This window comes from Argentina anserina, chromosome 6 (genome assembly GCF_933775445.1).
Source record: "Argentina anserina chromosome 6, drPotAnse1.1, whole genome shotgun sequence".
In the NCBI taxonomy this organism is placed as follows: Eukaryota; Viridiplantae; Streptophyta; class Magnoliopsida; order Rosales; family Rosaceae; genus Argentina; species Argentina anserina.
The window spans coordinates 28,236,838-28,490,699 of NC_065877.1; the positions used below are offsets into that span (position 1 = coordinate 28,236,838).

At 38.0% G+C, this 253,862-nt stretch overlaps 23 protein-coding genes and 1 pseudogene across 28 annotated transcripts; 16 read left to right on the forward strand and 8 right to left on the reverse strand.

Moving 5' to 3' along the window:
• Positions 1–459: 459 nt before the first annotated feature.
• On the forward strand, positions 460–6,081 carry LOC126799109 (YTH domain-containing protein ECT1). Of its 2 annotated transcripts, none has more exons than XM_050526230.1 (8): positions 460–622; positions 1,679–1,755; positions 1,933–2,062; positions 2,420–2,496; positions 2,584–3,102; positions 4,026–4,559; positions 4,681–4,893; positions 5,351–6,081. In XM_050526230.1, exons 1-8 carry the CDS (start codon positions 583–585, stop codon positions 5,693–5,695), a joined length of 1,935 nt encoding a protein of 644 aa, XP_050382187.1. In that variant the 5' UTR covers positions 460–582; the 3' UTR covers positions 5,696–6,081. The 2 variants fall into 2 exon arrangements, with proteins under 2 accessions (XP_050382187.1, XP_050382188.1); XM_050526231.1 differs by having other exon boundaries at positions 488–622; positions 1,718–1,755.
• Positions 6,082–7,208: 1,127 nt separating this feature from the next.
• On the forward strand, positions 7,209–10,360 carry LOC126798297 (uncharacterized). Of its 3 annotated transcripts, none has more exons than XR_007672504.1 (7): positions 7,209–7,565; positions 7,921–8,065; positions 8,286–8,546; positions 8,747–8,828; positions 9,055–9,251; positions 9,762–9,834; positions 9,921–10,008. XR_007672504.1 is itself a non-coding variant. In XM_050525221.1 (7 exons), the coding sequence occupies exons 1-6, from the start codon at positions 7,330–7,332 to the stop codon at positions 9,774–9,776; spliced, it is 936 nt and encodes a 311-aa protein (XP_050381178.1). In that variant the 5' UTR covers positions 7,209–7,329; the 3' UTR covers positions 9,777–9,816; positions 9,921–10,007. The 3 variants fall into 3 exon arrangements, 2 of the variants coding, with proteins under 2 accessions (XP_050381178.1, XP_050381177.1); XM_050525221.1 differs by having other exon boundaries at positions 9,762–9,816; positions 9,921–10,007; XM_050525220.1 differs by lacking the exon at positions 9,762–9,834 and having other exon boundaries at positions 7,210–7,565; positions 9,921–10,360.
• A 14,750-nt stretch (positions 10,361–25,110) lies between these two features.
• On the forward strand, positions 25,111–29,819 carry LOC126798296 (protein STRUBBELIG-RECEPTOR FAMILY 5). The gene is made up of 16 exons (XM_050525219.1): positions 25,111–25,195; positions 25,632–25,764; positions 25,864–25,935; positions 26,034–26,099; positions 26,212–26,283; positions 26,371–26,442; positions 26,542–26,613; positions 26,694–26,759; positions 26,919–26,981; positions 27,065–27,372; positions 27,621–27,862; positions 28,434–28,705; positions 28,787–28,907; positions 28,992–29,128; positions 29,226–29,382; positions 29,661–29,819. The coding sequence occupies exons 1-16, from the start codon at positions 25,111–25,113 to the stop codon at positions 29,817–29,819; spliced, it is 2,097 nt and encodes a 698-aa protein (XP_050381176.1).
• An 8,324-nt stretch (positions 29,820–38,143) lies between these two features.
• On the forward strand, positions 38,144–42,745 carry LOC126799713 (beta-amyrin synthase-like). Its single transcript, XM_050526964.1, is given in 16 exon segments — positions 38,144–38,350; positions 38,566–38,751; positions 38,955–39,044; positions 39,166–39,366; positions 39,882–39,966; positions 40,128–40,294; positions 40,388–40,579; positions 40,680–40,793; positions 40,876–40,995; positions 41,081–41,203; positions 41,310–41,408; positions 41,558–41,614; positions 41,711–41,901; positions 42,024–42,201; positions 42,301–42,465; positions 42,626–42,745. Coding segments are annotated over 16 exon segments (2,295 nt in total).
• An 11,265-nt stretch (positions 42,746–54,010) lies between these two features.
• Positions 54,011–60,669, reverse strand: LOC126800926 (cycloartenol synthase). Of its 2 annotated transcripts, none has more exons than XM_050528358.1 (18): positions 60,282–60,669; positions 59,208–59,393; positions 59,002–59,091; positions 58,598–58,792; positions 58,426–58,510; positions 58,059–58,225; positions 57,749–57,937; positions 56,875–56,988; positions 56,580–56,702; positions 56,377–56,445; positions 56,211–56,309; positions 56,006–56,062; positions 55,824–55,870; positions 55,597–55,740; positions 55,234–55,411; positions 54,964–55,044; positions 54,547–54,630; positions 54,011–54,371 (listed from the first exon to the last, which is right to left on the reverse strand). In XM_050528358.1, the coding sequence occupies exons 1-18, from the start codon at positions 60,495–60,497 to the stop codon at positions 54,246–54,248; spliced, it is 2,250 nt and encodes a 749-aa protein (XP_050384315.1). In that variant the 5' UTR covers positions 60,498–60,669; the 3' UTR covers positions 54,011–54,245. The 2 variants fall into 2 exon arrangements, with proteins under 2 accessions (XP_050384315.1, XP_050384314.1); XM_050528357.1 differs by having other exon boundaries at positions 56,377–56,499; positions 60,282–60,666.
• A 14,213-nt stretch (positions 60,670–74,882) lies between these two features.
• On the forward strand, positions 74,883–79,899 carry LOC126800916 (beta-amyrin synthase-like). Its single transcript, XM_050528342.1, has 12 exons — positions 74,883–75,007; positions 75,342–75,584; positions 76,661–76,846; positions 76,971–77,258; positions 77,365–77,449; positions 77,540–77,706; positions 77,809–77,997; positions 78,094–78,327; positions 78,416–78,538; positions 78,638–78,793; positions 78,892–79,260; positions 79,383–79,899. Exons 2-12 carry the CDS (start codon positions 75,384–75,386, stop codon positions 79,662–79,664), a joined length of 2,280 nt encoding a protein of 759 aa, XP_050384299.1. The 5' UTR covers positions 74,883–75,007; positions 75,342–75,383; the 3' UTR covers positions 79,665–79,899.
• A 4,782-nt stretch (positions 79,900–84,681) lies between these two features.
• Positions 84,682–86,139, reverse strand: LOC126800917 (polygalacturonase QRT3-like). Its single transcript, XM_050528343.1, has one exon. The coding sequence runs from the start codon at positions 86,137–86,139 to the stop codon at positions 84,682–84,684; it is 1,458 nt and encodes a 485-aa protein (XP_050384300.1).
• A 2,204-nt stretch (positions 86,140–88,343) lies between these two features.
• LOC126800058 (pollen receptor-like kinase 4) lies at positions 88,344–91,023 on the forward strand. Its single transcript, XM_050527341.1, has 3 exons — positions 88,344–89,040; positions 89,560–90,222; positions 90,374–91,023. Exons 1-3 carry the CDS (start codon positions 88,344–88,346, stop codon positions 91,021–91,023), a joined length of 2,010 nt encoding a protein of 669 aa, XP_050383298.1.
• A 1,240-nt stretch (positions 91,024–92,263) lies between these two features.
• On the forward strand, positions 92,264–95,855 carry LOC126797212 (U-box domain-containing protein 35-like). Its single transcript, XM_050523876.1, has 10 exons — positions 92,264–92,468; positions 92,553–92,677; positions 92,784–92,905; positions 93,161–93,369; positions 93,458–93,503; positions 93,602–93,899; positions 93,985–94,086; positions 94,168–94,596; positions 94,911–95,666; positions 95,759–95,855. The coding sequence occupies exons 1-10, from the start codon at positions 92,264–92,266 to the stop codon at positions 95,834–95,836; spliced, it is 2,370 nt and encodes a 789-aa protein (XP_050379833.1). The 3' UTR covers positions 95,837–95,855.
• Positions 95,559–103,731, reverse strand: LOC126797516 (uncharacterized; annotated as a pseudogene).
• Positions 96,751–101,592, forward strand: LOC126797517 (uncharacterized). Its single transcript, XM_050524147.1, is given in 5 exon segments — positions 96,751–96,814; positions 96,914–97,291; positions 100,368–100,379; positions 100,382–100,757; positions 101,370–101,592. Coding segments are annotated over 5 exon segments (963 nt in total). The 3' UTR covers positions 101,503–101,592.
• Positions 103,732–106,387: 2,656 nt separating the features above from the next.
• LOC126797515 (uncharacterized) lies at positions 106,388–107,811 on the reverse strand. Its single transcript, XM_050524146.1, has one exon. The coding sequence runs from the start codon at positions 107,677–107,679 to the stop codon at positions 106,558–106,560; it is 1,122 nt and encodes a 373-aa protein (XP_050380103.1). The 5' UTR covers positions 107,680–107,811; the 3' UTR covers positions 106,388–106,557.
• A 189-nt stretch (positions 107,812–108,000) lies between these two features.
• Positions 108,001–112,879, forward strand: LOC126799313 (transcription termination factor MTERF2, chloroplastic). 2 transcript variants are annotated; one of them, XM_050526494.1, is made up of 8 exons: positions 108,001–108,645; positions 109,509–109,646; positions 109,773–110,015; positions 110,516–110,629; positions 110,735–110,917; positions 111,159–111,376; positions 111,831–112,206; positions 112,755–112,879. In XM_050526494.1, the coding sequence occupies exons 1-7, from the start codon at positions 108,070–108,072 to the stop codon at positions 112,171–112,173; spliced, it is 1,815 nt and encodes a 604-aa protein (XP_050382451.1). In that variant the 5' UTR covers positions 108,001–108,069; the 3' UTR covers positions 112,174–112,206; positions 112,755–112,879. The 2 variants fall into 2 exon arrangements, with proteins under 2 accessions (XP_050382451.1, XP_050382450.1); XM_050526493.1 differs by lacking the exon at positions 112,755–112,879 and having other exon boundaries at positions 111,831–112,247.
• Positions 112,880–113,325: 446 nt separating this feature from the next.
• Positions 113,326–115,526, forward strand: LOC126797213 (uncharacterized). The gene is made up of 4 exons (XM_050523877.1): positions 113,326–113,398; positions 114,294–114,445; positions 114,797–114,894; positions 115,012–115,526. The coding sequence occupies exons 2-4, from the start codon at positions 114,348–114,350 to the stop codon at positions 115,524–115,526; spliced, it is 711 nt and encodes a 236-aa protein (XP_050379834.1). The 5' UTR covers positions 113,326–113,398; positions 114,294–114,347.
• A 27,264-nt stretch (positions 115,527–142,790) lies between these two features.
• LOC126797214 (vacuolar-processing enzyme-like) lies at positions 142,791–150,964 on the reverse strand. Its single transcript, XM_050523878.1, is given in 11 exon segments — positions 142,791–142,887; positions 142,889–142,941; positions 143,193–143,282; positions 143,284–143,397; positions 146,089–146,292; positions 146,373–146,421; positions 146,685–146,884; positions 147,026–147,114; positions 150,079–150,235; positions 150,348–150,512; positions 150,815–150,964. Coding segments are annotated over 11 exon segments (1,368 nt in total).
• Positions 150,965–152,589: 1,625 nt separating this feature from the next.
• Positions 152,590–153,246, forward strand: LOC126799899 (auxin-binding protein ABP19a-like). Its single transcript, XM_050527161.1, has one exon. The coding sequence runs from the start codon at positions 152,614–152,616 to the stop codon at positions 153,244–153,246; it is 633 nt and encodes a 210-aa protein (XP_050383118.1). The 5' UTR covers positions 152,590–152,613.
• Positions 153,247–168,160: 14,914 nt separating this feature from the next.
• Positions 168,161–174,655, forward strand: LOC126797507 (pyrophosphate-energized membrane proton pump 2). Its single transcript, XM_050524135.1, has 15 exons — positions 168,161–168,353; positions 168,951–169,317; positions 169,477–169,680; positions 170,157–170,308; positions 170,397–170,544; positions 170,618–170,750; positions 171,237–171,409; positions 171,754–171,874; positions 172,074–172,261; positions 172,402–172,839; positions 172,930–173,094; positions 173,185–173,340; positions 173,748–173,859; positions 173,966–174,185; positions 174,345–174,655. Exons 2-15 carry the CDS (start codon positions 169,219–169,221, stop codon positions 174,442–174,444), a joined length of 2,409 nt encoding a protein of 802 aa, XP_050380092.1. The 5' UTR covers positions 168,161–168,353; positions 168,951–169,218; the 3' UTR covers positions 174,445–174,655.
• Positions 174,656–188,512: 13,857 nt separating this feature from the next.
• On the forward strand, positions 188,513–191,507 carry LOC126798806 (receptor-like protein 3). Its single transcript, XM_050525868.1, is given in 2 exon segments — positions 188,513–189,716; positions 189,719–191,507. Coding segments are annotated over 2 exon segments (2,136 nt in total). The 5' UTR covers positions 188,513–189,265; the 3' UTR covers positions 191,404–191,507.
• Positions 191,508–193,774: 2,267 nt separating this feature from the next.
• LOC126799361 (receptor-like protein 2) lies at positions 193,775–196,299 on the forward strand. The gene is given in 2 exon segments (XM_050526557.1): positions 193,775–195,572; positions 195,575–196,299. Coding segments are annotated over 2 exon segments (2,283 nt in total). The 5' UTR covers positions 193,775–193,814; the 3' UTR covers positions 196,100–196,299.
• A 2,688-nt stretch (positions 196,300–198,987) lies between these two features.
• Positions 198,988–199,566, forward strand: LOC126799187 (uncharacterized). The gene has a single exon (XM_050526327.1). It carries the CDS (start codon positions 199,015–199,017, stop codon positions 199,447–199,449), a length of 435 nt encoding a protein of 144 aa, XP_050382284.1. The 5' UTR covers positions 198,988–199,014; the 3' UTR covers positions 199,450–199,566.
• A 450-nt stretch (positions 199,567–200,016) lies between these two features.
• LOC126797217 (uncharacterized) lies at positions 200,017–205,476 on the reverse strand. The gene is made up of 15 exons (XM_050523882.1): positions 205,360–205,476; positions 204,979–204,994; positions 204,869–204,886; positions 204,440–204,530; positions 203,932–204,037; positions 203,773–203,843; positions 203,495–203,564; positions 203,349–203,411; positions 202,624–202,695; positions 202,375–202,476; positions 202,008–202,082; positions 201,515–201,616; positions 201,116–201,232; positions 200,934–200,990; positions 200,017–200,313 (listed from the first exon to the last, which is right to left on the reverse strand). The coding sequence occupies exons 1-15, from the start codon at positions 205,474–205,476 to the stop codon at positions 200,230–200,232; spliced, it is 1,161 nt and encodes a 386-aa protein (XP_050379839.1). The 3' UTR covers positions 200,017–200,229.
• A 2,824-nt stretch (positions 205,477–208,300) lies between these two features.
• Positions 208,301–208,774, reverse strand: LOC126797218 (protein SMALL AUXIN UP-REGULATED RNA 12-like). The gene has a single exon (XM_050523883.1). The coding sequence runs from the start codon at positions 208,772–208,774 to the stop codon at positions 208,301–208,303; it is 474 nt and encodes a 157-aa protein (XP_050379840.1).
• Positions 208,775–225,378: 16,604 nt separating this feature from the next.
• Positions 225,379–225,812, forward strand: LOC126800478 (auxin-responsive protein SAUR21-like). The gene has a single exon (XM_050527847.1). The coding sequence runs from the start codon at positions 225,379–225,381 to the stop codon at positions 225,802–225,804; it is 426 nt and encodes a 141-aa protein (XP_050383804.1). The 3' UTR covers positions 225,805–225,812.
• Positions 225,813–243,690: 17,878 nt separating this feature from the next.
• Positions 243,691–244,488, reverse strand: LOC126799990 (protein SMALL AUXIN UP-REGULATED RNA 51-like). Its single transcript, XM_050527254.1, has one exon. It carries the CDS (start codon positions 244,486–244,488, stop codon positions 243,931–243,933), a length of 558 nt encoding a protein of 185 aa, XP_050383211.1. The 3' UTR covers positions 243,691–243,930.
• Positions 244,489–253,862: the final 9,374 nt, after the last annotated feature.

Consider the following 253,862-nt stretch of genomic DNA (forward strand, 5'->3'; position numbering starts at 1 on the left):
ACTGAACTCTGAATCCACCGCACGTGCACACGCTGCAGCATCAGGTAGGTACTAAAAAGTACTGCTGCAGCTGCAGACCCAAAAGTAACACAGAAGACCCAGAAGAGGTAACTTTCCCGATTTACTTTCATCAATTTCTTATATGACCAAAACATCCCCCAAAAGAGGTAAATGTCACTCTCAGTTCCAGTAACATGTGCACATTTCTGTTTCTGGGTACCTCCTGTTCTCCTGGCTTCCACTGCAAATTTTTACCATTTCCATTACTCCCAATCCCAATCTTCGAGGAATCAAGTACCAAATAGAATACCAAGAACCTTGCTTTTATTATTTCCTGCAACAAATTCAGAAACTTTAAGATAAATAAAGCTGCACGTTATGTAGAGACTTGTACACATACCTAAATAAATAAATCGTAATATTAGTAAATATTTATAATCAACTTTGTTATAATAAAGAGTGAGAGATAGATATAAATAAGTTTCCAAAGAAAAAAACACATATAGGTAGATACTGTGTGTGCTTGCTTAGATTCTTTGTGTGGGTGCCTCTTTGAAAATTGAAGATCTTTACTTCAGATTCATGGCGGCAAACCAACCGCAGGGTGCAGATCGTACATCTGGTACGTCAATACCCACAACCCCCATATCTGATCATATTTAGTTTTAGTCTTCTCATCTGTTCTTGCTTTTTATGCCTGCCTTGAATTGGGTTTTTGTTTTGATGTGATTTGTTGGTCAAGGTGGTGAATTGGACTCGATACAGTTTTGGGTTTTGTTTTGTGATGAGAATAGATGAACAAGTTTGTACCTTTATTGGAGAGTTGGGGGTTGTGAGTTTATCTTGATCTGGGTTGCTGTTAGAGTGAGATGACTGTGGAGTTGGAAATCTGGATTCTGGGTATTGTTGCAAGCTTGGATTTTTTTATTTTATTTTATGTTTTCGATGTATGTGTTTGTGATGAAGACATAAGTTTTGGTGAATATATGTTACTGTAGTAGTGATGATTATTTGTGATTCTTAGAATCGTTTCATTACTGCAGACTGGACTGGTGGATTGTAGAGTATGCAATCGATTGAAATGTCATGTGTGATTACTTGTGGATTCTGACCGTTTATTTTATGTTGCTCTTATTAGATGCTGCACCCAGCAAGTGTCAAATTTAGTGAATCAAAATTGTTGGGTGATAGAGCATAGGGCTTTAGCTAAGCGGCGTACTGATCGTTATATTGAACTTTTCTATATAAGGTTATAGCTAATAGCTTTCAACATGATCCTTAGAATTGGACAGCATGGTCCATCGTTTAGTCATGACCTACTTGTTCCAATGACTGTTGTTGCTCATAGTTTGAGAGATCATTGTCATATGACTCATATCAGTGGCAGATTCACCCAAGTTGTGATCTTTATGGCTATCAGGCCCTATTGGTAATCTAATTTTAACGTAATTTAGTGCTAGCTGATAGTTTATGTGTGCCTTCAGAAGAGTTTTTCTAATTTTGTTTAGTAACCAATGGATGTAGACATGACTATGAAATATATTCATGGACTTCTATATATCATGGGTGCATAGGTGTGCATGTGTGGATATTTGCGCACATATCCATAACTTCAAGTTTTCCTATCCCCAAATTTTGCTTTGGTTGGTCAATAATATGTACTCCCTGTGTTTCTAAGACTCATCTAAGTCACTGAGCGTACTGATCATGGATGCAGAAGAGAAACCTGCTGAACCGGATACCATGAAGGAGCAGGTAGTTTTGACGCCACTAAAATTCTCTTCTGATCCATTGCAGTTACTGTATAGTTTAGATTTTGAAGTCTTGTTTCTTTCTACTCTTTTGCATGTAATTTTTTTTTTAAATTCATATGTTATCAGACTCTTGTAGCAAAAAATGAGACGTCAATTAATTTCTCAAAATCCTTCACAGGATGCTGGGCCAATAGGTCATCCAAGGGAAGCAGCAGCTCAGCCGGGTTCTTTTAACGTTGCTGGAGATCCCTCAGTTTTCCCAGCTAATGTGTATTCTCCTCAGGGACAGCAAACCTTCTACTATAGAGGTTAGTTTTATATTTTTCTGGAAGTCATTAAAGTAAATCATTCAAGGCTGGGTCAGAGCCTAAAATTGTAGGTCTTAATATACAGTGATTCAGCTCTGGCAGGAAGGACGTATTTTCATTTGTTTAACGTAGTCCAATTAGCATTGGATTTGTTTATTATTTGGTAGGTTGGAATATAAATTTTAGATTTTGAAATTTTGCAGCAGACGTGTTGTTGTTTAGTGGCTATGATAAGTAAAGTTGTTTAAGGAGGCAGCATTGATTATGACATGGGTCTAATAAATTAATACATTCTTGTTGCAGTCATTTTTAGTTCTTGTTTGTTAAGTTATACATTGTTCATCATTTATCATACAGGTTATGAAAATGGAACTGGTGAGTGGGAGGAGTATCCTCCATACCTCAATTCTGAAGGATTGGAGATCACTTCTCCAGTAAGTGCATGTACATTCTGGATTCCTGTTTACATATTGTTATCTTTGGTTTACCTAATAATATATTCAATACTTTATCTGGATCAGGGTGTCTACAATGAGAATCATCCGTCTCTTGTCTATCATTCTGGGTATAGCTACAATCCGCAAATGCCATACGGACCCTACTCTCCAGTCACAACACCCATGCCTTCTGGAGGCAGAGATGGACAATTATATTCCCCCCAGCAATTTCCTTTTTCAGGGCCACCTTATTATCAGCAGCTTGGACCTCATAGTATGCCATACATTACTTCACCGACTCCAGGTTCGCAGCCAGACCTCACCACCTTAGTTGGTATTGATCAGCCAGGTGACAGCATGCTTTTTGGACCAAGGCCCAGTTATTCTCCAGTGGGATCCTATGGTAGAGGCAATTTTCCTGGAAATCCAGGTAGTTTTGGTTATCATGATATGCATCAAGGATTTGATGGATTGAGATCTGGAGGACTTTGGTCAGACTGGTCAAAACCCTCGGACAGGCAGAGATCTTATACTCCCTTTTCACCATCAGTATCTCCGCAGCCAATTGGCTCAGTTGGCTCCTATGGGCAGAATGTCGGAATGGTTTGTTCTTATACTTGTGCATATCTTTTAATGACCTGGTTTAAAATCTCATTGGTTTGTTGGTCTTGTTTGCTCAAGTATTCTTGGAAGGTAGAACCTACATATTACTGCAGGCACATTGATACCATAGGCACTTTTATTGAAAAGAAAAAAAATGTTTTGAATGAATCTATCATTTTATAAAACTTTTGGGGTTTTCAAATCAAATTGTGGAACTGTATCTGTACTTGTTCGTCAAAAGCAAACCTGCACGTTGGATTATGTGCTTATAAAATTAGAACTTTAATTTGGTGATATAAATGAACTTATGGTGCTATTATTTTTACAAGGTATTATAACCAGGATTTTCCATTTTCAGTTGCTCTCTTTCTATTGTGTGCGTTGGCTTTCTCGGGTTCTGTTTTCTTATTGTGTACCCTGATTCTGATATTATTCTAGAGACACCATAATTTGAAACGTTGATTTGTGGTGTTTTTATATCTTGAGGAGACCGAGTACGCCAGCAATTACACTTTCATAAAAATAAAATAAAAAACTCCTAAGCCATGACTTGAAGAGCCAGTTATGGGAAAAGAGTTATACTCTTTATTGTTGGGACCTAATGACGTCCAAAGCATGATCTGAAATATGTATGAACTGTATTGAAGACATCGTCATTACTATTAATTTAGCCAAAACTCAGTAGCGAGTGAATTTCATGGACTATGGTTGATTAACAATGTTGGCAGGGTAGGTGTGTGGTGTGTCCTCTCGGTCACCATCATCTTCCATATTGGGTGTGGTGCAAGTATTTAAATTATGCTTATCTTTAATTATCGCACTATTTTGGCGACATGTGTATCTGACTGAAGTCATATCTGAAACTTGGTGAAATAAGTTACTTATGAACTTTAGAATTAATGTTGATCTTTTAATCATCTCAGGGATCTCAACACCAAAGGTCGATGTATGGTTATGGATCTGGTTCAAACTCTTACAACAGGGGTTACATTTCCAATGGTTTTAATCAGGGCTCAAGCCTTGGAAGTGCGTCCTTTTCCAGTTTTGGAGCCAACAACCGAGGCTTTATGTCGTTAGAAACTAGCAAGAGGCATGTGAGAGGCACCAGTCCAATATGCAGTTGCAATGCTCCCCTTGATATTCTTTGTGAGCAGAACCGAGGACCAAGGGCGTCAAAGCCAAAAGCACAACTCATTGCTGATAATTCAGTGGAGAATACTAAACTTAATACACCTACAACCAAGGTTCATGATGAAACGTACAACCAGCCAGATTTTGTAACAGACTACAAAGATGCCAAGTTCTTTATCATCAAATCTTACAGTGAAGATAATGTTCACAAGAGTATCAAATACGGTGTCTGGGCAAGCACACCAAATGGTAACAGAAAGTTGGATGCTGCCTATCATGAAGCTACAGAGAAGCAGGAGAGCTGCCCAATTTTTCTCTTGTTTTCGGTAATATATGATCTTTTCAAGAATATATGTTCACCAGATAAATTTTACCGTATTATTTCAGTTTCCTCATTTCTTTCCAACTTGTGCACCTGTCTTGCCCACCTTGGCCTCTAATTCTCAGGTGAATGCCAGTGCTCAGTTCTGTGGGGTGGCTGAAATGATTGGACCTGTTGATTTTGACAAGAGTGTGGATTACTGGCAGCAAGACAAGTGGAGTGGGCAGTTCCCTGTCAAGTGGCATGCTATTAAGGATGTCCCTAACAGTCAGTTTCGTCACATTGTTCTTGAAAACAATGATAACAAGCCAGTAACTAACAGTCGAGATACTCAAGAGGTGACAATTTGTGAAAAATACTTTTTTTCTATGAATTGAAAGTTGATACAGTTTTTATTTTTGACAACAGCTATAACCCAGTTATAATTTAGATACATAGTTTGCTTACCAAACACTTGAAGTGCTTCACTGAGTTGTCTATCAAATGAATTGAAAAGTTGCTAATAATCGCAAATGTTCGTGTCTTCTGCTATTTATGGCTTTGGTAGATGCTATCTGTACACTTCTTTCACAAGCCAATATCACCTTGAAATTCTTAATGAGATGTATCAGGGGTGCTTTTCGTTAAGTGTGTTACGGTTTTGGTAGATGAGTTTTTATTATGTTTTTATATTCGTGATTATTTGTATGGTCTCTGCCAACACTTTCTATTGGCCATTTTCCCTAGTTGTGGAGTCCTTTTGTTTTGCCATGTCAAGCTTTGCCTACAACCCTGAATCTGGTCTTTTATGTGCAGGTAAAACTGGAGCAGGGAATTGAGATGTTAAATATTTTTAAGAATTATGAAACAGAAATGTCCATTCTAGATGATTTTGATTTTTATGAAGATCGTCAGAAGGCAATGCAAGAGCGGAAGGCCCGACAGCAAGCCAGTCTGATTACTAGTGTGGTCGGAGAAAATGAGCACAGAAATGCTGTTCAAATTCCTACAGATTTCATCAAGCACATGTCAAAGAGTTTTGCTCAAGTGGTCCGCTTGGACGAGGGTACTAAAGAAGCTGTTTCTGACGGTCCCATTGGCTCGAGGGTGAAACTTGAAGATGCAATTCCAGTGTCCGTCTCTTCTGCTCAGATCAGTTAGGAAGACGAGAATGCTCGGAATGTATGTGACAAACTTCATCACTATCAGTTTTTGATTAACTTGTTATTAGGTTGCTGATGTCTCTGTATTCATAAAAAGTGCATCAGTATCTGAAAGAAGGGCTTTTTACCAGTTTCACGAAGCCTGATGACGGGCTTCATGTATCATATGCGTCCTGGGTTGCTTTCGCTTTCAATTGTTAGTCAGTAGCTCCATAAGATATGCATTTTGAGTGAAAGTAGTTTTCTTGAAGATATTGGCTCATGTTTTGGCTATGTAAAGCTTACCATCTTTGCAGGCAGTTTAATAATATGCAGCAAAAAGACCTTGTAAAGGAAAAAAAAAACCTCCATTGTTATAGTTTGCTTTTGATGCTTATTTGATTTCATTTGTAGCAAGGCCATGCCAACTTCTATTTGCAAGAAGAACAATTCTTCCCTTATATTGTTCGACTGGTATCGGTCGATGGGGAAGTTGTTTTTGTCATACACATGCCTGAAGGTACATTTCTGTGGTTCTTGTTCGTTTAATTCTGTTCTCTCAATTACATGTGATTGAGAGTTTAAGCAACTAGGGGTGCCATTTAAATGCTGCATTGTCTGGTCTGTGACTCTTCTGGAGTCAATAAGAAATTTGTTGATGCATATCTTCCTATCTTATCCATGACGGTGATGCCAATACAAATACTCATTTTGTGGTGTCTCTAGAGAGCTGACAATCTGGGTCGTCACATCGAGGCTGAGGTCTTTTGTGTGCTCATGGATTTGCCTTGAGAACTAGTCAGCTACATGCATATAAGATCAGTACTTGAGACTTTAGTATTATCTCTACCGTGTGACAATGATGCAATCTATAGCTAAGTCCCGGAGTTGAAGAGTATTTCCTCTTGACTCTTGAGCTAAGCAATTCATGAGCTACTGCCTATTTTTGTGCCACCAACGTAGAGCTCGTCGAATCGCTAGAACAAGTTCTTTGTTGAGCTCGTGATCTGAAGGTAACTAAGACACGTTTAAAGGAATTAAGAGGGGCGCTAATTTTATGAATGATTGATAAGTAACAAAGCAGTTTACTCCAATGAGATTTTGATGGCAAGGAAGAATGGTAGATTACCTTCAAGACTTTCAGTTTCCTCACTTGCAGAATGATTCTTTTGAATCATTTTGATAGGCCTTGCAACCTCAAGTCCTCAGCAATGTTCGGTCACGAGCATACACTAAATGTTACTATATTAGATGATTGTAATTTAGAGCGTACAAATATCACTAACATATAATTAAATGTCAAATATATCCGCAATAAGTAAACAGAGGTTAAAGCATTGAATAATAAAAGTGGGACATAAAGTGTGAGACATGATAAATTAAACTTTGAGTTAGTTGCGAATAAAACAACAACACTTTTACATGAGTTTCCTTCCCCTGCTTCCCCACAGCAACAGAAACCTATAGCCGACCGCAGTGGATGACAGCTTATTGTTTCACAAGCTCCCCGTCGATGACTTTCATCTTGAGACTTCAGTTGTTCGCAAAGCACAAAAAGCAAACACACAGAAACTGAGAGCCTCACAGTCCTCATGAGCCTCGCTTTTATATGAATAACAACCACAACACAAATCCAAAAAAAAAAACAGAGACATGATCAAAACGTTGGACTTGGGCATGTTCCCAGGCTCGTCGGAGTTTTTATGGCGGGAAAACCTTCATGGCGGATGGGCTACTCTTCTTGCTCTCCTTATCATCTTCGCTTGGCATCGTTTTTTGCATAAGAAATCGTCTTCTACTTCTTCTTCTTCTTCTTCTAGTTTGTCTTCTACAGTTGCTCTCTCTGATTCAAATCCCATCGCTTCTGGCTCTAGGGGTTCAAAATTTAGGTAAAGTTTCTTCCTTTATGGATTGTATCTGCTGGGTTCTGTTCACTTTCAATTGGGCTTGTTCTGTTCTTATCAAGTTTCGTGCTTTTTGGGTTTGAATCTGAGATTTTCGAATTTGGGCTCAATGAAGTTTTGAATATTTGATGATTGAAGGTGTTGGATAGATTCATTATGCTGTCGGTTTATCTAAAATCAATTGGAGTTTGGAGTTTCTTGTTAGTTTGTGCCAAAAGTTTGGATTTTTTTGGGGTTGATTGGTTATTGGGTATTTGGAACTTAGTTTGTGTAAGATGGATATGGAGGGATTAACTGTGATGTTGTATTGATTGAGTGATGGATGTTTCTGCTTCTGCAGAGCCTCGGAATTGGTAACCGATGCAGATTTGAAGTTTCTGATTGAAAATTTGGATGAGAAGAACGGTCAGAATGAGAAATGGGACAGTGTCATAGAAAAAGGAAATGATCTTCTATACTACAGTGCCAAGTGCTGCAAGCCTAAGGTTATTCATTATATTTATAATAGCTTGATTTTGATAGATGCTTGTCTTAGGCAAGTTTAATCTGATTGGTGTGTAATGTGGTTTCCTGAGTATATTGTCCCGAATTTGACCCAAGGCAACCTATTGTTCAGAAAAATGACTTGTTTCGCAAATTTATTCCAGTGGTTTTAGCAAATTAAGGTTATCAAACTGAGTTTATTTATGTTTTTCTTTCTTTCAGGTTGGTCCTGTTGAGTACTTGAGTGTGACCATATTTGAAGATTGCTCTCCGGAGTTGCTGAGAGACTTCTACATGGACAATGATTACAGAAAGCAATGGGATAAGATGCTGATTGAGCATGAACAGTTACAATTGGACAAAAACAATGGGGTTGAAGTTGGCCGGACAATAAAGAAGTTTCCACTGTTGACACCAAGAGAATATGTGTTAGCTTGGAGATTGTGGGAGGGAAAAGATAAAACGTTCTACTGTTTTGTAAAGGTAACTGATATTATAACATTTTCTTTAAAACACATCCTCGGCAGATTTTATTTTTCTTGTGGTGGTACCGCATGATTGGCTTTTGATCCTGATCATATTAGCTTCGACCAAAAATAATAATAATCGTGATCATATTAGGACCTACCTACCTCTGAAACCAAGCATCTCATACTTTTTTTTTCAAACTTTTGTGATGACAGGAATGTGAGCATTCTTTGGCACCGCGGCAGAAGAAGTATGTGCGTGTTAGTACTTTCAGATCTGGTTGGCGAATCAGAAAAGGTAAGTTTGTTGTTTTTCTGTGTTTGAAAATGCATGCAGTTTGTTTATGAGACTGTAAACAAGGCACTATGTTTGCGCTTCATGTACTGATGGTGGAAAAGTAATATGATTTCCTTAACACTTAAAAGGGTTTTTTGTTGACATATTGGCAGTCTGCAACATGGACTTTTATGTCTGTCTGAAACAAAATGTGCTCATAGTTGTGTGATTTAATTATTATCTACAGTACCTGGTAGAAATGCCACTGAGATCAAAATGTATCACCAAGAAGATGCTGGTCTAAACGTAGAGATGGCAAAACTGGCCTTTGCAAAGGGCATATGGAGTTACATATGTAAAATGGATAGTGCACTCCGCAAATATTCTACAATCAGCAATGATCAATCAAGTTCTGCTGCCACCGCAGTCACTTTGATACAGAAGGTCAGGATACTCATGTACATAGTAATATTGTCTATTAATCATATACCTTGGTTGTTAATTTCTGGTAGAGCTTTATCCAACTGACTACAGTAATTCGCTATTAATCATATTATAACCCATTACCTATGCCTGAGAATTCTTTGTCATATTGGATATTGTTTTTCTTATTAGTTCTTTGAGTAGTGTGACTTATCCGTCAACTTGTCCACTATCATGGTATCACCACCAAAAAACCAAACTCTTACTTTCGTAAAGTTGCCAGAGTATGCTAGCGACCTACCTAAAAAAATCTAGCAAGTGAAATCTTTTATTGGAAAAAAACAATTTTGATTATCTGTTGTAAAGCTTTTGTAGTAAATTCAGACAATAGGCTTCAGCAATGTGACCTGCCAAACTAAAGTCCTGCTGTTCCATGTCATTATTAGTTGTCTTGGCAAATCTCAACTTATCTAAGTAAGCTGGCTCCTAGTCCTGCAAATACTAACTCTAATTAATTATCTTTTTTAACAGGGGTTTTTGCTCTAATCCTTTTTTCCTTGAAGGAAACGTCTGAATTGTATCTCTAGTTCAGTAGTATCCACTGGTGATTTCTTTTATTTAATATAATAAAAAAATGTAATTTGTCTGAAATATATCTCTCTCTAATTGATTGGTACTGTTCTCACATAGGTCCCCCATGGATTAGAGGCTACAGATAGCACTGGAGCAACCTCTGCAGAACCAATTGTTCAAAGAGTAAAATCTGGTAGAGAGAAGAAATCATCAAGACGACCATCAAAGAAATTGCTAGCCAGTGGCTTGCTGCTTCTAGGGGGTGTAGTCTGCTTGTCTCGTGGTCGCTCTAGCCTGGGTGCAAAGGTAGCAATGGCATATATCTTGACCAAACTAAACAAGCGTGATGCTTCATCAAGTCAAACTGGGGATATTGCAGGCACATAACCTTGTTGATATCACAACTAAATTTTGGAGGGCCTAGTAAAGGTTCCTTGTATAAATTACTGGCAGGGTCATCGACTACTTAGAAACAAAACATAGGACCTTATCAGTCAAAGGCAATTGGCTCTAAGTACGTTGGACCTCAACCTTAAGTCTTTTGGAAATTTTGTTCTTAGTTCTGCAATCCTTAATAATTTGTATAATGCTTGCTCCATGCTCGACCGTGCCTGTTTGCTGGAACCACATTCGGTCTTACCGCTGAGAATGATATAGCAGCCTAATTGTGAACAAAGTAAACAGATGTCTCTTCTGATTACACTGATAGAAACCTATGGCATTAAAACACAAGGGAAAGAGCACAATTTGGGTTGTGAAATTTGCACAATTTGGCTAGGCCTGAAACATGGATAATCTTGTATGGTCTTTTCCCCGTCCTCTTTTTTGTCATGCATCCGTGAGATTTGCTCTGCACACTGCCGCAAATAGACTGATTTTATAGCACCCTTCAATTCGAATTAGCAAACTCCATGTCTCCTTGTATAATATGGATTCCAAACATTCATGATCTGGAATGAGTCGAATTACTTATCCCTTAGTTTATTAGTGAGCTATCTCTCTAGGGATTGTGAAAGATGTTCCACTAGAAATATACAATCTCGATAAATAAATATTTGATAAATTATAACTTCGATTAAATAATAATTTTTTCGGTCCCGACTTTGTATCATTGTATATTTTTTCCAGTCTCTTTAGAAACCTCACTAAATACATAGGATAATAATTTTGTAGACTCTTTAGGTCCCAACAAATATATAAAGTAATAATTAATTTATTAAAATTTTTTTTAAAGAATGACCATAAAATATAATAAACTAAAATTGAAAGTACATGGGGCGATGCAGCAGCATCGAATTGAAAGAAACTAAAACATAACAAAATGTGCAAGAGCATTTGTAAGAACGAAAACAGTAAGGAAAAAAGTCAAGATATCTGAACGTCAGACACTAATAGTAATCAGAGGCCTTGATGTCGCACGACATCGCTGTACTGCATAAGACAAAACCGTATAAGATTTGTGATAGAAATCGTAACCATAACCATAACCGTAACTGTAACTGGGATACGCTTTATAAAATATAAAAGGATAGCGAGATGCGACCCGAGATAAACGAAAGAGACCGAGGGTGTTGAAATCCCTTTGCGACGTTAGAAACCACCCTCTCAAGAACAAGAACCAAGAGCCTGGGTCACCAACCCAACCTCCTGGATCCCAAATTCGAACCCAAAAGTGAACATGCCTTGTAATCAAAGTCCAATCCACCCCAACCAGATTTGGAGTAGCCCAAACCCATGAATTGCAACCCCAACCTTCTCTGGACACCCTTCACTGCCCAGGCTGCCTCTTCCGCTAACAAGCCACCGACCACCATGTCGCTAGTCTTGATACCACATCCATCAAACCACTGCAGCAACCTCTGTTATCATTATGGTCGCCGACGGGATCAACCAAGATATGAGCACCCAAAAGACCTAACGTCCTTACACCACCGCACCACTTATCCTCTTGCTTATGTCGGAGGGAGACCAAATCGGCACCACCACTAGCAACTCGATCTAGCATCAGTAACGCCGCTTGGATCCCCTCATAGGAATCCAACTGCAAGCCTGAACAGACCACACCACCACCAGATGGTGCTCTCCAGCACCACAAAATAGTCAGCAATGCCCATAAAAGTATACCCAGATCCCATATCCGACATCCAAAACGCGCCTCCGGCGTCATCTCACCTTGATTGATAGTCTCCAATCCACAAACACTGCACATAGCCACCCTTTGTGGCCTCAACCATTTGCAGCCACCAAATTGCAGCCATTGAGCACCATATAACGATATGAGATGTATGGCCAACCTCGACCTCTCATGGTAACATGAATCGACAAGAGTCGAACTCTTTGTGTACACCATAAGGGTCGATAGGGACGCCAATTGAGAAGAAGAGGCGGAGCCGGAGTGGACGGGAAACCAAAGGAAAAATCGTTGCACTCCCAACCCTAGCAGAGAGGCTCCGCTAGGGTTTTTTTAATTAATTAAAACTTAAAAATATCACTAAAAGTTTTTATAATTGATCAAAATACAGAAAAAAGTAATTAAACTCATAATACAATTTAGGAAAGTAATAATCTCATATTACCATTTTGAAGTAATTTTTACGCATCACATTGTACTAAATTCAGGAGAGTAAATAAAAATAATAGATTTAGAAATCCAGTTAGAAATAGAAATAATAGTCAAAGTTAAAAAGTAGCCTAATTTGGTTAAGAATAACGACAAAACTCTCTCTCTCTCTCTCTATATATTAATAAATTCAGTATTGTCTCTGTTTGGATTCAAACCTGTCATCCTTTATGTTGTTGTGCTATATATCTCATTTGAGAACTATCAATGAAATCAATGCAATGAAATCAGTTTGAATTAATTCAATAAAAGATTAAGTTGGTAGCTCCGCAACAACACATCCATTCTCTACTATGAGAAACCCTAGTTTCTTTCTACTAGAGTGTCTAATGCTCATTCTATCTCTACCTCTATATGATAAAGCCATTTTTAATCCCTATCTCTTCTCTTTTCCAACCAATTCCTCATCTCTTTCTTTGACCCAAACTCTTCCCTTACTCGATTTTACCCGAAGTGGTTTCAAGATGCTATCATGAAGGACGATCTTGGGTTGCTCGATGGTGGTGGTGGTAGCGGTGAGATTAGATAGATGAATACCACCACACTTCTTGACAAAAATATACCTTTGAAGCCGCATCCAGATCTTCTAAGGTATGATGGAAATCGATTCAAACGAAGCAGAATAGCCACAATCGATGCCAGTTTGCCTCGTTAGTTGGCAATGAGTGTTGGTTGGTTGCGGCTAGGGTTGACGGCAGCCAAGCTACAATCCTTGCCTAGGGTTTCATAAGATAGGCTTTGGGCTTGGGTTTTGGAACCTGGGTCTAGACCTAATATTATTTTTGCTTAGTTTAATATTTTGCATATTGTTCTGCTTGTATAAGTCAATAAGCAATTTTAGGAACGATTGAGCTTATAACTAAAAAAAAGATTTATACCGCATGCTATCTTCGAGTTTTTACTCATAACTTATTGTACTGTCAAAACAGAGGAGTGTGTAATGACTATTCAAGCCACATAAAGTTTATAAAAGCTTATTATGTTTGTCTTAAAAAAAAATTATCAGTTTTAATTATTTCTTTTATTTCCTTGCTTTTAGCTTTAGAGCTTATCATCTGGTCTATAGAGCCATGCGCAGCAACCATCGTCGGCCGCCGCCGATGGTCATGTACCACCGCTTCCTGTGACGCGCAACAACCCACCACCTTCCACTGCCCTCACCATCTCCATTTTCACCGACCAGCTTGCTAATTTCCAAGACAATTTTTGACCACCTCCAACATCAAAGCAAGTGACACCCTTCAATCCCGGAACGATCATTTATGACACTTCATTGAAGCCATAGCTAGCAGCCAGACCTGGACGTCCCACCAATTTGCGGCTATGCAGAATCAGTTCTTCAACAACATGGCCGCTGGACAACCGCCACCATTCGCTCCTCCCAGCCCCAACCCTCTTTCACCGGCCACCATGCATGGCACCTCCCCACTCCTCTACTTCCACTCCATCCCTCACCTTTGGGTATTTCACACCCTCCCAACTTCAAACCCCCACTTACTCACAGCACCTTACTACTCCATCTCAACCTCCTCTACATCCGAGTGATCCGACCACACCAGCCCATACTACTCCCCATCCCCCAATCCACCATGTTCACACCACCTCCGCACCAACCTCCCCACAACTATTATTACTATCCTCCACCGGAAAACCACAACAACTGTCGCCCTCCCAAGGTGGACCTACCTTGGTTCAACGGTGAAATGTCGTCGATTGGATCTCTTTAGCGGAGTGTTACATGAGGGTGCATCATGTTCCTCCCCTCGACCAAGTGCAGGTTGTCGCTCTTTTCTTTGGTCATGACGCCTCGGTCTGGATGCGTGCCAACTAGGTCGCCACCCCAACCCTTCTTGAGATGAGTTTGTCGCGGCCTTACTCTCTCGTTTTGGTGGTAGCAACGCTTTTTAATTACTTCAAAAGTTCATCTCCAGTACATAATGGAATTGGAAGCCTATTTACCTTCAACTTTTGTGGGACCTACCTTCCAACAGAATCAACGTCTCCAGTACAGTTTTCTATGCAATTGATCATTAAGACGTCTTTTATATTTGCCCAAGTTTCTCCAGCTGCCATCAGACCTTGTGACGGTAAAAGGTTACTTCCGCCATCTGAATCTCAGTCTTCCCATGCATGAAAACAAAAGAAGATCACAAGAAACACCGAGTACGTTGAAGTCCATGATTCTGTATTAGTCGAAGACTTGAAGTCCTTTACCGTCTCTCGACTCTCTCTCACGTCGAGTTTGTCTTTTAATACAAGTGCATATGCAAACGTACGTAATTCCCTATCATCTCTAATGAAAAGTTTCATCGCCATTTCCTAAGGCTCCAGAACAAAGAGCCGGAGCCTGTGGGGCGTAGTGTCACATCCCGCCAAACTTAGCCAAATTTTACCTTGAGCATTCTAGGCGAATCTGGAATATGGAGGAACTCTTTGGAAAGTCCTAGAAGGCGTTAGAAGTCTCTGGAAGAATGGGGAAGTCTTGAGACATCTCCGGATTTCTTTAGAACCATGGAGAGGCTAATGGAACTTGACCACTCCGGAAGTCTCTAGAATACTCAAGGTACATCTTAAAGTTGTGTAGACTTGTATAGAATTCTCTAGAGACATCTACATTGTACATAGTCCTAGAATTCTCTATAACTATAGAAGTAGGATGATGAGGCCTATAAATAGCAAGGCACCCCTCTCATTTGATCCATCAAGCAAGAAGCCATCAAGCATACTTGTAAGCTTTCTTTCCTTGTTCAATATAAGTTCTCTTTAGAGATATCCTCTTTGCCTTTTCAATTGTTCTAGCAGGGCGATTGCGAGAGTAAGGCTGACTTAGCATAAGGGAGTTGCTAAGGCCGCACGACTAGCATAGCAAAAGAGTAAGCTCATGACAGTTGGTATCAGAGCCGAAGTTCGATCAAAAGGCTAGCTCGACACAATGGCAAAGAATGGAAATCATGTTGGTAGTGTTTCCGACGACACGCAAGAGAAGGGTCATGAAGAACTTGTCAACCCGACGGTTCCAAAGAAGGAACGGGTCAAAGACATGTTAGCTATAATCGACTCACGACTAACTCAAGTGGAAAAGAGCGTGAGTGGCATGGGAGCCCAGATGGAAGATTTGGAGGCAAAGGACGCCGCAATCCACACTGCGATCAAAGGCATGATGCTCAAGCTAGAGGAGTCATTGCGGGGCGAGACATGCAAGGTTCACGAGGAGTTCATGGGGGAACTCTCCCGGATGCATGAAGTGCAAGAAAGGGAGCACAATAGCATGCTTGTACGCATGGAGGAGATGCATGCAGATTCTGCACGCATGGAGACAATGCAGGCATATTTTGCCCTATGCAAGGGCGCACTAGCCGCGGGGGTTAGCACCAGCCGCAGCATAAAAGCCAAGCGGATCGAGGTGCCAAAGCCAAAGAGCTTCGGAGGCATGCACAACGCTCGAGAAGTAGACAACTTCTTATGGGGGCTAGATCAATACTTTGGGGCCATAGGCATCATGGAGGAGGATGCCAAGATAAAGACCGCGACTCTTTATCTCACCGACACCGCCATGTTATGGTGGAGGAGAAGGTGAGGAGATGTCGAAAGAGGTACGTGCACCATTTCTACATTTGATGACTTTGATAATGAGCTTAGGAAGCAATTTTATCCCGAGAATACCGAGGATGAGGCAAGAGCTCACTTGCGAAGGCTCAAGCACATGGGGTCTATTCGTGATTACATTAGAGATTTCACTAACTTGGTGCTTGAGATTCCCGACCTATCTGACAAGGATTATCTCTTCAACTTCATGGATGGTCTCCAATCATGGGCCAAGATGGAACTAAGGAAACAAGGAGTGCAAGACCTTGCCACCGCCATAGACGTGGCCGAGGGTTTAGTTGATTTCTCGAGTCCAAGAGAGTCCATCAAGCCAAAAGAGAAGAAGAGCAGCTATGCCAAAGGTGGGGGAGACAAAATCCAACGTAAGGAGGAGCCCCGCCGTGAGAGCTACTCGGTAAGATTCAAGGATAAAGACAAGTCAATGGACATGCGGAGCTCAGACAAGCCAAATGACTACAAATGCTTCCTATGCAATGGTCCGCATTGGGCTAGGCATTGCCCATAAAGGAGAGCACTAAGCGCACTCTTAGGAAGTCATCAAGGCGGGAGTGAAGCTGAGGGTGGCGATGGTGGTGCACACTGGGGTCTTTGCAGGTGCTCAATGCAATCCGCTCTACACCCAAGGTCCAAGCCAAAGGTTTACTCTTCACGGATATCAACATAGGTGGGAAACCAACAACGACAATGCTCGACAGGGGGGCAATCCACAATTTCATTTCCATTGAGGAGGCACGCAGGCTAGGACTAAAGGCGAGCAATGGAGGGGGCTCCATCAAGGCGGTTAACTCACATGCCTGCCCCATACAAGGAGTAGCTTGAGGAGCCAAGACAAGCATGTGAGCTTGGTGTGGGAACCTAGACTTCTCGATAGTACCGATGGATGACTACAAGATAGTCTTAGGGTTGGAATTTCACGATCAAGTCAAGGCATTCCCGGTGCCATTTGCTAATAGCCTATGCATAATGGATGGCGAGAGGTCGTGCGTGGTGCCAACAACCCGAGGAGAAAAGCAAGACATCAAGGCCTTGTCGGCATTGCAATTCAAGAAAGGCATCAAGAGAGAAGAGGAGAGCTATTTGGCCATCCTTAGTGAGTTCGATGATGAGGAGCCAAGGCCACAAGATGACATGCCTAAGGAGGTAGCTGCAGTTCTTACCCGCGGAGCTGCCCAAGAGACTACTCCCAAGGAGAGAGATCGACCACGAAATCGAGTTGGAACCAGGGACAAAACCACCCACCATGGGCGCATACCGCATGGCGCCGCCGGAGTTAGTGGAGCTAAGGAGGCAATTGAATGAGATTTTGGACGCGAGATTCATTAGAGATTCGAAAGCCCCATTCGGTGCCCCGGTCTTATTCCAAAAGAAGAAGGATGGATCTCTACGCATGTGCATCGACTATAGGGCGCTCAACAAGATAACGGTAAATAACAAATACCCTATTCCTCTCATTGCCGATCTCTTTGATCAATTGGGTCATGCACATTACTTCTCAAAGTTAGACATTCGTTCCGAGTATTACCAAGTGCACATTGCAGAAGGAGATGAGCCGAAGACCGCATGCATCACAAGGTACAGTTCTTATGAATTTTTGGTCATGCCATTTGGTCTCACTAATGCACCGGCGACATTTTGCACCTTGATGAACAAATTATTCCACCCCTACCTTGATCGGTTTGTGGTCGTCTACTTGGACGACATAGTGGTGTATAGCAAGACCTTGCAAGAGCATGTGGAGCACTTGCGGGAAATGCTTAAGGTATTGCAGGAGAACCAGCTATACATCAAGATGGAGAAATGCTCATTCGCTAAGCCGGAGGTATCGTTTTTAGGGCATAAGATCAAGGACGGCAAGCTTATGATGGAGGATTGCAAGGTGCATTCCATCCAAGAATGGGAGCCACCCACCAAGATACATGACTTAAGATATTTTCTTGGGCTAGTTAACTATTACCGCCGCTTTATCAAGGGATACTCGGCGAGGGGTGCACCATTAACCGACCTTCTCAAGAAAAACAAGGCATGGGAGTGGACATCGGAGTGTCAAGAAGCCTTTTGAAGACTTGAAGAAGGCGATATGCGAGGAGCCCGTACTTAGCCTACCCAACCACGCCAAGCCATATGAGGTGCACACCGATGCTTCCGACTTTGCCATTGGCGGAGTACTCATGCAAGAAGGGCATCCAATTGCTTATGAGAGTCGGAAGCTCAATGACATGGAGCGACGCTACACCGTGCAAGAGAAGGAGATGACTGCCATCATCCATTGCCTTCGAGTGTGGCGACATTACTTGCTTGGGACAAAGTTCGTGATCATGACCGACAACGTAGCAAAAAGCTACTTCCAAACACAAATAAAGCTAAGTCCAAAGCAAGCAAGGTGGCAAGACTTTTTGGCGGAGTTTGACTACACCATGGAGTACAAGCCCGAGAAGGCGAACGTGGTAGCAGATGCACTAAGCCGCAAGGCGGAGTTTGCAACCATCTCTCAAGTCACTAGCCCATTACTAAGCAAGATCAAAGAGGGACTAAGGGTAGACCCTCAAGCACAAACCCTCATTACCTTAGTAAAGGAAGGAAAAACACGAAGGTTTTGGTTAGACGACGACCTTCTCTACACGAAAGGTCGCCGCATCTATGTACCGAAGTGGGGCAACTTACAAAGGAAACTAACCAAGGAATGTCATGATTCCAAATGGGCCGGCCACCCAGGTATGAAACACACACTTACTTTGTTAAAGTCCATATATTATTGGCCTAGGATGCGAGACGGGGTCGAAGAGTATGTGCGGAGGTGTCTAGTTTTCCAACAAGACAAGGTAGTCCAGTAGCAGCCGAGGGGCTTGCTTGACCCCTTACCCATACTGGAGAGACCGTGGGAGAGTGTCTCTATGGACTTCATCACTTGCCTACCGAAGTCCGAGGAGTTTGGGAGCATCATTGTCGTGGTGGACAAATTTAGCAAGTATGCAACCTTCATGGCCGCATCAGTCAACTCCACAGCGGAGGAGACAGTAAGGCTATTCCTACGCAATGTAGTCAAGCTTTGGGGAGTTCCAAGAAATATTATTAGAGATAGAGACCCGCGCTTCACAGGAAGATTTTGGACTGAGCTGTTCAAGATGTTGGGGTCAGACTTGAACTTTTCAACAAACTTCCATCCACAAAGTGACAGTCAAACGGAGCGCGTCAATGCACTCTTATAGTTATATTTGCGGCACTACGTGAGTGTCAATCAAAAGGATTGGGCCAAGCTTCTAGATGGGGCGCAGTTTTCCTACAACCTGCAGCAAAGTGAGGCCACCAACAAAAGTCCTTTTGAGATCGTGTTGGGACAGTAGCCTACAACCCCTCTATCCCTTGCCATTCGCTATGAAGGGAAGAGTCCAGCTGCGTTCAAGTTTGCCAAGTCATGACATGAGCAAGCGGAGTTAGCTCGAGCGACATTGCACAAGGCTGCCAAAAGAATGAAGAAGTGGGCGGACAAGAAGATGAGGCATGTCGAGTTTAAGGAAGGCGACCTTGTACTTATGAAACTCTTACCACAACAGTTCAAGGCCTTTAGAAAGGTGCACAAGGGCTTGATCCGCAAGTATGTAGGGCCGTTTGAAGTTATCAAGTGCATAGGCAAAGTTTCATACAAGCTCAACCTCCTGCCCAAGTTAAAGATACATCCGGTTTTCCATGTTAGTATGTTGAAGCCATACAATGAGGACGGGGAAGACCCATCAAGGGGGATATCACATTGGGCACCTACAACGGTCATCACCAACTTCGACAAAGAAGTTGATGAAGTACTCGTAGATCAGACCATTCGACGTTGAGGCGTGCCAAGTTACAAAGAGTACCTCATCAAGTGGAGAGGTATACCCGATACGGAAGCAAGCTGGGAGTCCAAGGATACGCTTTGGCAGTTCAAGGACAAAATCTAGCAATACAATGAAGCGCGATGAGGGTATCCCGGGATTTGGTGGGAGAGAATGTCACATCCCGCCAAACTTAGCCAAATTTTACCTTGAGCATTCTAGGCGAATCCAGAATATGGCGGAACTCTTTGGAAGGTCCTAGAAGGCGTTAGAAGTCTCCGGCAGAATGGGGAAGTCTTGGGACATCTCTAGATTTCTCTAGAACCATGGAGAGGCTAAGGGAACTAGACCACTTCAGAAGTCTCTAAAATACTCAAGGTGCATCTTAGAGTTGTGTAGACTTATATATAATTCTCTAGAGACATCTACATGGTACATAGTCCTAGAATTGTCTAGAACTATAGAAGTAGGATAAGGAGGCCTATAAATAGCAAGGCACCCCTCTCATTTGATCCATCAAGCAATCAAGCAATCAAGCAAGAAGCCATCAAACATAATTGTGAGCTTTCTTTCCTTGTTCAATATAAGTTCTCTTTAGAGATATTCTCTTTGCCTTTTCAATTGTTCTAGCAGGGCAATTGCGAGAGTAAGACTGACTTAGCATAAAAGAGTTGCTAAGGCCGCACGAGTAGCATAGAAAAAGAGTAAGCTCGTGACAGTAGTCTCATCTTCAGGGATGCAATATATGGACAAGAATGATTTTTTTTTTAAATCTTGCCGGAGCTAGAGCTAGCTTCCGATGTTGAAAATGGACAACTTCTCTTTGCGCTTAATTCCTCTCTTGTTCTGAAGCTCCCGAGTACATTGAAACATATATATAATGATATTGGTAATGAGCCAATTGTGGTTGGGACGTGTATTGATTTATTTACTTTTGTTCTGCAAAACAGTATTTCAACGTAAGTATACGTAACTACTACAAATGGAATCCACACATCAAGCAATTTGTTGGTTTTCCTTCGACCCCTCGATGCCACATGGAAGTCAGAATTGGATTTATATGTCGAGATCACTGATTGCAATTCGGGCTAGAAATCTGCACCTCAAGCATGCCTTCTTACACACAATGATAGTGCAAATTTTCTTGTATCAAAATTTATGGAAGTCATAATATGCATTAGTAGTGTCATAGACTCATAGTATGCATTAGTAGTTCATATAAGTTTTATGCAGATGGATGAATACTGCACAACAAGAAAAAAAATCTGAGAGTGATTGTACTGCGTCAGAATTTATAAGCTCCCTCTATTTTAATAAATTTACTATGAGACAATTGAATTTGTTTTAAGATGCATCAAGTAAATCAGTTTCATATAATCATGGAGAGGTAGACTGACAGTCACTGACTTAGCCTAATCTCTTTTGGCAGCAACATGCATGCCTCATGAATGAATGAATGAACGATGGGCACTCAGTCTCTTCATTTGGCCAAATTTTAGGTATATATATATATATATATATATATATATATATATATATATATATATATATATATATATATATATATATATATAGTCCCTATCCAGAGTGAAGCTTCATTCTGAAAATTTAGAGTGAAGTTCCAATTTTGGCACACTTTTCGGTCAAATTTTTTCACCATAATTGATTCAATATTTAAGTATGCTATTCAAGATCATCTCTACAACATTTCACCTAATTCGGACATCGTTAAGGTATTAAAATTAGATTAAATCAATGAATGAATTAAAACTGTTCAACGTGAACCGTTCGTGTAAATCTCAATTTTGAAAGCTCAAACCATTGTCAAATTGGATGAAACTTTGTAGAGATGATATTGAATAACATACCTAAATATTGAATCACTTATGGTGAAAAAATTTGACCGAAAAGTGTGCCAAAATTGGAACTTCACTCTAAAATTTCAGAATGAAGCTTCACTCTGGATAGGGACTATATATATATATATATATATATATATATATATATTTCCTATCGAGAGTGAAGCTTCACTCTGGAATTTCATAGTGAAGTTCTAATTTTGACACACTTTTCGGTCAAATTTTTTCACCATAAACGATTCAATATTTAGGTATGCTATTCAAGATCATCTCTATAAAGTTTCATCCAATTCGGACATCGTTAAGATATTGAAATTAGATTAAATCAATGAATGAATTAAAACTGTTCAACATGAACCGTTCATGTAAATATCAATTTTGAAAGCTCAAACCATTGTCAAATTGGATGAAACTTTGTAGAGATGATCTTGAATAGCATACCTAAATATTAAATCGCTTATGGTGAAAAAATTTGACCGAAAAATGTGTCAAAATTGGGACTTCACTATGAAATTCCAGAGTGAAGCTTCACTCTGGATAGAGACCGTATATATATATATATATATAAACGAAATTTTTCAACTGCAGACGCCCGGACAGGTTTTTCACCGTTTCTTCACGATCTAGACGTCATTTCTTCTTGCCGGAATGACACCACACCTACCTAGACGCTGTTACGAGGAAGAAGAAGGCGAAAAAGATCAGGATCAAAGGTCCATCATAAACATCACTCAGAACTTCACCACCGATCATGGTGGACCTCCGATCCCAATCTCTTTCGCATTCTTCTTCATCACAGCAGTGTCTATGTAATATCCCGAAAAATTCATATTTTATTTCCAATGAGTTCCCTGATATTATTAATTTGGTCATTATCCAATTTTATTTCACGGGGAAACGAAAGGGTTCGAAAGATTAATTGTTCGGAAATGTTCAATTTGACGAGGCTAAAAGTTGACTTTTGACTCATTGGGTTTCTTAGAAAACTTCTTTCATGGAAGTCGGCCCTGGGGTTTAGGGTTTAAGGTTTAGGGTAGAGTTCGTCAATACGAATTCGTGGACACGCGGCACGCCTAAATCAGAGTTCGTATGAAGAAATTACGAATCAAAAGGTATTTAGACATTTTTGGAAAATAGTATAAATAGGGGAATTAAAGAGAAAAATGGGAGAAAAATCAGATATTCGGATCGGTACTGTTCATGGATAATGTTCACACAAAAAAATCCTAGATTTTTCTTTCCTTGAGCGGCTGACTTTGGGCCGCCGGATCTCCGCCGTCCGGCCACCATAGAGCGGTGCACCGGTCACGTTTGAAAGGTTGTTGCGTCCCCTGTCGATTGGTGACAGCACCACCCGCCAACTCACCGCCGTTTGGGAGCGGTGAAGCCGGGAAGTTCCCCCGAAAATGCATATTTCGCCGAACTTCAACTCGTTGGATCTCCCTCCTCTAGCAACCAATCGGTAAGATTCTTGTCTCATTTTGAAGGTCTCCTTCCATACTACAAACCCTCCAAAAGATTTAATCCAAATCGTTGTGTGCTAGGAGAATCGAAGAAAAGAAATCATAGGGTTTAAATTGGGGCTTTTCAGTTTTTGTTAAATTGAATTGTTTAGGCTCAGAATTAGACTTTGTGTTGAACTAGAAAGTTGTTCAGAATGTCATTTAGATTGTGATGGTCAAATTTGGTGGTCAGCAAACAGTGGCGCCACATGAACAGTACTGTGAACAGTGTTCATGAAATGTATATAATATCGTGGGTTGTGTATGTGTATAAAATGGTAAATACGATATATATATATATATGGGTTGCTATATTATATACAGTTACGTTCTTATTTCCAAATGAATTATATTGTGTCAACTATATTTATTTTATTTGAGCAAGAGTTGCTTTGTTGTAGTACAATAACATGGGTGGATTGTTATTGTACGTGGCTTTAACATTGAGTCTTGTTAAAACGTTTTCTGTATTCGGACGTGTTTTTTCTGTCTTAGGACGTGTTTTTTGTCTTCGGATGTGTTGGTAGTATTGGAACCAAGCCTTGACCGGGTGACAGTTATGATTCAGTTAGAGCTCTAGTCTGTCTGTCGGTAAACTGCATGAGGGGTAATAGATGGGTTGCATGAGTCTCATGAGTACCCATATTTTTTTAGTGACATTGGGTACAAATCAGCTGCCCAGTGTCTGTCGGTGTACTGCATAAGGGGTAATAGATGAGTAGCTGGGTCTCATGAGTACCCATGTTTTACATGATTTTAGATAACCAGATGGGTTGCCTAGTGCCTGTCGGTGTACTGCATGATCGAGGGGTAACAAGTAGGTTGCCTGAGTCTCATGAGTAACTATGTTTTAAAATGATTTTGGGTAACAGATGGGTTGCCCAGTGTCACATGAGTACGTTTGTCTTTAAATGTTATTTGCCATATTTCATTTATATGCGATGTATGTTTACTGTTGGTTTACTCATACGAGGTATGGGCTGAAAAGCTTACCAGATTTGTGTTTACAATCCCGAAGCACCAATTTGATGGTGTAGGGGATAGTTCTGTAGGGGGGATTAGCAGATACAGAGGACTTACTCTGAAGATTTTTTTCTTCTGTTTGTGGTGAGGATTGAGTGAATTTTACATTTCCATTGGTTATAATACTGAAGTGTAAACTAGTTATGTATCATTCAAGTCGACTGAGTCATGATGTGGACTCAGTTTCGATACACTGTTATGATAAGATGATTTCAATATATTGAAGATTATTTTAGAGTTTTCGTGGCTTCGAATTTGAATTTTTATCATTCGAATTTCGGGGTTGTGACAGTCTAGGAAGGTATGGTGTCACTCCGACAAGAAAAAACGGTGTTGCCGGCATCCAGATCATGGAGAAATGATGAAATTCTAGACGGAAAACCGTTCGGACGTCTGCAACTGAGAAGTACTGATATACGAAACTTCAAGTTTCAATTAAAAAAGGGAGAAATTAAAAAATGGAAATAATAACAAAAGGGAAGTCCATCATTTGAAAAACAGTTGAAAGAGGCGGGTAATCTAAGCTGCTAAAAGGTTGGGGGTTTGGGAGGCTCTCATTGTGTCCTAATCTTTCGGTCTCAGACTGTTAAAATAAGCTGTCTTTTAATTCTACATTTTTTGTAGTGCTTAGTCTTCCTTTCTAGCATCCTTTCTAGCATCTAATTTTGGCCAACTCAAAATTTTCTGTCACAAACCAACGCAAGACGCACACATTAATAAAAAACAACAACATTTCTCCAAAACAGAAATCAATGAAACAAAATATAAAGTGTCCGATTCTTCTTCTGTTTCGTGGCTTGATAACAGATTCTTCAATCAAAACCACATTGTTGTTATTCTTCTCAATTTCTGGGTCTTGCTGATCGATCTGTTTATTTTGAGCCGGAAAGGATGTTCCACAACCTTCTTGTGTTGTGGGGTGTTCTGTTTGGGTTCTTCACTGTCTGCGTTTATTCGAAGACCAATACTCAAGATGGTACGTTTGCATGTTCTAGTATTTCTGGTTTCTTACATTTTTAAATGCACGTTGCTTTTTCTCCTGTACAATCAGTTGATCTTCTCTTTTGAAGTATATGTTAATTTGTGTAATGAAATATATAAGATTACCAATATCCCACGCAATGAGAATTTCCGTTCTGAATTGAATCCATAAATTCTATTAAAGCCACATGGTAAATCCTGCCTTTGTAGTGGTCGATTTCAAACTGTAAACACAATGTCATCGGCAAAAGCAGGGTCAATTGAAATGGTTTGAACTTTGAAGCTTGTTATTTGTCTATATAAGTACTGTATCATCTATATTATTGAGGATTTGAATTTTTTTATTCTTCTCCTGCATGAAAAAATTTAGGTAGCTAGATATGTATTCTCCACATCGATATGCTAATGTGTTTTTTTTTTCTATCTTGCAGTTACTGCCCTTAATGTGATGTATAACAGCTTAACCTCTAAGTCGAAGCTAAGTGATTGGAAATCAAGTGGAGGTGACCCTTGTGGTGATTCTTGGAAAGGGATCACATGCAAAGGTTCAGCTGTAACTGAAATGTAATTTTCCAATCCTGCATTATTCTAGTTAATACCACAACTATTCAAATCTCTGATGAAATCTACATATATGTTTAACTTTGCTTTAAGCTATTGCAGAAACTTGTCTGGCCTAGATCTCAGTGGAACAATGGGGTACCAGCTTGCAAGCTTATCATCTGTCACCTCCTTGTAAGGCCCAGTTCATTGGAGTAGGCACATATTGTTCATTTTGTTTACTTCTCAAATTACACAACCTGAATGATGTGCATTTGTTCGTCATAGTACAGTGACTTAAGCAAAAACAAATTCAGCGGTGATATACCATATCAATTGCCTCCTAACGCAAAATATATGTAAGTTCTTGTGCAAGTCATTCTGTCAAATGCAACATATATGCTATATCACAAGAGTTTCATTTGATTCATGCCATTGTCAATACTAATATACCATGACCTGGATGTGCAGAGATCTTTCCAACAATGGCTTCACAAATACCGTACCATATTCAATATCTCAGATGTCTGATCTTGAATCTCTGTAAGTAGAACTTGATTCTGTGTTACCATAATCCTCTAAGAATTCACTCCAATGTCTAATATTGTATTTTTTTTTCTGGTAATGCAGAAATCTTGGTAATAACAAGCTCAATGGACAGTTGACAGATATGTTTAATAAACTTACTAAACTTAAAAAGCTGTAAGTTCTGCTGACTTAGTTTTGTGCTTATATAATACATTAAAAATGTACTAGCCTATGCCTATTGACTAACTCATCATATCATTGAATGATGTATAGGGATCTATCACACAATTCACTGACTGGCAACTTGCCTCAGAGTTTTGCAAAGCTCTCAAGCCTCAGGACATTGTAAGAAGACTGCAACTAGATATTTAAATGTAAATCTATATATTCAAGGTGCCCGTTGCTAAGTCTATGTTTCCATGCAGGTATCTGCAGAACAATCAATTTACTGGGACTATAAATGTCCTCCTGTACACTCCAGTTGATGATTTGTAAGTATATTTGGTGATAGGCCATTTGGCGATTTAACATTCCAATCTATGTTATCTTTTTTGTGAAACCATTTTTCATAAACTTAAATTTGTAAAGCTCTACAAGCTCTCTTCTCGTTAACATGTTATAACAATGTATACAATGCATTATGCTTGAAGGAATGTTGAAAACAACAAATTCACTGGCTGGGTTCCTAATGATTTGAAGAGCATAAAAATAAAGTGAGTATCCTTTTCATAACTCAATCTGAGCAAGGATGCGGTGGTTACAATTTTTTCCTAACTTTCTGGCCATGCATGTTAAGGTATGGAGGAAATAATTGGTCATCTGGGCCATCTCCACCTTCTCCTCCTGGTGTATACCATAATAGGGGAAAAGGCAGCAGCAGCAGTGATGAAGGTGGTGGGAAGTCTTCAGTAACCATGGGATTGACAATAGCTGGGATCGCTTTCGCTGTATTGTTTCTGCTCGGAATTATGATTTTCTTCTTTTCAAGAAAGAAGAGTTCTAATAATTCCCATCTCCTTGAGGATGAAATGCTTGACAAGCGCAAGTCTTTCTCTATGTTTTCATCTAGGGACTTGACCAAAGACATGCATTCTGACTATGACGGTAATTCAATTTCTTTAAGCTTACTTTTTATCAAAAAATATAGCAAACTTGATTTGGAATGTCTGTCTTTGACGTTGCTGAATTATTATTGTGGTTTTGTTTTATTGACCTACTTATATATATATATATATATATATATATATATATATATATATATATATATATATATATATATAAAAGTTCTAGTCGTCTAATTACAATTTGGGACTGCCCTGGTGTAACAAAGATAATATCCTTCCTTGTGACAGGCTTGAAGTCTGCGGATTCTACAGCCATTATTGACATAAATCCTGTTCAAAAATCTCCATCAAGTGGCTTCAAGTCCATTTCTGGCCGCTTGCAATCCTTTGCCAGAAGAAGCACCTCTGTGAAAGCTGTATCTTACGCTTTAGCAGACTTGCAGATTGCGACAGGTAATTTTGCACCATCTCGCCTTCTTGGGCAGGGCACACTTGGACGTGTTTACAGGGCTAAATTTGAGAGTGGGAAGGTATACATCTTTTTTTAACTACATGCCACGATAATTTCAACTTTCCTGAGACACTTAATCTTGTATATTGGTTAATGACTTCATGTATGTTAGCTTTACTACAGTAATTGCTGTTATTACTAATTAGGATCTGTGTGTACTTCATATTCAGAATTTTCTTAGGTATCTCGAGTTATGTGATATCCATTTATATCGATATTATAACACATTTATTGTCATTGTGGTAATCGGGTGATGTTTTGGATAAATATAGTTCTATTAGTTGTAATTACTTCACCAATAACATTTTACAAGATTATGAACAAATAGTTGTCAATGTGGTAATTTTATTTAATTATTTGTAAATATAAAAAATACATGTTGTAACTTTGTTCTCAATGTTATAAATTTAGTTCAATAAATTGTAATTTTAGTTAAAAAAGTTGTAATTAAGAATATGACATACCTCAAGTTATTATATACGACCCCTTCATATTTGATTATGGATAAGTACTAATGCTTATGACAGTACTATCTTGTTAAAGATGTATGGAGTTATACTGATAATTCAATGTCATATACATAATGTCAGATTTTGGCTGTTAAAAAGATTGACTCCTCACTATTCCAAGGCGCGCCACCACAAGAATTTTCCGATATCGTTGTCAGCATTTCTAAGATTCGCCATGCCAACATCGCCGAACTTGTTGGTTATTGTGCAGAACAAGGGCACAACATGTTGATTTATGAGTACTTCAGGAATGGCTCGCTTAATGAATTCTTACACATGTCAGATGACTATAGCAATCCCCTTACTTGGAACACAAGAGTAAAGATTGCTATGGGCACTGCGCGTGCTATTGAGTAAGTGAACTATATAGTGCTCTTGAAATTGCTAATACATTATTATTAGCCAATAACAATTTTTTCATTAACTGTTTTCAGGTACCTTCATGAAGTTTGCTCTCCACCTGTAATTCACAAGAACATCAAATCATCTAATATTTTTCTCGACCTTGAACTCAATCCTCGTCTCTCTGATTATGGCTTGGCAGCCTTTTATCAGGTATCGCTGCCGCTTTGCATCAATGTGCTTCAGGATTTCCTGTTTACTTTTGAAGATATTACAAGTTTTTGTTCTATTTTTCAGCGCACTAGCCAAAACCTAGGAATGGGATACAATGCACCAGAATGCACGAAGCCATCAGCTTATACAATGAAGAGCGATGTTTACTGCTTTGGGGTGGTGATGTTGGAATTATTGACAGGTTGTAAGCCAGTTGACAGGTGCGTTACGTTGGTATCTCACTCTTTGCTTTCTTCAAACATTTATTGGCAAGCTTGACTAGCAATTCTTATTGTTTTGTTACTTCATATTCTTTAGTTCAAAGCCACCTTCACAGCAGTCCCTTGTTCGATGGGCAACCCCACAGCTCCATGATCTCGACAAATTGTCACAAATGGTCGACCCTGGCCTGCGAGGACTCTACGATCCCAAGTCAGTCTCCCGGTTTGCTGATATCATTGCGCTATGCGTTCAGGTGAGTAACTTTCAATCTTAGCTAGACAACTATCAGATGATCAGATCGAACCAAAAGCTAAGGCAGTCAATATCACCGCAGTGCACCTCTTTTGCAAAAGAGGACACACACACAATGAACTAACATGCTCTAAGTCTCTAGACCGCTCTATAGCTTCAACATGAATTTTTATGTATTTGTCCCGTATTTATAGCATAAAATGTAGTCCCTGGTTTAGGCTTGACAATATTATCAGATTCTAATGTTACTAACCTAGCTATATCATTTGTATCTATTAGCGAGAGCCCGAGTTCCGGCCACCCATCTCAGAAGTTGTACAGCAATTGGTGCGGCTAGTTCAGCGCTCGACGATGGATCTTAGTCTTTCTCATCATTCTAGTAACATGAGCAGCTATAGAGAAGATCTCCAAACTTCTTGTCGGCTAACCGACTTTTGAAGATGCATGACTAGTATGCCTTTACGGTTTGATCATATGTAATGTAAATTAGCTTGAAGTTAATCATAACAGATTGACTAGTCATGTACTTTCCTTCCGATAATCATAACAGATTGACCAGTCATCTCCTAAAGCGGCGGTACGTACCCTTCCACCTCCTCCTCTGATTCTCCACAAAATCTCCAAATCTTCACAAATTTCATGCAATCACTCATATCTTTCGATTTAAAGCATTTCCGTACCTATGTGGAGCCTTAGAACTGCCGGAACGTCGCCGGAGGAGCTCAAGATGCCGACGGGGTTAATTTCATGAGGGGTGAGGCCGGTGGCGCTAATCGGCTCCAATTATCTTGCATATGGCTTCAGTGATGAGGATCGACGATGGTGAGCTAGTCCCCGTTCTCTGGTCTCGCCGGCGACGAAGCTTGGACAGCGATTGAATCGCAGGAACCTTGTGTCGTCGCGCGAACTTCACGGCGGTGAGGGGAGGCGTGTCGAGCTCAAGGGCTGCTGCTGAGGACCGTGCGGCGCTTTTGAGGCAGGCGGTGAGGGCCACGGAGGCCGGAATCGTGGAGATCGCCAGAGGCGATTGAGAGGGAGAAAGGGTCGGGGAGAGAGGGAGGGAGATGGCTGCGGGATGAGAGAGGGAGAGAGGGTTTCTAGTTTCCAAAAATTCCCTTTTATACTTTTTCCAAAATCAGAAACTAACTTCCGTCGTTAATAACTTTTACATACAACGTCCGATTAGAACGCTTGACATATCCACGAAATCATATCGACGAGCTCTACAACTTTCGTGAAAGAAGTTTTCAAAAACGAGCGACGGAGTAAAAGTCGACTCCCGCGTCGTGGAAACGTAACGTTTTTCCAGTTTAGATTTCCGAAGACGGTTCCGTTTTCGATTTGACATCGTCGTGAAGCGAAAGAAAATGCGATTTATTAAATTCTATAAGTTTATTAATTTCTAAGAATTCATCCAAATTGAACCCGAAAAATCGGGTTATTACACTAGGCCACGCAGATTTGAGAGAAAATGTTACTGAAGATTTCACAGTTTCAGGGAAATATTATCACGAGACTTTCGAGTAGCCAGTTTTATGTGTTCATGCTCTTGTTCACGACCCCAGAAGAACTAGCTATCACATGTGATGCATATCATATATGCAACTTCAAGGGCATTATTTGTCATTTAATTATAAATATGTAATATTTGATATTTCATTGTTAAGGTAATTTTAGTGTATCATTCTATAATTATTTAGGATATTAGTTTCCATTTAAGTTTAGGTCGACTTATTCTCGAAGTATTGTAAACCATATATAATAGGTATTGTAATCGTTGTTAGGTAGCTTATTATTTATGATATAAATTAGTTTATTTGTGGCATGAATTTATCTTGTTATGTGAGTTTGCTGCTCTTTATTTCTGGTGTATATTTGAGGCCCGTGTTCAATACCCTAATCTCATTAACATGCTTGCTTGATTCTTCTTTGATTCCAACGAACACAACAATCTATATGTATATCATCCGTAACCATAAGACAATTTTGTTTAGCCATTTGGTTAATTTCTGTCGTTTTTGTGAAGCCAACCAACTTTGCGTGAATTGCCTCTTGTGTTAACTTCAGGCAACGGACCTAATTAGTAGCTAGGCTTCGGTTTTCGTCTTGACTATCACCGATATTCACCATCGACGGAGGAATGAAGTATACGTAACTTCTCTACTTCAAACTCTTATTATTCTCATCACTATCATTGAGCATTTCTCTCGAAAGATCAACGAAATAAAAAATAAATAATCCATCACGGGTGTCATACAAGATCTTTAAACAGTAATTGTGAACAGTATTCATAAATAGTAACCGAGAACATTATTAGTGAACAGTGTTCTGTAAACATTAAAACACAAACAGTTTTTTATGAACAACATTTAGCTGTAATGAAAATCGTCACCTGATATTTTACGTATCGTTTTCTAAGAATTTTATCATGCTATTAGGTGACCGACGAAACGAGTGAGAGAATCGATTTCGGTGTCGTGGAAGTTGCACGCATGAAATAAGGTGAGTAAATATGTTTTGGTTTGAGTTATAATTATTGAATTTAGTTTGAGTTGTTACCATAGTCGTTGCATCACTAGTGTATAAAAATTATTTAAAAAAATATGTTTTGATTTAAATTCATTAACTTGATCGTCTACGGTTCATGGGTAAGTGAAACGTTATTTTAATAAATGATTTTGAAAAGATTTTAGTGATTATGGACTATGGTGAATGTGAGTAGATCCCACTATGACGAGTCTACCCTTGGCGGTAACTCATAGTTACGTTTTTTGTTTGTTAAAAGATCGAACTAGGACATGTATATGATATAGTGGATTGTGTATGTGTATAAAATGGTAAATACGATATATATATATGGGTTGCTATATTATATACTGTCACGTTCTTATTTCCAAATAAATTATACTGTGGCAACTATATTTATTTTATTTGAGCAAGAGTCGCTTTGTTGTAGTACAATAACATGGGTGGATTGTTATTGTACGTGGTTTTAACATTGAGTCTTATTAAAACGTTTTTTGTCTTCTGACATGTTTTTTTGTCTTTGGACGTGTTAGCAGTATCAAAATCAAGCCTTGGCCAGGTGATAGTTACGATTCAGTTAGATCTCTAGTCTGTCTGCCGGCGTACTGCATGAGGGGTAACAGATGGGTTGCATGGGTCTCATAAGTACCCATATTTTTTTGTGACATTGGGTACAGATGTGCTGCCCAATGTATGTCGATGTACTGCATGAGGGGTAACAGATGAGTACCTGAGTCTCATGAGTACCCATGTTATACATGATTTTAGGTAACCAGATGGGTTGCCCAGTGCCTGTCGGTGTACTACATGAGGAGTAACAGATGGGTTGCCTGAGTCTCATGAGTACCCATGTTTTTAAATGATTTTGGGTAACAGATGGGTTGCCCAGTGTCACATGAGTACGTTTGTCTTTAAATGTTATTTGACATATTTCTTTTGTATGCGATGTATGTTTACTGTTGGTTTACTCATACGGGCTGAAAAGCTTACCGGGTTTGTGTTTACAATCGCGGTGCACCAATTCAATGGTGTAGGGAATAGTTCTGCAGGTGGGGATTTGCAGATTTAGAGGGCTTACTCTGAAGATTTCTTTCTTCTGTTTGTGGTGAGGATTGAGTGAATTTTACATTTCCATTGGTTATAATACTGAAGTATAAACTTATTATGTATTATTCAAGTCGACTGAGTCATCCTGTGGACTCAGTTTCGATACACTGTGTAATAACCCGATTTTTCGGAGTGAATATTGGATTGTTTTAAGTTCATAAATTCGTGAAATTAATTCAAGACGACAATTGGTGGTTCGCGACATTTCGAAACGAAAACGGAAACATTCTCGGATCGTTTAATTAGAAAACGTAATGTTACCGCAACGTATAGATCGACTTTTATTTTGTCGCTTGGTTGCGAAAACTTTCTTCACGAAAGTTGTAGAGCTCGTCGATACGAATTCGTGAGTATGTGACGCGTTCTAATCGGACACCGGACGTGGAAGTTATTAATGTCGGAAGCTAGTTTCCGATTTTGGAAACGAGTATATAAAGAACTTTTTCTGTTTAGGGTTTCCATTTGTGGAAATCCCTCTCTCTCCTCTCTCTCCGCCTCCCTCTCCCTCTCACCCGAGCTCTCCTCTCTCTCTCGGATCTCACCTTCGATCTCCCTCCTCCGAGGGAGGTGTTCCTCACCCCCGGTTCCAAGGCGCTCAGCAGCTCGACGCAACGTCCCACCGAGCATGGCACGAGCTCCAGCGTCGCCGGGAAGTATCGTCGAAGCTCACCGAGCCCAGCAACGACGGGCTCCAGCCTCCACCATTCGAGCAGTCCTCCGCCGATGCGAGCACTCAATCCTCACCCCTCTCCTCCCTCCGACGCCGCAGGTGAGCGAACACGACGCAACTCGAGCCGAGGCAAGCCTCCTTGAAGGATCGAGCTCCACCGACGATCCATCCCTCACCGACGAGTTCCAACAGCTCCACCGTACGATCTAGGTAAGAATTGAAGTGATTGATGCTTGTGTGTGATTGTGGGATTGAAATTTGTTGGATTTGGGTTGATTTTGCGATATCAGAGGATTGATGAACACCGCCGCCTTAGGCGGCGTGTGTGGAGGCGTTGAGGTGGCTAGGCACGGTGTGATGCCGTGGAAAGGAAGAGGGGAGGAAGGAGAAGGGTTTTGGGGCGGCGGTGGCGTGTTACGCGCCGTGGTTAGTGTCGGCGCGTGTGCCCCACGCGCTGCCACAGTGAGTGGCGCGGCCGGCCGGAGGAGGCGCGTGTACCCCACGCGCCGCCACGTGCGGCGGCGCGTGAACAGTGTTTCCGAAGGGTAATTTTGTAATTTATTTTTACGTACGGTAAATGTAAATTTTATTTACGTACGGTAAATATAAATGTAAATTACTTTTAGTAATTGTAAAAATTAATTTTGGAAGGGTAATTCAGTAATTATTATTTACTGAGACAGTACGTACATTTGAATAGTATTTATACGTACAAAAATACGTAAACAGTATGTACTCGTACAGAAATACGTATTGGATGTGTATTTGTACAGTAATACGTGAATAGTAAATGCGTGAATAGTACTCAGTGAACAATAAATTCGTAAAACCGAAAATTGCTGAACAGTAACCGATTATTACTGTTTCGGCATTTAAAGGTTTACGAAACGTTTCTAAATTCTTTTCTTATCTTTTCAAGGTGATCAATAAATCAAGGAAATGAATTATCTTCGGAAATTGTGGAATTACGCTCGAGCCGATAAGGTGAGTAAAATCTCACATATTTACGAATCTACCCTTGCGGTGAATTCAAGATTTTTGCAAGAGTTTTAAATATTGAAATACGACATGTATATGATATAGTGGAATATATATATTTGTATAAATGGTAAATAAGTACTTATATATATAGTTTGCTATATTATATACTGTTATGAATTCATTGTGAATAGGTCATTTCAATGATTAGAATTATATTGAGCATGTGATTTAAATTGTACAATATGAGGTGTGATTATTGTATGTGGTTTTAACATATTGTTTGTTAAAAATGTTGATTTGTCTTCAGACTTGATTTTTGTACAATATGATGTGAGATTATTGTACGTGATTTTAACATGGAGTTTGTTAAAACGTTTTGTCTTCGGACGAGTTTTGTCTTCGAATGAGTTTTTGTCTTCGGACGTGTTTATGAAATAAGACATGCATATGATATAGTGGATTATATATATATATTGTATAAATGGTAAATAGGTACATATATATAGTTTGCTATATAATATACTGTTATGATTTTATCGTGATTATGTCATTTTAATGACGAGATTTATATATCAAACATGTGATTTTGATTTGTACAATATGAGGTGTGATTATTATACGTGATTTTGATTTGTACAATATGAGGTGTAATTATTGTACGTGATTTTGATTTGTACAATATGAGGTGTGATTATTGTACGTGAATTTAACATGGAGATTGTTAAAATGTTGATTGTCTTCGGACTTGATTTTTGGTACAATATGATGTGAGATTATTGTACGTGTTTGGCAAGTCGGAACCTAGCCTTTGGCCGGACGAAAGTTATGATACAGTTAGAGCTCTAGTCTGTCTGCCGGAATACTGCATGTGAGGTAACGGGTGGTTATCGGCTTATGAGTACTTATATTGTTTTGGTGGTTACCCAATATCGGCGGTGTACTACGTGAGGGGTAACGGATGTGTACCAGCATTCATTAGTACCCGTATTATAAATGTTTTTGGGTAACCAGAAGGGTTGCCCGATTTCTCATGAGCACTTTCATTTCATATATTTTTGGGACAACCAGATGGGCCGTCCATTGACTTATGAGTGCATTTATATTTGTTGATTTGTGATTTTTCGTATATATTGATATGCGAATTATATTTTCATTTTACTCATACGAGCTATAAACTTACCGGGTTTGTGTTTACAATCCCGGTGCACCAATTCGATGGTGTAGGGGATAATTCTGCAGGTGTTGACTAGTGGAGATTGAGAGACGACTCCGGAGTCTCGAAGTTATTCATTATCCTGCTTGTGGTGTGGTTTTCATTTCAGAATTGTGTGTGAGAATTTGTGAGGACTTATTGGTGAGATTTGTGAGAGATTGTGAGGATTATTACATTCTCACTTTATGTAATGCTGAATTATAAATTTGGTTTGTAATAATTGGTTTTTCTGAGTTGTATTGAGAACTCAGTGATGATCTGCTGTGCATTTAAAATAATTTCGATTCGTTGAGATTGTTTTGGTGTTTAACGACTTGAAATTTTGAGTTTTTATGCTCGAAATTTTAGGGTCGTTACACACTGTTATGATAAGATGATTTCAATATATTTGAGATTGTTTTAGAGTTTTCATGTATTCGAATTTAAATTTTTATCATTCGAATTTCGGGACTGTGACAGAACCATTGCGATTTTCTTTGCTCATTCTAATTTTTTTTTCTTTTTGAAAATTATTCTTTGCTCATTCAATAGAAAAGATGAGGTTTCATTATTGTTCAGCTGACTCCTTGATTTCCCATTTGAGTTGGTCCTATATGGCTCCATCGTTCCCATATGTAGTATTTCTTTCCATTAACTACCCTGGAACAAAGGCTAAGATCTTTTTAAAAGATTGTACGTAACAGAAAAAAAAAAGAGGTTTTTTAACCAACTTATTTGAAAAATACATTTAAATAACATGCATGTCAAATTTTCTGGACTAATCACAATAATACACTCCAACAAAGGTTATACTTATTGTACTCACAGAAAAAAAAAATCTTTCAACCAACTTATTTGAATAAGACATCTAAAGAACATCCATGTCAAATTTGATGGACGAATCACAATAATAGAGTTCGTCTACACTACAGCGCTACATACAATACAACGTCCACTATTCACTTATGCATTTTACTTTAGGTACTATTTAAGTTTAAAAAATTGACGGAGCATGATGAGCCTTGATCTCCAAGTTTGTTTATTTAAATACTACATATATATAAATTCATCATATACTCGAAGGTAAACAGTCATTTCTTTATTATTATTGCAAACTTAATAGCTTCTAGGCTTGAACTTTTAGCTTTTGCAAAAATTTCTTTGAAAGAACTCCAAGAAGAAAAAGAAAAATATAATGGCTAGGGCGCCCAGGTTGTAATGCTGGACTGGAACCATTTCACATGAGCCCCATCAGGGATTAGTCCCATGCCGGAGGAATTACCTTTGGTTGTGGGGATACCCTGATGTTCCGGATGTGGACTGCCTCTGCTCGCGCTCGTAAGAGCCACATGAGACTAAGGAGCCCCATGGGTTATTGGGGTATATGGTCCTCGTCGTGAAATAATAAAAATATAAAAAAATTAGTGAGATATAGAAATAAACTTCTTAGAAAAACCATAAATTACTGGGATATTATCTATAGAGTCAAACGTAAAATCTACGAAACTAGAGAAAATATCAAAATCCTCGAGGAAATTTTCGAAGAATATCAGAGACCCCTAAACATTTTGAGCATCGGTAGAGGAAGGCTCTGAGTTATGTATTTGTATTTATGTTGACTAAATAAAACTATATCTGGTGTCCTAAAAATCCATTGCAAAAATATTTAAATTTGATTGATTTTTTTTGCACGTTTAGTCAAATTTGCATGTTTCATCTGTGTTTATTCTATACTATTAGAACCCAGGTTTATTGCTTTCTAGGACAGTAGTGATTCCGCCAAAAGAAAAATAACCGTTTAGACAAAAAAGTCGTTAGGTGAAAATTATTGACATGTTAAATACTAGTTCCTAGAAAATTAAAGTTAGATTCATAATAGAGCAGTAATAAATTTTTACCATCTAGTTTTTACTTTTTTATCACGGTTTAATGTTCACTATTGTTCAACACTGTTAACAACTGTTCAACACTGCTCACTACTGTTTAAGACTGTTTATTACTGTTCATAGTCTTATTATTTCCACAATAATACACTCCAACGGCTTGGGAGTCGCACGTCTTGAGATATTTGCGCCTCGAATCAAGATAATCAATCATAGCTTGTTGGATTTATATTCGAGTCGATAACGAAATGGCATGGGTACAATTTATATCGTTCACACTCCAATGGCGTTTTGTCTACGATAGTACGTATCTTGCTAGCTATATAAAAAAAGTCATTAAGCTAGCCATACTTACTAATTAATATCTACAGAAGCTAGCTAGCAATAGTAGCAGCACCAGAAAATGTGGAAGCTTAAGGTTGCAGAAGGTGGGGAGAATTGCTCGCCTTTTCTTTACAGTACGAACAACTTCGTCGGAAGGCAGACCTGGGAGTTCGACCCCAATGCAGGGACCGATGAAGTACGAGCTGAGGTTGAAGCAGCTCGTCTTCATTTCTACAACAACCGCTATCGGGTTAAGCCAAGTGGTGACCTTCTTTGGCGGATGCAGGTACTTGATAGTTGATACAATGGGACGTTCACCTTTCTTACTTTCCTACAACTCAAGGAATGCTTCGTTGTTTGCTTCGAATTAGCTCTATCAAACAGTTGCTATCCTCATAAAGAGCTTAGGGACCAACCAGAAGAATGTTTCGTTTGGTCAATTGATCGAATTAAATTTCTTTTTCATATTCTGTAAATTCAACTATATATTGGTAACTGCAGTTTCTGAGAGAGAAGAAGTTCATACAGACAATTCCTCCGGTAAAAGTTGAAGATGGCGAGGTTATAACGCATGAAAAAGCTACTGATGCACTGAGAAGGTCTGTCCACTTCTTCTCAGCTTTGCAGGCAACCGATGGCCATTGGCCTGCGGAAAATGCCGGTCCATTGTTTTTCCTTCCTCCTCTGGTGAGTGATTCGCTTATCTACTATAAATTACAGTCTTCAAGAATACGTAGAGAGAAGCGTCTTATTACGTATACGTACGTGTTTACATGCATGCAAACCAAGATTTGAATGAAGAACGGTGGGAATGGTGATGCCAGAAATAAATTGATTATGGCTACCATTGAACAGAAATAATTTAGTTTTATTGAACCCTAAATTTTCAGGTCATGGCTATGTATATCACGGGGCATCTTAACAGTATTTTTCCCTAATGAGCATGTAAGGAAATTCTGCGTTATCTATATTATCATCAGGTACATACAAGTTTAAATTTACAGTTTCTAGCATATATAAAATGAAATCTTTTCCAATTCGAGCTGCTGCGTCATTAATTAAGAATCTAAGTTAATTATATTTGAATGATCGGCACTTCAGAATGAAGATGGTGGCTGGGGACTACACGTCGAAGGTCACAGCACCATGTTCAGCACAGCTCTCAGCTACATTTGTATGCGTATTCTCGGAGAAGGACCTGATGATGGTGGCCAAGACAATGCTTGTCCAAGAGCAAGAAAGTGGATTCTTGACCATGGTGGTGCCACACTCATGCCCTCTTGGGGAAAGACTTGGCTTTCGGTAATTATTACCAGTAATCCGGTGGCTTCCAAATCGTTTTGTTTAACAAATGATATATGTTGACTAATATGCTTTGTTCGGAACAAAATGATACTCTCTCCATTTTTTAATATAAGTCGTTTTAAGTTTTGATTTTTGTTTTAATATATAAGTCGTTTTAATTTTAACTTTATAGTATTTCTTAATTTATCTCTTAGTCACAATAATAATACGAATAAAATAAAAAAGTGATGAGTAGTAATTAAAAACAATGAAGCCTTAAATATGGGTTAAATTGTCATTAAAATTGTTTCTTAATATGTGTAAAATCTCTTAAAATGACTTATATTAAAAAATAGAGGAAGTACTAATTTAGACCAAATATTTATGATTGGTGACACCTAGCTATTATATTTAATGCTTACAAGTATACGTACTTTTATGTTGGAACTGAGTTGCAATAATTGGCTCGGAAAGCGTCAAATATTATTTTTTCTTGTAAGTTATAATAACTGTGTTGAAATAATTTCTTGTAGATACTTGGGTTGTTCAATTGGTCTGGAAGCAATCCTATGCCCCCAGAGTTTTGGATTCTTCCTTCATTTCTTCCTATGCATCCATGTAATGATCGACGGGAGTTGCCTGCTCTCCTTTGAGACAATTTTCTTTTCCATTTTCATCTTGCAATAATGCCTTAAGTATCAATTTGTGTGTATTGAAACTTTTAATATGAAATTTAATTAATTTTAATTAATCACTTTAATTATCATACAAACATGCAGCAAAAATGTGGTGCTACTGTAGGATGGTTTACATGCCAATGTCATACCTATATGGAAAAAGGTTTGTTGGCCCAATCACACCTCTCATTCTTCAACTGAGAGAAGAACTATTTGTTCAATCTTACAATGAAATCAGCTGGAAGAAAGTACGCCATCTCTGTGCCAAAGTGAGCCCTACAAAATGATTTACTTCAAATTTTAATCCAATTAAAAATTAATTTATTTATTTGCAGGACCTGATTACACTAATATGATTGCAGGAGGATATCTACTACCCTCACCCTTGGATACAAGATCTCCTATGGGATAGCCTCTACATTTCCACAGAGCCTCTTCTTACTCGTTGGCCCTTCAACAAGTTGATCAGAGAAAAGGCTCTTCAAGTGACAATGAAGCATATTCATTACGAAGATGAGAACAGTCGATACATTACCATTGGATGTGTGGAAAAGGTAATGTGCGTGAAAAACAATTGTTATGTTGGATATTATGATTTATCCTAAACCTAACACATGTCCTATTCTTCTGGCATTTAAACAACTTTAAAAATAGGTCTTGTGTATGCTTGCTTGTTGGGCTGAAGATCCAAATGGAGACTATTTCAAGAAGCATCTCGCAAGGATCCCGGATTATTTGTGGGTTGCTGAAGATGGGATGAAGATGCAAGTTAGTGCACAACGAGATACAATATATGGTTTGACTTAACTATATAGGCAACTTATATATACTATATTATGTTGTGGTGCAGAGTTTTGGCAGTCAGCAGTGGGATACTGGCTTTGCAATTCAAGCTTTGCTTGCAACTAATCTAACAGACGAAATTGGACCAACGCTCGCTAAAGGACATGACTTTATAAAAAAATCTCAGGTTCAATTCTTGTTCTAATGAACTCACTTGTCACGTAGTATAAATGTTAATTACTTTAGATAATGACTATTATACTATTTTAAAGGTCAAGGACAACCCATCTGGTGACTTCAAGAGAATGCACCGCCACATTTCTAAAGGTTCGTGGACTTTCTCCGATCAAGATCATGGATGGCAAGTTTCTGATTGCACTGCAGAAGGTTTAAAGGTAACAATATTTTCGTTCATAAAGAGTTTTTCGTGTCAGTTTTTCTCATCCAACATAGGTTGGTCCATGCATACTTCTCACCATAATTAATCACCTCCATATGCAGTGTTGCCTTTTGTTTTCGATGATGCCATCTGAGATTGTTGGTGTAACAATGGAACCTGAGCGCTTGTACGATTCCGTTACCGTTCTACTTTCCCTACAGGTGAGAAAGTTACTAATGATTCTTTCAACCTACAAGATCGAGCTACTTTACTTTTAATTTTCACCTATTTTGACTACACCATTCTAGCTCATCCGTTTTTTATGTCTCTGCACTGATTAACAAATTGTCAACTTTACGTGTCATTGTAGAGCAAGAATGGTGGTTTGGCAGCTTGGGAACCAGCAGGCGCAGCAGAGTGGTTAGAAGTAAGAATACCAATTGATATCATGTGTACGTACTTATTGATCATGCTTGTAGAAATCAATTCAATTAGCAGATTCTTACTCGTTATATGTTCTCAGCTGTTAAATCCGACGGAGTTCTTCGCGGACATTGTGATTGAGCATGAATATGTCGAGTGCACTTCATCTGCAATCCAAGCTTTCGTGTTGTTCAAGAAGCTACACCCTGGACACAGGAAGAAAGAGATCGAGCAATTCATCACCAATGCTATACGCTACCTTGAAAATATACAAATGCCGGATGGTTCATGGTATGCTTCTATTATAGGCAACCGATTAATCTACGATTATGCATGGAAAAAGAAATATTGAAAGAAAGTAAAAAGATTTTGACTAATTAGTGCACTGTTGTACTTCAACAATATTTGAACAGGTATGGAAATTGGGGAGTTTGCTTCACATATGGTACCTGGTTTGCGCTAGGAGGATTGGCAGCTGCTGGCAAAACTTACCAAACTAATGCAGCCATGCGCAATGGGGTCAATTTTCTACTCAAGTCGCAGAGAGATAACGGTGGTTGGGGAGAGAGCTATCTTTCGTGTCCCCAAAAGGTAATTAAACAATTAACCGCGTACTTCAAACTTCGAGTTTCTTGATCCATCTAAAATTATAGATTAATACTGAATTTATCTCTCACTTGTTTGATACAGACGTACATTCCTCTAGAGGATAACCGATCCAATTTAGTACATACTGCTTGGGCTATGATGGGTCTGATTCATGCAGGACAGGCAGAAAGAGATCTGACACCTCTTCATCGAGCAGCAAAGTATATAATCAATTCTCAACTGGAAAATGGTGATTTTCCTCAACAGGTATCTATCTTTGTACAACTAAATAAACCTGCATCATATGTGTAGTGAAGAAGATATGTACAAATAAGAAGATATGTGCATCATATCACGTTTTATAGTACTTAATTACTTGCAGTTTTTTGTAACTAATCATTAAGTGAACACCAAATTTATATGACAGGAAATCACTGGAGTCTTCATGAAGAACTGCATGCTACATTATGCAGCTTACAGAAATATTTACCCACTCTGGGCTCTTGCAGAATACCGCAAGCAGATTTCATTGCCTTTCAAGGCCTGATTGCTCATCCTATTAATTACATATAGAACGCATCCTAATTGTAGGATTTATTAAGGGAATATGTCCCAGTAATTATGCTAAATGAGCAAAATATGATAAGCCTATAGTTCAGGAATTCAACTTTGAGTTCGTAAGTACGTGACCAAGTGTAACGTGCATTATGAGCATAATGTGACTTACGCTAAACTGGCAAAAGAACAATCTGGACCTTACAAAAAATAAAAACTGCAACTATTATGATTACCAGAATTCTAATACCAATTGTCACTTTCTCACTGTTATTACCAGAATTGTAATACCAATTGTCACTTTTCTCACTGTGATTACCAGAATTCATTCATATAGTCGCTTCAAAATGCGATAGTTTTATTATAAACCTAATATAAAGGTTATGATATATTAGTGGACACTTCGGCGATCGACAACTCCAGTTCGAAATATGGTCGATCGACACAGTAAATTAGGTGATTTCAGATATGCAAACGGCTTTCGGCGTTCGCATATTTGTAATGGGTCCTCCCTTAGGACATATTAGTGGTGTTTTTGGTTTACAGAAACTCCAACGGTTAAACGAGGTCCGAATTGGATGAAATTTTTACAGGGTCACTAAATATATATACCGATCACATCGGCTAGTGTCGATTGATCCCGAGAAGTTTCCTTCATATAGTCACTTCATAATGCGATAGTTTTATTATAAACCTAATGTAAAATGTTATGATACATTAGTGGACTCTTCGGCGATTGATAACGTTACTTCGAAATATGGTCGATCGACACCAGTAGATGTGATCAGTATATATATTTAGGGAACCCGTAAAAATTTCATACGTTTTGGATATTATTTGACTATCCATACCTACGGTCAACAAAAAAAGAGGCGTTTTGACATATTAAAATCCTCATTGACCGAGGCTTTGCCAAATGAGTTTTCTTAGTGCGACCGCACACAATTTGTGACAAATATTAGGTGGTTTCAGATATGCAAACGGTTTTCGATGTTCGCATTTTGGTAATGGGTCTTCTTTTATGACATATTAGTGTTGTTTTCGGTTTACTGGAAATTCCAACGGTCAAATGAGTTCCGAATTGGATGAAATTTTTTCAGGGTCACTAAATATATATACCGATCATATCGACTAGTGTCGGTCGATCCCGAGAAGTTTCCTTCATATAGTTGCTTCATAATGCGATAGTTTTATTCTAAACCTAATAAAATATGTATGTATAATATTTTATTATTTGGCGGGCTTTTACGGGTCGGGCCTTGCGGGCTTTTGACGAGCCGGGTTTCACACCTCTAATTTAAGCCCGACCCTCTACCCACGCAAGCGAGCTTTCTCGCGGGCCGTGCCGGGTAAAAACCCGTCGGGTTTGTGGGCCTCCGCGGACTTTTCAGATCCACGGGCTAAATGATGAGGCCTACATGAAATAACTCAACTTTCTATCTATAGTTTATGCTCAGAAAAGCCCTAATAAAAGTCCAATTCGGCTGACACCTTCTTCCCTTTCCTTGACTAGGATTGCTTCATTTTTTCATTCTCAGACAGTTTGACCTCCGCTCCGTAAATCAAGCATAACTTCCTCCAAAAAACTGAGATTTCTGCGATTATAATGGCTATGAAAACTAGACTGATATGACTTTCTATCGATATATTATTCATAATTTTCCTCCAAGTAGATTGTTTGATATTATCCGTCGAAGTTGACTGTTCTACTGAGGCAGAATCTTAATTCCGGGTTTGATTGCTCCTTGTGGACTTTTCAACACATTTTTCTCTTGTTTTACTCCAATAAACCTAAAAATGTAAACTAAGTTAAAATGAACATTATTAAGTGAAGAGCTAAACTAAATGTGAGAGATAACATATTAAGAACGTCGCATTATATAATTTTATCAATGCCTTTGTTCGAATTTTGATTCATCTTTTCCATAATTCATGCTTCGCTTATTTCTGAGATATATGAAGATCTGAATATTCCGAAGTGTCGTACACGTACTTAAAATACCCAATTTCACAACTTCCTGGTGAGCTGCGAGTCCGCCATATCTCACTCTAGCTTATAACCACCCAACAATACTTCTTTCTTCTTCAAGTACGTAGAGTCCATAAAACGTTTTGGAATCATTCTGTTTGATCCTTCTTATCTCGACGACTCGACCCCCATTTGACTTCTATCAATATACTAATACCTACTCAAGTTTTTTTTTCCTTTGATATTGTACGCAATAACTTATAAGTATTCCAAAAAGAGGTATAATTATACTTTGCTAGGGCATTATAATATGTGCCATGTCACATCACATAACCACGTAAGTAATTAAAATAATCACAAAATTTTATTTTTAAATGAAAAAATCATCATATCCTTGTTAATTCAACGATTCTAAATTATTCTTAAAATGTATTTATCATAAATAGATTTTTTCTATGTATACTATAATCTTAATTAATACCGTATATATGTTACGATGGTAATAAAAGAAAGTTTCCATCTTTTTGGGGCCCTATATGTCAAGAACATTTTTTAATTTTATACATGATTTTTAAATATATTAATGGCTATCATTAATGACTACAATTACCATATATTCTCTATCGAATTATTAATTAAGTTACAAAAATCTGAAAAATCTCTAACAAAATTATTTAAGATGAAAAATATAGTTTTATTTTAAAATATTTTTCACGCGCACACATCTATATTTTCCTCGGAATACCATTTGGTCTAGCGGCAACAGCCTCCTTTATGTACATGAGAGGGACTTGTTGTAGTATGTAAGTTCTTTATTTGATCAAAAAATAAAAACACGAATTAACTAAAATGACATGTAATTCGTCTATTAAGTTCGTGTATAGTAATTTTCTTGAGAGACTAACTTGCAATTCAATATTTTCTTTTTTAGATTAATTATATTTGAAGAGTTTGGTTTGCGCAATTGCACATATAATGATTCCTAGATATTTAAAAAAGAATGAAGGACAAAATATTGATCACTCCTCATATTTTATGGGTTTTGACAATTCCTCATATTCTATGGGTTTTGACAATTTACTCTTTTTACTTTCAATTTAGACCAATCACTTTTTTATTTTTATTTTTCGACAAATTACTTCGGTTAACCGTTAATTTATAGATATTAGAATTTGAATGACATTTTTACCCCTAACTTACTTTTCTTTCTTCTCTGTTTCTTTTGTCTTACAATCCCTCTATTTCTCTTGTTAATTAGATATTCATATAGAGATTTAGATACAGAAAGAGACCTTGAATCATCGGGCTCTTCAGTTTGCCGTGAGCATATGACCAATTCTAATTCATAAGTGATGAAAATTCAATGACGGGACTTCTACTGACGGAGCTGCTCAACACCGTCGAGCTCTACACAATGTGATTGATCTCAACACATCCCAGTGCTTTCTGAAAAGCGTGGTCTGATTCCTCATAGAGATGGACAGAGAATAAGCTTTCATCTATGATACATGGATATGTTATAAAAGATGAATGCCCGTGTCATATCCGTATCGGATACGGGTACGGGCCGGATACGCTACATACACGTATCCTTTACTGAAAATGGAATATAAGTTACCGAGATTACCAAAAGGAAGGAGATTGGATCGCCGGAGCTCCAGGAACATGCCAAGAAGCTCATCGGCGTCGCTGTCTGGAATTCGATGTCGCTGAAATGTGTCTCGAATCCGACATCCAAGAACTAGGTTGTGTAGAGCTCGTCGACGGAGAGAGAATGGCGGTGGTAGCGTGCCCTGACGTGGTTGGAAGGCGGCGGCGCAGCCGGTCAAAGACTGCAGCTGTGTTGCTGCGTCGGGAAGAGAGAAGAGAATCTGAAGGAAGAAGAGAAGAAAAAAGAAAGGAAGGAGAAGAAGAAAAAGAAGAAAAGAGGGAGAGAGGAAAGGACTTGGGCCTTGGGCTCAGGTCTTAGGTCTTGGGTCTTGGGCTTCTATGCCCAAAGATTAAAAACCTAAACTGAAAACTATTATATATATATCAAAAATTATTTAAAAAAAGTATCCAAAACACTACATTTTAAAAAAATACGTATCACGTATCATGCCGTACCCGTATCCCGTGTCTGTACCCGTACTCGTGCATCATAGGCTTTCATTCATATCGTAATCAGAAATTTGCGGTGGGTCGAGTGGAGAACCTAAGCTTCGATCATGAATTGGAGGAGGAGAGGAAGGTCACGTGATTAGAGATCCGGAGAAGGTTGCAGCAGACGGCGAGTTGGGCGACCGACAAAATTAGGGTGTTGGTGTTATAATAAAGACACAGACTCCTCTTCTATTTTGTGTCGATTCCGATGGATTCTATTATAACATTGTTATATATATATAGTCTCTATCCAGAGTGAAGTTCCAATTTTGGCACACTTTTCGGTCAAATTTTTTCACCATAAGCGATTCAATATTTAGGTATGTTATTCAAGATCATCTTTACAAAGTTTCATCCAATTTGACAATGGTTTGAGCTTTCAAAATTGAGATTTACACGAACGGTTAACGTTGAACAGTTTTAATTCATTCATTGATTTAATCTAATTTCAATACCTTAACGATGTCCGAATTATTAGATGGAACTTTCTAAAGATGATCTTAAATAACATACCTAAATATTGAATCGCTTATGTTGGAAAAAATTTGACCGAAAAGTGTGCCAAAATTGGAACTTCACTCTGTAATTTCAGAGTTATGCTTCACTCTGGATAGGGACTATATATATATATAAGAAATCTTCATATCAAAGAATGATAAATAAGACTGAAAACTTGCGAAGGCATTCTAATACGTCTAAACAACTTTGACTCAAGCTAAGGAGATAAAAATAGCAACAAAGCTATCTAAACAAAGCTAGGACTCTTAACCCAAAAAATTAAAAAGGACTCTTAAAGACTTGGTCTAGCAACAAAACCCCAAAATAAGAGGAGATGAACTATGGTTTATTCTAAAAATAAAACCAAGATGTTCATAACAGAAAAGTCCTAATAAAATCCAACATCTATTTAGGGCTGGGTATAGTTGGGTAAGTTGGGTGATCCTGGCTTAAATGTTTCTGGAGGTCCAGCAATTGGGGTAAGGTGAAGCCTAGATTATGAAGATATGAGTTTTAGATTTGAGCTAAGTCTGTGCGGTGATTGAAATTGAAATTGAGGATATCGAGTAGTAGACAAACATGAAGAAGTTGTAAATCTTTGTCATCACCAACTGAAAATCATATGTCCTTTCCGAACTAGAAGAAAATTCTCCGTCATCGCCGAACCAAGTACATGCTCAACTCACTCACCTTTTATGCAGATGGATTAGAAGAAAACAAAAACAGAGAAGATGAACAAAAGTATGGCAGGGTATAATTGTCATTTGACATGTAGTTATATGTGAGTTAACCATCATCTTAGACGGAATGAGATAGATTGGAGTAATTAGTCGAAAATTGGAGTGATGGGTCGAAATTGAAAATAGAATGAATAAGATGTCGAAACTTAAAAAATATGAGAAGTGACCAATATTTTGTTAAAAACTGAAATATGGGGCATGTGGATTATAATATGTAGAGTATAAATTTCACTAAGAATCGAGTATGTGCTTCACCGGTTTAGTTTTGGAGGGAGAAGAGGTTCAATGAGGCAATTCCTCCGGTAAAAGTTGAAGATGACGAGGGGTTATCACACATGAAAAAACCACATCTGCACTGAGAAGGTCTGTCAACTTCTTCTCAGCGTTGCAGGCAAGTGATGGCCATTCACATGCGGAAAGTGCTAGCCCTTTGTTTTTCCTTCCTCCTTTGGTAAGATCTTTGCTTAATTATCTAATAGGAGTGAAATTTACACTCCTGTTTTTACAAACCACACTCTTATTTGTATTTTAAAATTTTTGTTTCCATAACTACCCCTTACCTACACCCACGAATCTATTCCTTTCCTCTTCAGACAAAACCTCTGCAAAATCTGATTATGAATCAATATATCACCTTTTTCGATCAAACATATTTGGAAAATGACAGAGAGAGAGAGAGAGAGAATACCCGATGTATTTTAAATTCGTATAATTCTTGTAAATTATTAAGCTTGGTAATTTGAGTAAAATCACATTTTTTTCACCTTCTTGTCGATGTCAGGCGAAACGAAACTGATTTCGGAAATTTAAGTTGAAAAACGTTACGTTTTCTGTGGCTCGAGAATTGACTTTTATTCTGTCGTTCGTATCTGAAAACTTCCTTCATAGAAGTTGTAGACCTCGTCGATACGAGTTCGTGGACATGCAACATACCTTAATCAGATGTTATATATGAAAGTTATTATTAACAGAAGTTGGTTTCCGATCTTGGAATGCTATAAAAGGACATTTTAGAAACTTTTCAAAACAGGAAAATTCTCCCGCAGCTTCTCTCTCCTCTCCCCGACCTGACTTTCCTTCGCCGACTTCTCCACCGGCGATCTCTTTCCTCTTGCCACTGTGCATGACACCGTCGGTGTCGTTGGAATCGCATGGCCGAGATGCTTCAACCCATTGCAGCCACGACCCACCCCGCGTCGTGTCGCGTCGCCATCGAGGTAGCGCTACTGCAGCATTGGCGAAATCGACAACGCCGTCGACGCAGGGGCTCAAGGTTGTGACGGCGAGTCCTCCCTCCTCCTCCTAGGCACGAATCCACCGGCGGTGAGGCTCGAATCAAGCGCTTCAATCCCGATCTTCAACCTCTGATTCGACCTTGCGGCGGTGATTCTGGCGGTTTTCGGCCAACTTGGGGCGAACTAAAGATATGGTTGTGATCTCCTCCTCGTGATCTTCATCTTTGATGATGGATGTTTGTCGATTTGGTGAAGTTTGGGCGGAGATGGTGGTGGTGCGCGTGCCGCCATCTCTGGCGGTACGTGGGAGTAGGTGAAGGCGGCAGGGGCTAGGCAATCGACCTAGGACGGTGTAGGAGAAGAAATTGCTGGGTTTTAGGCTCTCAAATTATAAATTAGGGGGTCTGCAAGATTGGGTCATGAGAAATGGCTTGATTGACATGGGCTACCAAGGAGCAGATTTCACTTGGACTAATAATTTTGTTAAAGAGAGATTAGATAGAAGCTTTTATTCTAGTGAATGGAGGCTCCTTTTTTCTGATGCTTGTGTCATCCACCTTGCTAGAATGAAATCAGATCATTGTCCTATATTAATCAAGTTGAAGCCTGATGCTAGGACTTCAAGAGCTAATCCTTCTTTTAGGTTTCAAGCTATGTGGATGCATCATGAAAGCTATATTGATAAGGTGACTGACACATGAAACAATTGTGGTGGTGATCTCTTCCAAAAAAAACTCAAGGTTTGGCTTCTTTTCTCAATATTTGGAATAAAGAGGTCTTTGGTAATATTTTTAAGCAGAAAATAACTCTTTTAGCCAGAATTTGTGAGATCCAGAAGTGTTTAGCTAGAGGTAATAATACTTTTCTTCACGTTCTTGAGAATGAGTTAATTGCCAAGTATGAAACAAGATAGATGGCTTGTTTGACTCCTCTGGTACTTGATCTAATATGATCCAACTGTGATGAAGAAAACTGTTGTGGATTTCTTTTCTAATCTTTTTGCGGCTGAATGTAACTTGGATCTCAGGTTTCATATTCCTATTTTTTTTCCTGATACTCTTCCTACATAGTCTTTTTTAATTGGCAGAGATGTTTCTGGACAGAAAATTCATAGTGTCTTATTTAGAATTGGTAAGATGAAAGCTCCTGGAGCTAATGGGGTTCATGCTTTATCTACCAACAGCACTAGCCCTTGTGTTCCTCTGAGATTATTAAAGTTGTTACCACTGTTTTTTATTCGGGTTCTATTCCTCCCGGTCTAAACCATACTCTTATCACTCTTGTTTCGAAAGTGTCATCCCCTCAACGTATGCACCTTTTTCGCCCTATCAGCCTCTGTTGTACTATTTACAAGATTATTTCTAAGATCGTTGTTGACAAAATTAGACCTATGTTGTGAAAATGGATTAGCCCTAATCAGGTTAGCTTTGTTCCAAGAATGGATATCTCTGACAACATTATGATTGCTCAAGAAATCTTATATAAATGCAGGAACTCTAAAGGCTTTATGACTTGGAAAATTGATCTTTCGAAAGCCTATGACAAACTCAGCTGGAGTTTTATTGAGCAGGTTCTTTATGAGGTCAAACTTCCGTGCAATATTATCAAGTTGATTATGAGTTATATTACTTCTGCTAGCTATCAAATTATCGTAAATGGTGAATTATCGGAGCTTTTTAAAGGGGGCAAGGGGATTAGGCAAGGGGACCCTCTCTCCCCTTATCTCTTTGTCCTTTGCATGGAAAAATTATCTCATCTTATTAGAACTGTGGTTGTTTCCAAACATTGGCTCCCAATTCAATCCTCTACAAATGACATTTTGTCTCCCACTTATTCTTTGCAGATGATTTAATTCTCTTTGCTGAGGCTAGCAGTGTTCAGGCGAAATGGATGAAACAATGTATGGACCTCTTTTGTGGCCTCTCGGGACAAACTGTGAACTTAGAGAAATCTATGGTGTTTGTATCTCCTAATGTCTCAGTTAGGATTGATGAGGAAATAAGCAAGATCTGTGGCTCTTCGCTAACTGATGATCTAGGAACTTACCTTGGTATGCCTCTGCTTCATAAAAAAGTTAATAAGAACACCTATGCTAGTATTGTTGACAAGGTTCAAGCTAGGTTGGCTAGTTGGAAAAGTAAGACTCTTAATATGGCAGGAAGATTAACTTTGATTCAATCTGTTAATGCTTACATTCCAATTTATGCAATGCAAACTGCTAAGCTTCCTATGTCAATTTGTGACAAGCTGGATAAACTCAATAGGGTTTTCTATGGGGCGATACAGAGCAGAAAAAGAAAGTACATCTTACTAATTGGGATACAGTCTGCAGGCCTAAATGCTCTGGTGGATTAGGAATTAAAAAGTCAGCTAATATGAACATGGCCATGCTTGCTAAATCTAGTTGGACAGATGTCCAGAAAGACCAAGGGCTTTGGAGCAAGATCTATACGAGGAAGTATTTGCATTCTGGTTCTCTCCTGCAGAATTCTTATAAAAAACATGCTCAGTGCTCAAGTACTTGGTCTGGTATTGTGTATGGGGCTAACTTACTGCGAAAGGGACTTATGTAGAGAGTTGGCAATGGTTTTCAAACTAACTCTATTGTGATAATTTTGGACAGATAATTGGGCTCATTCTGGTATCCTTCTCAACCATGCTATTAATCATGATATTATCAATACTAACTCTATTGTGAATGAATTTTGGATTGATGGTAGCTGAAATATGATCATGCTTGGTGAAAATCTTCCTTAAGATATAATTGCTCAAGTGTTATCTGTGTCTATTGTTGAATGTGATATTCCTGATCAAGTTATATGGGGGCAGACTTCTTCTAGAATTTTCGTAAAATCTGCTTACAATGTGCTATGTGATGAACAGGGCTTCCAAAAATATGTTTGGATGAAGATTTGGTCTCTTCCTATACCTCCAAAGATTAAAATATTCTTATGAACATTTGTTTCAAGTAAATTGTTTAACTAATGAGCAAAGGTTTCCAAGGAAGCTTGCCTCCAATCCTCACTGTAAATTCTGCACTAATACCCCATAAACTATGATTCACCTCTTCAGGAATTGTCCTAAGTCTAAACAGATTTGGCAAAATTTTAAGATTCACCCGAATATCTTTGCTACCTTTGTTCTGAGTTGGAAAAATTGGATCTATGCTAATTTGCTTTAGAAATGGTACTATAGGAATAATATCAGTTGGAATATCTTCTTCATCTATTGTTGTTGGTTCATATGGAAATGGAGGTACAAATCCATTTTTGACAGCTCCTTCAAATATCCTTTAAATATTTCTGAAGTTGTTTTTAGTTATGTTGATGAATGGGCTAAAGCTAATACTAAGCTTGGTACAAACTTACCTAAACATGTGGAGATGCTATATTGGATTAAACCAGTTGTTGGAAATTTTAAACTGAATGTTGATTGCTGCATGATGAATAATGGAAATATTGGAGCAGGGGGTGTGCTTAGGGATGAGGTTGGCTGTTGGCAGGGTGAGTTTATGGTGAACATTGAGACTGGGGAGGTCCTACAAGCTGAGGGTTGGGACTTGTTTCATGGTCTACACATAGCTCGTAGTTTAAAGATATCAAGACTAGAAGTTCAGTCTAATTTTTTAGTGCTTATCAATCTTCTTCAACATGATAATATTGATTTGCATCCTCTTGGGACCTTGATAATAAACTGCAGAAGCCTGATGTATACCTTTGATTTTATTAATGTGAAGCATGTCCACAGAGAGAAGAATATGGTAGCTGATATCCTTGCTAAACATAGTACCTCTAATGATAGAGGAATATGTATCTTACATGACCCTCCGACGCTGGTTTCTGATGCTATGCTGGATGACATTGTTGGTTTTTCTAGAGCTAGGGAGTTTATAACTTGTAGCTCTGACTAGTTTCTTTTTTGTTTTCTTTTGCTTAGGCTAATGGCTCCATTTGTACCAAAAAAAAAAAGACTGAACTATATCGCAGGAAATTACTGGAGTCTTCAGGCAGAACTGCATGCTACATTATGCAGCTTACAGAATATCGCACTCTGGGCACTTGCAGAATATCGCAGGCGCTGTCCATTGCCTTCCACATCCTGAACTGCTTACCATACTATGCAGCTCATCCGAAAACCCGAAATACATGATCAAACAAGAAAACCTCAGATGAAATATCTTAGTCTGGGCATATACTTGAATATCAGAACATGTATCCGAGATAAACAATAAATTACAATTTCTATTACGCTTCTTTTTTCATCTTAAGTTTTTGCTTATAATTTGTACCTTGATCAGAATCATGTACTTCACTGCTTTGAACAACTGGTTCAAATGAGACTTACTTTAAACAGGATGAATGTATGCTACAATATACAGGTCACCGAATATATAATACCCACTATTGACTCTTGCAGTTATCAAGTTTTCTGTTTCTCATTTTAATGGTATAATGTAAAATATGTTTTATCAACACGCCCAACATCCAATACAAAATGTCCGTTCGTCTTATATATTAATGTCACACTCACTGTATGTATACCCTAAAATTGGTTGATAATAAGCAATGTTTCACATAAGTTTAGTTCATTTTAAATTCATCTTACTCCTGTTTTTTTAAACCGGTGACAATCTGATAAAATTCTCTTTTTCCCAAAAAAGGGCAGCATAAATATGAATCTGAATATGGTAGCAAGTGAATAGGATATATATTGTAGTATTATTACAATTTATTTATTTTATTGGCAACTCATTTCACAGAGTAAGTTTCACTGTTCTCATCTTTGAGGATGCAAGAAATTTAAGAACAAAGCTCATCTTTGATTAGACTAATTTGAGCAAGTTTGAGAAAAGCTCTCATACATAGATCGGATAGCGGTTCACTATCACAGGTGCTAAAAGCTGAACAATCAATCAGAGGGCCTCCAGCCCTCCAATACCTGACAACGATATTCTCCAAGTGCCCAAATGGGGAAAATGTTTCTGTATGCTGAATAGCTGATCATACAATTCTTATTAAAAACTCCCATGATCTCCTGCATGGGGAATGCCCCAAAAGTAGTGAGTTCGTGTAAAATTGAAACCAATACAGTTATAATATAAGTCTTTCTGCCAAGAATTATAGAAAATTCATGGAGAAAAAGTTCAATCACTGTTGAGAGAATATAACTCTTTTCACCCAGGGTTATCAGAAAAAATGGACAGATGTACCTTCTGGGGAAAATCTCCATTTTCCATCTGAGAATTTATTAGTATCCTAGATGCACGATGCAATGGCATTGGATCTCTCTTTGCCTTGCAAGCATAAGAACAATACAGGTATTAGTCAATCCATCGAAGCAGTAATAATGCTAGAAGGAAATGAACCTCATAGACATTTCTCTATAATTGATAACATTTTGGTAAGGATGACGGGAAAATAGAGAGAACTGATATATTACATAGGAAAAACAAAAGAAGACAAGAATGCAAACTGTTTGCCAGCTTTGAAGAAATTTAGGATTAAGAGGAAGAGAAAAAAAGTAAAGATATAGATATTCTATGAAAACAAAATCAATGTATGAACTATGAAGTAGGTGGTTATAAAATTGCCTTCTGCTGATGAAAGTAGATAGTATCCAAATGTACCTGCCCGGCACCAAGAAGGGCCAACAGAGCCCAAGCAGTATTGACTATATGTGGCCTATTATCCTGAAGATTTGAATACACCTGTTGGGAACGACGAAAAATAAATTAGTAAAAGAGTTTCACATATTGATCACCGATCATATATCTTCCCAAATCATGATCCAAGTGAGACAGCATGAAAGAAAATTATTATGTATGATCAGTAAAATAAACCAGGTTCAATCCAAGAAACCACAAGGACAGAATATATCACATTTGATACAACATTACCTTGTTCTGACATGATAGGTAACTTTCTCCCCATCCACCTGAAGCAAGCTCTTTGGATAACAAAAAATCACAAGCTTTACGGATACTAGAACAGTCATCATAAGTCCTTCCTGCAGCAACCAAACCCTTTATTCCAAACCACCCAGCATAGGTGAAGCAGACTCCCCAAGAACCATACCTAGTATAAAATTTCCATATTTTAGGAACTACAACTAATTTCATACTATGCGGACAAAATATGGGAAAGTGTTATTGGTAAATGCCTAGGTAACTATGAAGCACTGATATAACATGAAAGTTAATCTCTAATTTTAATTAGCGTTCCTTGTATGTATATATGACAAATGGATTCTAGAAACAAACCAAGAGCCATCTGTTGCTTGTATCTTTTCAATGAACTTTGCAGCACTAGCTATACAGTTTTGTATTTCTTCCTTCCGATGTCCAGGATATAATTTCTTAAATAGTGTAAGTGATTGAATTGCTGCTGATGTACATTCGACATATCTGCATCACCATTCCAGTCGGGATGGCATCAGGTGATTCCATAATATGTATAAGAATCAACATCAAGTGTGCAGAAATCTTACGGATAATCGATAACAATGTCCCCAAATGTTTCAGCAGGGTTGATTAGCTGAGAGTAGGATAGTTCAAAAGAACACACAAATTCATATAATTCAATACATCAATATGGATAACAATAACGAAGAGGAAATTGGGTAGATATCTATTGTTTAAAATGTCAAAGAGGTGTATAAAAGATACTCACCTCCAACCACCTGTATGATCTAGTCAATTCATAAGTTGCAAATCCTCCATCTTCATTCTGTGGTGCTTCCAGAAACAAGAGTAGCAAATTAGTTAAGTCACAAAAAGTAGAGAGGATCAGTAAAATATTCCAACTCAATAGAGAAATATGTATTTCGCCAATATATGAGATGCTGGATTACGGAATGCAGTACTGAAAATTACACCTGTAATGAAAGGGTAACATTGACGGCATCATATAGTTTCTGAATATCCAATGATTCCCCGACTGTTTCTGTTGGAAGTGTCGATAGTAATAAGGCAGCCTGCACAGAAGCTTGTATATAAGTACAATGTCGAGTGTTTCTGTACGTAAAATTTTGAGTAACCAACCTTCAATCCTTCCGCGGTGCAGTCAGAGATAGGCCATCCATGATCTGCTGTTGAGAACGGCCAAGCACCCTTTGAAATATGACGATACCAATAATTTAGATCACCAGGACAATCTTCTAAGACCTTCAGAGCAAAGGACTAGTCAAGCAAGGATAATAAGAAGAATTGTTAAAAGAGAAAGTGATTTTCTGCCCCAAACAAACCTGAGAATCTTTTATGTACTCATGTGCTTTTCTTAAAGTAGGTCCATATTCATGAACAAGGTCAGTAGATATTATTGCTTGTACAGCAAAAGAAGTATCCCATGCCTGGCTCCCATTGTAGCCCTGCAGCACAAAAGCAAAAACAACAGATTAAGTTGGCAGAAAATTCTGGGTAAGTTTGCGACAACTCTTAACAAGTTGGGACCAAACTGAGATTTCAGAAGGTGAGAAAGAGAGAGTGGGGGATAGGAGTATCTTCAAATCAGCCTGAGACAGTCTAAAGCTAATTACAGACCTGCATTTTCATGCCATCTTCAGCAATCCACAAATAATCATGTAGTCTCGGAAGATGCAACTTAAATGCCTCTGAGTTTGGATCCTCCGCCCAACAACAAAGCATATTTAACACCTGCATCATCCACAAATTGACAATTTCACCCGGTGCATCTGAATGAATCTGTAAACTAAAGCAATGTTGATAGATTTTTGAGACCCGTTGGTAGATGAGTGTCATATGCCTGGAATACTCAATTACTGATGCAACTTGAAATAGAACCTACTTTATACAATCATACATAATAGATGTTTGAGATCTGTTGACAAATGAGCAATGCGTTTGGGAGAGTAAATTACTATGTCACTCAAACGGAATGGTAGTAAGGACAGTTGGAAGCCATGCGTGTAGTATGTGTGACATCTTTTGGAAGCCATGTAACAATGACAGTAATTAAATCTGAATCAAATGGTAATGCAAAATACAAAAGTATAATAACAACATTAAAAAAATGAGAAAGGACCCTGTTGTAGGATGAAAAGTTCTTTGTATTGTTACATGAATGTAACTGGCCTCGTTAATGTATAGTTCATTCTTTTGAAATATATTGCCATATTCCTCAAAAGGGTTGTATTCTTGATAAAACTTGTAATCTGTTGTTCATCCATAAGTCATGAACCCAAAAGATAGTAACAACAGACAACTGTCTAAATGAGTATAATCTGACCCAAACTAGATTTACACCCACATGATATTGACACGGACAGACATCTTTTTCATGAAATTCTCAATTGACTTACTGCTTCAGACTTTACTATCTATCTACATCGAAATATAAACCATAAAGAAAATTATGAAGATCGATGATATGCATCCTCGAAATCTCCTTGCATACCTTATTAACAGGCCCAATGCAGATGTACCGAGTATTTTCATCTTCATAGTGAATGTGCTGCATAACAGTGTTTAAAGCCTTCTCTCTCAATCTTTTTGCTGGCCATCGCATAAAAACTGGTTCAAGTACATAGTGAAGAGAAGCCCACAGTATATCCTGAACCATTGGGTGTGGATAGTATAGATCTTCCTAACAATTGTGTCAAGCATCCCATGTTAAGCATCGACAGAATGTTGGAATGAATATCATACCTAAACAATTAGTCTAGGACCTCAACAAGGGAAATATACAAACAGGAAGATATCAGAACCTTTGCGCATAGATTCCGAGCTTCATTCCAATCAACTTCATGGTATGGGATTGTATATAGTTCCTTTCTCAATGACTGGATTGTAGGTGTAATTGGTCCAACAAACCTTATCCCATATAAATAAGACATAGGCAAATACACCATTCGACAGTGACACCACATCCTTCCTATAAGTAAAAGTTTTGATCACTCATGATCAAAGAGCAGAAATACACATATATAACATGCTCACATATTCTATGAAGTGATTAAGACCTTAACCAAGGAATTATGCTTCATTGGTATCGAAATGGAAATTAAAACAGATAATTTTTCATGATCAAAACATATAGAAAGGAGGTTGAATCTGTATCTATAAATAAGTAACCTGGATGAACTGGGAGAGAGTAAGGACATAACCACACTTCTGGCGGTAGTGGATTATTTCCAGACCATTCATATGCCCCTAGTACCTATAGCCAGCAAAGACAATGTCAGATCCTATATCTATAAGATTTGATAGTTGATACAATAAGAAAAGAAAAATGTCGAATTCATACAGAAAGCCACATCTTTCCCCATGAAGTAATTGCAGTCACACCACCATGGTCTAAAATCCATTTTCGTGCTATTTCCATTGCCCCTTTTCCATCATCAGCACCTTCTCCAAGCAACCTCAAGCTAACATAATTTAGTGCAGTACCGAACATGGTACTCGGGCCCTCAATATGCAGACCCCATCCCCCATCTTTATTCTGCAGAAAGATTTATCAGTCCATTCCTTCATTCAAGCCATATTATCCGATATAATTAGGACAAGGATGCAATGACACCAACTGTAAGAAGCACTGCAGATGTGATTTAGTTATGTGCTCATTGGCTAGTGAGAACATATCAGCATGTCTGTCTGCAAAGAATATTATTTTAATTTTTAAAGCACTAGTTATAACAGTAACATTCTTGCCTGGTGATTATAGAGATATCTACACATCTCCCGTTGATGCTCTATGGATAGCACAGCATTTAGAGCTCCTGTAATTGAAAGTGTAATAACCTGTTTCAAGCACTTAGTGTTACATTCACCAACTTTGATCATTTAACAGATCTCAGTGTGTTTGAGAAAAAAAAACTGTGATAGAAACAAATAGAGTTTATAAGTCTCTCCCTTACCAGTCCAGGAAGTAGAAACATGGGACCGCCATAATCCCCAGGCCAATGACCATCATGTGCCTGGATTGTTGAATAAAAATTAACAGCCCTGCGTAATGTGGTTGTCACGACCTCTTCAGTCACCTCTTCTGCATCTTTAACTTTGAGTTGTGGTAGATTAGTCACACATGGGTTCTCCTTTGCAAACTACAATTCAGGCATGTAAGAGGAAACTAATTGTGAGTATCATCTTCAACAAATTATCATATGGTATTTAAGAACCAATTATATGAAAGGTGAGAATTTTTAGAAACAGAAAATCAAATAACCTCTACGAGACTATGAGTCTGAGATCATTTTATGCATCATGTTGGATGACATGTGAATACGCAAATGAATGCATCAAGTTGGTAACATGATAATCCAACTGAAATTACTTGGGAAGACAAAATGATTCAAACTTACACTCCATATGAAGGCACATAGAAGCTGAAAATGCACTGTTAGTACAAATTGACCACATTGTGAAACTACATCCAAACTCGGCAGTAGTACACATGCACAATTCAAAGACCCATGCGACCCTGGTAAAAATTTGATTCATTTTCTGTACAGAACCAACAATTCATGTTGGATGACATGAATCATCATATGAATGCATCAAGTTGATAACATGATAGTCCTATACAAATCAACTGGGAAGTCAAAAAATTCAAACTTTAAACTGCCTAAGAACGCACACAGAAGCGAAAAAATGCATTTCAGACACGACCACATTGTGAAAATGCATTCTTCAAACTCAGCAGACTCCACATGTATACAATTCCAATATCCACACGCCTGAGAGAATTTGATTCAATTTATATACAAAACCAAACACAAAGATCAAACCTTAATTTATTTCTTGATACCATTAAGAACTTCTTTTCAATTTCTATGTTCATCAATCACAAGATAAAATAAGCCAATACCTTTTCTATTCTTGACAAAAAAGTCTTACCCAGAAATATACAAACAAACACCAATGAAATTAGACAACAAACAGAAACCCATATGAAAGCTCCCAAAATCCAGACTTGGATGTTTTGCAAATACCTGAATTCTCATGAGGAGGTCAGAGCTGTGCTTGGTCTCAAATCGATTGTCCCAGAAAGCTTTTCTGGCATCTTCGATTTGCTGAAGCTCTTCTGGGGTCCCAAGCTCTGGATGGTACTCCCAAACTTGGCGTCCCAAGTGATTGTTCACACTCCTCAGCCATTGATGATCACCGCCTTCTCTTACTGTGTCTGATCCGATTTTCAGCTTCCACATTTTGACTTGAGGCTTTAGATTGTGAGTCCTTTTTTGTTATGTGAGCTTGTTGTCTTCAACAGTTGACAACTGGAGTTTACAGTATGAAAGAAGAAATTCCAAAACCACCCTCCAATTTGCTCAATGCTCACTACACACCCCTTTTAACGCCAGAAGTTATAGTTTTCTTGTTAGATCTTGTTAGATCAGTTACTCAATGCACTTTTAGTGACTATAGTTTTCTATTAAACACTCTTCATATTGATCTTGAAAGAACACACTAAAAAGATTGTCGAAATACCAGATATAATACATGTTTTAATATTATCATACAAGACTTGATGGAGTTACTAACTTTGCTCATAATCACTAAATGGTTTATTGGTTTAATATCAACTTAGTCTACATTTGCATCGAACAAGTCAACTTATGTGTTGGTATATAGTTATCGGAAAGAGTATGTGTTGGTATCTATAACCAAAACAAAGTTTGTCAACTAAAATACAGGTTAAAATACATATATATGTTATTGTAAAATTAAATTATATAATTCGGGAACGAAGAGATAAAATTTAAAAAACTATTTTCAGATTACTCATGCATAACTTCCAAATCATAGATTAAGTAAGTAATTATCCTCTTTACGGTTGAATTTCAAAAAAAAAATTACACTCACAATGTGTGTAGGCTGATACTTAACGTAGCATAAACGAATACGGTCAGACTATATTAATGGTTGCTGAGCATTATATAACATATAGCCAACTATAAGAGCTACAATTTTCAGAGAAGAATGCACAATTCAAAATGTCGAGTAGGTTTGGAATATGTAAACTCATGACATTTGCTGATTTGCAATACGTCAAGTTCAAACCATGTGAATACTGGAATTTTCATACTTATGGGCCAAGTGATCACATCAATTATTTTGTCTTCTACACCAAATTTGATCTTCTATTAGTTGTCTGAGAAGATATATACAACCAAGACATTACATTTTCATTTGGTACACTGATTGATTGGGAATGTGTGATTTCTGCTCGAATATAATAGAAAATTATTGATTTGAATATACATATCCAATCTCTAACAACTAGCACTATAGTATGGAGTTGATGTAGTGCTGTAGTTCTATTATAGAACAATGACAATGCACCCATCACCGTACCATTAATAATATTTTTTTACAAGATACATGCATGAGTCACTAATGGTCTATAGTCGTACTGGTCGCCACTGATTGATCAGTGATCACTAAGATCGATCTACATGTATAATGTTTTTCATGTCTGTGTTACGTACTCTTTAACTAGTACCAAAGTAGCCAAAAACAGTGTATAGAGAGTCCGAGATACATTATTGTTTTTTTTTTTTAGAAAATTAGATAAAACCCCATTATTGGAGCCTTCTTTTTAAATTAAACTCACACCCATATTTTTCTTTAATCTACACCCAAAATAAATATATCAACTTTCCTTTTAGGTTTTATTTAGGGATGGGCATAAAAAACAGAAATCTCGATCTCGTCCCGAAATTTATAAGGACATGACGGAGGTTTAAAAACGTTCGTCCCGTCCCGATCCCGTCTCGTTTCATAATAGTGGGATTGGACGTGGGACGAATAATTTTTATCCCGTTTCGTCCCGTCTCGTCCCACCTTTAATGAAAACTTAAAAATTCTTATATATTTGTATCAAAATGAAACTAATTTATGTTCTTAATAACTCCAAAATTATATCAACTCAAATAATAATAGTAAATTATAATATTTTGAACATAATATGTATTTTTTTTTGTTAAAATTTTATTATTAAATGTTACTTTGTTATGAAAAAGTAAAAATATAAGTTTTTATTTAACTTCATATGAAGGTGGGATTTGTCCCGTCCCATCCCAATCGGGATTAATCCCGAGTGAGATGCATTCTTAAAAACCCTCGTCCCCTCCTGATTCAAAAGAGTGGGACGAGACGTAGGATGAGCTATATCTCGTCCCATCCCGTCACGTGCCCACCCCTAGTTTAATTTCTATAATTATCATTTTTCATTTTTCTAATTTCCCTTTTTTTTCTTGAATATAAAAATAAAACACATCTCCTTAAAAAAAATAGCTAATTCTTGATTCTCTATTCCATCTAAGTAAAGATGATGAAGAGACTCAATGAGCTATAGATTCATATATGTTAGTGTTGTTGGGACACTATTACTTTCATTATGATGTGATCAACTATGCGCTTATGCATTGTCATTGGACTTGCATTGCTCCTTTGACAAGGGTTTAGTTCTACACTTAGTGAACTAACACAAATCTTATCCACACCAACGCCGCCAGCAGCTCCAGCAACATTAACGTACGCCTTGGTGTAGCAGTCGACACTGGTAGCGTAGAGGATGCGTACGGTTCCGTCTCGGACCAAAAATCAGTTCTTCATTGGTCCATTCCCCCATTCCTTTGTGAAAGAAACATTTAATGTGACAAATCAGAATCTGTCCAGTTTCGTAACTCAACTTCAACGAGACCTACAAGACATCTCGCTCAATAAAATATGGTGAAATTGGTATCGTTGTAAAGGTCTATGTGTCTACTTCTAAGAAAACCAACCATTTGTTCATAGCTATCATATTGAGTACGTTATGGCTGTTTTAGCAAAGTATGACAGTTCTGTCCGGGAATTTGCAAGTCAGTTAACTTCGACATAGCACTGTGAACTGCTCTGATCGAATTAGGTTGTGAACTTTATCTCACTGGAAATCCACGGGTGTCTATTTTCCAGAACATTTTATGGTTCGCTGATACCTATTGCGACGAAGAAGTTATGACCGTTTAAGTGAGTGAAGGTCATTCTACCCGAGAATCTGATTTTCATTGCAAACTCTTGTTTTGAGTTGTTATGCAATCTTGTTTCCTAAGATCTAAGTTTGGCTAAGTATAGCATGTATGATCTAAGAATGTGTGGCAAGATTAATGATTAATCATTAGCTCAAGACTACGTTTGAGAAGCATATGAACGTTGTTCTTTGTACTCCGTGGTTATGACACTAATCAGAGAAAGTTGTTTTGTAGACTTCAGGGGGAGTCTACCTCACATGATGCTATCAAATGTAGACGGTGCGTTGTGCTTCTTTTTTTTTCCTTCGATCAAACTTTTGTTTTTACCCAAGAGGTTTTATTTTGCTTGACAAGGTTTTTACCGAGGCAACGATGTGTGCACCATGCAACCTAGGCATGCGACACAAGTGGGAGTGTTCCAGTAGAATTATTATTCTACCTTTGTGTGTGTCTTAGCCTTATTAGGTTTCATGTTAGAGATAGATTCGCATCTCTGTAATATATTAGGACTTCGAATCCTATATGATTTAGGTTATGTAATGTCTATATATATGCCACATTATCAATCAATAAACAGTTACGTTATGTTTCATTACGTTGTTATTATTCTCGTTTCGTTCCTCCTCAAATAAGTTTGACTAATTTTCATTTTAATTAACATGTGACATCGAACATAAACGTAAAAATTAGAGAAAATCTAGGACAAGGAAGAGTCAAACAACTATAATAAGAAAATATATAAATATATGTGATTTTGATTATTCACTTAACTAACAACAATCAAATCCTTTGAAGTTGCCAAATTGGTGCCTAGTTTTGATGGTAAAGAATAATTAAGATAAAAAACTAAACGACATGTTTTTAAAAAATAAACTAAACTACCTATAAAATCTAAATCGAAATAACCCCATAAAATAACTTATACGTAATAGAACTTAATTGTATGAACCAACAAAATAGAAGCAAAGTTAAGTACTATTCATTGATTCAACAAAAATCTACACAAAGAATCCTACTAAACATACTCGAAAGATGATTACCAACATAATAAAAGTAAAATTTTGTACTTACTTAACAGAACAAAACCTCCAAAGAACTTATAGGAGCATATAATGAGATAACCTCAATTCCCGGCCTATAACGATATCCCTACTTATACTATACTATCTTCTACAAGGTTTTATTTATGGCCTTAAAATGTGTCCATCAAGAACTTATTATACCAAAACAACATAAATAAAGCTATCAATTCTACCACTTAGTGAGAAGAACCGATTGAAAATTTTACCTATTTAGTAGAATCACAAATACTTATTGAATAGAAGGAAAAGTGCATACATATCTACTGCACAGGTTCCAATTGATTCAAATCAAACATGCAACCTACTCTCCTACTGGGTATGAAACACCAAATTTACATATCGAATAGAACTAAAAAAACATATCATCAACTGTGCCTCGCTCAATGAACAAATAGATATGTCACCACCCACAAACCCCTTATTTACAATTCACTTATATCACAAACTAAAACTACTACATTGTATAATTAAAGTTGGAGCTATTGATATTGATAATCTCCTTCGATATAAATATCAAGTTTTTTTAATATATATCGAGATTGCATAATTTCCTATTGTCTGTGTGCTTCAATCAAGGATGAGATTGAAATCAATAGTAGATTCTTCGATTAAGGGCATGTTAATGAAAAAATAAATTTTGTTTAGAATAGTGACAAGTTTAGTAATTCCGAACAAGATTATGTTTTTTTTTGCTCAACCCAAATAATATATATATGTAAATATTTTAATTTAATATAAATGATAGGTAATTCATAATCTTAAATGTGAGTTTACTTTAAAAGAGGTGTACAGCTTTGGGTGTATATTAAAATACCCTTTTTTTATACAACAAAAGGAAATCACAATCTGAATGATGAATTTTTCAGTCCTCCCAGAGAACTACGTAATAATGTTCAGTGGTACTACATTCCAATCACCATTTGACACTTAATATTTAATTAAAAAAATAATATTTAAGCCATTTTATCAAAGATTATTTTGGGTTTTTTTTTCTTAAACCCTACACCATGCACCCTGCACCCTACACTCTAATACCCTAAACCCTAAATCCTAAATCATAAATCCTAAACCATATACTCTAAAACCATATACCCTATACTCTATACCCTAAACCCTACACTCTAAACTCTAAACTTTAAACCCGAAATTCTAGTTCAAAATCATCAATACCCATGAAGATCATTTCACAAATAATAAAAATATGTAAAATTATAATTTTGGTGTAATAAATCAACGTGTCAAAATATAACATGTAAATAGTACCACTGAATATTGTCACGTGGTCCTTCGGAAATATTGAAAAATTTCTCCTGGGATCAAGTATTTACATTATTGGTTGATTAATTGAATACTTGATGATGAAAATGTGCCGGCTATTGTGAGTATTGCCCCTGCTTAATCTTTTCTCGGGATCTTGCGCAATTTGATTAATGCAGGTTATGCAGCTCAATTTTTGTTGTCCTGTCTTTTGCAAATTAAATCTTGCATGCAATGCGAGGGAAATATAATGAGGGCTAAAAGAATAAACAACGATGAGAGATCCAAATTTCAATAATGCCTAGCTGGACGTACATCGTTTGAAGTACAGCATCAAGAATTCAGGAGTTTATATTTTTTTTTCAATCTGATGTGGTCGAATTTGTTAGAGAAATTATAGTTTTTAATATGAACTGCATCCATGAAACAAACGAGTGATTCCTACAAATAAAACAATGCCAGGAACAATAATGAAAGATAAAAGAAAACATTTTATATGTACTAATTAATTATCAATGACCAATAATATTGGCCGACTAAAACTTCTTCTGGGTTGGTTTTAGCGTCTGGAAGTTTAGGGTTTTGGAGCATCCCTCTTGTCACTGCAGGCATGGTGTTATCTAGCTAGTTCGGTACTTCAGGGCATCATGCCAATTTCCTTTACATGTATAAAGTTAGAGGGTTTTAGATTAGATTAAGAACGCAGTGGGCTTAATCCCTGTGGCTAATGATTAAAAGATATTTAATCAGCAATGTGATTTGGGCCATAGAGAGCCTAATGTAATGAGGTTGCAGAGCTTAAACAGTTCAATGAAGCAAGCAAAAACTGTGGCAGCGAGCCGAAGGTAGCCCTGTCTTATATGGTAGATGGATGTATGACATGCAAATATTTATAATTGATTGAATAAAATTACCACATTAACAATAATTTTATTAAATTAAATTATGACATTGACAACAAAATTATTATATTCATTTTACACATTTATATATAATTGAACAAATTATCATCATTATAATAATTTTTAAAAAAACTTATAAAATATTATAAGTAAAGTAATTACCTATAACAGAACTATAATTACTTAAATAATTATTTGTTTTTAATACAACGACAATAAATTTAGGGTGGTGTTATTGACACACCCATTTTTACTACTAAGTACTAACACACCCCTTTCTACAAATTTCCCAAACTATCCTTTTTTTTTCAACTCCCTTCCTTTCTTTCTCACTCTCGTCAGTCGTCCCTCACCCTCAAACTCTCTCTTTCACCATCAATGACGACCTCGAACTATCCACTGACCTCACCAAGTTGTCGAGCCAGCGCTGGAAGCTCTCGCCCTTGAAGAAACCAATAGTGTAGATCTCGACAGTGATCTCTCTTCTTTGAATGACGCTGCCAACCTGCCACCACTAGAACACCACGGACAAAAGCTTCTGGTTCTCAAACTCTCGTTCGCACTTTCGTGTTCGTCGACGATGTTGAGGCTGTCTCCTCTCACATCCTCTCAGTCCGTCAATTCATCTTTTATTATTCATATGTTTCAGTCTAAACTTGAAATTCCAAGATCGAATTATATGAATTTTAATGATTTTGATGTTGATTATGTGGATTTGATTGGGTGATGATTGTGGATGGATTTGTGATTTTGCAGAGTTGCTTGGCTTTGAGATATGAGCTATGTAACACTAACACTGACACTTCTAAGGTTGGAGTGTCAAAGTGTCTGACACGTCCCTGACACTTTGACTGACACGTCACGTCATCATTTTAGATATAAAAAAAAACAGAAAAACAAAAAGAAAAAAAGACCCAAATTTTGTTTTAGCCTCATCATTTTCATTTTTTTTTCTTAGATTTATTTCTTTTAAATTGTTATAAAATAAAATGAATTTGAATCTTCAATTTAATATTATTTATGTGTTTTATATTTCTTTTATACATTAATAAATATATTAAATTATATGTAAATTGTTATAGACACGTTTGTCATAATCTAGATTTTTTAGATTTCTTTTGTCACACTATCACGATTTCCCTATTGGCGTCGGTGTCGTGCTGCATAGGATATGAGGCTTTGCTGTTGCGAGATCTCGAGTCCACTAAGCAATGGCTAAAGGTTCGACATCTGCCAGTCCTTGGTCCTACTTCATCAGAAGTTCACGATCTGACCTGCGAAATCTCTCTCTCTCTCTCTCTCTCTCTCTCTACCCAGCATTATAGATTTATCATTTATAGCAACGAACACAGCAGTACAGCCCATAATTACCTAAAGGTTCCACATCTGCCAGTCCTTGGTCCTACTTCATCAGAAGTTCACGATCTGACCTGCGAAAATCTCTCTCTCTCTCTCTCTCTCTCTCTCTACCCAGCATTATAGATTTATCATTTATAGCAACGAACACAGCAGTACAGCCCATAATTAATCCGTCTCTAGAATTTGCATTCTCCAAGTAGGTCGCTAAATCGAATTCTCAGTGTAGTATAGTCAGGTTAACAGGTTAATTAACTGATCGAGATCAGGTTAATGGCTTTCATACGAAGTCTTATATATTTCTCAAATGAATATAAGCCATTAAGACTTCGTGTTCTCGCGTCCTCTGATAAGATTCCAACGCAACTAAACACATACCTATTAACCAGCATATTTACAGTGGGAAACCTAATTTGCCAAGTTTGGAATAAAATTATAGGTAAGTATTAATCAAACAAATTAACAAACATCAAATGTTAGATGTCTTGAGTGCATGGCTCTTTGTAATATTGAATTAGGTACTTGGATATCATGACGATTGACGAATGAATTCATCTCCAAAACAAAACGTGAAAATAAAAACAGAAAAAGACAGCCTTTCCGTTCAATTTCATAATCATATCACTTTCTCTGATAATAGCCAACTCGATCGATTTTTAATTTATTATAGGACAATAATGATATGAAAAGGAAAACCACAATTAGTTCATTACTGTCTAAATGGAATTAATAAACATAGCAAGAATCACGGGGTGTGATGTAGTGGTTTCTGACCGCGCCAACTTTTTGACCAGAGCTTAAACGTGTCATTGGTCAGGTGTTTGATCGTTGGCGGAGACATTACACACCTCTTTGTTTTTAACTGGCCACAATATGGGTCTAAGTTTGGGCATTAAGGACATTATTGTGGCCAGGGCATCCGGTGAAATTTCGGGTCAGAACAATTTCACATGGGCTCCGTCAGGGATTAGTCCCACGCTGGAGGTATTACCTTCGGTCGTGGGGATACTCTGATGCCCGGTTTCTAGACTGGTATCTTCGCTTCAATATGCAACGGTGTACTACCGTGGAGCATTGGGGGTTGTCCTCGGTTGGGTGCCTTCATGCCCCACATAGGAAAAATGACTTGGAATTGAAAAAAAAACATAGCAAGTGACCAAGTAATTTTCGGGCTACCTTGCTATGGCTCCCATGAAAGGCAAAGATCGCCTAAATTTGCCACATATCTACCAATTAAGTTATCAAGTATACCTAATTCAGCAACGTACTACATATATACTCCATGTCTTCATAAGAGGAGAGTAGAACAAGACTTGATCACTTTGAAGAAGAAGAAGCTACCAATGTACTCATGAATACCAAAGCTCAGCTTTCTGATAATTATATATACAGCCAAGTTTAAAAGAGAATCTTTACACAATCCCCCTACCTCTTCATCACCAAATCATGTGCTTCTTAATCTTTCTCACTATCCCAGGATTAGTGTTCTCGATTTGTACAAAGGAGAACCATGCCGTGAGAGAAAGAAGTAAGCCTATACAAATACCAATAGAGTCCCACTAAATCACGTTTATGATCCATAATGACTTATTTCCTTGCATCTAATATACATGTATATACATCCCCTAGCTACATGTTATTGACGGGGGCTCGATCGGGGAGTATCAGAGTATGACTACAAAATGGCATCACATCAAACTGTTTTTGATACCAAGTACTATAAGGTAGACAGAGTATGGTATATATATCATGATCGAGTGGTCTTGGGGGACATTCGATATCATGATCGAGTAGTCTTCCGGGTCAAGCAGGTGTGAACTACAACAGAACAACTAGATTCTATTTAATTGGATGAAGACTTATGAGGCTGTGATGCAGTAGGACGTCCAATTTGACAGTACGTAAGTGGCCGAACTTGAAACAAAATTAACTAATACACATCAAAATTTCGAACTTACTACTAATAAATACGGAATTATACCATCTGTATGAACATATTCAGAACTCGCGGAGGCCATGCCATCGTCTCACTCCTTAAAAGATCCGTGCGCGCGCCCCTGCCCATATATCAGACCTCCTGCTAACAGATCGATCAACATGCTCCGGATCATCATTATATACATAATTACATATATATACACACACGCTATATATATATATATATATATATATATTCTACAAGTAAGCATATATATCAGCATATGCAACTACTAATTAAACAAATGTTTAATAATAGTACGTGACTGAATGATAGATAAAAGTACGTTCTGCGGGATTATTCAAGAATCCTCCAAGGTATATATAACAAAAGCAGGAATCTTTTAGTATCAGTGGTAGCTCAAAATGTTCAAGAGGTTGGTTCCAAGAAGGAGCATATGTATATAGATTGGAGTCACTGGACTTAATCGCTAACTAGCTAAACTATTGGATATTTTACTTTCCAAATTAACGGATATGTATGATTGCGAATATGAAAGTGAGTGCGAATCGGAAAGGGCTAGGAGGAGTAAACTAAGACGTTGATATAGACTATAATATTGCGCGCCTTGCATTGTTTATAATTTAATGAAAAAAGGTTACAGCCCGCGTTGTTTGAATAATGTCATATACTAGTAGTTGGTAACTTGGTATTATTATCATGACAAGGAAAATTAACAATTTTCTTGAGAAGGACAGTACCAAATAGTGGAATCAATATTCATTATTGCTTTTCTAAATCACCAGACCAAAAGAAAAATAATAAAAGATAAGATCTCAAGTATCACGTGTATATATATATATATATATATATATATATATTATCCAAGAAGCCGGTGATCATCTTGGCCTGAAAACAAAAAAAACAGCAGCTAATTTTCAGGGTTTTTTATTTATTGGGACAATTTGAAGAATCGAATTACAGTAACACGAACATATGAAAGCGCATGTGTTGGATGGACAAGATCTTTGCAAAACTTGTGAAGAAATCAAACCAGATATATATGATCAGAAATATTATATGTTAACAAAATATTTGGCTAATTGGCTTTGCTCTCTCTCTCTCTCAATTATTTTCATTAAACGTTGACAAAGCATGTGACTTCTAGTTACAACGATGAACAGTTTCCTAAACTAATTAAATGTTCTCGATCACATTGTGCAAAGGTTGGAACTACTTTCGTGACAAACAACATTTTCGGTTGATCATCTTAATGGGACATGGCTCCCGTGCTCATATATAGGGACTGATATTTGTCATTGTTTTCTCCAAGTCGTGTCGTCCTTTTGATTAGAAACTAATTCACCTTTTAGGTATGTAAATGCATGATCAGATGATCTTGTCCTTCTATATGTTGATACATATGTTAGAGCAGAGACTGCGCGCCAACAATTTCTCTATTTTTTATGCATTATAAAGAAGCAATAAATAAAGATTTTCAATGACTATTACTCTAGACGGATATGAGCATATAATATGACGTTCTTAATATGTTATCTCTCTCATTTAGCTTAGTTATTCTCTTAATATTGTCTATTTTAACTTAGGTTATTGTTTTTATGTACATTTGAGCAAAATAAGAGGAATATATATTTAAAGGACCAAAAGGAGTAATAAAACCCGAAATCAGGGTTTTGTGTTTGCAGAACAATCAACTTCGACGGAGCACAGCGGGCAATATACATGGATAAAAATTATGAGTAATATATCGATGAAAATCGCTATGCGTCTACTTTCCAGTGCCGTTGGAATCACAGTAATATAAAATTTGCTAGAGAAAGTTATGATACATTTAGTGAGCGAAGGTCAGTCTGGCCGAGAATCACATTGTGGATCAAAGTTCTATTTTGAGGCTCAGACCACTCCATATAGCCTATGGACGAGTTGTTAGGTTTTTTTTTTTACCCCAATTACTTCAGGAATACAGAGAGGACTTATTCTATAAATAAGAGAGAAGGAGCTGCCAACGGGGACTTATTCTAGAGAATGCTTTTAACGAAAAGTGTGTTTCACGGCGTTAAATAATTTCATTTGATATCTTCATAATTTTATTTGTTTCTTTATTCTTACGTTACACAAAAATCTCCCCATTGTTTCTTTATTTATCGTTTATTCCATCTTGTACACATAACGTTTTCATCATTGTTTTTGTTTTGCAGATTGACGTGAAATCAAAGTGTCCCTCAAATCCCTGGCGTTTAACAATCCCTCTTTTATTATACTACGACTGATTACTACAACGAGGGTTTAAATTGTGCGAGCATTTTGGTCACATCATAAACTTACCGTAGAGAAGGTAGTTTTGGTTTAGTCCCGTGTATGTTTGCACTTTTAAGTCTTTTGTAAGAAGGTCTAAGTGTGCTTGTACCATAATTGCGTGTCAGATAAGTAGATCTATAAGTATATAGGATATGATATGGTTTTACTTGCATTGGAGTTCGCTAGAATTTTTGTAAGCGTGGTGATAGATGCATGGTTGTATGTTTTTAATCTATGAAATGCAATTCTCATTAAAAAATAATAATGCTTCAACTCCAACATATTCTCCAATTAGAGGTTTCTACAAAATCCCTATATTTATTCTTACAGAAATTTTATATGCACTCCATTAATTTCTTAATACACTCTATTAATCTTAATTTTATATAAAGAAATTCAAATACGATGAGTGTATCAGGAGGTTTGTGGAGTGTATATAAGATTTCTCTTCTTCTTAAAACTTTAGAGAATGTTGTAAATTTAGAGAATTTTGGTTGCCTAATTTTTCGCTTTTTTTTTCTTGTTTAATTTTTTTTAGATGCTATTAAGCTTTTAGACAATTAGATGTAATGATTATATATTCAATTGGCTCACACAAACAAACATACACACATCAACTGATTTTTACACCCAACTACCATGATAAACACCACCGCCCTCGCTTCCACAAACCCGTTTTCTCTTTGCTTAACGTCCTTACAGACCTTATTTATATAGCTGACCCTCCAAAAACTTAAGTCACTCGCACTCGAAATATGAGGTGTTTATATCCATACCACACACATTAATCAAATGTGAAAACCGAAATATAATGTAGTTTGCTTTGATTTGTCTCTTAGCAAAATAGGCCTTAGATTTCGTCAATTTGGATGTGCAGCATATAAACTTTGAATTGGAGCTGTCTCCGGTGGTTGGTATAGAGAGAACCCCATCTGACGTCTTTTGCTTGAAGAACTCACCAACTTTGAATGGATCATGTTGTAATTGTAATCTATTATCATTGCCCCTCGTTAGATTATGGAGTGTACGTACATATATCAGAAACTAATTAGTGTTAAATTTTGGGGGTGTCATTTGCTGGTTTCCAGGAAAGTGTCAATGCGATAATTAGTTTATATGTATTACTGGGTTTAGACAAAATCTATATTTAAAATACGATCTTTATATTATTCCTGGTAATGAGGATTTGCATATTTATATAAAATGAAAAGAGGGAATGGGTAGAGCACTGGCGTGGAAAAGTCAAGCCCGCCAATGCTACCACTGTTGGTAGGAGATGGAGTGCTGTTGGTATGATTGGAAGACCAGCTTCAACAAATACATATATTGATCCATCACTACGCAGTCAACATTTTCTCACTGGAAAAACAGATATAAGAGCAGTAGTCAAACTTGTTGTTCTGTATAGCTAGTAATATATTACTAGTGCAAAGGGCAGTGATAAAATTGGTTTTAGTAAACTAGTGTGCGTTAGTTCATAATTGAACATCCTTGCTTTGAATGAGTGAGCTGTGAGCATGACATACCAAATGAATACATCCGGCAAAGTTTGATCTATTGGTCGGTATAGTCTCTTATGGGACTTCAAGGAGAGTTCAAATCATAAAACACTCGTCGTAACATTTCAATCTTTACTAAATAAAAAATATTTTTTTTCAAAAAGAAATGGTTGTGATATAAAAAAGTAAAACCATGCATGTTACAACTTAAAAGATAAAATGAAGTAGCCGTATTGAACATAAAGAAACAAAGTTCATTGACGAGGCTGGCCACGAGCTGATTCTTTGAGCTCTGACCAGCCTCCATCAACTTTTACTTAGCTCTACCCCAATGAGTAGACATTATAATTTTTTCCTACTCGAGTCATTTAAAAAAAATCTATATCTATACTACTATTATAAAGCCAGCACTCTCCAAAATCACCAAAATATATTTCGGGTATAATACTCTCTTTATAAGACTCAATTGCACAAATGATTATGTGTTATAAAAATCAAAATAGATGTAACCACAAATATAATTTTTTTTCATCATTACACAATAACTAATAAATTAACATGCACATTGCACGAGTACAAGTCTAGTGCAATATAAAAAACACATAAAAGAAATGGAAAAAATGATGGAACACAATTCTATTTTAATTATGATGATTTTTTGTGATATGGTGAGCCGATATTTACATTCCATCTTATGGAAGTTTGGGAGACAACAATAAAGTAGAGCCAAAATGTGGCACAATGCCTCTAAATTTGGCAACTTCTTAGATAATTAGTGTTATTCGCTGTTCACCATGTATTTTTTGGTGAAAACATACACTATTACTCTTTTAGCTTAGGGTTTCGAAAATTTTAAAACCGGTTTTGGACATGCAAATCCGTTAACCATATATGTGAAACACCTGTTTTTGCTAAAATCTAAAATATTTATCTACACGCAGAATTTAACCCAAAAAAAGAAATTTAAATTGTTGAAAAACAACATATCGACGATCTTGGCTGGAGAAAACACCAAAGTTGACCATGAAATTATTTCCTTTCACCTATTTCTAAATTTTGTTTCCTCCCACTTTTATTTATGGGGTCAATAATGCTCTCCTTGTTGCGCACAAAAAACACGCACACTAACTCACTCGACATCTTGACAAAAAAAAAACTCACTCGACACAGAATAAAATATGAACACGGTGAACTATAATTTATTGTCCTCTCCAACCTTCCTATCTATATAGTGTGAGCATCCCGTGCATCTCAAACATCACAATTCGCATTCTCTCCATCTCTGCCAAACCAACAACTCCTCTCTTCCCTTCAGTACTTTCGTCTCCGACTCCATCATCAGTGACCGGTTCAGAAATCAGATCGGCCGGTAAGTCCTCAGCAGCCACCTTATATTATATTCACACAGCTTTTCACTACTACCCATCTCTGATCTCCAGCAGCTCAGTTATATTTATGGTCATTACAAAGAGAGTCTGGATAGAATTGAAGAGCTTTGATCTAGTACTTGAACCCCATCTGAGTTTGCAATTAGCTTATGAGGGAGCTCATTTGGGTGGTTGGAAACATATATGTGAAGAACGGGTGGATATATATTTGTATATACGTAGTGACTAGTGATCACTTATACGTGTGCTTAAGGTTGTTCAAAGTTTCTGAACTAGCGTACTAATTTCATTACATTTCATTTCATATATATGCAGTATATTGAAGGTTTTTTTTTGTCGAACTACTAAGAAAAGAAGATGTGGAGGATTAAGTTCGGAGAGGGTGCCAATGACCCTTTGCTCTTCAGCACAAACAACTTCCATGGAAGGCAGACATGGGAATTCGACCCTGATGCAGGCACACCGGAAGAGCGCGCCGAGGTTGAGGCCGCTCGTGAGAATTTCTACCAAAATCGCTACAAGGTTGCTCCCAGCAGTGACCTCCTCTGGCGTTTTCAGGTACTAATTCCGATCAGCCATGTTTTTTCTCACTACAAAATATAAAAATTATTTCTCAACTAATGCAAAATTTAAATAACAGACCAAATTACTAATGCTACACATTTCAGAGATTAAATATAGATATCAAGAAGATTATGTCATATGTTTTCGCAGACAACAAGGAAGATTGTGTTCAGCAGTTCAGCTAAACATGGTGAATTATTAACTAACTGCACAACCTGGAATAGCTATCAATGAAAATAAATTAAGCACAAAATTCTAACCCAGATCCTTTCTTTTGTCCTATACTCCTAAATGAATTCGTGTTAATTACTTAGTACGTTTAGTGACGTTTATTCCCCCTCTAAGTTAGGTCAAACATGTGACAAAATATTGTACCAAAAAAAATTGTTTTTTTTTTCAATTTATCTGACTGGTCAGCTTTTGTGAACTAGGGGAAGTCTAGTTGTGTGCCTAGTTGGCACGTTTCCATCGGCACGTCTCTTATCTTTAGAATTTTCATTTCCTCCTCGTTTTAATTAGTCAAACAAAGTTGGCCCGTTCTAGTTGTGTGCCTAGTTTTAACAATTCCTGAATTAGAAAATACATATGATCATGCTACCTAACATTCAGTTTAATTAGTCCAACCTGATTAAACATTAGTGCCTAATGATCATCTAGGTCTATTTGATTATTTCTATACCCACCAACACCAAGTTCCAAAGTTTTGATGGAGTCATGGAGACTTCAATTCATAATTTTGGTTTAAGAAAATACCGAAAAGTTACCTTCTGAATTAATTTTTGAAAAGAACAAGTTCAAACACAGAGGAGGACAGAGTTGGGGGGTTTAAGGTCCCAGGCCAAAGTATGAGGTTGCTGGGTGGGCAGCATTTGTCTTTTTTTTTATAGAGAATGAAATACAAAATGTCCATTAAAACTTGGGAGATAAGATATCATAATCTAACTGTTAGCAAATTAAAATGGACTAGGTGGTGATGCGATACATTGATAGAGATATGTGCCACCTCTTCTAGTTTTTGAGTGTGACTTTTTTAGAAGTTCTAATATTTAATTTTGTTTGCCTAATTGCAGATGCTGAGAGAGAGAAACTTCAAGCAAGAAATCCCTCCAGTGAGAATTGGGGAAGGTGAGGAAATCACATTTGATCAGGCCACAGCTGCATACAAGAGGGCTGCTACCTTCTGGAATGCCTTGCAGTCACCCCATGGCCACTGGCCTGCTGAGAATGCTGGCCCAAACTTCTACTTTCCTCCCTTGGTAAGTTGCCAGCCAATAAATTATTTTTACAGTAATCAAATGAGTTGATGACAGTAAAATTTGGGTCCCTGGTGAAAATGCATTTTACAGATGACTAATTGATGTACATTTTCTTCATATGCAGGTCATGAGTGTGTACATACCAGGATATCTCAATGTTGTTTTCTCGGCTGAGCACAAGAAGGAAATCTTGCGGTACACATACAACCATCAGAATGAAGATGGTGGCTGGGGATTGCACATTGCAGGGCCTAGTATGATGTTCACTACATGTCTCAACTACTGTATGATGCGTATTCTCGGAGAAGGCCCTGAGGGTGGTCGTGACAATGCCTGTGCAAGGGCCCGGAAATGGATTCTTGACCGTGGCGGTGCACAATATTCTGCTTCATGGGGAAAGACCTGGATGGCGGTATGAAATACTTATAAACTTCTACATTTATATGCTGAATTTTTGTTATGAACTTTATGATAATGTCGCATTGTACAAATGGCTGAGTTTACTTGCTGTGTTACAGATACTTGGTGTTTATGATTGGGAAGGAAGCAACCCAATGCCTCCAGAGTTTTGGAGCTACCCTACTCTGCTTCCATTTCATCCATGTAAGCACAATTTTACTTGCTCTCAGATCATTTGTAGTTCCATTGTTTAGTAACTCTCTAGTTCTAACTAAAATTACTTCATATGTGCAGCAAAAATGTTTTGCTACTGTAGGTTGACTTACCTACCCATGTCTTACTTCTATGCAACACGATTTGTTGGCCCAATCACTCCTCTTGTTGAGCAATTGAGACAAGAAATCTACAATGAGCCTTACGATCAAATCAATTGGAGTCAAGTGCGCCATCATTGTGCAAAGGTGAGTTCATCATTTTGTTGCTGAATGCTGATCTCATACCATCATGGGACTATATTCACATTCACAAACTGACTGTAGTATACTATGTTTTAACTAATGCAGGAAGATAACTATTATCCCCATGGAAGAGTACAACGATTTATGTGGGATAGTCTTTACAATGTCTGTGAGCCTCTTCTCAAAATGTGGCCCTTTAAGAAGATCAGAGATAATGCTGTTCAATTCACCATTGACCAAATTCATTACGAAGATGAAAACAGTCGCTACATTACTATTGGATGTGTTGAAAAGGTATGTAGAATGTGATAAACCTCGTCATCAGTGTATATGTCCTGGAGCTGGCTCAATTCTAATGATCTAATGACTATTGCCATTTGATTTTGACAGCCATTGATGATGCTTGCTTGTTGGGCTGAGGATCCTAGTGGAGAAGCTTTCAAAAAGCATCTCCCTAGAGTTACTGATTATGTTTGGCTCGGTGAAGATGGTATCAAGATGCAGAGTTTTGGTAGTCAGTCATGGGATTGTGCTCTTGTGATTCAAGCATTGCTTTGTGGGAATCTCAACAATGAATTTTCACCTACACTTAAGCTGGCACATGATTTCCTGAAGAGATCTCAGGTACCATATTTTAAGCCCTAAAACAAATTAGTTTCTTATATCTTGTACGGTTGGCCTATAGATTTTAACTTCTTTGAAAATATAATAGGTGAGGATTAATACCTCCGGAGACTATTTGGCACATTTCCGTCACATTTCGAAAGGATGCTGGACTTTCTCTGATCGAGACCATGGATGGCAAGTGTCAGACTGCACTGCAGAAGCATTGAGGGTAATTGAGCTTACTTATTCCAGACTCTTGCACTTAACTCAAGTATGAAGTTAAGAGCATCATAACAGTGGTGCTGACCTTGTAATATGTTTCTTTCAGTGCTGCTGTCTGTTTGCAATGATGTCACCAGAGGTTGTAGGTGAGCCAATGGAAGCTGAGTGTATGTATGATGCTGTCAATGTCATAATGTCACTACAGAGTCCAAATGGTGGTGTATCAGCCTGGGAGCCAACTGGAGCTCCTAAATGGTTGGAGGTAACTTTCGAATTATTTTATACCATCCAGCATTGCAAAGTTTTGATCTTCAAGTGTGTATCATAACATATATATTTCCATTTCTTTTCTCTCTTCAGTGGCTCAACCCTGTTGAATTTCTTGAGGACCTTGTCATTGAATACGAATACATCGAGTGCACTTCATCTTCCATTCAGGCCCTAGTTTTGTTTAGGAAGTTGTACCCTGGTCACAGAAGGAAGGAGATTAACAACTTCATCACAAGGGCAGCAGACTACATTGAAAGCATCCAATACCCTGATGGTTCATGGTATGGAAACTGGGGTATCTGCTTTGTTTATGGAACATGGTTTGCAATCAAAGGACTAGAGGCGGCAGGAAGAACTTATGACAACTGCGAGGCTGTTCGTAAAGGTGTCGACTTCTTGCTCAACTCACAGAGGGAAGATGGTGGTTGGGGAGAGCACTACACCTCATGCACAAACAAGGTACTATTCTTCGTCTGCTTCACCACATAGTACTATCAACAAATCTTAAGATACTTTCACTCTTCTTTATCTCCCTGAAAAACAACTGATGACATTGTCGTTTTGGTTTGTGTTTTGTACAGAAATACACAGCTCAGGACAGTACAAATCTGGTGCAAACCGCCCTTGGATTGATGGGTCTAATTCACGGTCGACAAGCCGAGAGAGATCCAACTCCTATCCACCGTGCCGCAAAGGTGTTGATGAATGGTCAGTTGGATGATGGTGATTTCCCGCAACAAGAACTGATGGGAGTTTTCATGAGGAATGCTATGTTACACTATGCAGCATACAGAAATATCTTCCCATTGTGGGCTCTTGGAGAGTACCGTACTCTAGTGCAATTGCCTACCAAAAGGAATTGAGCATTTTGAATCAAAGGAGAGGATCTTTTATGGATTGGCAATACAACTGGGAACCAATAAAACTTAGTTCTTGGTCATTGTTTACTTTTTTTTTCATGTATATGTAGGGTTTGATGTCTTCTGTAATCGGTGCTGGAAGAATAATATATTCATCTAAATACAGAAGATATATTGTATACAAAAATGTTTCTTGGATGAGGCTCGAAGCTTGAATAATATTAAGTTTTTCTTGCCACTGCTTTCTTCATTTGCTTCAACTCCATTCACTTCATATCTTACAAATAATTATGATGGACTGCATGTGTTCTCCACATTGTTCCTAGAAATTTTGGTTTTACTTGGACTTCAACAATAAGAATGCTCATATAGATACAACAAGAATAACAGTCATCGTCATTGTTCAACAGATAAGAGAGCAGATGGCCGAGGTTAGAGTGGCCGGAAAAGGCCACTTTTGTAGTCGCTCGGAGCCATTCACTAAGCTAAAAAGTTGAAAGGGCTATATCAAATTGAAGATGGGTCTCAGTGTCTCACACATCTTCCAGGTAACAACATTAGCATATCGCAAAAGTATATTTTCCAACAGTGAGCTAGATAGTTCACGAAAACAAACCAGCTATATTTCAATGGTTCATAAGCCCACATACGACCAGAGGTGGCTTATATTAAAGAGCCCGTAACTTGGACTAAACCCAGGTTATAACCTAGCTAGATTGGGTTTTGATTATCATCTCGTGGAATTTTAGACACAAGTGAATGGTACGTACGCTAAGTAGAGTCATTACATATTACGTACGTCCTTTTGATTACTAAAGACCTTCATGCATTACGAACTAGTTGAATTAATTTGTGCTCATTCGATCAGTTGAGCTGGAGTTTTGTTTTTCTTAATTTCTAACAACGGAATCTAACCTATAGCCAAGAAATAGAGCAGGGCATGGAAATGTATGCTTAGACTCATATTAATTAGGAAGAACTTACCTAGCTACCAGCCCGGGTCTGTAACGACCCTAAAATTTCGAGCTTAAAAATTCAAAATTCTAAAGTCGTTAAACACAAAATAATCTCAAATAAATCGAAATCATTAAAGTGTAACAGCGGATCAATTCCGAGTTCTCAACACAACTCAGACAACCAATTATTACAACCCAAATTATAATCCATACATAAAATGGAAATGTAATAATCCTCACAAATCACTCACAAATGAAATTACACAACTTCTCACACACAAATCCACGCTAAAACCTCACCACAAGTAGGATACGAACGACTTCGAGCCTCTGTAGTCGTCACTCAACCTCACTAATCAGCACCTGCAGAATTATCCCCTACACCATCGAATTGGTGCACCGGGATTGTAAACACAAACCCGGTAAGCTTATAGCTCGTATGAGTAAAATCACAATACAGTTCGCATATCAATATATACGAAAGATCACAAAACAACAAATATAAATGCCCTCATGAGTCAATAGTCAGCCCATCTGGTTGACCCAAAGAAATATGAAATAAAACGCTCATGAGGAAATTAAGTAACCCTTCTGGTTACCCAATGCATTTATAATACGGGTACCAAGAACGCTGGTACACATCTGTTACCCCTCTCGTAATACACCGCTGATATTGGATAGCCACCCGCTACCCAACATCCAAAATAACTGAGTACCCATGAGCAGATAACCACCCGTTATCTCAGATGCAGTACTAAGGCAGACAGACTAGAGCTCTAACTGTATCGTAACTTTCGCCCGGCCAAAGGCTAGGTTCCGACTTGCCAAACACGTACAATAATCTCACATCATATTGTACCAAATCACGTCCGAAGACAAATCAACATTTTTAACAATCTCAATGTTAAAATCACATACAATAATCACTCATCATATTGTACGTTTTAAAACTTTCACGATATCACCACAATAAAAATCATAACAGTATATTATATAACAAACTATATATATTCGTATTTATTTACCATTTATACAATATATACATAGTCCACTATATCCTATACATGTCATATTTCATAAACACCTGAAGAATTACGTACAATATTCTCACATCATATTGTACCATTTAAATCACATACTCATGCACAATTTTCTGTCACCGAAATGACTATTGTTAATGAATTAATAACAGTACGTAATTTAATGAACTATATATATATATGTACTTATTACCATTATACTGTATATATGTAGTCCACTAAATTATATACATGTTGTAATTCATTTGATAAACACACTTGCAAAAATGTTGAATCACCACGAGGGTAGATTCGTAATTCAGTGAGATTTTACTCACCTTATAGACTCGAGCGTAATTCCACAATTCTCGATGATAATTCCTTTCCTTGATTTAACGATCACCTTGAAAAGATAAGAAAAGAATTTAGAATCGTTTCGTAAACCTTTAAATGCCGAAACAGTAATAATCGGTTACTGTTAAGCAATTTTTCGGTTTTACGAAATTACTGTTCACTGTTACTATTCCTGGATACTGTACAAATATGCACTTAATACATATTTCTGTACGTATAAATATTATATACGTATTCCTATACGTATAAATATTAATACGTATTTCTGCACGTATAAATATTATATACGTATTTCTGTACGTATAAATATTAATACGTATTTCTGTACGTATATGTACGATTTAAATGTAAATACAAATTCAGTAAATAAAATTTACTAAATTACCCTTTTACAAAATTACTTTTTACATTTACTGAAATTAATTTATATTTACATTTACCGAAGGTAAAATTTAATTACATTTACCGTAGTAAATAAAAATTACATTTACATTTACCGTACACAGTAAATTACCAAAATACCCTTCTGTCAAAACTGTTCCCACCGCCGCACGTGGCGGCGCGTGTGCCACACGCGCCACCTCCGGCGGGCCGCGCGTGGGGCCCACGCGCCGAGGCTAACCACGGCGCGTATCACGCCACCGCCGCCTCCAAAACCACCCTCTTCCTTCCCTCTGCCTTCCCACGGCCTCACACCGTGCCTAGCCCCCTCTACTCGCCCACACGCGCCGCCTAAGGCGGCGGCATCTCCCCCAAAACTTCATCCTCCGATCTCCCTCTAAACGCATCAATCAACCACCAAAATCTCAACAAAGCATCACAACAATCATCCTAGGCTAACCCTCACCTTAATCCAGCTCTTGGATCGTCGAATCGTCGCCGGAGAACTCGCGATGCTGTCGGCGGAAACGCAGAACCTAGGCGACGTTGGTGGAGCTCCGGTACTGCATGCCTGAGTGCGTCGACCTCGGGGTCGACCAAGGAGGGCCGTGCGGTGCTTTCTGGGCAGGCGGTGCAGGCCACGGAGAGGTGGAGGCCGGAGATCGGGGAGAGAGAGTGAAGGTCGGGGAGAGAGAGAGAGAGAGAGAGAGAAAGAGGGAGGCGGGCCGAATGAGGGGTTTCCAATTATGGAAACCCTAATCTCATAAATGCTCTATTTATACTAGTTTCCAAATCGGAAACTAACTTCCGACGTTAATAACTTTTACGTACGGTGTCCGTTTCGAACGTGTCACATACTCACGAACTCGTATCGACGAGTCCTACAATTCTCGTGAAGAAAGTTTTCGCAACCGAGCGACGAAATAAAAGTCGATAAATTTGATCGGAAACGTAACGTTTTCTTATTAAACGTTCTCGGAACGTTTCCGTTTCCGTCTCATAACGTTTGCAAACAATCGAAATCATTTAAACTGAAAATCATGTCTTTATAGAACTCAAATTGATTCAATTAATGTATTTGCAATTTAGGGTTATTACAGGGTCAGGGCCAGCTGACCAAAACCAATAAACCAGTGACACATGCAATCATGCATGTCACTTTGACAATCTAACTGAGAGACTTGACCCAAATTGGGTTTAAAACTCGGAAAGCAGCAGCTTGCTTTCTATCACCAATTCGAGGTACAGTCAAGTTGGAACCTGAATACCTGGTAGAAAACATGTTCAACCTCTGGGTAGCAATTTAATTACCTGTTGAAAAAATCCACCAAGCAAACTGCAAACCAATGGAGAAGATTTTATCGAAGATGAACGGAATGATAGCACGGCATGTTACCCAAACGCAGCCATCAAAATGGTTCGAGTGCGATGGTGGGATAATCCATTCAATCTTCTTTCTAATTTCTCCTTTCTCCCGCCTAACCTGAATCAATAGATCTTTGTTGTTCCTACATCCTAGCCATTAACAGCTTCCGTCTCCTTCCATTTAATTACTTGAAGTTGATTTTGTCAAAGTGAGAGGTGTTAGTATTTCATTGGTTTGGTCAGCTAGGGCTGGTTTTCCAAGTTTTTTCGTATTAGATAAAATTTAAAAAACGGTACTTCAAGTCTAGTCTACTAATTATAGTTACTTAACTTTCCAAACTATCACATTAGTACATAAGCTTTTGAATCCAACCTAACTTAAGTATATGTCGTCAATACTTAGTAAAAACAGAGTTTGCCATTATCAAATTTATAAAGGGTATATAAATATATTTCATCCCCAAAGCATTCCTTTACATCTTCTTCATTTCTGCGATTATATGCCAAAATAGATTCTCTCTCCATAACCTTACCTCTCAATCTGCCATGATTGAAAATCTAACCAATCCACATTAGTATCTTAAGTCAAATAATTCATATACTAAAATGATAGTTTCAAAAATTAAGTAACTATAATTCTCAATTGACTAAGATTGATGTACTGTTCTTCAAATTTTGCCTTCCTATTAATTAAGACTATTGACTCTTCACGAAGTTGGCCAAGCTTCAAAGTCCAATAATAAGACCGTTAGAACATTCTTCAATTACTACATTTTCTAAGAAAGAGAAGTACGGAACGAGACCAGAAAACCAAAGAAATATAAGAAGGAAAATGTATGTTTATGCTATATTTTACGCATACGTACATGATACAGTACGTATTTCACAAAGAACGTCTTTTAGTGTTAACGACTATCTAGCTAGCTCTTAAAGACCCGATGACAATTATACATAGCCAAGCATGCTTTGATCCACTGATACGTGCAATGTGGCTGAGACGGGAACGTCTGATTCTACTGTAACACAATTGTGACTCACATTCCGTAGAATATGGTAAGGAAATGCTGCAGTTGCCTGCAATGTGTATTGCACATTTTGTATCAGGTTAGGGAAGAGGAGGACTTTAGAGAAATCAATTGTCCATGTTGTCCCGTTACTCCACTTTGACCCCTTAGCCACCGTCGATTTAAGGATCATACCACGTACTACGTTTCGATCCACCACAACTTGATCAATAGTTGTGAAATATTGTCCATTTGATTGATCAAACTGGACTATTGGAACACCTGTGTAATCACCTGAGAACATATTGTCAACAATGGTTAGCCCAGAGATAACACCCTTCAAGGATTTGATCATAACAAAGGCATTGCCTAAGAAAAATGATCCGGATATATGGAGTTGCACGGGGTCCTCGGCTACAATGCCCGTGAAATCAAAGTAACAATTCAAGATCCGGGTTTGGGTCAACCCGGGTGACCTTAGATGAATTCCAATCCCACCCCATCCAGTGGCTTTGTTGTAACAATGTACCCCGGTGAAAATATTAGCTTGTCCTTGTACCAATATGCCAATCTCAGCCGAGAATATGACCACATCGGTGATGGAATTGTCGTTACCGTTGATGTTAATTCCAACGCCGGTAAAGTTCTTTTCACCATGGTCGCCTCCGACGTTGATGTGTTGGCCGATGAAGGAGTTTCTAACATATGTTTCATGGCCACCCTGGATCAGTATGCCATTGCTAGTGAATCGTGAAATGTAACAATTGTCTATGGTAGTCCTTAGTGAATTAATAACCGCAATACCACCACCTCTAAAATTTGAGTTCAACATAAGGTCCTTGAGCGTAATGTCCTCATACATTGAAGTGCTTGGCTTTGACCATAACTCGATCAGATAGCCATCGGTCGGAAAATCGTCTGAAGCTAGAAGGGATCCGCCATGCACCATAAAGTTTCCTGCACCGGTGGTGTCTGGTAAACGCAACGGACGGCTGATCTTGTACGTCCCCCCATCAAGATGAAGCTGACTGCCTCCGAGATCGGCGATACCCTCCATCAAGTGTGCCCCTTCAATAGGAGATATGAAGACATCAGAAATAGCTTGCTGGAGTGCTTCGGTGCTGTCCGATATTCCGGTCGGGTCAGCACCATACTCAGTCGCGTGAAGTACACGTGATGATGAAGATGATGATCCTTGAGGACCTGAGGCGGCTACGGTGCGAAGGGTAAGCAATGAAGATTTCATCAAAGCCATGCGCCTGACTGGGTCCTGGGAACTGCTGCCATGAGTACTTGGACTCGGGTATGAGCTCTCTGCATAATTGACATGGAATACAATTACGGACAGAAACCCCATTATCACCTTCACTAACGCAGCAATAAGTTTTCTCTGCATCATGGCTATCACACACGCAGAGAGAGAGAGAGAGTTTTCTGCTTTTCAATAAAAGAAGTCGGTTCTAATAGAGAGAGACAGAGTTGTCTGCTTTTCCATAAAAGAAGTCGGTTCTAATATATAGGCATGGAAAAATTATTTTATGTACTGCTTATATAGTATTTTAATGTTATTGATATATATTTTTTATTTTATTTGTTTTTGATTAATTATTTATATTTAAATATATATTTTATTTTACCACGTGCATATTTATTACATTATGAATAATATAATTAGTTAGATACACTACGTGACAGTGTCAAATAATTACTCAATTCGATAATAACCCTATAATATCGAAAATTATTCCAGGTAGGAGTAGGATTTTTCTTTCTATGTGGGGCGGAGTACAGCAGTGTAATCCTTTTTTGAAAAAAAAAATTGGTAAAGACGATTTTCTCTCCTATGCATCAAAATTAATGTAAGTGAGACAATATCATGCTGAAAAGATATCAGCCCTAAACCCGATTCAATATAATTGGTACGTAAGAATTTTGCAACAAACGTATCAACTTTGGAGTACTCTCTTCAAAACTAAACAACTATAGTAGCTTCGAATTTTCGAAAGGAATGTAGATTACCATTAGACTTCTATAATTAGGTAGTTCTTGACCAGCAGCATGGAACGTGCTACTGATCTAGGCTGGCTGGGCGGCGTTCAGTTCATAAGTTCTTAGTACGGCATATTGACTTTATAGCGCCACAAAAGTCTAGGCAAGCAAATGAAAAAGAACACTACGGGATGAAACTTAAGTTTCTCGTGATATCAGTATACATGCATGGCCAGTTAGGCTGATTAAATTAAACAAGTAGTCCGGTTACGAAATTGATCAGTCAAATTATTGGTTAGTTTTGTAGGTCCATATACTAAGACCTCTAATGTAGTAATGTATTTAATTTATTAGGTCCATATGCTAAAACTCATTTCCATAGAAACGGGCGCAGCTAAAAAGTTAGGTCCGAGTTTTTACAAAAAGTCGTCCGAGTTGTTATGGCTTAATTTCCCTGTGATCTGGTCAATTTAATTTGTTTTAACTTCAAACTTGATCACTACTATAGCCATCAGGTTTACAACTCTGATAGGCCCTTGCTTTCCCCGTTTAAGTCATTTTCTTCAATTCGCAATTCTTTGTTCAATAGATTACTAGAACATGCATCATTAGATTTCTAAGCTTTGTTGTTGTATGTCAAAATTATTTTAGTGTTAGACAAAATTTTCTTACGAAACACTAGCTAGATGGAAAATTGGAAAAATAATAAATCCATAATTATAAGATTACCCAAATGAGGGCACTAATAAACTAAAAAACAACCAATATTTACATAATGTTATGCTTTTGCAGTACTTTGGCATGCATTTTCGCTCTCATTCTTTTTCCTTAACTAATCTTAATTCTTTGTTTTCAATTACTCTACTAGAGCAGATAACAAATTAAGGGAAAACATCTTTGTACACATGAAAAATATTAGAGCAGATGATAGGTGCACCCTTATTATCGCTAGCTATAATTATTATACAACTCGTACGTACAGATGCATGCGAGTTTTTGTGTCAAAATAACATATACTTATCTTTGTTTAGACAGTTGTACGTATCTAAAACCCTAACTACCGAGAAAAGGAAAATATGTTGTTCCAAAAACAGTAAATAACCAGCATGAAAAAATTTAAAATGATATATACTCAAGTTGGCTCGACAAAGGAAATTAACATGCCCTAGTCATGAAAAACTAAAATTGGCAATGTCACAACCCAGACCATGCATGAGTGCTCACAAAATATAGCAAAACTAACAACAATTTGAAATTGAAAGGCAGGCCTTAGATCTCTCCTGTCCGGAACTCAACTTCCATCCGACACACAAAACAACCCATTTGCGCTGTCAACTTCATGCACACTAAAAACATTGTCAATTTCATGGACCATGGCTTTCTAATTTCTTCAGCATTTTCTCACCACCTCCTCCTCTCCTTTGGATTTGGCCCCTTCACGCCCACCCCCACCCCCACCCCTCACGCCTCCTCCTCTTCAATCCGACAATCCCATCACACCTTACGTGAACGATAAGCTAGAAGGCAGCATCATTATCAGTTCATGTAATTGAGGGTACGTATAGTCTGAAAATTAACCCTAATACTGGTGTGTGCAAAACATCTTTGCATGTTATGGGCGCGCATATGGCTATGGCTAGGCTTATGCGCGCACCAACTCCATCATTCTTGCTTGCTCTCGTTGTAGCTGCGCTTTCGTTTATGAACATGTTGCCTTTTGGTTTGCCGGACGCAACCGCCGACGCCCTGTTAGAGTTCAAGAATTCTTTGGGGAAAAGTTCCGTAGTTCTTTCCGATTGGGGTGTTTCTCCGAACCCATGCAATGGCGACAAGGGGGTTTGGCTTGGTATGCTTTGCTTTGATGGGAAGGTTAGGGGCGTGAAACTTGAAAAGATGGGGTTACAGGGAACGCTAAAGGTGGAACCTCTCGCGAAGTTGCCATATTTGAAGACTCTAAGCTTCAGGAACAACTCATTCCAAGGTCCATTGCCTAATCTTAGTTTAATTAAGAAATTAAGGTCAGTGTTTTTGTCAGATAATAACTTCTCGGGGGAGATTCCTGATGAGGCATTTGACGGTTTGAATTACTTGAGGAGACTGCATTTGGGAAGAAATGATTTCTCAGGCGAAATCCCTTCATCTCTGGCCGAATTGCCTAATCTTTACGAGGTGGAGCTTGAGGATAACAATTTTAGCGGCGAAATCCCTGATTTCAAAAGCACGCAGTTAGCTACTGTGGATTTCTCTAACAATGATTTAGAGGGAGAAATCCCAAAAAGCTTGAGCTCGTTGGACTCTAAATTTTTTGAAGGTAACTAATTAATATTTCATGCATGCTTGAGGCTAGGGTTTCTTGCTATACATATAGATAAATTATTAACTTTGATGTTAGAGTGATTTCATTTATATCACACAGTTGTAAATATACATATAGACGTACATTGGAAAACAACCATTAATAAGTGAGACATCAAACCATAAAGATATTATGTACTCAAATGTAACTATATATGCACCGACAAATCTATATTTGTGGTCATTTTATATAAATTTGAACTAAAATTACATTAAAATATATATAAAATTGTATTACGTCATCACATTGACAGACAATTTGTTCATAATCCTAAAAACTATCATAGTTGGAGTGATATTTTCTAATAGAATTCTAAATAACTCTCCTTATGTGACTACGTACATCTGCTACATGTATGCATGTATCTAGCTAGCACTCAAGAAAATTAAAGACGAGTACTTGCAGCCATACTAAGTAATCATTATTCAGCGTAACTAGCACCTTGACATCTGAGTGAATTTGATCGAAATGCAGGAAACGATAGGTTATGTGGTGGGACTACGGGAGTAGTTTGTATCTTCCCTCCTGCTCCTGCTCCTTCTCTACCGCCAGGTCCATCTCCAGCTCCATCCGCCGTTTCTTCCGGCAAGTCATCACTCGGATTGAAAATAGCCTTGGGTATTGTGAGTGTTCTGCTCATATTACTCATTATTTCTGTAATTCTGATCTTCGTCAAGAAGAGAAAGCAACAGTCGGAATTAGACCGGGCGGAGTTGTTGGATAATTCCTCCAAGTACACGGCAGGAACCGCAAGCCAGATCGATACCAAGTCAGTGGAAAATAATAATATAAACCATCCAGCAAGGAGGGGTGGTGAGCAAGGAAAATTGTCATTTGTGAGGGATGACAGGGAGCGGTTTGATTTGCATGATCTGCTTAGAGCCTCAGCTGAAATCTTGGGGAGTGGGAACTTCGGAGCTTCATACAAGGCTTTGATACTAACTGATGCTGTAGTGGTCAAGAGGTATAAGCAAATGAACAACGTGGGAAGAGAGGAGTTCCATGATCACATGAGAAGGCTTGGGAAATTGACACACCCTAACTTGTTACCACTTGTGGCCTATTATTATAGAAGGGAAGAGAAGCTTCTGGTATCTGACTTTGTGGAGAACAGTAGCTTGGCTTCTCATCTTCATGGTAGGTTTCTTGTTCTAATATACTATGTTATGTGCTTTGATATAGATATGATTAACATGTATATTATTAGAAAAATTAAAGTGATTCAAAGGTCTTTGATGAAATGCTTTATATGGATCTCTCATCCCGGTGTTGTACTTTCGTTTTTCAGGCAATCACAACCTGCATCAGCCTGTACTTGACTGGCCAACGCGTTTGAGAATAATCAAAGGCATAGGAAGGGGCTTGGCATACCTATACAATACACTCCCAAGCTTGGTTGTACCTCATGGCCATCTCAAATCCTCCAATGTGCTTCTGGACGAAAACATGGAGCCCCTACTGAATGACTATGCTCTACTCCCCGTGATCAACATGGATCAAGCGCAACACCTCATGATGGCCTACAAGTCACCGGAATACGCGCAGCACCGCCGGATAACAAAGAAGACCGATGTGTGGTGCTTCGGGATAATCATCTTGGAGGTGTTGACAGGCAAGTTCCCAGAGAACTACATAATGCAAAGTTATGACAGCAAAGCCGATTTGGGGAGCTGGGTGAACGGGATGATCAAGGAAAAGAAGACTAGTGAGGTGTTTGATCTAGAAATGGGGAATGTCGGTAACAGCAAAGGTGAACTTCTAAAGCTGTTGAAGATTGGAGTGAGCTGCTGTGAGGAGGATGTGGAGAGAAGGCTGGACCTGCATGAAGTTGTTGCCAAGATTGATGAGTTGAACGAGGGAGAAAGTGATGGAGACTACCGCTCAAGTGTTTCAAGTGAAGGAGGAGAAGATGATGATCATACTTCTCTGGCTGTGTGATATATTTGCGAGGGGAAACACTATGAGCTACTTCTAAAATAGCATTCCATGCCATGTACTGGCTGGTTGGGACCTGGGAAACTTTTTCATGTATAAAGAACTAGGTTTCAGCTAGCTAGCTTTCATTCATTCTCCTAAGATGATGAATGTGCAGGAAGATATGGAAAGCAATGAAGAATTCTTATTTATTTTTTCTCTTTTTTTGGTGTACGTTATTTTTCTTTTGGATCAGGAAGTGCTTTTGATTATGTACGTACGTAGTTGTCTGGGGATGATTTCTTGTATCGTTTTGGTGTAATGGGAATTTATTAGTTTATGAAACTAGTTAGGTTCAGTCTGTCTTTCATTTTTTTTTCTTTTTGTTTCTTCTTATTGTGATAGACGGGGCAATTGCACTCCTCTTCCCCCCCCCCCTCGGATTTTCCGAAGCTTTTCGTTTCACGTACAGTACGTTTAGCTTTAATTTCTTCGAAAAAAAAAACGATGAAAGAAATGAAACCTAGCTAGCAGAGGTCTGCACCTTCCTCCCTTCTCAATGCTGCTGCATGGTGGTTCTCCAGTCTGCACCATCTGCTTTGGTGCCCAAACCAAATGGGTAATCAACCTTGGGATATTTTAGTGAGATTTGAATTGCGACCGCTGAGTTACGCTAGCTAAACAAATGCCAGTGTCAAATTAATATTGGGAACCTCCCCAGTAGGCAGTAGCGTTTAACTCTCAGAGCTGAGAGCTTTCACTTTAGGTTAATTTGCATTGTGTTAGATTGTTTTCATTTGACCTTTCATAACTCATTTTTAATAGATTCATGGGTTCATATAAAATCCCTATAGCTTTGGGATACTCCCGTTTTAATGGGATTTTTGTTTAGCATTATTTGTTACTAAATTTCGCTATATATGTAAAAAAACAAAAGCCAATGGAAAAGATAAAGAAAACGAGAGACTTGAGATGGTGTTCTGCGAGCCCTAGTCTATTTCTGGTAGCCTACTCATTATCATTGTAAGGTCTCTATTTGAAATCCCAAAATAGAGAGGTTTGTGCACCTCTTCTTGTAAAAATCTGATGCTGTCTGAGTTTCAGAAGTTACGAGAGGTTTTGTTTAAGGCCTCATCATGTCAGGTTCATGTACAGAGTGATATCATGATTTGATTTTGTACCCCAATTTCTGACGTCCAAGCTAGGAACTAATTAATTTGGTTCCTCATAGTAAGTGTAGGAACCTTTAATCTGTAAACAAAGTATGTGGGGGTATAACAAAGGTGGTAATGCAATGAAGACGAAGGGAGGAGGTGCAGGAGGAGGAGGAAAGGGGTTGGTCTCCGTCGCCATAGACAAGGACAAAGGAAGCCAAAATGCATTGAGGTGGGCTGCTGAGAATATTCTCACCAGGGGCCAAGCTGTTGTTCTAATTCATGTTGTTCACCGTCAAAATGCAACAAATTCATGTAAACATCGCTCTCTCCTTTTTAGCTTTGCTATTTTCTACATATGTAAGTTCTGTAATAACAAGTTCAACTTTTGGTTTGCAGTGGCCGGAGCCAATGCCCTTATCTGTGATACAAACAACACACCTAGCTCCCCGCACAAACAACAGCTCGAAAATATGACCAAAAATCTGTTCCTCACATATCATTGCTATTGTACTCGAAAGGATGTAAGTTCTGGATTGGTCACAATTTCCCTTCTAGGGGCAGCAAAATGCCTCACCTGTCTTTTGCCTGTTGATTGGCTTCTCACGCAAATGCATCTGTTTTTCTCAGATACAATGCCTTGATGTAATTCTTGAAGATACAGATATTGCAAAAGCATTAACCGAGTATGTTTCTTATGCTGCAATTGAGACTCTGGTAGTTGGAGCTCCAGCAAAGCATGGTTTTATGAGGTAATTGCCTCAATTCGCTTATTTACTTTAATCTAATTCAAGATAATAAGTAGTTTTATACACACAGAATGGACTTCCACATTTTTAGCCACCTAGGTTTGCGAACACGAGTACCTTGACAAACAAGAAATGATCGGATGCTATCAGTTTTTCATTTCCCTTAGTTGTGTTTAGCCTTGAACAGTTTATGTAGGCAATGTTCAGATATCACCTTTTTCGTATACGGTTAGTTTCAACAGTATTTTTCTGATGCAGATTCAAGTCATCAAATATGGCAAGCAGTGTCTCAAAAGGAGCACCAGATTTCTGCACAGTATATGCCATTTCCAAAGGGAAAATCTCTTCACAACGTAGTGCTTCCCGTGCTGCTCCATATACATCTCCACTACTTTCAACCATTGAGTCCCTAAACAATCAAGCTGCTAGTAAAGCATCTGAAACACCTAAAAACATGTACTTAAAAGGTTTGTTTCTCCAGATAATTAATGTAACTCATTTTGGTTTAAGTAATTACTAACTCAAAGTGCGATATCTTGACTCTAAATCGAGCAGCCAAGCCATCGTTCAAGCCTCGCCACTTGCCAGAGGATCCATTCAGGTTAGTATTGGTTCAGTATGCATTAATTATGATGTGTTAAACTGATAATGCCATTTGTTTTACATATGAGTTTATCCCATCATCTTGAATGAAAACAGATCGCCATTTGCTAGAGGTGGAGGAGGTTTTACAAAAGGAAGGATTAGTGGAGGGTTCTCAGAGTCCGAAAGTGACATATCATTTATAAGCTCTGACAGAGCAAGCACAGACCGTGCTTCATCAGTAATGTACGAGTATATTGATCAAGGCCGAGGAGGGCGGCTATCTACCAGCTCCGATCACAGTTTTGGTTCAACCCGCATGGGACCTAGGCTCGATCTTAATGCTATGCATGATTTCTCAATGGTGTCCCAGGACACCAGCCTAACATCATCTTCATGGTCATCACAAAACCTGGTAAGGACATGATATTCTTGAAGAAATGTCTATCTTATCAGGCATTGTAGCTTGCAAATGAACTAGTGCTTTCAAACTCACACAGGATGAAGTTGAAGCTGAGATGAGGAGGCTAAAGCTGGAGCTAAAGCAAACAATGGACATGTACAGCACAGCATGTAGAGAAGCACTTACAGCTAAACAGAAGGTTGATCATCATAAGAAAATCTTCTTTCTGCTTTCTTAAGATTGCATGGTATCTTTTTAATGTCGTCTGAGTCCACTACAGGAAATGGAGTTGCACAATTGGAAGGCTGTAGAGGAACAAAAGCTAGAGGAGGCACGATTGGCTCAAGAAGCTGCAATTGCTGTTGCAGAGAAAGAAAAAGCTAGGTGCAAAGCAGCCATGGAAGCAGCTGATGCTGCTAAGAGAATTGCAGAGTTAGAATCACAAAAACGAGCACATACAGAAATGAGAGCCCTCAGGGAAGCAGAGGAAATGAGGAAGGTATTAGATAATCTAGCCCAAACTGATACGAAATACAGGAGGTATAGCATTCAGGAGATTGAAGCAGCAACAGAACACTTCACTCCAAGTCGAAAAATTGGGGAAGGAGGTTATGGTCCTGTCTATAAGTGCTATCTTGATCACACGTCAGTTGCAGTCAAGGTCTTGCGTCCAGATGCAGCTCAAGGAAGGTCACAGTTTCAGCAAGAGGTGAGGGTCAGGAATCAAGTTTAGTTAATAACTTAATATGATGATCAACTGATATATGCTTAAAGTATTTTCCAAGGTAAGTACATAATAAGAAATAATTGCAACTAAATTGCCAAATCTTTTCTAATGACATCAGTGAAAACTTGATTCTGCTTAGGGTTTAGACAATAGTACTGTGATCTACATGTTACTGTTTCCTCTGGATTTTTCAATGTAAACCAACAATATGTCCTTGGAAATCTGATATTATGTTAATGTAAGAAAGGTTGTTGCAAAAATTTAAATCTAACCTCTTTTACCATGATATAATGCAGATTGACATACTCAGCTGCATTCGACATCCCAACATGGTGCTACTTCTTGGCGCTTGCCCCGAGTATGGCATTTTAGTCTACGAATATATGGCCAATGGAAGCTTAGAGGACCGGCTCACAAGGAAAGGGAACAGCCCACCTCTGTCTTGGCAACTCAGGTTTCGAATTGCAGCTGAGATTGCCACAGGCCTTCTGTTTCTCCATCAGACCAAGCCAGAACCTTTAGTGCACCGTGACCTGAAGCCCGGAAACATTTTGTTAGACCACAATTATGTAAGTAAGATCAGTGACGTAGGGTTGGCCAGACTAGTCCCAGCTATAGCTGAAAATGTGACTCAGTACCTGATGACATCAACAGCTGGTACATTTTGCTATATAGACCCCGAGTACCAACAGACAGGCATGCTTGGTGTGAAATCTGATGTCTACTCCTTAGGCATTATGCTTTTGCAATTGATAACATCAAAGCCACCAATGGGATTGACTCACCTCGTTGAAAGGGCAATTGAGAGGGACAAATTCGCTGAGGTTTTGGACCCTGATGTGCTTGATTGGCCTGTTGAAGAAGCCTTGAAGCTAGCAAAGCTTGCATTGCAATGCGCGGAACTCAGACGCAAAGATAGGCCAGATCTGTGCACTGTTGTACTGCCAGAGCTAACTAAGCTGAGAGAACTTGGTGAAGAAAATATGACCTTCACGTTCTCAGGAGGCGGTACTGGCCCTAATTCCACAACTAACAGCAATGTAGATCAACAGGTATGACCCCTTCATATCCTATTTTAGAAACATTTTAGCTCCTCTCATAAGTAATAAGTTTATGCATATAAATTTTTGAACATCTTTTGCAGGAGATAATAGTGAGTGATCCACAGCTCAAGAGCCACTCCAGCACATCTTCACAGCCAGAAAATCAGCAGGGCTCATGAGAAACAATTTTGAGTTTTTGAAAATAAGCAGGAAAGATAGATTCAATGATTTGCTAATTAGGCTGGCAGAGTTTCTTTTCCTCTCTCTCGTCAATTGCAATTTTGGCTCCCGAACACTTTTGCTCGAGTAAGTTAACTAGATGGCATTAGATTCATAGTCTGCGGCAGCTACGGCCAATTGCTCTCATGTAACTATGATCGACACTCAAGCCTTACACATGTAAATATTAACGATCAAAATGTGTTTAATGAGCTTGTTTTAATCAAAAGAAATGTTATGTACCTGTGTCCTTGTTATTAGTATATTTTCAGTTCCATGATGGAAATGAAAGCTTGGAATTGGACAAAATGATGTTCGTTTGTTCAGCAACATTGTACTCTCCAAACAACAAACAAAAAATGTATAATGTTAACTCGTTTTGCAATCACTTGGGAACTGTGTTAAGTTCATCAAATAACAAATTTCAATAATTGAATAGTTCTGAATTTTGAATCACATTATCATGAAAATCGTATCATCACGAAAGTTTGAGAAAAGTGTAGTGTCTTAAAACGTAGACCTATCATGTGTTCAAACACTTCAATAATTCTCAGGTTATACTCTTTCAGTTCGTCTAAAAAAAAACAAGGTTTTTTTTGTCGATTAATTCTATCAGTTGTACGGATGATTTCTTCTTGCGGTATTTATTCTTAAAAAAAAAAACTATAGAATGTAAAACGTGGCACTTTCAAAACTGGCCGATGTGTCATCGTAATACCAAAACGTGTCTAGTAGACAGTGATCTCTAATGTTCATCCATTTTAATTTCATGATACTCCAAAGTAACCAATTCACCTGTCACTTGTGTTGGAACTAGAAGGATGAAACAACCTCTGAACCTATATTGATCAGAAGCAAGACCACAAAAGGAACAATGGGACAAGGCGAAGAAGTATTGAAGACCAAAACTGAGGATGCCCAAGTAGAAATCCAGGTACTTTCTTTCTCAGTTTCATTGATAGGAAGGTTCTGAGTGCATGAGGAAGTAGTAGTTACTATGAAGCATCAATCACTCTTGGATTTGCGCGGGGGGGGGGGGGGGATGATATTTTTCTTTTACAGGAAGGTGAACAAAGAAGAAGCTCACAGTTCAGATGATGTGCAGCGCTTGTACATTGTTTTGAGGGCAGGGTCTGGTGAGGGGGCGATTGAAGAGAAGCAAGACCCGGCTTCAGGAAAGGAAGGGGCAAAGAGGAAGGGGTCAGATTCTGGGGATGAAGGAGGTTCTGGTGGTAGTGAAAGTGAAGGTGGACATGGGAAGCAGGAGGTGAACATTGAGAAGTAACCATTGCTGAGGTTCATAGAGATGGGAAGGAAAAGCCTTCCTGATCCAAGCAAGAAAAGGAGACCGTATTGGGGTTTTGTGGAGTTGGTCATAACAAAAATAGATGATGTCAAGTCTTCCCTTCAAGGAGGTATATGTTTTCCTCAACTTATACGCTTTTCAATCAAGTAATATGTTATTAGTTGAGAAAGAGCATAACATGTAATACCCCGAAAATTCATATCTAATTTCCAATGAGTTCCATGATATTATTAAGTTTGGTCATTGTCTAATTTTATTTTACGAGGATGAAAACGAAAGGGTTCGAAAGATTAATTGTTCGGGAACGTTCAATTTGACGAGTCTAAGAGTTGATTTTTGACTCACTGGGTTTCTTAAAAAACTTCTTACATGAAAGTCGTAGAGCTCGTCGATACGAATTTGTGGACACGCGGCACGCCTAAATCGGAGTTCATATAAAGATGTTACGAATCAAAAAGTATTTAGACATTTTTGGAAAATAGTATAAATATGGGAATTAAAGAGAAAAAGAGGAGAAAATCAGAAATTCGGATCGGGTACTGTTCATGGGAACTGTTCATACCCGAAAATCCCAGATTTTTCTCTCCCCGAGCGGCTGACTTTGGGCAGCCGGATCTCCGCCGTCCGACCACCATAAAGCGGCGCACCGGTCACGTTTGAAAGGTTGCTGCGTCCCCTGTCGATTGGTGGTAACACCACCCGCCATCTCGCCGTCGTTTGAGAGTGGTGAAGTCTGAAAGTTCCCCCGAAAATGCATATTTCGCCAAACTTCAACTCGTCGGATCTCTCTCTTCCGACAACTAATCGGTACCATTCTTGTCCCATTTTGTAGGTCTCCTTCCATACTACAACCCTCCAAAAAATTTAACCCAAATCATTGTGTGCTAGAAGAATTGAAGAAAAAAAATCGTAGGTTTTAAATAGAGGCTTTTCGGTTTTTGTAAAATTGAAGTGTTTAGGCTCAGAATTAGACTTTGTGGTGAACTAGGAAGTTGTTAGGAATGTCATTTAGATTGTGGTGGTGAAATTTGGTAGTCATTGGTGGCGGTCGGTGAACAGTGTCGTCGCATGAACTGTATTGTGAACAGTGTTTATAAAATAGTGTTTGTGAACAGTTACGGTGAGCAGTGTTTATAAAGGTACGAAACAGTAACTGTGAACAATATTCTGTAAATAGTAAAATCGAACATTGTTTAGTAAAACAGTAAAACATGAACACTGTTCTGCGAACAGTGTTTTATGAAAAACATTTAGTTGTACTGAAAATCGTCACCTGATATTTTACGTATCGTTTTCTAAGCATTTTATCATGCTATTAGGTGACCGACGAAACGAGTGAGAAAATTACTTCCAGTATCGTGGAAGTTGCACACAGGAAAATAATGTGAGTTAACCTCATAATGATCATCATGATCGAAGTAGTATTATAATTATTGAATTTAGTTTGAGTTATCACCATAGTCGTTGCATCACTAGTTTATATAAATTATTTAAAAAATATGTTTTGGTTTAAATTACGTGAACTTGATCGTCTACGGTTTATGGGTAAGTGAAACGCTATTTTAATAAATCATTTTAAAAAGATTTTTGTGGTTATGGACTATGGTGAATGTGAGTAAATCTCACTATGACGAGTCTACCCTTGGCGGTGACTAATATTTACGTTTTCTTAAAAAGACCGAACTATGACATGTATATAATATAGTGGGTTGCGTATGTATATAAATGGTAAATACGATACATATATATGAGTTGCTATATTATATACTATTATGTTCTTATTTTCAAATGAATTATACTATGATAATTATATTTATTTTATTTGAGCAAGTGTCGCTTGTTGTAATACAATAACATGGGTGAATTGTTATTGTACGTGGTTTTAACATTGAGTTTTGTTGAAACGTTTTTTGTTTTCGGACGTGCTTTTTTATCTTCGGACGTGTTTTTCTGTCTTCGGACCTGTCTTCGGATGTGTTGGCATGTCGGAACCTAGTCTTAGCCGGGTGACGGTTACGATGCAGTTAGAGCTCTAATCTGTCTGCCGGTGTACTGCATGAGGGGTAACAAATGAGTTACCTACTTATGAGTATCCATATTTTTGAATATTGGATAACAGATGGGTTGCCCAATGTTTGTCGGCGTACTGCATGAGGGGTAACAGATGAGTACATGGGTCTAATGAGTACCCGTATTATAAATGTATTTGGGTAAACAGATGGGTTACCCGATTTCTCATGAGCACTTATATTTTCATATATTATTAGACAACCAGATGGGCCATCCTGTGACTCATGAGTACATTTATAATTAAATGTTTTCAGTATTTTTCTCTTGTATCATATTTGTGTTATACTGTTGGTTTACTCATACGAGCTGCAAAGCTTACCGGGTTTGTGTTTACAATCCCGGTGCACCTATTCGATGGTGTATGTGATAGTTCTGCATGTGTGGATTTAGCAGATTTAGAAGGCTTTCTCTGAAGATTGTCGAAGATTTCTTTCTGCTGTTCGTGGTGAGGATTCAGTGAATTTTACATTTCCATTGGTTGTGTATTATTCAATTCAACTGAGTCATGTTGTGGACTCAGTTTCGATACACTGTTAAGATAAGATGATTTCAATATATTTGAGATTATTTTAGAGTTTTCATGGTTTTGAATTCGAATTTTTATCATTCGAATTTCGAGGTTATGATATAACAAATCGAGTAGGGTGTCCAATTGGTTAGACTTTGATCACCTTCAATGAAATTATAAAAGTAGAAATTACTATACTTGAATACACTTTTACTTGCCTTATAATATGTGATAATAAGAGAGAATAAGATGGATGGAAATGAGATTTGACTTGGCTAAGTTGGACTCGGGGGAACTACTTGACAGGGTAGTAGTGTCACCTGTATTGATGTATGATCAATGTAAAAACTTTTACGAAGAATTATAGCAACTGAAATTTGTCAGGGTAGTAGTGACAGAAGTTCGAACTCTTTGATTCTCCTAAATAATTTAGGTCTCAGTGTGCGCCTGAGCCAAATGAGATTCAATTAACAGACTATTTGGTCAAGTGGTATCGCAATGCCTAAATTATCATCAAACAATGATCAACTTAATGTTCACCAATGGCAACAGGAAGTGGTTTGGTTATATGGTATTGGTGATATTAGTCATATACTATTGTATGAAGAGGAGCATGATACTAAACCAGAGGCCACAGACATACATCAGCAGCAAGGGCACTTGGAGAGGGCATTTATCGTATCTTAAGGCATAAAGAGGGGAGGAAGAAACCGCACACTCATTTGATCTACAAGCTTGAGTTTCCACCTGAAGAGGAGTACAATGAGCCTCAGGAATCACTAAACATCAAGCATGAAGGCTCATTTCATATCCAAATAAAGAATCCAGAGCAGCATGGCAGCAGTACTTCACAGTTCAAAGGGCTGCAGAGCAAACACAAAGCAGTGTTTCCTGCTCACTTACAAGGCCAGTTTGGGAAGCTACGGTTTCACCCGGCTGATCCACCTGACTTCTTGAACTACGAGGGATGTGAATTATTGCTCATATCGGCTTCAGATCAGGGGCGGATCTTATTACAAGCTTAGGGATGCTCAAGCATCCCCAAGTCACTTAGAAAGACAAAAAAAAATGGTATTAATTTTTTTTAATTAGGACTAGCATCCTCTACTCTCTCTCACACTCAATCCCTCCACCAACACATATACATACACACACCCACACCCAATTTCCTCCCACACCAACTTCTCTAATCTCACATGGACCACCAATTTTTTTTTCTTTTTATCTCTTGTGTCTTCTTCTCCATTCTTTTTTTCTATAAAATTAAATCTCTAACCCTAAAAACTAAAGCCTAATTCTTAAATTAGAGTGATTAACTTTGCGGCCTCCACTCCTCTAGTGAGCACTGGATGTCATGATTGAATTGGAGATTTTCCCATTTGAGATTTCTGGCTTTCTACGTTTGCTTTCCATCCACCCTCGGTTACATATGTTTTGAGGTATTTTGATGCAAATAATGTAAAACAATTAGTTTAAAAGTGAATCACATAGTATTTTGAGTATATTGTAAAAAAAAAAAAATTTGCCTTCGGCCAAATTTCAAATCCTCTATAAATTACAATTCTAGATCAAGCATCCCCTAAACACCCGTCCAAGATCCGCCACTGTTTCAGATAGTATCTAAACTGGGGTTAGAGCTTCAGACCGAGGTGGTGGGAGCTGATGAGTCTTGTTCTGATCTGATCAAGACTTTAGGAGAGACTGCAACTACTGCCCCTCTTCTCAAAGGCACTTGGGTTTGAAAACCCACTGTCTGGGTGCCCAGGGGCAGATCTAGCCCTTTTTAGGGAGGCTCAAGCATCTCCAAACCCAAAAGCTTTCAAGAAAATTTATGGTCATTTTTACTCCTTAGCCTTTCTTTTAGGGAGACTCAAGCATCCCCAACCTAAGAAAGCCTCCCAGGTTGATTTTTCCCTACTCTTCCCTTTCTCAGTTCCTCTAGTTTACTTCTACTATTTCTTCTAATTTTGTAATAATTTTCTCCTTAAATCTCTAAATTTCTTAAGTATAATACCACTTCTAGTATTTCTCTCATTCATTAATTAAACTCTATCACATTGTCAAGATTCCCCACTATTTTGTTTTAGGTTAAGAAATTCAAACATCTCTGATGTTGTAATCCTGGATCCGTCATTGCGGGTGCCTCTAAAGGTTCTAGTATTACATTTTGTTTTGCCTCTAGGGAATGGTCTGTACTTTCCTTTTAACTTTATGCATGTTACTTCTGTAACTTTGTGTGATATTTGTTTAAAGTTTACTTTAGTGCAGTTTGTGAGAACAAGTCTCTTATGGGGGCTTTGAAAGTAAAACACAGGCATTAAGGCTGAAGGGCAAGCAGATGCAAGTAAAATTAAATCAAGACTTTAGGAAACAGTACCTCTACTCCTTGACATGTTCAAATGGCATTTTCTTTGATCTATTTTCTAGCGAGACAATGTGCCATGTACTGCTCTAACTGACAAATGCTGCGTCTTCTCGAGTATGGATTCAACCTAAATAGAAATGATAGAAATAAAAGAAATAAACAGGAAATGACAAGTTCAATGTAGGAACGATAAATAACGCTAAACTCTATGTATGATTGTGTATTATAATTAAAAAGCTGATGACCGAACAGAGATGAAAAGTGTTCTTCAATAGATTGTTCAATTCTCACCTTTTGACAGTCTATAGAACCAGTGAGAGAGAATGCGAGGAACACATTGGATTACTGTAGAATGTACATCCCATATCTCTTTTGAGCCATGACTTCCTTCCCATCGTCTCAAGTGGCACCTCCGAATATAAAACTGACAGCCTAGAATTGTTGCAATATCATCAGGATCATACATCCTTCACGTCCACTATTCCTTGGTATACATCTAACAATTGAGGAACTTGGTCGAGAAATCTGGTGACACATCCGTTTAAGAAAATCTTCTCTGAAGTCACAAAAACAGAAGCCAGACTCAACTTCTTCTCTTCTATCAATCCTTTCGACAACAACACTCTAACAACCCAACACCTGGGGATGATTCCCTTCTCCAAGCTGTACCTAAGAATGTACGGACACTTTGCAATTTTACCCAATTCCCATCACATCCCATCTTGTTCACTAAGAAATCCATTACTCCCAGTATTTTCTTCTCCGAAACAACCATACAATTTGGGCACATATTGAACGCAGAACGAATATGACTCTCAGACCAACCCCACCTCTTATAAGCCTCTCCCTTGACTCTCCGTGTTGTTTTTCTCCCCGATAATGCGACCATGGCTTGCACAAAGGAGCTCTTTCCAGGGTCAAATCCCATTTCTTCTACTTGGCTAACAATTTGAGTGAAGAGTTCATGCTTTCTTGTCACAACAGGAGTATGAAATGTTAGCATCAGGACAATACAAGGATGGGGCATGCCCAACTCTGTAACAAGCCTAGCATTGGCTAAAACATCCTTTGATGGAATCCACCCCAAAATCCTTGCCCGGAGCCTCAAAATATACAAGACTTTGGCATCAGAGATCACCACTCTCTTGAGGAAGGTATAACATGGAATAATGCTCTTTTCCAAGCTTCGGCTGAACAGCCATGAGCCGTTGCTCAATGTTTTGGCAAGGTCGAGCCTTGACATACCTATGGAGGTTAAAAACTCAAGCTTTGGCAAAAGGTTTTTGTGGGCATTTGTCGTCAGAACTCCAGGGCGGTTCCGCACAATATCCGAGATCTGGGTATCTGAGAATTCATATTGTCTAAGAAGGGCTAAAACGGATTCGGGTTTCTCAAAAGATTGAAGCTTTACCTTTTGGAATGCTAGAATTGCGGCCTCTGGAGACAGCCCGCATGAGCGAACGAGGTAAGACACTGTAAGATCAACTTGACTTCCGGCGGCTGAGACCCTGGAGCTGCTGATGAGTCTTCAATCAGAATGTGAAGCGGCTGCTGCAGCCTGCAGATACTTGAGTTTTGTATAAAAGACGGGAAGAAATCGGGAATGCGGATCTGGAGGTCTTGCTGAAAATGTAGCAGAGTGCCGTACTCGACTCTGTCCTAGATGGCCAATTTTGGGTTTATCCAATTCATTCCGCATGATGTGGTGCCGTGATGGTGAGTTGGTGACTACCTCTGTGTCGACGAAACGAGGAATTACATAAACACATTTTTATACATCAATGATAATTTCAGTAGTATGCATATCGTTATGAAATGACCTAGCTTGGTAGAATGTAGAGGGCATGAAGAAAAAGAATAGATAGAGAAATAGAAGTGTATCCCTTTAAATAGGGACGTACATGCATTTATATAGAGTTTTACTTGTTGATCGCTTACAAACTACTTTGGTGATCACTTATTAGTTTACTGGGTGATCACACAAGTTAGCTTGCATGATACACACAAGTTAAGTTGGCCAACAATTATAATGACATTCACAATTACCGTCACATTTTTTAATGGAAATGACTGGGAAGAACAACGTTAGGGTCAATATGAGCGACAAATGTGACAACTTGTGTGACTGCTTGTGTGATTATAGATGTGACTACTAGTGTTACTTACAATGTCACTTATATTGTGACAATTCCACTAGGATAATGTCAGTTTCAATCTTTGGATCATATTAGTTTATTATAATAATAAGTCACAATATATAGCAAATACATATTGGTTAATTTTAGTCATTATTTACTTCTTTCTGTTTTTCACAGTTTATTCTTGACACTATATAATCACATAAGCAATACAATGTTGTCACATGTGCAGTCACAGTGAGTGTCAAATATGTTGTCACAATACCAATCACAATGACAATCACTACAACAGTCACATTCGTTAATGATAAAACCTAGGAATAACAATGTCATGATTGATATTTGTGACTAATAGTGTGACACCAGTGTGATAGCTGGTGTGACTACACTATAACTACCAGTGTGACTGCTATTGTGATAATATTTCCTAGTGTGCTAGAATAAAAGTAAGTATGACAAAATCATGTAAGAAATTTGAAAGATGTGCTTAAAATGAAGAGAATAATTAAATTTTGAGAGTTTTGAGCTCGGTTTAGCAAAAATAACTTGGAACTCTGCTATGGATCGTGGTATTAGATGAAAAAAAGATAGAGAAATTTTTCCAACGATACAAACTAAGTCCAAGTCTCTTGCTGATCGGCCAAGTTATGTCCCTATCTTTTATTAAATCAAGAAGTACAACTAGTTTGCTGCCGTGGGAATATAATACCTAGACTTCATGCTATATTTAAAGCATTATAGTGATCCTTGCACATAGAGAATGTTTTGGAGGACTCTCCCTTGACCAAAATTCATGAACCATCTCAGTAAAACTAGGGAGCTAACTAACCTGTTAGCCACGCAATTCACATCACCATATATGATATGTGTTGTACTTTTATAGAATTAAAGGAAGCCGTATAAGCCTTACAATCCTCCACAAGACAACCCACACAAGATGGATCTTCATCTGTACGTGCAACTCACACGACAAGCAACGCACAACCACCCTCTATGTCCACATCATACGAGCCTTCATGAACTGCTATAAGGATGAAATGCCTCACTTTCCAAGTTTCCATATGTAAGGAGATGTAGCATGCCCAATAGGCCTAGCCAACCCAACAAAAGATATTTCGTGGTCATAACGAACCAGCACTCCAGTTCCACCTTACCATTGTTAGTCTCGAAACTTAGAAAGCACCGTCTACATTGATTCCAGATCATATCGTTCCTAACTTTACAAATCGCCCATAATAATACGAACCAAATAGCCTTCTCTTCACTGATGAGAAGCGTCATCACTAGTAAGCGTAACCAACATAGCAATGAACCGAACTGCAAAATAAATAATACCGAGGCATATACCATCAATCTGTAGAGCGCACTTGGACCATATAGGTGTCACACGCTCAAGACAGAAAGAGATGGACCTCAATTGATTGCAACAATTTTATGTAGTCATTATTATGCAACATGCTGAGACGATATCAGTGTATATTTTCAAATTTTGATATGGATAAACTTCATCTCTTGCATCTGAGGCATGATCAATTGAACAATTTAGACTGGGGGCTGTAAACAGTTGGGGATCTACGGTATCACCCGGCTGATCCGCCTATTATCTGAACTTGAAGGATGTGCATTCTTGCTCATGTTGGCCTCACATAAAATTGAACATGTACAGTATTGGGGTTAGAGCTTTAGACCGACGGGGTGGAAGCTGATCGTCATCAGATTGGTAATTAAAATGTACCTCCTGTTTATTTGTGAAAAATGTAGCGAGCGCAAGGCTCTGCTATGCAGGCTTTGAAAGTAAGAAACACATAATCTTTATCTGCATTCTGCATGTAATGTACAAGGAGGGAACTATCTAACTCAAAGTAGTTGGATCATAAATCCAATTTTTCCGCTTTTTTGATTCCTTAGAATCTGTTCCTGGCGGTATCAAGACGCCATTGTGTCGGAATATCTTATTCATTCCTCAATCAAAGTATTCTATCAATCATTACTCAAACTGAGTATTATGTTAGATTTCTACTTCTAGCTCCGCATGTAGTACACGATTATGATGCGTTACAACTGAAAAGTAGAAGATTAGATAGAGATGAACAGACTTTCTAATAAAACAAAACAAGAGTAACAAATCCAGCAACTATTGTTCAATTTTCACCTCTTTGACCAATGACCAATTATAAGAGTGGCGTAAGACCAACAAGGGATTGCATAATTAATTCAAGACGACAGAAATATTTGCAGATCAGCACCTCCAGATTCAAAACAGTCAGCCTAGAATTGTTGCATTGTCATAAAGATCATACATCCTGCACATCCATTTTTCCTCGGTATACATTTACCAATTGAGGTACATGGTCGAGAAATCTGGTGACAAACCCATTCAAGAAAATCTTCTCTGGAGACAGACAAACAGAAGCCATACTCAACTTCTTCTCTTCTATCAATCCTTTCAACAACAACACTCTAGCAACCGAACACCTAGGGATGATTCTCTTCTCCAAGCTGTACATAAGAACATATGGACACTTTGCAATTTTTCCGGATTCCCATCCCATCTTGTTCACTAAGATATCCATAATTCCCATTATTTTCTTCTCCGAAACAATCATACAATTTGGGCACATTTTGAACGCAGAACGAGTATCACTCTCAGACCAACCCCACCTCTTATAAGCCTCTTCCTTGACTCTCCGTGTTGTTTTTCTCCCGGATAATGCGACCATGGCTTGCACAAAGTTGCTCTTTCCCGGGTCAAATCCCATTTCTTCTACTTGGCTAACAATTTGAGTGAAGAGTTCATGCCTTCTTGTCACAACAGAAGTATAAAATGTTAGCATCAGGACAAGACAAGGATGGGGCATGCCCAATTCTGTAACAAGCCTAACATTGGCTAAAACATCCTTTGATGGAAATTTCCCCAAATCCCTTGCCCGGAGCCTCAAAATATGCAAGACTTTGGCATCCGATATCACCACGCTCTTGAGGAAGTTATAACACGGTATAATGCTCTTTTCCAAGCTTCGGTTGAACAGCCATGAGCCGTTGCTCAATGTTTTGGCAAGGTCGAGCCTTGACATACCTATGGAGGTTAAAAACTCAAGCTTTGGCAAAAGGGTTTTCTGGGCATTAATCGCCAGAACTCTAGGGCTGTTCCGCACAATATTTGAGATCTGGGCATCTGAGAATTCATATTGTCTAAAAAGGGCTAAAACGGATTCGGGTTTCTCTAAAGATTGAAACTTTACCTTCTGGGACGCTACAATAGCGGCATCTGGAGACAACCCACATGAGTGAACCAGGTATGACACTCTGAAATCATCTTGGCATGCTAGGATTCTGGAGCTGCTGATGAGTCTTCGACCAAAATGTGAAGCAGCTACTGCAAATCCTTGATTTCTGCACCAAAGACTAGAATACATTCTGTCTTTAGACTCTCTACCCAATTGGGTGTCCCCAATCCAAACCGCAGTAGTTGTAAGCAAGCTAGGATTGAGACTGTGAAGTCATGAAGCAGGTGGCTCATGAAGACATACCTCGACAGGACTCCAACTACGAACATATGATCTATTTGGACTTTGGGGTCCCACAACAAAATATATCAAAACTTAATAATAAAAAATAAAATAAAAAAGAGGCCAGTTTTGTCTCTTTCTCTCTCTTACCTCTCCTCACAGAGTCACAGTGGCTAGCTATACCTCCAGTTTGAGTTTTCTTCAGGGTTTTACTCCCAACAGCACACAAATATAGGGTTTAAGAAAGACACTCTCCTCCATCTTCTCAAATGAACTGAGTGTAATATCTCTCCAATTATGTCCTCCCCCAAATTCCTCTCAATCCCCACAACCCTCACCTTAACCATCAACTTATCCTCATCCCTAAACCCACCCAAAACCCCACCCTTCTTCCCAAACCCCTCAAACCCAACACTAACTCTCAAACTCCACCTTACCCAAAACCCCAAGAACCCATTTTTCCACAAACCCACCAAAACCCATCTCCACCTTCACCCTCCCCTGCTCGCCGGACCACCCACCGCCCCTCCGCCCCCGCCGGAGCACCCACCGGAGCAAGTCTTGGCTGCCCAAGAAGCTGTCTTGGAGCTTCTCCGGGAATTTGGGGTCTCTGAGGAGGAAGCAGTGTTTGTTTCGTTGAATTGTCCGAGGTATTTGAGGATGTTGGTGGATGGGGTTGTGGAGCTGGATGAGCTTGGGGTGTGGAGAGAGGAGGTTGTTGGGTTTAAAGAGAAGGTCAAGTGTTTGGCTAAGGAGAAAGGTGATGATGGAAAGGTTGCGTTTTTGGAGAGTGTGGTGGGGTTGAGTCTGTCTTCTGCTATGAATATTGCTAGGCATTCGTCGGCCGAGACATTGCTTGGGCTCATTGATAAGGCAAGGGAAGTTGCATTTTTATGTTGTTTTTCGAATACTTGTGCTTGAACATTTGTGTGAAAATTGTCTATTGGCAGTGACTTTATGTTGGTTTGTGTAATGGTGGGCTGGTAATTGGTAGTTGGGATGTTTTTACTCTGTCTTGAGTATTACATTGGGCTTATTAAAGTATTGGGTTCTGTAATGGGGAAATAGGTATTTTGGGAAGTTATGAGAATCTGTTTATCAGTGATATTGGATTGGATGTAGGAGTTTTAATTTGTTTCAGTAGTCACTATCTGGATGAGAATAATTAGAGCATACATGATTTTCCTTGAACTAATAAAATAAGAGCGCCTAAAACTGGTGAGAGTATCTTTGTTGGCATAGAAGGCATAGGGAGCAGGGAATGCTACATTTATAAGGAGTTACTAATGGTATTCACTAGTAAATGACGACATCTCCTCCAATAACTGACAGTGTTTGCTTAATGTTACTCACTGTGGCAAGTCCTGAACTATACAATATTGTTGTAGAATTGACCAGGGATATTTGATAAAACAAGAGCCCTGTTTCTTTCACTAATGAAGGCCTGAATTGTTAACAATCATTTTTCTCCGATTCATACTATGAGCTAGTGAGAAAATGGCATATAACGTGGTATTACAGTTTTTTCTTTTCTTTTCTTGCATAGCAAATCAAAATGGAGACAGACTAGAACCACCTAGCACATCTACTTTCATTGTGAATTTGTAATTTTCTGTAATGAAGATGAACTAACCAGGATGAGGCACTTGGTATTGATTTCCCCTATGAACGTAAAATTCCAACTATTCTTAAAGATCTGATGCAGAATTGTTTCTTATTTTGCAATTGGCTTATAGGTTAAGTATGTGAAGGAAATATTCTTTTCTGGCAGTAATGACGGGGGGCTAATTGGAAAGAATGCTCGCCGTATGATGATTCACCTATCAATTCCTATTGATGAAGACCTGCAACAAACCTTATCTTTCTTTGAAAAGGTCTGGTATGTCTGTTTCAACTCTTTTACGTTGAATTATTGTCTTTTCCATTTTAAAAAGATTATGTTTTCTTGTGTGCATTTGGGTATTTTGATGACTTGGTTTGAATTTCATTTTATGCCATAGATTGCGGCAAGGCGTGGAGGTCTGGACATGTTGGGCTCAGAAGATGCTACTTTTCGTTATTTGGTTGAATCATTTCCACGTGTTCTATTGTTGTCCTTGGAGCCTCGCATGACACCTGTGGTTGAATATCTTGAAATTATCGGAGTTCACAAGGAAATCATGAGATCCATCTTTTTGTTATTTCCACCAGTTATATTTTGCAACATTAAAGTCATTAAGTCGAGAGTACTGGCTTTGAAGGAGGTACAATTAGTTTATTTCTTCTCTCTAATCTATGTATGAGCTTATATAACTCCTAACATAGTTATCAAGATTTGGTTATATCTGCAGGGGAGGGGATTTCCGCACTCCATTGTACTGTTGTACTCATGTTGTTAACTTTATGCTTTCATACTCCCCTTTATTTGTGCACCAAAGCATAAAAATGGACTGCAAATTTTGCCTTCTGTTCTGCTTCAGTATATGAAACTGTGTTCTTTATCTTGCCATATGTTGTTCTGCCTTCCTGTTCTGTAGCTTGACCATTTCTTTATTCTTTGAATATATTCTCATATTTTTGACTTTTGAAAAGTCATGAGTACCTTTTAAATCATATAAGGGATTAGATTATTTCTTATTTCTTCCTTCTGTATTGTTAAACTTGTCAGGATAGATTAAACATTTTAGTAACTGTAATATTGAGCGTTTTATCACACTAGAAATATTTTCACTTTGTTGAGCATGCTTAACTTATTGTTTTGCAGTTTGGTTTGGAGGATAATGATGTTGGCAGAATGTTGATGAAATATCCATGGATTCTATCCACAAGCATTCACGATAACTTCAAAGAGGTTCTATCTTTTTTTGATATTGAAAAGGTATTGTCTCCAATTATATTTTTGCACTGCTGTCCTAGTATTCCCTTAACAAATGATGATTAATATTGGTTAAATTAACCAATGATTATTTATGGTTCTTGACAGGTCCCAAGAACGAGTGTTGGCTGTGCAATCAGAAGCTGGCCTCATATCTTGGGTTGTTCGACTAGCACTCTAAAAGTTATGGTTGAACAGATTAATGAATTGGGTATTACTAGCAAGAAATTGGGTCAGGTGATCTCTAGAAGTCCTCAGCTACTATTACGGAAACCTAAAGAATTTCTTCAGGTGGGTAACTTTTTAGTTTATTTTTATTCACATATATGATGAAGAAAACCTGAATTGCAGGATATGCCTGTGGTATATATGTCATTGTGTACCTTCCACATTAGGGACTTATGAGTCTCATCCAACTCGCAACATCTGTAGACTTTACAGGCGTCCCTGTCAAGGATTTGCGAACCATGTAGATGCTACATGTTTGGAATGTTTTATAATGGACTCAAATCATCTCGACTGATTTATGCAGGTAGTATCATTTATGGAAGGTCTAGGATTCGATAAAGAAACTGTTGGGACCATATTTGGTCGTTGCCCTGAACTATTTGCTGCCAGCATCGAGAGAACGCTTAGGAGAAAGCTGGATTTTCTTGCAAGTATTGGTGTTTCCAAAGTCCATCTTCCTCGGGTTATCAAAAAGTATCCAGAGCTTCTTGTATCTGACACTGACAAAACTTTGCTTCCTCGGTAATGTTTTTTTAATATGGTGTTAGTATATATAAAATTATCTAGTTCTCTGTTAATAACTGGACCCTCACCTTTAACTTGAACATTGTTGTGGTAGACAATACAGTACTTTTCCTGCCTTTTGCTTGAAGAATGTCTTCTAAACCAAATGATTCTGATTTTGCAGCAAGTACATGATGTTTTAGCTCAAACTGTGGCTATGCGATACTAATTTTAATTTAAGCAAATTGGAATTATAACTTGCAAGTTGTATTTTGACACATGCAACAATTTCTTAGATTCTATACTGGAAGGGCAAGAATGATAAAGTTTGAATTGGAAGTTTTTTGTGGGTAATCCAGACTGCGCTGTACTACGATAACTTGAAATATGATAGAAAAGTTAATCTTTCAGGGGGCAGATAGAATTGTAGTCAACTGAGTAATCTGATACATTGGTGTGATATGGTGTGCAGGGTGAAGTACTTGATGAAGAAAGGGCTGTCACGGAGGGATATAGCGTTCATGGTGCGCAGATTTTCTCCTTTACTTGGATATAGCATTGAAGAGGTGTTGAGACCGAAGCTCGAGTTCCTCGTAAATACCATGGAGAAGCCAATCACAGAAGTGGTGGAATATCCGAGATACTTCAGTTATTCATTAGAAAAGAAGATAAAACCAAGGTATTTCGTGCTAAAGGGAAAGAATATCGAGTGTAGCTTAAAGGATATGTTGGCTAAAAACGATGACGAATTTGCTGTAGAATTTATGAGTGCCGAAAACATGCTTGCAACATCTGCTCCACCTATAGATCAATGAAGTGAAAGGAGATTTGCGCCTAGATGTAGAAATGTAAATAATAAACCTCATATCTAGTCAGAGTTCTGCTTCACTTTTTTCTGTAATGTTTCAAACTTCCAATGCATAGCTGTAAAACTTGTTTCTTTTTTTTCTTCTTCAAAAAACCAGAGAGAACCCGTCGTTGATGTCACAACTCATGAGCAAATGCTCTTAACTGTGGTTCCTCAGTTCTCTTCTTTAACTTCCCCTCTCTTCTGATATCATCACCAAATCGCCACCGTCAAAGAACCAAGTTCCTATGGTTTCCGTCGTCTCCTCCTCTTCTCCTCGTCACCCAACCGTAATTGTCGACGAACCACACAAAATAGTCCCGTTCTATGTGGTCGGTTCACCCGACGAACCTTTACTCTATATTTCCCTGTTTTACATTTTAACCGAAACTGCACTGTACATCTCTCTCTCTCTCTCTCTCTCTCTCAGTTGGTCATTTTTCTCTGTGACTTGCTCTATATAAATTGGGTTGGTGACCATTGGTAGTGCGCTCGCAACCGTTATTTTCTTGCGTCAGTTTTTTGGTAACGACTGAAATATGTTTGTAGGCTCAGTCACGGTTAACCGTTTCTCATTCCTTTGTCAACTGTCGGCATCTTTAACTATTCTTCTGGTAGAGCAAATCCAGGCTGAATGACTTACTCAGAAAGAGGCTCGGGAAGAGGAATTCGCATAGAAGGGGTCGTTCAAATCGACGCGGGCTGGGTTCGTTGCTTTTCATCATTCAAATATTAACTGTGGGAGTTGATCCAACAGACCAAAAGGTATTATCAAATCTCTTCTGCCCTCTCGGTTCCAACGCCATCGTCTGCACTGGTTGGTAAATTATATTCTCCTTTCTTAAGTGTCTAGCAAATTAGTCTTACGAGTAGTTGGTGTCGGTTGGAATTACAGTTGATTATTAGTTAATTTTGAACTAGTGTTTACTGAGTGGTTCTGGGGAAGATGATATACTGTTTGAATTCTTTTGCTGCGTTCTTGCATGTCCTTGGAATTTAGGACTCGGTGCAAGTGTGTTCATTTGAATAAATTCGAATAATCTGCTTTCTGTTTGTCTATAAACAAACTAATCGATTTCCTCTCTTCTCTTTCTCCAGTGCGCTACAATTATTTCATACTAAATTTCCATAGTGCGTCGACGAAAGAAATCTATTGAGAATTTGAGATAATAAGACTTATAAGAGTCATAAAGGTACCTGCTATCTCTTTGAATAGTTATAATTTTTACAATAATACTATCCAGTATTTGTCCTGATTTTAGTTCATAGGTTCGGTTTTGTACTTCTGTTTAGGTGAAACATGTTTCTTGGTGTATACTCTTAATCTCTTATATGCCTTCTGATATCTGTGGTATAGGAATTCATGCTAGATTGATTTTAGTTAATCTATCCTCTCTTCTTTTGTGTACTGCATACTAATGGTAATGGTTTGGATAATTCAGTAGTGAAAACAGATGATGCGAGTGACGTAAAAATATATAAACTTTTATGCTTTGTTACTACTATTGTTTTCAACTTCCATGTAAACCCAGTAAAGCCCCAATCGTTCAATTTTCTTTACATTATCATTCCACTGAATTTGGCATTGCGAATGTATATTGTTCCTTACACTGGGGTGGGGAAGTTCGCCTTTCGTGTTCATGGTGTCAAAGGGAAGACATAGACCACAGAACCATCACATGATTGAGCTATTGTCTCTATAGTCTATACATGTGTACTGAATCTGTCAATTTGATTGAACTATATTGTACTTACCAGGAGGGTTTCAATTGTTGTACCATTGTTGTACCAAGATGGCATACACCTTTTTTGATATCTCTTTCTTTTTGTGTATACTCTTACCTTACGTGCCTTCTTTCTTTCTTTCAATATTCTATATCAGCTGTGATTTCTACAGTTACGTTGTGAAGTTAGAGGCTGCTTTATTCGGCACACTGAAAGAACAAAAAAAACATAATCATCTTGAGAAAGTTTTGTGATTTTTTCTCTTTCTTTCCCTTTGTAAACACATAACATATGCATCTGTACACTGCATCAGAAGACAGCCCCTTTATGGTGACGTGGAATATACTTGGACTTCTTCTGCAGGGTAATTGGAAATCGGGAAGAACTCGGCTGCAGTGTTAAGAATTTCATGTTGCCATGGGGACAGTCATCAGTAAAGCTGCAGATGGGATTGGCGACCTGCTTGGAAAAACTTTGTTGTCCCCATTCAAGTCTATGTTTGATGGATCATGCCAGTAAGTTATATTTTTTTTGTTTACACACTTATATGCTCGATTTGATTCATCTTGTCTCAGGTTATATCTGTTTGTTGTATTGGTAGGATCGATTTTGAGTGGCAACGCCATTGTTGATGAATATAGTCTTTCATATCTAGCTCTCATGTGTTTAAATCCAACTAGAGATTATGTGGCGCCTGCATAGTCTTCTCACATATAGTTCCATTAGATGCATGCCCAATTTTCTATTAGCAAATTGTGTTGATGCAATGATGTAAAATTTTCAATCTCCATTTATGTAAAATGGTTTCTATTTCTATCATCTGTGTACTGTATACTAATATTATCATGAAATGTTTGATTCTGTAGGGAGTGTTCGGGACCCTGGGATTTGGTCTGTTTCATTGAGCATCTATGTGTGACCAATCTGATGAAACTGCTGATGATCCTGGTCCTTTGCTACATAAGTAAATTTTCAGCCCCTTATTTTTATCCTATTGTTCATCATCTTCTTGTGTGCTAGTGATATTAGCTTCTCTTGGACAGTTGCTTGTTTATTTCTTGATATCCTTGCTTCTTTTCAGCATTGCTATTTTTCTATTTAGTATTCAAGCTGGGGATCTTTCAATGCATTGGAAAAAGCCTCTGTAAGATGTGTTGGGTGGCATGCGAGACATATTGGTTTGCACTACAAGATATATGTTGTTTCTTATGGTACAAGTTGAGCACCACTAAAAGAGTAAACCGGCGTCGCCGGCGCCATCTCGGCCACCAGCAATTTCGAGACATTGAACAAGGCTACAGTTCAAGTGGGGATAGTGACCCGTGGGACAATTATCGTAATCTTAATGTTAGTAGAAAGCGAAAGTCAGTCAGCAGGAGAAGAAAAGATAGGGTGCAGAACTCTGTTCACCCTTCGATTAGGCATGGCACTCGCAGCCACCACCATCATCATCATGTAAGTTTAAAGACTAGGAGTATGTCTGTCCATGTTCCCGGCCGATCTCAAAGGCTAAAAAGCTTGAGACGTGTGAAAATAGGCAAGATGAGAAATATTCAAAAGAAAACTAAAACTTCTAAGAGGAGAAGGCTTAGGTGATCGTCAGAATACTTTGAATTTACTCTTTTTGGTAAATTGTCAAATATATCAACTGTAGTCATGTAGGTTGTTATAGAGATTCCAATTGTTCAACATACGAAATTCTAGTTGTTGCAGATGAAATGTGAGTACTGTATTATTCATGAATTATGAGGCACCTTCTAAATCTGCACAGAAGAAATCTTGATGAAACTCACCATGCAAGCAGAGCAAATATTAACAGCAGCAACAAATATTTTCTTATTAGTTTGAGCAATAGATTGTGTATGCAAAGAAACAACATAATTAACAGTCTAATCTTATCTTAATCTTGGAATGGGAGTTGGCCACCTTGGAAGCACAAATGGGAATACGCCTCCTCCCAACCCAACTGCACTTTCATTAGTTTCATATCGACGGGTAAGTTCTCCTTTAGGAATGTTGAATGCAACGATGTTGGAAAACAATTCTACGTACAAGATATCATCATTGTTTGGGTCGAAAGCTAGCACTGTCATCGACTCCCTCAACCTTGTCATCCACAAGTTATATCCACATTCGTCGATCATTGCTGATGCTTCCATACTACTAAGGTCGATGGCGCCACTAATATTGCACCATTTTCGACCCCCTTCATCATCATGTTTCAACTCCCAAACACACATACGTTCATCCATTTCATCAGTGAACAATTGGCAGACTTGTAGATCATGACCTCCTCGGCACACACTTAACAAAGGAAATTCTTCTTCTTCGAATTCATATATCTCAGACATATCAATTAAATCAAAACAAGAACACTCAACGTTATTGTTGTTGTTGGAGGTAGAGTAGGGATCCAAGCCAATAATGAAGCCACCACGAGAACTCAACCAATACAACATTCCATTATAAATAGTGCCTCCACTTCGATTCAAACTATCTAAAGTGAAGCCTTGTTCCAGTGTGCTCCGTACCACCGACTCTGTCCATTTTCCCGTCACAGAAGAGAAGATTTCAACATTGAACTTTCCCTGAAATGCTAACGGGGAATTAGAGCATACACGCACAATGGCATACCTATAATCATAATCAACCTGGACGGTACCAATTTTACTACTGTTACGTTCTTCCTTTTGATCGTGAACATCGTCTTTATAATACGGATCACAAATGAAACCCAATCTTACTTCCCTGTAGCATTGCGGGGCGGGAGGAAGACGAACGAATTGCTTGGTGTATGGATTGCAGATGTAGTATTCCATTTGAAGAACTGTGGTCTCACAGCACAAAACCAAGTCATTACATGCCCCTACCACAATTGGCTCATCATCATCTGTTTCCAAGTACTCTGCAGTCTCTTTTTGTGAAGTAAAACAAGGGAGAAAACGTAATGAGAAGTTGCGTGTTTTGAACAACGGAAGCTCAAGCTCCGGCAAGATGAAAAATTCTTTCTTGTCTTTGCCGTCTCTGAAAATGAGGGTACGTCCCACGGGCACCGATTTTCGGTTATGACTTTGGAGCCATAGAAAACGACACGGGAACTCCTCATCGGAGATGAGAGAGGACCAAAGTTTGCTAACACATCTGCACTGGAAGACAAACTTGTTGTGAGGGAGTCGACAAAGGATTTCGACCAATAGAGAGTCTGGGAGGTCACTAATACTAGTCTTCGACTTGCATGGCCGTATTGTTTCTGGTAAATCAAGTGTTTGTGCTAATTTGAGTGTAGGAGGATGCACTTCTCTTTTACCTAATTGGAGTTTAGGAAGAGGTGTTGGCCACCTTGGGATCACGAACGGGAAGACACCTCTCCCATAACGAACCACACTTTCATATGGAATACGCTCAGTCAACTTTGATTCACGAATGTTGCAAGTCACAATGTGGTCAAACAATTGCAAGTATAAAACGTCCTCATTGTTTGGGTCGAAAGCAATCGAGTTTACCAAGTAGTATCCCCATTGATGATTCGGTATTGGGCCCAAGGAAATGTTTCCTGTCAATTTGCACCATTGCTTCCCTCCCTCATCATCTTTCAACTCCCAAACACATATTGTGGGAATGACAACATCATCAATTAACTGGCAAAATCGCAGACGTTCTCCTTGGCACACAGTTAAGTAGGAAAGTGATCTTAGAAAATGTGTTTCTGGCTTTGGCGCATCAATTAAGTGGAAGTAAGTAGAGTATCTATTGTACTTGCAATTGTTGGAAGAGAAGTAGTAGTAGGGATCCAACCTAATAATTAAGCCATCATGAGCGCTCCACCAGTGCAACATTCCATTATAAGCAATGCCTCCACTGCGATCCAAACTATCCAAACAAAAGTAACGAGGACTGTTTACAACGGAATCTGTCCATCTACCGGTCTCGGAAGAGAAGATCTCAATGTGGAATTTATATGCAGAGTGATACTGATCTGAAAGTGTTGAAGCTATTCGCACAATGGAAAATCTAAAATTAACATCAACATGGATATAACTTTCTGGTCGCCGTTGATCAGCTTCTTCCTTGTAGTAGGGTTCGCAGATGAAACCTACTCTGACATCCCTGTGGCATCGAGGGCTGGGAGGAATTTGAACATATTGCTTAGTGTATGGATTGCAGATATAGTAATCACGTTGAAACGATATGGTTGCACAGCACAAAACTAAGTCATTATGCATACCTACGACAATTGGTTCCTCATCAGCATCTGTTTCTATGTACTCGGGATCTTCAAAACAAGGGACGAAACGCAAAGAGAAGTTTTGTGTTTTGAATATGGGAAGCTCGAGCTCTGGCAAGATGGAGAATTTCCTCTTGTCTTTTGCATCTCTGAAGATAAGAGTACGTCCAATCGGGGCCAGATTTCCGTTCCCACGACTTTGGTGCCATAGAAAACGGCACTGAAACTCTTCATTAGAAATGAGAGAGAACCAACGCTTGCACACAAATTTGCACTGAAACACGATCTTATTGTGAGGAAGCCGAGAAAGGATTTCAACCAATGCAACATCAGGGAGATCATCAATATTAGTCTTGGACTTGTTTGGCCATGGTGTTTCTGGTGATCTTTTTGATCTTTTTACGTTTAACTGAGACTCAGATGGCGGAACTAATCTTTTTGAAGCAGCAGAAGCACAAGGTCGCACAGCATCTTCAAAAACTCGAGCGGATAACTGATCCATTGCGGAGGGTATATGTCATCAATTTAGGGAGGGATTATTATATATATATATATATATATATCAAGAAGATTTCTGTGTCAATGTACCATGAGGAGAGGAAGGTACACTGGATTGCTTATCGTAGACGGAACCACCAATTTTAATTGAATTCCTAATACAAAAACGATTATATTATCAAATCCGAGTAGGATTCAACAATGATTCTAAACAAAACTGAATATGCGATATGCCTCTCGTCGTCAATGGGGTCTGATTTTTTTGTTGGGAGAGTATGCCAATATGATCTTAAAATTGTATTGTGTCTTAGTGTTACACCCTCGCTAATGCTATAGGCAGGGGCGCGCAAGGCATGGTTTCACCTTGCACCTTGTTCATGCGTGGGAAGCTTAAAACAGGGAGTATGAGCGTAGGAACAAGACGGTGAACAAGTGCAGACCTGTGCGGAGCTATTAGCCTCGCTAGCAATGAGGCTAGCCTCGGTGGCAGACATGCAGATTAGCCTCGCTAGCAGGCAGGCATATTAGCCTCACCAGTAACAGCACATGCAGACTGAGACCCGAAGGCAACATAGACCCAGGCAAGGATGACCCGAAGGCAATCAGATCCGTGCATGGATATTAGCCTCGCCAGCAGCAGTAGTGGCGGAGGGCAGTGCAAACAGATTAGCCTCACCAGTCAGTTGCAGACCGTGCAGGCAGTTTAGCCTCGTCAGTAGGCGGTTGCAGGGATATTAGCCTCGTCAGCAGGGGCTTACAGAGCAAGGATAATGACAGTTACCTAGGCATTTATAAGAGTTTTATAGGAGGTTACTTGGATGTTTAGTGGCCGGTTATTTAGGGGCAGTTGACGCATGTTGAGAGGGGGTTATGCAAGGGCAGTTAGTGCACGAATTCAGGGGCAGTTACTTGGAAAGTTGCATGTCTTGGCAAAGCATGCAAGCATGTCACCTCGGCTTGGCAATTAATAAACCTAGTAGTGAGGGATGTCCACTATACCTATAGTTAAGGCATGTATGTCATGTGTCCTAGAGAAGTTGGGGATGTCAACTTTCATGCAGGGTAGTAGGTTTAAATAGTTTGTAGGTGAAAGCATGAGACTTTGAGAGAAAGACTTGAAAAGATCCATGCTAGATTTGTAGGTTGTACTTTGAATTCCATAAATGAGAAAATGAGTAATAGTTCCACAAATCTGAGTGTGTGTATGTACATGATCTTGACCCCCGCACAATTGGGAAACACTTGTGTGTTGTAATAACCCTAAATTTCAAATGCATTATTTGAATTAATTTGAGTTCTTTAAAGACATGAATTTCAGTTTAAATGAACATGATTGTTGCAAACGTTATGAAATCGGAAACGAAAACGTTATCGGAACGTTTAATTCGAAAAACGTTACGTTTCCGAACGATTGTATCGACTTTTATTCTGTCACTCGAATTCAAAAACTTTCTTCACGAAAGTTGTAGAGCTCGTCGATACGAGTGCGTGGACATGTGACACGTTCGAATCGGACGTCGGACGTAAAAGTTATTAACGTCGGAAGTTAGTTTCCGATTTGGAAACGAGTATAAATAAAATGTTTTGTGATTAGGGTTTTCCACTTTTGGAAACCCTCACTCTCTCCGCCTCCCTCTTTCTCCCTCTTTTCTCTCTCTCTCTCTCTCTCTCTCTCTCTCGGTTTTCTCTCTTTCCCCGACTCACCCTCCCCTCCTCAGAAAACGCCACTCCGATCTCCCTCACCTCTCCACCGTGTCGCCCACCGCCTGCCTAGGAAGCATCACGCGACCCTTCACTACCGACCCCGAGCTCGACACGCCGTTCCACACAGCGTCGGAGCTCCACCAGACCCCTGGATTCGGCAGAAGGGACGTCCCCATCCTAGGCGCATCCCCGACGAAGCACGAGCAAGGAGGAGGACTTCTCTACGCCGATCCTCGCCTTGGTGCTCTCTGCCTTCATCTTGGAGACCATCGACGATCCAAGCCCTTCCGAGACCAAATCAGAGATTCAAACTTCGATCAAGGTATTAATGGATGTGTTGATTGGTTTTGAGTGTTTGATGTTGAATTTGGGATAGTTTAGAATGATTTTGGAGTGAGAATCGGAGGAGGAGGAATTTTAGGGATACCGCCGCATTAGGCGGCGCGTGTGGAGGCGTGGGGTGGCATAGGGGCTGCCTAGGAGCGGAGGAAGGAAGAGGGGAGAAAGGAGGAGAGTTTGGAGGCGGCGGTGGCGTGATACGCGCCGTGGTTAGCCTCGGCGCGTGGGCCCCACGCGCGGCCGGCCGGAGGTGGCACGTGTCCAACACGCGCCGCCGTGTGAGGCGGTGTGATTAATTTTGACTGAAAGGGTATTTTGGTAATTTACTGTGTAACGGTAAATGTAAATGTAAATTTTATTTACTACGGTAAATGTAATTAATTTTTACCTTCGGTAAATGTAAATATAAATTACTTTCAGTAAATGTAAAAAGTAATTTGTAAAAAGAGTAATTTAGTAAATTTTATTTACTGAGATTGTATTTACATTTAAATCGTACGTATACGTACAGAAATACGTATTAATATTTATACGTACAGAAATACGTATTAATATTTATACGTACAGAAATACGTATTAATAATTATACGTACAGAAATACGTATTAATATTTATACGTACAGAAATACGTATTAATCGTATATTTGTACAGTAACCGTGAATAGTAACAGTGAACAGTAACACCGAACAATAATTTCGTAAAACCGAAAATTGCTGAACAGTAACCGATTATTACTGTTTCGGCATTTAAAGGTTTACGAAACGATTCTAAATTCTTTTCTTATCTGTTCAAGGTGATCGATAAATCAAGGAAATGAATTATCTTCGGAAATTGTGGAATTACGCTCGAGTCGATAAGGTGAGTAAAATCTCACTGAATTACGAATCTACCCTCGCGGTGATTCAACATTTTGCAAGTGTGTTTATTAAATGAATTACAACATGTATATAATTTAGTGGACTACATATATACAGTATAATGGTAATAAGTACATATATATATATATATATAGTTCATTAAATTACGTACTGTTATTAATTCATTAAAAATAGTCATTTCAGTGACAGAAAAATTGGGCATGTGTATGTGATTCAAATGGTACGATATGATGTGAGATTATCGTACGAAATTTTCAGGTGTTTATGAAATATGACATGTATATGATATAGTGGACTATGTATATATTGTATAAATGGTAAATAAATACGAATATATATAGTTTGCTATATAATATACTGTTATGATTTTATTGTGGTTATATCGTGAAAGTTTTAAAACGTACAATATGATGTGAGATTATTGTACGTGATTTTTAACATTGAGATTGTTAAAATGTTGATTTGTCTTCGGACGTGATTGGTACAATATGATGTGAGATTATTGTACGTGTTTGGCAAGTCGGAACCTAGCCTTTGGCCGGGCGAAAGTTACGATACAGTTAGAGCTCTAGTCTGTCAGCCATAGTACTTCATGTGAGGTAACGGGTGGTTATCTACTCATGAGTGCTCAGATTGTTTTGGATGTTGGGTAGCGGGTGGTTACCCAATATCACCATAGTACTTCATGTGAGGTAACGGGTGGTTATCTACTCATGAGTACTCAGATTGTTTTGGATGTTGGGTAGCGGGTGGTTACCCAATATCTGCGTAGTACTGCATGTGAGGTAATGGGTGGTTATCTGCTCATGGGTACTCAGATTGTTTTGGATGTTGGGTAGCGGGTAGCTATCCAATATCAGCGGTGTATTACGAGAGGGGTAACAGATGTGTACCAGCGTTCTTGGTACCCGTATTATAAATGCATTGGGTAACCAGAAGGGTTACTTAATTTCCTCATGAGCGTTTTATTTCATATTTCTTTGGGTCAACCAGATGGGCTGACTATTGACTCATGAGGGCATTTATATTTGTTGTTTTGTGATCTTTCGTATATATTGATATGCGAACTGTATTGTGATTTTACTCATACGAGCTATAAGCTTACCGGGTTTGTGTTTACAATCCCGGTGCACCAATTCAATGGTGTAGGGGATAATTCCGCAGGTACTGATTAGCGGAGATTGAGTGACGACTCCGGAGATTCGAAGTCGTTCATACCCTGTTGTGGTGAGATTTCTGGCGTGGATTTGTGTGAGAATTTGAGTGAATTTATTTGTGAGATTTGTGAGTGATTTGTGAGGATTATTACATTTCCATTTTATGTATGGATTATAAATTTGGGTTGTAATAATTGGTTGTCTGAGTTGTATTGAGAACTCAGAATTGATCCGCTGTTACACTTTAATGATTTCGATTTATTGAGATTATTTTGTGTTTAACGACTTTAGAATTTTGAGTTTTTAGGCTCGAAATTTTGGGGTCGTTACATGTGTAGAGTGACTTATGAGTTGGGAGTAATCGCTCATAAGGGTAAATAAAACGTAGAGATTTCGTTGCGTATAAGGAAGGCTGGCTGAGATTGATCACCCTAGCGCCATCATAGGTAGAAGGCAGGCGAGAAAAATTAGCTTGTGCACGGTTGGCATATATTGCACGTGATACCTGTGACAATTTGGTATCAGAGCTGCCATTAAGGAGCTGATACTTGTGTACGGTGACTGGCAAGGACATGCACCCACATAGAACTGATATAGGCGTGTGGAGGGGTTGGCTCAGTGGAAACCGAGAAACACTAAGGCTATTAGTTTTGGAGCTAGTGGCAACCAACAACACTAGACTCAGGATAGTAAGGTGAAAACGGCGGTACACCAAGACTATTGCATACCGCTCGGAGGCAAAAGAAGCTCGTGGAGGGATTGGCTTAGTGGAAATCGAGACACACTAAGGTCCCATAATTTGATGCAAGACGACATCAACAATTAGTAGCAGCAGTTAGTGGAAACCGAGACACGCTAAAGGCAGCGAAGCAGCGCACGAAGCTGACAACGGCGTGCAGAAGAGGTTAGTGGAAACTGAGAAACACTAGGACTCAAGAAGACAGGTGGTGGAAACCGAGATACACCACAAATCAGTAAAGAGTTGCAGACTCAGTGCCGGATCGCGATTGTTTGAAATAGGAGCAATGAGCGGTGACAATTTGAAGGATCGCATTGCAAGAGTCAAGGACTTCCTCGGTGCGCCACAAGGAGACGGAGTTGTTAGTCTCGTAGTACAAGTTGAACGTTTGAGGACTGAGATGATACAAATGTGGGAAGCTTTCACACAACATGTAGCATATTCGGAAGCAAAGTCTAAGGATATGTATTCTGATCTCATAGCTTTTTCATACACGATAAAGGCTAAATTGGCGGATCTAGATGAGAACATGGCCTTGGTGAAAAGCGCTAAGCCAATGGCGGGCTCAAAATTGACGGAGGTATCAAGCCAAAGATCAAAGTACCTAAGCCTAAGATGTTCAAGGGAGAAATAAATGCCAATGATTTGGAGAATTTCATATGGGACTTGGAGCAATACTTTAGAAGTGCTCGCATTCCGGAAGCAGAGAAAGCTACAATGGCTTCAATGTATCTAGAAGGAGACGCAAAGCTTTGGTGGCATACAAGGATGCAAGATGCGGAGTAAAGTGAGGAAGTGCAAACCATTGAGACATAGGATGTACTGAAAAGGGAACTACGAAGTCAATTCATGCCATGCAACTCGGCATGATGGCTCGTGAATCTTTAAGGAACTTGAACATGGGTTCTTCAGTTCGGGCATATGTCAAGGAGTTTTGCTCGATAATGCTTGATATTAACAACATGGGAGAAGAGGATAAGTTGTTTAGCTTCATGGCCGGATTATAACCTTGGGCAAATAATGAATTGCGGAGGCAAAATGTGGCAGATCTACAGTCGGCGTTGGTCGCAGTTGAACACTTGCTTGACTTTAAGACAAGCGACATGTTTTCAGACAAAGGGACTGAGAAGAACAAGAAGAAAGAGGGCAGTTACAAACACCACACTCAGTTCACTTAATTAGGGAAACTTCTACCCACAACTTCCACCGAATTAGGGAGAATTATGATTGTTTCCTATGTCAAGGGCCACATAAAACCAGGGATTGTCCAAAGAAAGCAAACTTATCGGCTTTGCTTGCATTGGAAAAGGGTTCCAATGAATCTGGAATTGTTGGAGAACAAGAAGCAAACATAAGTTCCATGGTTTTGTTAAATGCATTGTGCATAGAAGAAGGAGCAGTTGATCTCATGGAAGACCCCAATATCAGCGAGTACACCTTTATCAAGCATGTAGAAGCAAAGAATCACAAGAATGCACAAGGAGTTGATGCAATGGCTGTGAAAGACCGGGTTGCACAACAAGAGACTGATGCAATGGCTGCAAAGGAACAGGTTGCACAAGGAAATGAAGCAATAGCTGCAAAGGAACAAGTTGCTCATATAGAAGAGATAATGGTTGCAACGGACCAGGTTGTTCTCGAAGAAGGCTTAGAGATGGATGCTGCACCCAAGCACATTGAAATAAAGTTTGAAACAGAAGGCAATACATGGCCTAGGTCAAGAGAAGTTGAAGAAAAGAAAAAGAAGTCGCAGAATGACATCCTTGAAGAAAAAATTCAAAACTCGTTGGAGAGGATAAACGAGGAAGAACAAGAGACTTAGGCAGACTTCACCAACACTTTAGCAGGACGGGACAACAAGGAAGCTGCAGGTAAGGAGTTCGAGGGTGAAGACAAGTCAGTGCCTATGGAGATTGACAACCCCTTGACAACAAGGGCATTGCCAAACTCTAGTAGGGGTGGTTTGTTACACCCTCGCTACTGCTATAGGCAAGGGCGCGCAGGGCATGGTTTCACCTTGCACCTTGTCCATGCGTGGGAAGCTTAAAGCAGGGAGTAGGAGCATAGGAATAAGACGGAGAACAAGTGCAGACCCGTGCAGAGCTATTAGCCTCGCTAGCAGTGAGGCTAGCCTCGGTGGCAGACATGCAGATTAGCCTCGCTAGCAGACAGGCATATTAACCTCACCAGTAACAGCACAGGCAGACTGAGACCCGAATACAACATAGACGCAGGCAAGGATGACCCGAAGGCAATACAGATCCGTGCAGGGATATTAGCCTCGCCATCAGCAGTAGTGGCGGAGGGCAGTGCAGGCAGATTAGCCTCACCAGGCAGTTGCAGACCGTGCAGGCAGTTTAGCCTCAGCATGCGGTTGCAGAGATATTAGCCTCGTCAGTAGGGACAGTTGCAGAGCAAGGATAATGGCAGTTACCTAGGAATTTATAAGAGTTTTATGGGAGGTTACTTGGCTGTTTAGTGGGCGGTTATTCAGGGGCAATTGGTGCATGTTGAGAGGGGGTTATGCAAGGGCAGTTGGTGCCCGAATTCAAGGGCAGTTACTTGGGCAGTTGCATGTCTTGGTAAAGCATGCAAGCATGTCACCACGTCTTGGCAGTTAATAAACCTAGTAGTGGGGGATGTCCACTACACCTATAGTTAAGGCATGTATGTCATGTTTCCTAGAGAAGTTGGGGATGACAACTTTCATGCTGGTTAGTATGTTTAAATAGTTTGTAGGTGAAAACATGAGAGTTTGGGAGAAAGACTTGTAAAGATCCATACTAGATTTATAGTTGTACTTTGAATTCAATAAATGAGAAAAGAAGCAATAGTTCCACAAATCTGAGTGTGTGTATGTGCATGATCTTGAGCCCCGCACATTGGGAAACAATTGTGTGTAGAGTGACTTGTGAGTTGAGAGTTAATCGCTCATAAGGGTAAACAGAACGTAGAAATTCCGCTGCGTAGAAAGAAGACTGGCTGAAATTGATCACCCTAGCGTCATCATAGGTAGAAGGCAGGCGAGAAAAATTAACTTGCGCACGGTTGGCATATATTGCACGTGATACCTGTGACACTTAGAAACTAGGCTAGAAATGCAAAACATGTAGGAACTAGACAACTGAAAAGAATTATCCAGCATACAGTACTATATGTAACTCTTGTTTGTAAAAAAGTGCAATCTTACACGTTTTGATATTCACTTAAACTCTACAACAATTGTGAATACTAAATCCTTGGCAGAGGAGAACAAAGGGATTGGCTCTTTGGTTACCCAATCAGCAGGGATATTGGCATGGAACAGCCACAGGATAAAGCTTGTTTGGGTCTGGTGTATTCATGGTTTGGTTTGCAAAAACTAAAGGATTGTAAAAAGAAGTGCAACTATCTTGATATCATAAAGACAGCCTACTCAAATGGAACTGTCTCATGCCCCGAAGATTGCATTCTACCACTGCCTTCTTCTGATTCTTTGTGCTTGTCTGTCTCCCAATTCCACTGACATCCGAAAGCAGTCCAAGAGGTGAGCATTAGTTGGATCCCAACTGATTGCTTCAGAAAACCACACCCTTGAAACTTTATACTCCTACCACAACAACAACAAAAATTTACACCTCTGAAACTGAACTCAGACAACAGACCAAACTAGAAAAAACTCTTACCCCATTTAAGAAAGCACTCATTCCAGGCTGATAAAACACCGGAGCATTTTTAGTCATGATCCTTTCAGTTCCATTGGTAGACTGGGAATTTTCTGCAATGTAATTTGTTCTTATATGACGAGTATACAATGAAAGAGCAGCCTGAAAACCCCTAAGAGGGCATTGGTCATTTCTATCTGTCATGTGTCCCCTGGCAAAATTTTGCATAGCTTCGATGGAGTTCGGTAAGAAGAGAAGAGTGTTGTACATTAAAAAAACGTAAATCAACCAAGAATGAGGATCAGAGAATTAAATCGAACCTCAACATCTAGGGATGCTGTAATACCCCGAATTTTCGAGTTTAAATTCGTATAATTTCTTGTAAATTGTTAAACTTGATAATTCGAGTAAAATCGCATTTTTACGCATTCTCGTCGATGTTTTGCCAAATGAAACTGATTTCGGAAATTAAGGTTGAAAAATGTTACGTTTTTAGTGGCTTAAGAGTCGACTTTTGTTCTGTCGCTTATCTCTGAAAACTTCATTCACAGAAGTTGTAGAGCTCGTCGATACGAGTTCGTATACATGCGGCACACCTTAATCGAATATCGTATATGAAAGTTGTTAGCAACAGAAGTTTAGTTTCTGATATTGGAATGCTATAAAAGGACATTTTTGGAAACTAAAATCAGAAAGCCAAAAATAGAAACCCGAGCCGGCCCGACCCCGACCCGAGTTTCCATTGCTGCCGATCCTTTCCAACTAGCAATCTCCCTCCTCCGGCCACCGTGCTCGACACCGCCGGTGTCCTTGGAACAGCACGGCCGGGCCGCATCGATCAGTGGTGGTGGCTACCCACCCCGCGCAGCGCTTCATCCATGCCTGAGGAAACATAGTGATGGCTCCGTCGAGCTCGACAGCGCCAATGAGAGCGGGGCACGAGGTGTCTGTCGCAGGTCCTCCCTCCTCCTCCTGGACACGAATCCACTGGCTGTGAAGCTCGAATCGAGCTATTTTGTCTCCGATCTTTAACCATCAATCAGAGATCTTGTGGCGGCGATTCCGACGGTCTCCGACCGACTTCGGGTGAAATAAAAGTATAGTTACGATCTATTCCTCATGATTTTTATCTTTGATGTTGGAAGTTTGTTGATTTGATGAAGTTTGAGCGGAGGTGGTGGTGGTGCGCATGCCGCCGTCTAGGGCAGCGCGTGGGAGCAGATGAGGGCAGCGGGGACTAGGTAATAGGCCTAGGACGATGTAGGAAGGAAATCGTTTGGTTTTGGGGGTTGCGAGTAAGGTCACGCGCGGCTGCTGGGGCGGCACGTGAGCCCTTCGTGCGGCTACTGTGTGCGGCACGTGAGCGCCACACGCAACTACCGGAGGGTGGTGCTTGAGCTCTATGCGCGACCGTCTGCGGTGGCGCATGAACAATGTTTTGGAACAGTGTTTTTGTGAGCAATGTGTTTCCTGTAATTAATAATCACCTGTTTGTTTACATGTCATTTTCTAAGCACTTTGTCATACTATTAGGTGACCAACGAAACGAGGGAGGAAATCGTTATCGGTGTCGTAGAAGTTGCACGTAAGAAATAAGGTGAGTAAATCTCACTATGACAAGTCTACCATTGGCGGTGACTCATATTTATGATTTCTTAAAAAGAGTGAACTGTGACATCTATATAATATAGTGGGTTGTGTATGTGTACGAAAATGGTAAATATGATACATATTTATATTATATAATGTTACGGTATTTATTTAAATTATGAGATTGTATTGTTTTCGATTAATTGTGGTGGATGAGACCGGAAAGGAGATAACGTATTGTAATACCCCGAATTTTCGAGTTAAAAAGTTTGGTAATTCGAGTAAAAATCGCATTTCTACACATTTTTGTCGATGTCTTTGCGAAATGAAATTGATTTCAGAAATTTAAGGTTGAAGAACATTACATTTTCAGTGGCTTGAGAGTTGACTTTTATTCCATCACTCATCTCTGAAAATTTCCTTTACGGAAGTTGTAGAGCTCTTTGATACGAGTTCGTGGAAATGCGGCACACCTTAATGAGATGTCGTATGTGAAAGTTGTTAATGACGATAGTTTAGTTTCCGATTTTGGAAAGATATAAAATAAATTTTTGGGAAACCCTAACTTATCCAAAATAGAAACCCCCGCAGCTTCTCTCTCTTCTCCCCCGACCTCGGTTATCCAAAAAACTTCACGAGCTTGGAACTAAGCCGTCTGGCCGCCGATCAAAGGGCCACCGGTGCCATTCTCTCTTGATTGAGCCACGGCCCACGACGAGCAAACCACCAAGCACACAGCAGCAAGCTCGGCAATCTCCACCGTCGATCGACGCCTCAGTCTCCGGTGACGCTTCGTTCCGTAGTCCTTCCTTCCTCTGATTTCGATCCCATGTGAATTGAAGCTCGAATCGAGCCAGTACAATCCCGATCTTCAACCACCGATCCGAGATCTTGCGGCGGCGATTCTGGCGGTCTCCAGCCGACTTAGGGTGAACTAAATGTTTGGTTATGATATACTCCTCATGATCTTCATCTTTGATGTTGGAAGTTTATTGATTTGATGAAGTTTGGGTAGAGGTGGTGGTGGTGCGCGTGCCGCTGCTTAGGGCGGCGCATGGGAGGCAGTGGGGCGGCGAAGAGACGGCGTTAGGCCATAAGATAGAACAGTGGAAAGAGGGGTGGAATTGGTGGCCGCATGCAAGCTCATGCATGGTTGTTTAGGCGGCGCGTGAGCACCACGCGCTGTCGTCGGAGGGGGTGCGTGAGCTCACGCGCGGCCGTCTGTGGCGGCGCGTGAACAATGTTTTTGAACAGTGTTTTTACTATAATTAATAATCACATGTTAGTTTACGGGTCGTTTTTATAAGCATGTTGTTATGCTACTAGGTGAACGACGAAACGAGTGAGGGAATCGCTCTCGATGTAGTAGAAGTTGCACGCAGGAAATAAGGTAAGTAAATCTCATTATGACAAGTCGACCCTTGGCGATGACTCATATTTATTATTTCTTAAAAAGAGTGAATTGTGACATCTATATAATATAGTGGGTTGTATGTGTACGAAAATGGTAAATACGATACAGATATATGAGTTGCTATATTATATAATGTTACAGTGTTTATTTAAATTATGAGATTGTATTATTTTTGATTAATTGTGACGGATGAGACTGGAAGGGAGATAACCTACCTTCCGGTATACCGGATTATTGGGGTGACTATATATATAATGTTGTGCAAGAGTCGCTTGGTTGTAGTACATAAACATGGCCGGATTGTTATATTGTACGTGGGTTTAACATTGAGTCTTGTTAAAACGTTTTCTGATCTTCAGACGTTGTTGGCATTAAATCGGAACGAAGCCTTGGCCAGGTATCGGTTACGATCAGTTAGAGCTCTAGTATGTCTGCCGATGTACTGCATGAGGGGTAACATATGAGTTGTCTTGGTCTCATGAGTACCCATGATTTAAAATGATATTGGGTAACATATGGGTTGCCTAGTATCTCATGAGTACACATATTTTTAATAATATTGGGTAACCAGATGGGTTGTCTAGTGTCTCATGAGTACACATGTCTTAAAATGTTATCTGTTATATTTCATTTGTATGTGATGTATGTTATAATCTTTGTTTACTCATACGGGCTGCAAAACTTACCGAGTTTGTGTTTACAATCCCGATGCACTAAATCGATGGTGTATGAGATAGTCCTGCATGTGGGGATTAGCATACTCGGAGGATTACTGAGGGTTTTCTTCTTCTGTTTGTGGTGAGGATTGAGTGAATATTACATTTTCAATTGTTTTAATACTGGTTGTAATACCCCGATTTTTCGGGTTCGAATTGTATGAATTCTTGGAAATTATTAAACTTAGAAAATTGAATAAATCACATTTAAATTGGAAAAACGTTACGTTTTGTGACTTGGAAGTTGACTTCAATTTTCATCGTTCGTTTCCGAAAACTTCCTTCATGGAAGTTGTAGAGCACGTCAATACGGATTTGTGGACACATCACGCGTTCTAATCAAACATCGTATGTGGATATTATTAGCGACAGAAGTTAGTTTCCGATTTTGGAAAAAGTATAAAATGAGTTTTAGGGAATTAGGGTTTCCTAAAACAGAATCCCCTCCCTCCCTCTCTCTCTCTCTCGACCCCGACCTTTTCTCTCTCTCAAATCGCCTCCGGTGATCTCGCGTCTACGGCCTATGTGACCCTCAATGCCGGTCCCAAAGGCATCGCACGGTCCTTAGCAGCGGCCCTTGAGCTCGACACGCTTCCTCGCGCCGCCGTGAAGCTCGAGCGACTACCCGAAATTCCTGCAATTCCGCCACCGTCCAAGCTTCTTCGCCGGCGAGACCAGAGCACTGGGGCTAGCCTATCATCGCCGATCCTCATCATTAAAACCATCTGTAAGCAAATCTGAGCCCAATTAGCGCCGCCACCTCACCCCGCATGAATTCAACCACCGTCGGCATTTCAGCTTTTCCGGCGACTTCCCGGCAGTTCTAGGGTTCAATATAGGTATGGAAATACTTTAAATCGATTGATGTACATGTTGTGTGAAATTTGGGTTGATTTGTGAAGTTTTGGAGGAGGAGGAGGGAGAGATCGTGCTGCCGTCTGTGGCGGCGCATGAGGGCAACTGGAGTGGTGCAGGGGCGGTAGTAGGCCGTTAAAGGGAGGAGGAGAGGAAAAGAGTGAGTTTGGAGCGGTGGTGGGCAAGCCACGCTCGCCGGTTTGGGCGGCGCATGAGCCCCACGCGCTGCTACTGTGTGTGTCGCGTCAGCACCACGCGCGGCTGCCGGAGGTAGCGCGTGAACTCCACGTGCTGCCACGTGCGGCAGCACGTGAACAATAATTCAAAACATTAAATTTTGGCAAAAGTAATTTCTGTATGGTAATTGTAAAAAATATTTTTTGTACGGTAATTGTAAAACTAATTTTCTGAAATAGTAATTCGGTGATTAGTATTTACTCAAACAGTACATTGGTGTACAGTAATGCGTAAACAGTACGTACATAACAGTAATTCGTGAATAGTATTTACGTAAAAACCGTAAATTGGTTAACAGTAAACAGTAGTATTGATTCGGCATTTGAGGTTTTACGTAACGTTTCTAGCCACTTTTTATACAATTAGGTGATCGACAAAACAAGTGAAGGATTTGCTCTCGGTATTGAGGAAATTACGCTCAGGAAAATAAGATGAATAAATCTCACTATGACGAGTTTACCCTTGACGGTGATTCACAATTACACTTTATTTAAAAGATCGAACTATAATATGTATATGATATAGTAGGTTGTGTATGTGTATAAATGGTAAATATGATATATATATATATATATGTTACTATATTATATACTTTAATATTCATATTTCCAAATGAGTTTATTCAAAGCACCATTATTTATTTTATTGAGCTTGAGTCGCTTGGTTTTTGTATAATAACATGTGAGAATTGTATTGTATGTGGTTTTAACTTGAGTCATGTTAAAACGTTTTTATGTCTTCGGACCTGTCTTCGAATGTGTTGGCATATCGAAACCTAGCATTGGCCGAGTGACAGTTACGATTCAGTTAGAGCTCTAGTCTGTCTGCCGGTGGACTGCATGAGGGGTAACAGATGGGTTACCTGGGTCTAATGAGTACCCATATTTTTGTGATATTGGGTAACGGATGGGTTGTCCAATGTCTGACGGCGTACTGCATGAGGGGTAACAGATGAATACATGGATCTCATGAGTACCCGTATTATGAATGTATTTGGGTAAACATATAGGTTGCCCAATTTCTCATGAGCACTTATATTTTCAGATATTATTGGACATCTAGATGGGTCGTCTTGTGACTTATGAGTACATTTATAATTACATATTTTCAGTATTTTTCTCTTGTATTACTATGCGTGTTATATTGTTATTTTACTCATACGAGCTGTAAAACTTACCAAGTTTGTGTTTACAATGCCGGTGCACATATTCGATGGTGTAGGGGATAGTTCTGCATGTGTGGATTAGCAGAATTGGAGGACTACTCTGAAGATTTCGAAGTTTCATTATCTCTATTTGTGGTGAGGATTGGGAGGATTTTACATTTCTATTTGTAATAATGCTTGAATTATAAATTGGTTTGGTAATAATCAAATCGACTGAGATGTATTGTGAACTCAGTTATGATACGCTGTGACTATAAGATTATTTCGATTTATTTGAGATTGTTTTAGAGTTTTTCATGGCTTCGAGTTTTGAGTTTAACACCTCAAATTTTGGGGTCGTGACACATGTAATGTATTATTCAAGTCAACTGAGTCGTACTGTGAACTTAGTTTCGATACACTGTTGTTGTAAGATGATTTCATTACATTTGAGATTGTTTTAGAGTTATCATGGCTCTGAATTCGAATTTTTATCATTCCAAATTTCGGGGTTATGACATGTACCAAAGAGTACGTGCTCAATACAGAGAGGTGTAGTGGGTAAGATGAGCGGCTCATATCAGTTTTCCAAAATTAAGCAGGCACAATAAGCATTTGACAACCATATAGAATAAATCACATGCATGCAACATTCAAGAGTAGTAAACAACATTGACCCTAACTGCCAACTTTTTGATGAGATGTCTCTAACTCTATATCTGTTGCAAAGTTTTGTTCTACTATTCTAAGGGATCAAAACATCAGTTAGTTGAACATTTGGATATTTAAAATTAAGTTTGTCAGAGATCCAAGAAGTGAGATTAGAGAGTAAAAATTAAAAAAAAGTTCTTATTTGGTTACCGCTTCACCAGTTTACCCATTGTTAAGATATTTCTTAGATAGGATTTTGAAAGTTTTAAATAAAACACGTACATAAATTAATCGAATAAGTCCTTTGCAACCTATGAACTGATCGAGCTTAATTCTTTGGCTGGTTAATTAAGCGTACGTAAAAATGACCTCATAACTCAGAAACTCAAATCCTTGCAAATCTCAACTTACAATTAATTAAGATCGTGTTATTTCCCATTAAATTTAGATTGTTGTAAACTCTACTTATTTAGGGACTTTTCATAAGTTAGTCTGATAAATCCATTATCGCATCACTATATTCTTCATCATGATCGATCAAACTTGCATGGTATTTGACGTGGTCCACTACGCGTACCATGGATTATTCCGTAACACGAATCGATGGAATTATCACTTGTCCTCACGCTTAATATCAATCCACAATTAATTACTTTTGCCGTTAATTGAAATTGTTGGACTTGGACTTTAGGTATTAATAGCTAGCAAAGAGCATCTGAGCATATTTGAAGAAGAATAAGGAGTACACGAAATAAACAAAGTGAGTAGCTTATAAGGTTACGAACTTACGATATTGGAATGAATGGAATTAAGCTAGCGTCGGCTCGTTCGTAATCAGACACCATGTTCACCACCTGTACATGTATGCTATATATGTCGTTGTCTAGTCATGATCAACTGTTCGATCTGATGATCCATTGGCTTCTTTCATTTTCCATTCTTTAAAGCATCGATCTCCGATCTGGTGATCCATTTCATTTTCCATCCTTAATAGAGAAAACTTGTAGGACGGACAACATTAATTTTATTTGATATAGCTATAGTACTGCTAATATATTGATTCTCAAATAAATTTGATTACAATATTTCATTGAAGTTGATTAGTTAATTAATTGATTAGGTTTAGTGATATAACATGTAAGATTCAATTTGATTAACTATGATGATATGAATTAATGTGGACTCATGCATTACGTTCACATATGAATAATATGATCTACGCAATCACAGTATTTTAGGTTTCGACCAACATATTGATCGAATTTGGATCATGACGAAGACAAGATCGATCATTCGATCCTACATATAGACAAAGAAATATGACTTTTATCTCTGATCATTTCCAAACTTTGTTAGCAAATAATAGGTCATTCACTAATAAGACAAATTTTAGGTCAGGACTCTTTCTCCATAATCCATAACTAGCTAGTTATTTGATATGTCGATCAGAAATATTCAAGGTATGATTGATTACAAAAATGTCAGATATCTTATTAGACGAGCATTACTATATCAAAATGAGCGATACATGCACGTACGTAATTTTTCACACATATATAACCCTTTGAAATCGCTAATTTGATTATGTACGTATGTATCATTTTCCTGGAAGCAACCAGAGATCATTTGTTACGTTGCTTTTTTTTTTAAAGAATGGAAGCAACGTTATAACGTGCAAACCTCTTGCCCAGAGAATTTAGGAGATTAGATGACATGCTAATTAATTTATTAGACTCCAAAAATCAACCATGGCTATTTGTTAGAAATTTTAATCTTTTAATTTGTATATATCAAATTCCATTGCCAACTTGTAATATACAGCTAACCCACTACAACAATATAGGACAAAGGCCACATTCATAAAATTGTGAAGTGTAAACAATAGAAGTGTGATTAGATGTCACATTTGAGATTAAATGTGGCTTTTCTTCTTAATCTCAAATGTGACATTTAGCACCTCTTTATTGGCTACACTTCTTATGTAGCTTTTGCCCCATATTGTTGTAGTGACCGAAGGTCTGCATGTATACCGCTCCTTCCTCTCAAGCTTTCATCCTTGAGGGATTCATGCAAGTCACGATGTCATATATGATCCTATGGATCGAAGAATTTTTTCCGGCAGTCTTTCTCGATTATGGTTAGACTTGTTATCATGTATTTCCATTGTCGAGTCAGATGCCCATCAGAGTAGGGGTGTTAATTGAAAACCGAAAACCGAAAAAAAACCGAACCATAACTGAATCATAACCGAAAAAAACCGGAAAAAAAAAACCGCACCAAACCGCAAAAAAACCGTACCAAATCGAAAGATTTGGTGTGGTTTTGGTTTGAGACGTTTGGAAACCGAAACCGAACCGAAAAACCGAATATATATATATTATAAAGAAATTATATTATTTATAGATATTTTTAATATACATAATTAAATATGTTATCGATCGAGATCCAAACTTTATCAAAATTCGATGAATTTTTTACCATATCTGTATTTATATATGCTGATCACATCCGACGGTCGAAATTTCATAATTTGAATTTTAGATATTGGAACCACAACATGTCTACTAATGTGGTATAACTTGTTTAATGGTTTTTTTGCAAATGTATGCAGTTGTGAAGCAACTATATCTTATAAATAGAATTTTGTAAATTTGTCCGCATGATGCGTTACGTATAGTGAAATATGGTTATAGTAAAAAAATCACATATTTTCGATAACGTTTGTGTCCCGATCGAGGCGGTCAACCCTTTTTACGCTTATTATCCCATATGGGTAGCCTTATCCCTGTAACGTAAAATTTTTGAAAATTTTACACGAGCTGCTACATCACATATATGTGAGAGTGTGTGCATGAAAAAATCCACCAAAACTAGTCAAGAAGGAGGGGGTAAGAACAAATTCACTTAATTAGATGAAATTAAGTTAATGTTGACCACATCGATCGAGACCCAAACTTTATCAAAATTCGGTGAATTTTTTACCATATCTGTATTTATATATGCTGATCACATCCGACGGTCGAAATTTCATAATTTTAATTTTAGATATTGGAACCACAATATGTCTACTAATGTGGTATAACTTGTTTAGTGGTCTTATTGCAAATGTATGCAGTTGTGAAGCAACTATATCTTATAAATAGAATTTTGTAAATTTGTCCGCATGATGCGTTACGTATAGTGAAATATGGTTATGGTAAAAAAATCACATATTTTCGATAATGTTTGTGTCCCGATCGAGGTGGTCAACCTTTTTTACGCTTATTATCACCTATGGGTAGCCTTATCCATGGAACGTAAAATTTTTGAAAATTTTACACTAGCTGCTACATCACATATATGTGAGAGTGTGTGCATGAAAAAATCTACCAAAACTAGTCAAGAAGGAGGGGGTAAGAACAAATTCACTTAATTATATGAAATTAAGTTAATGTTGACCACATCGATCGAGACCCAAACTTTATCAAAATTCGGTGAATTTTTTTACCATATATGTATTTATATATGCTGATCATATCCGACGGTCGAAATTTCATAATTTGAATTTTAGATATTGGAACCACAACATGTCTACTAATGTGGTATAACTTGTTTAGTGGTCTTATTGCAAATGTATGCAGTTGTGAAGCAACTATATCTTATAAATAGAATTTTAGAAATTTGTCCGCATGATGCGTTACGTATAGTGAAATATGGTTATGGTAAAAAAATCACATATTTTTGATAACGTTTGTGTCCCGATCGAGGCGGTCAACCCTTTTTACGCTTATTATCACCTATGGGTAGCCTTATCCATGGAACGTAAAATTTCTGAAAATTTTACACTAGCTGCTACATCACATATATGTGAGAGTGTGTGCATGAAAAAATCCACCAAAACTAGTCAAGAAGGAGGGGGTAAGAACAAATTCACTTAATTAGATGAAATTAAGTTAATGTTGACCACATCGATCGAGACCCAAATATTATCAACATTAGATGAATTTTTTACCATATCCTTATTTAAATATGCTGATCACATCTGACGGTCAAAATTTAATATTTTGAATTTTAGACATTGGAACCACAACATGCCTACTAATGTGGTATAACTTGTTTAGTGGTTTTTTGCAAATGTATGCATTTGTGAAGCAACTATATATTATAAATAGAATTTTGCAAATATCTCCGCATGATGCGTTACGTATTGTGAAATATGGTTATGGTAAAAAAATCACATATTTTCGATAACGTTTGTGTCCCAATCGAGGCGGTCAACCCTTTATACGCTTATTATCCCCTATGGGTAGTCTTATCCCTAGAACGTAAAATTTTTGAAAATTTTACACGAGCTGCTACATCACATATATGTGAGAGTGTGTGCATGAAAAAATCCACCAAAACTAGTTAAGAAGGAGGGGGTAAGAACAAATTCACTTAATTAGATGAAATTAAGTTAATGTTGACCACATCGATCGAGACCCAAATATTATCAACATTAGATGAATTTTTTACCATATCCTTATTTAAATATGCTGATCACATCTGACGGTCAAAATTTAATATTTTGAATTTTAGATAGTGGAACGACAACATGCCTACTAATGTGGTATAACTTGTTTAGTGACTTTTTGCAATTGTATGCATTTGTGAAGCAATTATATCTTGTAAATAGAATTTTGCAAATCTGTCCGTATGTTCTTTTTATTTCGTTAAGAATCAAGTAGGTAGACAAGGAAAGAAACTGCGATTTTTTTTACAAAATAACCGAAAGAAAAACCGATATAAACCAGAGAAAAACCAAACCGAACCAAACCGAACACAATTGATTTTTTTAAAAAAAGTGAAAAACCAAACCGAACTAAACCGAATAAATAGAACGGTTTAGTGTTCGGTATCATCTATAAACCGAACCATTCAAACCGATTAACACCCCTACATCAGAGGAGAAAAGCTAATGTAATACAACATCATTAACATGTACGAAGCCTTCTTGTGAATTTTTGTCTGTACCATTTTGCACTACTAGAAATAAGGGCTATGGGGACACTTAGTTTAGGGACATTTGAACTAGTGTCCTTAAATCTCTTCCTTTGGGGACATATATTAACATGTGTGCCAAATATTTAGTAGGCACAAATCATGTGTCTCTATTTTAGCAAAAGGCACACTTATGTGTCCCAAAATTCTTGAAATATGACTACAATTGTATATATGGACACTTATGTGTTCCTCTTTTGTATAATTTTTGCTTGATAATATACATATATATATATATATATATATACCCATAGTAGAATACATATTTTATGTTTTAAAAGTAGTGTTATATATATTTAGTTTATTTGGTTGATTTATTTGGTTTAATTGAGTGGTTGATTTGTGGTTGTATTCTTATTATCCGTTTGGTTTTTAATTTTTGTATTTTCTGATGTCTTGCAGTTGTGTAGAGAAAAGGATGCGCTTCCTCTAATTGACTTTCAATTTTTTTAGTATAATTTTGGTGATCTTTGTTTAATTTTATGAACGGGAAAATGTTGAATTCTTGGTTAAGTAGGTGTTGTAGTGATTTGGGAATTTTTGAGTCTCGGAGAATTGGGCCGGGATTCGAAAGTATCGGGCTTTAGCACTAGTACACATGTGTACTTCTATGACGTTTGGAGCATAATGTGTCGGGAAAAATGCCATTGAAAGTACCTTTTCACGATGTTTTTATGGAAAAACGCCATTGAATCTTTTCATTCAATACGGGGACGGCGTTTGTCAAACCCCATTAAAATTTCGGAACATTCACGGCGTTGGAAAAACATCATTAAAATCCAGGAAGTTTATAAAAACGCCATTGAATGTGTATTTAAACGCCATGAAAATACTTTAGCTTGATGGCGTTTTGGGATGCCATGCCTGGACCAGGCCATTTTTTTTCTTCAATTTAGCGCTCTAAAAAGCCAAAAGACGTGGGATATGTTATTTCATTATAGCGCCGCTCCAAAAAATAACCCAATAGAAAGCTCCTCTCCATCTGCATCTTCACTTCCAAACCCTACCGATGGTGACGAGGCAATTGACGGCAACGAACCTTCAGCTCATAACGGCAGCGGTGACGGACCTGCGCGATGAATCTACTCCCCACCTGCAACGACGCCACTCTCCCCCGACGCTGCTCTCCGTCCTCAATTTCACAACCTCAGATTCAATCCATTCCTCAATTTACTAACAGGGCTCAACATTGGGTTTTCACTCAATTTCAGTTTTAGGGTTTGATTTTTTCTTTCCAACCTCTCCGCCTCCGGTGAATCTCATATCAATAATGGCGAGCTCTTTTAGAACCATCGACTTCCAGAAGCTGATCTCCTACATCTACGACCTCGTTCTCGTCCTGAAGGACCAAAAAGACCTCAAAAACTTGGGTGACGGTCTCTACCACTGGGTTGCCTCCATTGTTGGCCCTCCACGTTCTTCAAGATCTTAGATTTCCCTCTTTTTGTTTTTGCTTAATGGTTACTTATTCGCTGAGTTTTGGTTAGTGAAGTTGCTTCCTTTTAAGGGTTCTAGTGTTGGGTTAGTCATGAATTTCTGGTTTCCAAGTCAATTTGTTAGCTTGCTTTGATTTTGATGTGGTGGTTAGAGTTTGGTGAGGGTGAGAATTATAGCTTAGATAGTTTTGAAGTAATTGATTGGCTTTGAGTTGATGGGTTAATCTGCATTTATTAATCCAATTGGGTTGCTAAGTCACTATCTGAATTTGTCCTTGATACATATATTCTAAAGCAAATTTGCTTATTATCAAACTTTTAATGCTGATGAAGGATTGGTTGTTGTAATAAGATGTGGAGTAGATGGTTATTGATATATTTTTGAGTAACTGTGCGGAGTTAGTAAAAGATAACTGGTCCAGTTGTTCTCATGTTCCTACAATGTGACTGAGAACTAACTACCTTTATATCAATTGTGGTTTCTGTTTTGATCGGTTAGGAATTCAGTTTCTTATTTAGTTATAATTTCTTTCTGTATATGATGTTTTTCTGTAAAGTCAAAAAAGAGTTTGTTAAGATCTTTGCAAGTTTGTATTGTATAATCAAAGTAGAGTTCCTTTGATGCGATGAAAATCAAGTGGTATTGTAGAGCCAAAATGTATGAATCAAGTGGCTTCCTTTAGGCATGCAAATTTTGAGTTCTAATAGTATTTCTTAGTCGAATATAATGTATGTTGATTGCTGAACAACTGGCTATTTTAAAATTAATTGCAGGTGGGCAAAAGATAAGCTATTCACCAAAGTACCAGAAGGTTTTAATGGAAGAAAATAAAAAAAAGTAAGTAATCGGGCACCTCATCTGGTTGGAAACATGGTTCTTTTTATTCTGATGACTTTCTCTGCTTCTATGTGAAATAATTCTTGGTAAAAGCATGTTTAAGTCATCCACAAGTTTATATAGGAACAAATAAGCAAATGGCCTTTACTATTTTGGGTTTCATTAGCTGAATATGATGGGTTGGTCTTATGTTAACATGTTTCAGAGTAGGTGTTGGAGATTGCAGTTCGTGTGTGGCTATGATGTTGGAACTTGCTCGTGGAGTTTTGCAGTGGGTGCATGGATTTAAGCAAGCTGTTATATTTGTTTATCTGTGAGAAAAACTGATTCTTAACTTTTGTTCTAAGAAACACACAATATGGTGAAGATGTTTAAATCATGCATCAGTTACCATCATCCTAAGGATGTTTCTGTATCTTATGAACTTATTGTTGCAGCATCCATGAAGCAAAGCAATCCATATATCTGTTGATTTGGAGGCCATGGGTACTGGAGGGAAGTCTGGCATATTCCAGCTGAGGTTCGTGATCAACATTAAGTCATTAACTTATTCACTTATGAGTGCTTAATTTTGGCATTTTAGAAACAAAACCTATAATTTTATAGCTCACATGGCTGATGTATCATCTATTGACTATATATCCATATAATTAACTCATGCTTTTTGAATAACAGATTGTGTTCTAAGATTCAAATTAAAGGTATGGGAATCAGGTTTGGGGCATTAATAAACTCAGAAAGATTCAGGTATGGAGCTCGTATTTTGTAGTTGTTATCTCTTTATGATGAAGTGTTTGTTTCTAACGGGTTTTGTAACTCACATACAGAACTTGATGAAAGAAAGGCAAGCTTTCACAATGAGAGAGTAAAACGGCACAAGAAGCAAGAAGGTTATGTTGAAGTCAAAAGCAACTGAAGGCTATGTGAGTAACTTATGCTGGATCATTTATGAACTGAAATTTACAGAAATAGTTATACTCTCTCTACACAAGGATTCAAACTTTAGTATAGTAACTGTAGTTGGTTTGGAGAGAGAATGTACTAGTTTTTAGAATCTATTTTTAATTTGTTGGATATTTGAACTAAGAGTTTAATGGAAAATATATAATGGAATTTTATGATTATTATTTTCTATTATTTACTGAATTGATTTTTTTTTTTGTAAAATTTCTACCTATTGGGGACATATAGCTTAAGTGTCCCCATAGGAGTAGTATTGTATTTGTACAAGAATATGATATTTGTATACTTTGTAAGTTGAGAAATCATGGGTCTCATTGTGTTTATTTGGGGACACATTTAAGTGTCCAAGTTAGCAATAGGAACACATTCAAAAGACACATTTGCACTAATTGCCCCCTTTGGCCAATAGAGACATATATATGTCCCTATAGCTAGCTAGTAATAGGCACACATAATATATGTCCCCCCAAGCTTAATTTCTAGTAGTGTTGACGATTGTATATCGCAATGTTTAAAGAAAAATCCAAGGATAGAACCTAATTACTCGATCATTTGTTTTCATCAGCTGCATGTCATTAGACTTGAATCCAACAGTGAAGATCGGTGGTAAAGCAGTTACTGAGTTATGATCGAATATTAGCTTAATGGTCTCAATATTTTCTACGACGTTGAATTTATGTTCTCTTTTTCTCAAGGAAGGATAGCCGAAACTGGTATATGTAATTATGTGAACATATGCATTCCATTCACGCATATGAGAGTACCGATCAAATCACATGCATAGAAAGATTAGTTTTTGGTATGGCAAAGAATTAAGAGAGATGGAGTTTCATATGACAGATGTGAACACATGCCGCTGCCATTTCTTCCGGCTTGACTCCAGCATTGCACATGTTCGCAATAGCTCGTGTGTTTCCTTCCATAACTTGATAGAACTCCGCAGTGTTTCTCATAAGTTTTCACCTGCATGAAAGATTAATAATTAATTAGGAGTAATTACATATGCAATTAAGTAGAATTTTCCTTACAACTTAATGATAAGAGGTGATTCTTTATGTGAGACTTATTATATGAGTTTCACATCAGTTAACGATTGCCACTCAATCACACGCGATAGAATGTACTAGTGCATGCATGTGTGAGTGTGTGACTGAGGCTGCATTTCTTTTGCCAGTAATATATAACGTACTGAAAGGTGCTTAATTTGGTCTTACAAGCATCTTAAAGCAGTCCCAATCGTCTACTAAAGGTTCCCCAGGAGGCCTGACATTCTTCATCTCTGAGCTCTTGTCATACCCAAACAAAAAGCTTCCCAAATTGCTTCATGTAATAATCCACCTTCTTCCTCCGAGAAATCTCGTCCATGAGCTGTTTGTGAGCTTCAAGCTTCACATTAGAGCCATCAGGAGCATTGTGGAACTGACAAACAAAATTCACAGCATCCAAAACTTTGAGAAATATTAATATTCTGGAAAGCTTAATTGATTAAATTTGTATACAGCTTGTAGTGCAGCTTATAACCAACCTTGTGATAACCCGATTTTCGGGGTCAATTTGTATGCATTCGGTGATATGTTTTTTAAAACTTGTCAAGTCATTAAATAGTGTATTTTTCGCTTCATGACTATGTCAAATCGAAACGGAACCGCCTTCGGCAATTTAAATCGGAAAAACGTGACGTTTCCGCGATGCGAGAACATACTTTTACTCCGTCGCTTGTTTCCGAAAACTTCCTTCATGAAAGTTGTAGAGCTCGTCGATACGAATTCGTGGACACGTCACGCGTTCCAATCAAACGTCATACGTGAAAGTTATTAACGACGGAAGTTAGTTTCCGATTTTGAAAGAGGGTATAAAAAGGAAATTTTAAGGATTATGGTTTCCATTTTCGGAACCCCCTCACCCGCCTCCCTATTTCTCTCTCTCCCCCTCTCTCTCTCTCCCTCAGAAAACGCATCGCCGGCGATCTCCTTCCCTGGGCCGCCGTGACTCTCACCTCCTCGCTCAAGAACTTTGCACGGTCCACCGCAGCGACCCTCGAGCTCGACACGTCTCCATTTGCCGCTGTGAAGCCAAGCGACAACCCGAGCCTCCTGCGATTTTCCGCCGCCGTTCGAACTTTGCTTCCAGCGACGCCGTGCACTGAGGCTAGCTCGTCTCCACCTTTCCTCACCCCCGGTTCTACCTGCTACGAGATTGGTGATCGAATTCGCGCGTCGCCTCGCCTCTGCTCAAATTCGACACCGTCGGCATCTCGAGCTTCTTCGGCGACAATCTGACGGTTTCACGGTCCAATCAAGGTGAGGGTTAGCTTAATAGGATGATTGTGGTGGTTTTGGTTCGATTTAGGAGAATATTGGAGGAGGAGGAGATGAGGGAGATACTGCCGCCTAGGGCGGTGCGTGAGGAGGCTTGAAGGGGGCAGGGAGGCGGCCTGAGGCCGTAGAAGGGTAAAGGAGGAAGGAAGACAAGGTTTTGGGCGGTAGTGGGCAAGCCACGCATGCCAGTTTGAGCGGCGTGTGGGCTCCACGCGCTGCCACTATAGGGAGGCGCGTGAGCGCCATGCGCGGTTGTCGGAGGTGGTGCCTGAACCCCACACGCCGCGGCGCATTGATTTTTTCGAAAAAGTAAATTTTTAAAAAAATTGATTTCTGTACAGTAAATGTAAAAAGTAAATTACGTGTAATAAATGTAAAAAGTAAATTACATACAGTAAATATAATTTACGTACAATAATTGTAAAAGTAATTTCTGAAATGTAAATCAGTGATTTGTATTTACTGACAATATTTATTATGAAAAGTAATGCGTAGACAGTACGTATACGAATAGTAATACATATACAATACGTATTTGAATAGTAATTACGTGAACAGTAATTTCGTAAAAACCAGAAATTGCTGAACAATAAAACATTATTACTGTTTCGGCATTTAAGGTTTTACGTAACGCTTCTAAATTCACTTCTTATCTATTCTAGGTGATCAACACAACAAGTAAAAGATTCACTTGCGGAATTGTGGAAATTACGCTCAGGATTATAAGGTGAGTAAAATCTCACAGTGACGAATCTACCCTTAGCGGAGATTCATAATGACATTTATTTTAAAATATCGAACTATGATATGTATATGATTTAGTGGGTTGTGTATGTGTATAATTGGTAAAATCGATACAAATATATGGGTTGCTATAATATATACTGTCATATTCCCGATTTCAAATAAGTTCATTTATGGCATTGATATTTATTTATTGAGCATGTCACTTGGTTTTGTACGACAATATGTGAGGATTGTTCGTACGTGGTTTTAATTTGAGTTATGTTAAAACGTTTTGTTGTCTTCAGACCTGTCTTCGGACGTGTTGGCATGTCAGAACCTAACCTTGGTCGGGCGACAGTTATGATACAGTTAGAGCTCTAGTCTATCTGCCGGTGTACTGGCATGAGAGGTAACAGATGGGTTACTGGCTTATGAGTACCCATATTTTTGGATATTGGGTAGCAAGTGGTTGCCCAATGTCTCGCGGCGTACTAGCATGAGGGTAACAGATGAGTACTATCGCTCATGAGTACCCGTATTATAAATGTATTTGGGTAATCATATGGGTTGCCCGATTTCTCATGAACACTTATATTTTCAGATATTATTAGACAGCCAGATGGGCCGTCCAATGACTCATGAATACATTTATAATTAAATGTTTTCATGATTTTTCTTCTGTATTTATACACGAGCTATATTGTTGTTTTACTCATACGAGCTGCAAAGCTTACCGGGTTTGTGTTTACAATCTCGGTGCACCTATTCGATGGTATACGAGATAGTTCTGCAGCTGTGGATTAGCATAATTGACGAATCACTCTGAAGACTTCGAAGTTTCTTCATTTATTTTGTGGTGAAGATTGTAAGGATTTTACATTTCCATTTGAAATAATGTTTGAATTTTAAATTGGTTTTGTAATAATCTATTCGACTGAGTTATATTATGAACTCAGTAATGATACGCTGTGACGATGAGACGATTTCGATTTATTGAGATTGTTTTTGAGTTTTCATGGCTTCGATTTTTGAGTTTTATATTTGAAATTTCGGAGTCGTGACAAACCTTGTATCGGTAACGGAGGAGGTCTGCGTTGCGTTGGCTTACAACCCTTGGCCTTGAGATCGACGTGTATTCGAAGTCAGTATTGTTATCATTTTCAGGAATTGTACCCATATAAGTGAAGATGAAATCCTCGCGTTGCCTCTTATCCCCAAATTGCATAACATGGCTTGAATCTGAGTAGCCATTTGCTGTTCTCCTTCGGACCTGTAAAAGAAGTAAACGATCATCACAATATCAGTTCATGAAGAATTTTGGTGACTCCAAATTAAAGGGTAACTAATTACCACTTCATATTGCTTTGCGAAAGTTTCTTTGCTCAAGTCGTGCCTGTCACTGCTCACATGTCATAACAAGAACAAATTAATTAAACAAGTTACAAGTATGATTTAACTGACAGTCTAATATATATGTACGTTATTGGTTGGACACTTTGTCATCTTCCCACATCGATCGATACTAGCTCATTCATGAGGGCGAAAGTTAAGTGTTGTGAATATGCAATTGAAATATACAGAAGCCTTGTGTTACCGATCGAGTCAGTAAAAAGAACAGTGACAAATTTATATGATTTACAAGAAGTGCTATTGCATATATACCAATCCTCCAACCAAGAAATACTATACAAGTCTCCCAAGCAAACGTCATATCCTGGAGGAGGACTAGGGAAGTCTCCAGGACAATAAAATCCCCAACTGCTCTCTTTTGAATTTGCCGCTGTAGTTGCATATATGTTTATATTGTTGGGCAGGAGACCCTCAAACATGCTCCCAGACTCACAAACTTCCATGTAAAACACCTAAAGATCAGAAGTTACATTTTGCATTAATAATTGTCAAAATCATCAGTTAATTAATGGATGTTATCAATAGTTTTACATACCCAAAGTGATTAAACATTTGGTTACTTTATCAAAGTCCACTAAGATTAATTAACCTACCATGCTTTTGTAACCCCTTGCATCGTACTTCTTCTTCAGCACATCTATGAGATCTTTGGCATAGACATAATCACCTTCAATTGGCATGCCTAAAATACAATGTATTGAATATGTGTCCGGAAAATAAATTTCATTACTAGGTCACGCACGTTACTTACTGATCCGCTGTAAAATTATGTGGGGTGGTTATACAAATTAATATAAGAAGTTACTTACCAACTGTAACGACCCCAAAATTTCGAGCTTAAAAATTCAAAATTTCAAAGTCGTTAGAACACCAAAACAATCTCAATGAAATCGAAATCATTGAAGTGTAACAGCGGATCAATTCTGAGTTCTCAATACAACTCAGACAACCAATTATTACAACCCAAATTATAATCCATACACAATGGAAATGTAATAATTCTCACAAATCACTCACAATTCTCACAAATGAAAATACACAAATCCTCACACACGAATCCATGCTAAAATCTCACCACAAGTAGGATCCGAACGACTTCGAGCCTCTGTAGTCGTCACTCAACCTCCACTAATCAGCACCTGCAGAATTATCCCCTACACCATCGAATTGGTGCACCGGGATTGTAAACACAAACCCGGTAAGCTTATAGCTCGTATGAGTAAAATCACAATACAGTTCGCATATCAATATATACGAAAGATCACAAAACAACAAATATAAATGCCCCCATGAGCCAATGGTCAGCCCATCTGGTTGACCCAAAGAAATATGAAATAAAAAGCTCATGAGGAAATTAAGTAACCCTTCTGGTTACCCAATGCATTTATAATACGGGTACCAAGAACGCTGGTACACATCTGTTACCCCTCTCGTAATACACCGTTGATATTGGATAGCCACCCGCTACCCAACATCCAAAATACACCGAGTACCCATGAGCAGATAACCACCCGTTACCTCGCATGCAGTACTAAGGCAGACAGACTAGAGCTCTAACTGTATCGTAACTTTCGCCCGGCCAAAGGCTAGGTTTCGACTTGCCAAACACGTACAATAATCTCACATCATATTGTACCCAAAATCAGGTCCGAAGACAATTCACATTTTAACAATCACAATGTTAAAAATCACGTACAATAATCACACATCATATTGTACCACACATCACGTCCGAAGACAAATCACAATTTTTAACATTCTCCGTGATAAAATCATGTACAATAATCACTCATCATATTGTACGTTTTAAAACTTTCACGATATCACCACAATAAAAATCATAACAGTATATTATATAGCAAACTATATATATTCGTATTTATTACCATTTATACAATATATACATAGTTCACTATATCCTATACATGTCATATTTCATAAACACCTGAAGAATTACGTACAATATTCTCACATACTCATGCTCCATTTTCCGTCACCGAAATGACTATTTTTAATGCATTAATAACAGTACGTAATTTAATGAACTATATATATATTATGTACCTATTACCATTATACTATATATATGTAGTCCACTAAATTATATACATGTTATAATTCATTTGATAAACACACTTGCAAAATGTTGAATCACCACGAGGGTAGATTCGTAAATTCAGTGAGATTTTACTCACCTTATTGACTTGAGCGTAATTCCACAATTCGCGATGCTAATTCCTTTCCTCGATTTAACGATCACCTTAAAAGAATAAGAAAAGAATTTAGAATCGTTTCGTAAACCTTTAAATGCCAAAACAGTAATATACGGTTACTGTTCAGCAATTTTGGTTTATACGAAGTTACTGTTCACTGTTCACTATCCACGGGTACTGTACAATACTCAATTAATACGTATTTCTGTACGTATAAATATTATATACGTATTTTTGTACGTATAAATAATAATACGTATTTCTGTACGTATACGTACGATTTAATGTAAATACAAATTCAGTAAATAAAATTTACTAAATTACCCTTTTTACAAAATTACTTTTTACAATTACTGAAAGTAATTTATAATTACATTTACCGTAGGTAAAACTTAATTACATTTACCATACGTAAATAAAATTTACATTTACATTTACCGTTACACAGTAAATTACCAAAATACCCTTTCAGTCAAAACTAATTACACCGCCTCACACGGCGGCGCGTGTGGCACACGCGCCACCTCCGGCCGGCCGCGCGTGGGGCCCACGCGCCTTCCCCGACGTCGGAGCGTATCACACCACCTCCGGCCCAAAAACCATCCTCTCCTCCTCCTCCACCTTCCTACGGTCTCCGATCACCCATAGATTGCCCCATACTCCCTCACGCGCCGCCTTAAGGCGGCGGTGTTCATCAATCTCCCCTCCCCTCCGATCTCCTCCACAAATCATCCACAACATCCACAATACACACAACAACATCACAACATCCATATTCAATCAATCCATACCTTGTTTGATCCGTGGGAAGCATCGGGGAGGATAGGCAGCGGCGGGGAAAAATTGCAGAATCTTGGCGACGTCCGAGCGGCTTGGCGACGGCGGGGCACGGGCTGGCGAGCTGGAGGGTGGCTGAGGGAGTCCTTGAGGCGACGCTGGGCTGGGCGGTGCACTTCACGGCGGCTCGGAGACGGCGAATCGAAGGGAAGAATTTCGGAGAAGGAGAGGAGAAGAAAATCGGGGAGAGAGAGAGTTGAGAGCGGCGGGATGAGAGAGAAGAGAGAGAAAGGGTTTCTGATTATGGAAACCCTAATCCCATAATTATCTATTTATACTAGTTTCCAAATCGGAAACTAACTTCCGACGTTAATAACTTTTACCTCCGACGTCCGATTCGAATGCGTCACATATCCACGAACTCGTATCGACGAGCTCTACAACTTCCGTGAAGAGAGTTTTCACAAACGAGCGACGAAATAAAAGTCGATAAATTCGTTCGGAAACGTAACGTTTTCTTATTAAACGTTCTCGGAACGTTTCCGTTCCCGTTTCGTAACATTTACAAGTAATCATATTCGGTTTAAATCAAACTTCACAACTTAATAGAATTAAATTCAATTTCAAATATCGTTTGAAAACGAGGGTTATTACACCAACCATCCCAGGGCCGCCATGGTCAGCGTAATATATGAAAATGTGATCTTTTGGACCGCTATTTAGAGCCTTGCCGCTACCACCAAAGAGGGTACTTCTGTTGCCTAGAAGAACAGCATAGAAGTTGTATGTATTAACTTCAATTCCTGTGTAGTCCTGCGAAAGAAATAAAACTAGAAGAGAATTAAAAATAGTAAGATTAATGATTGTGCACTTGTGGTAACCTAGCTAGGTTAACATAATGAACTGGATAAAAAGAATGATCGACCTTGGTAACTCCTTGATAAACGTCATTTCCATCTGGCTTGTTTATAATAACACCAGGTCTGGGATTTTGCGGGTTGAATGCAATATCGTCATACATGAACACAATGATGTTCTCATCTTTGAGTCCACCTTTTCTTAGTATCTGGTATGCATGGCATACACCAGCCTACGTACATAGATATCACAATAAACTTTGTTAACTTCAATTACTTACTAACAAAAGATCGAGTTTATGTGCGTAAGTACTTGTAACTAGCATCGATCTGCAGTATACTTAAGACGTACATTCACTGATCGACTGCCATTCGACCAGAAGAAAAGGTTTCGATTGATTAGTTTATTACTTTATTAGTCTGGACTCTGGAGTACATCAATCTATACGTACGTACATAACTAAGGAAATAAGATGAAAATATATAATTTAGTAGTAAAGAGGCATATGACTAATATGAGCTAGCAAATCTGAACCTGATGCCTATAGTTATTATATCCTCTTGAACCAGCAACCAAAACTGCCCATCTTGTTCCGTTGCTGATATCTTCGACTTTTGGTGGTGATGATTGTGCAATGGATGTCAAACTTAGTAGTGCAAGGGACAGTGAAACATAGCACGGCATTGTGATTTAAGTTATAGTGATCTAAAAAATAAAGAATTTGTATGTTAAAAGAATTTAGCTAGTTTCTTTCCTTTCGAAATATTTTTGAAAAACAACACTAGAATTTGATGGCCAATTCAACTATAACCCAGAAACAATGTGATCTTAAAGACGTACAGCAGGAAGTCAGCCACTTCTAGATTTCCAGTCGTAGGTAGATACTGTACACAATAAGTTCAGTACTTGCTCTAGATGTAGTTCTTGTAAAATTAAGGAAGTAATTAACCAAATATTTAAAGAACTTTATGATTGCAAAATCAATGGTTGCAATAAATCTTCGATATGAACTAGAAGAATTAACGTGATCATGGACACGCAATCCTCCTTCTGGTAAATCTTCTTGACAAAATTTAAAGTATAAATTATCAGTAGGTTTCAATCAGTAACAGCCTAATTTCTTCCAAGAAAAACACTATCCGCGTTTTACTCTCACCTCAGTCAAAAAGGATTTCTTTCCAACCGAGTCCAACTCCAAGAGAACCAATTTGAGTCAGAATATCTAGTATTTGCAGTGCAGGTTGGAGTACGTAGATGATGTTACTCCATTGATATAGATCGTATTGTTCGCGTTATTATCAATTATGTGCGTAATCAGACTTTGAGGTATACATGAAAATGTAAGCCAGTCGTATATTGAATCATCAGTTGCAGTCGATCAGCTAGATCAAAGTAACGGATGAAAATGTTAGCCAGTCATATATTGAATCATCAGTTGCAGTCAGCTAGATCAAAGTAACGGATGCCATGGACTTCTGGTTAATTATCACGACAAATCGAATCGCCCAATTATCTTTTGACGATCCATTTTAGCCTTTTTAAAAGGATGAATCTGTAGAGGAGAGACGATCTCAGAAGAAACGACGTCCGTTTGCCATCGGTGGATGGTTTCATAAATAAATAAAATGTCAAAATTACACATGTCATTACACTAGTGGCTATGGTCAGCTGCCCGGTCAGCCAAGTTTCTTCCTTTATAAAACTACAAGAAACTCAGAGTAGAGTAATTATTTTGTGTACCGCAAGTGACACGTGGTGTACTCAATCAATCAAATTATGTCATGGTATAATTAACATGCACGTGGTGAAAATGATAAATTTATTTACATATAAGAACCGATAAGAAACAATCACAGTAAAAAAAATATACTAATAACATTAAGAGAGTACATCACATGAGATATGTAGCGGGTATATATAATGGGAAGCAAACATTAATATCTTTATCTGACCTCCTTCACCTCAAAAAAAAAAGTTAATACTTGTATGAATCCTCCGGGGTTTCTTTCTTCTTTTTCAATTTCGTATTATAAAGTCTAAACAACTATATTTCTTCGTATTAATATTCAAATCCACAAGCATGACTAGGTTGACGTACGTTCTAGATATATAATTGAACAAGTTGCTCATGAAATCATTGAAATGTCTGTCCTTGTAAGCTAGATAATAGTAGGGGATAAGGTAAGCAATATTGTTGAGTAACATCTAGGCAGCCAACCTTTACCATCACCATTTGAAGTCTTAGCCATAGGTTTATATATATTAGGTGGCCAGGACACATAACTCGAAGGAACACATAAATTCACGTTACAGCTTATTAATTTTACGATAAGATGATGATTTCCCGTTTCTTCTTCCTATTTTCTCTCATTATCACCAGTTCCTATGCTGCTATGCAAGACTTCTGTGTTGCAGACTACGCAGCTCCTCAAAGCCCTGCAGGGTACGCTTGCAAAGATCCTACAAAGGTTACGGTAGATGATTTCGTGTTCTCTGGCCTAAGAGTTGCTGGTAACATCTCAAGTATAAACAAAGTCCGGTTCTCTTCTGCATTTGCTGTTAACTTTCCCGGTCTCAATGGCCTCGGCGTCTCACTGGTTCGTTCAGATTTTTCTGTTGGTGGAGTTGTCTCGATTCACTCACACCGTGACGCTACAGAACTGGTCATCCTTATCGAAGGAACAGTTCTTGCCGGGTTCATTGCCTCGAATAACAAGCCTTATGTGAAGAGTCTGAACAAGGGTGACACTATGGTTTTTCCTCAAGGTTTGTTTCATTTCCTAGTGAATGTGGGTAATACTCCAGCTCTTGCATATGCCAGCTTCAGTAGTGCAAACCCAGGTGTGCAGTTTTTGGAGACGGCTCTGTTTCAGAACAATCTACCAACTGAAATCATAGCCAAGTCCACTTTACTAGACACCGTTCAGATTCAGAAACTTAAGCGTCTTCTTGGGGGCACTAATTAATGTATCTTAGATATATATATACCAAGAACAAGAACATAATGCGATTGAACAATGTATTAATTCCACGCTCTCCAGCGATTATATGTACAAGAATGTGATTGAACAATATATTAGTTCCACGCTCACGCCCTCCAGCGATTATTTTATGTACAAGAATGTGATTGAATTGTATATGCATGTGTTCCACGCCCTCCAGCGATTATTCTATGTACAAGAATGTGTGAACAATATTGTATGGCCGTTTATATGGCCGGAGGTCGATATATTGAGTGCTTAAGTGTTTGGTTTCCAAAAAAAAAAAGGAAAAGAGAGAAACAATGTAAGTGATAAAACCAAAATAATAAGTTTGTGAATTGCTTAATGATCGAGGTCATGTAACTCATGTACGTCCAGATGAGGTGAGACTTGAATGCAAAGTGTATATTCATTGAGGATGTACTGGAGGGCCTGTAGGAGTTTGTAGATATCGGAGTTGTGTGCCAACTCGGTGAAGTTTTTATGTAGGAGAATTTAGCCATATTAGCACTCTCAGTTTGATTTTCAACGATTAAGTAGTTTGTTTTCAGTTCTGCAAATGATCAGTTGCTTCAAAGTTCAAACCGTTCAACAGAGTACGTAGCTGGGGGTTGTTAATTTGTTAATTGTCAGGATAATTAAAGGTGAATTTCTATTTCTTATACCATTATGAGGAAAAGTACGTTCTTAAGATCGATACCCATATATTGATATATATATATATATATATATATATATATATGCTTCTTTTCTTTTCTTTTTTTGGCGTACATACTATTCGAAACGATCGAGAGAAGTGTGAACATTGAACATGAACCTGCCATAAAATCCTACCATGTCGATCGAAGTCAAATACTCAGAGAGACCCCCTTGTGAATGGGTGTCAACTTTTTCAACCTAGCTCCATGTCGATCGGAGTTAACTAATAAGTTAATCTCAGACCTATGACAAAGAGCTCTAAAAGTTCACAATCTCTCAAGACTTTTCAAAGACCTTTCATTGTCACCATATCGGTGTTCAACTTACATAATATCCATGATATAATCAACCTTCTCCACGTTCACATTGGCGAAGAATCGCCCAAAAAGAAATAACAAAATGGACCTTCGATCAGGCATCTCCGGGAACACTCCCTTATTTCTCGTTTTTCTTTCTTTCCTCCAATATATTCACTCTCCTCTATTGAAAAAATTTTCCGTCCACTTTGTCAATTCACAAATTGAAAAATCATTTATCTTTTATTAATAAAGCCAGAAAAGAAGTAAAAAAAGTCAAATGTATAATTTTTTGAATTATCTAATTTACCCATAATTTATTAATCACCATAGATGTAGATTATGGATGACAATGGGGAGGGTATGGTCAGGAGATTGAAAAACTATACTCATGCCCGAGTCCATTTGCATCCATGTACATGCCCCAATTCCCGTAATAGGATAATGAGGATTCTCCTTACCCATACCCGTTGGAGATCAAGTTCTCATACCCGCCCTAATACCCGTTAATAATATTTTATTTTAATATTAAAAAATATTGTAAAGTATACAAAATGTAAAAGGCTAAAATAAAAAGTCAAATATCATAATAAAAAATCTCCTTACTTCAATTTAAAAAAACATACAGATCTTGTTAAGGATAGAAATCAGTAAATAATAATAATACTCGTTTTCAAAATAATAATAATAATAATAATATAAAAAAGTTTGCATACAAATAAAATTCCATAATCATGTGCTTAATTCTCATGTTTCATTAATATTTTTCTATTAATTTAATTTGTCTATTAATTCATTTGAGTAAATATATATATTAATTAATTATATTAAAATATATAATATATTATTGAGTGGGTATGGGGATGGGGACCAAAATACCATCATCGCCCCTTACCCGTTTCCGCTATTTGAATATTGGAGATCCTCATACCCGTTACCTGATTTTAATTGAAACACTCATCCATTAGGGTCGAATACCCGTGAGTACTCTACCCGCTGGGTATTTTTGTCATCCCTAATGTAGATATATTCTCAAGAGGGATAAGACAAATAATAAACCCAAAAAAAAAGTTTTTTTTTTTTTACGTTTGATGACTTACTCACCCACAATCTCCATATTTGAAGGAACTGTCTGACCATGATCTCAACACATCTGACAAGTATTAGACTAGTCTATTGAACTTCAAAATATTTTTCCCCACAAAATTAAGAAATTTCAGTTTTTTTTTTCTAACTTTACAACTCTGTTGGTGATACAATAGCATAATTTTGATATACATACATATCTAGTTTCTAATTTCCAATGAACATGAAGATTAATCATTTGCAGCAACTGCGGAAGTTTTAACTTATACGTACATGCACATCACGTAAAGAAATTTTAGTTCGTTTTGTATACTAAAATTGTTAAATGAGGCAATGATATAGTAATATTGTATACGATAAATTATTATATATACCCGCTACATATCTCATGTGGCGTACCTTTTTAATGTTATTGGTTAATTTTTTACTGTAATTGTTTATGATTGGTTCTTATATGTAAATAAACTATATGCTAATGAAATTAGAAAGTAGAAAAAAAAAATTTACACCTAAAATATAAGGTGTCACAAATATTTAATCCATATTTAATTGAGTAAGGATGATGCAAGTAATTTATGACTGTTGATGCCATCCCTCATCATATCCAATGATATAATGATTCCAAATTAATCTAAAGTCTAAACAAATAAAGAAGCGAAATCTCATAAAGCTGTGATCGATTCACTTGTCTACAATCTCTGTTTTTTTGTTTTTTTAGTATTGAGTATTGACAAGAAGTGTGCACAAATTCTTTTTTGGGGTCTATTGGGAACCATGTTTTTCATCAGAGTTTGAAAAGAAATGCATAATAGAATTGTGTGGTTAGAATTCTTGAAAAATAATATATATTTCCCTCGTACAGATATATATATATATATATATATATATATATATACATGGTTATATACGTGGAGTTACTATAAAATATTCTCATTTTTAGTCCATATCCAGATTGAAGCTTCACTCTGAAATTACAGAGTGAAGTTCCAATTTTGGCACACTTTTCAATTAAATTTTTTCACCATAAGCGATTCAATATTTATGTATGTTATTCAAGATCATCTCTACAAAGTTTCATCCAATTTGACAATGGTTTGAGCTTTCAAAATTGAGATTTACACGAACGGTTCATGTTGAACAGTTTTAATTCATTCATTGATTTACATAGTTATATACGTGGAAGTACTATAAAATATTCTCATTTTAGCACGTATCTTACATATATAAGTATACAATATATGTAACTTGTCTATAAGTGGATCTAAGTACATAAGAAATACCAATAACAACTCGTAGATATATATAGGTACGCTGCTTGTTTGACTTAAATATGTAATAGTTTATGACACTTTATTGTAAACAAAAATATATATTTATTCGTGCTCACCATTGCCAGCACTTTGAACCTTCAGTTTACGTGACAGGGGTGAACCTCTACATGTTGTCTCCTTTGTACACCCTCCATTATAATTCTTGCTTGGAGGAGGCATGCAATTTTCCCGGCTTGACACTTAGGTAGATCCTTTTTCAAGGGACTGTCACCAATCATGTTGTTAGCACATGCGGTTTCAGTCTAAAGGGAGCAAATCAAGAGGGCAACGATGCATAATATGGATGACTGAATGAAGGTGGACTCGAAGACTCGGATCTCCTAGGATAAACTAAAACGTTTTTGTCTCCGTCCGACAGTGAGTTTATTGACGTTGCCACCGGACGGGAGCTGTGCTTGGGTCAATTGGTGGCCGGGCAAGGAGATTGATGGTGGTGGACCGATAATGGTGGTGGCTCTGGATTTGGTCTGCTTGTTGCTTTTGGTTTTTGGTTTGCATGTGTCATGGCCTGATGGCGATGTCTTGTCGCCGCTTTTAAGTCACTGGTTTGGGTTCATATGGGGTGGTGCTAGCGCCGGCGCGGAATGAGATGGGGAGCAGAGGTGTCGCAGGTTGTCTGGGTTGCTTCACCAACCCAGGTTAGGTCTCGGCAATCGTTTATTGATCTGATGGTTAGGTGCGGCGTGTAGTATCTGGCGCGGTTTGGAGTGGTGGTTCATTGGCGGTAGCCGATGTTGGGTCTGGGCTCCTTTGGGCCTAGTTTGGGTCAACTAGTTAGGTTGTGTAGGTGGGCTTAGTTCTTTAGGCCCAAGTCTGTTTCTTTTGTTGTTTTTTCTTTTGTTTTGTCCCTCCTCCTTGAGCGAGGGTTTAGGTTGTCGGTAGGCAGGGTTTGGTTGTGTCGTTGAGTCCACATGTTTATGGTGCATGTCATTTTCAAAGATTATTTAAAATTCGGCTTTTTCTGGATGTCAATGTAATGGGGAGGTTGTCTCTGCAACTATGCCGGAGGTTCTGGTATGTGATATTATTGGAGCGGTTCTCTTCTTGAGATTGATGGCGAGTACGTATCGACTACTTCTAGAATTAGTTTTATTGGTTCGGGATTGGGTATTATTGGCGCATGTCTATTGTTTTTTGCGATAGTCCTGTGACCTGACTAATAGTATTGGTAGGAATGAGCGTGTGGAATTTAGTTTCACCACCACGGAGTGTTCCTCTTGGTTGTAATCTTATTTTGCTACAATATATATAGTTTCATTTTTCTCAAAACAATGATGCATAATATGAATGCTTTGACCATTGCCATTTTTCAATGACACAATCGGGTCTTAAGATCAATAGACTTAGAAAATGAGTCTACGTGAAAAGAATGAATTTGAGGAGGTGTTGATAATGAGATTTAGAAAAAAGCTATTTATTGTGCTTGTGTAAGTCCATTTTAGGAAAATTGCACTACAAAAAACTTAATTTGTCAATTTGATTTGTTATTGAGAACATTTTAACGATAATGATCTTGATTTCTTATGTTGAATTATATTTAGGAGTTAGCTACTACTCTATAAATTCAAAATTTAACTAGAGGCTAAATTAAGACTTTGTCCCAACTATACGTATCAAATTGTTGGGCTTATAAATTTTCTTACGACATAAACATTATAATGATGTTATGCAGTTTAAGAGTTATATGCTTGTGATAGAGCCATCATTTATGGATGAAACCTATCAGAGCTCTGCTAGGGTTAGGATGCGGCGGTCAGTGGTGGTTTAACCTCTTCGACAAATTTCCATGTCCTCATCAGGGAAATCACAAGATCCCCTTATGGGGGTCGGCATCGACATTTGTTGGTGGTTTCGGCGATGGATTGGGGAGTCTCCTCTATCCTTTTAGGCTGAGGACAAAGCTGGTTACTAGAAAGCTAGCAAAGCAAGTCTAGGTGGCGACGACGTCGAAGACCTGGGTATCTCTAAGTCCTTCATTTTTTATTGCTGGGTGGTTGGAGATGTCCCTGGCGGACCTAAGGGTTTGGGCTAGGTGTCATCATATTTGGAGAACCTAGATCCAGGTTTGGGATCCCAGTTGGTGTCAAGCCTCCACCACTGGAGGAGATAGTGGCCGGTCTGCTCTTTGGTGCGACAACGGCTTTCAAATTCGGCTTTTGGATCTCAGTTGGGGCGTCGTCTGTGGCACCGCTCTCCGATGATGTCAGTGGGGTCTGGCGACGAGGTACAAGGCTCAGAAAGGATCATTAGGTGTCCTGGTTGGCAGCAAACGTTTAAGTTCCAATGGGAACGCCTTGGGTGCCGGATTGCATTGGTGCCCAGAGCATTTCTGTTTGGTCTGGTTCTTCGTGGGGGCCCAGTGACGCGGGATCTTGGAGCAGATGTATGATTTGGCTTCGAATTTTTGAGCATTTGATTTCGGGTCAAATTTGGATCCATTTTTGGGATCCCGGGCACACTAGTTGTCGGATCTTGCGTCCGAAACAATTGCCCGTCTTGGTCTGGAATTGGTTTTGGTTCTTGATAGGTTGTTTACGAACTTTTCAGCTGTCACTCTTAGTGTTTCTCGATTTCTTTGGTTACGGTTACAGTTTCAGTTATTCTCCCTTTCACACTGCTTTTGTGACATTGCAGTGCAACGGTACCTTAGTGCATCAAGTCACACGGTTATCCGGTTACTTTTACCCCTTGATGCATTTGTGCATCTTGTCATGAGGTATTGCTCTTTCAGTTACCTTGGATGCGTTTGTGCATCTGGTTATGTTTTGTTATTTTCCGATGCGTTTGCATCGTGCTATGTACTTTTTCATTAATTAATATAATTTTGACCTTGTTTAAAAAAAATGTTAGATGCTTATACTTAGACTTCATCACTTTGAGTATGTGTGTTTGCCATGCCATGTTCTCTTTTATTTTTATTTTTATTTTGTATAGGAAACTAGAATTACATTGAGAAGTCTCTCATGTAACTAACGTTTACAATTGACAATCATAAGGTAGACAAAACCTCATTAGAAACCCTATCATTCCAATACAGAGGTGTATCACAAAAATGCCCAAGATTAGCAATAGCATTAGCAACAAAATTAGCTTTCCTAAATACATGTGCAAAGTAATAGAACCTAAACTATTAGCTAAGTTTTTGATGTCTTGTACTATCTTGATCAATCTCCAAGATTGTTCAACACTGACTTTTTTACTACAACCCTTCTTCTTTGTATTTACCATGCCACGAAGAGTTTGATTATTTTTAAGTGTTCCACATCTTCTATTAATAAAGCCAGAAGAGAAGTAAAAAAAGGTCAAATTGTTAAACTTTTGAATTGCCCAATTTGCCTACAATTTTATTATTTTTCATTAAAGTCTAAATATTATTGGAAGGATACTATCGTAAACTAACCAAATAGAACGGAAACTAGAAATCTAAGTTTACGGGAAGAGAGGATTATGTTAAGGGAAAAGATGGAATTTGCAACATGATAAAAAATGATGTGAGTGGAGCTAAGTCTAACATGAACAAAGAAGATGTGAAAGGTAAGGCTAAAATAAGCAGAGAACTACAAGACCATGCAGAGCACAAAGAGAGTGGGGTTTACTTCGAGCCTTGTGAGTAGCATGTCTCTGCAACCCTAGCAACAACTCTGCCTATACTGCCTATACTGAAGTGATCTTCCTAGCAATATTCTTGCTACCTAAACTAATCTGAACCGTCTACTTTCTCTGTACGTGTTCACATCTCATTCAGTTCTCTAGGGTCTTCCACATTGTTCCATTCACTAGTTTAAATTCCATGTTCTGTCATTGTTGAAAACATAGTGTAAAATTATCAACATCAATATCATTTGCTCTATGAGCTTTCTCTTTCAATGTTAGTTGTTTTCTCTCTTGTGCCTTTTGTATTCTTAGTCTTTACCAATTGCAGTATTGTTCTGTGTGAGATACCAAATATTAACATGGTATCAGAGCCCATGGGGGCCTGACCATTGTAATTTCACACTTCCGCTGCAAATCTCGTAAAATTACCAGTTTTTCAAAATCAGTAAAATCATTCTTTTTAAAATATCAAGTCATGATTTTCCAAACATTAGTATAATTACCAATTCTCAATATCAATCTGAACCATATTTCCACTCATGGCTTCTTCAACACAATCTTGCAATGTTGTTTCAGTCCGTTTGGATGAAAACAATTACCCTGGTTGGCTTTTCCAAATGCAACACCATTTGAGGGGACATGACTTGCTCAAATTTGTTGATGGCACACATCCATGTCCTCCCCCTGTGTTGGTTGCTGAAGATGGCACAAAAACTGACAATACTGCAGCTCGAGAACAGTGGCTTGAGTAGGATAGTTTTCTTATTTCCCTGCTTAGCAATACTCTCACAGCTGAGCCTCTTGCTCTTATTATTGGATGTGGCTCTGCCATGGATGTTTGGCTCACCTTGAGGCACAGATACGCCCCAATGTATGAAGCTCATATTATGCAACTGAAATCTACTCTCCAAAACATTCAGAAGGAAGGTGATAATATTGAGAAATACCTACTGAGATTTAAGTTTGTAAGAGACAAATTGGCTATTTTGGGTGTTGGAATGTCTGATCAGGATGTTAAGGTCCTTATCCTTGTTGGTTTGCCCAGTGAGTATGGTCACACAAGGCAAATCATTAGGGGTAAGGCAAATATTTGCCTAGAGGAAGTGCATTCTCTGTTGTTGTCTGTTGAAACTGAGATTGAGCTGGAACAAAAGTCTTTTCTCTTGTCTCAGTTGTCTGCTATGTATGCAAACCATGGAGCTCAACCTATGCTGAATGGGGACACCATTTTCAACACCAACTTACCATGTACTGCAAATTGTGCTCTACCCTCCTCTCTATACCCACCTTTTTTCAATCACTCCAACACTTTAAATCACTCAACTACTCACTCTCTTCCGGTCAATACCAACTTTGCCAGCCCTGCCACCACAAATTTTGTGAACCCCTCAGTTGCTTCAAATTCCCTGAGCTACATGAATGCAACTAATACTCCTGGAGCACTATTTGCATGTCCAAACATTGTATACCCAAACACTGGATTCTCAACCCACCCTTTCAGTAATGGGAACAATATGAGTCAAATCTCTGACATGATCTATTATGGTCAGTCCAACTCCTCCATGTCATGTGGACCTTCATTCACTCAGTCTCCATTTATAACACAAGGAGCTCAAGCTACCACTGGCTTTGTCTTACCACCTACCAACTCTATTGTTTCAACTGGTTTTGTGGCTCAGACTATCTCCCACCATAAGGTAAAACCATAAATATACCTTACCACCACCTCCCACCATAAGGTAAAACCATAAATATACCTTACCACCACCTCCCACCATAAGGTATCCCCCATTTCCCCAAATTTTTTTTTTGCCTTATGTGAATAGTGGAATGCTATCTATGGCATTCCATTTCGTAAGGTAAATGAGATATATTTTTTATTATTTTTTCATTTTCTTCCCAATCTATCCTCATACTTTTTCTAATATTCCAATTATATTCATTTTAATTTTAGTTACATATTAGTTTTCTCCATAAATACCATACTTATTTTTATTTTTTACAAATAACTATTGTACCATCACGAACCTAGCAGTGAGCTCTTTCATATGATCCCAAGAGTTAAATTATTTTAATGTATAAAAATAACTTATGATTTATAAACGATAATTAACGGCCTCTTCAAAACTTTCTCGGAGATGACCTCCGAGCTCGGAAAAAGTACCATACACACTGATGCATAAAAGTAAAATAACTAAATAATACATAAATATTAAAAGAATATATAGAATTTTCAAAAATGTCCGTTAACTAGCCGTTATACATGTTGACAAAAAAAATAGTAGCCGTTTTTTCAATCATGATTCAAATAATAGTCGTTGTCATCCAAAAACCCTATGTATACCTTACCATTTATACCTTATGGTGGGAGCTTAAAAATAAAAGGCAAAAAAGATGCTAGGAATATATTAAAGTGGTAAGCCATATATCACTTATAGCTGGCTCTCAGCCTCAACCAAATGGGTCTCAACAATTCTCCAATGGTGGCTCCAGCCAGCAGCACAACAATAGTAATGATGATGAATATCCTCGGTTCCCAAGCAACAATCAAAGGAACAATAACTACATGGGAAACAACAACTCAAGGCCAAGGTTGAATGGTGGAAACTATGCAAATGAGTTTGTAATATGTCAGATCTGTGATAGGTCGGGTCACAGTGCTTACACTTGCCGCCAAAGAAACACCCAGCAAGGTGAAGCTTCAAGCTCTACTGTGGTATGTCAGATTTGTAAAAAAAGTGGCCATATTGCAAAGTTTTTTAGATACAGAAACTCAAACCAGAACCAACAGAACTCAAACTCAGCCTTTCTTGCCCTTGGTGACTCTGGTAATGAGGGTGTGGATTGTTGATTTAGGGGCTACCAACCACATGACTTCAGATATCCACCAGATACAGAACGTGACCTCATACAACTCTTGTGACTCTGTCTAGATCGGTAATGGTTCAAGCTTGAGTATTGAGAAAAAGGGTTCTAATTCTATTGTTACTAATCAAGGCTCACTTAGTTTGAAAAATATTCTTTATGTGCTTGATCTTGCTGCAAATCTGCTATCTGTTTATAATTTGTGCAAAGATAACTATGTGAGAATGATATTTGATGCCTTTGATTTTTTGATACAGGACAAGGTGACAGGAAGAGTGTTGTATGAAGGAGTGTGTGACAAGGGCATGTACCCAATTCCAATCAAAGTTGCCAGAAAATGTCTACCTATTTCAGCTGTTTCTACTGCTTTCCTCGGTAATAAGGTTTCCCACTCTTTGTGGCACAAAAGATTAGGTTATCCCTCAAATCAGATAGTGTCTAGTATGTTGAACTAGTCTAAAATAGTTATAGCATCTGATCAATGCAAATCTGTATGTGATTCTTGTCTAGCTGGTAAATCCCACAAGTTGTCTTTTCCCATGGCCTCTGAAAAATCTGTAACACCCTTTGAAGTAATCCATTCAGATCTTTGGGGGCCATCTCTGTGTTATCACTTGAGGGATACAAATATTACATGACTTTGATTGATGAATGTACAAGATACACATGAATTTTTGCATTGAGAAATAAAAGAGAAGCTTTTCCTTTGTTCCATACTTTTTGTGCCTTTATTCATAATCAGTACTCTGCCTCTGTTAAGATATTTCAAAGTGATGGAGGGGGTGAGTTTACCAGTAATCATTTCAAGGACTTTCTTGCTAAGAATAGAATTGTGCATCGGTTGTCATGTCCTTATACCCCACAACAAAATGGCTTAGCAGAGAGGAAGAATATACACATTGTTGAAACAGCCATAACCCTTTTAAACAATGCCTTCATGCCCCTTAACTTTTGGTATCATGCTTGTGTTGCCTCTGTCTATTTAATAAACAGAATGCCATGTATCACATTGTCCATGTTATCCCCATATGAAGCATTATTCCACAAAACCCCTCCCATAGATCACATCCGAGTGTTTGGTTCCACCTGCTACCCATTCATGAAACAATACAACTCTAACAAATTACAGCCTAAGACATCCCATTGTGTGTTTCTTGGGTTTGCTTTGGGATATAAAAGATTCATTTTCTTCAATCCAGTGACAAGGAAAACAATAATTTCTAGACATGTTATCTTTGATGAAAGTAGCTTCTACTACAAGAATATGGCAAGACCTGTCACTGATCTCTCTGCGGAATTCTCTCAATCAATGTCATCTCCATGTGGATTGCCTATACCCTTTAGCAGTGTCACACACACTCTCCAGCAGCACCTCACCTTGTCCATGCACCTTCCGCCAATGAAGTTCCTGCTAGACATGCTCATGAGTCTACAAGTGATGTATCTCCTCCCTCATCTTGTCATGGTGATCCAAATGTCAGAGGTACTCTTTTACAATCTAAAAATTCAACTATGTCTGCACATGAAGTAGGGTCTCCCACCAATTCAGCCTTGCCGTGTGACTCGGTTTCTTATTACCATTGTGGTGATGCCCTTGATAATCCATTGGTTATTGACCACTCATCTACTTGCACAGAAAATATGATTGCCAATGTTCCTCATGTGTCATATGTTGATGAGCCACACATACCTTTGTCTGATGTTAATATTGACATTGCTGCTCCTAGCTTTGCCTCGTTTGACAATATTGGCTCTTATGTTCCTATGTCAAATGTCAATGCAAATGACCATCCCATGATGACAAGAAGCAACATGGGATATATAAAAAGAAGGTATTCTATGCAAGCAATGCAGCTATCAAACCGTTTCCATATGATGAGCCCCACACCTACAAGCAAGCCATGCAAGTTCCTGAATGGAAAAGTGCTATGCAAAGTGAGATTGATGCCCTTGTGGATCAAAAGACATGGTATCTTGTCCCTCCTCAAGCTGAGAAAAATGTTGTAAGCTGCAAATAGATCTTCAAACTGAAGAAAAACTTAGATGGTTCTATCGATGGACCTAAGGCTAGACTTGTTGCCAGGGGGTTCAGCCAAGAAGCAGGCATTGACTATGATGAAACTTATAGTCCAGTGGTGAGGCACACAACTGTGAAATTATTTCTTGCCCTTGCAGCACAGTTTAATTGGAAATTGCATCAAATGGATGTGAAAAATGCTTTTCTCCATGGTGTTCTCAAAGAAGAGGTGTACATGAGTCAACCTCATGGATTTGAAGATTCTGCTCGTCCCAATTATGTGTGCAAATTAGTCAAGTCCATTTATGGTCCCAAACAAGCTCATCGCGCTTGGAACGAGAGGTTTACATCTTACCTTCCTTCTATTGGTTTTCGAAATTGTCACTCTGACCCTTCTTTGTTCATTAAGTCTTTTGGCAACACCATGATTTATCTACTTCTATATGTGGATGATAAAATCTTGACTGGTAACTGTGAGCTAGAAATTCAGAAAGTTAAAGATGCTCTGCTTCATGAGTTTGAAATGAAAGATTTGGGGCTATTACATTACTTTTTGGGGTTACAAATTGAATACTTGCCTTCTGGTGGTCTCTTTGTATCACAATCTAAGTATGCTAAAGAGGTGTTGGAAAAAGCTGGCATGTTGGAGTCCAAAACTTGTCCCACTCCTTGTCTCCCCTACGCCAAGCTTCTAAGAGATGATGACCCTCTATACACATTATAGAAGTGTTGTTGGTTGCCTCCAGTACCTCACTTTTACTAGACCAGACATAGCATATAGTGTGAACACAATGTGCCAATTTATGCAAGCTCCTACAGTAGCTCATTATGCAGCAGTCAAAAGAATTCTTAAATACCTTCTTGGCACCACAGACTATGGCTTAACATATCGGTCAGCACCACTCGAGCTTCGTGCCTTCTCTGATGCCGATTGGGCAGGGGATCCGAATGATCGATGCTCCACTACCGGATTTGTTATCTATCTTGGTAATTGTCCCATATCATGGTGCTCTAAGAAACAACACTCAGTGTCAAGGTCCTCCACAGAAGCCGAATACAGAGCTATGGCAGACACTGCCTTTGAAATTTTCTCGATCAGACATCTTCTTCAAGATATAGCCATCACTCTTCCTCATGCTCCTGTGCTCCATGGCGATAATGTATCAGCTTTGGCTCTAGCTTCAAACCCCATCTACAAGTCTAGATGCAAGCATGTGGAAACTGATGTTCACTTTACTAGAGAAAATGTGATTCGAGGAGAGTTAACACTGCAATTTGTCCCATCTATGGACCAATTTGCTGATATATTCACCAAGGGCCTTGGCTCGTCTCAATTCCGGTATCTATGTTGCAACCTAGTGTTGGGTACACCTCCCACTAATTTGAGGGGGGATGTTAAGGGAAAAGATGGAAATTGCAACATGATAAAAAATGATGTGAGTGAAGCTAAGTCTAACATGAACAAAGAAAATGTGAAAGGTAAGGCTAAAATAAGCAGAGAACTACAAGACCATGTAGAGCACAAAGAGAGTGGGGTTTGCTTCGAGCCTTGTGAGCAGCATGTCTCTGCAACCCTAGCAACAACTCTGCCTATACTGCCTATACTGAAGTGATCTTCCTAGCAATATTCTTGCTACCTAAACTAATCTGAACCGTCTACTTTCTCTCTATGTGTTCACATCTCATTCAGTTCTCTAGGGTCTTCCACATTGTTCCATTCACTAGTTTAAATTCCATGTTATGTCATTGTTGAAAACATAGTGTAAAATTATCAACATCAATATCATTTGCTCTATGAGCTTTCTCTTTCAATGTTAGTTGTTTTCTCTCTCGTGCCTTTTGTATTCTTAGTCTTTACCAATTGGAGTATTGTACGGTGTGAGATACCAAATATTAACAGATTCCACAATCTCCAAACTTGAGAGAAACTGTCAGGGGACGATCTCCACATATATGGGTTTCATTTATGGATAAGCACTCATTCGTCTTCAAATTAGCAAAAAGATGACAAAAGAAGGAGGAACCGGAACGACTGAGGTATGACTTGCTAACTGTAATAATCATCTTTGGTAATCGATTTCATGCTCACAGTTCTTGGTTATTGATTTCAGAAACATACAATTGAAACAAAAAAGAACGACGTAAACCATTTTTGGAACTCGCCATTGTTGCCGAGCAAACCCAGGTTTGAATTCTGGCGCTTAGTTCAATTTTTTTTCTACTTACTTGAATAAGGGATTGATGTTGGTTCCTTTTTTGATTCACGGAATATACAGTTGCACCAAATGAGGCTTGATCATGGATGGGTAATTATCACGTAGGTATGTTCTCAATTTTTCTTAAATGTTATGGGTGATTTTGATTTTTGTTTTAAGTCCAAATACTGTGTTTAGAATTCTAGAATTCCAGATTTCTTTTTTGTAAAAGATTTTGAGTTCATAGTTGTAATTGAGATTTCGTTCTATCCTTGGGTTTTTTGTGTTCAGGTACCCCGTATACACTATTCTCTTCTCTATTGAATTGAACCAAATTAGTTTTTGTGGTTGACTTTTCCTTCTTTGCAATTGAGAAACATTACGATATTTATTTTTTTCCCTTGGTACAATGGAGGTTTGTACAAGAGACATTGATTCTCAGTATTTGATAAAACCCTAAGTTGGAAATCAAAACAGTAGCAATAAAAGTAAATTACTATGCACGCGGCCCTTCCAAACGTGCATCGGACGGACATGAAGGCTAGTAAAATTAAAGCATACCAGAAGTGCACGTAGGTGTAGACCAAATGGAACTAGGCCGTTGGTTTCTAACATATATATTTTTAAGAAGATTTGATTTTTTTTTAATTTTAATCTCAATTAATTCTATTTGTTTTTACTTAAAAGAATGGATAGCATTTTGGATCAACCAAGAGACTAAACAAGAACATCTGACATGTCGTAACACGATTGGGCATCTGACATGGCCCTGCGCCACGTGGGCGAAGAACGACGACTTGGGCACACCCACCTCCCTCCCTCTCCTCCTGCTGCTCCTCTCCTCCTTTGTGCCGTTGAAACCGTCACTCTTGTCAACCAATTCTGATCAGATCTCACCAATAACCCTCTCTCTTTCTTTCTCTCTTTCTCAACTCTCCAAGTCTCCAGAGTCTTCCAGCTGCTCCAACCCTAATCCAATCCCTCATACGCCGACTCACCTCCTCCACTCGTAAGTTGAACTCTCTCTTTCTCTCTCTAGCAATTCTCGATCTTCATATGCTACTGTTTCAATTCCCATAGTGATCTTATCGGCGACGCATTTGGATTTAGGATGTTCGCATTTGGTTTCAGAATTTGACTGCCTATAAGGTTGAGATAACTGAGTTTGTTTTGATTGAAGTGCTTGGTGTTTAAATTGATGGGTTTAGTGTAATATCTAGGATTGTGAATTTCACATTTTGTTTGTATTTCAATGTGTTGTTTTTTCAAATGTTAGTTGTTAATGAATTGAAGGTAGCTCATTCATGTGGTTTTCGGATTCGTCGGGGTTCTACTTACACCAATGAACATAAACAGGAAAATATAGGCAGAATATTTTTATAAATAGAGTAAAAGCTCTCGATAAAAATTTAGCTCCACCACTCACTAATGATAGCTGCAACTGATGAAGCTAGTGTTGTCGTTTGTGTTTTTGTCTTGTGGTTTTAAGTTTCGTGTACTGCATTTTACGCTAGATAAGGTTTTGTGTGAGGTAAAGTTTCTATGTTACTTGTTGAGGCTTTTGCTGGCGCGTGAACTGAGTAGTTTGGTTTGTTTAATGTGATAGTGGGTTTGGGCAGTAAAGAGGATTTGAAGGCTCACTTTTCTGGTTGAATTTTGAGTTCGGGCGGAGGGAAAAGGAGCAAAAATTGTTTGAGTTGGCTGCGGATTCTAAATTATAGATACTGCTATTTACTCGGACAGGGTGGAATCTTTTCTCCACTGGCTGAATAAGAACATTCAAAATTCAGCGACCAGGTTCAGGGGGCGAGTTGCCCCAAGGTAGCGAGTACAGTCCTTTTCCTGTAGTTCGGAGGGTGAATTCCAGCCATACAATGATGATGGGCGAAGATTTGGAGGACGGTCATTTGGGGCCTTACCCAGACAGGCTGAGGACATTCCCAAACATGCGTGGTAAATCTTACAACCCATTGGTAAGAATACTCATTATCTTTTCTAACCAGTGTTTCTTTTTCTGCGTTTATGTCATAGAGCGCAAGCATTATTTTCTTTTGTACGTCAGTTGACAATTCAATTCTTGCGTTTCAGTCTCTCATTGTTTTTTTCTTTTCATATCCTATACTGTTCTGCAGATTTTTCGAATTCTGATGGGAATAAATGTTCGTGTCCTTTTCGTGATTTTATTTCTGACACTTGGAGTAGTCTTTTACATTGGAGCAAGCACTTCTCCTATCATTGTTTTCGTCTTCTCAGTTTGTATTGTCAGCTTCCTTCTGGCAATGCACCTTGCCAAATGGGTTCTTGCGAAAGATGAGGGGCCTCCAGAAATGGGTCAGGTATGGCTTTCTGCCTTTCTCCATTGTCTTTATTTCTATGAAGTATTGAATGGAGGTGTCCATGCTGTTCCATGAGCCAATGAAAATCATTTTAGTTGAAGCTTGAACCTGCGGCTTCATTAGGTTTTCTGCCCTGTTTTTGGTGAGCTTCTGCATATACAGCTTCAACTACATTATATGCAGAATAAAACTAGAGCAAATGAGCAATAATACATGTAGTTGATTTGGTGCTAAAATATTATTACTCTGCATTGTTGGCTGGTGAACCAAGGACTAAAGTATGTTCATTTCATGTTTTTTTCATGCCCATATGGTCTGGGTAGTCTGCAAAATTACACTCAAAAGTGTCTAAAGTGCGAGTCTCTGCTGCTTATCTTGAAGGAGAGGGAAACAAATGATGGTTGTGATATGTTGTTAGTCGTGACATTGTTTAGCTTCTCTTTTACTTATCTTGTGCTTGACATTTCTCTTTTCAGATATCAGATGCAATACGTGATGGTGCTGAAGGTTTCTTCAGGACCCAGTATGGGACCATCTCTAAGATGGCATTTTTACTGGCTGGGGTTATCCTTTGCATATACTTATTTCGCACTACAACTCCTCAGCAAGAGTCATCTGGTCTGGGAAGGTGATAATAAGCTCCTTTTGTTTTCGATCATCACCATTCAAAGAAAATTGTGTCAAAAATATTTACACTTATGACTTTGCTGATGCAGGGTAGCCACTGCATTTATTACTGTAGCTGCATTTCTTTTGGGAGCTTTCTGCTCAGGTGTTGCTGGGTATGTTGGGATGTGGGTATCAGTTCGTGCCAATGTTCGAGTCTCTAGTGCTGCGAGACGATCTGCAAGGGAGGCGTTGCAGGTTCTCATCCTTTCTAGTTAGTTGTAATGAAAACGTATCACATTCATATTTTAAGCTGGAATACCATGTGCAGATAGCTGTTCGTGCTGGTGGTTTTTCTGCTATGATTGTTGTTGGTATGGCTGTAATCGGTATAGCCATCCTGTATGCCACATTCTATGTCTGGTTGGGAGTGGATACACCAGGCTCAATGAAGGTTACTGACTGTATGTTTTGACCCTCCTTGCTCCTTGTCTTATGATTATGCTATCTATTACATTAATGTGTACCAGCTCCTGTTCTCATTTCTTGTTCTAATTTCTTTTGATGGGACATTTGATTGTCTTGCTGTATCTTAAGTATGTGTTGCTAGTATTACTAGACCATGTAGTGTTTTCAGCTTCTTTTTCACTTATACAGATATACTTAATAGATATAGTCATATAATTGTTTTCTCAAGTGATTTATATAAATATTTATATATTATTGTTTGCTTATTTTGCAACCTTACAACTAGGTTTTTTTATTTTGTGTAACCTCTACTAGATGCCAAGTGGTGTTTTGAAGCACATGCTTGCATAATGATGCATGCTGTTTGATGGCCTATGACTTGTTTTTGGTCTCCGCTTAAGGCTTTTACTTATCAGTTAATTTCTAGTGTTTATCTTAAGTCTGCTGCTTGACTTTGATCAGTTGATGCACTTAATTTTCAGTGCCTCTTCTTCTTGTCGGTTACGGCTTCGGAGCTTCTTTTGTTGCTTTATTTGCTCAACTGGGAGGTGGAATATTCACAAAAGCAGCTGACGTTGGAGCTGATCTTGTTGGAAAAGTAGAGCAGGGGATTCCTGAAGATGATCCAAGGAATCCTGCTGTGATAGCTGATCTGGTAAGTCTTCATCTTTTGTGCATTAGCAATGGATTCTCCTATTGGGTTAAACCAACTTCCGATCCGATGTACATTCTATTCTCATATGTTTTTATTTAGAGAACAAGTGCTATCAACTTATTCTTTTAATTACACAATTAAAGTTGGAAACTTGTGCAGATACAATGAGTAATGAAAACAACTTATTCTTTTAATTACACAATTAAAGTTGGAAACTTGTGCAGATACAATGAGTAATGAAATACTGTAGAAGTTACTTAGTTGTAACTTTAATTATCAATGTACAACATGTCTGCTGTGTCTTAATTATAGATTCATTGACTCGAGTTGTATTTGCAACTTAGGTTGGAGATAATGTTGGGGACTGCGCAGCTAGAGGTGCTGATCTTTTTGAAAGTATTGCTGCTGAGATAATCAGTGCTATGATACTTGGAGGAACAATGGCTCAGCGTTGTAAAATTGAAGGCAAGCAGATATTTGATGTTTCACATGTATTCGTACACGCAGACTGAGTGCCATGTCGAAAATATGACTTGGTTTCTCAGGCTAGGGCTTACATGTTCCATCACTCCTACAGTCCTACACCCCTCTTCCTCCTTTTTTTATTGTTACTGGTTTGGTTCAGACGATATTTTTCTCACCTGTGTATTCACTGAATGTGCAGATCCTTCTGGTTTCATCTTGTTTCCTCTGGTTGTTCACAGTTTTGATCTGGTGATTTCATCGATTGGAATACTTTCAATCAGGGGTACACGAGATTCTGGTGCAAAGGGGTCTATGGAGGATCCAATGACAATTCTTGAGAGGGGATACTCAATCACTGTAGTTTTAGCCGTTCTGACATTCGGTGCGGTAATATTCTAATACCTAACTCATGATTGTGTTATGTTCTGTTTGTCAGCCGCTAATTCAAAGTATTATCGGTTATTTCTTTATTAATTGAGTTTAGAGGACTGAATCAATCCTTCTTCGGCTGATTCGGTTATTTACAGTCTACCCGATGGTTGTTATACACCGAACAAGCACCGTCTGCGTGGTTTCACTTTGCCTTGTGTGGATTAGTCGGCATCATCACTGCATATATATTTGTGTGGATAACCAAGTACTATACTGACTACAAATATGAGCCTGTACGTACATTAGCTCTTGCAAGCTCCACAGGTCATGGGACTAATATAATCGCTGGAGTCAGTTTGGGTCTGGAATCAACAGCCCTACCTGTTCTCGTCATTAGCGTAGCCATTGTCTCCGCTTACTGGCTTGGCCAGACCTCGGGACTCATGGACGAAAATGGTGTTCCTACTGGCGGGCTGTTCGGCACAGCTGTAGCAACAATGGGCATGCTCAGTACTGCTGCTTATGTTCTCACGATGGATATGTTTGGTCCAATAGCTGATAATGCTGGTGGAATTGTGGAGATGAGTCAGCAGGTAACCCTTGAATGATGAATTCTCTAAGATGGTAGTTTAACGTGTGAAGACACTTTTCTTTTCCATATTTTGAAATTTGCATCCTTACAGCCAGAAAGTGTCCGTGAGATCACAGATGTACTTGATGCAGTTGGGAACACGACTAAAGCTACCACTAAAGGGTTTGCCATTGGATCTGCTGCACTTGCATCTTTTCTTCTATTTAGTGCTTATATGGATGAGGTAGCTACATTTGCTCATGAACCATTCAAGCAGGTTAGCAAAAAGCTTCATCGACCCATAATAGTTTCTCCTGTTTGCAGCTTTATTGGGTTAGGTCTTAATTTGCAACTTCTGACTTGCCAGGTTGATATTGCTATTCCAGAAGTTTTTGTCGGCGGATTGTTGGGCTCTATGCTAATTTTCTTGTTTAGTGCTTGGGCCTGTTCAGCAGTTGGCCGAACTGCTCAAGAGGTTGTCAGGGAAGTAAGAAGGCAATTTATTGAGAGGCCTGGTATAATGGTTAGTATAAGCTCCCTTGGTGGTTTTGATGTCAGGTTCTTGTTATGACAGCTTCAACAAAATATATTGTTGCCCCAAGTATATTTTCAGTACATATGTAGTCATCTCACTCTAACTATTAAAAAAATATATGAAACAGTTAACCGTTAAAATAATAGTTGCTTCAACTCTGAAGCTGATATATTATTATTATTATTATTATTATTATTAATAATAATATTATTATTATATTGGAAAGGAGTGTAGATTGTAACATTTCAAAATTACATGGAAAGTATCAATATAAAAGGGAAGATAGAACATGGAAAAATGCAGATGGAAAATTATAACATGCATAGACAGTTAAACACTACTCATCTAAATGTTAATGCAGCTTTTGATGATGCTGTCTCTAACATCTTCTGCAGGAGTATAAGGAGAAGCCAGATTATGCAAGGTGTGTTGCTATTGTAGCCTCTGCATCGTTGAGGGAGATGATAAAACCTGGTGCTTTGGCTATTGTTTCACCTATAGCAGTTGGTAAGTCACTTACTTTCTTATATTGGGCATGCAATTAAGATAAGTTTGGTGTTCCTTCCATGTAATAATAACATTAGGGAATAATTATTGCTCGTATCCCTTGCAGGTATTGTGTTCCGGATATTCGGATACTATACTGGGCAGCCTCTACTTGGTGCTAAAGTTGTGGCTTCCATGCTGATGTTTGCAACAGTGTCAGGTATTCTCATGGCTCTTTTCCTGAACACGTCAGGTGGTGCCTGGGATAACGCAAAGAAGTACATCGAGACAGGGGTTCTTGGAGGCAAGGGAAGTGATTGTCACAAGGCTGCAGTTACAGGAGACACGTAAGTCCTGCTGTCCTCCTTTTTCTGTTAATAGGTCTAGTGGCACTGTGGCCGTAGTTTTGGCCGAGTTCTTGTTTTCATTCTTATTTATCTAGTAATCTGTCAGTCATTTGCCGGTCTCTTGCTTACAGAAGTAATATCCTTTTGTTTGTTTTTCAGAGTGGGAGACCCATTCAAAGACACAGCCGGACCTTCACTTCATGTCCTCATTAAAATGCTTGCTACAATTACTCTGGTCATGGCTCCTGTCTTTCTCTGAGTAGATCATATCAATTGCGGAGTTACAATTTTTACTGCACCCCCCTAATCTTAAATGCTTTTAGGTATGCAAATAGATAGGTTTTTGGGTGTATATTGAGGGTGCTTGATTCCTAGTATACCGGATTGTCTTTGTTTTTGACATTGATCGAATAATGTTAACTTGCTGCTCATTCTAGTGTAATGTAGCGTCTATCCTAAGTCATTTATCATCGTCCCTTTCATTCTCACATATTGTCCTCTGGTTTATACTCTTGAAATTTGAAAGTTACCTTGTATCATCTCTGGCCAACCTGCTACTCGTTTTCCTTTCTCCACCACTTGACTAATCTCTCTTGGTTGCGCAAATTATTGATCTCAGGGTTGTTTATTGTACTCAAATTATTCAGTGAATTTACTTGTCTCATCTCCTTTCCAATTCACATTGGTCCTGAATTGACTGCTGGTGCAAAATCAAGGTATAATGCAATTCATATCTCATACTAAAATGACTAGTAAGAACAGCAGATTTGCAATAGTACAGTACTGGTTCTTAGCAAAACCTTAGAATCAGATAGCAATACCTTTATTATGAAGAATACAGTAGCCCCAGAACTACTGTGAACTTTTAGTGTTTCATCAAGAATAGTGTTCATGTAAAAGGATGATTCCAAATCAAGTTACAACGGAAGCTGAAAACTCCTAAAAAAATACACATTACAAAACTAACGTCAGATAATCACTTCAGTCCTACATTGCCCATGATCTATTGAATGGGTAACATAATCACTAGCTTCTAGTCCCAATCAATCAATCTCTGATCTTTTTGAGAAGCTTGTTGGCCCAGCGATTAACGCGTCGCTTCAGCATTTAGCCAGCAATAACCCCAGCAACAAAGGCAATGACACTAACTTTGAGCATGTGCAGAGTGACACCACTCCTCTAACGGGTCTAGCAACGTCTATAACACGAGACTGGTTGGACAAAGCTGCAGTCAGACCTTCATTAGCACGAGGAACTTCAAAGGAAGAAGAAGAAGAAGAAGATGATGAGGAGGAGGAGGAGGAGGAGGATGAAGCTTTCTCTGAGGCAGCTTTGACATTTTTTGAGATGGATCGGCAAAAATCTTGAAATTTCTCCATAGCTATGACAATGAGTCTAAAATGTTTCAGAAAGACAGAAGTACTGCGAACTTTGGGGCTTTGTGAGGGTTTTAAAAAGACTCCCACTTCCAAATCCAGGTTGAAGAAGAACAAAAAAATAATTGAAATTGAATACCTTTTCCGTATAGAAAAGGTAACTAGAAATCAAAATATTATTGGATATGGGTCGGATTACCAATAAGCTAAGGAAACCGGGTTTAGATTAGTTTCTTGTAAACCTTTTTCTTTTCTTTTTTGATAGACTTAATGGTTTTAGTTTGACCTTGCACTTCTTCTAGGTTTATATATTGAACCCTAACATATGCAGACGGATTCCATTATGGCTGAAGCATCTGAGATTTCACAATCTCCAGTTGACGCTTTTCATATTGCAAACCATGTTTCCGTCAAACTCACAAGAGAAAACTATCTTCTCTGGAAATCTGAATCGATCCCAGTTCTAAAAACCTATGGCCTCTTCAATATCGTCAACGGTACAGAGCTGTGTCCCCCGAAATACGACACTGCAGCTTATACCAATTGGAGAAGGAGAGATCGAACATGCAGAGTCTTCATCTATGCAACTTTATCAGAGGACATGTGGCCATTATTCCAGTCATGCTCGCGACGCGCCCATGCCATGTGGTTAAAATTGGAGGAAGAATTTGTTGCAATCACAAGACCTAGAACTCGACTTTTCAAGACTCGACTCCTGGACCTGAAGAAGGGGAAGCTAACAATGATCAAGTATCTAGAGTTGGCTGAAGAAATAGCTGATGGACTCGCAGTTTTTGGGTTTCCACTTGAAGATTGGGATTATGTTGCTCATGTTCTTCATGGACTTCCTTCGGATTACGATGCCTTTGCCACCTCAATTCGGGATCGAGATCCTCCCATAACTCGAGAAAAACTGCGCAGCTTGCTACTATGTGATGAGAAAATAGTTTATAAACGGCTGCAAAGAGCAGCTAGAATATCTCCAAACACGGCTAGCAACTCCTCCTCAACTGTGCAGCCGCCGCCGCAGCGCCTTCCTCCGCCGCCTAACTCAACTGTGCAGCAGGGGCCCCCTTGGCCTTTACGGGTATTTCGCTTTACTCAAATGCCTGAAAATAGAAAAGATAATGGTCCGTTTATGAAGAAAGCAATCATCCTATTCGTTGGCTCTGCCTTGGTTTACAATTTTGTACTTGATCCTTTATCTAGGGTTTAAAACCAACTGGATCTAGAATATCTAGGCTAAGGCATTTGTTGAAGTTAGTTTTTTCTTATGATGCCATGTTATGGAAGTCAGTCCAGATTGATCATTAACTTTGTTGTGCTTTTTCTTAAAGTAATTGAAATCCGAGATTGTTGAAATCCTTATTTCTTTCTTAGTTTGATCGATTGCTCGATAGCACGTACGCATAAATTACTTGTATCACATAATATATAAGGTACTCGCTTATTGATATACAAGTTCAATAGGCAGTGCGTATTATACGTATGTATAGCGTGACTCTGAATGACGTTGCACGTAATTGAACACGAATATATGATTTATTCATAGACTCTTCTCGTATAACATGTCAAAAAAAAAATAGACGCTTCTCGTATAATATATGGAATTATGGATGATCTGATCTGAATTGAATGGACCCAAATCATATTATTTTACAACGATCTATAGATAGATTTATATCATTTTTCTGATAACGAGATAGATTTCTAGCTATCCTTATCCAGTAGAGTATTTTTCGGTAGTTAGAGATAGAAAGATTTCTTTCCAAAAAAAAAAAGGCTATACATATCAATTTTGCACGGCATAAGATTGATAACATTGAAGAATAAACTCAACATAAAATAGCTCTAACAGAAGTTGTAGGTATGTTTTCGCTATCATTCCAATACTTTTTAATTTGTCAATATATTGAATATATAATTCTACTAGTTTATATATGAGATTAATTTTTGACGGTTATTGCTTATTTGCTTTTGCTTAATTACTGATTCGGCTCTTTGTAAGTGGGATTTTTTTGTTACTTCATCCCCTTCAACCATCTATAGTTGGTTTTCTAAATCCTGTTATGACGGTCATGTAAAAAAAAAATCCTGTTATGACGGGTGGAGTGATTGCGAATCATAAGATTTGCAGCTAGCTAATTAAGTTAAAACTATAAACAATCTTTTCTATGTACGTAGGCTACTGGATTCGTGAAAAATTTAAGTATGCCTTGAACTATCTTAATTTATACTATCTTTTCTTTAACCAACCTTCTTCCTCGGATGCATGACAGCTCGAACCCGATCCTGATATGGCTATAGAATCAGAGATTTCACAATTCCAGCCACATGCTGTCGCCCAGATTGTGCCAGTCAGACTCACAGAAGACAACTATTTTCCCTGGAAATCTCTTGTGGTTCCAGTCCTACAACAATATGACATGTTCGACGTTGTTCAAGGCACAGAGAAGCGTCCGCCACTTAAACAATTTCAGATGTTGCGACAGAGACCGTATCCGCTTAAACATTTTATATATGCACCGTGAATAATAACAAGGAAGTGAAGGAACAAAACGAAAGAACCCACATTGTCCGTCTCCATAATACACATATCACACGCCTAATATAGTAGATGTATCAAGTCCGTCCCCATATAATACACTTTGTAATATTACTGGGCTCCTCTTTTCCCCAAAGAAAGAAAAAAGCCAAACACTAGACTTATGTCCGTCCCCATATAGCTCTTATTTTAAAAAAAAATTGATACAGGTTTTCATTCAAGAGGCAAGAGCCCAGATAGCCAAACAACAAGGTAGCTTTCTTCATCCGATTTGCGGCAGCAATGACTCCAATGAGGGTAGATACAATCAATTAGTCGAGTTGTCCACCCCCCTTATTTCTCCGATTTGCAGATTTTGTCAGATTTCTGAAGAACTCGATAGGTAAGTCTTATTTTAGAAAATTCAATTTGATTAAATTGAGAGAGAGAGAGAGAGAGAGAGAGAGAGAGAGAGAGAGAGTATACATATGGGCGTAAAGCTTTGATCTTGTTTTAATTTGCTCAAGTTTTTGGTTCTCTGGTTTGTTTAAATTTATATTCATTTTTAATTATGTGCGTTTATTTTGAGTTTGCTCACTTGTTGTAGGGATTTTGTATCCTCGTTGATTATTGTTGTGGCAAGTTTCTGGATGAGTTTTTAACGGTTTATGAATGCTCCATGTTTACATATTTTAGTGAATGCTGCCTTAGTTTATTTGCTTTTCATTATAAATTGATTACTGCTTGCAGGCCTAGAAATTGTTTGGAGTTGATCAAATTTAGTGCCTTTTAGGATTTTGATTTGATACTTTGCTACTGTATTGCTAAGCTCTACCACTACTTGGCACAAGAATAAATTTCCTTTTTCTTCTAAAACAGAATACAATTTTTGATTTTCTGAAACATAAGGATATACCAAGTAACAATAAAAACTATGCCTTCGATCTAAGTTGTTGACAAGTATATTTGTGCGATAACATACACTTATTTTAACCTTCAGGGCTATTATTATTGAATCAAGTTAGTATTTTATATTCATCCATGTTTTTCACTTTTTCTACTTCATGTTTAACTTGTTTCCTTATAGTATTGGGTCGGTAATAATCAAAGCTTATGCCTAATTAAACTTGTTTTCCACTTTGTCTGATGAATATATGAGAATTCTCATTAGTTTTCTCTGCTCAGTTTGTGATATATATATAATGAAATAATAGACTTGTAAAACATGCCTGAACTAATTTTCAACATGATGGAGAGCTGCACTTTATTACCAAGCATATCAGTATCAGGTTTTTCATAAGTACATATTTAACCTATGCATCAACTAAGTGTTGAAAACTAACTTTATTCAAATGACAAAAGTCAAATGATGAACCTAATGACTGATTGAATGAATCCATATTCATTATTACATAGTACTCATACAAATGTATCACACGTTCACAACATAATCTCATTAATGACCATAGAGTGCAAATAATAACAACCATGTTGTAGAGCCTATAGTTGGGTAGTGGCCAAGTTCATTAGTCTTGTTTTAAGATAACCTTAAACTTTACTATTTGTGACATGTAGGTAGGTACTGATGGAAATATTAGATACCATAACTTTAATTCATGATGCATCACATTTTGTTTTAATTAAATGATCACATGTTCTGGTATGGTAAGGTAAGAGGAAACAATAAGCTTGCTTTAAATTTGGTATGGTAATGTAAGAGGAAGCAATAAGCTTGGAACTAAGTTAAGTTGATGAAAGGTACTTCATTGTTCTGTTGAAGGAGTTCTTAGGTGCCAATGTTTGACTTGGATGTCAGAATTTGCGTTATGAAATTGTATAATTTTACATTGAAGATATTGGTTTTTTTTCAAATATACCAATTTGGAGAAAAAACTTCATCCATATAATTTCTTTTGGTATGGTTTTGTAGGCCCCTCCTCTGTTGTCATGGATAAAGAGTTGGTATTTCTTGATCGTAGAAGTGATGAATATATGACTGGATTATGTACAGGGGCCTCGTTTAGTGAGTAGTAACATATACACCATTATATAGTTTCATTCTACTCAACTCTCAAACCTTATTTTTATTTACTACTGCCATATCCAGTAAGTTATTGATGTAATATCTACTGTTTTGGCAGCCTTGTTGAACATGTTACATGAATGGTTCCCTGAAACAAGCCTTCCTTCTAGTTTTTACCAAATAAGGAAAACTGTTACTGATTTGGCATTGCCTTGTGAAAAGATAGACGTATGCCCCAAAGACTGTATGTTGTTTTGGAGAAAAGATGTTGAACGTGACAAATGCAAAATCTGTGGAGCCAGTCGTTACAAGTCCAAGGCTAAGTTAGTGATCATGTTCAATATAGGTGGATGTACCCAATTGAGAGGTAAGTTACTGTTTTTTTGTTGTTGTTTTCTATCTTCTTCTTTTTTGTTAATGAAATTGATCCAAACTTTGCTACGATCTATAAAATGTTCTCATTTTCACAATTGTTTAAAAACGTATGTGCGCCATATTGAGGAAACACTTGGATTTTACGGATTGTACTTTGGTGATGAAGTGGTTACTAAAAGAAATAGTCTGGGCCGTAACACTGATACTGTTGATGAGGATACTGAACATGGTTTTTCTGTGTTTGCTGGCAATGGTAGATCACTTGGCATTAAGTAACTTATTCACCTTGAGCATTTGGAGTGGGAACGGAAACATCGGGCTGTTTTATTTGCTCGTCCAGAGATTGCAGACTACATCAGGTATGGAACTGATGCCATTAAATGCAAAATCAGTATACAATTATCTATTCATTACGGATACAAATTACTATCATTTGTATGCAGGCAACATGAGAAACTGATTGTAGATAATAAATCTTCACGTGAGTCACATAAGGCCGCTCAATCACGAGCACATACCGAGTTTCCTAGATGGTTCAGCACACATGTAAGCATTAAATTTGTTAAAACTTCATGCACATTTAAGAACTTTGTTTTGTTACTATTGTTTTTGATAAGATTATTCTGTATTTGAAGATTCAATGTCAAGGAAAGAACATAAGTATGCAAAACGGTCAAAATTTTGTGAATTTCTTAGTGAGTTGTCTTTTAACTTAAAACTGAATGGTTTGGTTGGGAATTTGAAAGTGTTATGTAACAAATTGTAGAAGACATCTTGCATATCGTCTAAGGTTTGGAATATCTTAAAAACGATTTTTCTAGAATGGATTCTGAGTTTTCAAAGTTACATGACATCAACTTAAATATTCTGGAAAACAATATTGTTATAGTTGAAGTCTTTAAAAAAAAAATATATATATATATATATATATATATATCCTATTGTATTAATAAGATTATTCTGTATTTGAAGATTCAATCTCAGATTGATGATGGAGTTGAAATACACAAAGACTTGCGAGCATTGGCTAGGGGTCCAAGCCATTGGACAAGTCGGTCCAAGTCATATATTGTCAATGTCTTTTGATTTCATGTCATATCAGATGATGAAGACAGAAACACTCAGAATAACAGAGTTTTTGTGAGGGCTATGGAAGATACCTATGCCTCTGCTCAAGATCACAATCCAAGGGCTGCTATGAATGACTATTACGGTATAGTCAAAGACATACAGGTAAAACATGATACTTTTTATTCAAAACAAGAACGGTAAAAATATTTAATTTCCAATTAATTTTTTTTCTTGATTTGGTACAAGTTGGGGATGGATGGAGAAAGAAATGAAGATTCAATATGGGGATGGACCAAGCGTTTGTAGTTAATTAACAATGCATTAATATAGTGTATAACAAACATTGTTAACTATTCACTATTAGAAGGCAAAGCACAGCGCGTGAAGCCTTCATCTGGTTATGTAATTATGGAGGGACGAACAGCTTATTCAGTTCCCAAAATATACCCAAACCAAAATGGGGATGGTACAAATAGAGACGGACATAATTTTCCTCCCTAACCATTAATAGGGACGGATTTCGTCCTCTATAACGTCCTCTATATAGTGATCACAGCAAAAAAGATCGCCCACATGCTTGCGAAGGCGGGATCTCCAGTTTCTGATGGTGAATTTGTTGAGGAAGTTCTTAAAGGGATTTCAGATGATTATGGTGCCTTTGTTAACTTGATCAGACCTCGATCTGATGCTGTTAGTATGGAGGAGCTGTATTACTTGTGGATGAAGAAGCCCGCCATAAACGAGTTATATACTGTAAAGTCATGAAGTATGGCATTATTGTCTTGGTTAGTTTAACTGTTGGTTGGGTGGCTGGTGCAGCTGACGGTTACCAAGACGGTTATCGTGACGGCTATAATGTTCGGGGAAGGAGATGACAGCATGCAAGTAGTTTTCTTTTCTGTTTTAGAGACAAAATTTTGTCCTTAATTTGCATGAAAGTTTCGAGTAGAAAAATATGCATATTTACACATGCGATGATGCATGTGTGTGGCCATGTGGGGAGAATTTATGTTTTTATCTTTGTCAGGTTTTGGTGGAGGAAAAATAGGACGTGGGACGGATAAATTTATATTTTTATATATCATCTATACACTAAAACATACTTTGTCAATTAAAACAGACGTGAAAGTACATAATGACCCTTATACCATATATTAGTTTCAAATTGTCAAAATATTAGAAGAGCATTGTAGTAAATGAAAATATAAAGATAAAATAGTAAATATAATAGAAGTTTGTAACTACCCACTACTCCATTAACGTCTTCTCATCTATCTCTAATTTTAACCGCGGTTGGTATTTATTAATTATAGGAAAAAAATGAAATTCACACTTACATATGTGTAGCATATGTGAGTAGACTAGTTTTGTTAATTATTGTTATAACTTTTATATATTAATAACTATTTTTATAGAGTTATTAATAGTATAGATAAACAATTTGCAATACTTAGCTAACAATGATACAAATTTTGACTAACTTTTCGATCATATTTTTGCATCTTAACTGTTCAGATCTTAGCTCCTAATGTATAGATCTCATCTACAAAATTTCAACCAATTTGGTTATCGTGAAGGCATTCAAAACTGCGATTTAGTATTAAAAATATGAACAGTTCAGCTTTTCCAATTTTTCATTTGTTCATGGTTTCAATACTTTTTTGATACCTTAAAGATCACCAAATTGGATAAAACTGTGTTGACGTGATCTATACATTAGGACCTAAGATATGAACGGTTAAGATGTAAAAATATGATGAAAAAGTTTGTCAAAATAAGAAATCTGCACCATTTGAATATATAAGGACCTCCTTAGCTAAGAAACTAAGTGAACTAAATGGAATGATTAGCAAGATGATTCACCTACAAGCTCTATTATTCGTATATGAGTCTGCTCAAGATTCAAACACTCTGAAACCCAAAAATAAACAACTTTTGAATTGATTACACAAATCTTTATAAATGACCGCGAAGTAGGGTTTTAACAAATCTTCATATTTTCCATCCGATGATGCGTCCTTAACGTTGTCATCAGAAGGGAGTTATGGCATGTCTTTGGGGGCCTTGCTTGCAGTTACTGGGAGGGATCTCTTGAGGGTAACGGGTCTGTTTGCAGTCGGAAAGGTTGTTTGGTGTTTCGAGTTGCGGTGTTGTTTTTTAGCGGCGATGCTTTGACGTCATCTTTAAGCTGGTGGTTGGGTTTTCGTCCACGGATGGGTTATGGTTATGTGGAGCTCAGAGTTGGGGAAGCGGCGGCAACGAAATCATACTTGGGTTGTGGGTCCGATTTTGGTGTCTTTGTGATGGTTTGAATCATGTTGGGGATGTGCTCCATCTCGGCTGGAGGCTCTCTGGAGGTGGCAATCTTCGACGACTGGGTGACGTTGGCGATCAAAAGGCAGCGGCCTGTCTGGCTGGTGCATGGCTTGCCAGTCTTTGGCAATTCGAAGGAGATGGGTCTGGGCTCGTTTGGGCCATTATTATCCTTGGACTTATCCTCTTTGGGTGTTCAGTCGGGCTTGTCCTGGCAAAATTTGGGTTATATCCTAACTGTATGTTGGGCTAATTTCTGATTTTTATATTTTTTGCATTCAGTTTGTTTTTTTTTTGTTGCCTTACTTTGTTCTGTTGTCGAATCCATGTTTGTCATGGTGTAGGTTTTTGTCTTTCCTTGCATGATGTGGAAGTATAATTAATAGTAGGTCTATCTAATGTATCACTATGGTACTTGTATCACAAAACCTTGCCTACCCTTCGGGGGATATGAGGTTGATATGTAATGGCTTAAAAAAAAAAGATTCAAACACCCTGACATTGTATGGGCAAATTAATGGAATTTTGCAAAATGAAAAAAGAAAAGAAAAGAAGAAGTTGTATATGATATGTACGTAGTCCTCTGTAAGTTAAAAAAGAGAAGAAATAAAACTTCTCTCAAAGACTTCTTCGTGAAGAAAAAGCAAGATAGGTTTGCTGAACCTCTATAAAAAAAGAAACGAAAAACCCATTGGTGATAATTAAGATTGATAGTACGTCTTTTGACCAACGTGGAGGCATACTGAAATTTCAATTTGAGGTATGTTCTTGTTCTTAGTGTGTCAAAGCCCGAGTTCTTTCGGAATTTAATACACAATTTATACATGTTAATTTAATCCTTGGTAATTTTCTTCTCCGCTGTTATCGCTTAAATTTTTTTAATAAAAATCTGATAAATTTTCTTCACTATTATTCTTCTTAATGATGAATCCCGCTGCCCTGAGCAATGGTTTGAAAATTTTGAAGAGTTCATAAATTTAAAAAAAAAATTGTGGATGCCATATTATCTCCTTCAACCGAAGCATGCAAGTAGGGTTTTAGTCCAAACTTTTGCGTCACGTCGACCAATGGAAAACCCTATAAATGAGCAACTTCTTCTTCCCTTTGAAACTAGTTTATGGGATTCATCATGTTGAGAATATACATCTCATATTGGGAATTGAGATCTAATCTGTTGGTTTATAAGGGTTTAAGTCACTTTACCTATTGCCAGTTGGTTTTTGATGTGAACCCTAAATCACTTTATCATGGTATTAGAGCGAGTTACTTGCGTTCACGTGTGAAGCTCAAATGCCCACATGCACTCCAAGTCACCCAAAATATTGACCACGTGTATGAGTTGAAAATTCGTCAAACGTACAGAGGCATGTTGAGTGGATATTATCACGTGGTTCTCTGGGAGCACTGGATTTTTGTTTCCATCTCACATTGGGAACTAAGATCTAGCTTGTGAGTTTATAAACACTTGAGCCACTCTATCTATTAACAATTTGTTTTGAATGTGAACCTCAAATCATTTTATCACGTCAAAAGATTTGGTTCAAATTAATTAAGTTGTATATCGAACTTAATTATATATGTTTGTTGTCGCTCTCTATTGACCTTGTTATGCTTCATATAATTACACTTATGTCTCGTTTTAATTGTTGTTCTGCTTGGGATACCATGATAAATTAATAGCTCATTCGACCGATCGGATCATGGCTGAAAAATCTGAGGTGATTTCACAATTCCAGCCACATGTTGCTGCCTAGCTCATACCGGTTAAACTCACTGAAGACAACTATTCACTCTGGAAATCTTTGTTAGTCCCAATTCTAAAGAACCATGACATGCTCATACCGGTTCAAGGAATAGATCAGCCACTGACAGAAGACAAAGACCCTTTTAGACACTCCTTTTGTGAGCATATCGGCAAGTTCCTCTTCTGTAGAAACAAAAAGAAAACTAATGATCTTCGCGTCTAGCTTTTCTTTTATAAAATGATGATCAACCTCCACATGTTTTGTACGATCATGTTGCACAGGATTATGTGAAATATCAATGGCTGCCTTGTTGTCATAGTACAGCTGCATGACACATTTAGGCTTAATACCCAAATCTTGTAGCAAATTTCTAAGCCATAACAATTCACACACTCCCTGAGCCATACCTCTATATTCTGCTTCAGCACTAAATCGAGCTACCACATTTTGTTTTTTACTCTTCCACGTAACAAGATTACCTCCAACAAAGGTAAAGTACCCTGATGTGGATCTTCGATCTGTAATATTTCCAGCTCAGTCTGCATCTGTGAAGCCACAAATCTCAAGGATATTGTTGTGATTAGAAAACATTACTTCTCTCCCTGGAGCTGACTTCAAGTACCTCAAAATCCTCACAACAGCATCCATATGATCCACACTCGGATTGTGCATAAACTGACTCACAACACTTACTACATATGCAACATCTGGCCTGGTATGTGACAAATAAATCAAGCGTCCAACTAGCCTTTGATAACGAGTTTTGTCAGTGGGCACTTGATCTGGATAATCTTCTAACCGATGGTTCTGCTCAATAGGAGTATCAATTGGAGTGCAATCTAACATACATGTCTCCATTAGTAGATCAATGATGTACTTCCTCTGACACAGATAGATACCATCACTTCCCCAGGCTATCTCGATGCCCAAGAAATACTTGAGTGTACCTAGGTCCTTCATCTCAAATTCTGTGGCTAGCTGCTTTTGTAATATGTTCACCTCAATAGTATAATTACCAGTAACTACCATATCGTCAACATATATGATTAGGGCTGTTACCTTCCCTTGTTGGTGTTTGAGAAATAATGTGTGGTCTGAATTACTCTGCATATAGCCAATTTTCCTCATGAATTGTGAGAATCTTCCTAACCAAGCACGAGGTGATTGTTTAAGACCATACAAAGATTTTCTCAATCTGCATACGGGGTTACTTGGAGAAGCGGCCACATATCCAGGCGGAAAATCCATGTATACTTCCTCCGTTAGTTCTCCATGAAGGAATACATTTTTAACATCAAACTGTCTAAGTGGCCAGTTCAAATTAGCAGCGACAGAGAGCAATACCCGGATAGTGTTTATCTTTGCAACAGGTGCGAATGTCTCATCATAGTCTATGCCATATGTCTGAGTGAATCCCTTCGCTACTAGGCGTGCTTTATACCGGTTTACTGACCCATCTGAATTATGCTTCACTGTAAACACCCAACGACATCCTACAGTCTTCTTGCCATATGGTGGAGGTACAAGCTCCCAAGTATTGTTCTGTTGTAATGCTTCCATCTCTTCCTCCATTGCTTTCCTCCATTTTGGATCTCTCAATGCATCTTGCACTTTGTTAGGTATTGATACAGTAGATATTTGATTTACAAATGACTCATATGACTTAGATAATCTTTTGGTAGATATAAAATTGGCCACAAGATACTTGGCTTTAGTCTGAAGGGTAGGTTCATATTTTTTTGTTGGTTGACCCCGAGTAGACCTATTTGGCAAAACATATTGTCTACTATTATTCCTAATAGAATGACCAACCTCAGATGAGTGATCTTCTGTACCAGTAGAGCATTGGTCAGGGGTATAAACAGTTGTAGGGGAAACCTGAGGGGGAGTTGTGTTGTCAGTTTCTGGTGCCTGGATCTCTCGAGTGACGACCTCCGGTGGTGCCTGTGTAGCTGACACATTGGTAATCTCAACATAACCTGTTACCATATCGACTGGCTCACTGGTCTCCCCCTCTCCATGATACAGCTCTTCAAAATATGAATTCTCCCCCTGAAGAGCAGTATCAGAAGCGGAAAAATAACTCATTTCCTCAAAAAAGGTAACATCCATAGTGACATAGTACTTTCGGGTAGGGGGATGATAGCACCGGTATCCTTTCTGATGTCCTCCGTACCCAACAAACACACATTTAACTGCCCAAGCATCCAACTTAGAACGTTGATGTTGGGGAAGATGAACAAAAGCAACACAACCAAAAACACGGGCAGGAAGATTATGAAAAGAGGGTAATGAGACATGAGATGCAAGCACCTCATAGGCAATTTTCCCTTGAAGGACACGAGATGGAAGACGATTAATGAGGTGGGCGGAAGTAATGACACCATCACCCCAAAGGTATTTAGGCATGTGGGCACTAAAAAGAATACACCGAGCCATATCAAGTAAATGACGATTTTTTCGTTCAGAAACCCCATTGAATCTGTCTCCGGTACACTTGCACTGACGGTGCACTTGCACTGTCAGGAAGAAAGACTACTGATTCTGACCGGACTGGGCCGGGTCGGAGCGGGCCGGGTCGAATGCGGGCCGAAGATGCAGTTTTGGAGACGAAATTCAACGTCGGAGATGCAAATGACTCATACAAATTCAACTCCGCCTCTTTTCTCATAAACCCTAAACAACACAGCCTCTTTTCTTATTAGATATCCCGGCCGAATAAGCAAAATAAGGTGTAGAAACCACAATTTTTTTTAGAACCTAATAATTGAATTTTCTTTAGTGTGATTGTCATTTTTTTAATTGATGCGAATTTCTCTCTTGATGTCTTTGAATAGTATTTATTATGATCACTGTATTTATGAAACGTTACAAGCAATCTGTCTCCCTCTTTGTAGGTCAATGGTGTTTACAGCAAGCTGCAATGCACATGGACAATGTTATGCATATATAGCAGCCTAGACCATCTTTGTTTATTGTGAAGGATTAGTAAATACTCCATGGTGAACGTAGATGAAGAACACAGCCCGTCTTTTCAGTCAATGGATTACCCTTTTGGTAGCTGTGTTGCTTCGCCTCTGCTAACATTGACAAATTGGACCAAGATGTTCTCTGTCTTTGGCTATTCAAGGTATCATCTTTCCTTTGAATGGATGCTGAACCTGTTTTTTTCTTTATCTTTGCGTATAATTTGCTCTTCAGTGTTGTCTCTACTATCCATCAATTTCTGCCTTGAGTTATTACAACTGGTCAATTGAGCTTAGAAAACTTGGTTTCCTTCAAATTCTTGAATGAGATTTCCAGGGCATGGAAAGTCAAAGTCAAACGATCTCTTTTGTAGCCATTTAGCTAACAATGTGGTCAAGTCAACGCTTTTGGAATATGTTTTTCTATGTTTTAGTCAAATCTTACAGAATTAATTGTTCATTTTTTCTTAAGACTTGGTCAAAACATTTTTATAAAACTAATCTGTTTCTGCATTATGACTCCACTCTGTCTTGTCTCTCTAGTTGGAGGATTTTAATTTCCCATCCCAAAATAATAAACTATTTCCATATTCATGGAACATAATTCAGAGTAAGGCTGTAAGTGTGCAGTTTAAATAGATATAGTGACATGTAGATTTTAGTAGTAGTAGTTTAGAGATAGTCAAGATGAAACTGAACAAAGTAACCTGTTCCAAGGAGAGGAAGAATGATATCCTGAAAAAATTGCTAAGCTTTTTGTGCCAGTGTGTTTATATTTTTTTGCTTCTCCCTTGCTGTGCCTCTGCTTCTTGTGATCAAGTTGATCGTGACGCTCTCTTATCCTTAAATTTCAAGGCCTCATCACCATTGAATTGGTCTGCTTCGTCTGACTGTTGCCTTTGGGAAGGAATTATTTGTGCTCCGGATGATCGAGTCATCCATCTATGGTTGCCTGCGAGAGGCTTAAGCGGTTCAGTCTCTTCAGCTATCACCAATCTCACATATCTCACCCACCTCAATCTTTCCCACAATAGCCTGTCCAGTCAACTCCCGGATGGCTTGTTTTCCTCCCTCAATAGCCTCCAAGTTCTAGACTTGAGCTTCAATCATCTGAACGGCCACCTACCAAATTCATCTCTTAAGCCAGCAAGCTTCAGATTGTAGACATGTCCAACAATTTCTTCAACGGAACAATCCCATCTGTGGCTTCGGACTCCCTATCTTTTTTCAATGTCAGCAAAAATAGCTTTTCTGGCTCCATTCCGATTTCTGTTTTCTGCAAAACTGGCAGCAATCTTAACAATCTCACCATTTTGGACTTATCCTTCAACAGATTTACTGGTCCAATTCCCACTGGACTTGCCTCTTGTTCAAAGCTCCAGGTATTCCGTGCAGGCTTCAATGCGCTCTCTGGTCGTCTCCCTGATGACATTTTTGGCCTTGCTGATCTTGAACTGCTTTCCCTGCCCTTCAACAGCTTATCAGGACCCATTGGCAATGGCATTACAGGCTTGACCAATCTAAAGATCCTGGAGCTCCATGCAAACCAATTCAAGGGGGATATACCGAGCCAAATTGGTAACCTTGTCAGTTTGGAGAAGCTGGTCCTCCACAATAACAACTTCACTGGTGTCTTACCTGCATCTCTCATCAACTGCACAAATCTATCCACCTTGAACTTGGGGGTCAACAACTTAACAGGAGAGCTTTCCACCTTCAATTTCTCCACGTTCCAACTCCTCACCACACTTGACCTTGGCAACAATAACTTCACTGGTACGTTACCGCAAAGCCTCTACTTGTGCAAGTCACTGAAAGCAATTAGATTGGACAGCAATAATCTCCAAGGGCAGATATCACCTGAAATAGTTGAATTGGAATCCCTTGCTTTCCTCTCCATCTCTAACAACAATTTTACCAACGCCACCGGGGCCTTTATGGTTCTATTGAGTTGCAAGAATCTCACCACTCTGGTTCTTACCAAAAGTTTTCTGTTAGAACCTTTGCCAAAGGATGAAACCCTGGCAGACCTAAACAGATTTGACAAACTCCAAGTTCTTGCCATAGGTGGTTGCAAATTTACAGGTCAAGTGCCCACCTGGATAGCTAAGCTTAGAAATCTTCAAGTCTTGGACCTGTCATATAACCATCTAACCGGCTCTGTTCCTGGTTGGTTGGGTAGTCTACCCAAGCTATTCTACATGGACTTGTCCCATAACCATCTTGCAGGAGGATTCCCTGAGGAACTCTGTGGAATGCCATCATTGACATCGAAAGAGGCCGATGAAGTGGAACAACGTATTCTAGTGTTACCAGTTTCTGTCATGTCTAAAAATGGTACCACTCGGCAATACAATCAGTTCTCTCAATTTCCCCTAGCAATGTACCTTGGTTGGAATAGCCTCAGTGGCAGTATCCCCACTGAGATTGGCCAATTGAAGTTTCTTCAATTGTTGGATCTTAGCCATAATAACTTCTCTGCCAGCATCCCAGATCAGATGTCTAACCTATCTAACCTAGAGAAATTGGACCTCTCCTACAACCATCTATCTGGTGCAATCCCTGCCTCTTTAAAAGGTCTAACTTTCCTTTCTTTCTTCAGTGTTGCATACAATGATCTTCAGGGCTCTATACCATCTGGAGGTCAATTCAATACTTTTGACATCTCCAGCTTTGAAGGAAATCCAAGATTATGTGGCTACCAGACTGCGCAGCTATCCTGCCTTCCTGCTATCCCTCCTGTGTCTGCGGGTACTCAGAGATCTTCTTACAAGACTCTAAGTGCACTGATCTTTGGGATCAGTATCGGCTTTTTCTTCATTTGAGGTTTGTGTTATAGGTTTAGCAATGATGGCAACAAAATTCCATTACTAGGTTGGTGTAAGAAGAATAATTCTTGTATGTAATAAAACTTGTTACTTGTATTGCACTTTTATGCACATTGGTTTTCAGAGAAACAGCATTGACAGTCACGGGAGAAGCAGCATTACAGTTCAGCTTACCAGGGTTTCAGTATTCGTTGTCTTATGGCTGCTTTACCTATTTTCAAATTGTAAATATGTTCAATATCCAACCCCAGGTTTCCACTATCAATAAATCAAACCCCTTATCAGAGGCTGATATGTGTTCATACAAAGAGGTCTATACCCAATTCATTCACTCGATCTGTGTTCGTGAGTCTTCCCTAAATGAGGCATTAACCAATTTCCTGACAACGTAATATATGACTAATAACATAGTCCACCTGCTAAGCAAACTTGTGTCGTAGTCGTCAAAGTAGACACTTTCAGCTTTAACTCCTTCGAAAGCAGCCTGGATTTCCCACCCATTACTCTCTAATCAAATCTCTTACTATAATTCTCTGAATAGGTCTAAACATTTCTTTCTTCAAGAATTTGTATCGTCCTCATAACCATCTGGAGGTTAGTTCAGTTCAGGAAGCACCTTGAGGGGTAAATTTGCTCACTCTTATTTCCCCATTTTCATCCCCACTCACCTAGATATCTAACGCATGTCCATTCTTTTAAACTATAACTACGGTTAACTCAACCACAATAAATAATAATTTTTTATATAACTTCAAATTCTTTTATTTCCAATTTTATCCTATTAAAAATATAAACTACGAAAAACTAACAATATAATTTACAACTATATTATATTTTTTTTATGAATATTTTTCTTACTGCTAGTCTTTCTCACAATAAACATTTTACATGTTTTGAATATCACCTTTCAATTCATCATAATAATTTTTTTAATACCTTGGATTTGCTATGTTCATAAGATCGACTTGCCAAAAAATATATAATCAAATTGTTAATCGGTTTATTTTTCCAGAACCTTGCTCCTCAATTTTTCAAAGAAAGAAACCTATTACTGTACTATGGTTTTGAAAGGAAAAAAAAATTGTAACTGAACGTTGGTTTACTTTTTTGAAAGGGAACGTTGGTTATTATGGAAGTAATTATACTAGGCTTTGATATCTTGTATTTGAAAAAAAAAAGACAAGAAAACTATTTGAAGTTAAAATAAGAAAATAATATAATTTATTATAAGAGTTTTTTTTTAGAAAAATAATAGAGTTAATCGTAGTTAGAGTGATTAAAAAGGAGGGACATGTGTCAGTTAGCTAGGTAGATGGGGATGAAAGTGGGGAAGTAAGGGTGTGGAGCAAATTTGCTCCCCCTCTGGCACTCTAGGTTTGAAGCCAAGTCATTCCAGGACTGCTATTTCCAGTTCCTCAAGGGTTTATACAGAAAACTGGTGATTTTGATTTATAATGTATAGGTCAAGGCATGTGTATTTCAAGGAAATGACCTGTACATTTAACAATGCTTTACAATAAATTCAAGCTATGTATTACTATTACCAAGTCAAGTCTTTATGGTTTTTTAGCCCAAGACTATGAATCAAATGCAATTCATTGTTATTCATAATAATCTATAAGGCAGGTAAGGTCCAATCCAGCTCCTCCATTAGGTAGGAACCGTAGGATAGAAAGGAATCATGTTATTTTATTTCACCACATTCTGAGTAATTACAAAGTTCAACAGTCAAGAGCCTAAGACTGACTACTAACAGTTGTGATTGATTTTATATTAAGATCAGGCCTCTAAGGAATTTTTCTTTCTTTTATATTTTACACAAGTCCGTTACTTTGTTTCCTGTAGTAATAGATATTTCTTTTTCTGGTAGCTTAGAAATTTTCATCCCTCATGATTCTGGTCTGTATTCATTTTTTAGTGACAGGATTATCATTTCTGATGTAAAAGATTTTTGCTTGCTTCTGTGGAAACACTTATTCTCCAGGAGTCACCATCAATATGTAATATATATGTTCATGCATATTAGTCTAACTGCAACAACATAATTTATGTAATACCACCCGAAAATCAAGTGTTGCACCACAGACAAATAGCCAGACCGACTAACTTCCCCTCCAATCCAAATTACTTTTCCTGTTTTAGTCAAATTACGTGATTGGATATTCTAAACTACTTAACTTGTAATTCTTATGTGGGTAGATTTGTTTTATGCTTCTTCCTTTTTATATTCAATAGGAGTTGTTTTGATGTGATAGCTTTTTCATGTTCCTCTTAGGAAACATTTTCATGGTATTTGTCCATGATCAACATGTGCATGCAACGTCACTAGTGTTTACTACTACTAGGTAAGCACAAGCTCATAGCAGATTCCAGTTAAATAAGATGAACTACCAGATCCTGATAGATGCATGATGATGAAGATGATGAAGATGATAGACAACAGAGCAACCTCCTCCTCTAAAGTGGAGGATTTCCCAGCGACACCATGCCAAAGACCAAAGACACAGCTTCTTTTCTTTTTGGCTGAACTGGTGTTCACTCTGCTACTTCCTTCCTCTGTCTCTGCTGGTTGTGACCAAGTGGATCAAGACGCTCTCTTGTCCTTGGCTTTCAAGTTTTCATCTTCATCTCCATTAAACTGGTCAGCTTCCACTGATTGTTGCCTTTGGGAAGGAGTATTCTGCAGCCCATATGATGAGCGAGTCAGCCATCTCTGGTTAAGTGGGAGAGGCTTAACTGGTGTTTTTTCTCCCTCCATCACCAACCTCACCTCTATTACCTACCTCAATCTTTCCCACAATTCGCTCTTGGGTTCTCTCCCGGAGGACTTCTTTTCCTCACTATATCGCCTCCAGGTCCTTGACTTGAACTTCAACCATCTCAGCGGCTATTTGCCACTCCCCTCCAACAAAGCCACCAGTGTGCTTCGGATTCTAAACTTGTCCAGTAATTCATTTAACGGAACAATCCCACCTTCCTTATTTGTCCCATCTGTGGCTGCAGGCTCTCTCAGTATGTTCGATGTCAGCAACAACAACTTTGCTGGTTCAATTCCCATCTCTGTTTTCTGCAAAAATGGTGGCAATCACAACAACCTCACCTTGTTGGACTTCTCCTTCAACAATTTCAATGACACAATTTCCACCGGACTCGGGTCTTGTTCGAAGCTCCAAGTCTTCCGGGCAGGCTTCAATGCTCTGTCTGGACCTCTCCCTGATGATATTTTTGACCTTGCTGATCTCCAACATCTTTCTGTGCCTGTCAATCAATTGCCAGGACCCGTAGGTGATGGCATTGTGCGTTTAACCAATCTCAAGATCCTAGAGCTCTACTCTAACCAATTCTTTGGGCCAATTCCAGTCGAAATTGGAAACCTTGCCAAGTTGGAAGAGCTAGTACTGCATATCAACAACCTCACCGGTGTCTTGCCTCCATCTCTCAACAACTGTACAAATCTATCCACCCTGATTTTGCGGGTCATGTACATGTCTGGAGAACTCTCTGCCTTCAACTTCTCGACACTCCAACGCCTCAGCATTCTTGACCTTGGCAACAACAACTTCACTGGTGAGTTACCACAAAACCTCTACTCTTGAAAGTCATTAACAGCAGTTAGATTTTCTAGTAACCGGCTCACAGGCCAGATATCACCCAATATAGTTGGACTAGAATCCTTGTCTTTTCTCTCCATCTCTAACAACTTCTTAACCAATGCCACTGGGGCTTTTAGGATTCTAAGGAGTTGTAAGAATCTGACCACTCTGGTGCTATCCAAGAGTTTTAAAAATGAACCCTTGCCAGATGATGAAAACCTAGAAGGGTCTGATGGATTTGATAATATACAGATATTTGGCCTGGGTGGCTGCAACTTCACAGGTCAAGTTCCTATATGGCTTGGAAAGCTTAAGAAACTTGAAGTCCTGGACCTTTCATTTAACCTCTTGACCGGTCCGATTCCCAGTTGGTTTGGTTCTCTGCCAGACCTTTTCTACATGGATTTGTCTAAGAATCTCCTTACTGGAGGATTTCCTTCGGAGCTCTGTGGGATGCCAGGTTTGACATTGAAAGAGGCCACCAGTCTAGCAAACAGCAATTATTTAGAGTTACCAATCTTTGTTATGCACCAAAATGTGACTAATATGCAGTACAATCAGCTGTCTAGCCTCCCCCCCCCCCAGCTATATATCTTGGTAATAACAGCCTTAGTGGCAACATCCCCACCGAGATAGGGCAGTTGGAGTTCATTCATGTGTTGGACCTTAGTCACAACAACTTCTCTGGCAGCATCCCTGATCAGATCAGTAATCTCATTAACTTAGAGAAGTTGGATCTCTCCTATAACAATATATCTGGTGAAATACCTGCTGCTCTCAAAGCTTTGTATTTCTTGTCTTCCTTCAATGTGGCATACAATGATCTTCAGGGACCTGTGCCATCTGGAGGTCAGTTTCATACTTTTACCAACTCCAGCTTTGAAGGAAATCCAGGATTCTGTGGCCCTCCATTGTCGAGTCGTTCTTGCCTCAAAATGCCACAGAGCCCTGGAGCAGTAGTTCCTACGAGTAACACTCACAGATCTGAGACAAAGAAGATTCTTATTGCACTTGTGTTTGGGATTGGTTTTGGTATTGGTTTTAGCATTGATGATGCGAAAATACCACTTCTTGGTTGGTGTAAGAATAAATTGATCTAGTTTACGTGTTTATATGTTAATGCAGGTTTGCATGTACGTGTTTTGATTGTAGGTAAATACACACAATCACAGTTTGGTTGTACCCAACTTAACCTTCAGTGTTAATACTTATTGGTATGTATTTCAGTAAATGAATTGTATAGTGGCATTATCTGATGATCACTCGCAGCATATGTATCATACACTCGGTCTTGGATTCATTGCAGCTTATGCGTTATATAGTTTATACTAACTTTGAGATTATTCCCCTTGAAATTGTATGGTCAATAACTGAGAAGCTCAACCAAGTCTTGTAATATCTAATATGTCCCTTAATATGTCATTTGATCAAACTTAGGACTAATTACTAGTCCAACAATGTTGTCAAGATTTATATAAAACTCGCAAGCGCACGAATCGTCGTTAGTATAGTGTGCAAGTACGAGATCGTTCAAACTAGGGATTGAAAATCAATTTTATCCTAATTTAATTAATCTAAACTAAGAACACAAAAGCAATCAAAATATGGTTTTTAGATTTTCAAATGACAAATGAGATAAGATAACAAATAAACAAAATAAAACGTAGGGTATCAGAATCAACCACCAACAATCCTACTTATGTGTCAATGACTCAATGTAACTAATGAATTCTTTCGTCTCTCTAGATGACAATTCTCGTATCTATGTCTTTCTCAAGTACTCTAAACCATAGTTTCCCTTAAGTGTATGATGCTCTCCCACTCGGGTAAATGTCGTATATTTTAGCTATGTAGTCTATCATTCTCAGGTATAAATTTAACATACAAGACTCATTACGTTCTAGAAAACAAGGAAATAAAGCAAACCATCATTCTCTCTCAAGTAACAATGTAATTCACCACACTTAATCACAATAAGCTACATAAATTATATTGCATCTCTGCCTCAAATTTATCTTTGAATTACTATATACAAAGCCCTAAGGTGATCAATCATATAACTTAAACATAGAGCATCAATTCAAATAGTGATTAAGCATTCATCATAAATAAACTATAAATCCATCAATTAAACATCAAACTACATAAACAATCATGAAAGGGCATCATCCTAACCCTAGAAAAAGGTTTGACAAACTATAACTTAAAAAAACATAACAAAAAACATAAAAGAAGGGAATAGTGAAGATGAATTGATGGTTTCTGCTCCTTAGGCGTCTACATTGTGCTCGGGAGACCTCCTAGGAGAGGAGAATTCGTGCTCCCTTATATATGGAAGATTATTGCTCATTTATGACTTCAGTTTCCTTGTAAGACTTTGTTTTTAAGACTCCTAACTTGATATGGAATGGTAAAACCTTAAAATATCTTTTCTAAAAGAGGAACCCTTGTACTATTTTCATCATCAACTGAATCATTGACATTAATGTATTGAAATTGAATGAACTTGGTAACACAACCTGAGTTCTCCATAAATACTAGTGAACCTGGGCAGGTTTCGGCTCTGACTTCTTATCACTCAAACTATCATAACTTCCTCTCAGAGTATCGAAATCAAGATCCGTAAAATCCCACATAAAATAGACATTTGTATATTTCTAATGATATATGGATCACGGTCTAATTCGATCTGTAACTCTCTCAGGATGTCTGCAAATTGGATGTTCTGCACATGCAGATTCTGACAATGACATTCATAATCGTCACTTAATCTTTGTTAGCTCATTTTAGCTTCTTCTTTTTTTATGTTTTTGACACAAATTTTTTTTTTTACACAAACCTATAAACACACTAAAATAACATAAATTAATCATAAATTAAAGAACTAAACATATAAACCAAGGATATGATGCATAAAAAATAGGATAATATGAGCACATCAAACATCTACAAGTTACTCGGCAGTTGCAGCCTCCCTCGTATATTATGTCATGGGTTTAATTAAGATCTGTCTGTGTCAAATTTGTCAACTTTCTCTGGATCGATACTAATGTTTTAAAAGGCTAAGGCATAGTCGAGGCGTTTTCGGAAGAGCCTCACCAATGCGTAAGCCTTGAGGCAAAAGGTGTAAGCCTTATGTATGAATTTCTATACTTGTGCGTTGATTAGTCTTATATGTAGTCTTACATATAACATGATTTGTAACCAAAATAGACATGATAAATGGTTATTCCTTCATAACAAATACATATCAAAACCATGTAAATAATCAAATCACCTTGCATAACATAAATTAATATATTACAGTACTAACTAGTCTTGAAAAAAAACAAGAACAATGTTTGGACTAGCTTCAAGCTTCAAAATCGTTATCATCATCAATTATAATATCATCATTTAAATCATAATCCAAATGTCATCATCACTATCACCTCCAACACCGACACCTCCAACAACATCATCTCTAACACCAACATATGTTTGATAGAGGTGGTCTTTCTAAAGTCTCAATCTCAAAATCTAAAAGACCTCATAAAAAATAGTTTTTTAAATAAAAAAAATTGTCTATTCAAAAAAAAATCTTGAACTAAATTTTTTTTTTAGGCCTTCACCTTTCGCGCCTTAGTATGCGCCTCGGCGCCTAGGCAACTAAGGCTAAGACCTTTTAGCTTACGCCTTGCGCCTTTTACGACTTAAGGCTCACCTTAGGCGCGCTTTTTAAAACTATGATCGATAGTCAGTTGGCATTTTACTGCCCTTAATTTTGATAATACTATAACACATTCAGAGGCTGAGAGACATACAGTTGGATAAATTATATGAAATTAAGGACAGTAAATCCAACACAATTACAAAAAGTAACAGTAAAAATCATATCCAACAATTGAGCTATCCTTTGGCCCGACCCGACACGACCGTGGATTTGAGACTATTATACCCCCTTATCTCCTCCCGTAAACCCTCAAACTCGAAAATCCCCAATCAGACTTCTTGACCATTTCTTAAACCCTCTCCAATGGAACAACCACTGACTCCAAACTCCACCCCCCAAAAACCCAGCAAACCCACAGACCCAAATTCCGTCAAGAGAAAGCTGCCTACCCCACAAGAGCTCATCTCCCACTATGAATCCAAAGGGCTTGACACCCAGGAAGCCTCCCTCAAGGTGATAGGGGACCTCCAGACTGCCCTCTTCAGGGTCATATCCTCTGGAAGAGGCAGAAAGGACAAGCTTTTGGCCGAGACTTCTAGAAAGGCTGACAGCACCAACAACAGTCTTGCCATTCTTAACATGAAGCTTGACTCCAAGCCTGGCTATGGTGGATCATTTGCTATTGGGGTTGTTTCTGGGCTCAGCGTGCAGGGCATTGGGAGTGTTCTGCCTCATGTTTTAAAGGGTTTTGGGGATATTTGGAATTCTGTCAGAAGTGTCAACAAGGAACATCCTTGATTGAGTTTCGGTTTGTGTGCTTATTTGTTTTCAGTTTAGGATGTTGGGCTTATTGGAATAGTTCATGGTTGAATATGTAAGGAAATTGTTTGGTAAATGCAGTTTATTGATAAGAAATGAGTGTAATTTCTCCATGGGAAAGTTTGAGGTTACTTTTGCTTCAGCTAAGTAGGATTGTATACTAAAGATCATTTTATTTTGTGAATCTTAATTCCCTTAAAATTAGTGTTTGAGGGATTAAGGGTTTGCGAGAAGATGAAAATTTGATAGTTTTGAGTCCGGAAGGTTGTTGACTAGTTTTACTTCTCAAAAATAGAAATCGATCTGGTTCAAATTTCAACTCAAATGCTTTCTTCTCTTAGAGCCAACTCCGGCAGAGCTGCGAATGAAGTCAAGCATACTCTATTTGACGCTCTGGAATTATCTGTACTCCAATACAGAGACATTTCCCTACAAGTTATATGAAACCAGCTATGGCTAACCTTTTGTGCTAAATGCTAATGCAGGTTATAATTCATCTAGAATTGAAGTAAGTGAAATGCTAACAAAACTGGAAGAAAATCAAAATTGATCCAAACCTATCATCTGTTTATTCGCAGCACAGCTCGTTTATTGTGTTTGTGTACCATGAATCTCCACTTCTATACAATTATGCTAAATAGTCTAAATGGGGTAGCACAAGAAACCTTTTGATTACAACTTTGTTACAATGTAGAGGATTGGACCTCTTTACCTATCCCACTCCCAACTCTCTTCCCATGTGTTCCATTCAGTCACATTCTAATTCAAGATTCTGGTCGTCATTTTGAATACCCGGCTACAAGTGCCTTCCAGTTTACGGTCACATTCTAATTCAAAACGTGCCTGCACGCGAGAACCATGATTATAGCGACATACAGTCACATGAGCACATAAATGCACATAGAATCAGATCTGCTTAATGGAAGAGTTAGTAATGTACAAAAATAATGAGTGCGGCCAGGATCTGCTTCGTTAAGTTTGTTTATGAATTGCATAAGAAAGACTACATGTATATCACCCTTCATAAATTGAGAGTACTGTCGGGCTTTCTCGTATCCTAACAATAGTACTGAAGACTAATGACACGATTCATGTTGTAGCATATTGGGGCAGTCTCAATACTGTCGGACCTTTTTATAAACCAAATTAGTAGGTTAATGTTCACATGAAATTTAAGCCTCAAAGCCAATTCTTGCATGCAATTTTATAGATGGAATTGTATGCTAATTGAATCATCTTTAAATATGTAAGTTCATTAATTTGTATCTCAGTGTGTAAGCATATATCCCTACAGATTTAGACTTCATCTCACACTAACACTAGACATTCAGAGATTTTCATGCATAATTATCTTCTCTTCACATGTAATGCCTGTGTGCCTATGTGAGCGTGTATAAGCACAGCTCAGGTGCCAATTGGCTTCCACAGTTATAGTTCAGGCCAATTGGCATTCATTTATTTACCTGTATAAACATCCGCTCTGCCTCTCCACCTTTATCATTTTCTCTTAATATAATTCCCTGCAGAGCATTAAAGGAAAAAAACCTCTGATGATATAATTTTTTTGATAAGAAATCCCTTGGGTCAGCACAATTTACAGAACAAAAAATTGTAGCACCACAAAAGAAAAGGAGAAAAGAAAAACCTTAGCCAAGTAACCACGGAAGTCATTTGGATGACTAGAGATGAGCCGATCATAGACAGAGACAGCATCACTAATATGGCCCCAGTCTGAATAGGCTTTTCCAAGAAGTAATTCGACCTGATTGTCCATGACAAGTTTATAAATACAAAATTAACTAGAGAAAACAGAATCAGACTTTGCACAAGTGAACCCATAACAGAGTAACTCATAGCTAATCCAATTCAAAGGGAAATTTTGAGCCTGAAAAAAGCAAAACTTAAATATAAATAGTTAAATGGTCAAATGATTCTAACTTTGTTTGGCATCATCAGGGTCTCTTTCACTTTAAAATAAAAGTGCAAAGTAGTCATTTCAGTGGTGCCGAAATTCAAAAATGTTTATTGAGGATGCACGACTTACTTGAATTGGATCCACCTGCATTCCAGTCGTACTGCTTGCAGCCTTTGTTTCTGGGTTGTCTGCATCAATACGTGATCGAGAGTCCAGAAGATATTGGACAGCCTGAAAACAGGAAGGTGGAAGAATATGAGTCTAATTTTACCAGTTGTAAGAAACCTGATAATCTAGGAGACTAATGAGAATCATAACCTCAAAGGATATAATCAAAGAAGCAATCAGAGCATATTCTTAAAGTATGGCAACCATGTTTCTTTGATTACTTAATTCCCGACTCAAAGCTACAGTCTGCCAGATTGGACAGGCTCAAGAATATCAATTAGCAAAATCTCGAGAATGTAACTTATCTACAAGCTTTATCATTCACGAATTTTCTTTTCGTCAGCATTTTAAACTATGTGGACATTGATGAAGGACCTCAATAAGACAACAAGAATGCAATATGATAAATATTCTGAAGTGACGGTGAGCATCAAAGATAGGACCAATTGAAAATCTCATCTGGTTTTTTAGCAGCAAGTAATGCATTTGTAAGGCCACGCATAACTTCAAATTTAAGATCTTTGGACGCCTGCCAACAAAATAACAGAACATTGACTTCAGGCATTTTATTGAACTTTGCCAATAGATGGGTAATGAATATCATTGCATCTTCCATGACAAGAATTATTTGAAATCTATCTCAGCCAAGCTCTTTAAATGATTCTTAGGTGACGTTCGCTGTGCTGTGTGCAAAGTTTTCAGAAGACTGCAGAACAGACACTAACCGTCCCCCAATTACGACTGAGGGTTTTTCCTCGCACTTATAATTGATATTTCAAGTTTCCCTGATTATCTCTTAGCAGGCTTGAGACCACTTTGACCTTGGAAGCAACCTTATATGCAGCAACACTCCCTTCATAATCTTTGAGCTCATATTTTACTTCTCCAAGCAAACGGAAAACTTCAGGATCACTTGGTTTTTCCTGTGTTGAAAGTTGAAACCCCCCCAACCAATCCCACCAAAAGAAGGTTCAAAATGGTGTAATCAGCAGGAGAAAATTCTATATGCAATTTAAGCATCCTTTTCCACGCACAATGTGGCATTATGAATGCAAAGTGTGAGAACAAACATTAGTCAAGTCCTCAAGCAGAGTTGAAGCTCGAGTATATTCTCCTAATTCTGCTAAAGTTACGGAAGCTCCCTGCAAAGCCCAAACAAACACTGAAAATGGCATCCAGAGATGATTTGATGGCATATAATTACAGTAAGCAATAAAAAAATTGCCTTGCTCCCTAGGATTGTTCATAAATGCAAGATTTTAAGATGATATCGCTTCTCTCTTCTCGGTGTATGTTTGTTTTGCCGATGTTCAAGGATAATATCAAAAAGCATAACTGTCCCTTCTGCTGATATTCTATGTTTAGTGATCAAAATAGTACACCTACTATAAAATAAATTGGAATAAGTTGGATCAAAATTCTTAAATCCTGTCTTTGACATAATTTATAGAAAATATTGTCAGTTCTTCAAACCTCATCAAGCTTTTGATCTTCTAAGTGACGTAACTATGTTAACAAACACAACATTTGATCTGCATTTGTGTGTGAACCTGTTATTACACTGGCCAATTCAAACTGGCATAAACAGTTGGTCTCATATCAGTCATTCCACTATACTACATGAAACTGGGAATGATATCCTTTTACACTACTTCAAAACAAAAACGGGAGTTACAAGCAGACATAGGCCGAATGGATAAGTGTAAATCTGGACATCTGAACTTCTACTTTAAACAGCAGCAGGATTCAAAAATCAAGGACGAAATTTAGCAACCTGTGTAATACTATGACTCACCTCAAGAGCAGTCGGATCTTTCGGGCTGTTACTAAGTGTTGCTTCATATTCTTTCAGCCTAGCCTGCCACAAAGACATATGTACAATTTGTATCACTCTGGGATACTAAATAGAAAAGACAAAAGATCTTTACAGTTGAACATTACCTGAAGTGATGCTTTCTCTTCTTCAGACAATTTATTACTGGTTAGTGCAGCATCTTCAGTAGGACTAACACTGAAAACTTGAAACCATATCGAATTGAAATCATTCCTCTGGATTACTTAACAATCAATGGTTGGAATAAATAAGCACTACTAAATGGCATAGAAAGCAATAGCTTCAGCCTCCAGATGCAATCCGTGAATTTAAGGATCATTTATATGGAGGAAAATTAGCAGAATAAAAGTACTCAAATCTTTTAACTTCAATATACTATATATACCTGCTGGTAGGAAGAAAGTCCCCCAAAGCAAAAACCAAACCAAATACCAATACTGCCACACCTACTCCAATCTATTCCTTGAGATAAACTGAATCAATTACATGTGTGCCTTAAAAAGTGATCATATGGATTAGAAAGCACATAGCTTAACAAGTTTACCTGTGCTCCAAGTCCAATTTTTTTCTCCTCTGATTTGACAGGTGTATTATAATCAATTGCTCCATATTCCTCTTTTTCAACTGTTTTCTTCCGCTCAAGTGCTGAACTGAATGTTTCACATAAGGCATGATATTTAATGGAAATTACTCTTGAAAACATTATGCACGTGAAACCATCCAGTCAGCTAGTATGATATGCATGTGATGCGGTATAAACACAGTCGTACATATTGCTACAGTAGCATGGCAATGAGGCATAAGAATAACATGATTACTGACTTTTTTACATACATATACATATGTACATATATGATGATAGGTAATGTTGAATGGTGAAAAGTGAAACAGAATTGCTTGACTTAACTTCACCATGTACAATAAAGGATACTACAATTACTTGGGCAGTTAGGTTCCTGAGTAAGGAGTAATTTCTAAAGCTTCTTGAACACCAAATATTCAAAATGTAATTAACACCCTGACTTGACCTCTAAGAAAAACTGCATGTTTACCTTCTAATTGCTTCCAGACGTTCCTCAAACTCAAGGTCGCCAAGATTTCTCTTGACCTTCCCATCAAAACGGGAATTTAATCCAGGTGCCTCTACAAAGAAAATGTCACCTTGAGTTGAATAATAAAACCAGTCGAAGAATATAAGAAGCCGGTATTATTAATCAACAAGTGACTGGGACTACGAAATGACTAAATGAGGGGTGAATTCATGATTTTCCACAGAAAACAGGCATGTCCAAGCCTCTAAGTTGTTCATGATTTTGCAGAATATCTAAATAAACTAATAAAGGCTAGTTACTACTAGCCAAAGACAAAGATGCAAAATTTAGATATCAACAGCACAAGAAGACTTTGATCCTACATTCAAAATGTATTTTAGTAACAATTAGTGTCCGCGAATACTAATCCACTTACGATTTGTAACATACCGGTCAGCGGTTTGTTTCCTGCACAAGGAAATAAACAGATTAAACATCAAATAAGATCAAGCCACTGATGAATAAACATTTGGTGAGACTTTATTACTCTAAATATATACCAAGAAAAGAAGACAGCTACAAGTTTCAAACTTCATGCAAAAACATCAACCAGGTAGGCAGGTAGCCAAAAGTTCACTACACATTTGCGTTATACATATATGCATTTCTGTAATAAACTACAGTAATTGAAACCCCAAAAACAACAAGAACCCAAATTAAGTTGACATATTATACAACAAAAGAAACAAAACCAGAAAGTATCAAATGCATTCAAGGAATGTACCTTGGCTGAAAACCAGTTCCCTTCTGATCAACTGAAGTAGAGGCCTTGTTTTTTCTGAGCGCATTGAAACACAAACTTACAGCTCAGATGAAATAAAGTTTAACTCAACTTCAAGGAAAAAAACCTCAATCTTGGTGAGTGATTAGAAACATGGTACCTGGTTGAGGTTGTTCTTTTTCTTTCTCTTGTGATTGGTTTTGGTTCCAAACCCCGGTCTGGGCTTCGAAGAATCAACTGATTGAATTCGAAGCATAGGGAAGCGACACGTCGTCATGGCCGTCGTTGGTGCTGCGGCGATGAACATGGTGGAAAAAAGTTCTCAGATTGATGGCTTTGCTGTGTTTCTAGTTTCGGTGCCCAAGGACACACTTTGTTAGGGTAAATTCCTCACAATTTGGTAGCTAATGTATAAAACCGATAATTTGTTATTTAAAATTCTCAAATTTAGATTATTTTAATACTTATGTCAATTTTGACCATATTTTCAGAGTTATTTCCGTTATCATATCTCTACTTTATTTCATTTTTTTCATAATATCTCCAAATTACCTCTAAATTATCACTAAAAATTTGATAACTCGTCCACTTAGTATATGTGATGATTTACATATATAATTTTTCATAGGCATAAATGCCGATTTGCACCTCAAACTTGGCTGAAATTGTCAATTTGCACCCCGAACTTGCATTTGAGTCAATTTACCTCCTAAACTTGGTAAAAATTGCCGATTTGCACACCGAACTTGTATTTGAGTCAATTTACCTCCTAAACTTGGTAAAAATTGCCGATTTGCACCCCATCCGTTAAATTTAACTGTTTCTATCCAATTGTGCGTCACATGTCATGCACATGAGGGGTAATGTTGTCATTTTATATTTATATTTTTCTTTAAAAAAATAAAAATATTCTTTAAAATGAGGATTATTTTGTTAATCAAATTATTTATTTACATTTTTTTTCTACCTACTTAACCCTACTTTGAATTATATATTCAATATACCCACTCATTCAAATATAGTGTGTTGTGTATAAATATATTTTTATATGTACACATTGTTGGAGGATAAACAAAACGAGAATAATAATGACGTAATAGAACAGAACATAACCGTTTATTGATTGATAATGAGGCCAATATATATGCATTACATAACCACAATCCCGTAGGATTCGGAGTCCTAATCTATTACAGAGATGCGAATCTATCTCTAACAGGAAACCTAATAAGGCTAAGACACACACAATGGTAGAATAGTGATTCTCTCGGAACACACATTTATTTTTAATTTTCAATGTATTTATTTATTTATATTTTTTCTAATATCTTTTAACATACCATATCACATAAAATAATAAATTAATGTATCGGCATTTATGCCTTTTTCATAATGTAGCTATTAATCTAAATTAATTTTACTTATAAGTAATTTTAAAAAAATATTAATAAAAAATTACAATTGCATAAAGACAATTTAAATCCTTTGCAGAAAATAATTAGGATACAATAAGTATATTAAGAAAAAAAAATATTTTCGATATATGCGAAGTAGATGCTAAATGTAGTAGATATATCAAGTTAATTATCTCCAAAGAGAGGCAATTATAGGAAGAAATGAAGAAAAATGTGAATTTAATGAGTTTAGGGCTAGAATGACGAAAATAACCCTTAAAATATGATTAAAATTGATAGAGGTACCAAAATGACTTACAAATGAGAACTTCAGATACTAAATTGTCCGTTTTCATACAGCAGGTACCAAATTGTCCAAGTAACCATACTTTAAGTACTATAAAAGGAATTAACCCCTGGAGTCGAAATTGTTTTAGCTATAATGTGGGGCCCTTTTAAATAAGATCATCGACACTTCAAAAAAACAAAAAGAAGTGTTTCTCTTGTGTAGATTATAGACATTATTTTTGAAATTTTGATCTTTCATGTGGACACAACTACATATATTTTTTAGAAGATAGTGTAATAAACCAGAATCTTAAAATGAAAAATATAATGTAAAAAATTCATATCGAAACAACTATATTCAACTTAATTCGAATAAATTTTCTAAATTTTACTTTTAGAAAATACGTTACTTTTAAGTTTTAACATACATATTGATAAAATATTAATTTCTAACCCCAACAGAAAGACATATGTATGATCTAGCCATGAATTCATTAAATTGTTGGAATCAACCATGCATTCAGTAACTCTTGCCGAAATTAAAAGGACAAAACTCGGCATGTCTACTTTTGCATTCCATTTACCAAAATATCTACTACAATCATATTCTAAATCTTAACAAGCCCGGAAGAAACTGAATATGTTAGAATATCTATAGCAAATTAGCGAGGTAAGGTAGCAAGTGAGGAAATTGCATCATTTGAAATCACATACCAAATTAACTCGGCTACATATAAAGTCCTATAACCGGGGACGCCAGATTACACCTCTCTAATGGGGGACAAAGTGACAGACAGTACTCTTCATATATTTCATACGTTTTCCTCGCTACTTGTTCTTAGACATTTCTAGATCATGAGCTCCCTCTGTATTTGATTGCAGCAATAGTAATTCTAGCAGATCGATCGACTAGCATTTGTAAAATTATGAAAACTTAATCTGATCTCTATAGATAAGAGTACCATGCATAATAATCATTCGATGACCACTGCAATCAGTACGATGTCGATGCTTCAACTTTTTCAGCATAAGTTTGCAATGCTTAAATTTAGGAAATTTACACCCGAAAAAAAGGGATCAATTTCCGGCAAGAACAAGGTAGCTTATAGGCTGTGGCAAGCACATTTGTACAGATCGTAACTATCTAGATTCGAAAACTTCAAAATAATCAACATCAATTATAACAATCCATGAATTTCACCTTCATAATGTCATAAGTAACGATTACAATTAAGCAGCAACAGCCAGCACAGATCAAATCAAAGAAGAGAAATCATGAAACAATTACAAGAATAATTAGTTCTAAGAACCACAATTAGCCCAACTAATCAAACGAAACATATTAATGAAGATGAATGAAACCAGAACATGCATTTCCCCCTACAACATCCTTAATTTTTACTAATTAATCAAGCCCCATTATGCTTTCTCCATCAAAGGTTCTCCAAGTCCAACAAAATGACCATAAGCATTGCCATCTTCCTTGATGCAACAGTTGCAAGTAGAGGAATCAAAATGAGTACTCACCTCCGGTATTTTCTTCAGGAACTGATCAAGCTCTAAGCCGCCGTTCCTCTTTTCATCCTTCTGGAGCAAATTGAGAACTTCTTTGAAGAACTCAACATCACATGGCAACACTAATCCTCCACTGATCTTGAACCCAAATTCCTCTCCGGACTTGTCAAGAAGAGCCAAGAATATCGGATATTTGAGGAATCTGGTAGGAATCAAGAACCGGATTCGATCCCATCCAACATAAACAGGAAGGAATCCAGAAGGAGTGGGGTTGGTTTTACCATTGACGATGCTAATGGCCTTCCAGAGCTTCATCACTTGCTTGAGTTGGATGGCTTGGCGGACTGATTTGGAACTTTTGCTTGTGCAGGTTGCCATCGAGAGTTGAGGAAAATACAGAAAGATGATATGTAATCCAATTAAATCCTTCACAAAAAAGCTTGAATGTTAATGCTTGCCGATACGATGGCTGAAGGAGATATATATAATTTTTCCAAAAGTGACATTATTGCATTGCTGGATATATCCATGCACAATTAAATACATTTAATAAAGTTTGAATAGACTTTGTATAAGCAAGCTTAGCATTCAGACATGCAGAGCCTCAGGACACAAATGCCAAAATAACTGTCACCCTGTTTAATGTTAAAACAGAATGGTCTAACCATACCCAACTACAACATGATGTACGTACGTTACTTCGACAATGATAACATATGATTAGAAATTTGAACTTATTGTAGAATCACGAGTTTCATGGTTATTTACATTCATAAAATTGATCAAGCATCTCCACTAAACTATCTTCTACCGGTTTTAACCGAGATTCGAAATATTAAGTCGGATAATCTTACGACTATATGATACATACTAATTAAGTTTTTTTGAACGCGATAATTTTGATTATGATCGTTACATTACTTTAAGACTTTAATTTCTTTACTTTAATGAAGATTAATATCCATCTACCTTTTTAATAGGCTGGATCGATTTACAGCCTCATCTCGATCAATATGTGGAATTGTGAAATCGAGGTCAACCAGTTTTATCGAGAACGCATAACTGCCATACTAGTAAGTGTGGAATTGAGTGTGTTTGTTTTTGATTGAAATACTAGTTTTAACCTACATTCACAACTTGGACTATAATTAATCACCAAGGTGATCTTCGTGTGATAACATAAAAAAAGGTTACCGAATTTAAACCAAGAATATTAGGAAAAAAAACTAGCCGCACGAGAACTATTAGAAAAATAGTTAAATAAACCATTTAAAATCAAATTTTAATTGATTAATTAAATTAAGTTAAACTTATAATTAATCAAAGATGAACATAGATTTGAGTTCTCCATAATGAGGGCTACAAGATCATATGTTTGTTTGTGTAATTTGGTTAATGAGTGAATAAGAAACTGTCACTCAAAGATGATTACTTAAAATGAGGGAAAATGTTAGTCCCACATTGGAAGAGAAAAGTGTTGGAAAGACTTTATATGTAATACATTGTTTACCGATTGTAAAGTATGTAAACCCTCTTATACCATTTCGCGCACGTGCAATGGGGGTGCAAATCTCAGGTCACAAGGGAAACTTGTGTATGCCTGTGCGACTTGCAGACACGAATGCAACACTGAATTGAGGGTCGGAACGCAAATTCTTTTTTGACGTTTCAACTTCTCTTGGTTGTTCAACTATAACTAAAACGTTATTGTGTGTTATGGAGAAGTTCGTAACAGATTGAAATCATTGCTTGTAATTTGTGTAACTCATGTATGTTATGATCTTTTAATTTCCTATAAAAGCCATTTTATTCATTGCAAATCCTCACTGTATAAATAGTCACCATCCTTTCATTGTAAAATCATTCCAAATAGAATCAGCTCTCCCTCTCTCAAAGTGTTCTTAGTTTTTCACTGGTGATAGAAAGAGATATTTTTCGAGTTCGTTGAGAGTTCCAGTTAGTAGTGCAATTTTCTAGAATTGTTTAGTCATTTTATCTTGAGAGACAAGCGCCAAGCATCTTTGCACCGATAGAGAATGCATAAACGTCTTAAGGATAGTGAGGTATCACACACGTCTCGACTAGTTCTTCAATCATCAGTCGTTCAGTATTTTTGTTGAATTCATATTGAATTTCTTTCGTGTTTTTCGTCATTAGATTTTAATGTTGTGTTATAATTATTTATAATTCAGTTTATTAAATTATATATGCAATATATCATTGTTTTTCTAACAAGACCAACAACCTATGGTGTCGAGTCTTGTCCAGCGACGTGCTATTGCCATTGTCGGACGGGCTCTACTAGATTCTAGAGTGTCCATTGATCCATATTGTCTGAGATAGGTTTGGGATCATGTGTGGTTATGAGGAGGAGGGGGAGAGGTCGCCTGAGCTTTGGTGTTTGCTTCTCTAGGCTCACGAGGGGAGGTGCAGGCGTCGTCGGCTTGTGGACGATCCGGCCGCCGTGCGTTTTTGGAGGCCTGAATCGGATTGTATCAGATCTGATCTGGGTGGTGCTGTTTAACATCGATCCAGGGAGATGTGGATCGGCCTAGAGCGACATTTGGCCTTTAAAGGCAAGGATCTGACAGAGAAGGAGGGGCGACACATGGGGCGGGTGCTGGTGTGAGGTGGTGCATGGCATGGTCGGCCATCTCCTCCTCCGAGATAAGGTTTGGATTTTCAAAAAGAAATTAAAAACTGATTAGTCAATAGACAAATACAAAGCTATACTTGTTATTAAAGGCTATAGGCAAAATGAGGGTTTGAATTATTTTGACACTTATTCTCCTTTGACGAGAATAACCTTCATACGGATGGTACTTGCAATTGCAGCGTTGCGCAAACTTGAAGTACACCAAATGGATGTAAAGACGACATTCCTAAATGGAGATGTAGAAGAATAACTCTACATGGAACAACCAGAAGGTTTCTCTACTCCTTCTCAAAGTAAAAAGGTGTGCAAACTGGTTAAGTCATTATATGGCTTAAAACAAGCATCAAAACAATGGCATGAGAAATTTGATAATGCCATGATCACCAGTGGGTTCAGAATAAATGAAGGTGATAAATGTGTATATGTCAAAGACACTGAAAATGGATATGTCATACTATGTTTGTATATGGATGATATGTTTGTCGTTTGGAGCAACGATAAGAGGATCAAATCCACTAAAGACATGTTGAATTCCAAGTTTGGTATGAAAGACTTGGGACTTGCTAATGTCATTTTAGGGATTAAAATTACGAGAACATCATAATGGCTTGTGTTGAATCAAACACACTATGTGGACAATATTCTTGGGAAATTTGACAAGGTTCTAGAATTGTCAGAACTCATGTAGATATGAATCTACATTTGTCCAAGAATAAAGGTGAAAGTGTTTCTCAATTAGAGTACTCGAGAATAATTGGGAGTATAATGTACTTAACAAGTTGTACAAGACCAGATCTAGCTTATGCGGTTCATAAGCTAAGTAGGTACATGAGTAATCTTGGAGCTATACATTGGCAAGCGATTGGAGGAATACTCAAATACTTAAGGTATACTCGTACCTATAGGTTGCACTACACATCATACCCAACTGTTATATAAGGGTTCACTGATGCGAACTGGATATCTGACATAAAAAAACTCAAAGTCTACTAGCGAATATGTATTTACGCTAGGGGTGCAGTTGTGTCCTGGAAGTCCTCAAACAAACGGTTATAACTAGATCCATAATGGAGTCTGAGTTTGTAGCACTAGAAAAATGTGGGGAGGAAGCATAATGATTACGCTAGTTTATAGAGGACATTCCTCGATGGACAAAACATGTGCATGCGATTGGTATACATTGTGATAGTCAATCTGCAATTAGCATGGCACAAAGTAAGATGTATAATGGTAAGTCTAGATACATTCGTTGAAGACATAATACCATTAGACAACTACTCTCAACTAGAGTTATCTGTATAGATTATATAAAGTCTAAGGATAATATTGTTGATTCTTTAACCAAAGAGTTAAACAGAGAGTTATTTGAAAAATCATCGAAGGGAATGAGACTAAAGCCTATTGAAAATTAATAATTACTACAGTGGATACCCAACCTAACTGACTAGAGATCCCAACATCTAGGTTCAAAAAGGGAAAACCAAATTGTGGAGATTAGTTCGGATCACTGTGGAGAGTTCCCCAAGTCCATTCCTATGATAAAAAACAGTGATACCCGTAAGAATTAGGTTAAGCTAAAAAATTTAATGATTCTTATGCGTCGGGAAACCGAGTAGAGTAATGCGGGTTACTCTTAATTAAGAGATCAACTATGTAAGAGAGAAGTGGGGCCGCTTCTAAGGGAGTTAATAAGGGCATAACTCTTATCAAACTACTTGCAGAACCAGTCGTGTGTTTCATGGCTGAAATGGGCACAAAAATGAGAACCGAAATGTACCAATGAGACTCTTGTATGAAGTATGTCATCATTTACACAAATGACAAATAGTTCAAAGACATCGCGTCTACTATTTAGTTATTAAAGTAAGCATACTTTCATAAGGGAATGTTCAAAAGGTCAAACCTACCTATCATATGCAGGTTTCAAACGTAGAAATCTATCACCAAATTTTATCGAGTCTTTGGTGGCCAATTTCATTCATGTGGGGAATTGTTGGAAAAATTGTTAAATAAACCATTTAAAACAAAATTGTAATTGATTTATTACATTAAGTTAAACTTATAATTAATAAAAGATGAACATAGATTTGAGTTTTCCATAATGAGGGCTACAAGATCATATGTTTGTTTGGTAATTTGGTTAGTGGGTGAATAAGAAATTGTCACTCAAAAATGGCTACTTAAAATGAGAGAAAGTGTTAGTCCTACATTAGAAAAGAGAAGTGTTGGAAATGCTTTTATATGGAATGCATTGTTTATGGATTTTAAAGTGTGTAAGCCCCCTTATACTCTCTCACGCACGCGTAGGGGTGTGCAAATCTCAAGTCACAAGGGAAACTCATGTATGCCCGTGCGACCTGCGGACACGAATGCAACACCGAATTGAGGGTCAGAACGTGGATTCTTTTTGCATTTCCGAAAATTCTTTTTGGACGTTTCAACTTCTCTTGACTGTTCAAATTCTTCTTTTTGTAACAACTATAACTGAAACATTATTGTGTGTTATGGAGAAGTTCGTAACAGATTGAAATCATTGATTGCAACATGTATAACTCATGTATGTTATAATCTTTTGATTTCCTATAACATCCATTTTATTCATTGCAAAACTGCAAATCCTCACTGTATAAATAGTTAGCATCCTTTCATTGTAAAATCATTCCAAATAGAATCAGTTATCCCTCTCTCAAAGTGTTCTTAGTTTTTCACTGGTGATAGAAATAGATATTTTTCGAGTTCGTTGAGAGTTCTAGTTAGTAGTGCAATTTCCTAGAATTGTTTAGTCGTTTTATCCTGGGAGACAAGCGCCAAGCATCTTTGCACCGATAGAGAATGCATAAACGTCTTAAGGATAGTGAGGTATCACACACGTCTCGACTAGTTCTTCAATCATCAGTCATTCAGTATTTTTGTTGAATTCATATTGAATTTCTTTCGTGTTTTTCGTCATTAGATTTTAATATTGTGTTATAATTATTTATAATTCAGTTTATTAAATTATATATGCAATATATCATTGTTTTTCTAACAAGACCAACAACCTATGGTGTCGAGTCTTGTCCAGCGATGTGCTCTTGCCATTGTCGGACGGGCTCTGCTAGATTCCAGAGTGTCCGTTGATCCCTATTGTCTGAGATAGGTTTGGGATCATGTGTGGTTATGAGGAGGAGGGGGAGAGGTCGCTTGAGCTTTGGTGTTTGCTTCTCTAGGCTCACGAGGGGAGGTGCAGGCTTGTGGACGATCCGGCCACCGTGAGTTTTTGGAGGCCCGAATTGGATTGTATTAGGTCTGATCTGGGTGGTGTTGTTTAGCATCGATCGAGGGAGATGTGGATCGGCCTAGAACGACATTTAGCCTTTGAAGGCAAGGATCTGACAAAGAAGGAGGGGCGACACATGGGGCGGGTGCTGGTGTGAGGTGGTGCATGGCATGGTCGGCCGTCTCCTCGTTCGAGAATAAGGTTTGGGTTTGAGCTTCCCCTTCGGGCCCAACCCTAAGTATTTTTATTTTATTAGTTTTGTTGAGTTTATGTGGGTTATTTAAGTTAATAAGGTCTTACTATAGTTATGTAGGTGATATCGGGTTTCATGTCTGTGTTTGCACTCAGTGTGTCTTGTCTGCTCTAGGTAGGCAGCGAGTTCCTTACTTTGTCAAATGATCATTGCCACCTAGTGGCAGGGTGAAACTTAGTGTCGTCGGATCTATTTTCCGGCGGCAACATATTGAGAAAACTGTTCAATTGGTAGCTATGCTTCGTAGTAGTCGAGTTATCTTTCTGGTATGTCACCTCTACATTAAAGCGAATAGAGTAGCCATCAACGCACTCTTTGTTAGTTGGTGTCTAGTTAAGTACTTGTTTATAGGGATTTCTAATATCATTTTCAGTCTTTGTAATAAGGAATTTAGGCTTTACGTCTCCTCTTTATATTCGACAATTTCATTTATTAAGGCTTGAGGGTAGCCGCACAACCCCTTTATTAAAAAAAATAATCACCAAGGTTAATATATAATTGAAATATATATTACTTCAAAAAAATTAAAAATATATATCTACGTACTTTCGCGGTGATTAATTAGTCTAGGTGTGCTCGCCTAATACTATTTTTGTTTCTTGTTGAGAGCGGAAAATCGATAAAGATATTGATCATAGCGTTCGTCCTACATGATCAAGAACACTCATCGATCGCAGGAAGTTCAAGAAAATCAATCACGACAAAGATAATAAACAAAAATAAAAACAACAAGGAACAATTCATTATCTATATACATATATTAACATCCCATCCAACTGCATGAATATAACTAAGCCTACGTACGGTGCTTTTAACTGTAATTGGTTGTACCTTTTGTTTTGTTTTTTTGTACGAAAAACTCCAAGAGAAGTACTATAAAAATTACGTTGCATTTGACTAATATACGTAGAACAAAATGAAATTTATACACTATGTACCGGTAAAATGAGCTCTCATATTGATTTTACTCACACTAATTATAATAAATCAGACAATAAACCGTGTGAGATAAGTATATGTAGGTCCACCTGAGATTATATAACTAACAATAACCACAAAAATTAGTATGTACTAAGAATACACACATAGTTAAGTGTTTTATAAGAATACGCACGTATATCAGTGTATAAAAATTATATTATTTAATTATTTAAATGCTCTACCTACCTCAACTCAGTTATATAAGATACAATCTCTCTCTTCATTTACCAAAAAATTAATATTTACCTACCGTTATCATGTCAAGTTAAATACAATATCTGACTTAGGCATCAGAAAATTGAAGACCGTCAAGGCACGGTCTCTCTTCTAACGTCGTATTGTATCTTGTTTGACATATAAGGGGAGACCCGGTTATTAATTGCGCATCCATAAGTTCACTTATAAAGATAACCAAGTAGTCTAGCCTCTCCGGCAAATTGCTACGTTAACATGTGGAGTGGTCTAAAAACTCAAAACAGGGCGGCTTAATTATATTAAGCTTCCAAATTAATCAATATGCATAATTTATCACGTTAGCAAAAGCTATATTGGCTTTATCGATCAACATTGTACATTAATATACTTGTTATATAATTTATGTTGAGCTACATGCATGGACCATGGACCACTCAAAATCAATTATTCTAAATTAGATACTCATTTGAAAGTTAAAGAAAACACTCTTAGGAGAAATCTCTTTAGGATGAAATTTCCTTTTGAAAATCAAAGAAAACAATTATTTAAAGATTGGCAAAGTTTGATGCAAAAGATAAAAATTGAAATATTCTTTCTTGATTTCCTAGACCAATTGAATGAACATAAAAACATTCAAATTTTAACAAAAACAAAATGGCAAACTGTCATTCCCAATTCAACCCAAACTAACACTATTTCTTCTAGTCATCCTCCTTCAGAAACTATAATTTTTAATCACAGATTAAGCACAGTTTTAGCATCGCCTTTTAAAAATCCTTCTGAAGATCCAAAAGTTAGAGAACTTTATCCAGGTGCTAAGAAGATCATTGAACAAAATAATTACACAAATAATTACTTAGTTACTATTGGAGAACAATTAGACAAAACAGAAACAACACTTGATCATGTTACATCTAAAGTTCACGTTCTACCTAGCCTTAAAACAGAATCTCTCATAATTCACTTCAACAGTAAACCGACTGTCACGCCTACAAATTCAATTCAAAAGATAGAAAAATTGTTAAAAAATCTAAAAAATGAACCAAGATCATCTAATACAATCTCTGTAATCAATACAAAACAAACTATTGATTCTACTTCCGATAGCGATTCAACCATAATTTCCCAATTAGACAAGGCATTCCAAACTTTGAATATTGATAGAATAATGCGACCAAAGAAACAACATTCAAGAAATTGGACTGAAAGGCCACTTCCAATAGATATTCAACCAAGCACTCATTCAAATATACAATTTGCAGTTTTCTTCTGACAAAACATATGAATGGAACATTGATCATTTATCAGAACAAGAGATTAAATAAACTACATCACATGTCAATGGCAGCAAATAGTTACATCACAAATCACAACTTCACACAACCAGAAATTGTTGATATTCTATCCTCTGGGTTCACCGGAATGCTGCATTCTTGGTGGGAAAAACATCTCACCTCTGATGCAAGGTCCGATATTAAAAATGCAATACAATGTGAACCGGATGGAACCCAATCTTTGACGAACGTTGTAATATGGGCGTTTCAGATGCAATAAATACCTTATTTTATACAATCATTCAACATTTTATAGGTACTCCGAGTCATATCACTTCTCGAATTCATGATCAACTCAGTAACTTAAAATGCCCAACCTTAAGTGATTTTAAATGGTACAAAGACGTTTTCATATCCAGAGCAATGCTTCGAGATGATAGTAACTAACCCTTTTGGAAAGAAAATTTCATAAATGGTCTTCCCAAACTTTTTGCACACAAAATTAGACAAGTCCTCAGTAATGAAACAGGATTTATTAATTATGACTCTTTAACCTATGGAAATATAATTACAGTTATACAGAAAGAAGGCATGAAAATGTGTATTGATATGAAACTAAATTCCCAACTAAAATCAGAAAAGAACATAGCCAAGTATGAATTAGGAATTTTCTGTGAATAATACGGTTTACCATCCTTACCTCCCTCCAGACGAAGAAAGTCATCCAATAAATTTATTCATCATTTCAGGTCTAGTTGTCACAAACCTTATTTCCAAAAAAGAGAAAATTTTGAACCAGACAAATTTTATTCAAAAAAAAAACCAAAGAGAAATTGGAACAAAAACCGGAAATCCTACTCAAAGAAAAGATCTTTTGATAAAAGTAAAACTAAATGTTTTAAATGTCACAAAACCGGTCACTTTGCAAATGAATGTCAAGTTAAAACTACAATAAATCAATTAACACTTACACCGGTTGAAAAAGAGAATCTAATTAAAGTATTAGAATTAAGAAATACAGATTCAGAGAATGACATAAGTGAAGATATTATATCTTTATCAGGATCCTCTTTTCCCGAATCAGAAGAAGGATCTTCCCCCTCTCAAAAAATCACTTTTGGCTGCAACGATGCTTGTTGCAAAACAATTAATGTTCTCTCTAAACAAGAAGAACAACAAGAATTATTAATTGATTTAATTTCTAGAATTGATAACCGTGACTTAAAAATTGAGTACCTCAAAAAATTAAAAAAAATAATTACCCAAGAAGATGTTGGTAAAACACCATCACCAAAAGTCAGCCTTACCTCAACATTTGATAGGTTCAACAAAAGTAAAAAGGAAATTATCATCCAAGATTTACAACAAGAAATTAAGAACATTAAAATAGAAATTCATGCTTTACAACAATCTCATTCTAAACTTCTAGACGATAATATAAATATCAAACAAGAATTGAACATTATTAAAATAAATGATGCATTTTCCAACTTAGAAAATCCTCCAATTAATGAAATATTAGATGAAGAAAATAAAATACCAAATGATGAAGAAACATCTGAACAAAATATTCTTAGTGTTATTAATCATATTCAGCTCAAAAAATGGTATACCACGATCCAACTTAGGATCAAAGATTTTGAACTCACAACAGTAGCCCTTGTAGATTCTGAAGCCGACCTCAATTGTATCCAAGAAGGTTTAATACCTTCAAAATATTTTGAAAAATCTAAAGAATCTCTCAGTTCAGCAAATGGTTCAAAAATGAATATTAAATATGAAATCCCTAGAGCACATATCTGCCAGAGTAAAGTTTGTTACAGAACATCATTTGTCCTAGTAAAAAACCTAACTGATAGGCTCATCTTAGGTCTACCATTTATTACCTTGATTTACCCTTTCCTTGTTAATTATGATGGAATCATTACTTACCCTTTTGACGAACCAGTCAAATTTAATTTTCTTTCAAATCCTGAAATTCATACTTTAAAGGCATTACAAGAAAATTCAGTTACAAAAACTATCAAATGTATCCAGACAAAAAATAAACAAATTAATTTTCTCAAAGAAGAAATTAATTTTAAAAGAATTGACAACCAGCTTCAAGATACCACTCTTCAAAGTAAAATTAAAAATTTTGAAGAAAAAATAATTAAAGAACTGTGTTATGATCTTCCTACGGCATTTTGGCATAGGAAAAAACATATCGTTTCCCTACCATATATAAAAGAATTCAATGAAAAAAATATCCCTACCAAAGCTCGTCCAATACAGATGAGTCACGAAATCATGGAATTTTGCAAAAATGAAATTAATGAATTACTCAGAAAAAGAATAATTCGACCTAGTAAATCTCCTTGGCCATGTGCCGCCTTTTATGTTCAAAAAAGTGCTGAGCTTGAAAGGGGTACTCCTCGTTTAGTCATCAACTATAAACCATTAAATACAGTCCTGGAATGGATCAGATACCTTATTCCCAACAAAAGAGATTTAATCAACAAACTAAATAAATCAGCAGTTTATAGTAAATTTGATATGAAATCAGGTTTTTGGCAAATCCAAATCAATGAAGCTGATAAATATAAAACTGCATTTGTTACTCCTTTGGGCCATTATGAATGAAATGTAATGCCATTTGGTCTTAAGAATGCTCCCAGTGAATTCCAAAATATTATGAACGACATTTTTAATCCTTACAGTCACTTTTCAATTGTGTACATCGATGATGTTCTAATCTTTTCTCAGTCTATTGATCAACATTGGAAACATCTTCACCAATTCTTTTCTATTATAAAAAACAATGGTTTAGTAGTATCCGCTTCAAAAATAAAGCTATTTCAGTCAAACATCAGATTCCTAGGATTTAACATCCACCATTTACAGATCCAACCCATTAACCGAGTTATCCAATTTGCGGACAAATTTCCAGATGTCATAATAGACAAGACCCAATTACAAAGATTTCTTGGATCATTAAATTACATAGCGGATTTTTATCAAAACCTCCGAAAGAAATGCAAACCCTTATTTGACAGACTAAATAAAAATCCTCCTCCATGGACCCTTACTCATACATCTATAGTCAAGGAAATCAAAAGTCATGTTAAAACATTGCCGTGTTTAGGAATTTCCCTTCCAGATGCTTTTAAAATAGTTGAAACTGACGCTTCAGACATAGGATATGGTGGTATACTTAAACAACGAATTTCTCCTACCCATCATGAACAAATTGTCTGTTTCCATTCCGGAGCTTGGAACTCGACCCAGTCTAATTACAGTACAATAAAAAAAGAAATTTTATCTATCGTCTTATGTATCAGTAAATTTCAAGATGATTTACTAAATCAAAAATTCTTAGTCAGAGTTGATTGCAAAATCGCAAAAGATGTCTTAGAAAAAGATGTTCAAAATATTGCTAGTAAACAGATTTTTGCCAGATGGTAAGGAATTTTAAGTATTTTTGATTTTGAAATTGCATTCATAAAGGGGAGTGATAATCATATACCAGATTTTCTAACCCGAAAGTTTTTGCAGGGTTCATCATGCGACGGTTCAACTCTCCCGGTTCTCACAGGGCCGGAAAAGAAATAGTAAACCTTGAGTCACCATCACCAGTAAAAAATGAAATAAAAGATGAAAATCCCAAGTCATCCTCATCTCTTAGTCTCGTTCCCCATACAGGTCATACTCTTCTGCCAGTCACAAATAGATATAGTCCACTAGGAACTACTCTCAGTCAACCAAAGCCCAATTACCAGTCAGCATTAGTCAATGATTATGATCCTTTCAAACTCCAAACAGCTCCACCTCCCCCGGCGTATGTCCATCATCCGAAATCATCACCTTATCAGTTTAGGGCTAGAGAATTTTGTTTCTTTGCTGAACCATCTCTAATACAGTTAAAATCACCAATCGCTATGGCTAAACTTTTCTATGGCCCAATCAACCATTATCCTTCTGGTAAACCATTATCTTTCTATCACAATTGTCTCACTACTTCTGAGTCAATTTCAATTAAAGACGTCTATGAAAATCAAGATCCAACAAAGAAAATTTTGTACCATTCCCTTTATATTAAAAAGGTTATCCCATTATCTGATTGGGGTTTCGATGCTTTTTCTAAACACCCAACCTTCGAATGTACCTATCATGATTATATTGATGCCTGGAATAAAATTTTCCTCCATCAAAAACAAGATGTCAGTTACTCTTGGTTTATCAATTTTGACAATAAATTCATCCGCCAGTTCCCTTTATAGTTCGGAGAATGGTGGGAGTACCATGGTGCCTCTAATGATATTCTTCCTCCTGCCCTACAATTAGCAGTAAAAAAATTTGAAGTTTCAGTTCCCCATACTACTTATGAAGAAAACTTTGACCTAACACTTATGTTCATGTCAAAATACAAAATCCCTTGGATCTTAAAATGGAATTACGACTTTCACAATGAAATTTGTATTTCTAGAAACTATCTAGTTAAATGGTGGGACAAGTTCAACACCGACATAATTCTCACCCAGTTTGAAAAAGAATTTGCAGACAATCCTCCCGGTCAAGTTACAGTTAAAACAGCTCCGGTCAATTTCCAGTCAACACATGGTCAGGTCACAATTAAATCATCCCATGCAGAAGTCATTTTGGCCCACCAGCCATTTGCAATAAGCCCAGGCCAGGCCAGCACGGCCCAAACAACATCCTCTTCAAGTCAGAAAAATAAGTCAAAAAAGTCTACATCTTCAAAATCAACCTCCACCACAACATCAGAGCTACAAAAAATGGCTGAAAAACTTATGCAACAAGCAGTCACTCTATCACAACAGGCTACTAATCTTTCAGAAACTGAAGATAATGAAGATAATTGCTCCTCATCATCAAAAGCCCACAGTGAAGCAGCCCCGAGTCAACCAACCAGATGGGCTGACTACCAAGATAGCCAAGATCCGTATGAACTGTAGACAGAGCAGTACATCTCAAACCCAGTCAAAACCTCAAAGCCCAATCAAAGTCAAAACCAATAATTAACTTTTCCACCGAAGCTACAGTCAACCGGCAAAACATTATTCATGAACAATCACTTTTTACTATTCACTCACATGCCAAACACTCCACTATTCAGCAACAGTCAAAAGTCAAACAGTAAAAGCATATTTGTTTTCCTATATAAGGAGACTCTCTCCCCCATCAGAAGGCACCCCTGAATTTTCCAATTCCTCTCTTCTCTCCCTCTCTGGACAATCCGTGAACTTATTCATTGTAATAGTTCTATTTATTTCATGCATAAGTTCTTAGTCAGTAATCTTTAATTTTCATTCTGTTGTATTAAACCTTCTGTAATATTATGGTCATCTACTAGTATTATATATATATATATATATATATATATATATATATATATATACAGTATCTATCCAGAGTGAAGCTTCACTCTAAAATTACAGAGTGAAGTTTCAATTTTAGCATACTTTTCGGTCAATTTTTTTCAACATAAACGATTCAATATTTAGGTAAGCTATTCAAGATCATCTCTACAAAATTTCATCTAATTCAGACATCGTTAATGTATTGAAATTAGATTAAATCAATGAATGAATTAAAACTGTTCAACGTGAACCGTTCGTGTAAATCTCAATTTTGAAAGCTCAAACCATTCTCAAAATTTTGTAGAGATGATCTTGAATAGCATACCTAAATATTGAATCGTTTATGTTGAAAACATTTGACCGAAAAGTGTGTTAAAATCGGAACTTCACTCTGTAATTTCATAGTGAAGCTTTATTCTGGATAGAGACTGATATATATATATATATATATATATATATATATATATGATCTCGTCTTAAAAATCATAAGGTTCTATGTTTGCGACTCGTTACTAATGCTCAAATGAGTGAATGATTTAACTGTACGTGAAAAGGATATTTATCCAATAATACATATACCATGCATAATTGCGTACTAGATAAATCAACATCACTGGTGCTAAATGCCGACTCCAATACATGCACTATGTACAGTCGGTTTCGATTAATTATTATAACTCGCTCATACTCCGGATCCATATTCTCCATCAAGCGCAGCCCTTCAATCATATCTCATATATAACAAGAAAAATGAGAGGCACGACGTTATATGGAGAAATGGTTTTCAGGCTCCCGTGCACCACAACAAGTCCCTAGCCCTTGCGCATCACTCACAACTGAGCCACTATACCAGCATGGATTGTTATCTTTCCTAACGCTGGATATTGGAACCAAGTAAAATTAGCAGATCTAACTGTTGTCCCAGTCGATGTACCCAAAGCCTATCCAATTAACAAGAATAAGCTAGGAAGCCAGGGATCCAGGGTTTAACTCGAGTGACCGAAACACGATGTAAGATAAAAGAGCTAGGAATGAGTAGGTGGCCATATACACTAAAAGTTAAGAGAGTAATATAGTTATTCCATTTGTGCTATAGCTATAAAACAATATATTGTTATGATCGCTCGATCTCTCCCATGCCAATATGCCATGCATGCCGTGTCCACTCAATTATTTTTTCCCGGAAATATATCCATTCATACCTTGCTGAATGCAGATACATACACGGTACACCCCAAATCCGTATTATTGGATGAACGATTTGTATGATCCCCAATGTAGGGTTCCCTAAACTCCTTTTAGAGTACTAATAATCTCCAATTTAATATCAAAACATATATATATTGCATGGAAGTCTGAAACAAATAATTAAATGCATGCAAATTGTGCGGTTTTAGACGCCACAAATTATTGTCAAGTTAGGGTTTTGATATATATAAAGCAATTCAAGTGTAAAACTATACTAGCGTTTTCTTTAATTATTACACGGCACCCCTTCAAACATGAGGGCACAGTTTGGTACAGCTGTGCTGTGAGTAAAATGACTTTTAAAACTGCTGTGAGTAAAATGACTTTTGAAGTTGTTGTGAGAGAAAACTGTTAAAACGTTTGGTAAACTGTTTTAGAAAGTGTTGTGAGAGCAAAAAACTATTATTTGTATTTCGTAAGTTGTAAACAAAAATGACTTTTAGTATGTATAATTACCAAAATGTTAATAAATGTTTAAAGTGTTAATAAAATGGACAGAATGATTCATATACCTTTAATTTGTATATTAATTATATGAATTATACACTATGGGCTATTCCAATTGTTAGTATAATTATTTGTAATTATTTTGGTTATACATTGTTTGAACCAAATAAAAAATTTACGTTAAAACACTTAAATTTTCAACAAAATCCATCCAGAATATTACACAAAAATATTTATCCACCATAATTAAATAGAACTCAATTTATGGGCATGTAATATTTAGGAAAAACTAAGGACAAAATGGGTTACCCATAAAATTTCATTAAAAAACATTGTAACTCCGTGTTTTTACCAAAAGTTACTTTCAAAAGATACCCTCCCCTAGCTTTTTAATTTCAGCTGTGGCTAAAATCAATTTGAGTCAAAAGTAGCTTTAGAAAATTTTACCAAACATCATCAATTGCTCCCAAAAGCTAAAGCAGGTACAAAAATTGTGTCAAACTGGCCGAAAACTACGGCACTAATCAAATGGATCGTTAGCGATTATGGTTTCGATCACTCAGTGAACCACTAAAAAAAGAAATATTGAACTTCTTCATCTTGCTAGATTTTATGTAATACTTGAATTATAGATATAGAAGCTCGGTCGCTAGAATCTTTTAAATAAGTAAGTGGTTAGTAATGTACGATTCTTTAAACATTCAATTACTTCTATATAAATTGTGGTCGGGAATGTACGTAAGCTGTAAAAATGTGGTTCAACTACGTACGTTTATGTGTGGCTGTCACATAAATTATACCATACATAACGAATTAAACTCTAATCCTCAAACCATTTGACCATAATTAAGTACTCCATAATATCATTGGCCGCCAAAATTTACAGCACACGTGGACAGTTTGCCAGAAATAGCCGGTCGACTTGTAAGGCGGAGCACTCAACACCTATGGCTTTTGTATATAAATATGGATTTCATCCCAAGGTTCAAAATAAAACCACAAACCCACAATGGAAACGATGTCCCTATCTCCCCTACAAATACATTCTTCGTTCGCAGGGAAAGAGCTTTCCCCTCCATTTTTGTAAGAAAGCTGATCTTTTTCTCTGCCATATCGATCAGACCGGCAAAATCCATGTTTTCCGTTTGTTCTGTATATTGAATTTCTTATCCGTTAAGTTCCCCCAGGTAAAATAGCATTGCGTTTATATGATTAATCAGCATGAAACCCTTTGCATGCAAGAACTTAACCATTCAGAGCCATTAAGCTATCATCGATATCAAGTTCATCGCACAGAAACTACAATATGATGAAGCAGCAGCTGACAAGGTGGCCAAAGAACAGCATTCACAGGCTATGGCTTTGGTTTCCTCCAAATCACAAACATCCAGATATTTCCGGGGAACTAATAGACTCCGGCGAGACCTCTGCAGAGTCGTTGCTCGCCGGAGAGTTGTCTGATGGACAGCAGGCCTCGCTGCAAGTTCCGAAAGGGTTCATAGCGGTATACGTGGGCCCCGCTGCAAGTTCCGAAAGGGTTCTTCGCAGGTTTGTGATTCCCATGAGTTGCTTGTCATCGCCAGATTTTAGGGGTTTGATGGATAAGGTGGCAGATGAGTATGGATTTGAACAAGAAGGCGCACTTAGAATTCCTTGTGATGAAGAAGATTTTGAGCATATTTTGGTCAGGTGTCTGTCAAACATCAAGAAGAATGATACGAAGAGCGGAAAATAGGTTTTAGTTGATCAATTAAATGAATTAAGGGTAAATCATATCTCTTCTGCTAGTGTTCGTTAGCAGAAGTAGAAATAGGGGAGATGGGATTTATTTGTCTTTTTAAACATTTATGTGAATTTTCTTTCAATCAGTCCTTCTCCGATATATTTTAGGTAGAAGCAGAATGTGTACATAAAATTCGTTCAGGAAAGTTATTATTTTCCATTTTGTTGATATATGTACTTTTTCATGTCAGATATGGATGGTTCATGACCATTATACAGAATAAGGTTTCAAACTTTCAATCTATTGATGTTATCCTTTTCTTCTCCATGCCATGCCAGATTGCTAACTGCAAGCAATTCAATTAGTTTGATAGGAATAAGCATTGCAGGAATATATATATATATATATATATATATATAAGCCGTTTTAGGTGCGGACATCCGTACGGTGCGGATTCATTCATTCTGGCGACCGGCAATGCGCAACGACAGCCCAGATGATGCCGGCCGTGCTTCCCCCTCCCGGTGTTCCTGTCTATAGCGACCAAAGCTGCAATGCAGGCCGAAATCTTGAAATTTCTGAAAATTTTCAAGTTTATGTCCAAATTCCAGATTTCGGCCGTCATGGACCGGCACTGGAGCTCCAGCAAGCACAAACATGAGCGCCAGGGGTGGGAGTACGGCCGACACCATCAGCTTCGTCGTTGTGCGTTGCCGATCACCGGAACTGACTAATCCACACCTAATAACCATTATATATATATATATATATGTAAATTTTATATTTAACTATTCTGAAAAAAAAATCATACGATTTTATATATCAACAGAGACTATAATAGTTATTACATACATTCCGCTTTGATATTACGAATAAACAAGAGGTCCTGAGAGAATCTATAGTTGATACATAACATAAGTCTATTTATTAGAAATCTAAATGCCATGATTGAAAAAATAAAATGTCTATTTTACGACTTACACCACAATACTAGGCATGTATAATGGCTAAATTCAACATTTGAGTTTAGACTCAGGCCCAAAAGCCCAGGTCCAAACCCAATTATGGGAAACATTAGTTTGAGATTGCACCCACCTCATACCATCCTCCAGCGGCCACCCATCGTCGTTCGCTACCGTTGTAGGGGACACCAACATGATCTCCAACCTAGAAGCTTCAGCCTCCTCCGTTGTGATTGTCCTTGCCCCATAGTCGGCCTTGTGAGTCTTGTAGCTTCGAAGCCATAGAAGAGACATGAGATTATGGTTATCCCAATTATCCTTCCATGAATCACCACACAATAGAACAAGCGAAGAATGAAAATTATGGAGGTTGTGTGTAATTCTCCTGATAGTAGACAAAGAGGGGGAGGGAGATAGAATGAAGATGGCTTGAAATTGGATTGTGACCATAAGACAGCCATCAGATGGTAGCCGCAAGGAGCAGCAAAAGAGAGAAGATCGAGAGGCTCTCATAGTAGGGTTTACTTTTATATTTAACTTTGTTCAACAGCAGATGCATGTAATTAGTTCTTACACGAAATTAAAAAAAAAAAAATATATATATATATATATATATAGCTGTATCACCTCTATGTCGTTTTTTACTTTCTTATATAATCAACCAAGTTGGTAGTGTTATGACTTATGAGTAAACAAACGAACTTTGGTTAATAGGCCGGTGATATTTCGTAAGAATGGTGGTTTAAACGAACCGATATATAGTTAATTGACATCATGCACGAGAACTTTTAATCAATAAATTAACTCTAATATTTCTAGATAGACTAATGTTTAATTTGCATCATTATCAGAATGCCATTATAACTAACTTTGTATGGCGATTGTGAAGGTAGCTTGAAACCACTATTCAGAGGCAGATGGGAGATAGACCCAGGGCCGGCCCTGACCAATTATATGTCCGGTGTGGGATAAAAACTTTCATAAAAAATATTTTAAAAAATCTAGCCATGTTTCAGGAGAATTACTATTCTACCTTTATGTGTGTTTTCGCCTTATTATGTTTCATATTAGAGATAAATTTGTATCTTTGTAATAGATTATGACTCTGAATCCTACGAGATTCAGGTTATGTAATGCATATATATAGGCCACATTATCAATCAATAAACAGTTACGTTCTGTTCCATTACGTCGTTATTATTCTCGTTTTGTTCATCCTCAAACAGGTTATCATGCACTTTGTTCTAAAGTGTCTGAGCGACAAGGCCACCACTAAAAAAAATTAACCCTAGCCCTGAGATCTTGTCCCCCGACGACCTATTTTCCTTGTATCGCCGGAAAATTAGATCATAGGCCAACAAATTATTGTCAGAAAAGAAAGAAAAAGAAACAACATAAATCGTTTATGCTTTGAGCACCCATCCTCTTCTTCCGCATCTGATTCCGGTAGAACAACGCCGCCCCAGCCTGCTTGGTTGCCCGCCCAACGCCGCCTTGTCATCGTCGAGAGACCATAGACCAGCACCGCCGTGCGCCCTCTGCCCAGAATCCATACGTCCTCTGCCCTCGACTAGTGTCACCGCATGGCAGGTTTCCCGATCTGCGATCACGACTTTTTTCACGTCCCTCAGGCTAAAGCTCTGCCCGATCTGATATGCAAGATTTTGTTGCTACGAACTTTTGATTAGTCAATCTATTTTGACTATGTTTTCTACTTACTATTTTTCAAGTATGACGTTGGCATTTCCATGTTTCTTGCTCGACTTTAGCTTAAGTCGTCTATGAGAATTGAAAGCTTATTTGTGTTGTATTAAATATTGGCATATTCAATAAATTTTCTTGTATTTCTTGTTTACAAGATAAACTCGTGAGAATTTTATTTGCTTTAAACCTAGCATGAATGGTCAACGTTTGTAACCCACGTGGTTTTTAATTTGGCCACTTTAGGGTTACATGGGATCCCAATAGCACTACATTGTGAATTTGGACCTTAAAATTTGGAAAACGGACATCGGAACGTCAAAATTGACGTCCATTTTCTCGGTTACTGTTCCGGCGTTTTGGCCGCCTTCCGGCCACTTGTCGGCGTTTCCGACTATGATCTTCATACTAATGGCTCACCACCCTTCCCATCCTCTCAAATCTATTTGATTGGATACCGTTGGAGAGATCACCTCCACGACTTTGATGATTTCGTTTTGCATGTCTATTGGGATCGTCGTTGAACATATTATTCCTCATGTTCATTCACTGCACGATCTAGCAGAGCTCGGACTTCATTATGGGTTACTAACCTGCCGATTTTTGCATGGAGATATGTAATGATGTTGCATGCAGTGACACTTATTTGTTTCAGACCTACAACTCGCCAAACGTTTCGTGCGTACCAGATGGTCACTGGATACGGTCCCAACGTTCTTTTCACTAATGCCTATTTGGTTAAGTTGTTTATGTGCCTTTATTGTAGTAATCTCAATGGGTCTACTTGAAACGATTAAGGATTTCGGTTGGTTATGATTTATGAATCACCAACACTTGTCCGCTATTTCCAATTTACAACCATGGATCTCTATCCTGCGATATTAGCAGACGGTCAACTTTGATGAGACATACTTGCCGTCGTTAGGGGGAGATATGAAATGCTCTCATTCTAGATTTGATGCTCAATGACTAAACCGATATTGCGAAAGTGATGAGATCACACATAAATGCTGTGACGTGCCGGTAAGGATAGAACTCTCAGAATATGGGAGAATTTCATATGACCTGGTCCTAGCACCGTTGGCACCATCCCTAACAGTGGGAAGGAAGCCGGTGATAACACCATTGTATGTTGTGGTGTTATCGACGCCCGTGGTATTGCACCACAAAACAAGGGCAGCAAATGCAAAGATGGACTAGTAAGGGTCATAGCTTCGGTCATTGCATATCTGTAAAGGGATATTGACGTAGATATGGGAGTGCCCGAGGGACTTTAAATGCCTCCAGATCATGGAGAATTTATGTAATCAGATTGCGACGTTCGAGAGAACGTAGTACAATCGGTTGCAAGAACTCATACCCATATGTGTTCATATGAAAGCTAATTTTTGATTCTTGATTCCGTCTAAGTAAAGATGATGAAGAGATTCAATGAGCTATAGATTCATATATGTAGTGTTGTTGGGACACTATTGTTTTCATCATGATGTGATCAACTATGTGCCTATGCATCGTCATTAGACTTGCATTTCTCCCTTGACATGGGTTTACTTCGACATTTAGTGAACCAACATAAATCCTATCCACACCAACGCCGCCAGCAGCTCCAACAACATCAACGTACGCCTTGGTGTAGCAGCTGACACTGGTAGCGTAGAGGATGCGTACGGTTCTGTCTCGGACCAAAATCAGTCCTTCATTGGTCTATTCCCTCATTCCTTTGCAAAACACACATTGAATGTGACAAATCAGAATCTGTCCAGTTTCGTAAGTCAACTTCAACGAGACATATATGACAACTCGCTTAATAAAATATAGTGAACTTGGTACCGAGAAAGGTCTATGTGTCTAATTTCCAGGGACACCAACCATTTGTTCATAGCTATCATATTGAGTGAGTTATGGTCGTTTTAGCAAAGTAGGACAGTTCTGTCTGGGAATTTGCAAGTTAGTCAACTTCGACAGAGCACTGTGAACTCCTCCAATCGAATTAGGTTGTGAAATTTTTGTCACCGGAAACCCACGAGTATCTAGTTTCCAGAAATTTTACGATTTGCTGATACCTATTTTGACGAAGAAGTTATGGCCGTTTAAGTGAGTGAATGTCATTTTACTCGAGAATCTGATTTTCATTGCAAACTCTTATTTTGAGTTGTTATGCAATCTTGTTTCCTAAGATCTAAGTTTGGCTAAGTATAGCATGTATGATCTAAGGATGTGTGGCTACATTAATGATTAATCATTAGCCAAGACTACATTTGAGAAGTATATAATGAACGTTGTATACGTTGTTCTTTGTACTCCATGATTATGACACTAATCAGGGGGAGTTGTTTTGTAGACTTCAGGGGGAGTCTACCTCACATGATGCTATCAAATGTTGATGGTGTGTTGTGCTCTCTTTCTATTCGATCAAGTTTTTGTTTTTACCCAAGAGGTTTTTATTTTGCTTGACAAGGTTTTTACTAATGCAACGATATGTGCACCATGCAACCTAGGCATGCGACACAAGGGGAAGTGTTCTAAGAGAATTATTATTCTACCCTTGTGTGTGTCTTAGCCTTATTAGGTTTCCTGTTAGAGATAGATTCGCATCTCTGTAATAGATTAGGACTCCGAATCCTGCGAGATTCAGGTTATGTAATGCCTATATACAGGCACAATTATCAATCAATAAAGAGTTACGTTTTGTTTCATTACGTTGTGATTATTCTCGTTTCATTTTTCCTCAAACAAGTCAAAGAATTTATAACAACTCCTTGAGCATACTTACAAATTATTAAGTTTCAATATTCCTATTGTTCTAGAATCCAATTATCCAAATTTGTTTGTTCTTCAACATGATTATGATATAGCAGATAACCCAAATCTGATTAATCATATCATCAAATCATCATATGCAATTAGAAATTAAACTTGTATTTATAGTAAAAAATTAAAAATAACTCAATTGAAAACGATATAGGGAAAACCTAATAACCCATACACTAAATTGAATTTGAAAATTGAAAATGGGTAGAAAGAAGGACCACAGTTGAAATAACCAAATTTGTAGAATGCCAAGTTCTCAAATTTGCCAATTCAGACAATAGAGAGACATAGACAGTCAAATTCGCCAATTCGGAAAAGACCAAATTCGAAGATACTAAATTCGGACTAGACTGGATTGAAAGAGGAAGTGAAATCAACGAGAGAGGAAATTCAAAATTAGAAGAGCATGAAAGAGATATTGGGGGATTGTGAGCAATTTATATAGAGAAATTCAGCATGTTTTTTTATTATGAAGAAGATCAATTCGCTCTAATTCTTTTCCATAATTAATGGCCAACGGATATATGATTTGAAATATTGGGAGAAGATTATGGAAGAATGAGTAAGAAGAGCTGAAGAGGCAAATTGAACAAGAATTTTTTTTTCCAGCGTTGGGTTTAGGGAAAAGAATGGCAGAATACACATTAATTGGAGTTATTTTATAAAATCAATATTTTTTCAATATATAATAAAATATAGTATTATTACATATTAAATGTTTAATGCCAACCAAGTCAAGATCCGTTGCCGGATAGCGAATATATGACCGGATTATGACAGTTAACAACCGAGTTTGGGGGATTGATGTGGGATTGAAGAAAGGAACTACGGTACGTTTCTCTCGCTACTATTATTTTTTAAATTGAAGCTTCTTGTTCCGGGAGAATTACTATTCTACCCTTATGTGTGTCTTAGCCTAATAGGTTTCCTGTTAGGAGATAGATTAACATCTTCGTAATAGATTAGGACTCCGAATCCTACGGGATTGTGGTTTTATAAATGCCTATATATAGGCCACCATATCATTCAATAATACACAATTATTTCATCCTGCATCACGTTATCACGCACTTTGCCCTAAAACCCTGAACTTTTAGAGCCATAAATTTTTTTTTTCTCTCTCTTCTCCTCCGCCGGCCGCCGTCGCTTCCAAGCTCCGGCATCTCCTCGCCGGCGCACCTCCTGCTCGCCGCCCCTGCAGCCGCCGCATCGCTGCCCCCGCATCGCAGCCCCCCCCCCCCCCCGCAGCACCGCAGGGTCTCCTCCGCATTCGCTCCGCAAAAACATCTTTTTGCCCCGCAAGTCCCCGCATCAAAGCATTCAAAATTGCTCCTCCCGCATATTCACGCAAGAGACGTGAAATTCACAAGCAAGGACTTTGCTCAAGAGAAGCTACTCCCGTATACTACAAACCTTCAAAGGTAAATTTTTCATAAACGTTCCCGCTTTTGAACATATAGATATATTATATCGGGCGCTATTAGCCTTCTTCTTGTCTTAATTCCGGCCTTTCTTATAACGCCGATGAGACTATAGAGGGATGGGTTTCCCCTCTTAGTCGATGTTTTCTGTGTGACGGTCCTGGGGGAGTCACGATTGTTTTGAAAAGGGAAGTTAATCGATTTTCGTGCGGTCGGCTGAGTGCACCGCTGTTTTGGGTGCGATCATGAGTATCGCCGCTTGCATCGATTTTTTTTCTTGTGACCATATACGTCACCCCTTCTAATTCCTATTATACTTGAATCTAATTGATTCCGTATTCGTTTTGTAGATGTCATCGCCATCTCAATCGGAATTTGGCCTTCTTGATCTAGAAGGAAAGGAATACCACCGCTGGGTTTCGGACATGAAACTCGCTTTCGAGAGCCGAGGGATTGAAGGCATGTTTGCCGACCCTCCTGCTAATTTCTCATCCATGGCTAAGACTCAGACTCTCATCTTCATGAGACGTCACGTCCATGCAACTCTCAAAAGGTAATACTTGAACGTAAAAGATCCTAAAGAATTATGGGACAAACTACGCTTGCGGTACAACAACGTTCATGATAAGCTTCTTCCTGAATTGACCGTTAGATGGGATAACATCCGTCTATTGGACTATAAGAGAGTGGATGATTTCAATCAGGATATGCTATGCTTGCAATCCGATCTTGGCACCGTTGGTGTCATCAAGACCGACCTAGATCTTCTCAATAAGACATTGGACACGTTTCCAATCAACTATGAGGTTCAAGCTCATACGTACCACACTCATGTAGAGGAAGGGAAGATCCGGTCTTTTGCCGACTTAATGGCACTCTTGGCTAAGAAGGAGAGACATTCTGAGATTCTCCTCAACAACAACAATAGACCTGTTGGCACTAAAAGAATTTCTACGCCACAGTCTAACTATGGGAAAGCTCCTAAGCAAAAGAATCAATCAAGGAACGCTCCATATCAGCACCAAAATAACAACTCTCGTGGTGGGAGGCAACAAGGCCGATCTCGGCCTCGGTCCAATACTTGGACCCGTGATGGTGGCAGCGACGTACCCTCTGGGGGAGGCCGTCCCCGTCCCAAACTCCAAGAAGGCCGTGCGCCTCCTAATGCCTCCACTTCCGGTAATGGCAAGTCTCCATGCTTCAAATGTGGCTCCTTCAAGCACTTTAATCGCGATTGTCGCGCTAGCAAAGAGATGATCAAGGCTTACTTCGCCTACAAGAAGTTTCTACAACCCGAATCGAATCATGTGGATGAGGACCATGAGATCGAGACTCACCATATCTCCATGAAGCCCGAGTCCCTTGCTTCTAAGGCTAGGCCTCCGGTTGCTACCATGGATACTCCCAACTTTGATTAGTCGTTTTAGCTTCTTTAGCTTTATGATTTAAGTATTGTTATGGCCGACCGCCTTTGTTATTTTCATTGACTTTGTAATAGTCTTTTGATTTTGGAATTAGAAGTTCATGTGTGATGTATTAAAGATTGGCATTCAATAAAATTTCTCATTTCTTGCTTACAAGACGATCTCTTTGAGAATTTTATTTACCTGACACTTAGCATGATGATCAACGTGTGCAACTCACATGGTTTTTAAATTGGCCGCTTTTGGGTTGCATGGGACCCTAATAGCACTACATTGTGATTTTGGGCATTTGGAAAACGGACCTCGAAACGTCAAAATTGACGTCGTTTTGCCTTGGCCGGACCCGGTTACTATTACAGTGTTTCCGACACATTTTGCCGGCGTATTTGCCGTCTTCCGGCCATTTCCCGGCGTTTCCGGCACCGCCACCGGTTCCTGCCGGCGTCCCCTGTCGGACCTGAAGTTCCGGCCTCCATACCGGCCAGTTCCGACCGCCGCCGGCCGGTTTTCTGGCAATCGGTGCCGCCGGTTTTCCAACGAGTTTTTCGACGATTTTTTCCGTCTTTTCTCGTCATTTTTTCCGGCAAATTGCAGCAGTCCCTGCTGCTACGTTTTCCCCGTCCAAAATTCACCCGATTTTGAGTTCTTTTGACATGGTTTGTTTTTCCGGTTTTCTCCAAGTCCGTTATATGCACTCACCGGTACTCTTTGTGTGTCTTCCACACCATTTTTGGATGGTTTATACCACCCTAGTTTACTGTTTGGTATTTCACTGCTTCAATACCATGATTTCCAACTCTTTAGTTGAAGAATGTAGTACTATTGCCATGTGATACATTCGATGGGATCGACCTTTGTTCCGATTCCCATTCTTACAATATCCTACGGCGTATTGTATAGAATTGTTCCCGTGTCGCTGACTCTCTTAATTGTCATTTTGTAGATGTCCCGCGGTGAAATCGAATGTCTAGCTGATTGTGGAGCCACCCACACTGTCCTACGGCACAGGCAGTTGTTCACGGATCTAGTGTTTTCGACTTCTTCGATGACTACAATGATTGGCTCGAAATCCATCATTCAAGGAAGAGGCACAGCTTCTTTCATGTTACCTAATGGTACGACTCTTAACGTCGTAGACGCTCTTTATGCGCCGAAGTCTCCCCGCACCTTGCTAAGTTTTAAGGACATACGTGCCAATGGTTTTCACCTCGATACTTATGTTGAGAATGGAGAGGAATATCTTTGTGTTACCTCTGAGAAAGCAGGCCATCGCTGCATCTTAGAGAAGATGACGAGTCTTGGGAATGGTTTGTATTTTACTTCCATTCGGATCTTTGAATCATATGCGGTTGAACGCAACTTTTGTGATTCAGACTCTTATATGCTTTGGCATGCCCGTCTCGGGCACCCTGGACGTGATATGATGATTAGAATTCTTAAGAATTCACATGGTTATCCATTTTTCAAGTTCCGGAAGCGATTGGAGGATCACCTCACCCGTGCTCCGCACGGTCAGGCCGTGCCTACCCATGCACTGCATGGTGTGGCCGAGCATGCCTCACTCGGCAGCTCCACGGCTTTCATGCCGTCGGTGGCGGCATCCCCTCCTTCACAGGAGCTTGTGATGCCTCCCGTGCTTTCAAATGCCTCCATGGCAATTTCTGATGTCCATCTCTCGTTTTGCAAAGCTTGTTCTCTTGCTAAATTTCAAGGAAGTCCTTTTTTGCTAAGGCTTCAACCGAGAACATTCCATTCTTACAACGTATCCAAGGTGACATTTGTGGACCTATTCAACCAGAATGCGGACCTTTTCGATATTTTATGGTATTGGTTGATGCATCGACGCGTTGGTCACACGTCGCTTTGTTATCCACAAGTAATGCTGCATTTGCCAAGTTATTAGCTGAGATCATCAAACTTCGGGCTCACCACCCTGATTATCCTATCAAATCCATTTGTTTGGATAATGCTGGAGAATTCACCTCCAAAACTTTTGATGATTACTGCGTGTCTATTGGGATCGAAGTTGACCATCTCGTTCCTCATGTTCATTCACAGAACGGTCTAGCAGAGGCTACCATCAAGCGTATTCAGCTTGTTGCTCGGGCAATGGTTATGGGTACTAACCTGCCGGTCTCTGCGTGGGGATATGCAGTGTTGCATGCAGCGACACTTATTCGTTTCCGACCTGCGGCTAACCAAGCGTTTAGTGCGTACCAGATGGTAACTGGTTACGAACCCAATATTTCACACTTACGCATCTTTGGTTACGCCGTTTATGTGCCTATTACGCCTCCGCTGCGTACTAAGATGGGTCCTCAGAGACGATTAGGTATCTATGTTGGCTATAATTCCCCAACGATTGTCCGCTACTTAGAACCAACCACCGAAAATCTCTTTACTGCAAGATTTGCAGATTGTCACTTTGATGAGACATGCTTCCCGTCGTTAGGGGGAGATGGGAATGCTATCATTCCAAATGAACGTCAGGAATTGACGTGGTGTGTCCCCACTATGTCTCATTATGATCCCCGCACTGCTCAAAGCGAGTTAGAAGTGCAACGCATTATCGACCTCCAGAAAGTCGCGGATTCGATGCCCGACGGCTTTGTAGATATTGCTAAAGTGACGAGATCAAACATACCCGCTGCGAACGTACTGGCACGGTTGGATGTCCCGAAATACGGGCGTGGAAGACAAGCTCCTGGACCTAGCAACGTTGGCACCGCCCCTGACAATGGGACGGAGGCCGGCGGTGGCACCACCGTACGCCGTGGTGTTGCCGGCGCCCCTTGTGGCGACGATGCCGAGATGGCCCGGCATGGAGCAGCTTCGGCCTCGGCTCCTCAAAGAAAAAGGGGGAGACCGATAAACTCTAGGGATTCAAAACCTAGAAAGAAGCGAATGACTAAGGCAAAGCGCGTCATCAACGATGAATCACCATCGTATGAAGTTGTCTCTGATTACAGCTATGTCCATGAATCAACTCAAGTGTTACCGTGGGACGCTATGGAACCTTGTTTGATGCCAGAGAACAACGAAATCTCAGTGAACTACACAAGTGAGCAGTCGGTCCGAAACCGAGCAACTACATGCATTGATGATGTTTTCGCTTATTCCGTCGCACATGAGATCATATCTGAAGACAACGTTGAACCTCGCTCTATAGCTGAATGCGAACGCAAAGTAGATTGGCCGAAGTAGAAGGAAGCAATCCAGGTAGAACTTGACTCATTAGCGAAGCGAGAAGTCTTCGGAAAGGTTGAATTGACTCCAAGAGATGTCAAACCTGTTGGACATAAATGGGTCTTCGTTCGTAAGCGTAATGAGATGAACGAGATCGTGCGTTATAAGGCAAGACTCGTGGCGCAATGATTCTCACAACGACCTGGTATTGACTATGAAGAGACTTATTCTCCTGTTATGGACATCATTACCTTTCGCTACCTTATTAGTCTGGTAGTGTCCAAAAGACTAAACATGCAGCTTATGGATGTGGTCGCAGCTTATCTCTATGGGGATCTTGACGCAGAGATATACATGAAAGCTCCAGAGGGACTACCTTTACCTCCATCAAGTGCCTCCAGACCACGGAGTGCTCATGCAGTCAGATTACGTCGTTCATTGTACGGGTTAAAGCAATCCGGAAGAAATGTGGTACAATCGGTTGCATCAATACTTGGTGAGAAGGGGTTACAAGAATGATGAACTATGCCCATGCGTGTTCATACGAAAGACAAATTCCGGATTCGTCATCGTTGCGGTCTACGTTGATGACATGAACATAATCGGTACTCTTGATGAGATTGAAGAGACCGTGTCTTATTTGAAGTCGGAATTTGAGATGAAAGACCTAGGGAGGACGAAATTATGTCTCGGCCTTGAGCTTGTGCATAGGGCCGACGGCATCTTAGTGCATCAGTCAAATTACACGCAGAAGATGCTTCAACGTTTCAATATGGATCTATGCAGTCCATTGTTCACTCTCATGGTCGTCCGAAGTCTAGATATTAAGAAGGATCCCTTCCGTCCTAAAGAGGATAATGAAGAAGTTCTTGGTCTTGAAGTTCCATACCTTAGTGCGATTGGGACACTATTGTATCTTGCTCAATGCACTAGACCGGACATATCTTTCGCCGTGAACTTATTAGCTAGATTTAGCTCAGCGCCTACGCTACGTCATTGGAATGGAATCAAGCATTTGTTTCGATACTTGAAAGGTTCCCTTGACATGAGATTGTTCTACCTCTATTGCAGAGAGAACACCGCCACGGTATCTCCCCACACCACCGCCGTCGCCGACCCCGGCCTTGCCGCCGTACGTCGTAGCGACGCCGCCGGCCGCCATGGCGTGGAGACCGTGCGCGATGCCGAGAGCAGCAACCGGTCCCGTGCAGCTCTTTTCCCCGATGCAAAAACTCCAAACAACTTGTTAGTTGGTTATGCCGACGCAGGGTACCTCTCTGACCCTCACAAGGCTCGTTCTTAAACCGGTTATGTGTTCACCATTGGGAATACGGCAATATCTTGGAGATCCACAAAGCAAACTCTTGTTGCTACTTCTTCGAATCACGCGGAGATCATCGCTCTCCATGAAGCAGTTAAAGAATGTGTTTGACTACGATCACTTGTTCGCCATATTCGTGATTCTTGTGGATTAGTCTCTACAACTGATCAACCTACGTGCATTTATGAAGATAATGCTGCTTGCATAGAGCAGACAAAGTTAGGTTTCATCAAGGGAGACAACACTAAGCATATTTCGCCTAAGTTCTTCTACAACGTTCAACAACATAAGTTCTTGAATGTTCAGATCAATCAAGTGAGTTCAGAATCCAATGTTGCGGATTTGTTCACCAAGTCTTTGCCTAAATCTACTTTTGTGAAACATGTGAAGAGCATTGGCATGCGTCGTTTATCGGAACACTAGAGTTTGGTAGACTTCAGGGGCAATCTACATCACATGTTAAGATCCTTAAGTAGTTGGTGCGTTGTGCTCTCTTTCCCTTCGATCAAGTTTTTGTTTTTACCCAAGAGGTTTTTATTTTGCTTGACAAAGTTTTTACCGAGGCAACGATATATGCACCATGCAACCTAGGCATGCGACACAAGGGGGAGTGTTCCGGAAGAATTACTATTCTACCCTTATGTGTGTCTTAGCCTAATAGGTTTCCTGTTAGAAGATAGATTAGCATCTCCGCAATAGATTAGGACTCCGAATCCTACAAGATTGTGGTTTTGTAAATGCCTATATATAGGCCACCATATCATTCAATAATACACAATTATTTCATCATGCATCACTTCTCAATTTTTACTTCTATTTATACCCCTTCTCAATTTGAAAATGAACTTTTTACTGACAATAACTCTGTCTTACAATGTCCATCACGTGTGTTGCATTTCTACGATCTTGTATTGTTAAGTTCTACGACTTTGAAGAAGAAAGTACTTAATATTTAAAAAGTCGACTTTTCAGCACTTAGAAAGCAATATAATTTTGAGAAATTAGATTCTCGATTATTTACTTAACTTCGACTAGCAACTACTTGATCTTTATTAATATCTCGAATATTGATTGCTCATTAGGCCGCATCAGTCCTAATGATGTGATATCCAAGCCCGGCCCTGGCCAGTAATGACAGTATGCAATCTTCAGTTTTTTTTTTGTGATATGTCTGTCCAAGAATATTCTCATCGTCTAAATAACTAAAATAAGTAGCTATATTTGCTACCTCATCAAGCCAACAATTATTAAAATTGAATTCTGATTTTGCAGAGAAGAGGCCTATGCATGGTTAGGTTTTCCGTACTTTGGAGACCGGAAGAGCAATATTCTCTTTTAATAGAAGACTTGGACTTGTCCGAGAGAGAGAGAGAGAGAAAAAGAAAGAGAGAGACTTGGAGTTGCACGTGAGCTTTAATTAATGGGATTTTGACCGAATGCACAAAATCAACAAAAATAAATTGCCCATTTCAGTTTGATCTACCCATTTCAATGTTTATGAAGACAATGACCCATATACCCCCTTATATCAAATATCATCCTCTCCGATCTCCAAGACGGCGGCGAAACCCCCACACGCACAAAATCTTTCGACGCAGTCACCACTATTCCAGCGCCGTCGTCGTCAACGATCGCATCTCCCTAGACGACGACTCCTCTTCCAGCACCGTCGAGCACATGTCGTTCACGTTCGAGCACCTCGGCACGTCCACCACCGGCGATGAGGCTTCCAGAATCCGTCAGGGTCGTGGAGGAGCTCGCCTGGTCGATCGAGTCGGAGGTTTGGTGGCAGATCAACGACCACATCTACTAGCACCGTCATATTATGAATCTCCCGATCTCAGAATTTAGATCTCTCTCCCAACGCCGGCTAGGAAATGACGAGGACGGCGACGTCGATGTCTTAAACTCCGATTTGCGTCAACAAGCACAGCGCCGCCGAAATTGAGGCTAGGTGTGGTGGCCGTTCTTGTTGCCTGCAAAGTGTTTGATGTTTTGCTTGAGTGAAATTTTGATGTGTGTGTATTTTTGTTGCAGTGAGGAGTTGCTTGTGGTTCTGGTCAAATTACTTGTTTGCGGCCTTTGTCAGTATGCCGCCGCTCTTCATGGTGGTTCGCTTGGTTGCGCTTGTAACCGGGACAGCTTTGGGGGTCTCTGGTGATTAAATTTAGAGGTGGGAGACCTTATGTGACTGGACTTGAGTAGATATATTCCGTCAATTGTGTTTAAGCTTTGCTAGATTCAGTAGCTAGGTTGGTTATTTTAAGAGTCTGATGTCTTGTTGATGATGGGTGAGAAAGGAATTGAAATTGGAGCTAGCTGTTTTGGAACATTATGTATGGTAGCTAAACGAAGAAGTTAGGGTGCTATTTGAAGAGCTATGAAATCTTTTACATTCAAGCTTATTAACTCTATCTTCAGTGTTGAATTTTGTTCTTGGTTCCCATGAAATTAATGGAATATATAACTTCTAGTTACTATGGTTCAATTAGTCAAGTTCTTACTTCCCGGGATATAAAAAAGGCATAAATGTCGATTTGCACCCAAAATTTAACTGAAATTATCAATTTGCACCCCGAACTTGCATTTGAGTCAATTTACCTCCTAAACTTGGTAAAAATTACCGATTTACACCATGAACTTGTATTTGAGTCAATTTACCTCCTAAACTTGGTAAAAATTGCCGATTTGCACCCTATTCGTCAAATTTAATGTTTTCAATCCAATTTTAAGTCACATGTCATGCATTTAAGGAGTAGTATTGTCATTATATATTTATTCATATTGAATAACGAAATAAATTAATAAAATTACTTAAGAGGAACACTTGCTACAATGTTTGTTTTTTCGAAACATGTTATTGATTTATATATTTATTATTTTATGTGATATGGTATGTTAAAAAATATTAGAAAAAATATAAATAAATAAATACATTGAAAATTAAAAATAAATGTGTGTTCCGAAAGAATTAATATTCTACCATTGTGTGTGTTAACCTTATTAGGTTTTCTATTAGAGATAGATTTGCATCTCTGTAATAGATTAGGACTGTGAATCATACTAATTGTGGTTATGTAATGCATATATATTGGCCTCATTATCAATCAATAAACGGTTACGTTCTGTTCTATTATGTCGTTATTATTCTCGTTTTGTTCATCCTTCAACATGTACATATAAAAATATATTTATACACAACACACTATATTTGAATGGGTGGGTATATTGAATATATAATTCAAAGTATGGTTAAGTAGGTAGAAAAAAGATATAAATAATTTGATTAACAAAATAATCCTCATTTTAAAGAATATTTTTATTTGTTTTTAAGAAAAATATAAATAGAAAATGACAACATTACCCCTCATGTGTATGACATGTGACGCAAAATTGGATAGAAACAGTTAAATTTAACAGATGGGGTGCAAATCGGCAATTTTTACCAAGTTAAGGAGGTAAATTGACTCAAATACAAGTTCGGGGTGTAAATCGGCAATTTTTACCAAGTTTAGGAGGTAAATTGACTCAAATGCAAGTTCGGGGTGTAAATTGACAATTTCAGCCAAATTTGGGATGCAAATCGGCATTTATGCCTATAAAAAACGTAGCCTAGATTCCATGAGTTTACCATGAAATCTCTTATCTTTGTCACTGTAAATTCTGGTATTAAGACATCCAGATTACCTTACTTCCAGTAATCTGTTATATCCGTGCATGAATGTCATGCTAATGTGAGAATTATTTTGAGGGTAAGTAATTTTTTATTGGGAGTTACTGGGTGTCAGTAATTTGTTATTAAGAGTTACTGGGTATCAGTAATTTATTATTAGGGAGTCACTGGATGTCAATAATTTGTTATTTGTAGAGTTACTGAGTGTCAGTAATTTATTATTTGAGGGTGTCAATAATTTGTTATTTGGATAAACTGGGTGACAGTGATCCTAAACGCTAAACATTGTTATGCGTTGTTTTTTTTTCATACGCATGTGGTGTGATACGTAGTGTGACAATTACACTGTTTTAATCATTTAACCCTAAACCCTTAACCATTTAGATGGGTTTATGGTTTAGAGTCTAGGCTTTAGCATAAACCCTAAACCTTAGACACTAAACGCTAAACATTGTTAAGCGTCGGTTTTTAGGGGGTTACTAGGTGTCAGTAATTTGTCATTAAAGGTTATTGGGTGCCAGTAATTTGTTATTAGAGATTACTGGGTATTAGTAATTTTTCCAACGGTCGGTGGCCAGATTCCCAGGACGGAGGCCGGAGTCCCGCGATGGCGACCAAAGTCCGGCAAGGTTCCGGCAAAATGTCATTATTAGTCAACTTTTTCTATAAATGAGTGTTTAGACAGATGATGGTAAAATAGTCTTAAAACTATAATTTTTGTACTAATAGAGCAAATGTTTATTTTACCTTGTGTTGAAATGGTCATATTTTGAACTTTATAATTGAAATGGGCAATTAGAGTGTTAAACTAGTATGAAACGGTCATTTTTCTGTAATTAATAGATGAAGCTTGAAGTTTTAATGTCATGACCAGTTCTGGCTGGAGAAGGATAACATAAAATGCCCATAAATATCTTATGAAAAAAAGACTTGCTTAATTAATTTCCCAGTACATTACTTTTGCATATTTAAATTACTAAGTAAGATGCAGCGGAAAAAAAATAAAATCGATCAACTGATCAGTACGTGATCGAGTGCAAGAATAGAACATTGAAGGTTTGTTAGGACCCATGACTAATGACTTAGATAGTCGTCGAAGCAGTTAATTCTGAATCAGTAATGCACTAATTACAGGTAGTACTCAACCCTTCTTGTTAATACTGCAACATTCAAAGCTGTTACCACCAAGATCAGTGATCGAGTATGATACCATTTGTTCCACGTTTTCGTTTACATAAATGAATATTCATTTACATGATTCCCCATAATTTTTCAGGTACTTGGTGTTGTTCTCTGCCCTCTTTTGGTTAGTGTACGTCAACTTTTAGAAATGTTTCTTTGTTAATTTCTCTCACGTGAAATTACAGCAAAAATTACACAACCTGCTTAATGATGAAAACTTCAGGTCCTTTGCAGTAAAATAGTGGTAGATACAATTACATCACTTGGATCATAATAATGATATCCAGGAAGTAACTAATAATACCTTGCAGAACATGAAATATTCTAGCTATCTTATTAATTCAACTCTAAGTCCTCCTCTAATCACACTCTGCTCTCTTTCAGTTACATTACCCGTCAAAAGAAAGTAAAAGAAAGAAGAAAAAGATCAAAATGAAGTGTATGTATATATGATCTATCACCTGCACATTTGGGGATGATGAGAAGGTGTAAGCTCACAATCTGATGGCGATGAGCAAGAACCAATCATATCATTCTCTGCATTGAATCCAAACTCATGCAAGAAGAATACTTCCCTTTTCTCTTCAACCACCTTCAAGATCTTCTCAAACACAGACACCTCACATGGAATCTTGAGCACGCCCGCTTGCTGGAATCCGAACTCCTCCTCCGCTTCCCGGAGCAGAATCCGAAATGCTTGGTGGCCCAAGTACTCAGTTGGGATTATAAACCTCTTGAGCTCCTTCCCTACACAAACGGCGAGAAACCCTTTTGGGACGACGTCGTTCTGATGAGCCGCGGAGACATCGGTGAAGGAGAGTGTTCTCTTGAGAAACTTGATGCCTCTGCTGCCATTGCTGCTTGGAGTAGTAGTAGTGGTGGTGGTGGTAGTTGATGATGAGTTGGTGATGGCGTTAGTGTTGTTCTTAGGGGCATTTGCTAGCTTTTTCCACTTCTTGAGGATCTGTTGGAGCCTAACAATCTCTCTGATCTTATTAGACTTCTTGGAATCCATTGAAGCAGGAAAAGTATGTTGAAGGACGATTTTGGTTTGTTCTTTTTTTCTTCGTTGTGTTTGTGTAAAACTCTGAAGCAGGTGGCAGGTATTTAAAGAAGTTGGGAGCGGCTTCGATCCTTCGTTCGAGAGCGCCAGAAATAATTGCTTGAAATATTATAAGCTTTTCTAATTTGGTTAATATTTTAATTTGTATTCATCAGTAATTTCGGGTACGTCGGTTGCAGCTGGGGCAATTGCCTCGGATATGATCATTATGATCAAGGTTCTTTGTTGTTTGATCCCAAGGTACACCTTGAATTGCAACTCTCTTCCAGATTTATGAAGCCTGACTATCTTGGTTTTTGCATTCCCATTTACTGCTCTAGCTAGCTTTCTCTCTCACTCTCCTCCAATTGCGCCAAACATGAGTTTCTTCCTTCCACATACCGACAAATTTTAGCTCTTAATTTTAACAAAAACTCCCCAATTCGATGTGACATTTTTTCTCCATCCTCGACTAAGACACTGTCCCAGGATAACAAATTCAAATTGATAAAGAAGATTCACAGGGTGAACCTAAATTTACTGCACTTACGTGTTCAGTTAATTGGAACTAATCTTGGAAAATTCTAGTACAATGAACATTGTATGATATGCAACGCGATTGTGATGTGCACATGAGCGAGTTCAAAAAAATAAAATTAACTGTCAACTACATGATTTCGTGTTGTTGTACTATATAGACAAGCCCCATAATCTCATTCATTACTAATAAACTCCCAAATATAATATGTTTATAATAAATGTATCGTTAATTTGTTACTTTGAGGTACTTGTGTTGATAAACTAGCTAGCTATCTATCATATAATCTACACAGAATTTGACCAACCCATCCAATATTTTGCAGGGCTGCATATGAAGTTTTCTAGTTTTACATTTGACTATACTCATGTTTGGATGTCAGAATACTTTGGCAAGATGTGTTTTTAAATTGCAATTGGGTTAATATATAAGGCAACTGCATGGATGCCTTAACTATTGAAATCCACAAAGGCATCCAAAGTGCTGGATCATCAGAGCTATTATATAACTCTCCTAGCCCTCTGTCTTGATAACCGTACATGATGCCTTGCTCTTATTATTAATCCAATTGCTACTTTGTTTATTAGGTTTTGAGATGCTTAGAAGATCGTGGAAGATGGCACCCAAGAAATTCCATGTGAAACTCCCTTATTATATATGAAATAATCTAACCATATAAATAACAATGAGGGCGCCCATAAATCGACACCTATGTACAATATATAGAGTATATATAGAGAGATAGAGAAAGAGCTCAAGAGAACATGCATATATGGAAGTCCTTTTCATTCTACCATATGATCGATTATTAATCCAAAATTATTTTTCTGATCGTTTAACTAATTAACCCGAATTAGTTAAATGACTAGTTGTGGTATGTTGATGGAAGTACAAGAAACTAATTAACAAGTTTCTGCCATGCATGATACCTATATATATATCTAGCTCAATATAGAGTACATTGTAGTCTATGTACGTACATTATGCATGTTACGTACTGTTTAATTAAAAATATTATTATGTTTATGAATAAATGAGTATGTACGTATGGATACAGTTCCATTCAAGTGTTTCAATGTTGTTGTAATCCAAGACTCCTAGGAATCTCGCCTAATTGTGCCACTGTGGATCGGAGGCTAAGATTTTTGGCATTCCGATCTTTGCCCATGCGACATATGATAGTACGTTGTGTTGCTACTGTTGCAAAATTTCTTCACCGGCCTTGTGCTGCAAATAATTGAAAGTAATGTCTAGATTAATAAGGCACTAATTAATGTGCTATATATGGATCAAAGATCTTCCAACAACCAATGAGTACGATATTTAAGTTAAACACGATGCTTTGAATCAATCTATGCTCAGCTTCCATTTGTACTTAAAATACGATCGTGGTAAAAATTTTGTTTTACATACAGATTAATATCTTTAGTCTCTATCTTTGTTTTCTACTACATCCGAAACAGATTTTTTAATCTATTCGCGATGTCCACTCACTTAACTGAAAGGAAATGTATGATAAACTGTCAATCCACTGATCCACATTATATTACACCTTTGAACAAGTACATATCAATATGAATGTACGTTGTTCTTAATAATCAGTATGAAACATGCATCAATATACAAAAACGTACATCCTCAATTCTCTAATTATTATTATTGTTTTTATAGACTAATTATTATTGTTGTTCTTCTTTTAAAACAGAGGGATTCCGAATCTGTGGGTTACTTGGCCGAAGATATAATAAGACACTCAAATTATTTGGTCAAAGTTCAAAAGATGGAACAAATCGTACGATTAGATGCAAGGGTTTCTTTAATTGGTTACTATCTCTATGTATCGGCCAATCGGGAGAGGTTCATTCTTGTCATTAACGTTACATTAGATGATTGCAAAGCACATGATGAGCCCTCTTAAGAGCAGAAGGTACGTACTTTAAATAGGTTAATAATACTGGGTTCTGTGACAGGTTTGGTGTAATCTCTTTAACTCTTTCTTGTTTCCAGGCACACATGATTATATGGTCACATGAGACCCCTTGCAGCTTTGTTAATGGACTTGAATTGCAATATAAATTAAACAAAGAAATTATTCAAATAAACAGAAAATACGTACCTGATTTTACAACTAGCAACTTTGGCTAGTCTGTCTCCTTTGTTTTTTGCTCGGGCTGTTTAGCTCCATTTGTACCCCAAAAAAAAACGTACCTGATCAAAATTATATAGGAAAATGATTGTTTTAAACAAGATTCTCTGCGTGCATGTGTGAAAACAACTAAACAAGTACGTCAGGTTACTACTACTAGTCTTGGTTTCTAACTTTCTATGGTTAATCATGTACGTTCAATAGATGCTATAACATATTGTGGTGAGCCGTGACCGTCGCTAATGCTCCCCAGTCTAGAAGAGATCGATTGTTAAATAATTAAGGAGAGAGAGTTAAATTAAGTGGCGGTTTTAAAGTCGGAAAATTAGGTGAGCAGAAAACGATTCAATAAGTAACTATTATACAATGTGTAATATGACAACTAGCTCTCATCTCTATCAGCACCGGCCAGTGGATTTGTGTTCAAGCAAATGTGGAATATGGTTCGATCAGGAGAAAAGTTAGACGTTTCATGGACGTCGCATCTATCAGCATTAGCATCTCGACATCTTTCTTTATTTCTAATGGATATGGTAGGATGAAATTGATCATCTCCATTATAGTTTACATTGAATAAATTAATCAATGAACCATCACAAGCAACACCCATATATAATTGATGTCCATCTTTAATTTTATGTATTATTACATGAGATTAGTCACCATGTCTTAGTCGTAACTAGCGTATAATAACTAGAGATGAGACTAATACAATCGGAGCTCCACTATATATATAATTTTTCTCTGTTACGATGGTCTGCACCATGTGAATTCATCGATTCCAGCGACGGCAAGCCGCAACGGCAGCGTAGACCAGTACAGTCGCACTCCCCATCTTTCGGTAATCCTGTCTGTGCCGGCCGGAACTCCATTAGTGACCTGCAGCGGTTGAAATTGCGAAATTGCCGGAATCTGTTCAGAAAATTGATTTTTTAGATTACAGCCGTCGCGAGTCGCCGATGGAGTTCTGATCGGCACATACATGATCGCCGAGAGATGAATAGTGTGGTTATCGTGGTACGCCCCGCCGTTACAGCCTACCGTCGCTGGAACGGACCACTGTAGCAGAGTAGCCTATATATATAATCTTGCATTGTAAATATGTGAGTTGATCGATGTAGGATATATATATTTCTGAGGTCCTATTTCAAATCATCGATCCCTAATCTCATTTCGATAACATGTTTCTTCCCCTAAATAATTACATATAAATACTGTTCACTCTGAGAGCTGCAATATGCATGTGAGGATTGCATGCATGCAAATGTGCAATTATGGGCAAGAAGAGGTGCATCTCTCCTAGTACTGAGAATTGATCGAAAGATGAATTTTGAGCTAGAAATGTGGGCATAGGGTCGGGTCTTTTCATTCTGCCTTTCAAATTGAGGCAGAAGAGATAGATAGAGATGTAAGTTGCAGGGTTGCATGGAATATAGAAACCAAGTGAGCTGAACGGGGTCACTCTCAAGATACGAACTAAATAACAAAACCTTTGATTGATCATCACTCTCAGACGGACTCGATTATAAACCTTTATGTAAGAGATCTCTTTGGGACCCTTCCAATCATATATGGCCGGTAGCCGAGAAGGATTTTATATTTTCCTACCATTAATTTAACATTATCTTTACGATCATTTTGTTTTAACAATACAAGGAAACAATTCCATGATGAATAATTCTGCAGTAGAAGTCCCGTCATAATTGGTATGGCCTCTGATAGAAATTATTGAAGAAAATTATTATGTTTTAGTACCTAGCTAGTAAGGAACTAAGGCTATGTTTGTTACCCCGGATTAGCTGTGATTGGGTTATGGAGTGAAACATATTAGTCCGAAACTTATGTTTGGAAACACACGGGATTAGCTTTAATGAAATTAGCTAATCTGCGCGTCTCTTATTTTCCGGATTACAGAGGCGCCCCGATTTTGAGCGGACTCTCTAGCACACGTTTCGCCCTCCACCCCGCCTCCTCAGTCACTCACCTCACCTCCTTATTCTCTCCTCGCCTACTCACTGCCTCATCGCCTCCTCACTCTAGATCGCCCTCACCTCGCCTCGCCTCCTCACTCTCACGTCGCCTAAATCACTTTGCTCACCAGGTTCTCTCTCTCTCTCTCTATGTATCATCTGGACCACCATAGAGATTGATTCATCTTTTTCTTAGCAGATCCCCGAGCTCTTGTGGTCCTTCATCCCGTGCATCGTCGTCCGATCCAGTTGCTCGGTACCATCGTTGACTCATCTCCGGTTAGTTCTTAATCCTTATCTTCCATTGGAAATGTTTGATCTGGTTATGATTTGGGTTATAATTTGATTTCTGATTTGGGTTATCATTTGCTAAACTAACTGCTGGAGCATCCCAGACTGTAAAGGTTAATTGTTAACCAACTCTTAAATAAGCCAGAACTTTAAGAAAGTCAGTTTTGCTCTGTTTAATTTAGAAGAAGAAGAAGAGAAAGCATCAGAAGTTTGGTACCACAGTGAGATGATCGTCCTTGCCTTTGGCCTGATAGCTCACCCTTCTAGGTTGCCTATAAGTATTAACAAAAACCTTAGGATCTGTGAAGATTTCCATGGTGCTATCAAATTCATATTAGGTACTGTAGACAGAGAAATTGTTGTCAAAGGTAACAATCGTGTTCATTGCTTTATGAAGGTCATTGGTTCTGTAGATTATTGGTAGTTAACATATAAGATTGCTGATCTTAATTTTACTGCATCCAAATGTTGTGATGCTGATTCAAGATATATCACCCTATAAGGTGTTCTCAGATGGGGAAAGAGAGTCTGAAATTCAATTAAAACTCAGCATTATACAATTCTACCCCTTTCACTTTTGAGTTTGGTTTATTGGCCCATGAACTCAGATGAGGTGCAAGAAACATTGGAAATTGGAGCTGTAGATTTACATCTTCACTCCCCAAAAACAAGAGGTGTCATTCCATCCAAGTGGGAACTCTCTACTTTACAGTAAAATTTTCATCCAAAACCAGAATATCCAAAAGCTTTTTCTAGCTCTTATGCTTGCATTCTCTTGTTCTGCCTAAAGGTTAGATTTCAACCTGTATATATGTGTTTTTGTATTGTTGATGCAGATGAACTGATTTGGGTACATATTTGGTTTTAAAATGGGATTACTGATCCATTATAGGCTAAGTGATTGTGTGCCAATTAGGAATGGTTCTTCTTTATCTCATAATTTCTAAGCAGCTATGGAAATGGTTTTCTGATGATTCAAAATCAGACAAATGATATGCTGACTGTACAATTGGATCTTAGACATAAAATTCCATACTTTCTCTTTTGACCTTAACTGAAGTGATTAGCTATGTAAAGTTTTCTCACACAAATAGACTCGTGAAAAATGGAAGAGAACATAGTCTCTTTTATAGAGTTAATTTAACTTTTCTTGTTTATGTTTGTGATACCTGTTATCAAGTTCTTTGGCACGTACTGACAGACTATATGGTGTGATTTTCAGAGGTCAAATGGGTTTATCAGAAGAACAACAAAAGAAATCTCAAGTTCTAAGGTTCCAGCTTAATAGCGAGACAAATGTGGAGAAAACCGGTGCAAAGTTGACACAAACAAACGAAAGGGGGATGAATACTGGTCCATATGCTATAGAACAACAAAAATGCAGCAGGATGGAGAAACAAATCTTATCATATATTAGGAAATGTGAAGAATGTGAGAAGGTTGTTCCATTGTAAGCCAATTGTTACAGAAAATATGCAAATCAAGAAGATTGTTTATATGAACATGTGTTATTACTTATTAATGAAATATTTTGTTATTATTGAATAAGACTTGTTATAATTCAAAAATGCTTTCAGTAACAAAAATTATTTAGTCTAGTGGTTCGTCAAACATGAGACTGGATTATTTTGCTAGTTCTGTTCGTTAGTCCGAGACTGCACCAAACATGGGTCAGGAATTACTGTACCCTAATCCGAGTCAGCACAGTCCGAGAGTAAGCAAAGACTTAGTCCGGAATTAGATAGTCCGGGGTAACAAACGTGCCCTAAGGGTCCTTATATATACGTACATGTACAGTACTGTAATTTTGGTAATACTTAGCTAGATTAACTATGGCCGTAGAAAGCTGGCTTTACAATTATGTATATGCAAACTCGTATCTCATTTCGAAAGAAGAAGAAAACACGCCGGATTATATCTTCTTGACAATTATGTGCAAATTTTTTTAATCAACTTAAATTTTGTTAAAAAATAAAATTACAACGAGTTCGGATCCAGAAATAACGCAGTACACCGGAACACACGATTTATTCAATTAAATCATACAATTCTCTTACAAAATTAATCGGGGACTTATACTTCTAGCTTTAGTCCTTTAAAATTACATACCTCTACCCGTAATTTCCAAAATTGGTTTTTTCTCTTTGTACCACAATCGACTCCAAATAGGTAGAGAGCATAAGATTCAAATATGATAAAGTATGAACTTTCATTAGGTTAAATCGTAAAACCTAGCTAGATATAAACGTCAAAAATAAAATAAAATTATCCTAAGCTCCAGGCTGCCTGCAATTATTTACCTTCACATGCAAGTTTTAAATAGGTTTAATATCACTACCCCTCTTATTGTAATTTTATTTAAAAAGGCTCCATCACACATTTCCATGTAAAACATCAGGAACAATAAACTTAGAAATTAATATGTACACGCACCATTGTAGTCCATCAGTTCATGCATAAGAGCATCCGCACCCATAAAATGGTTTTACTCAAGCAAAAGGTGGTCTCAGAAGTAAATTTTGTTTCAAGCAAATCGATTTCATATTTTACTCAAGCAAATCAATTTTTTCACACACCCATTTACAATTTGCTTGAGCAATTCAATTTTGTCTTGTTGTGAAATGATTAATTTTTTTTACCAGATATATTTACAACTAATATATCTTCGGAAGGAAGCCAATGGGTGCCCATTGTTTTGGAAAAAAAATGTTAAACGAAATGAGAGAGGAGATGGAGGAATATGTGAAATTTGTTGTGCACAAATTGGTGTGAGTTCATAACAAATTGAAGTAGTATTTATAGGCAATTTTTTGGGAGAGTTTTGAAATTTTTGGGATTTTTTAACAATTTTTTGGGTTTATTTCCGTTCTGATCAAATAGTAGCCGTTGCCAATTAATTCTGGCCGTTTGATCGAAATTTATGATTCAAAATGGAAGGCCCAGATCTATTAAACCGTTGACCCATTCGGTGAGACACGTGTCAGCCATTTATTGGCTCACATTTTTTTAACTGGCGCGTGCAATGCACGCGCCTAACAGAAAAAAAATTGGCTCGTGTCTGACGTCACCCACAGGCGGTGGGCTCCGCCAAGCGGACAAGCAAACGCCGGAGCAAAACTTGCTCGAGCGATCGGGCGAGCAAATCAGCTCGGTTGACTGGGCGAATAGCTCGCCTCCTCCTGCTCGCCGGTGCGAGCTTCATCTCCTCCTGCTCGAGCTCCTCCGGCCGGTCCCTCCTCCTGCTCGAGCAGCTCGCCTGCAGATGCTCGCTGGTGCAGATGCTCTAAGCAAAGCTTTGAGAGCTTGTTAACATCAATTCACCATGTGAAAACCATTTCTCGATGACAATATATTGCTTAGTTAGTCAGTTAACAGAACATAACAGAGAAATTGATTTCTACATCTTAAAGTTATTATTGGGAAGCTAGGGATGCAGCACATCACATGTCCAAGAATTGTTGACGTTCCATGTTTCATCACCCGGCCAATTGTTTGAAACCATGCATGCATGTGAATATCACATGATTTCTATTGTAATATTGCTTAAACACAAAGAAACTTGAAGCAAGGGCATCGATTACTGAAGCCACTACAGACCCCCAAAGCAGGTTGACAATGAACAATGATCGACAAACGATCAAAGAAAAGCAAGAAAAACAGATCGAAGAAATGTAAAGCTTTCGACAACATACAAGTTGCACAATGGAAAAACTGTTTGTACGTGATATGCTAATCATGCTATCTAACTGTGGTAACAGCGATCTCTATCATTATATGGTGTTAACTGTTTCATACTATCCAGACGGAGTTGAAGATCTACATATAGATGCATGTATCTAGTTGTAGAGGCATTTTGCTAGCTTCATGCAATAGTTTGCTCTCCTATGTTTTGCTTAAGGTGCAGTAACTGTTCATAGCTTAGCGTTCACAGTTTTGATGCTTCTTTGGGCAAGTGCCACCTTTTCTTGGGGAAGAGTCCTAATTTATGCTACCAAACAACAATCATTATCTTAAATATATAAGCCAGACAACAATAGTGCACCTGTATATTGACCAATGCTAAATATAAGTTTGGGAAGAAAACATGTGTAGATAGTAGCAATACGCCAATAACCAAAACATCTTAATTTGATATAACAGATCGAAATATTGAGATATGATGAGTAATGTAAATGCATTGACAGATATATTGACAAGAAGTTTATAGTATTGAAAAGTAAATGAAAATTTTGTTAGAGGTAAGATGATCAGGCACAGCTGACATGGGTGTGATATGATCTCTGGATTGGCATTCTTCGCCGAAAGATTATTGTTTGACGGACATCGATGCTGTAACATGACCAATACGTGCTCATACAAGCATGTGGAAAGTTTCCTCTCTTTCCATAATGAACATTAAGGC

Coding starts and splice junctions, on each gene's coding strand:
- LOC126799109 (XM_050526230.1), top strand. CDS start 583: ATGGCGGCAAACCAACCGCAGGGTGCAGATCGTACATCTG. Junction 2,063..2,419: donor GCAAACCTTCTACTATAGAG/GTTAGTTTTATA, acceptor TTTATCATACAG/GTTATGAAAATGGAACTGGT. Junction 2,497..2,583: donor GATTGGAGATCACTTCTCCA/GTAAGTGCATGT, acceptor TATCTGGATCAG/GGTGTCTACAATGAGAATCA.
- LOC126798297 (XM_050525220.1), top strand. CDS start 7,330: ATGATCAAAACGTTGGACTTGGGCATGTTCCCAGGCTCGTCGGAGTTT. Junction 7,566..7,920: donor TCTAGGGGTTCAAAATTTAG/GTAAAGTTTCTT, acceptor CTGCTTCTGCAG/AGCCTCGGAATTGGTAACCG. Junction 8,066..8,285: donor CCAAGTGCTGCAAGCCTAAG/GTTATTCATTAT, acceptor TCTTTCTTTCAG/GTTGGTCCTGTTGAGTACTT.
- LOC126798296 (XM_050525219.1), top strand. CDS start 25,111: ATGTTCCACAACCTTCTTGTGTTGTGGGGTGTTCTGTTTGGGTTCTTC. Junction 25,936..26,033: donor TTATCATCTGTCACCTCCTT/GTAAGGCCCAGT, acceptor GTCATAGTACAG/TGACTTAAGCAAAAACAAAT. Junction 29,383..29,660: donor TCATTGCGCTATGCGTTCAG/GTGAGTAACTTT, acceptor TGTATCTATTAG/CGAGAGCCCGAGTTCCGGCC.
- LOC126800926 (XM_050528357.1), bottom strand. CDS start 60,497: ATGTGGAAGCTGAAAATCGGATCAGACACAGTAAGAGAAGGCGGTGAT. Junction 55,871..56,005: donor GATCATACAGGTGGTTGGAG/GTGAGTATCTTT, acceptor TCCTACTCTCAG/CTAATCAACCCTGCTGAAAC. Junction 54,631..54,963: donor CCCTTCTTGGTGCCGGGCAG/GTACATTTGGAT, acceptor TATGCTTGCAAG/GCAAAGAGAGATCCAATGCC.
- LOC126800916 (XM_050528342.1), top strand. CDS start 75,384: ATGTGGAGGATTAAGTTCGGAGAGGGTGCCAATGACCCTTTGCTCTTC. Junction 77,707..77,808: donor TGCGCCATCATTGTGCAAAG/GTGAGTTCATCA, acceptor TAACTAATGCAG/GAAGATAACTATTATCCCCA. Junction 78,794..78,891: donor GAGCTCCTAAATGGTTGGAG/GTAACTTTCGAA, acceptor TTCTCTCTTCAG/TGGCTCAACCCTGTTGAATT.
- LOC126800917 (XM_050528343.1), bottom strand. CDS start 86,139: ATGATGCAGAGAAAACTTATTGCTGCGTTAGTGAAGGTGATAATGGGG.
- LOC126800058 (XM_050527341.1), top strand. CDS start 88,344: ATGGGCGCGCATATGGCTATGGCTAGGCTTATGCGCGCACCAACTCCA. Junction 89,041..89,559: donor GGACTCTAAATTTTTTGAAG/GTAACTAATTAA, acceptor ATCGAAATGCAG/GAAACGATAGGTTATGTGGT. Junction 90,223..90,373: donor CTTGGCTTCTCATCTTCATG/GTAGGTTTCTTG, acceptor TTCGTTTTTCAG/GCAATCACAACCTGCATCAG.
- LOC126797212 (XM_050523876.1), top strand. CDS start 92,264: ATGTGGGGGTATAACAAAGGTGGTAATGCAATGAAGACGAAGGGAGGA. Junction 93,370..93,457: donor TAAAAACATGTACTTAAAAG/GTTTGTTTCTCC, acceptor TAAATCGAGCAG/CCAAGCCATCGTTCAAGCCT. Junction 94,597..94,910: donor GGTCACAGTTTCAGCAAGAG/GTGAGGGTCAGG, acceptor GATATAATGCAG/ATTGACATACTCAGCTGCAT.
- LOC126797515 (XM_050524146.1), bottom strand. CDS start 107,679: ATGTATTCTAGTCTTTGGTGCAGAAATCAAGGATTTGCAGTAGCTGCT.
- LOC126799313 (XM_050526494.1), top strand. CDS start 108,070: ATGTCCTCCCCCAAATTCCTCTCAATCCCCACAACCCTCACCTTAACC. Junction 109,647..109,772: donor CCTTATCTTTCTTTGAAAAG/GTCTGGTATGTC, acceptor TTTATGCCATAG/ATTGCGGCAAGGCGTGGAGG. Junction 110,918..111,158: donor AACCTAAAGAATTTCTTCAG/GTGGGTAACTTT, acceptor TGATTTATGCAG/GTAGTATCATTTATGGAAGG.
- LOC126797213 (XM_050523877.1), top strand. CDS start 114,348: ATGGGGACAGTCATCAGTAAAGCTGCAGATGGGATTGGCGACCTGCTT. Junction 114,446..114,796: donor ATGTTTGATGGATCATGCCA/GTAAGTTATATT, acceptor TTGATTCTGTAG/GGAGTGTTCGGGACCCTGGG. Junction 114,895..115,011: donor CCTGGTCCTTTGCTACATAA/GTAAATTTTCAG, acceptor GCTTCTTTTCAG/CATTGCTATTTTTCTATTTA.
- LOC126799899 (XM_050527161.1), top strand. CDS start 152,614: ATGATGATTTCCCGTTTCTTCTTCCTATTTTCTCTCATTATCACCAGT.
- LOC126797507 (XM_050524135.1), top strand. CDS start 169,219: ATGATGATGGGCGAAGATTTGGAGGACGGTCATTTGGGGCCTTACCCA. Junction 169,681..170,156: donor GGCCTCCAGAAATGGGTCAG/GTATGGCTTTCT, acceptor TTCTCTTTTCAG/ATATCAGATGCAATACGTGA. Junction 173,341..173,747: donor TTGAGAGGCCTGGTATAATG/GTTAGTATAAGC, acceptor CATCTTCTGCAG/GAGTATAAGGAGAAGCCAGA.
- LOC126799187 (XM_050526327.1), top strand. CDS start 199,015: ATGGAACAACCACTGACTCCAAACTCCACCCCCCAAAAACCCAGCAAA.
- LOC126797217 (XM_050523882.1), bottom strand. CDS start 205,476: ATGACGACGTGTCGCTTCCCTATGCTTCGAATTCAATCAGTTGATTCT. Junction 203,844..203,931: donor AAATTGGACTTGGAGCACAG/GTAAACTTGTTA, acceptor CTCAAGGAATAG/ATTGGAGTAGGTGTGGCAGT. Junction 202,696..203,348: donor AAGATCCGACTGCTCTTGAG/GTGAGTCATAGT, acceptor TGGGCTTTGCAG/GGAGCTTCCGTAACTTTAGC.
- LOC126797218 (XM_050523883.1), bottom strand. CDS start 208,774: ATGGCAACCTGCACAAGCAAAAGTTCCAAATCAGTCCGCCAAGCCATC.
- LOC126800478 (XM_050527847.1), top strand. CDS start 225,379: ATGAAGCAGCAGCTGACAAGGTGGCCAAAGAACAGCATTCACAGGCTA.
- LOC126799990 (XM_050527254.1), bottom strand. CDS start 244,488: ATGGATTCCAAGAAGTCTAATAAGATCAGAGAGATTGTTAGGCTCCAA.